The sequence below is a fragment of the Scardinius erythrophthalmus genome (assembly GCF_964197995.2).
Source record: "Scardinius erythrophthalmus genome assembly, chromosome: 19".
In the NCBI taxonomy this organism is placed as follows: Eukaryota; Metazoa; Chordata; class Actinopteri; order Cypriniformes; family Leuciscidae; genus Scardinius; species Scardinius erythrophthalmus.
Genome location: NC_138239.1, coordinates 9,536,062 through 9,824,419, shown reverse-complemented (window position 1 = coordinate 9,824,419; position 288,358 = coordinate 9,536,062). Strand labels below are relative to the sequence as shown.

General features: G+C 36.9%; 9 protein-coding genes across 19 annotated transcripts; 2 read left to right on the top strand and 7 right to left on the bottom strand.

Annotated features, from left to right (window-relative positions):
• Positions 1-48,488: 48,488 nt before the first annotated feature.
• dcdc2c (doublecortin domain containing 2C) lies at positions 48,489-62,345 on the bottom strand (the record flags this gene model as incomplete). Its single annotated transcript, XM_081394318.1, is given in 11 exon segments — positions 48,489-48,826; positions 48,917-49,017; positions 51,240-51,336; positions 51,442-51,584; positions 54,355-54,488; positions 58,253-58,399; positions 58,471-58,592; positions 58,594-58,603; positions 58,847-58,923; positions 61,141-61,186; positions 62,062-62,345. Coding segments are annotated over 11 exon segments (1,353 nt in total). The 3' UTR covers positions 48,489-48,634.
• A 1,709-nt stretch (positions 62,346-64,054) lies between these two features.
• Positions 64,055-70,349, bottom strand: colec11 (collectin sub-family member 11). Its single transcript, XM_081394214.1, has 7 exons — positions 70,206-70,349; positions 69,670-69,788; positions 67,481-67,552; positions 67,042-67,113; positions 66,907-66,960; positions 66,689-66,784; positions 64,055-66,439 (listed from the first exon to the last, which is right to left on the bottom strand). The coding sequence occupies exons 2-7, from the start codon at positions 69,785-69,787 to the stop codon at positions 66,048-66,050; spliced, it is 804 nt and encodes a 267-aa protein (XP_081250340.1). The 5' UTR covers position 69,788; positions 70,206-70,349; the 3' UTR covers positions 64,055-66,047.
• Positions 70,350-91,754: 21,405 nt separating this feature from the next.
• Positions 91,755-92,909, top strand: htr1b (5-hydroxytryptamine (serotonin) receptor 1B; the record flags this gene model as incomplete). The annotated part of the gene is made up of 1 exon (XM_081347260.1): positions 91,755-92,909. One exon carries the CDS (start codon positions 91,755-91,757, stop codon positions 92,907-92,909), a length of 1,155 nt encoding a protein of 384 aa, XP_081203386.1.
• A 12,366-nt stretch (positions 92,910-105,275) lies between these two features.
• impg1b (interphotoreceptor matrix proteoglycan 1b) lies at positions 105,276-130,465 on the top strand (the record flags this gene model as incomplete). The annotated part of the gene is made up of 18 exons (XM_081394213.1): positions 105,276-105,382; positions 111,059-111,283; positions 112,759-112,925; positions 113,068-113,096; positions 113,495-113,523; positions 113,608-113,651; positions 113,743-113,892; positions 116,365-116,423; positions 116,899-117,080; positions 117,161-117,502; positions 117,654-118,501; positions 119,491-119,580; positions 122,288-122,507; positions 124,038-124,248; positions 127,137-127,322; positions 127,439-127,622; positions 128,476-128,556; positions 130,385-130,465. The coding sequence occupies exons 1-18, from the start codon at positions 105,316-105,318 to the stop codon at positions 130,463-130,465; spliced, it is 3,195 nt and encodes a 1,064-aa protein (XP_081250339.1). The 5' UTR covers positions 105,276-105,315.
• A 676-nt stretch (positions 130,466-131,141) lies between these two features.
• On the bottom strand, positions 131,142-184,798 carry myo6b (myosin VIb). 4 transcript variants are annotated; one of them, XM_081347985.1, is made up of 33 exons: positions 184,649-184,798; positions 174,976-175,117; positions 173,053-173,122; positions 172,891-172,964; positions 171,738-171,867; positions 171,485-171,590; positions 170,709-170,764; positions 170,507-170,604; positions 170,258-170,422; positions 169,792-169,872; positions 167,201-167,381; positions 164,861-165,005; positions 162,429-162,586; positions 161,187-161,278; positions 160,854-160,926; positions 159,499-159,626; positions 157,660-157,755; positions 157,256-157,426; positions 156,363-156,401; positions 155,125-155,218; positions 154,336-154,466; positions 153,365-153,442; positions 153,091-153,220; positions 152,854-152,944; positions 152,423-152,573; positions 148,676-148,884; positions 145,888-145,966; positions 143,238-143,398; positions 142,714-142,749; positions 137,467-137,570; positions 135,447-135,578; positions 132,931-133,149; positions 131,142-132,731 (listed from the first exon to the last, which is right to left on the bottom strand). In XM_081347985.1, the coding sequence occupies exons 2-33, from the start codon at positions 175,090-175,092 to the stop codon at positions 132,532-132,534; spliced, it is 3,795 nt and encodes a 1,264-aa protein (XP_081204111.1). In that variant the 5' UTR covers positions 175,093-175,117; positions 184,649-184,798; the 3' UTR covers positions 131,142-132,531. The 4 variants fall into 4 exon arrangements, 3 of the variants coding, with proteins under 3 accessions (XP_081204111.1, XP_081204112.1, XP_081204113.1); XM_081347986.1 differs by lacking the exon at positions 142,714-142,749; XR_014028876.1 differs by lacking the exons at positions 131,142-132,731; positions 132,931-133,149; positions 135,447-135,578; ... (8 more) ...; positions 153,365-153,442; positions 154,336-154,466 and adding an exon at positions 156,851-156,941 and having other exon boundaries at positions 155,139-155,218; positions 184,649-184,749.
• Positions 184,799-188,891: 4,093 nt separating this feature from the next.
• On the bottom strand, positions 188,892-200,042 carry senp6b (SUMO specific peptidase 6b). Of its 3 annotated transcripts, XM_081394433.1 has the most exons (22): positions 199,572-200,042; positions 199,262-199,353; positions 199,053-199,172; positions 198,938-198,966; positions 198,723-198,827; positions 197,915-198,012; positions 197,665-197,811; positions 197,537-197,570; positions 197,209-197,370; positions 196,918-197,102; positions 194,835-194,882; positions 194,470-194,517; positions 192,298-192,425; positions 192,098-192,214; positions 191,900-192,022; positions 191,738-191,830; positions 191,446-191,627; positions 190,330-190,388; positions 190,217-190,257; positions 190,000-190,068; positions 189,345-189,495; positions 188,892-189,244 (listed from the first exon to the last, which is right to left on the bottom strand). In XM_081394433.1, the coding sequence occupies exons 1-22, from the start codon at positions 199,572-199,574 to the stop codon at positions 189,119-189,121; spliced, it is 2,160 nt and encodes a 719-aa protein (XP_081250559.1). In that variant the 5' UTR covers positions 199,575-200,042; the 3' UTR covers positions 188,892-189,118. The 3 variants fall into 3 exon arrangements, with proteins under 3 accessions (XP_081250559.1, XP_081250560.1, XP_081250561.1); XM_081394434.1 differs by lacking the exon at positions 194,835-194,882 and having other exon boundaries at positions 199,572-199,725; XM_081394435.1 differs by lacking the exon at positions 198,723-198,827 and having other exon boundaries at positions 199,572-199,725.
• A 491-nt stretch (positions 200,043-200,533) lies between these two features.
• mapre3a (microtubule-associated protein, RP/EB family, member 3a) lies at positions 200,534-212,995 on the bottom strand. Of its 2 annotated transcripts, none has more exons than XM_081393923.1 (7): positions 212,849-212,995; positions 208,945-209,068; positions 208,287-208,432; positions 206,930-207,128; positions 204,254-204,387; positions 203,784-203,936; positions 200,534-202,375 (listed from the first exon to the last, which is right to left on the bottom strand). In XM_081393923.1, exons 2-7 carry the CDS (start codon positions 209,063-209,065, stop codon positions 202,307-202,309), a joined length of 822 nt encoding a protein of 273 aa, XP_081250049.1. In that variant the 5' UTR covers positions 209,066-209,068; positions 212,849-212,995; the 3' UTR covers positions 200,534-202,306. The 2 variants fall into 2 exon arrangements, with proteins under 2 accessions (XP_081250049.1, XP_081250050.1); XM_081393924.1 differs by having other exon boundaries at positions 206,972-207,128.
• An 873-nt stretch (positions 212,996-213,868) lies between these two features.
• Positions 213,869-228,799, bottom strand: dpysl5a (dihydropyrimidinase like 5a). The gene is made up of 12 exons (XM_081394091.1): positions 228,537-228,799; positions 222,459-222,617; positions 222,137-222,316; positions 221,855-221,923; positions 221,621-221,665; positions 220,418-220,493; positions 220,130-220,286; positions 219,906-220,047; positions 217,433-217,575; positions 217,094-217,301; positions 216,845-217,013; positions 213,869-215,450 (listed from the first exon to the last, which is right to left on the bottom strand). Exons 1-12 carry the CDS (start codon positions 228,795-228,797, stop codon positions 215,365-215,367), a joined length of 1,695 nt encoding a protein of 564 aa, XP_081250217.1. The 5' UTR covers positions 228,798-228,799; the 3' UTR covers positions 213,869-215,364.
• Positions 228,800-234,079: 5,280 nt separating this feature from the next.
• dnmt3ab (DNA (cytosine-5-)-methyltransferase 3 alpha b) lies at positions 234,080-285,718 on the bottom strand. 5 transcript variants are annotated; one of them, XM_081393912.1, is made up of 23 exons: positions 285,580-285,709; positions 283,660-283,751; positions 279,695-279,799; positions 271,518-271,860; positions 263,469-263,515; positions 262,818-262,964; positions 252,821-253,162; positions 251,835-251,993; positions 251,136-251,243; positions 250,831-250,987; positions 249,584-249,733; positions 247,151-247,195; positions 246,973-247,052; positions 243,296-243,408; positions 243,027-243,210; positions 240,678-240,762; positions 239,510-239,655; positions 238,721-238,811; positions 237,948-238,096; positions 236,764-236,849; positions 236,612-236,681; positions 236,406-236,524; positions 234,080-235,008 (listed from the first exon to the last, which is right to left on the bottom strand). In XM_081393912.1, the coding sequence occupies exons 2-23, from the start codon at positions 283,735-283,737 to the stop codon at positions 234,867-234,869; spliced, it is 2,946 nt and encodes a 981-aa protein (XP_081250038.1). In that variant the 5' UTR covers positions 283,738-283,751; positions 285,580-285,709; the 3' UTR covers positions 234,080-234,866. The 5 variants fall into 5 exon arrangements, with proteins under 5 accessions (XP_081250038.1, XP_081250039.1, XP_081250040.1 ...); XM_081393913.1 differs by having other exon boundaries at positions 238,730-238,811; XM_081393914.1 differs by lacking the exon at positions 262,818-262,964 and having other exon boundaries at positions 285,580-285,718.
• Between the last annotated feature and the right edge of the window lie 2,640 nt (positions 285,719-288,358).

The window sequence follows — 288,358 nt, the reverse complement described above, 5'->3', positions numbered from 1 at the left end:
GCAGTTTTGTTAGCTTACAGATACAACGCTGACAGCATGGCCCGCCTGTACCTCATTCTGCATATTTCCTAGCTTCACTAATTAATAGGAAAGCCTGGGATTACAGGAATGATAGATGGCACAGTTTTGCAGGAGAACTATTGTAAATAGAAGTGGTTCCAAAACCCTCAGGGAAGATGGAAAAGTAGGGTAACATCCAATTTGATCTTTTCAAAAAATCCTGCTGTTTCCAAGGAGAAAAAAGATTCAAGAGTATGATATTCATAGAGTCAAAAGAACATCCAATAAATTCGAAGTCTAACAATGTTTTATATATATATATATTTTTTTTTTCATGTGGCATGACAGGAAATCCTGTGTGCATTCAAATAAATCTATCTGATAACATCACAGAATTGCATTTCCCCCTTTGTTTCAAGCTGTTCAGATGTGAGAACCAGAAATTCCCTGTCTTTTATTCTGGGCACAAACCTTTCTTTCATGATCCAGGCGGCAGTGGAAGGTCTTGACCCCTCTTCCACAGCCCTCGTCTCCTCAATACCTGACGCTTGGCTTGCCTCCGCGTGGATTATTGCAACACTCCATGCAGGCACTTTGATGTAATAACTATGTGCAACTTGAAGGTAGAATGAAATCTCACCTGATGGAACACAGAATCAACAGACAGATGGGTGGAACATTTCACCACAATACCTGCAACCATCATGCAACAGCCGCTTCGTTTACAGAAAATAGAAGATTGTGCAGATCGTGATTTCCACTTTTTGTCTTTGGATAACGTTTGAAACAACTGTACTTTTGCATGTTAAGAGTACATTTTTCCCCAAAAAAACAAGATAAACGCAGTCACCTGCTTAAAAAAACGTTCAGAAACATTATAGATGGATTCAATCGTGACAAACAGAAATATTAGGATGTGCTACCAATGACAACATCAAGGTTAGGGGTATTTCAGTAGTAATGTATAGGCTGGTGATTGATATGACCAATGAAATTGTTAGAACCGGCTCTGGACCGGTTTGAGGGAAGAAAAAAACAGTAAAAAGCATGTTTCTCCATTCACATATAATCAAAATAAAACTTCTTTGTGTTCAAACTTATTTTTTTCCCCAAATAATTTTGAAATATTGAAATAAATATCTAAATATTTAATTTATTTTCAATAAAATGATTGTAGTGTCTATTATTTCTTTATTATAGTGTCATGTGTGTTACCATGATGGTGTTTTGGGTTTGTGTGCATAACACTGCGTGCACCTTCTATACTGCATATCAGTATTTACCTCAGCTTGTTGAAAAGCTACTTGTGACGAACTTTGATTCCCTATTTTCCAGCAGTTTCATTATAATGGATGTCAGTATATGTAAAAAGTATACAAAACAGATTTGAGCAGCATGGCTTTGCTAGCAGAAAATAGCTGTTGTTGTTTTTTTGTTTGTTTTTTTACATTGCAGTTTTAAAGTTGCTCCATGAATTACATTTATGCTTACATTTTTACTGTATTTTTTACGGAATTATTACAACCACATCTGTAAAAATGACAAGATTTTAGCACTGCCTATTTTGTTTTTGGAGGGATCTTAAAATGTTAAATGGACTTTTTTTCCCAATCTGCTGTCTTCCGTTTATTGTACCTTTTTGAGTCAATGTGGGGTCTTGTTGTGAACATTACATTAAAGTAATATGGAATCCTCACATACCAATCAATAAAAAGTATATGACATTGAATTTACATGACATATGTATATGTTTTACCTTTGTCTTTAAAAGCTGGAACGTTTTATTCAACCACCTGGACTAGTGTGGAAATTGTGCTGTCTAGAGAAATTACTATTATACAAGAAAGTGATGGCATGGGGGGAAAGGAAACCAGACGAATAAGGTAAGAAAAAAACAGCAAAGCTTTCCTCTTGATGGAACACTGTGTTCCAGCTCTTCAGAAGTGGTCAATTGACTTTGAGATCAGTTTTTTTCTATTGTCTAAAATGGGTAAAACCACATCACAGTCCACAAGTCCATATGTGTCTGTGTGCCTTTGGAGGTTTCCGGCACTAAATAATATTTGACTTTTCTTCTGTGGAACTTTCCAATAGAGGTAATTCTTCAGTCAATCTTATTGGAGCTGAGAATAAACCCTGGCTTTGGTTTATTGATCCCTTAGAACTATCAATAAAATAAATGAGGTAATTTTGTTCGGAAATGCACAAAAATGTGTTGTCTTTAACAACTTCATCTTTACAACAGGCAATTAATGTTAGCTGTCCTAGCAGGCTCCGCTTACACACTTTGATCTGTTTGCGAGTGTCTAAGTGTCACCTACTGATGGATTCAATGGATCAGGTTTAGCTGATGGCAGCAACAAACAAATGGACAAACACAAAGTCTGAAGACAATGGGTAATTCACTAAGAATGGATTGCAACGACTGATAGTGTCATTTATTTGCACCAAATCCACTAAAGGAATTGACCACAATGCAAATTACCCAAATGCGTTGTGCTGAACATAATTTGCAAGGTACAATTATCAATCTTGTTGCTCCGCTCTGAGTGCTAGGTTTGGTAATAGAGGATGCAGCAGACTAGCATGATCTGGCATACTTTACTGAGGCCATATGGAATCCCAACACATGAATGCCTCTTTAAACGCTGAAAGTGTGCTCAACCAGACCTGGTATCTGAATATATACTGTTTTTTTAATGTATAATAAGAAGCCTCTTATTCTCACCAAGGCTGGATTGAATTTATTAAAATACAATAAAACAGCAATATTGTGAACTATTATTGCAAATAACTGCTTTCTATTTAAATATATTGTATTATTTATTTTATAAATATATATTTCTATACTATAGAGTTAATAAATGAATCTTATTCTACTAAAGTAAACACAAACAGCTGAGTTTCAGATGCTGTGTGGTTTTAACACTTCACAGCTGTAGATTTTCAGATTAATGCGATTAAAGATCAATTAACTTTATTGTATGCCTTATACAATATGACTTGCTCTTGGTCTGCCATCACAGCCACTGCACTAGAAAGCTGAATTTATTGTAGTGCAATAGTCTTTGCTAACGATGAGAAAATAACCCATAAACACCTTTGAAATCAGTTGTCTTGAAAATGATGCAAGCGGTGTATTAGGGCTCCTTAAATGGAGTCCAGAACGAGTCCTGAACAGCCAAATACCACTTGGGAAATAAACATCTTGAAATAGGCATGGGGCCAGGAAATGGATTTCATTGCAGAACTAATCAACAGGGCCATTTTAAAAGGGAACAATTTGGATTGGATCTTTACTGACATTAGAGTTATCAATCTGTCTCATGCCAGCCAGTGTAATTTGATCCTTGATGTCCACACCAAAGCCTGACACATGTCAGCGGATCCAGCTAGGACTTGTGAAGCAAGTTTGTCGTGCATGCGGGCTAACCAGAGCTAGTCGTTTATCCAGTGATGTGGTTTGATTGGAATTCAGATGATCTTTCACTAGTATCATAAGCAATCTGTCAGCACATTCAAACACATGTCATGAGTGAAGCTGGATTCTGTTTAGACTTCTTCACAATGCAGAAACTTAAGCCATTTATTCCATTGGCAGCTAAAGAGAGTTATGCCTCTTGTAAAGCCGCTGCATCAGAAAAGGGATACCCCATAGTGTGAGAGTGAATCCGTAGGCTGAACTGAATTTGAGGAGATCTGAAGACTTGGGTGAATGCATGTCTTGCCAGTACATGTCAAACTTCAAGACTGTCCCATGATTACATGGTAACAATCTCGAAGCTTTTCTCTCTGCCATTGGTTTCTCATTGCGCAACTTTTCTCTGTGCGTGCTGAGACACACAAGGAAATATGAATTATCCATTTTAAAAGTCATGGATTAACTTAAATATTGTATAACGGTTTTGAATGAACAACTGGGTGAACACATTAAACTTGAACAGGTAAATGAACCATAAATAGACTACTATTTTCAAAAACTAGAATACACCCTAATTTATATAACCAAATTTAAAACATTGCAATGAAAAGCAGTTTTAATAAATATTCCTTTATAACAAAGACAAACATGAACTAGAACAATGAACATATGGATCAATTGGAGTTTTTGTTGGCTGATCTCTCATTCACTTGTCTGCTTTATTTCAGCAATCACACGTAATGAAAGACTTTCATTGCATTTTGCATCTGGTCTTTTGGCAGCAGTTGCTGAACCTGAACCTCGTGTTGGACTTTTCTCAAGTTGGCGTGAAAAGTGTTAGCATTTACTGTTATCATGGCACATCACAGTTACTTTAAGCTCGTAATACTATTGATCATTCACAGACTTGGATTCGAAAACACTCATTCAGACCGAAAAGTGTGATATTCTCATTATTCACACATTTCTGTACGTTTAAAGGAAAACTGGTGTTTTTAATAAATTATTTGAGGAAAAAGGGGGCAGGTGCACACTGAAACTCCTCAGGTTTTATGCTTCTTTGACAAAGAAAACCCCCTGAATATCCTGTTGTACTGAGATCAAGAGCAGTACTTTTTAATGTGCCACATTCTAATCTTATTTATGCAGCGGCCAAAATTTCCTGGTGCCAACTACCATCAAAACCAGCAGCTTTGATGCTTGAGCCAAAGCATTAAAAAAACTGGAATGTGGTAGTGCCTGTGGAAGTGCCAGGTGTATATCACACTGTAATTAGGCCTGAAATTAATTAAATCTGGGTGTACAATACTGTGTGCATATTAAGCTAATATTGTAATGCCAGCATCACAAGTTTCATAATGTACCAGTGCTATCTGACCAGAGCAACTACATGAAAAACAACATTTTATGGACAGGTGTGATTCTTAGATGATTTTCTCTACATCAAAAAGAGTGCTTCAAATCTCTTTCCCCTTGCAGGCGATCCCTGAAAATGAAAGACACACTTTTATCATCTGCACATGTTTTGGTGTGTCAAAGTATCCCATTTTCTTCCAGCGTGTAATAAATTGGCGTTTGGCACCCAGCAGGAACAGCTCTGAGGAACATGAAAATGACCTTATTATTTCCCCTCCAATGACATCATTGCTCATCTGCAAGGTGTTAATTTGAATTTGTGGAAGTTTGTGCGACTGAGCCTTTTCCTTAAAATTACTTTAACTGTTCTTAGGCTCTGTTATAACAGGCCCATGGTGCGTTATCTTGAAAACAGACGATCCATCTTAACTAGAATTTCCAAAAGAAAAAGAAAAATAATTACAAAACACCAGATTAAATTGGCCTCATGTCAGTATGACAGTGGAAAAACAAAATATTAATCTTTGAAGAGATGAAACGGAGATAATTACAACCTTTGTTTTGTGAAAATTGCAACATTCAACATTAAAAGCTCTCATTAATGACAACAGCTGATATATTGATACTGTGCAATTACAATACAGAACAGCCAAAAGAAAGAAAGAAAGAAAAAAAGTATTGCCTAATTTACATACTATGAAATAATCACGGTTTGCAGCCTTAAGAGGGCTGTCAGTATAAAACCCTTTAGAGAATGATGCCTCATCTAATGCTTACATGTAATTCAGAGCAGTGCAGAACACAAAAAGAGAAGATCCATAATGCACAAAAAGTCTAATATTCATTCTGCATTATTAAGGTGGTTTTATATTAAATATTAAAATGATAATATGCTGTTTTAATATTCATAGGACTGAACTTTTACTGAAATATTGGTGAAATGCTTTTATGTGCGCTTGGCTGCAGAGCTGGTCTGATTAAATTTCATTGTTTGATCACCTTCTCGTGCAATGAGGGTGAATGAGTTTAACTGAGTCCAGGTCTGTCTTCATACAAGCTGACCTTTGATCATAAATCTAAAAATGCTTTTTTTTATGTTCTACTATAATTTATTGTGTATACAATCACACCAAGCATGGTAACTATACCGACAACGATAAGATGCAGTTTTAAAAAAATGTTAAGTCTACACCACAACTAAAATGATAACGGAAAAGAGGAATGATATAGTCGGACTCACTTTCAAAATTATTTTTCCCCGCTGATGAACAATGAAAGCATTGACAGCCAATCAGAATCCATCCTGCTTTAAAGAGCTTGAGCATTTAAAGTGGCAGACGACAAAACTGCAGCATGCACGTAGAATAAATAGAATGTTAGCATGCGTTCATGTGGACGCTAATATAGTTATCGTTATGGTTATCTTTATAGTTATTGTCATGTGCTCTTCTTGAACAAATAAGAACTTAAATATAAAAGTAACTTTAAATACTTCCATTACTTTGCCTATTTTTCTCCAACAGTGAAAATAGTTCCATAGATTCCAAATGAAGCCAAAACGGAATCAACCTTGAGCAACAAACTGTACAGAGTTTGTTCAAACTTCATTCGTGAATCAGTGTTTTGAAAGCATCGGTTGGTTGAGTGATCGATTCAAAGACTCACTAATTAAGGCTTAATCCCTGAATGAATCAGTGTTTTGAGCAAAACTTTTTGAACAAATGATTCAATGATTCACTCACAGTCACTTGTTGATATCTATTGACAATGTAATTTGCAAAGAGAGTCACAGAAAATCCTTTTAATTAATATTATGGACTTAATATCAGCACATATTCTTATAATAATCATCTTATTGAATCAATAATGGTTTATTGAAACCTACCGACTGGCAACTACTGCGGACCAAATAAAAATGAGCTTTAAAACTGCAGTGATGATCTATGTGTCTATCTGTCTTTATTACAATGAACTAAAACAAGAAGATAATGAAGACAAGGAAGAAAAAATAATCGACGAGGAAAACTAAAACGTGACAGGTGAGGAACATAATCGGTAACTATGGAAACAAACGAGAACCTAATCAGAAACCATGACAACCAAGTAACAGAGCAGAAACCGTGAGCTGTGTCTCCCAGAGGTCGCATTTTTCAGCCGCATACTCCATCAAGGATGTCTAATTTCAGGATAGTAACCTTTACATTCCAAAGTCAATTTATGCTTCACAAGGATGGTCAATTTTATAATAGTTTTTTTTTATTATTATTACCATATTCCACCCTCTCTCTGGCATTTAAAATGAAATGACATTTGTTTTGGTATAAGAACTTTTAGGGTCAGAGTGAAATGATCAGGCACCTTGTCAGTAAATGCTGGGGTCGCCCGTGGATATGTGGATTTCTAAATAATCTGGTCCTATTATATAAAAAGGCCTCATGTTTCTGTTATAATAAGTACCAACATGAAGACGTGGGTCAGCACAACACCCCTGTGTTACTCTAGTAAAGATCAAGGCTTTTTTTTACTGCGCTTATCACGAGAAGCCTTTCCTTAAGCCATTGTGTTCACAAAGTAACTTTTGCATTCAGAAAGGGTGAACCTCTGTTTTGGGTCTTAAGAGAGTGCTCTAATTGGATTATAGAGGGGGTTGAAGCCCGCTTTATTGCCTCATTGTGATATTTTAGAGTCAAATGAAGCTTAGGACTAACTGCTGGGTTACAGGGTGGAATGGATTACTGTGAAACACCTTGACCAATTAGAACAAGGGCAGGTATAATGCTGGTTCTTTTCCCCAAAAAAACTACTTAACACGAGACTGCTCTTGGCGTCTGACTAATACGCCCTCATTAACTGACAGCGACTCTCATTTGCCATAGAGCAAACTCTTCTTGATCTTCTTTCCCTCATGAAGGTAACGTGATCTGCCTTAACCTTGACCTCTTCTCCACTGAGAGCTAATCAGGCTCACCTGTGAGCTTTCCCCAGCGGCTAGAGAGCGCTAACTCAGCAACACATGATAAGGTTTCGATCCCTCAGGTAAATATCAGAGGCCAAGGACCCTTCTCAAGATGGTCTTGGAGCCTGAGTGAGGCTTGTGGGATGCAATGAGGAGAGCTGTTGTTCTGCTCTCTCGCTCATGAAAGTCTCTGGGGGGAAAAACATTAGCCATGCTCTCTAACATCCATAATGTTGTCTATTGCAGCTGAAAGGAACCAGTATGGGTTACTGAATGAATAGTCCAGTTGAGGGTAGTTAAATGTCATTGTAGTAAGAAACATCTCTGACACATATTTATATGCACATCTTTGATCCAGAGAGCAAATACAGAGAGAATTTTTAATAACAAAAACTGAAAGGATTAAATATGAATAAATAAATGTAAAAAAAAAAAAATCTTTGTAATTTAAATGTGTTTACTTAAGTGAAATGAATAATAAAGTCCTTCCATTTCTCATATCTCATTGACCAGAGAAACCCTAAAAGAAAAAGTGAAGGACTGACATAAAATAATGAATACAAATATAATATAATTTTACTACTGTAAGTTGAGGACATTCATTATCATTAAGTTGTTAAATAAATCTGAACATATTGTATAAATCATAATGTATTGTTAAAATATGTCCTATATTTCCATGCAGAGAAAACAAAAACACATTAATTGGTTGACTTCCAAACCAATACCGTGAGTCTGGAAGTGAGACTACCTGTTTGATCAAACAATTAAAGACACGTTTGAATAAATTGTTAAGAAATCAATGGCTGAATTTGAAATTGTATATTAGCAAATGGAGTGGTGCAGGGATGACGTCAAAACCTGATGACATCAATTAGCTAATGGTTCCTCCTCGAGATTTTCCAATGGGTTTTTATAATGGAGTTTTCCAGTTTATGAGTGAAATAAGGTCTGTGGTAAACAACTTGACGTTACTTGAACATATTGCTCTACATTGTAAATTACACACACCCATATAAAAAAACAGCATTATATAAAAAAAAACATTATAAAATCTTTAAAAAATAAAAAATGTATATGTAGAGTTGGGTGTCGTCTGTGTGACAGTGGTACGGCACACCAAATCTATTAAAAATTGACCCCATGGGTACCATGTACTGTATAATGAAAATAATAGTGGTGCAAAGATGGATCCCTGGGGTACACCACAATTGAGATGGGCCGCCAAGGATGAGTGGACATCTAAACTAATGGAAAAACTTCTATTTGACAGGGAAGACTGGAACCATTTTAGTACCGTACCTATGATGCCAAAAGAAAGTTCCAGGCGAGATAAAATAATCCCATAGTCAAAAGCCATAGTGTTGCCGGCGTCTGTAGTCACTAAAATGTCATTTAAAACTTTTAGAAGGGCAGATTTAATGCTATCTATACCTCCTCATTGTTTTCTATATATTTTTTAGGCTGAAATAGTAAGAGTAGTAGTGTGCTACTCCAACTTAGGTCAGTATTTTTATAACTTCAGTTTGCCACCACTAAAGCACATAAATCACATTCTTTACCTTTGAATTAGAGGAGACAAACCTGACAAGGACAATTTACAATACTGTACGTTACCAGAGCAATATTCTCCTGAGAGGGTTTTTGGCCTATTTTTCAAAAAACAATAATGATAATGACTTTCTCCTGATTTTGAGATGCTAAATAATTATGATTTTGCCAAAGGTCAATAATAACACAACTGCTGACATTCTCATTTGGTATATTCTAAATTGTTAAACATTGATCTATGGTTTAATATTTGCCATCCAACAGGCACGCCAAAGGTTTTTTTTTCTTCCTTTGACAGAGAACCATAATGCGTTCTGACATGCAAGTGATTATTTAAATAAGGAATGACAGTAAACGCATATATGAGCACAGAAAATGGGGCTCAGCCAGTTGAGATGAATTGCTAGATTAGGATTCACAACGAGATCGAATAAGAGAGAACATGAATAATATCAATGCAGAATTAAGGAGATGCACCCATTAAAGTAGTTATGAGGTTACATAAGCAAGCTAATTTACAAGATGGCTGCCAGAGAAATTGAATACAAAGGAAATAGTAAATTATGATGCCAAGAGACGCCCAAAGGTGAATGCATTTGCTCGGTGAAAGAAATGAAACAACTTCATCCTGCTGTTTAATGTGAGAACATATCCGCTATATATATAGATGAGAACCCTGCTGAAAAATCCAGCATTGCTCCACCAGCATAAGGTATGTTTTGCACGCTGGTCTCAGCATGGAATACTGATTGCTGGTGTACTTTGACTATTCATTTCACTGACTAGCGTACTTTGTCTTTTGGGTGGTGATATGATGCCAGCAAGATCACAACAAAATTTGCATGTGTTACATATCATATTCCTTAGTGTGTGTTAATTGTCCATATTCATTTTAATAAATTACTTACTAAAGAAAAACAGATGTTGTTGGTTACATCTATACACAGTAAAAAGCCTCTGTGTTAAACAAACACTGCTCAGTTTTCATATGGTCCCAATCTATAGAGAGTAAAAGTAACACTATAGCATAAACCTGCGGTTATCAAGAAGAATCACTGAAGATAAGAGGAACACAAGAACAGAAGAAATGAGAAGAAACACAACAACTGACTTACAGCCACACAGCCTTAGATGAAATCAACTGCAAATAAAATTAATATCTCACAAGAGGATGATTGAACCACTCGAAAAACAGCATTAACATATTCACTTATTACAAACCAGTTTGGCTTTCTTTATTTCATATACATGTACAAAGGTTGTTGAAGCTCTTTAGTTGCATCATTGCATGGGAACTTGGCCACTTAGTTTGGTTACATTAATTCTGTTTCAGCAATTGTTAAAAGTGCATGCTATCACTATTGACGATAATATTTCATGTTCCTGACTGCAATGACATACTTTGTGCACTTTTTTTGGAATCAGTGACTGACAGATGGATTTTGACACGAGTTCCCAAATGAGTACGAGTCTTTAAAAACAGCAACTTTCAGTTTTTAACTTTCATTATCAAGTTGTTATTTACTGTCCCATTGAAAAAGCTCTTCTCATAACCCCTGTTAAAAAAAAAAAAAAAAAAAACACTGTTTATGATTATGCTTTTATTAGGCATTTTTCTTGGTTTTCATATCTCCCAATGTTTTTGATTTGGATTTGTGTACAGATCTTTTGAAACAGGAGACAATTCCTTTGATGCTTTGAAACGTTTTACCAGTATACCTGTGACGTTGATTAATAATGTAATTAATTAATCACAGAATTTGCAGAGGGAGCAAAAGAATTTGCAAAGTTATAATCATATATAATTCAATAAATCATATGTTTTAACCTCATTTTGTTTTTCAACAAAGCAATGCTTGTCCCCAAAACACTGCTTGCTTATAAACAGCTGGCCTGCTCATACTCAACCCTGCAAGACCATGCTGGTGAACCAGCTTCACCAACTCTGTTTTGCATGAGAACAGCAGCTGGCCCACCTACTAGACCAGCACTATACCTGCAATATATCTGCACTAACCAGCATTAACCAGCCTGGACTAGCAGATATAGATTCCTGGTTAATGCTGTATTTTAGCAGGGAAGGCTTACATGGAATGTATTGAACATTAGAAAGATGCTAATCCCATGCACTGCATTATAAAACTAGATGTCTTTTTTCTGTTCTTAATACAGTCTTAAAGGGTTAGTTCACCCAAAAAAATTCTGTCAGTAATTACTCACCCTCATGTTGTTCCAACCGCGTAAGACCTTCGTTCATCTTCGGAACACAAATTAAGATATTTTTGATTAAATCTGAGAGCTGGATCACTTCTCCATAGGCTGCTAGGTGACCGAAACTTGCTGGCCCAGAAAAGTTATTAAAGAGATCGTTAATATAGTCCAAGTGACTACAGTGGCTTAATCTTAAGTATATCAAGCGACGAGAATACTTTTTGTGCGCAAAAACAAACAAAAATAACAACTTTATTCCACTATTCATTTCCTTCTCTCTGGGCCTCGTAGTGTTTTTGCGCTGCGCGTCTGTGTTGCACGTCAACACGCATCACACACATGACCAGCGTTGCCCAATAGTGAGCCTACGTGGTGACGTGTAACACAGACGCGCTGCGCAAAAACACTACATGAACCAACTAGAGGCCCAGAGAGAAGGAAATGAATAGTGGAATAAAGTCGTTATTTTTGTTTGTTTTTGCGCACAAAAAGTATTCTCGTCGCTTGATATACTTAAAATTGAGCCACTGTAGTCACTTGGACTATATTAACGATCTCTTTAATAACTTTTCTGGGCCAGCAAGTTTCGGTCACCTAGCAGCCTATGGAGGAGTGATCCAGCTCTCAGATTTCATCAAAAATATCTTAATTTATGTTCCGAAGATGAACGAAGGTCTTACGCGGTTGGAACAACATGAGGGTGAGTAATTACTGACAGAATTTTCATTTTTGGGTGAACTAACCCTTTAATGTTTAATTAAACTCTTAAAAGTGCTTTATTTCTCAACGATTAAAATTAAGTATATTAAGCACAATTCATTTCCCAAAATGCATTGCTGATGGGATATGAGGTCAGATCAGGGAAACTCTGAATCACCTTCCATTAAGATCAAAGAGAAGACACACTTTGGCCATAGTACCCACAATCCCACCTGCTTCTCCTCCTCCTCTCCGCTCAGAAGCTGTTGCTTTGTCACTGAGCCATGGTATCCCAGCATTCCCTAATGAGATTAGATGGCCACTAATGAGCGCTATAGTGGGTAAAAGCAGCTGTGTTGTGAAGGTCAAACATTTCACTACAGATTGTGCTGTTGGACTTCAAGAATCATTAACTAATAACCAACAAATGATTTATGAGAGAAACGGAATTTTTGTTGGCCTTTAGGCAGGGTTTCCCTTTCTTCATCCTATTTTTAATGAGCATGAAAATATGGAAGTGATACTGAGATCTGGTGCAATAACATGCAGTGAGCTGTATTGATTAAGAAACTTGATATTATTTTGGCATATGTTCACACGGCATGCATTAGATAGATCAGTTCAGGTCTGGATTCACCTTGAGTAAGTAAATGTTTAAGGCAAATATGTTACCTATGAGAAAAAAGAACTTCTTTTATCCTGTTGTTTTTTTTATGATGGAACATAATATTTGCTTTTCCAGACTTATCCTTCCAGTTCGACTGCTCAAAAGAAGGTCTGTAGTCACTGTGTATACACTATCGATGTGAGGTCATACCATTTTTACCACGGGATGGAAATGCAATGAACTGTTGACCTATATTGGATTCAAGACGAGAATTCATCTAAGATTTCCCCCTGTTCAAACACTCATGTTTAACCCCACTGACCTTTCATCAAGAGAAATTAATTTGCTTTACTGTCACAGGGAAAAAGTTGCATTGCTGGTGAAATGTTCACCCGAGAATCAGCAATTTTTTATATTGACATTCATTTTTGATTCTGAAAGAGTGTAAATCCCCTGTTAGCCAGTAACCTCACAGTGCAATTTCAGTGAAATATAATCAACATGCAATTTGCTAAGTGGACAGAACTATCATTTTTGTTAAATGCGCATATTAGCAAGGCAAATATTGCTTGTCACAGTGTTTCAACTGAAAGCGTCCAATACATCTCCCTATCAGAGCTGAAAGATGCTTGTCGCAGCTAATGTTTTCTGTCCACAATTGTTGCTTGAGTGAGACCACAGAGATGTTGCATAAAAGCCAAGACTGTGCAACATCAACAGTCTTTTTTGCGAAAAAAACATGTTTTTTCATATTCGTGATTCAGTGGCTCTGAATTGTAAAAACACCATTCAAAATGGTTGCTACGGATGCGAAAAACGCATAAAATCGAACCTGATCATTTTTTTATGACGGACGAAAGTTTTGGAGGCAGTGTGCAAGTGTGATTGCCAAAACATGAGGTCGAATTTATTTTTTAACGTGCGAAAATTTCGGTTGCGAATTTCGGACTCAGTGTGCAAGGGCCTTTACCCTTAAATGCATGAATGTGTTGCCAGCATCATAGCGTAAAAATACGGTGTGTTACTGTTTTTGAAATTAACAGCTAAATACCGTTTTGTCAGCTACAGCTATATGTTGTTAAATTACAGTTTTATACTGTAGCTGACAAAACGGTCTTTAGCTGTTAATTTCAAAAACAGTAACACGCCATATTTTTATGGTATGATGCTGGCAACCACAGCTGCCAGTAGTTTACCATTTTTTACAGGATTATTTTTTACAGTGAAGAAATCATGAGGTAATTATAATTATTTTGCTCTACTGACATCCCTAATGGTAAAGAGAAATAAATAAATATATAAATCTTTTTTTTAACATTTGTACACCTAAAATTACTCTTATAGTTGGCAGTTCAACTTATAGTTGAACAAAATATTAATGTTCATAATAAATATAATTCATTATTATAAATATATTTTTTTAATTAATATTAATATTTATTAGCATTATGTATTAACTTATTACTACAAAATAAATATTCCCTAAATAATATACTTTTGGAAACCAAATTAAATAATTGGCTTGTCTCAGACTGTAAAGCCGTGGCCAAAATCATTGTATAGTCTGCAGTCTAAAGAAAATGGAGATGGAGGTGACTAATTATTCAACCGTTATTTAATCCTGAGTCTGATGTTTGATTGCTGCTTTGAGCACGTGCATTTTTTAACAGACTCTCTCTTAACTTCGCTATTCAATCACTGTTCAACTCTTTCTCACACACACACACACACACACATTAACAAGTGTGTATCCATTTAGCTCCAGGTTCAAAGCATCTCATGAAACAAAATTAGTTTCAAACACGGGACGCTGGCCTTTAAAGATGTGTTTCACAGGGCTGCTAAGACTTACTACTAGCTTTTCCTCTGACTTGGAGAACTTTGACGTATGGGCTGTGCAAGGTTTTGTGAAGCTAATGAAAGTATGGGCTCCTCTACTAACCTCAAAGAGGAAATGGGAGGTAGTTTGATGCATTCAGATTGGCAATAGCCAATATTTCACCACGACAGGCATTACCAATGAATAATTAAGTGTTTAATATAATGTTCGCGAAGAGAGGGAGATAAAAGAGGGTAGCAGGGAAAGGGGAATGATTAAACTATAATTGATTATCCTTAAAACCAATGCACTATTACAGAGTTCTCGATAGTGAAAGTGTTTGTGTGTTTGTGTTCAGAAAAAAATGGCATTTTGATGGCACTGTCAGGGCAGTTGCAGTCATTAGCTTTGAAAACTCTTATATGTGGAATTCAGAGGCCTGGCTTGTTGAGATCATGAAACTTTAAGTGGGAAATTTATACCGGAGAGACCGCCCACCCTGGCAGTGACTTGTGAATGCCCGGGGACACGTGTTTTCACAGGGCGCAACACTGGACTGATGTGGCTGGTGATATAGTTAAGAATCTAGGGTTGTTTGCACTCTGACAGCTGCGAGAGTGCTGCTCAGTGGCATCACATACTTGAAAAGGCAGTTTGTAGATATAAATTCATATTAAATTACGACTGTGGGCTAAATCAGTATAGTGTGAAGTTATAGGTGGTAGGACCACATGAATTATTTATATATTTTTAATAATTCACAGTTTTAAAGATATGCACTATGTTTACAAAACGTGTGTCCTGTTTTAAAATGTACAATTTGATCTTCAAATAAAAAAAAGGAAGGAAGAAGCTTTGTGGAACAATATCGGGAACAGATGTCATGTCTCCGGGTATTAAAAAATGAATGCTAGATGTTAAACATTTCAATAATGTTAGATTATAATTTTGATTATTTATGACTAACAGTCTGCTCTTCAACATATTATGTCACATATGCAGCTTAGTCAAGGATATTTCATTAATTAAGAAAATAAAATGTTGTCTCAGGTTAAACATCAGCTTCGGCTTCTGTGACTTTACATGGTAATTTAAAACATATGTGCTCTATTACAGCTAAACCAGTCTAAAAATATCGACATGTTCCCTGCTAGGAATCAGTCCACTGTCTCAGAGAATATACGTCGTCACACAGACAGAGGTCAGCAATTTCCATACCTCAAATACTGACCTATGGCTTCCTGTCCTGCATATATGTCCTATTTGTTAACCAGCTGACAGATTTTCATGCATATTCATAGATGCATATGGTCTGCCAGAACGAAAGCCGTCTCATCTCCTCAGATTCCGCCGAGTAGCAATGTATGAAGACACTTCATTAATGGATGTACTAAACGAAGCGTTGTCTTCATTTTCTTGCTTTTGTGTTTGCATAAACAACGGCTGATTTGACGGTATGCTGCAAATATAAATTTCTTAATCACTATTTTTGGCATTTTACAGTGAAAAATTATCCACAATTCAACCAATAGGCAATTGAGAAGGCAATTTAGATATCATATGACTTGCTTTTAGAAAATATATCTTGCATTTAAAATGCTGGTAACACTTTACTTTGATGGTCCACTTTAGACATTCTAACTAAGTAGCCAAACCTTGCAACTTTCTTAATATCTGCTAACACTTTATTTTGATGTTCCCCAAACAGACATTCAACTGATAAGTAACTTTGCAACCACACTACAAACCCGAACCCTAACATAACAGTCTACTAATACTCTAATGAGAGTTAGTTGAAATCCATTTGCAAAATTACTTATAGTTAGTGGAATGTCTAAAGTTGACCATTGAAATAAAGCGTAATCTTGTATTTCCTTTGTTAAACCTCACAAAATTTTGATAGATTTTCACTAGAACAACAAGTCTGAATATGTTACACAATGTTAATTTTAATGTAAACATCTTTTTTTATGGATTTCTTTGCGGGAAAAAAAAACTCTTAAACACAGAGAGAGAGAGAGAGAGAGAGAGAGAGAGAGAGAGAGAGAGAGAGAGAGAGAGAGAGAGAGAGAGAGAGAGAGAGAGAGAGAGAGAAACCCTGACAGGTAACAGCTGCTGGGCTGAATGGAAAGCACATGCGAGAATGCCATTCTGCTAAGACATGGTACTTTGTTTCCTCAGGGCTAATCAGACATAGTACATAATCATTCAATAAAGACAGGGCAGGATGCGGCAAACTAATTGCACTGTTGTATTTTGGAATCCAGGGCTGAAAGGCATAGAAAGATATGTTTATCCACAAGTCTTAACCCTGTGATGACTTGTTAACTGATAATGAACAGGCTCCGCATGGTTTGCTTGATATGCTTTGTAGCTTCACAGTCCTTTGACAAAACTGCGATTTTATTTTTGTTCAGAATGTTACTTTTTTATTCACCTTAACCACTTTTAAAGGGTTAGTTCACCCAAAAATGAAAATTGTCCCATAATTTACTCACCCTCAACTAACCCTTTAAGTGTTGATTAAAAAAGAATGCATGAAGCTAGAATGCAGAGGCCTTCTTTTTATATATTGTATGTTCAGATATTCATATAACAAAATATTCTGGGGGCCATGTAAGTTTTGTGAAAGTAATCAAAGAAGCTGGCGCTGGCTGACAACTTTTAAAAAACACTGGTGGGGAAAGAGTTCATGTAGCTACTGTACTGTACATCAGGTTGTTTATGCAGTCAACACTAATAATTTAGGATGTGATGTCTTTTAACTCAAATAAATCAATGTGAGATTGTATGGTTCACATGCACATTTCAACAACAAAAAACTGGACATCAATTACTATTAGCAAGCATTAAGGTTCAGTCACATTAACAAAGAAGGTCCATTGTCGATTATCAATAGTGTAGCAATGCATGAATCACCGCTTTCACTTCCAAACTAAGCAGCTTTATATTGGTAAATGCAGGGAATTTGCAAATTTAAAGTTTAACAATCGTAAAACCTCGTGAATGATTGTGCAGATGCTTATAGAGATGACATTTCCACATTCTTCTGTAGAGTACAAAAAAAAATTCTTGGGGGAACGCAAAACATTTGTGAAAGAAAGCAAACGTTTTGCGTTGGACACAAAGTTCCCTTTTGTGGTAGAATTTTGACTCTGCGCCATCTTATATTGTTTTCCATCATAATGTCCCTTTAGAGGTAGTTGTGTGATGAACAATCAAATATTAAATTAAGCCTTCAATAAACATGCTTTCATTCATACACGTAATTTTTTGTTTGTGTACAAAATGTCATCTTTTTTGCAAGTACAATATGTAAAAGGTACAAAAAAAACTGTTTCATGTTATTTGCAGTTTCATGTTTATTTACATTTGGTAACATATCGCATGTGTCCTTCCAGTGACTAGTCTTACACAGGACGTCAGTGGCATGGATATTTATGTCTCTATGACTGATTCTCTCCACCAACAGAGTTACCTGAGACAGGTTCAAAACCTGTTTGACCAAGGTCGCAAACTGTGTCATTCCGGTGCTCAAGGTCCACGAAAGCGTCCTAGAGCACATATGTGCTTGTCTGTGGCATCGCTGCCTTCATCTTGTTGCGGTCACATTCAGCATGCACTGTGCCGTGAGCTCCTCTGCCAAACAGGTGTTCCACCCCGGCTAGGCCATCAATCTGCCCACGGCCCATCTCTGTAGGATTCAGGGTTAATTATCATCAAATAAGCCATTAGAAAGAGTGATGAAAGGGAAGGGTAAGGATCCTGGGTTTGATAGGAAACAATGGTGTATAGATAAGTGGAGATAGATATTACTCCATGTTGTCGTGTTAACTGGATCAAGAGCTAATGCGGTTCTCTGAAAGAAAATGATAGGATCTTCTAGCCCTTTCTTAAATGGATCCCATCCATTAAAGGTAATTGCAGTTCAAATGTAAGCACATAACACATTTCCCAGCGCCTTCTTCCAGATCTTGACACGGGGTCTTATCGTTCTCATTCCAAATAATTTCACAATCTGTAACTGGTAAATGCCATTATGATTCTTTAATGTGCGTAATGTATTAATTGGCATTAGCCTTACATTAAGATCGCGTAGTAAATTATTCCGTGGCATTAGATGACACCTGACCTATTGTAAATTTTACACTGTGCTTAGGACTTCATTTATCTATGCAGTATCCCTGTGAATATTTTAAGCACCCAATTAAATACCAACTGACCTGAAGGTCTAAAGCAGCCTGCGAAAATTGAGCTGTCTGGCTGGTTTGGGTGCTATGGTTGTGTTTAATCACGGTGGTCTTTGGAAGTTGGAAGAAGCTTGTTAGGTGTCCTGGCCTTTCAATACCATCAAAACAATTCTCTCACTTTCATTGGGTTCACTTAAAAATACAGAGCACTAAAAAATAAAAATTCATTTACTCACCCTCATGTCGTTCCAAACCTGTATGACTTTCTTTCTTTCTGTAGAAAACAGATACAATGAAAGTCAATGGGGATCAGTTTTGAATTTCATTGTATGGTCAAAAACTGTTTAAAAATGTAGTGTTGTGAAGAAATAGTCAAACAAGTTTTGAATGACATGAGCAGTGTTAGGGGTAACACATTAAAAGTAATGTGAGTTATGTAATCAGATTAAAATTTACAATTAAAATATCTGAGTTAAATTTTCGAATAAGTAAGGAGAATGACTTTTCCCCCTCATGGATTGACTGACACCTCTCCAGTCCCCATGTTGAGAGAAATCGGGGGTAAGCGCAGAGGTGTTGATGGTTGTTGTAGTTCTGAATCTACACTAAACGTGAGCAGGCATTTACTCATCTCACTTGCTCAAAAACAGATTCAGTATTCCTCAAAATAACAATAAAAAACAGTGAAATGCAAACTCTGAATATTACGCAAACCAGTAATAACTACATTTTAAATAACACAAAAATACTTTATACTTTTAGGGCCCTATCCAATCTGATCTCACGGCAATTTGTAACAATTCAACAAGGTGGCCTCACTCGTACGAATTAGTACGATTTTTGCTAAATCGTACATATTTTACAAATTGCCCAATTCGCATGAATTCATACGAATTACCTACCCCTCACCCCGCCCCTAAACCTACCCATCACGTGGGTTTAGACAAATCGTACAAATTCGTACGAGTGAGGTTGTACGAATTCATACGAATTAGCCACCTTTTTATCACTCATACGAATTCGTACGAATTGGTCGTGAGATAGTGTTGGCCCTATTCTACACCCGTGCGACGCAAGTGTTTTTTGCTAGTTTCAGCCTGACGCAGTTATCATTTTCACGTCCTGCGCCACGTTGTTTAAATAGCAAATGCATTTGCACCCATCTGTTCTGCACCCAGTGCTGGTCTGAAAACAAGGTGTGTTCTAGCGCATTGTTGGTGCGTTGCTATTTTGAGACAACTGAAATAGACTGCGCCATTGACCAACTGAAACCTGGTCTAAAGCCAATGGATAAAAACACCTAATCTTATTTCAGTTAAATTCTTCATTTTATGCAATTTTAGCACTTTATTTAAGTAATTTTTTTAAAAAACATTAATATAATTTTTTTGATCATTTCATTTTAAGTCATTTTGCGGTCCCTATTTGACCCCGGCCCCCTAGTTGAGAACCATTCTAAAGCTTCACCTCCTCAGTTAATTGGAGTGTTTTATGATAAATTCTACATTAAGTAAGAAAGGTTTATATAGTTTCGGGCTGATGATGTGATTTAACATATAGATTTGCACAATTACCCTCTCTCTCCTGTGTTTTCTGACATCCACGGCTTCACTTCACTGTTAAAAGCATGCCATTTTACAAGACAGATTCCTTAGTGCCATTCTCATTAAAGAAATGATATGGCTACTTCCTAAAGAAATGTGCTATTTGTGTAAATCTCAGCTCATAAATACATTCGCATGTAGTCATAATGAAGAACGGCTATAACCTCCTGTTTAGCTTTAAAAATATATCAAAGGGTAACAAGTCGCTGTGAATTATAGGTCACCCTGCATTGTATGAGACACAATAAAAATAAATCAAAGCATTTATGTTTAATCACCACTTGCCGTAATGCAATACCTGCTTCATAGATGCTAATTTTAGCTGTCAAGAAAATGTGCTAGCTATTCACCAAATGTGAATGTTGTGAAAACCGCATTTGAAATCTCCCAATCGCAAAGTTTCAAATCCATGCCAAACGTTATCATTCAGCGGCCAGCTCTTGTGGCGAACTCGATTACCTTAAACCTCTAAAGAACACAAGGAGTGATTTAGAGCGAAACATTTTCACAAATTGTGCAGGACTTCACATGCGCTCGACCAATGGACTGCCGTTCACCCTCCTTTCAAATCAGGCCCACTTCCAAGTTTCCAGTTATGAAAAATGCCTGGGTAGGGGACTATCATTACAGCAATCATTCCTGTCTGTTGTATCCATTTTGCTTTAAATGTACCTCTAAAGCTCATACAGGCATTTCCAAAAGCACTATCATTTCAGTCAGACTGTGATCTCCGCTGGCAATCTGCATTTCGTTGAATGTGCGTGTGGATGGAATAGAAACCAGACACCTGTCTCTCTCCACAGTGGGACATTAAAGAAAAAAAGAGAAAAAAAAAGCCGCACTTAATTCTCCGACAAGCCGAGCATATCAAAGCAGTGTGCGCTCAGACCTCAGATTGCAATAGGGATATCATTTTAAAAAAGGGGGACAAACCATACCTTCCAGGCCTCAGGGCCTGATAATCATCATGTCACCCATCGCTGTGGTCTGCAACAGTAATCTTACTTTCAGTTGATTGGCTGATGCCATGACAGCTATTGGACGACTGGCATATGGACAAACACAATATGGCTCTGTGAAATGGAAAGCTGTCTGTGAGCTGTTGGGCAGGGTCATGTTTTTTTTAAATAGATCTGAACCTAAAGTTTCAGACTAATTTTCAACTAGAAGCCTTAAAAGTCAAGCAAGCTTAAACTCAATCTTCTGAAGTGGTATAAATGATATCTCGAGAAGGAAAAAGGGAAGGTCTTAGTGGTCAACTACTTTCTTTTGAAGTATAGAACAAGCTCTATGTGTTAACTTGGAGACATTTGGAGTTTCTTACCATTAGTCATTTAAAACTCATCTGGATCTTGAGAAATGGGTAGTTGATGTGAAATGCTTTAGGAAAAAGTTGACATGTCATGCAGTGTGGAATGCTGTGCTACATCTGAAATGAATTCTTATGTAATTATTATGCATGACCTTATTTTAATTGAGACTACATGGAATATTAATGTATGCAATTAATGTAGTTTTAAAAATGCATTTGTCACAGCACAACCATGATGGAATGCAGTCCCCATTCCCTTTGATTGTATGGAAAAGACTGGCCAGAAAGAATGAGAAAGTCATACAGGTTTAAAATATGAGGCTAGGTAAATAATGATACAAATTTATATATATATATATATATATATATATATATATATATATATATATATATATATATATATATATATATATATATATATATATATATATATATATATATATAATTATTATTATTATTATTATTTTTTTTTATTTATTTTTTTATTCATTGACAAACATTCATGGATGTTAATATCCAGACAAAAAAGCTACTAGTGAGATTATGTAATTAACTCATAAGGGACTCATAAGAAAACTTTAAAACAACTTTCAAGCTCACAAACCCACATCATACAGTCGTTGCTTGAATCTGTAGCTTTATCCAACTGGTTGTTTGTCATTGCCTCTCGATTAGAGAGCATCTGTGAGCTTCCGTCACCATGCTCAAGCCTGGAAATTCATAAGGAGCGTTCAAAGGATAGCCAAAACATGAAGTCTACAGCCCGACAGCCGACAAAGTTCACAGACGTGCTGTGAGTTTTGTGTGGCCATGTTCTCCCACAGAACCACTAAACTAGAGGGAAATATGAGGTATAAGCTCCTTGGATACTCCCGGAGAGAATATAGCTTGTGTGAGATTTTAAGACGACTTCATTTTCAAAGTCTTGCTATTATATGGGAACATAATTAACATTTCCCCATTAATTATAGTGGAGTGGAAGCACAGGGATCCAGGCGGATATGCTTAAATCTGCCTTGAATTACTCTCCGCTAACTTCTTATTTCAGCTGAATTTTGATGAGCCTGTCTGGTCATTTATTCAACAAGGCTACAGAGCACTTGTTTTGAGTGCGACCTGGCAATAGCCACATGAAGGGAACCTTTGATCAGGGTCCTTGTTGCTTATAACAGTCAGTGCTTGCGGTATATGTAATATGTCTTTTTAATTTCACTAATCTGAATGAGTCATAATTAGTTTGTGACAGAAGGACAAGATGATCAAGAAAACTACTTTTTTTTCCTGGTATATTTTCTTTCTGATGTGTGGATGCCTGCTAGATTTGAAGTGAAATGTGCAGCCAACCCCCTCTAGTGGCCGCTTGTGCATTATATCGTCACCTTCCTAAAATAATTGCCCAAGTCATTTTGATGATCATTTTATTTTAGGAAGGTGACGATATGTAGCAATTCCCAAATTTAAGCAGTTGCAAATCATTCACTCCTCGGATACATTGAGGAAATGAGCAGGAATGCCCTCTAGGGATTGTTCTGTCCTTGTCTCACTAAATCTTGGTCTGTTTCTTCTCATCAATGTCCGGAATACATGCCGTGCCTTGTGCCGGGGATAATAAGAGAGTGTGATTGGCTGAAGGGTCCGGCGTGCTGCAGGAAGTGCCTGAAACTACATCTAAAACATCAATTCATACTTAAAGCTGTGATGAATCCCATCTATAGTTTCAAATTAAATTTCATTCTGTTTCTCATCCATTTTAAAGATGGATACTGATGCTGGCAACATGTGTGGGCAGACCCAGCTCCAATTTGATCATTTTATCTTATTGTGAGGAAAACAGTTGGGTGATGGATACCATCTCATTACGATGGGAAAGTGAGAGTTTAATTTCCTGTACATGTTCCATCTTTATTAATGTCAGGAACAGCGGGTTGTCAATTGCATTAGTGCTCTGTTCTTGTGATAGGCATTGTGCATGACACAAACAATGTATTCGCACTAAGCTCTGACACACACACACACTAAGCAGCCATGACATATTTCACCATCAGTTGTGGAAACAATTGATTCACTTTTACTGCAGTCCCCTTTCTTACCATATTTAGATCTTCTCAGTGAAACATCTCCAACTGACCTGAACTGAACCCAGAAATCTGAAAAATATATATTTATTACAAAGTATTAATGAAAGGAAAGACAGAAATACCAGCATCTTCATCATTACTTAAAATATATTCCAGTAAAAATGATTCATACTAAGAATTATTAATACAATATTTAAAATGTTAATAATAACAATAACAAAAATAAAATAAAATAATGATCTACTGTAATCCAGAGGTGCCCAAACGTTTTACTATACAAAGGGCCAAAAATCAAACTTGACTGAGGGCTGTGGACCGAAAGTAAATGCTGTATTAGGGACCATTTACACGACATCGTTTTCAACTAAAAAATAGGAAACGTTTTATGCGTTTTGCCATTCATTTACAGTACACGACAATGGTGTTTTGGGGGCCTGAAAATGGGTTTCAAAGTGCAAGCTTTTGAAAACGATAGCGTTATCGTCTCCGCATAATACGGTGACATGCGCATGCAAATTACGTGTTCAGTCTATAGGCACGCAGTGTTTCTTTACAAAGTGACATCGCCATCTACTGACCTAGCAGCAGAATAGTCATTTCCGTTGATTCTGTTTTTAGAACATCGTTTTCAGTAAACGTACCCTTACATCCAACTATATTAAAATGCCATGGCGAAAACACAACATTTATTCCCTAACTGGCAAAAATCTTAACTGACATTGACTCTATATTTAAATGACCAAACAATGCTACCAGCAAGTAAAATTACACAGTTTTTCTTTAAATATCTTTGAAAATGGCACTCAGTGAAAGCATTTTTGTATTGGCCATCACAATGATTCAGTTTGCTAACCGTTTCAAAAGCATGAGCGTATTTGACCCATGTTACTCCCCAGCCTGACTAAAACGTGCAATGCTCAGAGTGTTTTTTGTGAGACCTAAAGTGTGGCAGTAAGGGACAGGACTGAGCACATAAGAGAGTGAGAGCGTGAATGAGAAAATTAGAGAGAGACAGAAAGAGAGAGCTGAGTGGTAGTAGTTGTTCTCCTTCACTGGCTGCCTGCAGCAGCTTGTATCAGGGACTCAGGGGGCCTGCAGACCTATACCCAGTGTGCCTGATTATTACCATGCTAAATTTATATTGATTGCTGTAGCTTAAGAGCTAAATTCGAGCTATTCCCTAGACGCAGTCACAATATACGGTCTGAAGTGATCTGGTAATCCAACTACAAGACGTGCGATGTGTTTGTCATGTAATAAACTGAGCTACGGTCCCGAACCTCAACCTCAAAGAATCGTGCCGGTTGAGAGACGGGACAATGGGCCGAGGGAGGTAAGTTTTCCTCAGCACTTGAAGTGAGGTTATAACTGTCCTCCTGCAGACACTTTTCATCACTTCTATGCATATGTGTTTGCCCTTGACATTATCAGCAGATTTATGATGCCCTGAGGTAGCTAAATAGTGCTGAGATAGTGAAGACAGCGGCCTGCAGTTGTCCGTCGGCTATATTTGCACTCGTAGAGGAAGGAAAAAGCTCTGTAACAGAGCATGCCCTCGGGGAAAGCCCCTAATTAAACAGTGATTAAATTAAGGGCCAATGCGAGTGAAATGCACATTGATTGACAGGCAGCTCCTCTCGCATTCACTTTCTCCTGGGTTTAGATGGAGTGTGCGGAGTCGCCAGTAACTTCTGTGGCTTTGGTCTCTGAAGACGTCCAATTAATCCATTTTAGCATATAAATGTGCATGATTGTGATTCTTTGAAACTGTTTTCAACCTGTTTGGGACTGAAACTTATTAACATATCTGAAAGAAACATTTCCAGGTCATCTTTATGCATGCTTGAGGCGAGTCACACAATCAATGTGTGGAAATCACCTCGAAAATCTCATTTAGCAAAAAATCTGTGGCCTTGAAATTGATTTAGGAGTCAAATAGGTGCCCGGTTTTCATTGTACATTCTCCCTTTATTTGTACACCGTTTTAGATATTTTGTAAAAAGTGTGGATTCAGAATCAAAAGCTATCAAAAGTAAGAAATGTTTGCCATTAAACGTTTTAAGTTGAGTAAAGGTGAGAAGATCCTCTCCTGGTGTAAAACAAATTCAAATAGCTATTTATTGAGATGGATTGCAGCTTTGCCTGTTTCTTGCGATATAATTCCATGCCAGGTTTTGAGCTCAATGAGTGCTGATATGGATTCTGAGACCAAATGGCACATCTGCACCGCTAGGACTTATACAGAGATACATTTACACTGTCTTAAATTGAAATACAGGTCCCAGTACACTTGTACACTCATAATCTTGGGCTCTCAAAGATTGAGGAACAAATATGATCTGAGAATCCTTCTGGGTTCTGGGGGGAAAGTGTACACCAAGGTGCTTATGATTTAACAATAAAACACTCAATGTTTGAAGAACTTAAAAGAAAATTGCCCTTTTTTAGTTAACTTAATTTACAATTATTAAAGTTCACATTTTAAGTAGTGCTGTCAAATTGATTAATCATGATTAATCACATAAGTTTGTAAATGTGTGTGTGTGTGTGTGTGTGTGTGTGTGTAAATATACATACAGTATATAATCTTGATTAATCTATTTGACAGCACTAGTTTTAAGTGAACTTAAATGGCAATATGCCATGACTTTGTCAATATTTTATATATTTTATATATTATTTTATATATTTTATATTATTTTATGTATAACTACTTACATTACCGTTCAAAAGTTTGTCTTTTATAATGTTACAAAAGATTTATATTCATCAAAGAAATTAGGTAAAAAAAAATTACGTTTTTCACGGTTTTTACAAAAATATTAAGCAAGCACATCTGTTTAAAACATTGATAATAATAAGAAATGTTTCTTGGGCAACAAATCAGCACATTAGAATTATTTCTGGAGGATCATGTGACACTGAAGACTGGAGTAATGATGCTGTCAGCTTTGATCACAGGAATAAATTACATTTTAAAATATATTCAAATAGATAAGTTATTTTAAATTGTAATAACATCTTTATATAATCTTTCTACAGACCTCAAATTTGTAAATAAAGTGTATTAGCTTCATGCAAACTGTTGCCTTTATTTGTTGCTTTAATTATTATGTTTTGCTTTATCTCATTTATATTACTAATAGCAATGTATCATGGTCAAAAGTAATGCCTATCATAAAATTACAAGAATCAAACTCACTTTCTGTGCTTAAAATCTGATATATCAGTTCAATCATAGGAAAGCTGCATCAAGATGCATTACTTCTGCTTTTGAAAGCTGAACTTCAGAATAGTAAAAAGTAAACAAAACACAATCTTGTATTCCTCATTTTTGTTGCGTTATTAACTTAATATAAGAGTCATTTTATATTGCAGACTTACTCTTATTTGCTATGCTGGTGTTAGAGGATAAATGTGCATGTCCCAGAAGATTGCTCAGGAAATGAATCTAATATTCCTCAAACTCAGGAAGCGTTCTGAAAGCGGAATTGCTGATGTAGTGCGCACTGCAGCGGGGAGCATGAGACAATGCTTTGCATGTGCTGGCCTAATGGTGAGAGTGATGCCAGGCCTACTGACCTCATCAACCATGACATTTACTACAGCGCCTACTGCTGCGTTCCTCCTTCCTCCCACAGCGCATTGCAAACAAACACCACTAACCTGATGTCCATGTACGCATCATGTACAGCACCCAGCCGGTAATGCCTCAGACTCTGAGAGCAGGCAGCGGAAAAAAAAAAAGGAGAAGGAAGAAAAAAAAAACAGTACAGACTGCAATCTAGCCGCGAAACCGAAAACTAATCTCTAAGGAAGGCTGTCAAGTCTGCGCGCATAACGCTCTAGTGGAATTGAGGCTTAAATGCTTCATAAAGCTTTCATAAATATGCAATCGGTGGGCTAATAGCTGTTGCTAAAACCTGCCTCAGCCCTCATTATCCAGTGGGAGCCCATTGGGAGCCTCTGTGGTGCAAGGTACAGGGGAATATGTTTTGCATTTGCCCCTGCTGAATTCAGCTCCCCCTTAACAAATTCCTTTTGATCTGGTACCCAAGTCATAGCAAGAGAAGATATAATTTCAAGAAACTGTGCCAGTTACGGTAAAACACTGCAAGACTTGCACTTTTAATATATAAAAATAAGTTCGGTATACAGTTACTCACAAGGCAGTTATAATATAGCCTTATTTTATTACGCGTCTGCCTGGAATGCTTAATTCTGATTGGTCGGTCGCAACATTCTGCAGTCAAAGATTTTTGTATAATGATTGTCAAACTGTATAATTGACACAGCAACTGGAAAAAAATATGCGTTTGGGATTCATTTGGTGTAGTTACTACTTCTACCAGCTAACTAGACCATGCTGCTAACTTAGGAAAACCTTGAGCCATTTTAATATTTTGAAATAAATTGGGGGGGCATTGAAAATATATTACTTATCAGGGCTAAATGTTATAAAATTATGCTCCTAAAATTTCCTTCTAAACCACTAAAAGTAAAATTTCTTAAAGACTACACAAATTTATGAATGGTTACAGAGAAAAACTGTGAATCGTACACAAATATGGATCACACAGAAACAGATTTTCAAGTTATTTCTAAGACAGCAAACTCGTGCAGAAACACATGCCTCGACGCTAAGAGATTCGTGATAAATGAATGGTATAGCTTTCAACAGACCGATGGCTACCAAAGCGCTTTACATATTGCCTAAAGCGCTATGAAAACAATGTGTCCTAAAATCTTTGGTTGTCTGACTGCATAGAATAATAAAGTAGGAGTATAAAGTAAAAAGTTGGAGTCTGTGCCCATCATACACAAGAGATATTTTGTGTGTGAAGTATATCAACTCCGACTGGCCAAAATTCGTCCAGACTTTAAATCGGGGCATAAATGTGTCCAAATGTCATGTAGTGCATTCCATTCATAGTAAATATGATGTTTACAATATTTACAAATGGCAGTATGTAAGAAACAAGATTATGAACCACAAATTTAAATGCTAAACTAAAAGTTGTAACAGACTTTCATTACCTGTTTGTCTGTCTCAAAGCACTAACCAATTAAAATATTGGCCACGTGTTTCAAAGACCCGCCGTTTTGCAATCATTTAAAGAAGGTGGACCAACCAGTGATTGAAAGCCAACTGTCCAATGAATAATTAGATGCCATTTTACAATGCAAATTCCATGTATTATGTTTTTACAGCATGACATCCGAGCTGGACCTGTTTACATGTTTAGAGATTGTAATCACTTTCGCATTTTTCATGAAAATTAGGGGAAGCTGGGCTACTAGTACAGTAAATTAATTGCCAATTTTTTTAATAGAGACATTTCAGCATGCCATAGAATTTGTATGATTTATTTGATTTATATAGCCTACTTACTTCTGAATGATTAATTTGATGTAATTTGCAGTTACAGGAAAAATTGTGTTCTTTGAAAACTTGCAACAATATTTATATTAATGGTAATGTCAATATACAGTAGGCTATATAGTCCTATTCTAATCATTTTATTCTGAATAAAATACTGATGTTAAATCAAGAAAGACATAAAAGTAATAAAACTTAATTTTTACTGTAAACTGGTGCATCAAATAGAGTGATACTATTATTGGACATTATAATTTGTTTGGAATGTGAATAAAACAGGGGTAGAAGACTTGTACCTTGGTGCTCGTCTCATCTGACAGTAGATCAGCGTGCCCTTGGTTTCCAGTGAGTAATGCTCATCAAAATGGTTGTATTCCTCCATAAACCTTAAGTCTCATACACAATGAGAAACGTCGAGGTATAGGTTGAGAGACCATTTCTCTTGACATTCACAATGGCAGGCTCATCAGTCATGCTGTCAGAGGCTAGTTTGGAATTTATGAGGAATAACGATGGGTTGAAAATAGACGAAAGCTTTGCTCGTACTTCTGTATGGAGTGTTGTATGCTTTGCTTGACCCGGTTTGAAACTCTATTTCTTTCCTCCACTGACCCCCTTGGGCTGATTTTTCATTCAGAGTGATTCCAGAGTTTGGTGTCATATTAAAGTTATGGGTTTGTGAGTGCCAGTAGGGTCTGGCTGTTGTCGTCTGGAAAAGGTTGAGACATTTCACAGGGTGATTTAGAAAACATTTTTACTTAAAGCTGCACACAGACATAAAGGCCTGGTTTCACAAACAAGGCTTAGATTAAGCCAGGATTAAGCCTTTGATCAATTAGTCGATTTTATAAAGTGCACTAGAAAACAACATCACTGGAGTGCATCTTGAGACAAAACAATATCCATGACATAATTTAAGTTGCTTTCAGTTAAAACAGCTGACATTGACAAACATGTACATTGAATTTAGAGAGAATTGTCTATATATTTTCTGAGTGTGTCAAGGGTAATTTCAAGCCTATTTACCAGTGGTTCTAAATCAGGAGCCCTAAAGGTGACTTAATGAATTAAAATGAGCTAAAAATCAAGATATTCATTTTAAGATATCATTTTAATTCATCTCCTCAATAAACTGAGTTTCCACTGTCTTGAAAACTTGGATGTGTGAGGTAGCCTAAATTTAAAAGCTTGATTTCTAGACATGAAAAGTTCAAGTATAACTCATACATTTTATGATTTTTTTTCAAGCTCTAAAATTGTGAGTCAAATTTACAAATCCTTATCCTTAATCCTAATCCAGTAAATTATGAACAGCTGAAAAAGTCAATGGTCATTTGAATATTGTTGTGGACAATGGGATCTTGAGACATTTGATTAACGTGGAAATTGGAGCGTTGTTGCATTGTGGGAGAGAACTACATCAATTGCGTTTTGTTCTATTGCCAGTTTACAAGTGATGAGAATCGCAAACAACTGATTTAAGATTCAAGAAAGAGTCAAGGTTCATTTAAAAGCTAGTTTTTCTTTAAAAGCAATGAAGGATTCTCATTTTGTAAGTATTTTTATGCCACTTTCAATCAAACTCAACTCAACTTGACTAACTCAACTTCCCAAACATCTATGTATTACATAAAGAAATTGGTTGTTTTCGGTCCGGTCCCCTGTGTTGGGTTGTTGTGGGAAGGAAAAAGGAGACCAAAATTCAAAATGTGTCTTGTAAGACTTAGCTGAAGGGCAAAAATTGTACTCCCCATCCAATCGCCTAGTTTACTAGACTTTATTGCAGAGAGCTAGAGATTTACTTTCACTGTTTTTTCTAACAACGAAATAGTGAACATTCGAGTCAAACTAAGATTGATGGACCAGTGCCACAGACATGATGGAGGACTTGTCATATGTTCCAATAAGAACTCACTGTGCAAATGCCCCTCCAGAAGCTCTGCCATTTGCTTCTGCGGTAGTTGTTTTTCTCCTGTTGTTTTCTCCAGAGTTCAGGGACACTACATTGTCTGGCCGCAAACAAACCTTAATGTAGACAGAGCCAAGTCGGCAAATCTCGGTGAGTACACACAGCCAGACCCCCCTCGCCTTTTCAGCTGGAAGTACACAGGAGAGCGAGGCATTTTCAATGCATTTAGATGAGACCTTTAACAAAGGTCTCTAATGCAGATATCAATGATCCCTGAGAGAGGCTATTGGAGTGAAATTGGCTGACGGGGATGTCACTGCTTGCATGAAAAATGATGGATCCAATTTGTCCGCTTCTCTGCTCCATTCCCGCAGCCTCGGTGCAAGGCTACATGAAGAGTCTTTAGAGGAGGAAGAGAACCAATAACAGGGCCTGTAGAGTTGCCTAACAAGTTAACTACTTGAATTGCCACTTTACCTCCAAATTTATCAGGCTGTCAGTGGGACCGTAGCAAAATATGATGAGTCAATGATCACATCCATGGAAATAATAACAGCCTTTGGTTTCAGCCAGGCGACAGAGGGAGTGTTTCCATCAGGGCAAACATTTCTGATAATTCTGCTGGAAAGAAACTCTCAGTGCCCTAAAACACTATCCCTTGAACTCCTAGAACACGTCCTGAAGGGGTTCGCCACTGACATGGTTATTTTAATGGAGCGACTCCAGGAAGCCCAGTGATAGAGTGCTCAGCACTGCGCCCTTGAGGGGAAAGGTAAATTTGTGAAGTTAATCACTTAATGAGGCTAATTAAACATGGAGAGCTCAGGTGTAATGAGTGCCACCTCTGTGCCTGCAGCAAATGAGTGTGATTTCTCTCTCTGGGCAAGAGGACGACAGCAGGGTCTTCTCTGTTATTTACCCCACAACCAAGAATGACCCACTTAGGTCATTCAAATAAAGATCCCAAACACCAACTGTGTTTTGGGCAAGTATGGGCCTTCAGGCCACAAAATCAGCCATAAAACAGCAACATGTGGTTATCATCACTTAAACCCTCTCACATTTTGAAAGAACTATGCTGAAGCTAGAACTATGCTAGCGCTAGGCTAATGCTACATTCTAAGCACAAACAAGCCTTTTCGAGATTTCACAGCAAAGTAATCTTATAGAAAACACCTAATCCACATTGGTTTACCTTGATATGTAGAAGGGCTCATACATTTATGCAGCCTATATGTGACCCTGGACCACAAACACTTTTTTAAAAATTGAGAGTTATGCATCACCTGAAAGCTGAATAGATAATTTGTTTTATTCCAAAAAAAAAAAAAAAAAAATTTTTTTGATTTTGTCTGATTTTTTTTTATCTCTTCCATTGATATGGTTTGTTAGGATAGGACAATATTTGGCCGAGATATAACTATTTGAAAATCTGGAATCTGAGGGTTCAAAAGAATCGAAACATTGGTAAAAATCGGCTTTAAAGTTCTACATTTATGTTCGTGATTGTGCTGCATTCACTCACAAAAATAAATGTTTTATATATTTACTGTTGGAAATTTACAAAATATCTTCATGGAACATGATCTTTACTTAATATCCTTATGATTTTTGGCATAGGAAAATCGATAATTTTGATCCATACAATGTATTGTTGGCTATTGCCACAAATATACCAGTGCTACTTGTGACTGGTTTTGTGATCCAGGGTCACATATAATCTATCAGTCAAATTTGATGTGAATCTGGACAAAGATTTAGCCTCAAGCTTGTAGGCCAAAGTAGGCGAACAGCATTTAAATGCTTTTTTCCCTCATATTCCTTACAAAAAGTAATACCATGTTAGGCCAAAAGTGATGCTAGCAAATGTTAAAGTCATGGAACTTTCATATATACTATGGTTATGAATGTTTACCAAAGTAAAAAAAAAAAAAAGAAAAAAGATATATAGTTATATATATATATATATATATATATATATATATATATATATATATATATATATATATATATATATAAAATGTTAATAACAATATTTAGCAGTTTTGAAATGTGAAAAAAAAAAAAAAAAAGTATTTGTTTTCCAAGAAAATGTTACTTTTAATTCAATGTGCCGCTTGTTTCCGGAAATTAACTGAATAAAAAATTAGACTTTTTGTCTCAAAAATCGGACTTTTTTTCTCACAATTGCAAGTTTACATCTAACAATTATGACTTTTTTTCATAAACTCACAATTGCAAGTTTATATCAGAATTGCGAGATGTAAACTTGCATTTGTGAGAAAAAAGGTCAGAATTGTGAGATCAAAAATTTGTAATTATCTTTTAAATTGTTTTATTCCGTGTCGGAAACAAGCTTTAGTCACTTGCCATTTCTTTGTAATTATTTGTGAAATGTACTAGCAATTTCTGAGTGAAAATTATAAATACTATATTAGGCTATTGATAATGCTACTCCTTAATTTATCATAGACTATTATTTGTAATACTCTCTGAGGATTCTGATCCCAATCACAGCATCAAGTACATTTTGATAATGAGGCAGATAAAGCATAAAAAAAAGCTGACACAAATAGGGTAAAACAACCCTTGCCCTCATTCACCCCATAATGCATTGCAAATAGAAGGTTTTTCATCAGACGATAATACACCTCTTCATAATATGGCAGGTGACCGTGTATTGTAAGGTTGTGACTAAAATATCTCTTTGATTTACACTTATTCCATTATTAGCCTGTCTTTGAAGTGACCCGAGAGCACTCGCTAACTCCTCATTACGCAGACAGAAATTAAACTCTATAGCTGTAGAGGACTTTGATGTTTCCAGACACCCGTGAACCTGGGAGCAAAACATTGTACTCTCTTACATCAGATACAGTGTTCGTCCCTTGGGGCGGTACATTCATTAAATGTGATAGGAACAGATAAAAGACAATGTCCTTCCCCTTGTCAAGATTAGGTTGAGGCATTGGGTGATGTTGCAGTGTGACTGAGATTGTGATTTTACAGACCAAAACATCCCCTGGGTAGATTTACATATGCATACATAAAATTCATAGAGCAATTATTGACAACGCTGCTGTCTGATGAGATTTATTAGATTGCGATTCACTTAAATCTGACAGATCTTGGAAACAGGGCAGTATGCATGACAGGAAAATGATGGCCTTCATAAAACATTATATTACTGCAATGAAATGGCATTAATCTTTCATAACATGGGTCATCGTTGTATGCTAAACAGATTTCACTCTGGCAGGACGTTCAGAGGAAGGGCAGGACATGGGCATGTAGAGACATCAGTATACATGTAGGCTAAATGCACAAAAGGATAACCGGGTTCTTTTTAAATATGCAGACATAACTATGAGTCAGAAAATCCCCAAAACAATGTAAAGCAAAGAGTCTGAGTATTGGATCCCTTAGGAGTGATGCTTTTACATGACATTACTTGTGATGTTGTACAGTTCTCAAAATCTGTTAATCTGTTAATACAGCCACTGAACTGTATTCCATTAAAATTATATGCTAACATTTGTATTGATCACCATGATTTTGCCAAAAGACATGTTCCTGGATCAACATATTTTGTCCGAAAATGTTGTCCTAACCCTATCCTTACCCCTAAACCTACCCCTACCCAGCACCCATAAGTTATCCCTAAAATCAGAGGGAAATGATAGGTGAAAAAAACTAATGTAGAAGCACCTAACCCCGGTTGTAAGCCTAATCTTGACATAAACTGTAAACTTGTCCCTCAAATCTGATGTTGATCCAGGAACATACTGTATACTTGATGAAATAACATTCAACCATTTGTAAATTAAATGTAAAAGTCAGCTTTGAATATTCAAATTAGTATGCATTAAAATCAGGGCTGGACTGGGACAAAAAATCGGCCCGGGCATTTTGGGCCAGATCGGCCCACTATATGATCATAAACACCACCCATCTTTGCACGGCCTTAATTATACGCATACCAACTCCTATTCATTAAAAGCACTAATGCCATGTAATGAGTGAGTAGGAACGAGTGAGAGTTAACAGATGAAATAAGTAAAAATTTGACATTTATTAATACAGTTGAACTATACTACACAGTGATGAATCCTGAAACCAGCTATAAGCGACTCTGGCATAGCAATACAAGTGTTTCTTACAGGATTTTTGGTAAAACTGTGGTGGGTGGACCTTGTTTTTTCTTGGGGGGTTCGGGGGCATGCCCCCCCGTGAGAAAATTTTGTGCATTTTAATGTTAAATTCATCAATCTGGTGCACTTTGAGAGTTCAAAATGAAAAGCTCCACCCCATATTCAGTGTGCAAATTAAACAAAGAAAAATTCAAACCTCTTTTAGTTACAGTGTCTATTTACATTACACCTACTACATAATAATAGTTATAATATTAATCCAATGACAGTAATAGCCATATTTTGTAAAACAAATGCACTAAAAAATAAAGGAAACTTTCATAATTAGTTTTGTACCAATTTCTATACTTGAAAGAGATAAACACATGATCTTTTATTTTGACGCAAACTGCATCAAGCTTTTATTTTGGCGGAAAACATGGTTTACAAACGCCTCTCATTAAATTTCTAGTGAATTGCGGTAATCGTCAACTATGCAGATGTGGAATTAATCTGTAACTGGGTTATGGGTTCCTACACTCATGACATAATAAGTGTTTTGAAAGTAGTTCTGCTTACCGCAGGCTCTACACTTTCTCATCTCTCTCCTGATCCTCCTCACTATCATCATCTGCGGCTGGAGCTGATATAGGTCAGAAAACATATATTTTGACACATAAAGTGTCTGCTTTAAGGGCCTGTTTCTATTTTTTCACGCTATTTATCTGCACATTCCTTGCGTTTCTTCTCCATCTATTTTGACAGATACACACTGACACTGCTGCACGCTCACTCACTCGTTTAAAGTTGTGATTGGGCCAGCCCGGTGTCAATCAAGGAAAGAACCAATGGGCCGCTGATCTACGTGTTTCATGGGCTGGTCTGTCAGAAAAAAATAAACTAACACTGACTTTTTTTGACCAATGCATTACACCGGCACAAACCCAGCGCCGCCAATTAAGCAAAACAAAACGAATGGGCCGCCGATGTACAAATTTTATGGGCCGTTAAAAAAAAAAATATATATAATAATAATAATAATAATAAAAATTATTATTTATGAGATGTATCGGCCCAAAAAGCACGTCGGCCCACCGGGAAAATGCCCGGTATGCCCAATGGCCAGTCCAGCCGTGATTAAAATGACCTCTCCTATAGGAAAACTACATTGAAAGTAGTCCTGAGGGTTACACTCCGAAACATGTTTTTGTTCAGGATTCACCCTTTGACATTAAGCGTGAGAAGCAGCGTGGCCATCCATGCAGCTAAGCAGTAAAGCTCAAATGCAAATGGCACAACACTCTGCTCCAGTGCTGCCTCATCAGTTCTGACACCCTGCTGGAGTGGTAATCTGTGAGCCATATGCATAGCAAAGCATCATGGCCATCTGCCCTGGGAACACACGCATCCATCTTCCTGCATGAGGGACACAGGTTTGTATACATGTAGGTCCTGAGGATATCAGGAGGGTGATAAAGACAAAACAGGAGAGTGAGTGTGAATACCACTGCATGGCTCCCTCTGCTGTGCTAAATACTGTTCACTAATAACAATCAATATTCAAAGCTGGGAATTAAAGGCGTAGTCACTCATGTCGGTCCAAACCTGTATGATATTTCAGCCTTCTGTGAAGCACAAAATTAGAATCTAGATGCGGGTCTTTACAATATAGAGTTCAAATGACAAATAAGCACCAAAACGGCACAATAAAAGTGGTCCATACAACTTGTGCTCTAAATTCCAAGTCTTCTGAAGGTGTATGCTGGCTTTGTAAGGTTTAATAAATCATTGAGTCTAATTTTGTGAATCACTCAAAAGAGTGACTCTCAACTGTCTCAAAATAATGACTTGTTTATTGATCCAGTTAAGTTGAAATTTAGTGACTTGATTCAAATAATGATACTAAGCACCAGTTACAGAGCAAGTTGATGGTGAATAAACAATCAGACCATAATTATTTTTAGGGATAGTATTTCTTTAATGAGGACAATGTTGGTTAGAATACATCTCACAATATTCCCATTCCCCTTATTATCCCATAATTTCTCAAACAGACCAAGAAAGGTAAAAGAAATAATTACTAAAATTAAGACCAGCAATATTATTGATTTTACTGTGACTGTACTGAGACAATTGGAATGAGAACTAAACTGAGCTGGACAATGACATCACAGTTTTCTACAGAATTGAACTCTGTTTGCATTATTATTTTCCTGTTTATCCATTTTAAGCTGCTTTAAAGTGCTAAATAAATAAAAGTGACTTGACCTGACTATAATTGTTCATGATTTATTAATATGATATAAATAAATTTAAAGGGTGTTAACAGGTCCATACCTAATGCCTATGTCTACTTGAGAATGATGCAGTAAACCTTACCAGACCAAGCTAAGAATGATATCACCACAGGCCAATCTGATCTCTTATATTTTTAGAATATTTCCTCAGAGCATCTAATCAGTGCGCAAGGCCCAGCAACACCAACGTCTCCCTGCCTGGAATCTTATCATACACTAGGGGCTTTTATCCCTTCTTCCAGTCATTAACAAGGAATATGCAGATAGCAGTCTAGAAAAAAAAATAAAAAAGAAAAAAAAATCCATCCATGATGTCAGTGCTAAAAGGGGTTTTAAGGAGACCTGTAAGTTTCCAACAGTTCCCGAGATTCATGGTATTTCAATTAAGCAAGCACTTTTTTAACCAAAGGAACAGAGTGCTTTCAGTTCAGCTGTGATCAATTTGAGGACTTACATAACTCTAAAATGTCTGCATATTTCAAAGACTCTGCTCAAGGTGAGCGAACACAAACTGGGGTTTGATACTTTTGGTTAGGCCTTTAATTAACTGAAAGTGAAGCTGTAAAGTAGGTTTAAGATGACAGCTACACAATGCTCTGAGAAAGGTTGCCTGAACTCCTGCTAATAAGTGGAGAATATATCCCAAAGGTGTGTGACATGATCCTCTACCATCTGGCAGTCATCATAATAAAACTTTTAGGCAAACTTGACATGATGACTCTTTTTTTTAATGAACCAAGTTAGAACTTTGCACAACATCAGGTATTTATTACTTCATTACTGACAACAATTTTAGTCAAATATTAGGGCTACATTTGACAAGTTTTGCTGCCAGATGACAGTTATGACACCTGCTTCATCTGATTATAAATATGGTGATTATCTCTAAGGTGGACACCCGACTTGATATATTTTCCATCTGAATCTAACCACGTCATGTCAACAAATCGAAAAGTCAGCCAGCTATTTATTTTCTTTTAGCCCCAAATACCATACTTTTACATATTCTTACGTTATTTAAAAACTATTGCTTTAATTACCTTGAACAAAACTGAAACTGGGGGCATGGCCTAATGGTTAGAGAGTCAGAAAAGTAACCCGAAGGTTGTGGTTTGACTGAGGGCACCGAACCCCCAATCGCTCACCTGGACGCCACAGTGAATGGCTACCCACTGCTCCGGGTGTGTGTGTCCATGATTTTCAGTGTGTGTTCTTTACTCACTGCTCCTAATGTATGTGTACTAACTTGGATGGATTAAATGCAGAAGACAAATTCCGAGTATGGTTTACCCTACTTGGCCTTCATGTGTCTCTTTCACTTGAAAAACAAGACCTTTGTCTCAAAATATAGTCAACAATTTTATTGGTTCTCATTTGCTACATAAATCTACAACATTTTAAAAAACATAAAATATTAGATCATATTAGCGCAGAAGCAACTTTGAGTTGCTGTCCGGGATCGTGTCAAGGATCAGCCAAATTTCCACGTGCATCGTCAAAAGCGGTTGTTAAGAAAAGTGCTGAGCTGAAGTTGTATGCAATCTAGTGGTTTAAAAGAGAATAAAGTCAAATGAGCCTTTTACCCCGGTGCACCTTTAAGGCCAAAGTACTCTTCACTTTTTACGAGTATGCAAGGGTCAGCGTACAGTGCTCATGACGCGAATTTCATCATCAGCAGAGTACATAAGTACTGTACCGGATTTTTGTAACCGTGGGTACTTTTTTTGCAGTAATTAGCTTATCCACAAGGTGGCAACCGGGCCCTGGGGGCGTCGACTCACAAGGTAGTCGAAGAAAAACTGCATAAACAGAACAGACCGGAACGCAGGCAAGCTACAGCGACAGCTACAAAGACGAGATATTGTGCGAAGAGGTTTTAAAGTACCCTCATTTGTACAACTCTAGCATGAAAGAATACAAAGATATTTGCATGGGTTGTAACTCGTGGTGAGAGATTGCTCATAACTATGCATGCGTCAAACGCCTGTGTACTGAGTACAAGTCAAAAGAAGAATACTTTCTGCTTTAGTCCCATGGTACCCTAATATTATCTGAGATCAATTTTGGTCTTAGTTGAGCTGATGTTTAAACTACTAAAAGCAACAACTTGATACAAAAGCAATTTTTCATGTCCAAAAAACCCAAGGCATATCAAGTTAAATTAAATATGTCTGTGCGCATCATGATATCATACTCAATAACCATTGATCTTAGAGCAGACGGCATGTGACATGTCAGACTATGTGACAAAATAAAGTATGTTGTCCTTGCAATGCCAATGCAGAGCTTGTATGATGTCATAGTCCACTCTGACAATGATGTGTCAGTACGTTTTATCAATCACAGAGTAAGTTATCCATACACCCATTTCACAAATGAACAAAGCAAATTAAACCTCAGCTTCTGGCCCATTAACACAGGGGTGAACCCAAGGATTTAGGAAGGATGTGTGTCCCTACACTTCATCAAAGTGCTTTTAATAAGAGCATTCCGTTGAAGGCCAAGCATTGTCCTTCTAAAAGTGCCACATTTACATACTACAATTACGGAGCCGAGACAGCCTGAGAAATTATTTAGCATTCCCCATTGTTGCAATGACGTTAAACAATGATATAAACCATGACCTGCAGGTCAATCATTAGTCCCTGTTCTATACTTGTCTGATGCTTTGCAAGCCGCATGTTTAATTTGTTGATTCATGGCATTGTGGTCCATTCAAGAGATTAAAACCTCAAGCAAGAACCCTCTTATTAAAATACTGGTTTTATATAACCTCCCAACCTCCAAAAAAAGTTAATGCGATTAAAAACTAAAATAATTTATCAAAAGTGCCACGATGGTTCCAGCTCAAGACCTCTTTTTAACCCTCAGAGAGTCTTCGTTTAGCAGTCACACTCAGTGCCTTCCCGGTCAGAAGTGAACGGACACCTAAAAATGAAACTTCCTCCATCCCAGTAAAAACCAATGCAATTTATTTTTGTTCTATAATATTTATTCTTTTTAAATTAGTATTTTGAGACAATTTGATTGAACTTATTAATATTTATGCAATATTTATAGTCCATTTTTTGCCATTGAAAATAATGTTTTTTTTTTATTATTATTATTTTTTATTTTTATTTTTATATGCCGTATTTTCGGTTAAAATAGAGACTAGGCTTTCAGAAAAAAAAAAAAAAAAAAAAAAATCAATTTATTAAACATAAAATTAAATAAATCATGTTATTGCATGGGTTTACCACTAGATGCCTGTAATAGCTCTAAATGGAGATGCTTGTGAATTCTAGTTGTTTTTGGACCAAATTACTTACTTTTAAGATGTGGATTGATTGTATTTTTTTTGAAATTCTCAAATAATACTTTTTGCCAAGGTTTATAACATTTTATTAATTATTATTTTAATAATTTTAATAATTATTATATTAATTATATATATATATTAATTATAATTATTAATTATGTTATGTTTTTCACTCTTGATGTTTTAGAGTTTCACCCCTTCATTGCTGAGCACTTTTTTTCTGCATCGTGGCCGATTTGTAGCGAATTTTTGTCAATTTCCCATTCATTTCCTATGGGGGTCATTTTTGACCGAAGACCATGAGTGTGACTATTTTTTTTACGACCACTTAGCATGCTCGGATCATGACCTCAATTTTTTTCTGTGTTCACATACCTAATGCCAGAAAAGTCACCAAGTTTCGTAACATTCCAATGAAGCTGTGATTTTTAAAAATTCAAAAGAGATTTTTTGTAATCTGAATTTATTGGTGTGTATGTGTATAAAAGTCTGTTTCTATGTGTGTGTGTGTGTGTGGGTGTGAATTTTTTGCACTCTTGATGTTGTAGAGTGTCACCCCTTTACTGCGGTGTACTTTTTTTTAGAATCGTGGCCGATTTGTAGATTGTACAGACAAAAATTCAGAGAATTTTTGTGTTTTTGTAAATTTCCCATTCATTTCCTATGGGTCGGTCATTTTTGACCGAAGGCACTGAGTGTGACTATTTTTTTTACGACCACTTAGCATGCTCGGATCATGACCTCAATTTTTTTTTGCATACACATACCTAATGCCATAAAAGTCACCAAGTATCATAACCTTCCGATGAAGCTGTGATTTTTTAAAATTCAAAACATAACATTTTTCGGTCAGAAGTGACCGAAGACTCTCTGAGGGTTAACTATTAATTCTTGCAATTAGGCAACTTATGAGTGTGAGGGCCCATCAAATATTCATAGTGATGCATAATTATGTATTACATTCCAGACATAAGAAGTTATATATCCACAGTGGGCTTGTCAAGATAAAGACATTTTTATTTGCTTTATAAGACTGTTTCATCTCCAACAGGGTCTTGGTGGATAAAAGAGCCTTCTCTGACACAACTGCAGGGGTTCTTAGTGACCTCCCATATTAATTCTATCAAGCATAAGACACATGAACACTGGTAAAGTATTCAACACAACAGGCAATCCCAGTATCAAAGTGCAGAGAATGCATCAAAGGTTTACCTTAAAAAAAAAAAAGAAAATGACCCACTGAGCCTGTCAACAAGGGGACAAATAGAGCCCCAGAATGAGGCTGTAGAACGCATTGTGTGATAAATTATATATTATGTTCATGCCAGTATTGGAAGATTATTGAAGGTCTCAATTGTGCCAGAAGCAAATATGGAACTCCAACTACAATGGACTTGCTGAAGAAGTTTGGCTTTCATCTTGAGATATGCTTCAAAGCTTGCTTCGAACAGAGCAAACTGGCAATCAAACTAATGTGTAACCAGGCAGTTGTGCACTTCACCAAGCCCATCATCAGAACAGCAGCGGATCATACAGAGACAGCGCCGTCTCCTCATATCAAGCATTCAAGGTCTTCGGAACATGTTATTTTTTCCATGTTGAAAGCTATGGGAAGATGATTTGAGAATCTTTAATGTCTTGCATGTGGCATGTGAAAGAACATCCTCTTACTTAAAGATCCATCTATCTGAAGTCTTTATAAATATATAGAACTAAAACAGAATTCTTCAGTATTATTCCTGCTTCTTGTTCAACTCTTCGACTTGGATTTCTAATTTGTAAGGACCAGTGTTGGGGAAAGTTACTTTTAAGAGTAATATGTTACAATATTGTGTTTCTCCCTTAAAAATTAACTAATTGAGTTACTTAGTTACTTTTTGGAAAGTAATGAATTATGATACTTTTGCGTTACTTTTTCTCACCTGACCTGGGCTTGCTTCTTTGTTTTTTAATAACCCCCACAAAAATTACATTGGCAAATGTAAAGTACCTTTCACACCAAAAGGCTGGAGGAAATGCAAATTTACACCTGCAGTGTACAGTAGAGGGCGCAGCGCAAACAAACCTTTCAGCTGTGCTGCGTCATTCTGGATTGAAGAAGAATAGGATGCAGGAGAAACAAGTTCATCACTCTTACTTCAGGAATAAATAAATAAAGAAACACAAATGTGATGTTTATCTAAAGTCATTTTTGCTTATTCATATGGTTGAACTGGATCATTAAAGATCAACAGCTAAGACATTTTAATAAAGTGAGATTAAATACATAAAGTGTTTTTGTGTTTTTTTGACATAGTTATTGCAGGTTCTTCTAAATGTTCAATGACTTTTGATTCAGTACATATCTGTTATTTAAAGGCCATTAGGTCCGCAGTTCAAAGTCACTATTTTCTTTTCTGAACAAATGCAAAAATGTGAAATATAAGTTCTGAATGACAGGTTCTAAGTCATATAGCTCCATAGACTACTGATATGACATTGTGCATTATTTATTTATTATTAAAAATGTATAAACTTTTTAAATGAAGAAAAAAAAAACAGGGTTAAATTATTCAAAAATCATTTGGGGTTAATTGTTTGATAAGACATGGAAAGTGACACCACAACCTATGATACACCTCTACACATTTGATTGCCCATACTGTATATTACATGATTGGTGTTAATTATTCCTGTTACATGAAAGAAGATACAAAATGGTGTGGTACACATTGCAGGTAATACTACACTAAATGAGCTCTAGGCCCTGGCCCCAATCAAAATCCAAAGAAAACATGGATGTACTTTTACATCTGTGAAGAGTTTCCTGTTTCCAATGGTCACTGGAGGGCTGCCATCCATTTTGAGGTCTGGTATGGATTAGACATTTTGATATTAAACAGGCAGGTTTCAGAAGTCTTCCTCTTGAATAGAATAGCAGATTTTATTTTAGCTTGAGGGAAAAACTATTTTAAATTGCTTTTTAAGTCTTTGTAAATACAATTCTAAAACCATTATTTATTTGTTAATCTGACAAGATTTTATGTAAAAAAATAATAATTTGTTTTTGGCCCCAGACCTCATTCAAAATCATTACATGGATTATATTATATGGATATATATTCTGGCCAGAATATTCATGCAAGAATTTCCCTTTAGTGTCCCACTGAAAAAAAAGAGATAATGATAATAATAGAATAAAGGTTTTAGACAACATGAGAGTGAGTACATTTTTATGTCAGGGGTAACTGAAAAAAAAAGACTACAGAGATACTAGAAATCACAGCTGTGAAATGTCGGGCGGGCACAAACATAATATCTCGCCTCTATAGTGTCATTCAGATGTTTATGCTACCATAGCTTGCCATGAAAACATCTAAATGACTTTATATCTCCAAGTTATTGCATGAGAGATAAAGCTATTAAAGGAATGGAGAACAAATGGCAGTTAAAGGCTAAATTTACATAGAGTGGAGAGGAAGCATGCTGAGATGGTGTTTGGTGTCCATCAAATGCTGGATAATAGTGTTGTTATATCCACCCAGGAGGCCATGCCTGCATTTGCTATGCTTATCGCTTCAGCCTATAGATTTCTGGCATGGACAATATGAACTGGATAAGTCTGATGGCTCCTCAGCTCCCGTGGACTTATGGGCTTGTAAGTGTCTACACTTGCATCCCAGCATATGTAATCTTAGTATCGTTGAAAACAATGTCATTTTAGAATTACTGAGGTACTATTATAGTTTTGTATTAATAGTTTGAATTAGTTTTTATTATTATATTTTATTTAACATTTATTTCATTTCAAATAACAAAAATGTTCAAATGGTTTTAGTTACCTTTCAAAGTTTGGTACATGTTCAATATTTAATGAATATCAATGTGAATATTAATAAATAATGTTAAATCTTAAATCTTCTTAAAATATACAATAAAAAAAATCTAATATAATAAAACAGAAAGTACAGGTTTTATGTGTAAATACTTATTTTGAATGAAGTAACATGGTGCAGCAGTGGGAAGGTGCATTTAATAGGAAGGCATCCAACATGAAAAATGATCTCATACAGCATCAGTAGCTGAATGGAGTCGAAAATACTATTTAGTGATCAAGACCTGGGTGATATTTTTGGAATGTTAATTAGTAATGTGGAGCTTATTAGTGGTCTCTTTATTAGTGTATCATGTACACTTGCTTCCAAGGAATTTTCGCTGTGGTTTGACCAGGCATTTAGGAACTTACCCTTTAAAAACTAAGACATGTGTGATCATATTCCACACTTCTTTGAGGACATCTCCTCCCCCTTGGTATCCTGAAAACATAAATCAGAATCTTATCCTTTGATCTAATTACATTTCAATGCAGTACGATCCTCATTTAGTGAAGCTGTCAAGTTATGCCTTAAAATGATATATTAAAGTCAAGCTAATGCGGCTTTTGAAGTGAAAGGAAAGAAATATGGATTTTACTCATGCACTACCATATGAGTACTATATGAATGATAATCAGCTCATTTGGGATGTTTAAGAAAGTTATTTTTTGTGTTTCTTCTATTTGGATTGCATTTTATGAATGCACTAAAGGAGGACGTTAAATGCTTGCAGCTAAAATGAAATAAGTTTAGATCATTTTCACAACTATTGAAAGATACTTTGTGTATTTGGTTGGTATGTTAAAGGGATAGTTCCCCCGTAAATGTAAACTCTGCCATTATTTACTCAACCTCATGTTGTTCCAAACTCATATGAACTTCCTTTTTCTGTAAAACACAAAAGTTTTGATGAATATTCTGCTGATTTGTTTTTCTTTTCAAAATGCATGGGGACCAATATCATCCAGCTATAGAAATGATAAAACAACAGAGTGCACGTAAAAAGTGGTCTATTAATTTTAGGTCACTATTCACTATAAATGTAGCTTGACAGCTATGGTTTCATAGTATGGAAAAGAGCAGCTTGAACATTCTTCTAAACATCTTCTTTTGTGTTCTACACCAGAAAGAACCTAACAGAGGTTTCAAAAGACAAGTATTTTTTATGAAAAAAGTATTTTTGTAACAGGGATTCAAGATAGAGAGGCAGTGTTTTCTTAAGTGGTCCAACGGCCAACTGGACCAAACCTGTGCATCTTCATCTGATTAATGACCATCCTCTGTCTAATAAACAGTAATTGAATGGTCTACTGCAGAGGACCTGTAAGCCTGGGAGAGCTGATCGCAGCCCGTTCTATCGTCTGGGGGTTGATTATGGTTGACCTTGTGTGAAGCGCACTTTGAAACAGCGAGTCTAGGCTGGGAAACTGTAGCTAGAGAGCAAAGCAGAAGATAAATGAACAGATATTGTATTGACACGGCAAAAGGAGATCAATAACGTGATCAATATCTATTTGATTTTTATCAGAAAACTCTGTGGAGGAGGAAGACGATTGATCAAACGTGCCAGGGCACATCGGCATATCTAACAATATTAATTAAGAAAAACTGCTTAGGTGACTGATTGCTAAATCAGTCAATATTGTTAAAATCAAAACTAACGATTGCTGCATTCAGATGTGTAGCCTTATTCTTTCTCAGGATGGATTTACTGTAAGCTTTGTACTATAGTAGTTGTCTTAACATGCTAAATGAGTCCATAAGCATAGTTATGATGATAAAAGTTAATAGAAGGTATAATAATTACTTTTTAATATTATGTTGTAAATTATTGTGATTGAATCGAGTCAGAGTTCTTCATTGTAATGAAAAAAAAACCTCATTCAAAATATTAATAAATAATATAATGGTATATAATAATACAATAACACTGTTCACATCCATAGACAAGTTTTCATGTTAATGATAATTAAAATTAATAGAACTATTCATTTCATAACAGGGACTCAGCTTTTTTCTTCTTTTTTTTAAACAGCAACCATATGTAAAATGAAATTGGACAGACAAAACGTACTTCCTCTGATTTATGTGTAAGTTAGCTTAGCTTTTCTTTTATCTATTGGGGTTCAGTGTGTGTTAATGCAAATCAAAAATGGCATCATTTCTGTTAAGAAGGCTGTTCTGACTAAAACACTATCATATAATTGAATCTGTTCATCAATAAAAAAGGCGCAACTCTAGTAACAGTAGCAGGGGGAGATATAATTCAAAGGCCCGTCAACGATGAGGTAATATTTATTTTGATGCATGACTCATATGTAGTGAATGAAATGTTTAAGAAGCTTTCAAATATATCATGCTTTTAAGAAGCCTTCTTATTTTACATGCTTTTAAACATCAGAGGGTCTAAAAGGATATGAGCACTTTCTCAGCAAAGCAGCACTTTTACATTATGATTGCTTACTTAGCTCAGGTTCCAGCACAACAAGATACTTGTTATGCTTTGTTCTCATGTGAACACAATGCAGCTCCCATTGTAAACTATATCAACTGGATGACAGCGGATTAATACCGTCACCTCGATAAGCCTCATAATAACTCATTATCACAAAATATCTATGCCATAATATACACGTTACTGTCAGATTTTTATTAAATAGATCTCTCCGAGGGTCATAATCAAGCGTTATGATGCAGGATAATAAACACGGCTGGACAGGAAAAGAAGAGCGTGTCGCAGCTATGTGTGCAATGGGAATACAAGCCTTCAGCGTGAGAATATTTATTGGACATTGTTGAGTGCTGGGGAACATGGTTAATGGTTAACATTACGCAGTCCTTCCGAGCAAGAGCAAGATTAGCACTTACATGTCTTTAGTGCCGGCACTGTGAACGGTCATAAAAAGGACCCCTCATCTGCTCTTGTAAATCAAATCATTTTTGAGCGGTGATGATGGTTCTGCCAATTAACTGATGCCGGACTGGTGAGAATTACCACTCACTAATACACATGATCCATTCCTGAGATCTATAACCTTCCTCGATTTGGCAATCTCCATACAGGACTAAATGTGATAAGAAATGAATTATTCTATTGATGAGGTCCTTAACAAGGTAATAACCGCACTCCCCAGTCAATAATTATTTCGATAAGAATATCTCTATTATGAAAATGCAGACTGCAGCAGAAAGTCACAGCACCAAAACAATACCCGGTGGTGTAATTGCCTTTGTCTGAAATTATAGTTTTCATTAAATGGAATGCTGCATGTTATTGATTGTTTAAATAAGACTCGATATCTTCCTGTTTCAAAGCACTGTGAAATTGCATGGCATTGTAATATTCCAAAGCATTGTTGTGTCTGTTCATCAATGTTATGAGATTAACACTTTAACGAGTCAAGGACTATTGGCCACAGTAACTGCTGTATCTAAATGGACTCATTTTATGGGGTTAGAACACAGACAAAAAAAAAAAGCAAATCACTACCTCTGTCATCGTGACCACATCTACTGTGTGAACAGAACGGAGAGTGGAATAAGATAGACTTATGCTGTGTTCCATTCATAGTCGATGTGGGCTATTCCTATTAAAGCCATGACCTAGCTAACAGGGAATGGTCTCAGAACATTGGTTATTGTTCTGGCAAGATTTTCCTCAAAATTATGAACAAACATTCTTCCAGTAACGTTAACAGAACATTCGTTCAATGTTAACTGGTCTTTAATAATGCTCCACGAGTCATGAGCTCCATACCTTTGGTTCTGGTTGATCTAATGACTCGTCCCTGCACTCTCCCTGGCTGTTGAGTTGGAGGTCTCCTTCTGACTCCTTCATACTTAAGGTATGTTCTGAGATCTATTGATGGGCATTGAGGTAGGTTTACTAAAGTACCTTCTTAGAGACTGGTCAAAGCACAATAAAGAAGACTAAAAGTTAGAACAGGCTGATCTGACATTCAGATCCTATGCTGAGAAGGCATTGCGTAAACTAAATTGTCTTTGACCTTGTTGGTTTTGGAAGGGTATGACCTTGGTGTAGCAGTTGAATTTGGATGGGTTGGGAAGTTTTTGGCAGGGCTGTCACCACCACTTTCTGGTCGGGGGTCTTCGTAAGAGTTTTGTTCCTCCTCAACTTCTTTTACTTCCATCTGTGGGAGAAGAAAGTATTCAGCTTTTTTATTGCTGCATCCTAGTTTTGGTATTCAATAAGTATATTGTATATTGGTTGTCATCTTCACCTGTTCTATGGGAAGATCCACCTTCATATTTTCATCTTCAAGGACTTCAGATGCTATTACTGCCTCCATCATTTTGTTGGTGGCTCTGAAGACACTTTTTTCTGGAGAGGGCGATAAATCCTGATTACATGCTGATCATATGTTGGATGCATCCATCTTTATAAACAACATATGCAACCGTATGCACTGTAAATTGAAGCAAATTTTTTGAAGTTTGAATAAAACAAAGATTATTGGAGTACATTTTACAAGAAAATACTTGTCTTTCTAATAATTTCATGTTTAATTTAAGTTTAGTTTAAGTTACTTGCTGTTTCTTCAAAAAAAAATGATTAGCTGTCTGAGTGAAAATTGTTCAAAATCCTGTATGACAGAAACCATTTATAATCGAAAGATTAGAGACAGCAGCAAAAAGCAGGATCAGGTTGATCCATTAGAAAGAACCTTGAGACACTGTTTCCACAACTGAGTTTCACTGTTCACAGCGCACATAACAAAATGACATTGTAAATGGCCAGGCTGTTGGGGCTAACTACAAATCAATTAATGTTTGTTACAAAAACGATCAATATCTTCTCTCAAAAAGCAGAAGATTAACACAGACAAAGAAAAAAACCTGTCTATAGATGGACCGTCTTGTTTCGGCAGACAAGACATGAGGGTTCAAGTGATAAACACTCTTCAGCATTACCCAAAACACTTCGCATCAAATCAAGTTCGTCTGAGCTCAGCACTTCACAAAGCATTTAATGGGCTTTCTTGATCCTGAGATGCAAACTGCATTGGCTGGTGCCTTTGATATTCAAAGGTAAGACAATCTTGGCTAATGATAGGCTGACAGCAGATGCACTCCTCCTCCAGTAGGTGATGGGAATGGCACTCGCAGTCATGGCATGTTTGATTACCCCTCTGCAGTGATTGATGTAGTTAAAGGAGCTTTCTTGTTTTATTTTTTTTCGTTTCTGCCATTAGGAATGGCATTATGTGGATCTTCTGCCCCATGGGACATGATCAAGTGTCCAGAGTAGGTATGAGCCTTCATCGGGGGGCTTTTATAAGCATGGCTGCAGACATACCGTCCGAGGCTAATGCGAGATCTGCATGAGTGAGGGAAACTCAACTCCATCACAAGGACTGCTGGCTCGGCTCTTACGAGTAAAGTGATGGCAGCTCCGGAGCGCCTGCAATTATTCACTGAATGATCTCATGGCATGTAAAAGACACAATGCACTTGCTCAGTCAAAGTCTTGTTTTCACGCAGTTTACAAAAGTGTCATGCTCATTCACATGCACCCCCTCATATTTGTGAACCAAATGGATTTTGAATAGAACAAAAAAATTTTTTATAAAACAACAAATAAGAAAAAATATATATACTTTAAATATATACCTTTTGATTGAAAAAAAAATAAAGATTAACAATTATTTAAATAAATTATTTAAGTGATTAAATTACAAATTATATTATATTATAAAAAGTCTCTTATGCTCACACAGCTGCATTTATTTGATAAAATATGTCATATATATATATATATATATATATATATATATATTAAAATGTAATTTATTGAAAAAATATGAATTACTTTAAACATATTGTATACTTTATTATGCAACACACTATCACTAAACAAATAAAGGAAGCCAAATAATAATTACAATATAAGTCTCTATATGCAACAGAGTGAGAGAGACTTGGTGAATGAAAGCAAAAGAACAGAAACCAATATAGAGAAAAATTCTGAGAGAATGAGAGAGAGATTTCTAATGAATAACTTATGAACATTTTGATTACCTATCAGAAAAAAATGGAAACATTTTGTTTTCCCAGCCAGAGCTAACAAGGCACTTGCATACATTTTAAACAAAATGGCCTGATTGAATTTATCTATGATTTAAAGCCCTTTGCAGCATTTGAATCTATGCTGAGCTTTAATATTCCTCTCACAGGATGGCATTCTATCCAAGAATGAGAGCGTATTTCCCTAATGTAGGTGGGCTTTAGAGAACAGCCTGTCAATTCAAAGCAATTTGTGGCGCACACACGCCTGCGCTCGCTGTATTGCGCCGCACACATGCAAGAGTACAAGATCCCTCTTTTTTGCCACTCTCTCTCATTCCCTTAATCATAAATGCATCACAATCACACAGCAGAGATGGTAAAGAGAAAGATGGAGAGAAGGGAGGAGAAAATAACACTTCTACAAAAACAACAGCCACAGCGCCTATCAGCAATTATGTAAAACGCCTGTATCTGGCGAAGGAAGTGCAGGGAAATGAAACTCCAGGGAGACCGAAGGAAACGACTTGCCACACTCACCCGGCGTAGCGAAGAGATCTGGGATTTTCGAGCCCTGCCCGGGCAGTTTGGCGTAAAAAACGACGGAGCCGGCTATGTCCACTCCTTGTTTTGCGAACTAAGGGTAGAAAGCAATCTTCTTTCAGACCATACATGGCTTTGATTTGATCTGATGCTTAAAGTGTGTCTACAACCCTCTGATAACAAGAAACAACTGTGTTACGAGCACAGCTCGTTCTTCCTCTTTTACTCTCTTTTTCACATTTTCCATTGACCTCAATTTTTCATGAGCTGATATGCTTTGTAGCTCCCCAGCGACCGGCACGGTATTGAATTCATCTGGTTCCAATACATCCCATGCACAACCTATCAATCACCAGAGAGCACAGCAAACTAATCATTTATTGATGAAACAGGGCAGCCATGAATTTCTAACTGCGATAGTCTTATTTATCAAGCCAGATCAAACAATGAGGATCCAAACAAGCTTTAAAAAAGAAACTTGAGGGGGAATAACTTATTCTTCAGCAGACAGCAGACAGTTATTGATGATGAAAAAAGAAGACTGGGGCACTGGAGACACAGAGAGAGACAGAACAGTGGGAAGAGGGGTTTAGAGTGATGCTTTGACAGCAGGATGCATGTCTGAATTAATACTCCCACAAAAGGTAATTTTCTTCCAGCAGGCAGTGCATACCGGATCTACCATTGGGAGCAAGGTGAGCCATTTCTGGCACAGTGAGGGAAAGAGAAGGCTTAATACATTTTTCTCCTGCTCTTGCCACTGTTAGTTGGCTCCATAGAGAGGCAGCATGGGGGTACTTCACTGATCTCCGTCTTCCACTGCTACACACTTCGGGCAATGGTGTTTGCAAGCCCACTAACATGGGGCCAGGGGAATAGCTGAATATTTGTTCTATACACTTGCTTTTTTAAAGTAAACTCTGCCTGACATCCTTTTGAATTTGAACAGCTGTTGGTGGGCAAAGGAGACATAGCACTGGCAAAAGTTCTGCTGCAAGTCAGAATTCATTCAGAATTCAAGTTCATCAATGAAACTTTCAGGATGAACGTGCGGAATTCACAATCTGAAAGCTTTGGGGAAAAAAATGATATAAACTCAAGAGGTTGTTGTGAAAAATAAGATATAAAACTATATTACTGACAGCAAGTGAGTTTTTGAAGAGTTCAAGGTCAATTTTCATTTAATCCCAGCTTCAGACAGCCTCCCAACGGACCATCTGATTCATGTTGAACAAAACTGCCAACACCACTCAAAAACTGGCAGTTCCAATCTGATTGGCTGGCTACGCAATTTTACTATTCCGTTGAGGTTCACAAGTCCGCCTGGAAACAAAGACATGTTTGGAAGGTGCTGGGTTAATACAATGGGTGCTTTTGCAGAAGAAATGACTGGATTTGCCTGGATGTGATGCCAGGTTTATGCCATCCAATCTTTGGAAAACATACTCAAGAGTTTTGTTTGAAGTACTCAGTGGAAGATAAACCAGATACTCAAGAGCAGAACTGTATATTGTGCTTTGTATTTATTTTTAATGGACACAAGTTTCAAAGTCCTTAGAAGTTTTTTGTATAGCAGTTTGCAGACTTACAGTGCGGTATAATTTTTTTAATTAATGAGTTTCTATCTATTATTGTGCCATCTATGGTCTCTATTTAACATAAAACCACATCTAAAAAGCATGAAAAAACTAAATAAACTGTGGTTGGTCACTTTACATGATAGTCTGACTGACTCTTCACATCTCAGAACGCGTTTCTGCTTTGAGACGAGGGCAGTGGAATGGGGAAAAAATGCAAGGTCTCGAGACGCGTTTTTGAAAAGTTGAACTGATTTTAACTTGAGCACCGCGTTTTTAGAACGCGTGCCATCCGCGAGACACTGCAAAAGACACAAGACGCGAGCGCAACGTTTATACGTGTCCATCCAGCGCGTTTACATAGAAAAACAATGGAAAAGTAGCGCACTGGAATGGAACAACGCATTCTGTGGGAACGGACAGCTAAGTGCGATTCTTGACCAGACTAATGCTGCCTTCACACGCCATCAAAGTTTATTTTAATTTCTCAAGTCGTAATCACGAGTTTTTCACGTTCAGGTGCTTTGTTGTTGGAAAGAATATGAATCATGGTGGCAGAACCATAGCTAGCGTATCTGGTGCAGTTTGTGGCTGCGCTAGATAGCCATTTTGCAGACAATTCTTGAATTTCGGTCCAATAAATGCAGTATTTAATGTGCGCCAAATGGATATTTGTATACGTAAATATACATGACTGTAACGCCAAGAAATCAATGCAGATGTTGTGTTCTCTCCTCCATGTTTAAGGTTTATTGCCCATCCTTACTTGGAAACTTGGTAATCAAAATTATCTCAGAGTTACCCAGTCATAAATATGACTTGAGAGGCCGATCATGTCCAATTTCTAGCTAGGAAACTTGCATTTATGATAATTGTGATGCACATGACGGAAGTCAGACAAAAGTTTGGCTAAAGCCGGTTGCACACTGTATGATTTATAATAGTCCTTTAAGACTTTTTCTTGTCAGACTGTCGACGAACATGTCAAACTAGCGATCAAAGACTTCAGCTTTTGGCCTTGGAATCTTTTAGGATTCTCAAAATTTGTCTCAGATGGCCAAATCGTGGCCAAAATCGTAAGTGAGATTAAAGTAAGGGCATTTAAAGGTGGAAAGTCTCAGTTCAGTTTGTAAGGTTAAAAGTATGTAAAGCCAATATTGTACATTTGATAGACAAACAAGACTAATCTAAGGCCCATTTTAATCATTTTAAACAGGACGACACCAAAACCAGGAGTAAACAGGGTTCAAAACGGTTTGATACATCTGCATGAAAGTATTAGGTATAAAAAGCAAAAAGTCTCAGGTGACCACTTGTGATGGGATCTGCTGATACGGATCTTGATACCAGGCTTACACAAGGCTTACACAAGAACAGGTCATAGTTTCCTTTATACTAACTGAATCATGAAAGTACAGCATGGGGGATGGTACCTTCAATCCAGAGCTATGTTAAAATGACTCTGAAGCCAGGCGTGGAAGACCCCCTGATGTTTCAGCGAAACACTCCCCCTGCCTGCGTAGGACAGGCCTGACAGAGAGCAGCTGGATGGGTGTCTCCACCAATCCCCTTGAGAAAGCAATGTTTCTTCAAAACAGGAAGCCTCCGCAGGGACAGCAGCGGGTCTGACTTGAGCAAGTCTTCGGAGATATGAGGAGACAGCTTCGCCCTGCAGTGCCACAGAAAGGGACTGGGACAGCTTTACTGCCTCTGCATGTCACAGTCACGAATATGTGGCCGCTAGTACAAGGGGGTGTGATCATCTCGGTCGCTGTTGCACTTTTCCACCCATGTCAACTTTGCTGACACCTAGCTCAACATCTGTTAGGCCAGTTGGAGAATAAACACCAAATGCTGTGCTACTGCTTTCATCTGCCGGTGCAGTGCCAGCTCTGTCACATGGAGAAAAAACCCCAACAGAGATTTCTAATAATACACAGGCCCCTCCATGCTGTTTACATGACAATAAAATATAGGCTTAAATATATTGTATCGACTGCTTAAAAATGAGACATTCTTCCGGTGTTCAATTTCATAATCAAAATATTTATGTTGGAATGACATCATAGGATAATGTAAGCAGCCAGACGGATAAAGAAAGGTGTTTTGGTAGAGGTGGTTGATGGAGACCAAAGATGAGTCTTTGTCTCCCTCATGTGGAAAATACAAGATCTGTAGAGAGGATGCTATCAAGAGGAAATATCACGTTTTGTATTAAAAGAAAGCATGCAGAACTTGCTATGCATTTATGGAATTTCGTTTTCTTCTTTTTTTTACAAAGATCTTTTCATAAACTTTACATGCTTTTTAGTATAAAATATTACAACTTTTTCATTTTATATTTATATAATTATGTATATACGCTACCTTTCAATGTTTTAATGTCTCTTATGTTTCCCGAGGCTGCATTTATTTGACTGATTACAATTACTGGAACCAGATGAGATTTTTTTTAAGGATTATTTTATGAATAGAAAGCTCTAAAAAACAGCATTCATTTGAAATTTAATTTGTTTTCTATTTTAATATACATTTTAGAATGTTATTTATTCCTGTGAGACTTCAGTGTCACATGATCCTCCAGAAATCATTCTAATATGCTGATTTGGTGCTCCAGTAACATTTTTTATTATTAGTATTATTATTATCAATGGTGAAAACATTTTTGTGGAAACAAATGATACCATTCAAACATTTGTGGTAAGATTAAAAAAGAGATATTAATAGTTTAATTCATCGAGGATGCATTAAATTGATCAAAAGTGACAGTGAAGACATTTATAATGCTACAAATAATTAATATTTAATAAATGCTTTTATAAATTGAAAAAATAAAATGTAATAAATGCTGTTCATTAAACTTTCTATTCATCAAAGAATCCTGAAAAAAGTATCACCATTTCCACAAAAACATTAAGCAGCAAAACTGTTTTCAGTATTAATAATAATAATAAATGTTACTTGAGCACCAAATCGGCATATTGTGATTTCTGAAGGATAACGTGACACTGAAGACTGGAGAAATGATGCTGAAAATTCAGCTTTCACATCACAGGAATAAATTACATTTTAAAATATATTCAAATAGAAACCAGTTATTTTAATTTGAAATAACATTTCACAATATTACTGTTTTTACTGTATTTTTGATTAAATAAATGCAGCCTTGGTGAGCGTAAGAGACTTCTTTTCAAGAAAATAGTAATGTTTCCAAACTTTTGGACAGGTTCTGTATATTTTAATTGTTATTAAAAATGTTTTGTAAAGAAATTTAAACAATAAAATATAAAATACAATTTTTTCAAACATGCAAACATAAGACGCTAGATTTAAATCCACCCAAGATCTAAATGTTCTTAAGATCATGAGAAACAAATTAAATAAAATGCATCAAATCATTTATCTGGTAGTGTTTGAATTACTATTACATTCTCTGAAGGGAAAACTAATAAGTATTAAATTGTTTGTTTTCCTCTCAACAAATACAGATTACGGGTAAATGTAAACAGATTATGGAACAACACCTTGGAATGTAATGACACTTTGATGAGACTTTGATTGCCATTCCATCTTCATTGTATCAAAGATAATTGGCCACTTTCTTCAAATTATTTCCTCCACTCAATGAAGCTGATGAAGCATGAGAAATCAATTAGACAAGTTTTTTCCCTTCTAACATCAACAGGCAAACAGTTTGCTGTCATTTCTCTTATTCACAATAACCAGATGTCTCAAACTTTACTTTGGAGAGCTCCGGGTCCCAGTCCACTAAGTGTGTATTTTTTCTCCATCACTTATTTGCCAGGTCTGGCTCTTATTGTAGTCTGGACCATCCCAAAAGCATCAAGTCAACACGCACACTATCACAAAACAATTTATCCTCATTCTGTGGGTACAGGGGAGGGTTTCAGCGCCTTCCCCCGGTGAGGGAATTCGGCTCTCACTTGATCAAGTAACACAAACTCTGAGCGTTGGGACAGTTTGAAAAAGGAGAGGTGAGAAGAATTCAATACCTCCTACAGACAGTGATTGATGAGGGGAATGTACCCGAACCCAACTCGCACGGACACAGATCAGCCTGATTGGAGACATGGAGATCCTGTGACGGTAACATTTTTCTCAAGTATCTGATCCTCAGAACTAATGAACAGTGGTCAATTTATATCTGGTCCGAATTGAAATTTTCTCACTAACTGGGTTCAGTCAGAGTGGAAAGAGATGGGTGATCATCAAGATTGGTGTGTTGTAAACTAGTTCAGGACATTAGCTTGGTTCTATATTTAATCTCCATATAACTGTTTAAGACAGCAAATAATACTAATGTGGAAGTCTACTAATGTGGCAAAAACACACACTCGTTTTCCCTGTGTTCACCCCTGCCTTCTGAAGAATGAGCCTTTTAGACACTGACAGGCAAAATCAATGCCAGCGTTTTCATTAGATATTTAAATAATATAACATCACACCCATACCATAATATGTGTATTTTATCTATGAAACAGTTTGATAATATTATTTCATTATCCTTACCAAAGTTCTGTCTTGGTTTCCTTTTTTTAGCACTGGAAGAATGCCATTGTTGATCCTAAAAAAAAAAAATGGGGAAATGGTCACTTAAAGAAATAGTTTTTATAAAAAAAATCTCATCCTCTGGTTGTTCCACACCTGTTTGCTTTCTTTGTTTCAAACAGAATTCTGTTTTATCATGTCAGTTCTGGCATTTTTTATTAATTCTATGGTTTATTAGTGCAATTTAAACTATGTATTTTTAATGTTAACTTAATTAGCAATTTACAAATAATTGTACTTTATCTCTAGATTCTAGATTTATTGTCTTTTTTCTATTTAATATAACCTACCATTCAAGTTTGGGGTCAGTAAGATTTTTTTTTAAAGAATAAAATACTTTTATTCAGCAAAAGTGAGAGTGTTACAAATTATTTTTATTGCAAATCAATATAGTTCTTTTGAACTTTCTATTCATCAACGAATAATGAAAAAATTTTAGTTTCCAAAAAAAAATAAAAAATCATGGTCATGTGACACTGAAGACTGGAGTAATGATGCTGAAAATTCAAAATGCATTTTAAAATATATTAAAATTCCAATTTCACGACATTAATGTTTTTACTGTATTTTTGATCAAATAAATGCAGCCTTTGTGAGCGAGTGACTTCTATCAAAAACATTACAAAATCTTCCCAGCTCCAGCCTCATTTCTTCACATTTCTGCATAGAATCAATCACATGGCTTCAGAAGTGGACTATTTTCCATAGTTTTTCTCCTTTTGTACTCCACGGAAGAAAGAAAGTCAAACAGGTTATGAACATCAAAAGGTGACCAAATGATTGCAAATTGAACTACAAGAAAGTGCACTAAAAGGGCATTATCTTGATAATATTGCAATTATCTTGTCTTATAATCTTCCTTACACATCAGTGAGGCTGTGAATTACTCCTTTGCATGGAACCAGATGATAAGGCAAAGACCTGAACCTCTCTGCCCCTACAGCAACATAACAGCGGTTGTTCTTCAGCTCATACGCTCCACGTAAAGGCTTCCCATTCAGCATGCACAACCTGAAAGGATTGAAACCGCTCAACGTTCTCTTTCATTTTACACATGTACATTTCATGAATGAAGCACATACCTGCGCACAGCTCCAGTGCGAAGGTGAACTTTCTCGGTCACCATGGCCAATACGTTTTCCCAGCTGGCGAGCGTGTGTTTTGGAATCAGCACCCGTGCTGGAGGAACCAAGATATCTCCATTGGGTAAAAACACTACAGAAAAATACAACCAGATTTGGAACTCACTCCACACATTTGTGCTTCACTGATAATTAACAACATTTGAGAAAATGAGATGCCATTAGACATAAATAATGAAATAAAGCAGAGAACATTGGTCTGATTTTATACCGTTAGACAGTATTATAGACCGTTCTAAAGAATTAGACTTTGCCTATTGCCTAAGGGTTTGCCATTGAAGACTTCCAATAGGGACACATTAAAAGCAGGGCTCACTTGATGGTGCACGACTCATTACTGATTCTCTTCCATCGAGCTGGGACAATTATTCTGCTGTGAACTACAGGTTGGATCTGCAGTGGAGACAAATGAACAGGACCCCGCTGAGCATCACTGACAATAACTGTTCCACTACTCATTTAGGGCACTTACACATCTGGTTTTCTTCAATTAAATGCTATGTTGGTTGTTGTGCAGACGGAAACAAGGAGCTAAAAGGGTGACAGACAGTGACATATAGTGCCATAACCTCAAGCAAAGTCACTCTAAGTGGGTATTTTTATGATTATTGCTCTATTATGGTCCACTGCATTTTGGTCTCTGAGGAAGGTTGTAAAAACTATTAGCTTAATAAGTCACTTCAAATTGTCCAAACTTTGAATAGCACCAAGTCTGCGTCTTCTTGAACCCTATTCAAAACTGCTGAGTGTCTTAACTGTTTTTATGCCTGAGACCTCTGTGATGAACATGTAAAAATCATCCATTTGGATTATACAGTTTTAACTAATAAACTCAATGTGATGTATATTTGTCAGTCATATAGAAAAGAAACAGGACAGATTTCTGCACTCAAAAAAATCATGGCATAGTTTATTATTAACTATTTGCATCTATTTGATTTTACTTAAATAATCATATTTTAAAATGCATTTACTCAAATAGCTCAAAATCAGTATAAACCATTGAATCTTTTAGTGGCCGTTCACACGACATCGTGTAAAACTTTTTATGCTTTTTAGCCGTTCATTTACATGACAACTGCGTTTCGGGGGCTTGAAAACGCAAGGGTTTCAAAGTGCTAGTTTTAAAAAACTACACAATTATTGTCCGTAAACTACAAAATAATTGTGAAAACGGTGACGTCGTGCACATACCCGAGACGCGAGAAAAGGAAAAGAGGATGCACATGCACAAATAAGAAATGAGAAGCACCCCATGTGTTCAGTCTATCGGCGCATAGTTTCTTTACAAAGTGACATCGCCAACTACTGGCCTGGCAGCAGAATACAGCGTTTTTAGTCATTTTCGTGGATTTGTGTGAATAGGGATCGTTTTGACAATGTTGCTGACTGTATGCGAAAAATACAAAGGAAAAACTTTTTAGTTTTTAGTTGTCGTGTAAGCACCCTAAAATGTAAAAACGTTTCATTTGTTTTGGTCGTTCATTTACACGACAACGGCATTTTGGGGGCCTGAAAACGCAAACTTGTGAAAACAGCTTTCAAAGTACATAATACAGTGTTTTTAGTCATTTTTGCGGCTCGGTGTGAACTGGGATTGTTTTGACAATGTTCTCATCCGTACACAAAAAATGCAATGAAAAACGTTCCCGTTTTTAGTACATTGATTTTGTGTAAACGCATATACTATTTTGGTATCATGGTGCTTATACTGTACTATGCTACTGTTCATTATAGTACACCTTCCTGCAGAGTTTTGCTCCAACTTCAACGAAAAGCACCTGAACCAGGGTTTGTATGAAAATTACATGCAGGTGTATGAGCAGGAAATGAAAATTGCAGGAAGACAGAACTCCAGAGCAGGTCTGAGCACACTTGTGCTAAATTGTGGCATTGGTAATTATCCAACAGATAAATTGTTCAACAGCTGTAACCACTTTTCATTAATACATCATATAAATAGTCACTGCATTTAGCATAGGAGTATAGGAGTGAAAAGAACAATTTGTTTCTTTACTTCAAAAAACCTGTGAGGCACATTTATTGAGCGAATAAATATTGTAAGCAAAGCGAAGCAAAGATAGCTTGTAGAAACGGAAAGGAAGCAATTTGGAATATGACATTACTGTATACATTAGAAAATTAAAAGAAATCCGTGGGGAGAGCTTAAGTAGCACAAATCATTTGCAAAGAACATGTAGTGAATGTTGACTAAATCATTTTCTAAAATAATTGTATGAGCAGTCAGAAAACTAAGCCTGCCCCACACATAGGCTCATCCCAGAAACAGCTGACTCAAATGGAGATATCAACACACGTTCACTTTATGGTTTTCAGCAACAAAAGGCATGAAATCAGTCATCCGCTACAGTCTGGAGAAACCTTGCAGTGATATTCTGTCTGAGAGATGTAGCAGAGTCAATAATGATGTAGAACTGCAGTAATGATCATACTGCAAAAATGTTATGATTTGCCTCAGATATTTGCTTTCCCTTTACCGTTCTGATTTATTTACTCAGACAAACTCACTGAAAAGAAAAATGATTTAGATTATATTTTAAATATAGTATGATAAAATGCTATGAACACTGTAGCTTCCAAGACTCTTACCGGTTCACTTTTCTTTTTTGACGGTTTCTGTGGTATGTGATGATAGCTATAAAATAATAAAGAAGAGAGAAAGTATATAGTTAACATAATAAAAAAACATAATATTGTTAATATAAATATAATATATCAAGTACTTAAAAAGTAATATTATTTCCATGCTTTGAAATGTAATTTAATAACAAAGTAAATGTATGTGTAAGGCACTATTACACTATTACAAATTACACAAGAAAGTACATCTGATAGAAAAAAAGTTCATCCATTTAGAAACTAAAATAAGTCACTAAAATAAGCATTATATTTCCAGGTTTAAGGCTGTTGTAAAATTCCACATTTTTCGATACGAGGAAGCTGTACAATCAGGGAAAGCTTCATGAGGATTGCAATAAATCACATGCTTTATTGAAAACAATAGCCTTGATACAAGGTTTTATTGGAAGTTATGCTGTGTACCCTATACATGCATAAACCCAAACTAGGGCCATCGGTCCAAAGTCGGCCTGTCATGATTTTGATTTGGCCCACCATACTAAGATAAAAAAATAAAAAAATAAGCTTATTGGCCTATATGTTAAGCCAATGTCTTAATTTAGTCTCTCTCTCTCTCTCTCTCTTTATATAAATCTGAAACTCATCTGTACAAGTGACTAGTTTTTTATTCAAAACCAGATTTTCACTGAAAGATGATGCTTCTCTGTTGGAAAAGACCGTATTACTGTATAAACCCTGTATTAAACTGCTAAAATTATCATTTAATTCATAGTTTAATGACAATTATTTATATTGGCCAACAGATTCAAAACCTAAAAGTAATTTAACCCCAAACCACATCAGTTTGCTTACTCTGTAGGCTAATAGTTTTCCGTACTTATTCTACAGTATAATAATTGCGCCATTACCATGTGAATAAAGTGAACTTACTCCAGTTGTTTCAGTCTCTCTGCTCCGGCTGCCACATATCTCTCTCCGTGCACCAGCTGCTCCAGACCCAACACCCTGTGACCCTTGTTAGGGGTGTAAATGTTTCGCACTGCCCCAAATGGAGCGGTGATGCCTCGTGTGACAGTGTTCAGAAAGCTGTCAAAAGTGAAAGATTGGCGTTGACTGATGACAAACCTTCGGCCGGGGTAAAAAGCATCTCCGTTCCGGAACACAGTAACCGTTTTGGTTGGCGGAAGCTGTGAATAAAGCCCGCGACCAGACATTATATGAACCAAACCAATCCTGCTGTAACCCACGAGGAGGTGCTGAAAATAACCAGTTGTAAAAAAAAATATTATTTTTTTGTTTTCGTGTTCTTGAGTCAGTAGATGTTGTTTTGACGAGATTTAAAAAATGCCAAAACGCAAGAAATGGCAAGTATTGACTCCTCAATTCCCTTTCAAACTAAAAGGAAGCGCCATAACTTTTTCATTTTCATTTGTTGACTCTTTTTATATATATATAGCCTATATTGTTCTAGTTGAGTCTGTGAGGTAACTGGAGACTTAACGGCGGCGGTCAGGCATTACCTAAACCTTACAACCTTACAACAACCACCAAACAATTGATTAAATTTTAATTAGCATATTACTTACACATGTCGTAGCAGACACTGCATTGCAGGACATCTTTGCAAAAATATCAGTTTCATCTATTGGTGTCAACCAGATTTTTCCTGCTTTGGTGGGTTAATAGCCTAACCTATTTAAATTAGGTAAAAAAAAAAAAAAAAAAAATGAAGGCACTAACACTAGTGATATCCTCACAATAGAACATTATACAATGTAACATCAGTGACAATAGGTGGTGGGGTGGGGGTGAATGACCTGCTACTAACCTAGCCTATTAATGTTTTTTTAGGGAATCATGAATATTTTGGACGTCCTCTTCATCCTCTGAACTTTGACCTTTTTAAGTAGCCTACTTTCACCTTTTGAATGTGCTATTAGTGTGTTAGCCTACATGCATTCCCTGTGATCTTTGTTCAATAAAAAAAAAAGTGATCATGCCATATGCAATGGCATGAAATAAATGGACACATTTTTATTATCCTGATGAAAGGGACAAACATTTCATAGGCATCTGGTAAATTAAAGTAAATAATAATATAATTAAAGCTAAACCCTTTCATATTATTTATTAGGTTAGAATTTGTATAGGGTTTCTTAAAAAAAACCACACAATCTTTTACTGAAATGACAAAGGAAATTGTCACCATTTAAATGAAAATTCTGTCATCTTTTACTCACCCTCATGTTGTTCCAAACCTGTATGAATTTCTTTCTTCTGCTGAGCACAAAAAAGATATTTTGAAGAAGGATTGTAACCCAACAGTTGGGGCACCATTGACTTTCCATAGTATTTTTTCCATTAATGCGGTGCCCCACAACTGTTTGGTTACCCATATTCTTCAAGACATCTTTTTTTGTGTTCAACAGAAGAAAGCAATTCATACAGGTTTGGAACAGCATGAGGGTGAGTAAAAGAATGGTCTGGTCATTTCTGGTCAAGCTGATTTAAACTAATTAGCAGATTTATGTTTTTTTTTTTTTTTTAACAGTCTATGGTCACAATATATAGTTCAGCAGAATACGTTCCTTGTGCCATTGTCTGTTTGGTCTGACAGGCAGTGTAATATAACAGATCAGTTGTCGCCTGATTATGTTTTTAAAGTTCATTCATTCTAAAGGGGAGGGGGGAATGGTGGCCTATACAGTTTGCCACTTTGCCACAAATTAATCAGATTTCCTGCCTTCTGTTATATTTTCATGCATAGTTAATTCCAGGACAGCTTGACCTTGTCATTGGCAGCACACACAGTAAGTGCAGAGCGGCAATGAGAGTGTATAGAGCCAGACGTGACCACTAGAGAGCGCCAGATTACAAGTCTATCAAAATAACTCGACGGCCTCAAGAAAAACAGGAAACCTTAAAAGGAGTAAGCTAATGAAATTTTATTAGTGCCTCAGAAAAACACGCATTGAAAATACACAAAAAATTACAACTGGACAAAGAATGTATTAGAAAAAAATTGTTGTTCATGATATACAGATACAAGTGTTTATTTATTGTTTATTTACTAAAATAACAGACATCAAATATATGCCGGATAATGAATCCCTAATGTATCTATTATGTTTTAGAAATAACTTACCATATTAATTAAGATTACACAGATTTAGTAGGACTAGGAGCAGTGAAAAAAAAATCCCAAGAAACTAAACAGTGTTACTATGATATAATATCATAATTCAAGCAATATGGGGAAGTTGACAAGAAGTATGGACATAAACGTTATCATTACTGTATGTGTATATTCTTCCATTAATAATTTTTTTTTTTAATTAAATTCATCCCAAAGTACTGAGGGAGGAAACAAATGGACTTCTTTAGTTCTAACATAATTTCAGGGGACGTTTAATACCACAAATAATGTTAAATATATAAATCAGCTTAATATGATCGCGTTTGTGATGGTGTTATTTTTTATTTCTTAAATAAAATAAGAAATGGTGATGGTGATCTTATTTATTTCATTTATTATAATAGATAATTAAGAGAGAGAGATTCAATCTGTGGAATATAAAATTGTAAATATAATAAGATAAGAAAGTCTTGTTTGTCCATTTAATTGATGACATTTATACTTTAATGTAGTTTAGTAAACTAGATGTCCCACTATTATAATAAAGTTGTCCGAGTCTGCAATAACACCTGGAAAATTGTAATTGTCTACATGTGTTTATTGATCTGTATAATGTATATACAGTACCTGTTGTGTGACAAATACATTTTAAAAGTAAAAAAAATCCAGATAGTCTCTTAGTTGCGGTTTTTAAAAGGCATGTCAGTATTGTTCACCGCTTTGAGGCCATTCATTATTATTTTATTTTTTTTAAGAAATTAATACTTTTAGGACATTAAATTGATCAAATGTCCCAGTAAAGACATTTTACAATGTTATAAAAGATATCTATTTCAAATAAATGCTGTCCTTTTAAAGGTTATATTCATCTGTTATATTCATTCAACTGGTTTCAACAATGATAATAATAAGAAATGTTTCTTGAGCAGCATATAGAATGATTTCTGAAGGATCATGTGACACTGAAGACTGGAGTAATGATGCTGAAAATACAGCTTTGGCATCACAGGAAAAATATATATATTTGTTGTAATATTATTTCTGTTTTTACTGTTTTACCTTGGTGAGCATAAGAGGCTTCTTTCAAAAACATTCAGAATTCTTACCCAACCCCAAACTATGTGTATAACCACATTAACTAAAGGGCATTAACACTTTATTTTGACATTCTACTAACTATAAGTAACTTTGCAACTACATGTCAACTAACGCTCATTAGAGTATTAGTAAACTGTCTCCATAATTTACTTTTATGCATTTGGCAGACGCTTTTATCCAAAGCGACTTACATTGCATTTCAAGGTAGACATTTTACATTCTTATCAGTTCTTGCCTTCCCTGGAAATCAAAACCACGACCTTGGTGTTGCAAGCGCCAACGCTCTACTGTTTGAGCTACAGGAAAGCTTAAAAATTAAATTAAATTCTGCTAATGCTTTATTTTGATGGTCCTCCAACAGACATTTTACATGTCTACATGGCAGCTTATATTCTGCTAACATGAACCCTAACACCTAACTCTAACCTACTGACACTCTGATGAGAGTTAGTTGACATGGAATTGCAAAGTTACGTATAGTTAGTAGAATGTCTAAAGTGGACCATTGAGGAAAAGTATAACCTGACTGGATGTTGTTTTAAACAGTTTTACATCAAATATAGCATGTCACACTTCTAAAATGAGAAAAGCTGTACCTTTTTCATTGAAATTTCAGCCTTTTTTATGCTTAAGTATTTAAACACGTCTAATTGACTTTCCGCCCAATAGATGCTCCATGAAGTCATACTGTATCCTTGTCAAACTCACACACAAAGTACATGGTGAGGTGACAAGCTACATCAATCCACTCGCCTGAAGACACCATCTCGACGCAGTCCTCGTCATCGTAAGCGTTGTTTGGCTCGCCCTCCCTCCACTTGCTGAAAGTGGTCATGGGTGAACGCTCCACATACACAAAGTGGCCTTCTCGCTCCAGGTCGTTGATGCCGATGTACACTCGACTGAGGCCAGCTTCGGTGACGTAGGCAGCGATGGCTCTGTTAGACGCCTCATCCTTGGGCATGGCCAGGTGTCCACCTCGCCCCTGACAAAACACCTCCGCATCCCTGGAGCGCTTTTCCTCCTTCACCAGCAGATAGACCTTGCTGTCTGTCTCTTTGATGCCAGCGACAGCTGCAGGGGAGGGCAGTGCTGAAAAATGAGGATCTGAAATTCTATAATCACACCGCAGCAGCCAGCATTCACACAAGTGCATTCTGACAGTCAAACAAAAGAGCTTCTGGCGAGTGGCTAAATACTTTTGTCTAGGCGTATTCACCCTGCACATCAAAACGAACAACTGTATGAATCAACTTCACGTTATTGTAATCTCATGAACGCTGGTTGAGAGAGCAAAAGGTTCATTCTTTCTTTTGGACATACCCTTTTTAATGAACTTCAGCTCACTGGTTAATTGCGCCACTTGATTATCCATTTCACCAATCATTTTCCGTAAGGGTGCACACTCACAGGGGATACCTGGGGAGACAAATTAAATATGAGACCATTCACACGAGCTCTCCAAGCATTAAACCGATTCCTATTTAATTCAAACCAATTATAAACTGATATGAACTTAATACTATTTTAGCAGCGGTTACCTGGCTCTCCATTTGGGCCCTTAGGTCCTGGATCTCCCATATCACCTTTTAAACCTAGAAAAATTTACCATTATTAAGTAGTTAGACCAAACAAGCCTGATTACTTTCAGATTTGTAGTTTTTTCACAAGCTTGCCTTTGAATCCAGAGGGACCCATCTTCCCATAATGTCCAGGACTACCTTTTTGGCCTTTGACTCCAGGGAGACCTGAAAAATAACATATAAACTTAATATGTACAAAAATAAAACGCATGGATACAAACCAAAGAATATCCCTGAAGTTTGATTCCCTTGTTTATCAGTATGTTGAATCATTAAAGGCATTTATAAACACATGTCATGATCCTGGCTCACATGAGCTCAACTATATAAAAGCAAGATAAGGGAAGTTTTAGGGGCTCCTTAAAGTGTACACATTTGGCAGCTCCCTTCACTTGGTTTGAAAATTTTGCAATTTCTTCTGCCATCAAAAACTTCCTTACAAGTTCATAAAGAACCTGAATCATGTAAGTGGGTAGTAATTAAAAAGCATGAGATTGAATTTGATGAACCTCTCAAAACAGTTTAGTATTACCTGGCTCTCCAGATGGGCCTAATCTCCCAGGTTTCCCAGGTGCTCCTTTCTCTCCTTTCTCTCCTGCTTCACCTACATGACAACAGGGACATTTTGAACAGTAACAGACAAACCTGTTCAGAATAGCATATGTATTTGCACTGTTGTTGCAGTCATATGTATACTGTGCACATTTTCTGTATGCACTGAATAGGCTACCATTATGACCTACATACTTAATACATACAAATATACAGTATCCAAGAGTTTAATCCACACAATTTGAGCTTCCATGTCCAGTGTGATGAATAGATTGCCAAGAATTAATGGTGCGTTCAAGTCATCCTGGGAAGTTCGTACTGTACGTACGAGGTGGGAAGTCGTGTTTACGACGGCAGGAGCGTTCAAGTCACTTTCGTCTGAGTAAGATGGCGGTGCACTTTCTCTTAATTAATTACACAAAAATACAGCAAAGTTCTTAAACTCTAGTTCTAGAAAATGGAGAACAAAGAAATGTGAATCAAGTGTGCTTTGCTTTTTTATGTTTTTAATTAATTTATGAAGCCACTGCAAACTTTATCGTTACATATTACATTGTTAATGCCATCATATTCTGTGCAGGCAATTAGCTTACTTCACTGTAAATAGAAAAGCCTGATAATATCACTGCTAAATACCTTTAAGTATTGTGGTATTCCACCATGTTTCTCACTGACACACCCCCAACTCGTAAAGATCGGGGCTTAAAGAAAATCCCGAGCTTCCCACTCGTATTTACGACATTGTGGTGGCGTTTATGTGCGTTCAACTAAATACGATCTTTACGAGATGACTTGAACGCACCATACCTGTAAGTCATTTTCATACAAAATTCTAATTATAAATCCCAGTAAAACGATAGTAAGCCTATATATAGGCCTACTGCCTTTTTTTAACAGGGATAAATTTTAAGGATGCATTAAATGGATCAAAAGTGACAGTAAAAACACCTCAGTAAAAAGGTAAAAAATCCTGAAAAAAAAATAAAAAATCCAAACAAATATTAAGCATCAGAACTGTTTTCAACATTAATAATAATAAGAAATATTTCTTGAGCAGAAAATCAGCATATTAGAATGATTTCTGAAGGATCGTGTGACACTGAAGACTGGAGTAATGATGCTGAAAATTCAGCTATATGCCACCACAGCAACAGAAAGAGTTATTTTGGTAACACTTTATTTTGATGGTCCCATCTGATCATTCTGTTAACTATAGAGCTGGTAAGTCCCGCCCATCCGTAAAACCTCACTGGACCTCTAGGTTGAAAAATCGTCAATGCAAGTGAATGTGAGAAAATAATTATTTTCTGGTCCCGTTTGAATTGTGCCATGAATGTGAACATATGTTGTCTGTGAATTTTTATATACTTTTTCATGTTACGAGTTTGACAGTAAATTGTATGATTCTTTGGCTAGCAGTTGTGGAAAAGACATAACGAGAAAGACTACATGTCGCCTATGTGACGTCACCCCATAACACATTTTCCCTCCACTTGTCAAATCACGGTGCTAATGCTGCGATAATCTATGGAGACAGATCGAGATGCCTGTGTGTTTTGTACCCAAATGTCACCATTCAAACCAAATGGGCTGTTCTTTCTTCAGATTCCTGTATCAAACGCGTCGAAAGCAGGGAAGAGTTGTAGTCCACAAAGGGCTCTCACACAAAGTCTAACCGTATCAAACTTCTACCCGCTAAATTGTAGCATTCTTCACACGAAAAATTATATTAAAAATTCACAGACAACATATGTTCACATTCATGGCAAAATTCAAACGGGACCAGAAAATAATTATTTTCACACATTCACTTGCATTGACGATTTTTCAACCTAGAGGTCCAGGGGGGTTAGCGGAAGGGGCGGGCTTACCAGCTCTATAAGTAACTTTTCAACTACATGTCAACTTATTCTAACCCTAATCCTACCAGTCTACTAATACTCAACTAACACTCTAATGAGAGTTAGTTGACATGTATTATAGGTGCAATGCTACTTATAGTCACCAGAATGTCCAAAGGGACCATCAAAATAAAGTGAAACCGTTATTTTAAATTGCATATTTGTTTTTACTGTATATTTGATCAAATAAATGTATTACATTTGAAAAAATTAGTTAGTGTCATTAGTGTAGTAGATGACATAATATGGTGTAATTTATTTGTAGTACCTTTGAGTCCAGGGACGAGGATCTGGACTGAGCATGGTTCTTCTGGCATGTGCTGACCATAAACTGACCTCATTAGTGTCAAACTTAACATGCAAGCCACCAGCTTCTCTCCACCCATACTGGAAACAGAACATTCATGTTCGTCTACAGTCAAATACTAACACAAACGTCAATGCCATGTTGATTGGAAAATGTAGAAGCAGATTATTGGATTCACAAATGCTTCAGTGCTCATAAAATGGAACAAGTGGGACTCAATAACAGACGATGTCTCCACAGTCAATTAATCTTGTGACAGACGTACAAGCACAAAGAAGCTACTATAGTCATACCAACAGCATTTGCAAAGCAAATACACAAAAGAGCACAAAAAAAAATCCCAAACTATCTTACCGGCCACCTTCATTTCAAAGTCGACACTAGAGAGTAAACAGTCACACCAAGACGTCTCCTGTAACTACCAACTTTAACATCTATGTTGTCTCGTTGTTGCATACCACCTGCAGGACAACGTATTGCTTATGAAATGGACTTACCTTGTGTTGAATTTCAAAGCCCACTATATAAAATGCAGCAGTCCCAGCCAGTATATGGATCCAAGTGAGCTAATGGAGGTTTGCTCACTGGTGGTCTCTCTGAAATTTTTCATCACACACCCTGCAAGAAACAGGCCTGAGAGTGAGCAAGTACGTGTAAACACAAAGATAAGAGTGGCTCTGCAACACTCCTCTCTGATATGGGAAATTTCCATGGGAAAATATCAGGGTCAGTGACAGAACGACTCTTAACACATTCCTTACAAATTAAGCATCAAAAGCATTCCCAACTGTCACAAGTTTTAGTTAAGATAGCGTTAAAGGAAATAAATTAAATGTATTATATTTTTAGATGCTAAAGCCCATCATAATTTTATCTTCACATAATGTATTGCAATTTAAAAGAGCAGAAAACATGGAAGTTACAAAGAAGCATGTTTAATTTGAGGTAACGCAGGATGAGAAAAGCTTGGGAACAGAAATGCTGCAGTTTGTGCATTGGTGCACAGGGAGGCAGTAAATATTTGCCGGAATTCCATCTGGAAAAATCCAGAAAACTTAGTGGACTCGTTCCTTATGCTGCAGGTGCAAAATAATAATAATAAAATAAAATAAAGTGTATTGGCAAAGCCATTATCAGACAATTATATTATATTATATTATATTATATTATATTATATTATATTATATTATATTATATTATATTATATTATATTATATTATATTATATTATATTATATTACACACTGCCCGGCCCAAAAGAAAGTCACTGTTTGGATTTAAATAGGCAAATGCTTAAGAGTCTATGATTGGATCATTATTGCAGTGATTATTATGTTTCTAGCATGTTATATGTCTGGCAACAGTTCTTCTATCCCTAACTGATGGAGTGTGTAGCTTTTCATTTCTTAATCAACCATGTAGGAAGACACATCATGGCAAATCTTGATGGAAATAACATGCAATATAAGAGATAACATTTCCACTAAGAGGTGCATACATTTTTGGTCAAGATGTTTTATTGACAATGCAAGAGTTAAAAGTAAGGTCTCTGTAAACTCTCGTCCAGCACATCCCAAAGACTTTCAATAAATTTAAGGTCTGGACTCAGAGGTGTCAATTCATGTGTGAAAATGATTCTTCATGCTCCCTCACGATCATTCTTTCACAGTTTGAGCCTGAAGAATCTTGGCTTTGTCATCCTGGAATATGGCCATGATGTGTCTTCCTACATGGTTGATTAAGAAATGAAAAGCTACACACTCCATCAATTAATGTTAAAGAACTGTTGCCAAACATATAAAATGCTAGAAACATAATAATCACTGCAATAATGATCCAATCACTGACTCTTTAAGTATTTGCCTATTTAAATCCCAAAAGCGACCTTTTGTTTGGCCGGGCATTATATTATATTATATTATATTATATTATATTATATTATATTATATTATATTATATTATATTAACTTCTAATGTTTTCATTTAGTTTTGTTGTAATTATTTAGCTTTTATTTATTTTTCTTCTGAATTTTAATGAATCTGAAATGAACAATGTTTAATTTCTCGGTTGCACTATAAACCCCAAAATTCATTTTCTATAGTTGCACTGTACTTACAAATGAGTCACATGCCAGTAACTGACAATGAGGATCAGAACTACATGTGCTGCTATTTATATTCACAGTAAACAAACTTAATAAAACCATTTAGATGTCATTCACCTCCAGAGCTCTATTGTGCTCTTGTGTGTTGCTAAGGAATATCCTTCCCTTGGTAACCAAAACTAACATAACGGATGATGAGGAGGATGGGGGAGGGGGGGATGGGGGAGGGGGGATCGATCCCTTGAAATTGTGCTGCAGCAGTTCTCACTCTGACACATTGCACTACAGTGACACTGCATGCTGAGGAAACACATCTTATTTTTGTTTATAGGGTTATATAGTTATACTGTCCACTGCATATACTCTACCGCTCAAAAGTTTGGCGCCAGTAAGATTTTTTTATGTTTTTGAAAGAAATTTCTGATGCTTACCAAGGCTGCATTTATTTGATCAAAAATAACTTTTCTATTTTAAAATGTTTTAAAAATGTAATTTATTCCTGTGATCAAAGCATCACAAAGCATTTTCAGCATCATTACTCCAGTCTTCAGTGTCACATGATCCTTCAGAAATCATTCTAATATGCTGATTTGGAGCTCAAAAAAAACATTTATTACAATTATCAATGTTGACAACAGTTGTCCAGCTTAATATTTTTGTGGAAACCATGATAAAAAAAAAATGTTTTGGATTCTTTGAAGAAAATAAAATTAAAAAGAGCATTTGTTTGATTTGATCTAAATGCTGACAATAGATTTAAATTCTCCTTAAATTTTTCCTTCAATGACAGCTTAACCCCCTCTGTTTTGTCTGACTTTGTCTTGACTGTGAAACGGATAAATTCTGAATTTAAAAAGTGTGCTGTTGGATGTTTTGCTCTTGAATTCTGCTCCACTAAGGCTAAAAGCCTTCTGTGGAAGAGAGCCCGGAGAGGACAAACCTTGACCAGCGGAGCATGACAGTCATAGAGCCCTGTCTGACTTAAGGGCACCTTCAGAAAGATGGCACTTTGTGCTGTGTCAGGATCAGGAGGTTGGCAGGCGGCTCAGCCGTCGGACGTAATGCCCATTCAACCATCTCATTAAAGACACTTATTTTCTTGAAAGATGAGTGAATGAATCACACTGTGCAAGGGTGCCAACCTGAACTTGTTAATCAAGGGATGGTTGAAAAAAAATCATGCACTGCAACCTACGAGCTCAATAACCTGCATGGATGTAGTACTTTCAGAAACCCTGTACTGAATACAAAAAATAATAATCTTATATAATCAGTTATGAATCATCAACATATTTTGTTCACTTTTTCTATATTTTACTTTTTTTATTTAACATTCAAATACATATGCATGATAAAATGATATATCTAGGGTTTTAATAATGCTTTAAGTTTCTTGGCTCATCTAGATGTTTCTCTTTCCTACACTTTCACATTATGCAGGCCTCTTCATCACAATATGCCTTGTGTTCACACTTTACACGTTTATATTATGTGTGCTATGAGAGCTATTTTAAGCACAAGAGGAAAACAAAAGCCATTATGAAAGACAGTGAGCAATAAGACAATAACTCTTAATAGTTATTAATTCATGAGATCATATCATGAGATCATATGTGTCAAATTAAAGTAGATAAATGTTTTACATAAGAGTAGTTAATCATAATGTCCATGGGTCAAGATTTTTGGTTAAATATTGATATACAATTTTTTTTTTTTTTGTATTCTTTATTCGGATCCCCATTAGCTTCCACAAAGTGGTTGCTATCATCCTGGGGTCCACACAGCCATACAAGACAAAAATATACAGATAAAATAAAACCAAGAAATAATTACACTAATCAAATCATCAAACTATACATCTAGCAGTAGCAGCACATCAAATATACAACATACATTTACATATTTGTAAGCATATCTTTACATTGTCTTCTAAATACATACATGCTTTTACTTTTTCGTATGTTTATTGAAACCATATTCCAAGCAACAGAACCTCAATAAAGTACAGTTTTTTCATGAAATGTGTGTGTATAAACCCACATATACAAGTTTTTCAGAGAAAAAACAGGGTCTATGATACTTGATTACCTTATAAAAATATACCAGCAGTCTTAAATGTAGTTTATCCTTCACTAACAGCCATGATCATTTTCTATAACATTGGCCTGAAATGGCTGATGAAGCACTAACCTAGCTGCTCTGTTCTGAGCCACCTGAAGTTTTTCTCAAATGCGCTTGACCATATAATTGGGCAGTACTCAAGATGTGATAACTAACGATTGCACCACATCTTTTAAAACCAAAGATGGAAGAAACACAGAACATTTCCTGGCCACAGCTATACCTATTCCCATATTGTTTACTATATAATCTATATGTTCAAACCAAGACAGCATACTAAGTTTCACGTCCAGCATCTTAACACTTGTTACTTGTTCCACTGGAGTTCCACCAATATATAAATTCAAGTCATCAACCTCAGTAATATTATTTTTGTTACCAAAAATGAAAAAAAATAAATAAATGAAAATTCTGTTTAAAATGTATTTATTAGTTCTAACCCAGTTCGTAATTGTTTGCAACTCCTCACTTAAAAGGATAGTTCGCCCAAAAATGATATTTAACCCATGATTTACTCACCCTCAAGCCTTTCGAGATGCATATGTCAATCATTTTTCAGACGAACACATTTTCAGCTATTTTAGAAAATGTCTTAGATCTTTCAGTGGTTATAATGTGAACCTATGGGGTCCACCTCATTCAAGTCCCAAAAATGTGCATGCATCCTTCACAAAAGTAATCCATCCGGCTCCAGGGGGATAAACGAAGGCCTTCTGAGGGTAATCCGTGCGGTTTTGTCGTAAAAATATACATATTTAAAACTTTATAAACGGAAATAACTGGCTTCCGGTAGCGGTCGATGCGCGTTCACGGAGATGGATGCTGACGTATGACGTAGGATGTAGCGTAGGAAGCGTTGTGACGTAGAACGAACGTGACAGCGCAGCCAGAGAGCAGAGCAAAACAAAACCAGAGAATGTCTAATAAGGCGAGAAGTTTCACTCTCAGTACACTTACGGCTTCTGAACTGGTTGCAGTTCCACTCTGATTCCATATGAGGGCGCTCACAGGACGAGTGCAGAATGAATGGAGGTCTATGGCGCTACAGCCATCAAAATCCACTTTTCTCAGGATATAATTTTTTGTCTAGTAATTTGAATATTGTATTCGAAAGGAGATGCAAAGAAATTTCAGATTGCTGGGTGTTAGATTTTTTAGAGTCACTTATTTGCTTTAAAAAAAGTCTTTTAAAATGTCAATGACGTCATACACATCGTACGACCAGAGATACTGCTTTACGGCAATCCTTCAGTCACTCTAGTGCTTTCGCGCTCTGCACTTTCTTTTCTCTCGAGGCATCGACAACACAGCTGACACAGGTAAACACGTGCTAGAAGAGTTTTTGTTTTGTTTGTTTCTGGTCCTGCTTCGGATGCCTCGATGCCATCAAGCGGTATCTCTGGTCGTAATCAGTCCTTCACTGACCTATCAGCGTTCATTAGCAGAATGCTAGCGTGTTATGGGCAACAACAACTCAACCTGTAAGAAATCGAAAGGACATAAGTACTCGTTCATTCAACTTTCGACCTATAACCCATGTTGAACTTGCAAAACCTACAATCAAATCTGATATTTATCAACAGCAATCGGGTGAAAGATACAAATTTAGCCGTCTAGCCCCATAGACTCCCATTCATTTTGCACTCATGGGCGATCGCCCCCAGTGGAACTCTGGTGGAACTACAACCAAAATTCGGTACAATAGGACTTAATAGGGAGTGGGCAGGCTCTCCGTAGACGGGCTCTGACAAAACTCTACGTTCGTTCTACGTCACGACGCTTCCTACGCTACGTCCTACGTCATACGCCAGCATCCATCTCCGTGAATGTGAATTTTTACGACAAAACCGCACGGATTACCCTCAGAAGGCCTTCGTTTATCCCCCTGGAGCCGGATGGATTACTTTTGTGAAGGATGCATGCACATTTTTGGGACTTGAAGGAGGTGGACCCCATTACTTCACATTATAACCACTGAAAGATCTAAGACATTTTCTGAAATAACTGAAAATGTGTTCGTCTGAAAAAAGATTGACATATGCATCTCGAACGGCTTGAGAGTGAGTAAATCATGGGTTAAATATCATTTTTCGGCGAACTATCCCTTTAAGTTCTTCTGAAGCTCAGTCGATGTATGTGCTGCAGTAAACAGTCGAGTCATCTGCATACATAACTAAATTAGAATTATCAACAAAACACAGTAAATCATTTATAAAAATAGAAAATAAAAGTGGACCTAAACAACTTCCCTGTGGAACACCACAGTAAGTATTTTTGGTCACAGAAAAAGATCCATTATAAAATACATTCTGTTTCCTATTAGAAAGATAATTTCCGATCCAGTCTAGGGCTGTACATGAAAAACCATAACATTTCAGTTTGGCAACAAGAACATCATGGTCAATAACATCAAAAGCTGCTGTAAAATCTAAAAGAACAGCATCCACCAGTTTCTAATCATCTAGACATGCTAACCATTCATCTGTCATGTGTATACGAGCAGTACAAGAAGAGTGTCCTGGTCTATAAGCATGTTGTGCATTAGCAAACAATCCATTTATACTAAAATAATGTAACATTTGCTTAAAAGTAATCTTCTCTAAAATCTTACTCAAAATAGGAAGTATACTAATATACTAATACTAATACTATTGACTATACATAGATTTATATTAATTTAATTAATAATAAATAATTTTGTTCTGTATTATAAAACAGTGAGTGTCAGTCCTGGTTTCTGATTGGTCAATACAGCATTTCAGAATTGAAAATGAAGTTCCAACTAAGATATATATGACACACCGATCAACCATATCAATTGACAAAAAAAAATTGTTGGTAAGATTTATTTGACTTTTTTTAATAAAAAATGTTTTCTGCCTTAAATATTCAATACTGAATGTTTTTGCAGTATTTTTTCTCTTCAGTTCAGTTCCTTTCATTATTTTGATGCATAACTGCGATGTGCAATGGCACGTGAAACACTATATGACGTGTAAGTGTGTGCGATCACTGTGGCGTGTGTGTGCGCACAGAAAGCGATGTATTTGGTCTTGATATAAAAGATGATTACTCACTGCATTTTCATATTACTCAGACACGCTGTAAAAATCATCAGAATATCAATGAAGTCGGAGTCCAACAACCTCACACCTGCCACAATGTGTGCCACGAGCCATTACATTCTCACACAGAAACATCCATTTATTTGAAGCAAAGGAAAAGGACTCTTTCATCTAAAAGTGTTACCTCAGAAGCATGCCCTCCCGTTCATGAAAACGACATGCAGTGAATTCTGATGCCTTGAGGAATTGCTCATCAGCCCGGGTTTATTTCCCTCCGACATGATAATGGTGCTTTATTGCAGCATTGTAAACTTTTCATAGAGACCATAGCGCTTATCTTTCATCTGATGACTCGACACAAAATTACTTTGCAGTGTAGACACAATGCCTAAATCGGAAGCCAGGATATTAGCTGCTGGTGAGCCGGTGACAGATCTGGGGGACCATGCGTTTGATATATCATTTCAGCAAAAACCTTCAGGTGAAGCTGTGCCTTGATGAGTCATCATATAAATAAAGAACAGAGAAAGAATGAGGGAGAGGGACAGACAACGAAAGAGGGCAAACAACATCAGGCACCATGAACATATGGAAAAGATGACTTTCATTCTGGGTTCAATACAAGTTATGCTCAATCAGCAGTATTTGTGGCATAACGGTAACACAAGGTCACAATAAGGCACTTACAATGGAAGTAAACAGGGCCAATTTCTGGATCATTTAAAAACAAATTTGAAGCACATCATATTATAAAAGCACTTACATTAATTCATCTGTGAAAACTTGTGTATTATTTGAGCTGTAAAACTGTTCTTGTTATTTTTTTTTTATTCTTAGTATTTTAGGCATTATGTTGTCATGGCAAGTCATAAAATCGGGTAGAAATAATACACATAAAAGGTTAGTAATCTTTTTTTCCACTAAAATCATGTTAACACATACTGTTTATGTCTTGTAGAAAAACTAGAGAAGCCCTAAAAGGTCATTGGAGGAAAAATTATATTTCAATGCTTTTGCGTTCCCCGAGAAGCTTTGGTAAATTTCTATTTTAAGATGTCATTGTTACAGTGTAATTATATATTTAAGTACTAAGTAATAATAATGAACAACATGTACTTACTATAGGGTTAGGGTAGGATTAGGGTTTGGTTAAGGGTTAGTTGCATGTAATTATGCATAATTTACTGTTATTACTATACATGTAACATATGCAACAAGGACACTGTAAAATAAAGTGTTACCGAAACCTTTCACTTGCTCGCCAATTCTCTAAAGAGAAACTTTACATTCACTCGCAAATCTTTTGCGATAGGAATAATATGAGGTGGGAGGAAAAAAGTACATTTCAGTGCTTCTGCAATCAAACGCAAAGTTTCTCAGGAGAACACACTAGTTTTGAGAGAACGCAAGCGCTTTGCGAGCGAACGCGTTCTTGGGGGAACGCAATACTTTTTACAAAACAACGGAAATTTTTAGCTGGCAAACACAAACGTTTTTCAAGTAAACGGAAAGTTTCTCAGATGAATGCAAATGTTCTGTGAGTAAACGCAAAGTTTCGTGGGGACGCTCAAAATGGGGAGCTCATGAGCAACATAATACCACAAATTTTACTGAACCCGATACATTCTTTTAATAGGCAAATGCCCATTTCCCGACTTCAATGGACATTAAATCAGCAGTGTGACATCTCACTCTGAAAATAACCAGACCAACCACCATCAATCACTGTTGACACATACCAGGAAAAACAGACCTTTTGGAACCTTAAGTGCCACCGGGGTGAATAAACATAATTATAATGTCAAAATGGGAACACAGTGTAAATACAAACTCCCTTGTACTCTCTTTTCAGTTGGAAAGGGCTTAACTAGATCATCATCTGGCATCCAATCGAGTGCTATCCGAACCCCAAACCCTATCATTGGCTCTTATATCTGTAATCTCCACTTCAGAGGTAACAATTTTAGCAAGGGGATTGGAAATGAGTGGCTGACCCAGTATCAGCTGTCCTCTGTGTCTTTCCTTCACTCACGTGTCAAAGCAACGACCAGCACTCCATTAACATGAATCTTTCCAGCATCGTGCATCACCTCTCCGACTGCTGGAGATCATTTCTCTCACCGAGCGGCACATATTGCAGATTACGGTTGCCAGGTTACGTCGCACCAACATTCTAAATGTGGGCACATGCTTCAACCCAGAAATAGAGAAAAATATATCAGATGCAGTCTAGTTAGAGATCACTCCTTTGACAGAGAAAACTTATCGTAATGGATCGGTAGGGAGGGGGCAGTGATGCAGAACTCTTCGCAGTTATATAGGTCAACACCCTGAGGATGGCTTTTACAATTTGGGGAATATATACAGTATCATTCGAAAGTACATTGCTTTAAGAAACTTAGGCTTATGTAACCATTTCCAACTGAGATCTGCATTTCCATACATCCCACTTTAAAAGTGTACACATGAAATAATGTGGCGCTACTAAAGAAAATAATGTGCAAGTGTATGAATGCATAAATTGAAACAATTGACTTTTTTTTTTACCAAAGGACACTGCGCTTCATGGAGCTTTAAGATTTTCCAGAGCAATTTGCAGACCGAAGAGAGATAACATGGCTTCTCTGTCCCTTCTTTTGCGAGCTCTCAGTGGAAAGAAGCAGAGACGGAAGGGGGTGGACACTGGAATCTGTTCACTGGCTTGTGGGAGCTTGAGATTTCTCTCCTTAGCTTGAGGCTGGTTGGGTGGTGGTGGAATATCATCAGCTCCAGAAGGCTGGCAACGCTCTCAGCTTGGTGTAGGCATCGAATCTACAATCTAACAGATCTAGGACTGACTCACAAAACACAAGCCTGAGTGAAATCGTTTGCGTAGTATGGTGGAGAATGCGGGCAGCGCCAATGGCTCACAAACTGCCGCTCGTATCCAACATAGTAAAACAATTCAATATCTACAGTAAGTGTGTAGTTTTTCACAAAACAGCTTTATCAGATTGGTGGAGAATCTGTTGAAGCCAAAGGCCAGTGGAAGAAGAGTGCTCCCGTACCTCGATGGGTTAACTAATTCATCCAAATTGAATTCCACTCTCTGAACAATGTTAAAGCCAGAAACAGATCAGAATTCCATCTGACCGGTTAACGGTAATTCATTTAAGTCTCTCCCGTCCCGTGGAGCTTTACTCAGTCTGTGGAGAGCGTTCTGCTAATGCATCCATCTGAGAGTGCTTTGACATGATGGATCAGACGTGTGCTGATAGCTTATTTTTCAAACACAGAGCTAAACAAAATGCAGGATGTACTGTACAGATGTACTGTATGTGCATCTAAATATTTCCAATGAAAATGATTCAAATCTGAATGCTCAGTATTATAAGACAATTCACAGAAAAACTTTTCTAACAAAATGCAACTTGCAAAGCGATTATGTTTGACTTTGAAAAGTATGGTGATACATGTTTATTTAAATGTGTAGACTGTTTATAGAAAAATCTGTATTTAGTTTCATAGCAGTTTCCTTGGAGAATAAGGCTAAAAACTATAAAGAACACAGTAAGTCATCAGATATGACTACTCTTTCTCTCCAAACCTCAAGATATGTTCAGCATCTGATCCACACTACAGTATGAGTTATTAAAGAAACAAGCTGTCACAACAAGCTGTTCAGCAGTCTAATTGGCAAACATGCTTATTTCTCAGTACTCATATTCTGTCTCATGGATTTTTTTGTTGTGTTGTTTATAAGCATCACTTGTATTTACATGTAAACTTCTGGAAATCAAACTGCTTTGAAAACAGGTCACCCAGAGGGTTTGTGGCACTGAGCTGTCGTGAAGATTTGATCAAATTCTGTCATTATTTATTCAATAGAGATTCAATATTTTGTTTACCTGCAGGTCATATGGCCATTAAAAACATAAGAGAGCTGTGGACATGCAAATGCATTGTTAAATTATTGAAATATAGAGTAAACCTAAAATCTTAGGAGGTACTTCAAGTAAGTAAATTAGGACAAAGGTGTTTAGCAGACCAAAATTTTGGGAATACCTTTCATACAATGACAGTTAGTGACCCTGCCTGTTAAGCTCCAAAACATTTCATAAAACACCACACACACACAAAAAAAGCACCAAAATAGTATCATAACAGTAGCTCATATGACTCAACCACTATTTTTTTCTTACATATTTTTCTTGCACAGAACAACCTCCTGGACAACAACCAGTCTGGTTTCAAAAGCGGACACTCAACCGAGACGGTTATTGAAGCTCTGAGACTGGCAAGAGCAGCTTCCAAATCCTCAGTTCTCATCCTGCTGGATCTGTCTACTGTGTGTGACACAGTTAACCACCAGATTCGCCAGTCAATCCTAAAGACGAAGGGGATCTCTGGAACCGTACTCCAATGGTTCAATTCTTACCTCTCAGGTAGGTCCTTTAGGGTGAGGTGTCTAAGTCACAACATCTAGCTACTGGGGTACCTCAGAGCTCAGTGCTGGGACCACTTCTCTTCTTCATCTACAGTACAGTACAGTACATGCCATCACTAGGATATGTCATTCAGAAACATGGGTTTTTAATGGGACACACAACTCTACCTCTCATTCCAAACAGAGATCCGACGGTAGCTGCTCGCATCTCAGCCTGCCTGACAGACATTTCTTGCTAGATGAAGGAGCACCACCTTCAACTAAATCTTGTGAAGTCAGAGCTGCTTGTGGTCCCGGCACACCCAACACTACACCACAACTTCTCCATTCAGCTGGGTTCATCATCCATAACTCCATCAAGGTCAATCAGGAACCGTGGAGTTGTGATTGATGATCAATTTAACTTCACAGACCACATTGCTAGATCTGCCAGGTCCTGCAGATTTGCCTTATACAACATTAGGAGGATTAGGCCCTTCCTATCAGAGCATGCTACACAACTCCTTGTCCAAGCGCTTGTTCTATCCAGACTGGACTATTGTAATTCTCTCTTGGATGGTCTTCCAGCTTGCACTGTCAAATCTCTGCAACTGATCCAAAATGCTGCAGCTAGAGTGGTCTTTAATGAGCCGAAGAGAGCATGTCACACCTCTCCTCACAAAATTACACTGGTTGCCAATTGCCGCTCGCATCAAATTTAAGGCACTGATGCTTGCCTACAGAACAACCACTGGCTCTGCTCCCTTTTACCTAAACTCATTATTTCAGACTTACGTGCCATCCAGAAGCTCGCGTTCTGCAAGTGAACGTCACCTCGTGGTGCCATCACAAAGAGGCGCAAAATCTCTTTCTCTGACCTTTACCTTGACTGTTCCCTGCCGGTGGAATGATCTACCAAACTCAACCAGAGCTGTTGAGTCTGTAGCCATTTTCAAGAAACGACTGAGGACGCATCTTTTCGGCAACATTTGATCCATTAATATAACACTTTCTTTTCTCGTCTCTTCTACTTTATATCTATATAAAAAAAAACATTTTTTGCATATACTACGTTAGACTAAACTGGGAAGGGTCACAGCACTTACATATTGGTGTCCTATTGTGAGTTTAACTACTTCTATTGCTCTCCTCATTTGTAAGTTGCTTTGGATAAAAGCGTCTGCTAAATGATTAAATGTAAATGTTAAATGTAAATTTTCCAAATCCTCTGAAGCAAATATTACCCACATTTACATTCTTCAAAATTTGTGTTAATTGAATTATTTATAAAATTGTTTATTTTTTATTTTTTGTTCCATAGAAAAATTCATGAAACAAAATGAGGATGACTAAAAAAAAGGACAGAAATTTCATTTTTGGGGTCAAGTAAATTTACTTTTTCAAACAAAAGTTCTATGTGATTACACATTTCTTAAGGAAATACATCACATCCTGCCTTGGGTCGATATTTCTACATTGTATACAGTAGATAGATGAACTGGTGTGAAGTCCATGTGTGAAAAAACAAAACCAAAAAAAAACTGCAATGTTGTTAGTTCCGACTGAGGAAACAGCCTGAAAGTGGAAATGGCAAGAGGAGGAGGATGAGGTGAGGAAGGAGACACAGCATTGTCTGATGGCATCATTCTTACAACACTGTGGTGGAATAAGGTGGCAGTTAAAGGAGCTCCAAGCACAAGATGTCTGGAATAGTTTATAATGGATCCAAATTTCGACATCCTTCTCTTTCATGCCACTGCTGAGAGGTTTATAGTAACACATAGAGTACCATGTTATCTGTCCATTCTATTTTGCTGGACTTCCAGTGACCTTGCGTTTTAGTGTTTCCCTCTTTATACACTGAGAAAAAATGCTCTGAAAACAGTCAACAGTGCATCACATTACCTTTGCCCTCAATTTATTCACTGTGAAACACCTGCAGAACACAATATGACACCTTGCAAATGTGTTGGGAGAAGCAGATTCACTCTTCCTCGTGATAAGATTCCCAATCATCTGGATGAAAATCACACATTCGTACATGTCCTGACACCGGCATCTTGCTCACTTTGACTAAGTCCAAATGACAACAAGAATGTGATGCAAGTGCTGGGTCAGATGGCTGTATGCGCTTTATGGTCCTCGAAGTGTCGGAATCATTACTTGAATTTTGATCATGCATTTAAATGCAAAGTATGGCCATTGATCTTTGCTAAAGATGACTTTGGGATGGTTTCCCTAATGCAGGCCGGATTTAATCTGTGTTTGGGAAACTTTCGTGGCTGTTTTCCCAGATGCAAATTAGCCAATGTCCAAGGTTAAGTTTCACTGACAACAGTGATTCTTCATTCATGGTTTTTAGCCCAGGACCAGCGCTCAATCTGTGTCTGGGAAATTGGCCCACATTGTCTAGTCACATAATATCTTATTGGCATCTTTAGAACGAAAAAGAAGTCAGTGAATACTTGTGTTCAGATGCCATTGTCTCACCCTTTTGAGCCAAGATTTTGAGAGCATCATTACATTACAGTTGTGCTGACAAAACTGCATCAGTCAAGATATAGATCAGGCTTAATTGCTTGCATTGACAGTAAACTAAACAGAGGCTATTTTCATAATTCATCAGAGCTCATTAATGTACAAAGAATTACCACTGCCTGATGATTTATGAAGCTCTCAGCTCAAGTCATTTTATGGTGTAAACTAGCCTACTGATGGCAGACCAGTGAAGTTGAGCCTCCAAACCACATTTCCAATAGCCTGGTTCTACCAGACTCTCGTACATTTCATTTGTACAGAGAGTCTGGCCTCTCTCCATTGACAAGCGTTAACTTCCTTGTAGGCGAGTACTCTGTTGAAGTTTAAAACTATTGGATCTGCCCAGAGTCACTCTGGATCTGCCATAACCAACCGCTAATGTTTGGTCGTGACGTACTTAAACTAGCGCACGACCTCAACGTCATCGTTCTCAGCCACTCCCTCTGTTCGCTGATTGGACCGGTAAAAAAATGATCAGAGAAAACCAAAGAATACACCACAATCCCAGACGTAGTACTGAAGGGAAATAAAATTGAGCGGAAGTACGCAGGAGGGCGGAGCCAGGCTACATTTCCAATGCTTCTGGACAAAAACAGACTCGCCTTCAAGCCAGGGACTTTCAAACTGGGGTCAAGGGACACCCAGGGGGGTGTATATATTATTACTGTTGCTGCTGTTGTTGTAGTTGATGAATAGGGTTGGGAATAGAAAATTGGTTCCAATTGGATACTTAAGGTCAGGAATTGGATACTTGTTATAAAATTAAAATTTAGATTCAGCTGCAACAGAATGCTTTGCAAGAACACACAGAATAAATGTTTGAAATAAAAAAAAAATTTACTTCATTTTTTTTTCTTACCATGTTATATTTATCATTTTTGACACAGCATTGATCAAAAGTCATAGTAAAGACTTTTACATTGTTAAAAAAAAAAAATCTATATTTCAAATTTCTATTCATCACCGAATCCAGAAAAAAAAATTATCATGGTTTCCACAAAAAGTATAATAATCAGCACAAGAATTTTAAACTAATAATAATTACAATTGTTACTTGAGCACCAATCAGGATATCAGAATGATTTCTGAAGGATCATGTGACACTGAAGACTGGAATAATGATGCTGAAAATTCAGCTTTGCGGGCACAGGAATATATTACATTTTAAAATGTAATCAAATAGAAAAAAGTTATTTTAAATTGCAATAATATTACTGTTTTTACTTTACTGTATGAAGCCTTGGTGAGCATAAGAGACTCATTTCAACCCTAACCCCTTTGACCCCTAGCTGTTCCTTGTATATTTGGGTGTCCTTGAAATGAAAGGCATGAAAAGGTATAAAAACCCTTGTTCTGGGCGATATAACGTAAATCTTGTGGTATGAAAACCGGCAGATTGTAACTACAACAAATCTAAAGTTACATCATATGTACTGATGCAGCGTCTAGACGAGAACAAATCAATAGGATATACAAGTTTCACTGCAGAATACTTGATATTTGACTACAAAGGACAAAGAATTGAAGGTGCCTTCATAGTGTCAAATGGCATAATGTCTTACTGTACTTCCTGTTGTATGTGGTGGCAGACGGCCGGTATAGGGAAACAAATTATATAAAGGCCTAATTTAGATAGGGAGGAAATAAAATCGTTGACAAAGAAGAGTTTATTTTAGCTGAATCAAATGATTGCTGAGGGTCAGATGTTGGAGGGCATGTCAAAAAATTGATTTTCAACTTGGACTATGTATTTCTGTGACCTTGGGAAAACTACAGCTCTTATTCTGTTTTCCACTCTCAAGACTCATACGTTTATGCATTTTATAGATCTTCAAAGGTGTTCTCGTGATTGAACACCACACAGCGTTTTCAATCCTTCAAGCCTACTATTACGTCTGCAAACAAATTATAGAACTGTTACAACAGTAGAAAAAAGGATGAGGGGGGTGTGAAAGCGTTAAGTCAAATAGATGTTTGGGAAAAACACATATTTACACAGAATCTGAAACTTTTTTATTCAATTTTGTCCATACGGCTGTCAAGGGAAGAACACAGAAGCATTGTTCATATTCACAGTGTGGCTGCAGCTGGAATCTAGGACAATAAACTCATAATGCTCCAGCTTCAAGCCAGGCCTTCAACCCACTCCAACTGTCCCATAAATACATCTGTGATCTTCAGTTTTAACTGTGGTATATAATACTTGACCTTCGAGGGCGTAATTTCAATAGGCCATGGGGCAGACCGCTCTGTTTGATAACTGATAATCAAATTTCAGATTCTATGACTACATATGAACATGAGAAAATGCAATCATGTTAACCAGAATGAGCAGCGGAAATGTTTATCACGACTACAGCAAGGCAACACACTGTATCAAACACCAGCCGAAGCCTTTCCGAAATAAGATTCTCTTCAGTTACAGAGCAGTTTCTTTTAAAAGACTGCAGCTTTTATAGGATTCGTATAAAACATCCACCATCTTCAAAAATCACACTGAATTACCGTCTCAGTGTTCAAGATTTAAAATTTAAAGACATTGTAAAAAAAAAATTAATTAAATGATCTTCCGATGATGAGGTACATATCAGGGTGACAGTGAAGGCAAATCCTTGAAAATGGGAAACTCTTTTTTGTAGTCTCATAAAGCTTTCAAATTACAGATGGGACTTTCTATAAGAAACTGAAAACATGTGACCTAATGTGATATTTTGAGAAAATAATTTTGAATGTTATCATTTTATATGTAGACCTATATATAATATTTATTTCGTCAATATTGCTCAATATTTTATATATTTGCCAATATTTGTCCGTAATTTAGATTACATTTGTTAACATGTTAACACATGTACCAAAAAGTTTTCTGTTGCGTTTTAGAATTTTTTTGCGTGTACAGATGACAAGTTGTCAAAATGATCCCCGTTCACACGGATTCACAAAAAAAAAAAAAAAAAAAGCTGTATTACACATGCCAGGCCAGTAGTTGGCGATGTCAATTTGAAAAGAAACACTACTCATCTGCGCACATACGCATTCTTCTACGATTGTAAAGAATGCATCTCTGCTGGTAGTAGTAGTCATAGATATCATATAAAGGCTAGATGTCTTAAGGCGGAGTCACTTCCGGCATCACCGGCGGCCATCTTACCACAGGGCTCTGTGAATTAAGGTGAGTGATCAGCATGCACACAAATCCTCTTATCTCGGTGAAATCTTGACGGATTTACAAACGGTTTGGTTTCTTACAAACGTCATTACCGTGGCTATAATTCTTTCATATGGAAGTCCATTTGTATAATTTTTCATATGTTTGCAGTTTCATAGCTACATCTCTGACGTTTATAACAAACCAAACCGTTTGAAAATCGGTAGAAAATTGAGCAAGTTATGGTTATTTAAAAGTACATGCACCATGTTACGAGTGAGCGAGCACCCTGTCGTAAGATGGCCGCCGTGTGCGGACGTCGACCTCAATTGGCCAGCAGCGCGGACGAGACATCTAGCCTTTATATGATATCTATGGTAGTAGTTGTGAAGTAAATCTACTCTATAAATTCATTATCTTCAGCAGAACAAACACAGTCCTGTGGTCCGTTCTTCATACCTCACATATTACATCTGAGATGGTTTGACAGATGCCAGATCTTTTAATTGTGATAACTGATCTCTGGATAATTTGGTTCTTCAAACGTCAAAATTTGCGGATTTGATTACAATTTGGATTAAGTTGTCTGAGATTACTATGTGATCTTGTGTTCAATGGAAAGGGCAGATTATCGATACTAGAACCCATGATCAGCAATGCAGCGATTGGCTGATGGCAAGACAGCAACGTAATGACATCATATTAAAAAAACAACATCATACACCTGACGAAAAACTTGACGAATTTCTGAACCTTTATAAGAAAACAGCCAAATGACCAAATATAAAAGTTTTAATTGCTAAATGAAATGTGTACTGTTTGTAACATGATTCCCAATGATTTCTAGAATCTTTAGATTTGTTATGTGACAGCAGAAATAAAAGTTTGAAAGCACAGCATCAAGCCACTCCCATAACAGCTGTCACTGTACACATGAATGCACAGCTTATGCACGAAGAACCTAACAATCCTCGATCATGTAAAATCCTCAAAAGTAATCCAGATAACTGAGAAATCCACGTACGAAGAACAGGTCCCAGTAGTCCACCATTGTTGTTTTGGTTGTCAAGTACTTGCAAATCCGTAATACGTAAGCACATGACATCACCATTTACACAAATTCACGTTTTTATAGTTTACACAGAGACGATAAAGGTATCATTCTCAAAAACTTTTTTAGGCCCCAAAACTCTATTGTTGTGTAAATGAATGGCCAAAAAGCAAAAAGTTTTCAGTTGAAAACATTGTCATGTAAACGCCCTCTTAATTCTCAGACCAAAAACACTTATAAAATAAATAGTTACACTTTATTTTAAGGTGTCTTTGTTACACTGTAATTATACATTTAAGTACTGAGTAATATTAAGTAACTACATGTACTTACTATAGGGTTAGGATTAGGGTTATAGTTATTAATATAGTAACTGCATGTAATATTTGTAACAATGGCACTGTAAAGTGTTACCAAATTAATTAATTACAGTCAAAAGATAATCTTTACATACATTATGTTGTGATGCCTAAATTCACTTTAAAATGATTTTATTTAAAATGACTGATTTAGTTTTTAGTATATTATTTTTGAGTTTATTTAGACAAAATAGTGTCACATTTGAATATTAGCCATTTAGCAGTTTTTGGCTATAACATGAAAATAATTGTTGACAAAATAATTATTGCCAATTTTAATATGACACTTTTCAAATGTGTTTTTGAGCATTCAGTGTTCTGCTGCTAAGTCACAGGTAGTTTGGTGAGCACATATTTAGTTATGTATAAATATGTATATTTAGATTGCCCTCCTCTTTTCACTTTTTCTACATGCAGACATTATATAACCAGACAACCTTTGCTTCAGTTTTATAGTATACTTAACTTACGCCCACCTATAGGCGCACATTCCAATATGAAGTGTTCAAAGCACTCGAGCTGCGACAAATGTGGCTTTCCTGAAGATAATTGGCAGCATTAGGTTTTGTACTAGGGAAACCAAAATGATTTTTTTGATGAACCACTGTGCTCAACAGGGCATTGTGGAAAGCAATGAAAAGAACATAATGAGCTATATGTATATAAAAGAGAATAATTGTGTCTCCTGAAAGTCTTTTGATGTGGGAATAAAGTCTACATCACAAGATTAAAACACAAAATGAGGGGAAATTAGTACAACACAATAGCATCAACAGGGACAGTATTGACAAAAGCTCTCAGTACTTTATAATTCACTCCAGTACACTGCTTACTCAGTGATTACATAATGAAGGTCACGTAATTGTTTCGGTTCACTTCTACTGTAAAGATCACTTTTGATGACAGACAGTTGTCTCCTTTGAAAACTTATTTTTTCCATCTTCGTAATATTGCACGTCTTCGATCTCACCTCCACCAGGCGTTCTGGCTACCCGTGGCATCACGTATTCACTTTGCGGTATTACTTCTAACGTTTAAGGCATTAAATGGTCTTGCACCTCCATATCTGTCTGATCTACTTTACTCTTACCACCCTGCCCGGTCCCTTAGATCAGCTGAACTTGGTTTGTTGTCCATCCCTAGTTTCCGGTTGTCTACTGTATAGGTGGAAGGTCATTTTATGTTAATTCTCCTACACTTCGTAATATCTCATGTGTGGCTACATTCAAGACTCAGTTAAAAACATATATTTTGGATAATGTGTCCTTATGTGATTATAATGTGTGTGTGGGTGTGTAAATGTATTGTAATGTACAATGTAAAGTGACCTTGAGCTACGGAAAGGAGCTATATAAATAAAACATCTTCTTCTTCCTTTCTAGATGCCTCGCAAGACGAGTGACTGGTTTGATAGTTTATATTTATGGTTTGGCTGATTTTATTATCAGTAATTATCAGAGCAGTCAAACACATTTACTGTAGCTTAAGAAAAATTGATTATACGTCACCTCCCGCTTAATATTTCCTCTGTCAGGGCTATTTTAATTAAGAGGTGCGTAGGTGTACATACTGTAACTACATGAAAATCAATAAACTTGTCTAGGAAATTAAGGACATTCACTCAAGAGGCCAGAACTGAACACCTTTTCATATAAAGGAAGACATATTATTTCTGTGCTTGCATTCACAATACCAGTTCTGGTGAAACTAAACATCAAGTAAGTTGTAGAACCTTAACCCTACTATTTTAGGAGGGAAAAAAAAGAAAGAAAATAATAAATTCTGAAGCATTTACTAACCCTCATGAGGTTTCAAACCCTTATGCTGTGAAAGATGAAAGGAGATTTTTTTTGTGTGAGAATCTTCACACAGCACTTTTCCATTCAAGCCTTTATAGGGAGACATTTTTCAAGCTCTAAATAAAAACACAAGAACTGTAAATGCATCATAAAAGTGGCCCATATGGCATGTGCGCCATATTCGAAGTCTTCTGAAGCAATATGATTTGTTTTTAACGATTCCAGTTCCTTTTTGCGATAATCTTTTCTTCCCTATTGTGACGCATATCAGAGTGAAATGGCTTCTTGAACAAATAAAAGTGCAGGGATCAGAGATGAGATGTTGCTGCAAGAGGTTATTTTAAAGATATATTAAAGATTATGACGGCACATGAATAAAAAAAAATGCTGTGCACTGATACAATTATTTATAATAAACATTGCAATATTTCATAAAAAAGAAGAACTGTCCATTTTGATTTCATGGTGACTTTAACGGTTCCATTAGTGGTTCTTTTAATAGGCCTAGCCTACTTGTTAGGAATATATATTTGTGAAAATAATTTAAATTCCCTTGTCAAATGATGGTACAGTATAATGTCAATGATGAATAAATGTAAAGCAATTCTTGAAAAGGGTGTATTTATAAATGTGTGATTCGCTTGTCATAGTCTTTACAGAGGTGGCATAAAAGCTCTAATGAAGTGCACCTTTACACATTGTCATATGAACAACTAGTCTGTAATTACACTGAATTATGTATCTCATTTAATTAGTTGGTAGTTTAATTCACACACAAAAAACATCTCAGATTCATTCCTTCAGGAATCAGACTACTCTGGTTGCAATGTATATGTTTGATTCATTAAAAATACATTTATGTTGTCTTATTTGGATCTTAATCTTATGTTGTAAAGATCTGCCAATTAATAAATCTAATTATAGAAGAAGAAGAAAAACAACAACAGCATAAGGGTTTGGAACAAGCAGAGGTGAAATTATTTTTTAGATGAATTAAAAGGATGATAAAGGTATGGAGGCACTAAGACCCAGAGGACAGCACTCAAACTAAGATCATGGTTATCAAAGCTCCAACTTTTGCATCAGAGCCCTATAAAAAGCAAGAGCCCTGCGACCGCCTATCAGTGAAACCTAAGAAAAACTGCCGCTGCTCGCAGGCAAACTATCAGCCTTGTGAAGATGACTCGAGCGTGGACGTGAAGAAAGAGCAGCACTGAAGACTGATGCAGGGATGTCCTCACACAACTTCTGGGATGCTTTATATTGTGCTACTGTGGTGTTCGAAGCTGATTTTTATTTTTCTTATAGACCGAAGTTTGAGAATTAAAGAAGCAGAAAGATATCTTTGATTGTCAGAACAAAAACACCAACGAGCGTTTGACTGCACCTGATGATAGAGCTGACAGAAATCATGAAGCGAAGAAAATATTGCTTTATTTTCAAAATATGAAAACATATGTCTTCAGGGATGGAGCGCAGCGGTCAATTCAAGCCAACACCTGCCCAATTCGAGGTTTTAAACAGCTCGACCGGCACAAATGTGACTTTAGCGCCTAAAACGGACGAAAAACAAGAAAGTTTCGCTTTCCAAGTCACCTTGGCATCAGTTCTCGGTCTCATCACTATTGCAACGATACTAAGCAATGCATTTGTCATCGCCACCATTTCCCAGTCCAGAAAGCTCCAGACCCCGGCGAACTTCTTGATCGCGTCCCTGGCCGTCACGGACCTTCTGGTGTCGGTGCTCGTGATGCCCATTTGCGTGCTGTACACGGTCACTCGCGAGTGGACGCTCGGACAGGTTATCTGTGACATCTGGCTGTCCTCAGATATAACCTGTTGCACCGCGTCCATACTTCACCTCTGCGTAATCGCCCTGGATCGATACTGGGCAATAACGGACGCGGTCGAGTACGCCAAGAAACGCACCCAAGCGCGCGCCGCGGGGATGGTGGCGACCGCCTGGGTCATCGCCATCTCCATCTCCCTGCCGCCTTTCTTCTGGAGACAGGTGAAGGCAGGGGAGCTGACCACCTGCTCGGTCAACACGGACCACATCTTCTACACTATCTACTCAACTTTCGGAGCTTTCTACATCCCTACGCTGTTGCTCATCGCCCTGTACGGGCGGATTTACGTGGAGGCGAGGAAGCGCATTTTGAAGCAGTCTCCCAAAAAAGCGGGGAAAAGACTCACTTCGGCACATCTCAGCACTAACTCACCCGCTTCGGTGGCTTCGACCTCTCCTTTGCACTGTGGAAGGCATGACCTCTGCTCGGACACTGGGTCTCTAGGCAGTGACAATCAAATTAGAGTAACTGTGTCCGATTCACTATTGGAGAAAAAGAGAATATCGGCTGCGCGCGAGAGGAAAGCCACCAAAACCCTGGGCGTTATTTTAGGAGCTTATATTGTGTGCTGGTTGCCGTTTTTCATTTACACATTGCTGGTTCCCCTCTGTCCATCCTGCTTTTCCCCAGAACTCTTTGACTTTTTCACATGGCTTGGCTACGTCAATTCACTGATCAATCCAATAATATACACCATGTCGAATGATGATTTTAAAAAAGCTTTTCACAAACTCATAAGATTTAGATGTTGCAGACGATAGTAAAATAAATAAGTATAAGGGATCATGGTTAGTCAGTCGGTCATTAACGCAAGTGTTATCACGGAATGCTTGATTCTGATGCTGCTATAGCCTACGTTTTAAAGGGATGGTTCATCCAAAATTCTGTCATCATTCAACTCACCCTTATGTTGTTTCAAACCTCTATAGTTTCTTTCTTATGTTGAACACACAATAAGATATTTTGAAGAGTGTTGGTAACCAAACAGTTGACGGTAGCCATGACGTCCATAGTAGGAAAAAATACTATGGAAGTCAATGGTAGTGTCAACTGTTTGATTACCAACATTCTTTAAAATATATTATTTTGCTTTCAACAGAAGAAAGAAAATTTCATATTTGGGTAAACTATGCCTTTAAGGTGTTGACTGTTGCTCTTTTCTTGCAGGGATATGAAGCAGAGCAGTTCCATGTCACTAGTCCCACATCACTTTGCCACATTAGTATTTTTTTCAAAGAGCCATACAGCATAGAATATTAAAAGAAGCAGACAACAAATACCCGACCAAGCATATAAATGACAGACAACAGGATAAAAATAACAAATTATTCCCATGTTTGTAATTATGCTGTACACGACCTAGAGCCACAGCAGATGCGAGTAATCACATTCACACTCCCTCCCTCTCGCTGCTTAGAATCTGCACAGTTCTAGTTCTACGACTTCAAATAGTGATCCCATTTTAATTAATAACAATGGCATGGGTTGTTTCTGAAAAAAATAATAATAATGTGTTTTAAGGATGAAAACTTGAAAAAATGGAGAGGTAAAAATCTTCAAAAATTGTAACTTGGTAGCGATGGTATAAGCGAAACAATTGACTCCGGATCTTTGAATTATTGGAAATTCACATCATGCCATATTAGAATCCTAATAATGACCGTCTGACTGCACATTATCACTTGTTACACGACTACTTAAATTAATAAATAAATGGATATTGAATAATTAACGAGTTGATATTTTATTCGTTTACTTGTAAAGATGGCAGAGACAAAACACAAGCACAGTTATGTAGGAAACAGGTTTCAGTCAATCAGACTGAAATCAGAATCAAGAATCTCAGAGAGCCATGGAATAATCTGTTAAATGGGCCTCGTTTAACATAGTAGACGTAGGCTATATTCCTTCAAACAGAATGTACAATGACTTTGAATTTCTGAACAATGCTTTGACAGCTTGTGGTCAACCAGTCGCTAATTAATAATGCAAAAATTGTGTAAAAAAAAAAAGCTTCATTGTCTTTATTCTTTATTAAATGTGCAATTAAATTGCTCTTATGTGGTCACAAGCCTATTGCTGCTGACTGGTCTTAAGCGTAATAAATAAGATGGGTAATCCATTTTCTTGTGCTCACATCCCTCTTTCTTCCTGTCTTATGGTTGATTAAACAGTACGAATATGTGTTGCTTGACTAATGAAAACTGTCCTATTAATGATTTATTTTTACACCTGTTCTTGCTATTTCTTCCCTTGTCCAAGCTCCCAAAAATGTGGGTGTTTTGGTCCTTCATTTCCACTTAATGAGCATTCTGAGTTCAAACCAAGTAAGCAGTGGGAATTTAGACTAAGGTCAAGTCTTCACTGTACAAACAGAAGCAGTACAAAAAGAGTTCAAGTGCATTGGACACAGTTAAACTGACCGAGGCTCTTAAGATTTAGATATGAATTGAGTATTTCTAACCCAAATTGATTTACCTTCTGCTCAATATGCTCACAAGTCAGATTATCTGTCACTTGACAGTATGAGAGATCACAGAGTAACTGAGAATGACAGGTCTACCGCAGGAGGTGAGTAATACGTCAAAGACGTGCCAGAACAGGGCAGAGGAGGAGATATCGGCCTATTAAGCCCATATGGAGGTGACAGAGTCGCAGCATTTCATGAAAAGGCATGTTGCTATTTCCCACAATTCTGCTTTTTTCACACTAAGCCTGTGCTTCCTTCAACCCTGTTTTCAATGTGTATTCATGGTGGATATTGATTTAGTTATCATGCTTCAAAACCTCCAACATCAGCAGCCAGTGAAATTGAGGACATATTTAAGCAGGGGGCCAATGGACTAGAAACTGACATATTAGCATGCTTTTTTTTAGCTTCCAGAGCGCAGACCCTTTTAATGCCTACGAATTTGATGTGAAGTGAGTTTTAAAGACCTAATTTTGTACTATTACAGCTTGAATTTTTAACACCATGCAAACACCCGCAATAAGTGTAAGCTGCCCTGTCAGAGCCGTTTAACAGTGAATCACAAATCAGCTCTCAGAAAGCAATGGTGATGGGAAAGCAAGCAACATGATGGCATTTTTTTTAAACATATTGGTCTTTTTTGAGTATGCTGATTAATATGTCTTTTATCATGAGTAGTATTAGTATAAAATGATTTGGAGGCTTGGAGGAGCCGTTAATTATTCGTTTGCTGGTTTAATTAATTTGAATTTAATCTCTTGTCTTTGTCATTTATCTTTTCTCCTGAGCCCATTAAAAGTCGTAGGTTTAATACTATGCAAAATCAACCTTGCATTTCTGTCTTAAATCGTTGTTGTTAATGAATGTTTGTTTTTTTATATAATTAAAAGTGAAATATTTAGTTATATGACTCATCTGAAGTTTACGTTTATTGAAGTCCCCCCCCTTTATCCTTAATGTCCTCCAGGGATGGAACATTAATCACAAGCAAACAGAGAAGCACTCATTTGCAGGCATATGATGAACACTTGACTTTGATAATATATGACCTTTATATAATCAACATACAAATCATTCTGACATATGTTACACACATGCCCTGCATATACAGTATGTCTGAGCATGCCTTGCTAAAAATCCATGCTAATTACCAGAAACAGTCATCAATCATTAAACTTATGTTTTTAGCTTTTCTGGACATTGACTTTCATCATATTTACATCTCTAAAGGTTTCATCTATGTTTTTTCATATTTTTTCATGTCCGCTATTAAACACCAACTGTTCCCTCACAATTTAAACACGCCAAGCTGCTTTGCAATTACACTTTACCTTAATTGTGCTAAATGGACCATATGTGTGCATGTAATGACGTTAACATGTGTTCTCATATACCACAGCTTAATGTTCAAATTATTGTTAATGTTGTGTAATGTTGAGCAACCCATAATCAGATTACTCACCCTCAACCTGTATCACTATCTTATGTGAAAACAAAATTATTTTACAAAGTGGGGATTTTTGATTCAAACGGAAATGTACGATTTTCAGAAGAAGAAAAAAGTAAGCATGAAGGCCCACCTCTAAACCTAACTGTCAGTGGGGCATAAGCAAATAACACAAAAACATACGAATTAGATCATACGAAGTAGCCACCAATTTGCCAAAAATGTAAAATACGATTGCCATGAGAGTGTTAGAGTTTCTTTCTTTCACTGAACACTAAGAAAGAAGTTTTGCAGAATGTCCTGGCTGCTCTTTTCTTTACAGTGGATGTGAAAGATTAACTTTCAAAATTAGCAAAAGAAGGACAATAAAAGGTGACCATACAACTCATGTGCTACATTTCAGGTCAACCAGAGTGGTGAATGTGATTTCACCAAGTACAATATGTTCCTGGATCAACATCTTTGTAGATCCTGGAACAACATTCCAATCAACCAATCAGATCTGAGGGACACGTTTACAGCTATTGTCAAGTTTAGGCTTTCAACCGGGGTTAGGTGCTTCTACATCCGTGTTATTCACCTATCATTTCCCTCTGATTTTAACTTGTGGTTAGGGTCAGGTTTAGGGGTAGGGATAGGGTTAGGACTATGTTTTCGGACAGGAATGTTGATCCAGGATGAACAAAATATGTTGCTCCAGGAACATACTTGGCAAAATCCTGGTGACCCATCTGAAGCCCTGCAATAGCTTTGTGTGAACAACATAGCACCACTTACTAGACATTTCACTTTGAAAGTGTCGCAAAATGTGCAAGAGGTAGCATAATATAATTTAGCAGAAATGTCGCCACAGGAATTGTTTTCCGATTAGCCTGCGATGAAAGAACTGATCTAAATATCAGTTTATTGCAAAAAAATCTCTTTCAAGTTCATTTACATTCACAAATGGCATCAAGACACATGACGCAAAGCTTAAATATTGGTTGCTTCCTCACACAGAGCTAGCATATCGCTTGAAACTATATATTTAAAGAGTAAATGACAACACAATTGTCATTTTTGGGCGAACTATCCCTTTAAGAACATGTGTCACTTTCCATTTCTTTCTGCTCAACAACAGCTACAGATCATGTACGTCAATCATGCGTCATGCCTTTTACATTCTTTACTAAATATCTTTTTTTCCCTGAGCATATCTGCTTACAGAACATTTCAGAGTTCCAACATCAGAACTGTCACTCACGGAAGGTTCTGTCCCTCTTTCCTGCATGCTTGGGTCTAGTTGTGCCTTTAATCCTGCAAAAAGAAAAATGCACCAACACACTGCATTCAATGTCTGAGATGGTCCTTTGCAAAAAAATACAAACTACTGCTCATTTTATGCTCACTTAAGTAATATTAATGCCTAAAAGTCTGCACTTTTTTTTTTAACCTTTTCTTTAAATGCCATTCCTTGAGATTGACAGATACCTAGGTTTACTTGTTGGCGTGGCTTATTATCAGCCTAATACTTCATGGCTTTATACTGTATCTTTTCTGCGCCTCTGCATTATTCACCTCAGGATTACTAATTAAGTATGAAAATCACTATGTTCAAAAACAAGACATTATGTCAGGAAACATTTAGTCTTATAAATGCTATCCAGATAATGAGTTTACCACAGGGCATTAATCCATTATATTTCTACATGGTCCATAACAGACAGCAATCATCAATTCAGAAAATGTCAAGACAAAAAGTCATTAATTTTGCTCCAAACACTCACTCAGATTCAGAGGAAACATACCTCTCTGAAAGAGGTCTTCATCTTGACTTCTGACATTCATACGCCTTAGGGAAGAAGTCCGCTCCGTAACGTCAGCATCTTTGAAGCGACACGTCTTGAATGCCACGTTATTCCAGCGCCTTTAATGACAATTCCACTTTTAAGCATTCAGTATAGCATCCGTCTTATCTTTCTCAAGGATATTTTGACATTTGAAATGGCAAAATCTTGTCTCAAAGGAGCAGAGACTTTGCAAATAATGCTTTATATAATCTGCAAGGGTCTGGCCTGCTGTCTCACCGTTCAGAGAGATTTTAGTCGTTTCAGTTCTGTTAGCGAATTAGCGCTTTCTTATGCAATGTCACTTATTAACAATTGAAGACATAATACAGTAAAAGCAGATCTGCTGAGGGAAATGCTCACACAGAAAGTCGTGGATGGATAAAACATGAATATCTGCTCTTCATTTACAAACATTTACATATAAAATGTAGAGGTCATCTTTATGATCACACGATAATCCCTTCACATCGGTGGTTTGGCGGTGTCAGCAATTCTGATTGTGCCTGTGTGTCACTGCATAGCAAAGAGACTTGACTTTCAACGTGGTTAGCATAAACGAGTGGATCAAATGTGAAATGGTCGTAATCGCTATAGACGATATTTAGATTAGATGCTGACCGTTTTTTAAGTGGTTGATTTAAGTAGTTGGACCCCACATGGCTTGCTGAAAAATGGAAGAACTTTGCAAATAATGACATCAATCAAAATTGACATCAAGATATGACAAATGGGATGACATTTAATGGCACATGTTGAGTGTAATTCAAGTAGATGGGGTCCATTTTACAACACAACCATCTTTTTTTATTATTATTTTTTTTTAAAGGGGGGGGTGTTTTGTTCCAGCAGGGTCATTTGTTATATAAATCTATGAAATAAAAATGTCTATACTTGCATTGTATGGTTGGAAAAATGTCCCCTAATGCATCTCAGTAATTGTAAGAGCTTTTTCGAATCATGTCCATGGGGATATTATGTTTTCTCTTATCAGGACAAATGACAGTGGCATTCATGGATAAAACCACATATAATTTCTCTCAGATATGAAGCATGCTCATTTATTGTAAGCTGTTTTCCTATGTACCTTAGCAAGCATTCAGTATCAGGGGAAATATGTTCGTCCATTTGTCCATTTCAGTGCTGACATGCTGCAACACAACCAGCACTGAACACTGAACACTGCTATTCTGAGAGGACTGACTCTTATGCAGGCGTGTAAAGTACTTGAGTAATTGCACTTTATGTCTATACTTTTACATTATGGCATTCAGACGCTCTTATGCAGAGCACCTTGCAAAAGTGCTTTAGCATTGCATACGCGACCACTGTGATTAACAGATGGCAAGCAAGCAATTTGGAACACTATAAGCTAAGAAGCATGGACAAATAAACAAGCACTATTAGAACAATAGTCCTGTGAGTTATAATTTGAAGGTAATCTTTTACCCAAGTTGAGGGTGAAAAGTATGTTTTACTCATTACAATTTCCTTTAGTAGAATTTAAATATTATGCATATATACACTATTTTTGGTGGTATCATGACCTATCTATGAAAATAATATAGATAACTGTTTTTTAAAACATATTTAAGCATTACACACTAATCTTCGAAAGTTTGGGGTCAGTAGTTAAAAAAAAAAGAAATGAATACTTTTATTCAGCAATGCCGCATTAAATTGATCAAAAGTGACAGTAAAGACATTTATAAATGTAACAAAAGATTTCTATTTCAAGTCAATTCAGAAAATGTGAAGTTTTCCACAAACATATTAAGCAGCACAACTATTTTCAACATTGATAATAATGAGAAATATTTCTTGTACACCAAATCAGCATATTAGAATGATTTCTGAATGATTATGTGACACTGACGACTGGAGTAATGATGCTGAAAATTCAGCTTTGCATCAGAGGCATATGCTAAAATATAAAACACACACACACACGCATATACATACTGCAAAATTCAACTGTAACTTATAACCTAACACAATTGTAAACACAGTAAAAGATCAATCTATAAACTACTATATTAAACAGTCAAACTATACTATAAAGCAGATTCTGTTATTTAATATTCACCAGTTTCAGGTAGGCAGGTGTGCCCTTGAGCTATAGCACAATGAGAAAACCCAGACTGAACAAGTTCCTTTCAGTGCATCAAAGTTACTTTGATGTGAAAATCTCTACTGTCTCTTAATTTCATCTTCAATCAGTCAGTTTCAAACACTAAGAAAAAAACTTTTTTAACTTTCAAATCCCTACGTACAATGAAGTGAGTAAACTGTTTTTGCTTTTACTCAAGTATGTTTTGGCTAGATACTTAGACTTTTAATTTCCCATTTACTTTTTGAAAAATGATGTCAGTTCAGCCTAACTTTCTGTTTATAATAAAGAAAACCACAATGGCAAAGCAACCGGAACGATGGTATTAAAATAAATTAAATTTGATTGGCCTCGGTAAACGCTTCGCTGTCATTATGTCACACCAGCATGTGGAAGCGTTATTTGGTCAATGACTTGCATTAGTTCTGAGAATGCTTTCATTTCAACATGACATCAAATCTTCAAGGACGCTGCATTCGGTCTGCTAGGAGCGAGAGTCAAATTTGAAATTCTTCTCTCCATAGCACAGAGTCATTACTCTGGTCTGCTGAAGTTTCCTGGGGGCAGCGCATCTCAGCTCTTCATAGCACATATAGATTTAGATTTGGCTTCACTGGGCACAGTCATAAATATACTTCTGGAAAAAGCATTTCGCAAGGCTGTATGACGCTTGTTTGAAAATGGGGATTTCTGTAATTTCAGTGCCTCCGTTTTGAGTCATGCTGATGTCAGCCAATGGTCACTGTAACCATCTATTATGCTTCTCATTTTCAGAACAGATGGCCATATTCAGGGCAATTTCCACTGTTTACAATTCACCTTGCATGTACTCTAGACAGCCGGCCATTTATCAAAGCAATCAGAGTTGCTGTTCACTAATGGCTCGAGTGAAAGTGCGCTTCAATGACTTCTTTCCTCAGATAAAACCGGATTGAATATGGTATATTACAAATGCCCTGTATTCACTGTATGATTATATGCTTATATAGCTGCTTATGATATATATGGTATATGATGTATATATGGTGTTGAACAACAACCACCAATCAATCTATTGTTCAATAATGGAAACATACAAAAATCAAGAATGTATACTAAAGGGTTTGATGATTTTCTGTTTTGTGCACACACACACACACACACACACACACACACACACACACACACACACACACACACACACACACACACACACACACACACACACACACACACACACACACACACACACACACACACACAAGGTTTAATTTAATTAAAGTTTGCCCCCTGGTGGTTTCAAAGCAGGCCCGATTTATAAAACCAGACCTATACAAATCTCACAAACTTGTGTTCTGTGTGGTCTTTTCATTGCAAGTTTGAAATATTGAGCTCAATAACATTATTGATTTTCTTCGTCTCGCCCACTTTTTCCGTCAACAAGGTCTCAATCAATCACAGAGTATCTGAAAACATGGGTGAATGACCATTGCAAAATAAGTAGGTTGAGTTTGATAACTCAGTCATGACATGAGCTGAATCTCCAGGCAAAGCAATACTCAAGATCGCCCATAGGAGAAGCCTGGAGCTGCAAAAGCTTAACCTATGAGAGAATCGGCCGGTTGCTTAAGAATCGGCCACATCTGTCAGAAAAGCTGTCCATCACACAATATAACACAATTATAATATAATAATTTTCCTAAAATGAGCCCGAAGGAGATTTTCTCATTTGGTACTGCTTTCCTTTTAGATTAAACCACAGCTGGAGATCATAATTATCATAGTAATGCACACATTACCTTAAATCCTAAGTAGCAGATGAATATTAAACATGCAGTTCCAAAAAAAAAAAAAAAAAAAAAGTTATGTTAAAGGGATATTTCACCGCTGGAAAGATGAATGTGTATTTAAATTGGGTAATTTATTTAGTAGAAATGTGAAATTAATTTAGAAGTTGGTGCCTTCTAGACTTAGTCTCGCTATCACCAGACCAAGCTCAATCTTTTAAGATTGAACATTGGTCTGGGGAGTCTGCTATGTATTTTGACTCTGTACGCAGTTGGATAGTCCTTCAACCAATCAGACCAACGATCCGGGTAACATACTTTGCAGAGCGACGCGAAAACTCGGTTACAAGTGCACAGAAGTCCAAAGTAGTCGATTGCCGAGTTCACGCGCACAGGTTTAGTTACCTATGATCACACGCGTGAACTCGGCAATCGATTACTTTGGACTTTAACCAAAAACAGGATGTAAACACAGGTATTTGCGCTGGCTTAAATAACATCATTTTTATACATATCTTTCACATCTAATGCAGTCAGATCCACTCGTATTCACTCAGAAGGAATCACTCACATTTTCTGTGTACTTGTAATGACACATCAAGGATGTTAAGAGGCTAAAAGCAGGTTTAGTACTTGCCCCATTGAAGTCAACAGGGTGCAAATTTTTAAAAAAAGAATAACTCGGTGTAGGCAACACCGATTTTTGTCGTTGTTCTGTGTATTGACAGCACTCCAAATGTACAAAAAAATGAGCTCAATGTTAAAATTGACCGGAGTTCTCCTTTAATATCCCTTATTCCCTTATCCCTTCCCTTATTCTTTTAATAAAAATAAATAAATAAATGAAACCATATAGTTAATATTATCATTTTTATTCATATTTTGAATTAGTTTTCATATTTACTGTTTTAATTTTAATTAAAGTTATTATTATTATTATTTAATATGTCTATATAGTTTAAGATTATGTTTATGTTGTAAGATTAACATGTGATAAAAAATTTCCTGGGCTATAACTATGGCGAAGCCTACATTAGAAAGGCATGTATCTATAAATATCTAAATAAAGGTATGCATTTATACAAATCATCTAATCTAAGGGATTTAGGTGGAACAACTTTCAAAGATCTCACATTCAAAGATGAAGGGATCATATGTATGTCACCCAGCATGGGGCGAAATAATGAGAGCTGTATCCTGGGATTATGACAGTGACGACTCAGTCAGTCACTGTCATCCATCAATATAAAGCTTTGTAAGAGGACACGCGGAAGAGAGTGTTCTGTCGCAGCAGAGATGTGCTGACTCCAGACAGTCACTCACACCAGGTTAATTGAAGTTCACCCTTTTGATTGGTCAGTGATGGAACTCATTAGCATAGGTGAGAAGGTCACCCTGCTTTGCATTTGAGCTCATTTTTACCGCTCTTAATAGAATCAGGCTCCCGAAGACAATTAAACGTAGAAAGGTCGGTCGACTGATTTTCCTGACTTTCAGTGCAAGTCTGCTTGCATTAGCACACAAGTATTGCCGGTATATCCCTGGACTTTTCCTGTCACCTAATTATCTCTACTATTAGACAGGTGAATTTAAAAGCCGCATTGCAGGGATCTGCCATTGAGCTGAGCTTCTTAGTCAGAATAGGATTTTCCTCTGATTCTGATCTAAAAGCAGAAAATAAGAGCAGGTTAGGGTGTCATGATTGTTTAGTGGAATCCAAAAATCTTATTTAATAAGTCACAGCCCATTCTGAAAAGCTGGGATGTAATTTGAAAATTGAATGAATTTCAAAAGCTAATTTAAACAGGAAATAAATGTAAAGGCAAAAAATAATGTTGGCACATAAATTAGTCTAAAATAAAAAACTGTAACTTATAGGGGCAGATTTACTAACAGCTTGTGCCAGTGCAAACCCTCTTTTGGTGTTAAAAAACTACTGTCAGGTTTTACTAAAGACACACAGTGAAAAATTTGTGCTGAAATTATTTTTTTGCGGGATTATTTATCTATTTATCTTTACATTTTTTTTATCTTATTGCATATGCATTTGTAGGAGTATCCCTTTCAGACAAAATTTGGGAGGAGAGTATTTAAATTAATAATGAAAGGTGATTTACTAAGGTTTGCACCAGTCAATTTACTAGTATTAGCGTCATTGTCCATTCTGAAAGCATATGGTTTCAAGATCTTATTTTAACTGATTCTTTTATATTATATTATATGACTGAACATAAAACCAAATAAAACAAACATTACATTTGCTTAAGAGGAATTACAATAAATTCCAATAAGTAACAGAAATAATTTCTATATGGAAAATAAAACGTTTAAAATCATTTACTATGATTTTACAGTAAGGTGTAGCTAAATTGGCAAAAACCTGTTTATGGTAAATTTTTGTACATTAACTTTTATTGAAACTTAAACTTTACAAATAGGCTACAACAGATTAGAAACTATCCTGTTTGTTGCTATTTTTTATTTATTTAATATACATCTATACATATTTTATTAGTAGATAAAAAGTAACAAAGTTATTAGGACAATATGATCATCAATATTTCTTTTTAGAATAAACACTTCAACTTCACACTTCAAGATGCAGTGCAGAAGACAGTTTTTGTCCCCCTCAGGCCACAAGTGAAATGAGCAGCAATTATTCAGAGCCCTAACTAGATAAAAAAATAATAATAATAATAATAATTAAAATTCTAATTTCCAGCGGGGGTTTCAGCTGGTTACAAATGGCCACCAGCCTGTTCTCATTATCTCTTGAAAGTTGGAATTTCAGCTTGCACGGTCCAGCGACGTGGAAGGTCTTGAATGGATTTTGAGCTGCGGAGACTTATTTATGGCTGTGAAATTTAATAAGCAGGGTGTGTGTAATCCTTTCCCAGCTCAAGCAGTAGGCCTGGGGACTAACATGCATCACAAGGGTACGACAACACACACTCAGTACACAGATCTGGCCCCATGATCAATGGGCAGAGCCTGCTGTCTCGAACAGGGGGAGTAGAATACTGCGTTTCGGCTTGGCAGCGACAAAAGCTGGCAGAGGGCTGAGAAACTTGTGTCGAGTGGGCCTGACTGAGATAGACGAGGCGTCGGGCGGACTGGAAAGAGAGCAAGTACGCTAGTCGAGTGGCTTGTGCCCGAAGCACGGAGGCTAGCAGATGCTGGTCCAGAAGGCTACTAACAGGATGAAGATAGTTCACCACGTGGGCCCACAGGGATTAGGAGTCAGTGAGAGGTAAACAGATTAGTCCAGAAAAAGAGGCAACGCTTTTAACCTCATCACTCCCCTCATACCCTGAAGAGCATCTTCCACCCACTCGCACACTTGAGACTAAATCGTACCCGAGAACCTCTACCATCTGTCAGGAATACCACCCAACCTACAGTAGTGCCCACACACAGCCCCGTCCATGGAAACCTGGACACATAGTCGATGGAAATTAACTCTTTCTCCCTCGGATGTCAGATAAGTCAATAGTCTTTTCTGTCCAAATGAGCAACTTTACATCCAAAAGGACATAATCTACTGCAACATGCCATTGAAAACAGGATTATTCCTAATTCTGTTCTTGTTTACCCTCCAAGCCACCAGAATCAAAGGTAAGTCGGTGTTTGAACGCCATTTGAATGCTATTTGCTTGTTTTATTCAAAGAAAGTCTTAGAATTCAGCAAAAACAGTACTTTTGGGAATGTACAACGCCTCAGAGCTGCAACAGCCTATGCGATTCCTCACACAATAGCCTCTTTCCGCCCTCAGTGATCGAATGAGCTTTTAAATATTTTAGGAGCCAATTTGTGAGGACATAAAAGAAACCCAAAGATTTTTCTTATGCAAAACAAAGTCTTATGACAAATCATTTGATAACATTTTTGTGGCACGCACGCCATTTACGCTTCCTTTTCGGTGCAATATGCTCGTGTTTTGCTAACATTTCATGCGAGTTCTGAATGCCTTCAGTCTGGCTGCAGTGTTCAGAAGCTCCATTCATTAGGAGAGGGAAACAAAAGGCATTCTGTTTGTGGCCGTGTGGAACGCTAATCTTTTCTGGCTTGTAGCTTTGCTGTGGGGCCTCGCTCATCGCTTCAGAAGTACAGCTCAATTAGCATCGCCGCCCCTCATGTCTGCACATGTGCTCGGCAGGCTCATAGACAGCAGCGGGACACATGATCAAATCAGTCACCCTGGTTTATCTCTGAGAAATTGCAACAGTGGCCCAACATCTGCTCATTTGCTAATTAACAGATGTGGTCAGATGTTCTCTGACCCTGAAACACATTGTTGAGACCCTTGTATCTCGGAGTGATCTGCTAATTGTCTTCCACTGTAAACATATTTTAATAAGGCCACATGTGGCTCTAGAACAGGTCATCTTTTGTGTCAGATCAAAATAATTAGACTGAAGGTCCAATCAGATCTGACACCAAAGTCTCAGATGAATTACGACAATAATTCCTATACATACAATTCACTGCTGTTTCCAGTTTAAATGAACACGAGTTGCAGTAAAACACCAACTTGTATTCCCTTTGGGGTAGATTATCCATTAATTAAGACTTATTTTCCCACAGTTCCTTGCACAATACCATGTTATGACCTTAAAACACTTTTACCAGCTCCATACGTATGGTTTTTCAGACATAGTAAATTTGCTCAGTAGCTCACCTAGTACAGCTTCACTGACTACGTTTACAAGCTGTCAATATTCGGGTTATGGTCGGGTTAAGGTCACTATTTGGGTTTCTGAAACATTCGGAATAACCCGTTTACATGCGTGAGTAGAGAGAGTTACTCCTGTATACAAGGAATTGGCAATATCCCGACGTAAACGGCGACGCACAGTTTGCGTCTTGACGTACGGACAACCTTAAGACGCAATATGCGTCATTTCCGATTCTTCTTCCTGTATCCAAAGACAACAACAACAGCAGCAGCACGCGGATAATGAATAGTTCGGGGCAGATCAGTGTTGCCAGATGTACGATAATTATCGTATTTGTACGATAATTTTGACCTCTGTACGATGTACGATCAATAATGAAAAAAATCCCATAATGTACGATAATTTCAGAGTTTTCAGTCGTTCGTCCTCCAAACACACATCCTAACGCTTCTCTCTCTGACCCCGAATCATTTCGCAGGCTCGCCTGCCTGCACGCAAGCATGTATACACACACACACACAGGCACCACACGGTGTCGACCGCACGTTGGACTGCACGACCAACACTACACTACTACAGTTTTGCCGAAGAAGACAGTTCAGTTCGGCATCCAATCTGTACCGTAAAAGGATTCCCCAACCAACAAAATCTGCCAACATAGCACAAGTGGATGTGGTTGATGATGACAGCGACTTAAGAGATCGAATTGTAATCTTTCTAATGTTAATTGTGCACTTTTTTCTCTCTGTATCATAGTTTAATTATGATCTAGTTCAAAATATGGACTGTCGGCATATCTTTTGCACTTTGGCAAAAAAAAGTTATGTAGCCAGACTTCCTCCAGTTAGTGTGAGCGTATCAGTTTGTTTAAATTGGCTGTAAAATGATTTGAAAAATAAAATTGTTGGAAAATAGCTATATTTTATTCGTTTGGTTCGTGTACGATAATTTTTCTCAAAAAACGATAATTTTGAGGTTTTGGTACGATACTTCGACATTTCTAATCTGGCAACACTGGGGCAAATAGCGATCGCCTTTGTTTGCGCTTTCCTCCTCGCTCCAAAAGTGTGGTGCTGTCCTGCGTCTCGCCATGTTTACCTCTACTTCATGTTTACTTCCGGTATACTGCACGCAAGTTTTTGTATGCGCAGTCTCTACTCAAAAGACCAAGATTCCTTGCGAATAGAACATGCGCAGAACACAAATCAATGTTCCTTTTGATGGGGATATGCCAATACGCGTTTACATGACCAAATATTCGGGTTAGAAAAGGGGTACCCCAGGTATCATATCCGGGTTTTTAAAAACTGAGCATATTCGGGTTTTTGCCGGTGTTTACATGGCCGTGCGCGACCGGGTTATTGCTAATATCCCGGTTTTGAACGGGTTATTGGCTGCATGTAAACGTAGTCAATGAAAAAAATGATTCGTTGAATTTAATAAAAAAAAATGTATGGTAAGGGTTGCACACAATTGATTTTAGTTACATTTAAACAAATGCATTAAGTTGAACTAAAATTGATTAAGTTCAACTTAATGCATTTGTTTAAATGTAGCTAAAATCAATTGTGTACAACCACTTACCATAATTTTTTTAATTAAATTCAACAAATCATTTTTTTCAGTGTTTGCACTTGCGATACTCGGGTATGAGTACCGTGAAACGTTAGTCATGATAAACAAGCTCAAAGAGTAATAGAGCCCAATTAAAATGGCATGGTTTCATCAGCAAATTGATTTTTATCTCACGTTTGCTTTTGTTGACACTATCAGTTAAAGGTACTAAAGGTTAGTGTAGGTAGTAGCCTACGTTATTTTCAAACACAACAGAGCGCTCAACTTTTACTTCATTTTCAAACTGCAGTGATACATAAAACAACCAATATCATAAAATGTTACCAGATTTACGTTCATCTGTTTCGGATCAAACTGAAAGCACAATTCATACACTGAACACACATTCCACTCACTGAACATTTCATTTTGAAAGTGTAGCAAAACATGCAAGAAGCAACATAATGTATCAACTATTGCTATCAGGGAAGCGTTATAGAGTTCCACTTTGTAAAAGCAACCGTTACAAAAAAACATTAATACCTGTCTCTATTAATATTTTAAATAGTAAGAAATAGTAATTGTTTTGGTTTTCTTTTTATTTATTTATATATATATTTTTGTTGTGTACTATTGCAGCTTTGAGTCCAAGACAAATTTCCTGAAAAGGACAAAGTATAACCAACTATAAAAATATAATTTTGCAGAAATGTTGCCACAGGCACGTTTTTTCAAAGAGCCTGAGCTGAGATTGCTACAGTTACTGAATATAATTTTCTTTTTTTGGTATCCAAATTTGTTTAGCCCAGGCTATTTTATGCTAGTTAAAGGCAATAACAAGTTACCTTTGAAAACATTAGATTTCACCCTCCCTTCAGAGCTACGCCTCCTTCAAAACACATGAACGCACACAGTCTGCAAAGCATCACAAGAGACGGCGTTAAATTACCTCATGTCTCAAAGCACATAACATTACAATAATAATGAACGTAAACAACTTACAGAACTCTTACTTGTACCAGTCTTACTTGACTGCTGCAGATTCATTTCAGCATTGATAGTGTTGACATAGAAACGCATAAAACCAAATCTGAGGACATGAACAGCTTCAGGTAGAACTTCACAGGTTGCCAACTCGTAATTACAGTTACGACACGGCATGAATGAAGCATAAGCTCGTTGTTTTGGTTCAGGTGGAACTGTAAAAGGCGGCTGCTGTTTGTTTTTGGCACTTGGTGACTGTCTGTGTACAACTCAACGTGCGGATGACGTGTGATGTCTGCGTGAGCAGGGTGCGCGGAGGTATGGAAACACATATGTTGAGACTTCCACAGAAGATATATGTATAGGCTACATGTTTTGATATTTAGACTACTTCTATTATTGATTGCTATCAGGATGTGAAGAGAGTTTCAAAAGTGTTTATAAAACAAATTGCCTACCCTACCTTTAAGTGCTGGTTCAGTGGTTATGCAATTCACCAGCAGATAAGCCTGGTCAACAAAGGGCATTAACATCCAAAACACTATTTACAGGTAGCGTATACCTAGCTTTGCTATGATATGCTATGCTATGCAGAGAAATCTGCTAATGTACATGATAAATCCTGTCTTAGTGAGGACTGATCGCATGCTTTAAAAGATTCTGTAAAGCAAGATTACACATTAGGGTTTAAAAGTTATCAGCAGAATGTTAAAAACAGAGGTATGTGTTTAGCCTCTACTATACTTATATCGCTAACGCTATTACTTGACTACTAACTAAGCTTATGCTAATCTGCGAGTGGTAAACAGAGGTCCAGCGAAGTCTGAGGGACCCCCTTGCTGAGCCGGGCTTAATGTTTTAAGAAGCTCTCTGAAGTTTACCAGCTGGTCACACAACACTCCATTTTGAAAACAATAGAGGCCCTAAATCCTATAATCCCTCATGGTATGACATTGCTTTGATTTGAACTAATATGGTTTCTCAAGATTTGTAGAAGTGTCTCAGATCTTGGAGGGGACAAACAATTTGTCTGTTTTTTAATGGATCTGTGAATGTAGCATCTAAGAGGAAATTATATGCCATAACTGCTGACGAGACAAGCTATTAAACTAGCCAAAACTGTCTTCATTTGATGTAAAAACGTCCAGATGTATTTTTATATGAGCTATTAACTGTATAATTGTTCGATGCTTCATTACTGAAGCCGGTAATTAAATGCATCGTTGTCATTATGCAGTGCATATGTTCACCGTGACAATGATATGAAAAGTTAATGTAGTGAGCTTTGCTGTCGTTCTAATTCCAGGACCATCCATCCTAAACTTCACTGTTCTGTAAATACCAGTAAAACACCAGGTGAAAGTCTATATGTGGCCAATGACCGCAGGTGCTGGTTAACTCGAACAGCTCTGGCCATAACTGATTAGGTAACAGGTCAGAAGATGGGTCACCTTGAGTTACTTTAATACTCTTAGATGTCAGCATGAGTCTTCAACCTGAGGGTCTTTAGCAAGTAAGATCTTTGAATGAAAGATCACTGTAAAAATTAATTTACTGACCTTAATATTGTTCCAAAAATACTTGACTTCTGTGGAACACAAAAGGAGATATTTTGAAAAATGTCTTTTGTCCATACAATGAAAATCAACAAGGTCCAACATTGTCACCCCACTGACTTTCATTATCAACAAAAACAGTTGAACTATCCAGTTTAATTGCACATGTGCATACACATGTACCTTTCTTTCAGCTTTGAATTTATGCAAAAAATGATGTGGTTCCAATCAAATGCAATTAGATTAATACAAATAGAGAGCAGACCTTTGCAACTCCTATCTAGTGAAAGCACTTAACATCTACCTGGATGGCGTTATAACCAACTGCTTGACTTAGGCTTAATCCAATTAAATGTTCATTCAGCATACTAATCATAGACTTAAAAGGTTTCAAATGGTCTCTGGGCTAGCGTAATTACATGAAGTGTAATTATATGATCCATCGGCTTACTATCCTTAGGTAAAGTCAATCCAACTCTTCTGAAACAATAAACACACACTGTTGTTGTGACATTTGCAGAACTCACGGCTGACGACTTGATTCTCAGGATCAGAAATGTGAAGTACAGGCACTTCCTGGAGACTCCACAGCCAATCAAACAGTCGACAGATGGCAGAGATTCACTTTCTCTAGACAGGCATCGAGCAAAGAGATCAGCGCTGTTTAGTACGGGGGTGAAAGTCTGTCCTCAGGAGAGCATGGCGGAGATCATCACCAGCCATAAAGCCTACTACAAACTAAGAGGTAGGACAACTTCTACCCAAAACACCACAGGGGACGGAGCCTTGAACATCAGTGCCAAATTTGGCTACAACACCTCAGATCCTCATAAATCATAATTAACTTCCCAATCATTTTGCAGCCTTCGGGGAGATTAAGGATCAAGCCGAGCCAGAAAAAAAGTGGCTCTGAGCCAAGAAGTTGTGTCCCTACTTTTTTTTTGACTTGCCTCTTCTTTTAGTGTTTCAGTGTATTTTTTGTGTTTATACAGTAAAATAAGGCAAGGAAAGTAAAATCAAAGTTAAAAATTAACTTGAAAATATTGTTTTAATATCTAATCTAATTCTCAACTTTATACACTAGAGTTCAAAAGACTGGGGTCAGTGACATTTGTAAAAGATTTCAAATAAGATCTATTTCAAATAAATGCTGTTCTTTTAAACTTTCTATTTATCAAAAATGTAACATGGTTTCCATAAAAATGTTAAGTGGCATGTTTTCAACTTTGACGATAATAAGAAATGTTTCTTGAGCACCAAATCACCATATTAGAATGATTTCTGAAGGATCATGTGACACTAATGACTGGAGTAATGATGCTGAAAATGTGGCTTTGCCATCATAGAAATGACTGTTTTACTGTATTATGTGGTGAGCATAGGATAGGCATGTTCAAGTGACCATAAAATATAAGCAAGAGGCTATTGTTCAAAAACATCTCACCAAGCCCAAATCTTTGAATGGTAGTGTTTATGAAACTAGTTACATTAAAACTGTGAGCTGATCAATAAACAAATCCAGTAATCATTTACTAACAATCATGTCGTTCCAAACCTATATGAATTCTGTGGAACACAACACTTGAAGTTATGAATAATGTGCTACTTGTTTTTGCCATGCGATAACAATGAATGTGGACAGAAGCTTTCAAAAGGATGCAAATCCACCATAAAATTATCATAAAATTTGTCAACATGAAGTCAAATGTGTTTGGAATGAAATGATAGTGAGTAAATAGGATGAAGTGGCAATTTATGCTTGATCTGACCATTAAAAATGACTTTCACTGGTGTATTCTAATGCTGTCAGGTTGATTTAGTCATATTAAATAATATTTTTGGCTTGAATAAAACCAGTTAATTAAGATAAAACCACATGAATCACTATTTTTGGTTACCTGACAAAACATTTTAAGCAGACAGCATGATATTAAATTACTGGAACAAACAAGCTAAAGGTGAGGCTTATTTATTTGTCAGATGCAGTTAAGAGATACTCTCAATTAGATGTCCATAATAACTGTTGGCAAAATGAGATAATGGCAGAAAATGGCTGCATACTAAATACTATTAAGTATGTTATGCCTTTGTCAGCGGTGCATATAATTAATTTTATGTGTCCTGGCCTGTTTTTATCAGGTCTTTTCTGTTAGTCCTCTCAGTCGTCTCAACACAATTCTCTAACAGCCTTCTCTAAATAATTCCCATGCTATTTAACAGTTTGTCAAGAAGCTGTGTGGGAGGCCTTCCGGATCTTTCTTGACAGAGTTCCTGACACCATGGAGTACCAGCAGTGGGTGTACGCCTGTCAGAGAGACTCGCTTTGCATGGACGATCTGGCCCGAAATTTTAGTAGCACACGGGAGCATCTTGACATGGTAGCCAGTGTAAGTAGCTGCTTGTGTCCGATTGCCAATTCAGTTCAATCGTCTTGCCAATACAGCCCAAATGTGCCAATCTCATTAAATTGAAAAAAAAAAAAATGTTTTTCTTTTTGTAAATTCTCAAAGAGATTTATATAATTTACAGAGAGTGGATGCTCAAGATGAACAGGAGAGGTAAGAATCCCGAAGATGATCTTGAATTCAAGGGCCTCTTGGTTTCAGTATTCATGGTATGGCGATTTACTTGTCTTCATTTTTAGGGCCCAAACCCTTCAGAATATCTAGAATGAGGTCACCTGACTAGTGGGAGATGAGAAAATCTCAGCCTGTCCTTTAAAAAACAAAGTTTGTTGATATTTGGTGACCTAGCTAAACACTGCTCTCTGACCTGATCCACTTTAATAAGAGGGATCTGTGCCCAGACATATTACGCTTGGGTGTTAGAGCCACACAAACATACCCGGGCTTATACTGTATGCAGTAAACCCTTTTATCGGGGACAATGAATTTTATTGCATTTATCATTCTCGGATTGATTCATCCCTTCTCAACATGTTTTCAATTATTTTTAGGGCTCTCACACCTGCACCAGGCGAGAAATGTAAGTCCTCACCATCCGAAAGAGAAAAGAAATACTGGTTGATCTTATAAAATCATAACTGATTGATGGCTTTTTATGCTTCAGGTTCAAAGAGTCCTGCTGAACTTTTCATCATGGAATCTGACAGCGTATGGCCACTAACTTGTGCTTTTTAGAATATGCGCTTAACATACTGATGAAGTTAGAAACAAACAAATTGACTATTCTCTGATCTGATAGGAAACTGGGGCACCAGATGCTGTCCCTCAGAGGATGGAGGAGCACATTGTGGAGTTCAGCGTGACTGTAGTAGACCCCGTCTACAGCGCACTACTGAGGGATCCAGGCAGCCCTCAATATGAAGACCTCACTCGCAATCTTCACGAGCAGGTTAGGCTAAATGATTATTAACTATTAAACAAATGCCATTTAATTTGGATTTTCTGATGTTTCGAGGTACAAACAGAACCTAATGAACTAATTATGAGAACATTTATCTAAAAATCTCAAACAAATCTATCAGCTATGTCATATAATTACACAGGAAACAGGAGCATAATGACTTAAAATGTTTTTTAAAAGATCTAGGCTATACATCTCACCAGAGCCTGCATGATGTTGTTGAACTCAAAGCAGGTGAAATATGTAAACAGGAACACTGGAACAAGAACACAGCTATGAAAACTAATAAAAGACATAAAAAGACCTTTGATTACCAAAATGACATTTTATCTTTCGAAAAAAAAAAATCGTCATGCTTTAAAATAGCTTGAATGTAACTCTACACCCTTGCCTCATTTAGAATACGCGGTTCTATGAATATGCAAATTAGCCCTGCCTCCAATCACTCACACCAGTCCATGAAGGATTTTATATTGAGGAGCCCGGCGACGAGAACGAGGACGAGCAGCTAAATTTTCAGGCAGGAATCAGCCCATATTTATATGAGCCTCCCGAGGAACAAGACAAACACCGATAGCCGCACCCTCATCGGCTCTGGCCGCACCCTTTCGCCATGGCACGTGACCGAAAGAGAAGAGAGGTCGTTTCGAGGGGGGAGGGAAGGGTAATGTATTTGATTAAAGATTATAAGGGTTCATGAATTTTTTTAAAATAATGAAGTGCACAGATAAATCATTTATAATAAACACTACAATATTACATGTAAAAAGAAGATTTGTCAAATTTGATTTCATGCCGACTTTAAGTGTTCGTTTTTTTTATATATTAGTTTGGTATTAATTATTTGATGCTATAAAAACGTGAATGTGACGTCATGAATGATAGCTGTGATTGACAGCTTCTCTAAACGAAGTAGTCACTAAGGTACCAACAAACTTTTTGGGGGGATTTTCAGGAGGAGATTGGAGCTTAAACTTTAATTTCTACATGTCCATAACTGTGTATTTCACACAGTAAATTTTGTATTAAGTGAGGGCAGGACCTTAATATCGCAGATTTACTTCCTGCTCACTACTGCGCAGAATCAGCGCAAGATGTCAGTGCCATATTAGGACTTTGGCGGCTTCACTTTTTACCAATGGAAGAGAGTGAAGGGGCGTCGTCCATCTTTTTTTACAATCCACCCAGAGATCCACTTTTGATGATCACACAATGATGTGACAAGGTAGTTTGAGACATCAGAAACACCAGTGATTTCAAACCGCGTTTTTGAGACTTTCTTTTTTTCATTGCAGTTTTAAGGAGAAATACTTAGTAACGGTGTTGACTTATGAATTTGCACATGGTTTGTCTTTAAGGTGCAGTGTGTAATTTTTAGCGGCATCTAGTGGTGAGGTTGCAAATTGCAACCAACAAAAGTTACGGTGGCCGACAGAAAAAGATGTCATCGTCTGAGACAGCAGAGAGTAGCCAGTTAAGCAATGAGGTTTCATTACAAAGATAAATGAAGAAATTATGTTTACTTTATTATTCAGTAAAACGATAAGTTATTGCGAATATTATTGTTACTTGTTCATCATTGTGTCATGTTTTATTCGCTGACTTTAGTTAGCTTCTTTGCACGAAGAACAGCAATAGTGACGAAACGCGTTTGTCCGTTTAGGGCTACGTGTCGGCTCAAAATGGCGTTACATTTTAATGTAAGGGGACCCGTGGTGTACAGTATATGTAAATAGAAATGGCTCATTCTAAGGTAATAAAAACATAACATTTCATTATGTAAGGTCTTTATACACAACTGAAAACATAGTTATGTATATTATATTGCATTTCTGTCTACAGATCCTCCTAAATGTTACACAATGCACCTTTAAAGCATATTAAAAGCACCACATTAAAACAACATTAAAAGCTTGATTTTCACCACAGGGGGACTTTAACTTAATATATAGTTTAATCTAAATGAAGTACTGAATTATTGTCAAGGAACAGCTAGTTTCATGGGTAGTGAGTGATAACTGTAATTACATAATTCTGAGAAAATAAGCTTAAATAGTGCAATTGTGTTAAGAACATTCTAGAAAACATCTCAAAGTGTTTTTTTTTTTTTTTTGTTGCCATTCTAAAAAAAAAAAAATAATAAGCCCCAGTGGTTGTCTATTTCTCAAACAACATAGACAAGGCAAAGACAAAGTTATATAGTAGATTTGAAAGTAGCTTACCGTAAAAGATCAAATTACAGGAAATCCAAACAAGAATTGAGTAACTTCAGAAGGCAGCATGAGATTAGTTAAAAAAAAGACTAGAGCCATGGCACATGATTTTACAGCGTGGCAGCATGTCTGACAATCCATAATCTGAGGTTTTGTAACCTACCATACAAAGATTACTGTATATTGAAATAAAAAAAAGAGATATTGCAAATATGTCTAAAAATATTTTTCATTTACACTTCTGCAGATGCTGCATGTATTCGACAAACTTCCTGGGTTTAAAGAGATTCGAGTGCTGGGATTTCAGTAGGTTGATGTTGGAACTGTGGGATTCACCGATATATTGCAGTCCATTGAACTTGAAAATTGTATTTTTGGATGGGTAATTCTCTCACAGGGGCAACTTGGGTTAAGTATTTGAAGAAATACTTTGCAAATTGTGTTCAGAACAACTATGTTTCAATAACTGTACCATTATGTTGTGTTGTACTGTAGACTGAGTATTATACTTTTGAAAATGAACCCCTCATGTTTTGTTGAGATTGACTTTAGAGTTCCAGAAACCACAAATGCTTTTAAATATAAAATTCATTCAAATAGAGGGAACATCTATACAATGTGTACAATCAGTTCTCATAAGATTTGAAAAAGTCTCAACCTCAAATGTCAGTGATAATTATGATTATTGAGATTTTATATGGGCATTGAGGTCCTTTAAAGAGAACAAGAGTGCTAAGGTGAATAACAAACCTCTTACAATTCCCTTCATAACATTGGTCAGAGCTGGAGGTGTTGCAGTGAGCTATGCTGTAGTGTTTGAGACTGATGGGACACAGGCCATAGGTGACACAGACTCCACAGATGAATATGGCATAGAGGGAGTCCTAAAGAGCATGGTGGTCAAGGCGCTAAGTGAGGACACATCACTTCCTGTGGACGTGCTTTCCCTAACTTTCGAACCAGGTACACAAAATCAATATAATCAATATAAAGGCCCTAGACAGACTACAAATATTTAACCTTACCTAAATCGCCCTGTACAGACTCTTCAACAGCAGACAAGCATGAAAACACAAGATCCAGTACTGAAATGAGTAAAGAATCGAGATTTTTACCTGGGGAAATGAGTACACAGTCCACAAAAGTCACCTCGGAGGAAACTATTGCACCTTCTGGAAATGTGGGCAACTTTTTTGGGGATCTAGGCCCTGATAGGACTCGAACAGTTTCGGGTGAGGGTAAAGAAAGGAGTGATGTACATAAAGTACTTGATACATCGTCCAATGTCCCCACACTAGCAGTAGCCACAGAGCTAATCAGCAACTCCCAACTTGAGGGTTCTAAGATGGCAAGTCAAGTCACTGAAGACACTTTAGCTATCAAAGGTACATTTCTCATTTGTAGTGAGTAGTGCACAAGAGCACCTGCTTCCCTACTAAGACCCTTAAGCTATGAATGAGAAAATTAATTTTAATTTCACATTAGATTCCAAGCACTTTAAAATACACTCTCTGAAAACGGTTCTTTGTTTTCCAGGTTTGCCAAGAACCACTACAGTGGATTTCCTATCAAAGTTGTCTGATGTCCAAGAGGATGTAGGAAATGAAATTGTTGCCACGGCTCCACCACTGGACTTTGAATCTTTTGAAGTAGCAAAAGTATCTACTTCAGCTCAACTTGAAATGGATTTTGATATGACACCAGAGGCCATTCCTGCAGAGGCAACATCATCAATCTTGACATCCCTAACCCCTACTAAGCGAACTCAAGATTCTGTATTTCAAGAAGATGACACAATTGGCCCCTCCAAACCTTTAGAGACCTCTACTGAAGGACTTCCTTCATACCCTACCAGTTCAGTTGATAACCCGGAGTTGCCCCCTTCAATTGACCTTAGTGACCACATCAAGTCTCCATCTGTCACTGCCACTGTAGACACACTCCATCATGTTGGACCTACCAGTCCAGAACCAATTCTCCCTGAAGCTATTCCCTCTGCGCTAACGCCCACAGAAAACCTCATTTCACATCTGACCCCGGACAATTTCCTGGAGGAAGGGGGACAGACTCTCTGGACAGTTTCACATCCCCCACAAGAAGGTAGTACAGATAATGGCAGAGACACACAAGAAGATGTAGAGCAGTCTGATGAGGACGAGACTCTGGACTTTGGGAGTGGATTCCCCTCAGAGATCGACGAGAATCCACAATCCTCGGCTCATCCTCTAGGTTACGTTACCACTCCTTCGATGATGGCTTCTAACCAGGCCAAAGAGTTAGTGGTGTTTTTTAGTTTACGTGTGACTAATTTGATGTTTTCTGAGGATCTTTTCAACAAGAGTTCCCCCGAGTACAAATCACTGGAGAACACGTTTCTTGAACTGGTAGGTAAACACACTTTTGTCTTTGACTTTCTCTTGATACATGCCTTTTTATCCTCCTTTTGTTGTTAGCTTTACCTTTTTTTTTTTTTTGCCACAGTGCATGCTGGGAAACTGAATAGATAAAGTGTGTCATTTGTCTGCTGTGTTTTGGCAGATGGCATCTGAGAACAGTGTTGTTCGAAATGTAATATGCATTTTTCTATAAGGCCAATGTAAAAAGGGTTTGGGTGACTGACAGAAAAATTGAATTACATTTCTGTACATTGTGTGCAAGGATACTTATTTTGTCACTTCAAATGTTTTTCTATGAACTTTTGTTTACCTTACTTTTCAATTTCAACAGAAAAACACAGAGTGAAATCATGTATGGCCATTTCAAAACATAATTATGCAATCTCACACAAGCAAGAGTGGTGTAATACTGAATATCAGCACAGCTACAATTAGGTAATTACAATTGTGCCGATATACTGATAGATTGTTAGTGTGATATTGCTTTCATATACATTAGTTCACTAAACAAGAAGTAAAAACTGAGTAGCTTAAATTTCAGACAAAATTTTGCAAGTTGTTCCAAAACAAACCAAAGCATCAAGCTCTGCATGCCACAAAGCAACATAGACTTGAACAGCATATGAGTGGAGCCATTTTTCCTCCCAGTTCAAAATTATGTGTAATCACTCCGCTCCAGCTCCACATCCTTTTTTCCATTTTCTGCACCCCGGTTACTCCATGCTCACTGGAGAGAAAACCTGCCCAGAACAATCCAATTGCAACTTTTGCTTCAACTTTTCAAAAAACAAACCTACTTGCCCAAGGAGAAACATTCCACTTCCACTCTACACCACTCATATACACTCACGTGGACAAGAGTATTACAAACATGGAACTTTCAGAACAGCTCTTAGCCAATCTTACTGCAGTTTCACATCTAAGTGTTGTTGTTTTTATTCAGATTATATCTTATAATATCCTGTTTTTTCAACTAGAGACAATTCTCTGAACCAAGCGACTCGCCAAACCCTGAGGCCTCTAGTCAAGTGACTGAGAGAGAACAGAAGATATTAGCCACAATACCGGTACATCTATATCCAAGCTTGAAAAAGCATAATCAATCACTTTTTGGCACTAGATTCTGCACCTTCGTCTAATAACTTTCCACATCTGATCTTACTGATCAAAATAACCATGTTTAATAACTGCTGATTAATGAGCTCTCTAACCAGCATTAACCAAAGCTAAACACTTACTCTATGGCTTATCTGCACAACCTGCAACATATTTTTGGTACTTGTTTAATTCTTGATAGTGTGAGTGTTGCCTTATTGCTCTGTGCATATTTTGGTTCCTCAGGATCTGTGCAAACTTTATATGTGCATAGAATATGTGCATTTAAGCATTATAAGAGTATGTGCTTATATCAAATGCTAAACCTGTATATCTGTGAATAAAGGTTTTTTTTTCTTCTTCTTATTTGTGTAAAACACAGAGGAAATCATTTCACAATCCTGTTGAATGAAACAACCAAAAAACAGAGCATGCCAAAAAGAAAAAAAATCCCTCAGGGATTTGCTGTCTAGTTTTGTTTCTCAGAACTGATTTTAGTTGGTTACGCAGCCTAATGGTTTAGAATTGTTCTTCGGTGAGATGTGTCCTTGAATGTAATCAGTCTCCAAATGTTATTTATTAGAGTGTTACATCAATGACAAAGCACTTTTGTGGATTTTAAAATTAACAGCTCAATGAATTATTTGTAATAAAAGCAAAACACAAAGAAACAGTAGCTACTTTTTTGGCTTGTTTGTGAATGGTTCTGGGTGAATGCAATCTCTTTTAAGATACATATTTAAAATATTTTTTAATAGTCAATCTAGACTGGCCCAGACTGGTTTTCATGTGTGTTAAAGACTATAATAATGACTATTCCTAACTGTTTTAGTCTGCAGTTTTATTATGTTCATACAGCACAGTTCTGAAGGGGACTACTGTACAATTTATCATTCTGTTCCATAAGATATTGTTTTACTTATTTTTATTATTATTTGTGTGAATCCTAAGATACAAAACTCCATTTCCAAAAATAAGTGGCTGCCCAAACTAGTATTGTGTTGTAGTTTGTCGTGACTAACGCCAGTACTATGAGACCTTTTGGATTATCACATGAACTACTAAAAATCTGGTCAGGAACTACTCTGGTAAGTATCTGGGTGAAATGGCCATCAAATTTGGTTTATTGATTCATAAATGGGCTTTCAAAGGGTAATTTGATAATCGCTAGATATTTATGTTCTTGCAATTTCTGCAAAAAATAGATTTTTCACTGTACACATCAATTTCGCCCATTTATAATTCAACGTTTTTGTCGCTTTTGTAGAGACAACTGTAATATGTTAGTCCTATACTAGGTTTGCATTGATTTTAGCCTCTCGACCTTGTAGGATGCTCTTTTACTCCTGTCTCTACTGGTTTGTGTAGCAACCATCTCCATTGGACATGGAGACCAAAAAAATAGTTTTCATTTAAATTTTAATGTTTTAAAAAATATATTCATAAGTATTAAACATTTTAAAATGATAATAAAAAATAAAGAACAGAACAGCACTGAAAGAGATCCCTATAAACCAGTAGATACAAGGCACCATGCTATAGAGAGTGTTAGAAACAGTATTCAAAAACACTACAATGCTGCTGCTGCTGCCTGTGATAATTCATTAATTTATTAAACTATTTGGAAAGGAACACTACTGTATATATTAGCTGATTCCTTCTGTCCTGTGATGACAATAAAATGTTACGACACTGGCATCAGCCAGACAGTAACATTGATTGAGACTAAGCTGTGAGTCAAAGCCTGCCCTGTGGGGAAGAATAACACCTGCTCTGCCCTGGCACTTAGCCGAGAGGTGAGAGGTTGATTATGACTGGCAGATAAGGTCTACCTTTTAATACAGATTATCTCCTGTTATACATGCACTTAGTTAAATACAACATCATCTCAGGCCTTCAGGCCTTTTGTTCTCCTACTTGTATATGTATTTATTTATCTATTTTTTAATTACAACAGAAACCTTTTCTCCTTTAACTATGAAATGCTTAATAATATTTTAAAATAAATCAAATTTAAATTAAATAATTAAACAAAAACATTTTTAATATTTAAATGTAAAATATTAATTATATTTTGAAGTGAAAACATTTTTATTTTAATTCAAAATTGTGAGGTTAAATATTTAAAAAGGCTTTTCGACTTTCAGAATTGTTAAATCCTCATTATCTATTAACTAAGTAATTAATACGGTTTTCATTTTAACAAAACATCCCATTAAACAAAAATACCAAGGTGAAAATGGTGAATTATTGAGTAACATTTTCAAAACGCTAATAATCTATAAGACTCTTGTGCAAATGTCATATCCTCAAGACTTCCATCTTTTGTTTGACTGGTGCAATCAATCTCTTGAAATCTTGAGCTTGAGATGAATGACTGAGCTGCTATGCCCTATTTCTCCTGAACAACCGTCTTTATCTCTAACTGGCCCTCCTCATGCGGAATGAAATGAGCATTGAGAAGATTTTGCATATTGTAATAGGATGAGAGACAGACACTAGCCAAAATCGTTTAGTTTTGAGGAATTGAGGAGAATTGCTTTAGAATTGACAATCCCAAAAGTTTTGCATCTGAGTTGCATTACGTTCATGCACAATTAACCATTCTGCACTAGTCAGCAATGATGAAAGAGAAGTCGTAACTCACTCAATTTCACTTTTATCTCTACTTTCCCACAGCTCCTGCCGTATCTACAGTCCAACCTGACAGGATTTAAGGAGCTGGAGATTCTGAACTTTAAGAATGGCAGTGTGGTGGTAAACAGCAAGATGAAATTAAACAAACCAGTTCCGTACAATGTTACGGAGAGGGTGCAGTGCGTGCTTGAGGACTTCTGCAATGCAGCGTCTAAGAGATTGGATATGGAAATTGACTCCCAATCAGTGGATGTGGAGGCAGGTAAGGACGGTGTTGAAAAGAGAAAACAGGTAGTTCCTCTAAAGCAGAGGTGTCCAATCCTGCTCCTGGAGGGCCACTGTCCAGCAGAGTTCAGCTCCAATCCCAATTAAACACACCTGAACCAGCTAATCAAGGCCTTACTAGGCAATCTAGAAACTTCCAGGCAGGTGTGTTGTTAGAGTTAGAGCTAAACTCTACAGGACAGTGGCCCTCCAGGACCGAGTTTGGACACCCTTGATCTAAAGGGATAGGTCACCCAAAAATGGAAATTCTGTAATGCACTGACCCTCATGTCGTTCCAAATATCTATGACTTTCTTTCTACTGTGGAACAAAAAGAAGATCATTTATTTGAGTGTGTTTTAGGTCACACTTTAGATTAGGGTCCAATTCTCACTACTAACTAACTATTAACTACGATCTTTGCCTCAATAAACTCCTAATTACTGCTTATTAATAGTTAGTAGGTAGTTGTTAAGTTTAGGTATGGAGTAGCCAGGATCAAAGTCCTTTTCAAGAAAAGTCTGTTAACTCGGCGGCCATATTTGAAACGCCTCCGAGCATCTATTTCGGGCATCTAAGACCAAGTCCTATCTATTCGAATGGGGGAATCCTTAAATCTCAAAAACTGCTTGCCGAACTCACAATTAAATGACATATTTCAAATTAGCAACAAAATCTGATATGAACTGTCCCCTTTACCAATCAGCGATTGGCTCTTTAACGGCAGGATGTTTTCCCCCATTTTGCGAGTTGCAGATTCTCCAATTCATAAGTAATAGGAGTGAACCATCTTTCCATATCTATAGTCTTTGGTAGGATTAAGGGATGTAGAATATTGTCATGCAGAATAAGGCATTAATATGTGCTTTATAAGTACTAATAAACAGCCAATATCCTAGTAATATGCATGCTAATAATTGGACCCTAAACTAAAATGTTCCTTTTTTTTCTCCATACAATGAAAGTTAATTGGGGTCCAAATGTTCTTCAAAATCTTCTTTTGTGTTCTGCAGAAGAAACTAAGTCATACAGGTTTTGGAAGGACATGAGGGTGAGTAAATGATTTTCTAAAATGATTTTAATTTTTAGGTGAACTATCCTTTTAAGAAAGTTCTGTTCACGCTGACTGCGATTTGCTGTAAAAAAAATAAAAATAAAATAAACAGGCCCAGAAGTCATTAAATTTCAATGAGACTTGCCAATTTCACCAGACCACATGTTAATTATTAGCAACAACTGATTCCTTGTCAAATTAAAATCTCATCTTATTTTTATTTAACAACGCATCAAATTTTTAATGCGATTTTCAAATATTATTGGCATCTACAAATTCCACCAATTATATTAGGGCATCCAGACCTTAAACATCCAGCAATAAAAATGCTGTCAGTGCGAATGGGGCAGAACAGTAAACAAAATCATCCACATTAACGTAAAGGGATACCAACACCTGTATTAAGTCTTTAATCGTCTTTGTCTGTCTGGCTGCAAGTATTTCAATCCAATTAGTTCTCATTGTCTAATCCAGCCGATCACGTCGATCCATGTAAGTTTACGGCGTGTAACGAGTTCTCCCGCTGCGTGGTGAACACGTTAACCACAGAGCCCGAGTGTCTGTGCGATCCGGGCTACAGCACAGTAAACGGCCAGCCCTGTACGAGCATCTGTGACCTACAGCCGGAATACTGCCTGAACGGAGGCCAGTGTGAAATTATACCAGGACACGGAGCAACCTGCAGGTACGTTAACACGATGACCTCTGAAAGAGAAAAGGGATGTCGAAGAACTTCTAAAACTGCTGCTTTCCTTAGAATTCATTTCAATGGAGATTACAAGGATGTAGGGGAAAACCAAAACCACTCGAGCATACAAAGTTCTTCACTTGCAATGCCAGAAAAAAATGTGCAAAAAGTATAGGGGTACAACAGCTTGTCAATGAGGAAGTACCTTTAAATGTACACATTTGTGGGGTGCTTATTACAGTTTTTCTCGAATGCTTAAACACATTTCTTGAAACAATGCCTCGTATTCTCAAAACAGTAAACACAATAACGTCTCACCCAATTCCCCAAACATCCTATTTTCAGGTCAAAATGAAGCTCTACACTCAAAACCATTCACTCTTGCTGAAAAACCAAACTTTGCCCCTCAGACATCACACACAAGCCCTCACAAACACACACTACAACATAGTCTTACAAACTGCTGCAATAAATTAAAAACAACATTTCCAAAACTGGTAAGTTATGTTGCTTGTAGTTCCCCCCCTCACAAACCTTTTCACATGATGAACACAAAAGACACAACCAATGGATAAATTGGCACATTTTTATTCATTCATGTACTACACACTACAACACACACAAAAAAAAAATATAATAATTATTACGCCTCAGCATCTGGTCTTTGGTCTGGGTCAGGCCAGAGAATCTCGTCCACATCACAGGCTATATTGGCCCTAGCCAGGCAGCGGGGGTAAAATCCTCTAGCATGCCTGTTCCCCGCTGGCACACCACATCAACTGAAATATTTGGCAGGCTTCTTCCATTTCATCGTCTCTGTGTCCTAGAAAAATAGAAGTACTGATTACTGCAACTGTAACATCCTTTTTACAAAATGGAAGCATTCAGAAAACTCTATCTGTATGTGAGGCAATTTGATGCATTTCTTTTTATTACAGTATAGTGCAACCGCTACAGTACATGTATGTGTTGTAACAGCACAAAGTATAGCTCTCAAAAGATACAGAGCAGTCTGAAGAACCGTACCTGTTTTTCTCCCGGAAGGTTCTTATGATTGAGGCAACGGTGAAGCGACTCAAATTTGGCCTTACTCGTAGCCCAGCCTCCCTCATAGCCATACCATGGACAAAGACATGGGCAACTAGAGTGTCTTGTCTCCTTGCCCTTGCCCTTGCCCTTGCCCTTGCCCTTCACCTTCCTCCTCCTCCTCCTCCTCCTCCTCCTCCTCCTCCACTCCAGTGTCCTCGACCTCTTCCTTCATATCTTTCTGGATCCATTGTTCCAAAACTGAATGAACTGACTCTGGCCCTTTCATCTATCTATTGAAGGTTCTGATTTTGGTGTGATAAATTTTGACTCTTAGTGTTTCCACTTGGGTAATTGTATGCTAATTTAGCTGAAGCTGTGCTGGCTGAAATTGAACAATGAAAGTGAACAATATTGAATGCTAATGCTTTCTAAATGACATCATGGTGTGGGCAATGAGAAATGAAGGGATTTGTGTGTAGACTAGTTTTGCAGTGACAGTTCAACAAATCTGACTCATGTGTCAAAACAGGGGAATAGTGTTAATAGTTTAGGGAAATGGGTGTGCTTTTTGATAAATGGCGCTATGGTTTTGAAATTTTAGTTCAAAAGCCTGGTTATAGTGTTTAAGCAATCAAGAAACACTGTAATACCTTAGAGCACATTAGTATGGAAGCTTGTTTCCGCCACTAAATATAAAATAAAAAAGTAATTGCAACTTTTTATCTCACAATTATGACCTATCTCAGAATTGCGTTATATATAAACTCGCAATTGTGAGTTATAAAGTCAGAATTGTGAGATATAAACTTGAAATTCTGAGAAAAAAAGTCAAAATTACAAGATAAAAAGTCTGAAAAGTTGTCTGAAATTTTCAAGTTCCTGATCTCCTTGTCCCCTTCACTATGATATTTAGTTATTTATTTTATTTAGGTATTCATTTTATTTTTAATATTTGTTTTGCTGAAGCTGAACAAAGTAATTCATTATTGTAACAATTATTTTGTCATTGGTGTTACCACTGTTAAAAATATGTATTAAAGTGCCCCTATTAAGCTATTTCAAAGGTTCCTAATTTTGGTCTCCTACAACAACTTTACATGCATCCAAGGTCAAATAACACTTACATTTTTTCATAATATACATTGCAAATAGACTCAAGGAGTCTTAAAACGGTTGTTCAAAGATTCAGTCTCTCTAAACCCCTCCTTTCCAAAAGCCTACTCCGTTCTGATTGGTCAGACGACCCAGTCAGTTGTGATTGGTCTACCGCTTACAGCCCGTGTCGGAAATGAAATGCCTATTATCACCATATCTGAATTTCAGCTCCGGAGGCTTCCTCTGCGCTTGTGAACACAGCGATACGAACAGAAACGAAGGCGTCGGCTTTTTCATATTAATTCCAGTACGAGTCCTCAATCCTTTTGAAATTTGAAGTAGATTTGCAGTGCTAAAAATATCGTCTTCTCGCCATGTCGACAACACAAACCAAACTCTTCCAGGCCTCAGCTACAACTACAGTGTTTGAGGACAGGTCAAAGTATACGTTGTTCGCGGAAGACCATAGGCTGCCACTAAGCAAATTTGTTACATTATTACGTAGGTATGTAACAGGAAGTGAGACAGAATTGCTGACGATTCGTTTCAGCAGCTCAGAATCGATTCTTTCTTTCAGAAGACAATAACTTTATTTGTTGTGCACTTTGATCTTCAAAGCATTGCAGAGCTTTTACATTTACAAAAAAGCTATATTACACACTGCATGAAAGGAAAAAGCATAATAGGGGCACTTTGGAAAAAATAACCACATTCCTATGCATGCACACTTCTCTTACCTTTTTTCTCTCAACCACTTTTAGATGTCCCGTAGGCAAATTCTGGCACTACCACGGAGAACGCTGCAATGAATTGGTGTCTGTGCCCATTGACCCTCTCCTTCTCGTAGCCTGCATGGTGGGAAGCCTCTCAGTGGTTTGTGCTGTGATAGGCATCTTGATTTTCATTAACAAGAAATGTATACGGACCAGAAAGAGCTTGAGACTTGTGTAAGAAGGGTTTTCTTTCTATTTAGACATTTGATATTTCTTTTCAGATTTGGATTTGCAGTGCTGACCCGTTTTAAACATGTTGGTGTTAAGACCTGATTTCCTTTGCATTGTAGGCGTTCACAATCTGCATTCCCCTTTGGTAATACTATGAGAGTAAATCCAGTTTTTGAGAATGACGATGGGGTCTTAACACATGTGTCGAGCATCCTCTGTCCCATGAGCTCTGACTCAGCCTCCTTACAACACTCAGGCCAAGGCACATTTCGATCACTTGAAAGTATACAACTTAGTATTGAGGTAAAGTTTACAACCAAAAAGGTATTCTTAATGATCTATTTATTTAAATCGATGTCATGACCGCTACTAACATCCATAATCAACCCATGATTAAATCATATCTATGTCCTTCATTTGAGATTCTGATCTGACAGATTTTTTGTTGTTGGCATATTTGACTCAAATCGAGTTCGTTTTTTGGTACCAGAATAGCAAAAACACTAAATCTGATCCTTACAAATACGATCCAAAACACATCCATATGGAAATTGAAATCGATTTGAAAACCAAACCAAATTTGTGTGCAGTTTGGGAAAGGGAAGGATAATACAGAATAGACATTAATTTAAGCAAAAAATATGTTGCTTTTGGTGAATCAGCTGCATGTTTTTTGAGGGTTTCTTTGTCTAGAAGAAACTAAAGGCTATAGTAAAATCCATGCATCAGTATCCTCACCAGTGTTAACACACTATGTATTCATAATAAAATTGATTAAAAACAGTGATAAATTTACTTCTATAAACAAGTTACAGACACAATGTATTCAAACAAACATACAAAAGAAATCCACTATTATTCTTCCGAGCCCTTCAAAGACACAACATTAAGGAATGATTTTCGTAAGATGACACTAGAAATTATGGACAGCATGCATGGGTTTTGCATCTCATTTAGACTAGTGCATCTGTAGTTGTCTAAACTAATGATATTATGAATATTAAACTTTTTTTTCCAGCAACAGATGTTTTGCTCATCAAAATATTGACTGATGGATATTAACAAAAATGTACCTTGCTTCGTTGCTTAACAAGACTTTGTCTCCACGGCAAAAAAAAGGTTCAAGATTGATTGTGGTCTGTCATTCCTTTCCCAGATCCCCAGACAACTCTACACCAGAAGATCAGAAAAGTTAACATCAGAAATGGTTGACTTACATCAGTGTACACCTAATGAGGTAAGCTGGTGTGAAAACAACCAATTTGATTCAAACAGCAACCGTAAATAATCACGACAGCTTGATTGATTCTATCAAGATGATAAATCTTTCCCATCAAAATGTCACCTATCAAGAAGAGGAAATAATATTGATAAAACTAGATGTTTTGCGTCCTTCCCATCACCAGCGTTCAGTTCCAATTACATTTTTCTTCTACAATCTCATAACCCAAATAAATATGTCTATGTATTTCAAACAAGTTATTAAATATATGAATATCTTGTAATGTAATGAAAAGCAGAAGCAGCATTATTTGGTCTAGTAGGCTTAAATATTTGTCATGGATGAGAGTTGATGCAAGATTTGTATTCATTCAAGTGTGACTTAATATAATAGGCCACGCTGATTATTCCTGAAAGTAATCCTCTAACGTTAGTCCTCAAGTGGAATTGTTAAATTAGCAGTGTAAACTATGAAGGATTTGTAAACAATAGAATATTAAACAAAGTATGAGCTTGACAACTAAAATATTAAGGCAATATTGCTTTGTTTATCAATGAACGGACTCACCTGAGTAACTTAATGTAGGCTATTTTCCGTTCGAATAATTACTTTATTGTGGATTCTTTCTGACAGTAAGTTACATGTTTGATAAGCTCACAAATATTTAACTATTGAGCACAAAAAATATAAAATAACCTACTAGTTTAAATTATGAACTTTAACTTATATAGTTTATTAGATACATTTCATACTGAGTGATATTTACCTCCAGCGAGTAAAACCGTATCAGCGATATTGTCTTGACGCCGCTCACTCATTTCGATCGTTGTCTGCTGAACTCGCAAATGCACTGTGGGAACAGTAACTTACGAACGAAAAAAATAAATAGAAATCATACTTTTTGTTGTTTTTCTTTCATTGTACCACAAATTATGGCAAGAAAACATGTCTTTCTACTGAGTAGGTTGTCCTCCTGGGCTGCACGCTAAAACAGACACACAGCGACTATTAGCCTACGTTGATTTAGCATTAGCAACAAATGACCCTAAAATGAGGGATAGGTCACCGTCACTCTAAAATAAAAATTAAGTCATTATCGACCACAAAAGGCTCATTTTTTAAAAAAAATGTCTCGCTCATGCTCGTCCATATAACGTCAATGGCAGTGAATAGCGACCACAAAAAAACCCGCACCTGATTCTTCAGGCTGCTAATTAAACCAGACATATCCAAACAGCCTGTCTTCATGTCTGGAGCATGTTTGTGACGCCTGTTGTCTAGGTAGGGAGTTTGCTAGGCTTGCGGACTCATTTAGAATTTACTTAGAGTTCACCACCTAAACATTTAATTGAATGAATGAATTAAACTTTTCAATGTTTAGCTGGTGAGCTGCTCACTTTGCCCTTAAAAGGATAGTTCACCCATCCAAAATTGAAACTGTACTTACCCTCAAGTTATTCCAAACCTGTGTGTTGTTGTTGTTGTTTCATTGAACACAAAATAATATATTTTGAAGAATGTTGGTAATCAAACAGTTGACGGCCGCCATTGACTTCCCATAGTTGGGAAAAAAAATACTATGGAAGTCAATGGAGTCAACTGTCTGGTTACCAACATTATTCTTCAAAATATCTTCTTTTGTGTTCAGTAGAAGAAAACTCAAACAGGTTTGGATATACATTAGGGTGAGTAAATTTTCATTTTTGGGGTGAATTATCCCTTCAAAGTAGTCACAGGAAGGTGTGCTACATTGCGATTTTATACATAACACAACTGCTGATGATTTTGTGTTTTTCTTAGCTTCTTGAATGACCAGGTTGTTTTTCTTCATGTTGTATTACAGACGTGGCGGATGTCCAGCAGGTCCTCTTGCTGTGTTTTGAGAAGTCCTGATAGTGAAGGCTTTGAAGTGACTGTTTTATGATGTCCAGACACTTTTTTTTTTAAGCTAAGCAAGGCACCAAAGCTCTTCAGTGCTATTCAAGCAACTCAACTTTGCTGGTTTCTCGTAGACATTTGGTGAGTTTAATACAACCACTCTACTCAAGAATCAGACATATTCTTGGACAACTGAAGGAATACCTCCAGGAATGGGGACATGTGATTTAGATCACTCCTTAAGTTATTTTTAATTGTACCTGGAAAAGAAATGTAAATTGTAAAATGTAAATTGTATATGAGACATGTAATGTGTTGGATGCTTTGAATACTTGTCAAAGGTTTGTTTCCTCCCTCACAATGAGGTATTTATTTACAATTGATACACTGGGTTGTATCTTAAATAGAAAATAGATTCTAGTCATCTCTTCTAGTCTATCCTCAGTGTCCCAAACAAAGAAATTGAATGTTAAGTATTTCTGTAACTCTTAATGGTATCACTTGGGGAAAAAAGACAAACATACAGGTATGTGGGGATGATATAATTGTTTTCACAATAAACCGAAAAAGGTATTGTAGAATATTTCAGCTGTAAAATAAATACAGTAATTTCTATTTAAACTTTCATGTTGACTTCAAAAGATAATACTCAGTGTCCCTCAGTAAAGCCTTCTACTCCTAATAACCATTATAACTGCAAAGATCTAAACATAACACGTTTTATATGGAATGTATTTATTTAGGTCTAGTAGCAACAGTGGCCAGTCAAAAATAAGAAAATCAGAGTATATTTAACCCAGACACATCAAAGATAAATTGACAGATAAGAAACAAATATCAATAGTTTGAGATGACACGATTTCAGTTAGAAAGGGTTCAATGGAGAAAAACATTAGCAAATGAAAAAACAAAGTCTGGGAATAATGACAGCAAGTTGATCAAATGCAGCAATTTGGTCTGTGCCAAAGTTTTCCAAACGTTTAGAATGTTATTGCATTTCCCATTACATCTGTTCTTCAGGCAGTTATTATGACCAAATGAGAAAATGGGGTCAGAGAAGCACATAACGAGACACTCCGTAGTACAAGCTCATTTAAACGAAATATTTCCTTGAGTTGGTACATACATAAATGTAAAAATGAGAGAAATCTACCACACACGCCGACAGAATTCACAGCAAATCATTAACAAAGGTGCCATTATCACTTCACTGAACAGAAATGAATATGCCCTTTAGCATATCACCATGATTTAAGTACAAAATTGCTGAGCAAAACCATGCACGACAGCAGTGACTATCCTTTTTATGAACTGAAGCCGCTTTAGTTCTGATAAATTTCTGATGGTGCATTGAAACCGCATTTACAAAGGTGAGACAAAATATTACAAGCTAATGTATTCCAGTGCATGCTCCTCATTAGCCTTTTCCAACATCATCCGATTAGATTAAAGATACTTTGACTAGTAATTCAATGTATTCAAATATTAAATGTTGCTCCACAATAATGACCATTTAAGTCCTATAATAGAATTTTATTTTAAAAGGTGAAGTGTGTAATTTCTGCGGCACTAGATAACAGAACTGTGGAAAAAAGCCTGAACACTTGCCATTTGTTGAACAAACAGATGGTCCCACCCCTAAACCCACAACATTGGTTGAGCCAATGTTGCTTGAGCTGAACATGGAGCAGTGTCGTGTCTGATCACTGTTATCTTATTTTAAAATGCAACAAATGACACCCATCACAGAACTGTCTATCGCTACACACTGAAATGTGTCCCTTTGTAAAGATTACACCTAGTGTATTTTAGATTTATGAGCAGGTTTACATGAGTGTAACATTTTAATAACATCCCTATCAAATGAGACATGAATTAGGTCTGAAAATCTTAAGGCATCTCTGAGCAACAGGTTCAAGAAAGGCTCAGATTTGTATGAAAACTGGTTTCTACGCTCACAGCAAAATGAAGAACAAACTACAAACAAAAAGTCAATTAGACAGTAATTGCTTCCACTAGAGTTGTACAGCCCTTTGTTTTAGCTACACCACGTTACCATCTACATCTACACATGTATAGATAATGTGGTCCAGGAGGAGAAACGGGCGATGTTCACTTGAGAAGGTTCTGGAGCATGGCGGTCGCGTAGGTCGGTCTGGCCTGCTTGCTTTCGATGGCGTTCCTAAGGTATTGGATTCCGCCGCAGCGCTCCCAGATCTCCTCAAACTGGCGGGGGAGGATCTCCGCTCCACGTTTTCGCGTGAGCCCGGTCTCCTCCAGACTCAGCTCGCACATCTCCATGTCGTCCTTACCTGGATACAGCAAAAGATAAAAGGCACCACGCTATGCTTAGGTGCACAACTCACATCCGCAGATAAGAGTCATATTTTCCAGTGAAGCTTTCAGCTATTTTATCTTTCAATTCTGAAGAATTCATTGTTCACAGTAGTGGAAAATTATTGTTTTTATCTTATCAAAACATTAGGTAGTACTGAGGAAGGCCTTTGGTACCTGCTACCAAGAGGATCGGCTGCTTGTCTGGATGAAGCTCCATCTGCCTGGCGATCCAGGGCCCGTCAAAGTGAGCGTACCACCAGCCTTTCTTCTTGTTCTGGGGGTCTTTGTACTGATCCGCAGGCCTTATGAAGGGAATGCGGAAGTAACGTTGCTGTCGGTTCATTGCGATCTCTTGCTGCCGGGCTGGGACAGGTGGAGCAGGGTTCTGCTGGGCTAAAGAAATATAACAGAAAATATTACAATATTAACGATATTATAACTCTTTCTAAACTAATTCTGATAGTGGAGCTTGTCCATTCAAATTGTGTCGCCATGATTCTAGAGTGTTGGGATAAGGTGTTGCTAAGGTGTTTGAGTAATTTTTAGCATGTTGCTATGCACTTGTTCTGAACGGTCCAACTGGAGATCTGCACGGGATGGATTGTTTTTAGTCCCGCTCCATCAAAAAAATGGACCTACCCACAACTTTCAAGTTTTGTCCCACTCCTGTTGCAAAAGCCTGGTAGAGATCTACGCACATGGACTTTCAGTGTCACTCTGGTGCCTTTATTCTATTTTTTTCCAATTTCCCCCACACACAACAATTCAGACATCACCTTGTTGCAGCAGGCAAGGTTTCCTTTATGCCATGTACAATATAAAAAACACTGATAATATCCAACCCTGCACCAGTAAACCATTTATTTTTGTAGCTAAATAAAGGAATAATATGATACAAACGAATAACATTCTGTACCTTAAAGGAGAACTCCGGTCAATTTTAACATTGAGCTCATTTTTTTGTACATTTGGAGTGCTGTCAGTACAGATAACAACGACAAAAATCGGTGTTGCCTACACCGTGTTATGCTCTTTTTAAAATTTGCACCCTGTTGACTTCAATGGGCCATAGTAATCGATTGTCGAGTTCACGCGCGTGATCATAGGTAACTAAACCTATGCGCGTGAACTCGACAATCGACCACTATGGCCTTCGACCGAAAACATTATGTAAATACAGGTATGAGCGCTGGCTGAAATAACATCATTTTTATTCATATCTTTTACATCTACTGCAGTTAGATTCACTCGTGTTCACTCTGAAGGAATCACTCACAATGGCTGTGTACTTGTAATGACACATCAAGGATGTTAAGAGGCTAAAAGCAGGTTTAAACATTGCCCCATTGAAGTCAACAGGGTGTCAATTTTAAAAAGAGGATAACGCGGTGTAGGCAACACCGATTTTTGTCGTTGTTCTCTGTATTGACAGCACTCCAAATGTACAAAAAAATGAGCTCAATGTTAAAATTGACCGGAGTTCTCCTTTAAATTACTCCTTACCCACTGCAATGGTTTTTGGTTCTTGTTCCAGACCTTGCTCGAGGTGATCTGAGAGCCTGTCACAAACCGGCCTAACTTGAGAACTGAACGGTGATTCCAAATGTAATGCGATATGCAACTGCAATCGGTCATATTGTCCATTTATGTATGAACTGATCATTTGTTCTTTACTGCCATTGTGAAGCGTCCTTGAGCTTGGGAAAGGCGCTATATAAATTAAACATATTATTATCTTGATTCCATAAGACATTCCCGGTCTCTATATTAAACTCAAGTCCTTTGTTGATGGGACTCCATTCACAAATCTCCTCAATGTGACACATGCATTGAGGGATCATTCATGTACTTAGAACAAATGGTACGGTATGAGTTATACACCAAATGAGGGTTTGTTCAAATCAAATCTTCATATCAGACCATCTATTAATACTGTGTGCCCAAAATAAATACCAAGTACGTCATAAACTGAAGTAGGCATTTTAAATCCATCATCCCTAAGGATCCCTAAGGAGCAGATTGAGAGGTTGGCATAGTGTAAAGAAAGTTCTCAGAGAGGTTCTCTGCACTTTAATATTGACTTTGTAAAGCCAGAAGCCTGATTTCATCTCTCGGAGTGAGGCAGCATAAGCCCCATGCACCTGATACAAACACTCCACTGTTTGAAGCTAAGACACATCTGAGGGTTTGACAACAAGAGAGGCTGGGAGTTTGAAGTGAATCTGCAGGTCACGCAACTCTAAATCTTCTGTTTGTTCTGCACGAGCAAACACTTTAAAAAGCACTAAAGTTTTTTAGCAACCAAACACAGCGATGTGCCTTTCAAGCAGGGAAATAAGCAAGAAGTTTGATTTCCTTGAAACGGCTGTGGATGCCTTTAGATGTGCTTCTAGCTGTCTGCATTATGTGCATCACAATTCTAACGCTAATCACAAAATGTGCTGCAAGGAACTTGAAAAGAACATCAAACAATAGTGCACACTCAACCTTGAGAAACAGCTGCAACACACACACATACACTCACATAAGAAAGAAGTTCAGAGTATCGGTCCAGAATAAATATTATGCTGAATCACATTTTGCCATTACAAATGAAATCATCAGCTATACGCGACTGCACAGAGCAATCTGTATTCTGTTGTTCCACCACCACGCAGACCGTTCTCTTGGGGAAACGGATCATGTCTTACCATAGTCAGTGACCGATTTGGGAGCCCTCATCTCTGTGTCTGTATTTCGTTTCTTGTTCTTTGATTTCCAGGCATGGTACACCTTCAGACGACGATGAAATTCTTCTCGACATGCCGCCAGCAACTCTATATCTAGAAGGGTTAGAGATCACACAGTCAGCACTGCATTGCATTGTCACGTACAGGGTGTGTGTGGGGTGTGTGTGTGTGTGTGTGTGTGTGTGTGTGTGTGTATATATATATATATATATATATATATATATATATATATATATATATATATATATATATATATATATATATATATATATATATATACACAAGTTTTCTTCATACATTCAGTTTAACAGCATTTAAGAGGGCAAATTGTATCATTCAACTGAACTGTGTATATGCATTTTAAACACATGATGTTCTTAGTCCATGCAATAAATGCACATCCCTCAATGTGCACAGTTTTATAGCATTCATCTTTATCTAATTCAACAGCTCAGGTAAAGTTCATGACCCATTTCAGGGGTGGCCAAAATTACGATTTAAGATCAGTCAAAAACTAGAAACGTATCTTGTAAAGCTTACTGGTAAAGCTTCATATTACAGGTCGACTAATGTCAGATGGCACTGCCGTCTATATATATATATATATATATATATATATATATATATACACACATACATACATATACACACATATATATACATATACACACATATATATATATATACACACATATATATATACATACATATATATATATATATATATATATATATATACATATACATATATATACATATATATATATATATATATATATATATATATATATATATATATATATTTACTGTATGAGTGGTGAAATCAAAAAAAGTCATAAAATTATTTAACAATTGAAACTTGTTTGCATTGTTCCTTGACTCAAAAATATGCATTACACGCATGAAAATAAATTGAACAATTTAAATCTTAAATTATAAATCTATAAAGATTTTTAATTAAAATCTTAATATTTAAAAAATGTAAGATTTTTTATTTAATTAAAGATTTTTTAATTTATGCCTTTTTAGGCAAATTAGAGGCTTTATTTGTCATTAAGCTGCTGTTTTCCATACAACAAAAGTGAATTTTTATAAGGAATGTCAAGCTTAATGGACAAAAAAGCACCATAATATTATCATAAAAGTTGTCCATACGACTTGTGCACTATATTCACTGTAGTTACCATCAAGTCTTCTGAAGCTATACGATAGCTTTGAGCAATCTTGCCCACCGTCATTAGTTCTCAAATCTCGTTAGTGAATGCACATATTCAGGCTTTGAATCTTCATGACCAGAAATGAGATTTGAGAACTACAACAGAGTGAGGCTTCACAGAGGTTTTTAAGTGAATAATGACTTTGAATCCAGACTAATTTCTGAAAACTTAAAATATAGTCCACACGAAGATTTATGGTGGTTTTTGGTCATTTTTGGAACTTGATGGCCCGTGAGCACTATATATTTTTTCTTGTGAAAAGGAACATTCTGCCAAGCATCTTGTGTTTCATAGAAGAAAGAAAATCATATGTGTTTAGAATGACATGAGGGTGAATAAATAGACAGAATTTTCATTTTAGAGTAAACTATTCCTTCGAGTCTATAAACACCTGAAAAATAAAGCAACATGACAGACCAGAAAGTAAAAAAGGAGTGAAGTCCTTGTGTTTTATGGTTCATAAATAAATAAATAAACAAACAAAGAGATCTCCAAATAAAAAGATAGTATTTATAATTCATTAATTCTTAAATAAATAAATAATGGAATGAGAGCAAGCTGCAAAATCAGTCACTTTGAAAAAGCCGTACTGCTGCAATCTCTAATCATCATGCTAGTTCCCAATTTACAAAATATCCCATGCTAGTCCCTCCATCTTACAAAATAATACATGTTAGTCTCCAAAATGACATGTTTTTTGACATGAACAGCTTCAAGCAAGCAGGAAGTTCTGAGATCAGATTGAGGGGATTGATTGCTCCTACCACAGGAGGTGTTGATGGCGTCTCGCAGCTCAGCGTACTTCCACTTGCTCAGGTCGTACTTCTTCACCCCAGCTGCCACCTTGTTGGCCTGCACCTGCGCACCCCTGAGATAGCACAGAGGAAGAACAATTTTGAGTTTTTCTTAGCTTCATATCTCTCCATAGGCAAAGGTTCTGATCATTCTCCTACGCTCCTGTTACCAGCTGCTAAACGTTCCCTAGGCTACAGCACAATCAGATGATTAATTGGCCTTCTACTTACCTGGAGATGCATTCTCTCTGAAACTTGTAATGACATGGAAATAGCACGGATCATGCCAAATTAACACCTCACTGAGCAAATTAGATACAGCCTTGGCAACACTGTGCTGCAACAGTTAGGGTGGTTAATGGCGGTTAATGATGGTTAATGGTTAGCGAGGGAAAGGCCACATGTGAGCTTTGCGAGGGTTTTTGCAGTCCTGACTCCCACGGTGCAGGGAGCTCCAAGCCTATCAGAGCAGGGATTGTCTTTTTCTTTACTATAGGCGCACAAGGTCTGTGAGGATCTATGGGACAATGGCCAAAACATCACCACCCAAGAGCTATGACTCTAATCACTAAACCAAACATCATTAAATCCAACAATTTGAAAGCTTGTGTACTATGTGATCATGACTGTGAGCATGTGGATTTTTGGTTTCAGGTGGTCCTGGGTGGCCAAAGAAAAAGTAAACAGCTGGTGATACCAATGGCACTTTTAGTAGAATGTTATGTGGTTGCTAAGGTGTTCTGAATGGTTGTTATCATATTAGGTAGTTGATAAATGTCCTTAGAGATTGTTGGCTTGTTGCAAGAGTGTTCTAGGCAGCTGCTCAGGTATTGCTACTGTAGGTGGTCATTGTGTTTATTGATGTGTCGCTAGGGTGCTAAAGGCTGAAATACACTACATGACTTTTAACATCTGTTTTAAAAACAGATTTTAAAACACTGGGTCTCATACACTTGCGGACTTTGTAAAGTTACAAACAGGGCCCTAAAACTAACTTTTTACCATACCTGCTAATGGCCTGTGACTTAAGAAGATTTACCAGCCATAAATATTTACGCACAGCACTGGCCCGTCAACTGTTACGAGCGTCATTCACATTTGTTCACGTTCATGTTCTCACAAAATTGGTTTGTTAGATTTCATAAAAATGTTGGCAATTTACACCATTTCATTTACTCGCCAACACCGATTTTTACTCGCATTTGGCACTTGCCGAGTGTTAATTTTAGGTCTTGGTCACAGAGGAAAAACTGAGCATGATACACTAAACGACTGAGGATCACACACTACCAAACTTTCAAGTCATTACGAACAGAACAAATTCACGCAGAAACACGTGCCTTGTTGCTAGGAGATGTGTGTCAAATGAAAACAATGTGTTCTAAAATCGGCTCAAAATATCAAACATGTTTAATATCTTCCGACTGGATGGCATCAAACTTAGAAGCTTAAAAAAAAAAAAAAAAAAAACGGAGTTTGTGACCATCACTAGACGATTTTCTGTGAAATCTGTCAACTCAAATCTGCAGACTGGCTGACTTTCAGCAACTAGCGTCAACTTGTCCAGACTGTAAATCGGGGGAAAAGTTGTGTAGAGTATTCAAGCTTAAGTGGTTGTTCTTAAGGGTTGTGTTCTTAAGAACTTAAGGGTTTTATGGTAGAACGGTGTCGTGTTAGCGGCCCCTAAGTTAATAACTAATGATCGTTGCGACGGAGGTGAATCAATCAAAACTAACTTTAGCTGGACAATAACTTTATTCTAGAGCTGCTGTAAAGCCAAAACAATCTCTGTTACTTTAATTTCCTATTATCACTGTAAAGACGCTTTGAAACAATTTATGTTGTTAAAAGCGCTATATAAGCGCTTGTTGCTAGGGTGTTGTGTGTTGTTACCAGTAAATGGTATAATGGTATGAGGAATAATAACGATCATATAATAAGCACCACAAATGATGACCTCTGATAACCATATGAGAGATTGTTGTTTGTTTAGGTGACTTCAATAACAAGCTCATCATTCCCAACCTACTTAAGAAAGACATGTGATCTCCTGAACCAAAGCATTACCACAGGAGGCAATTATTCCAGTACCTGTGGCCAAGATTTAAAGTCATAAAATGATGATGTCACTCTACAGTCTTAAAGCAAACTTTCTCATATAAAAGCAGTGACAGGTGTCCCAGAAGAGGCAGAGGGTTGTCAGTGTGAGCAGTGAGTGTGACTCTGGGAGGAGCTCTTGCATGGCTGAACATGGTGACACTGGATGTAGGGACACTGTCGACTCTGACAGCTGTGAAGAGCAAAGCTGCTTAACGGAGACCCTGCGAAAGAAGTCACTGAACCAGCAACCCTGCTGATTAACTCACTCATACAGGTGTAAGTGGAGTGCTAGCGCGCGCACGCACACACACACACACACACACACACACACACACACACACACACACACACACACACACACACACACACACACACACACACACACACACACACACACACACACGCACACACACACACACACGCACACACAGGAACAGAAGAGAAATGTTAACACTAGCACTGGAGATGCTACTCATAATTCAAAATAGTCCAACTACACTCAAGCAAACATTTTTTAAAAGTAGTTATTACACTACAAATTACAAACAAAAAGCATTGAACAACATTAAAGCTATTTAAGGGGGAAACACCTTTTAAAATATACAGTGGCCCAAAAAAAATGAGTCAATGTTACTGGAATGACATATAACAAAATTTCAGACCAAATGGCATTTATTTTTAAGAAAGAATTAACATATTTAACAAACATTATATTATATTTATATTATATTATATTATATTATATTCAATTATACTATACTTTGGGTTGGTAAGTTGGTAAATTAATTTTATTCAGCAAGGACACATTAAGTTGATCAACAGTGACAGTAAAGACATTTACAATGTTACAAAATATTTCTAATTTAAATTAATGCTGTTCTTTTGAACAAACATATTTTCCACAAAAAATATTAAGCAACACAACCATTTCTTAACATTAATAATAATAAGAATTTTTTGTTGAGCACCAAATCAGCATATCAGAATGATTTTTGAAGAATCATGTCACACTGAAGACTGGAGTAATGATGCTGAAAATTCATCTTTGCCATCACAGGGATGAATTCCATATATATATATAGACAAATAGAACACTTAAAAAAAATTACTGTATTTTTGATCAAATATGCAGCCTTGGTGAGCATAAGAGAACACATTAAATTTTAACAAATCTTACCAACCCCACACTTGCTTGTATAAAGTAAACAAATGTGTTTGAGACTTATTTTTTACCATAATTTGTTTGCAGATGTCACTTGGTTTGATGTTATGTAAAGCAATGACATTCATACATTTTAAGCATTGCTTAATTCTTGTGCTGTTTTGAAAACCCTATGGCATGTGATGCTCCCCATCAAAAATGAATAGCCAGCAAAAAATTGCTTATAAATCTCTCGTTATGCTACCAGTTCTCACACATGCGTCGTGGCTCTCGCGTGAACTCACATCAGAGGCCCACACTGAAGAAAATTATTAGTTGAATAAAGTTATTTTTTGCACACAAAAAGTATTCTCATCGCTTGATAAATTTAAGGTTGAGCCACTGTAGTCACTTGGACTATTTTAACGATGTCTTTACTAACTTTTCTGGGCTGGCAGATGCAATTACCTAGCAGCCTATGAAGGAGTGAGCCAGCTCTCAGATTTCATCAAAAATATCTTAATTTGTGTTCTGAAGATGAACGAAAGTCTTAAGGGGTTGGAACAACATGAGGGTGAGTAATTACTGACAGAATTTTCATTTTTGGGAGAACTAACCCTTTAAGACAGTTAAGACAGGTTTTGTATTTATTTTTGAAACTGATTGATCATAGGCCTCATTGATCTGAGCCTCACTGATTTGAGGATAAAGTTCATCTCTGTGAAAAATAAAGCCTGCAATACTCAAAATAGTTTGTATACGAGTACATGAACGTGTGTGTGTGTGTGTGTGTGTGTGTGTGTGTGTGTGTGTGTGTGTGTGTGTGTGTCCCCACGTGTACCCTTCTAGTCAGGAGTCCCCACGACGTAGCAAAAACAAGTATGTGTGTGTGTGTGTGTGTGTGTGTGTGTGTGTGTGTGTGTATGTGTGTGTGAATGTGCGCGGATGCAGGAGTGCGCATGTATTCACGCATGCACACGTCCGAGGCCTTTATTTTTGCAAGCCCACATGTACATATGTGAACATGAACATGATGAACAAAACCATCTTACCACTTTAAAGCAACCGTTTTCAGTAAACACTAAACACTATAAAAGTTTCTTTCTTGAGTGCCATCATCCAGAACTGAAAATGTCCATGCTGAGAGCTTGCATTCAATTCCTATGAGCAGGTGCTGTGCTTGATGCATATATCCAACATCTATTTTGAGGCAACAGAAGTAAATGGAAATAGGGTTGTTGAGGTCCCAAGGAAATAAGATTGAAATGGACCTATACGAGACCTTTAGAAGCTCCCAAAGACTCATAATTTCTTGGTATTTCTGTTTTTTTCTTTTCTTTTTTGAGAAACCAATCTACAACAAATTTGTAACATTTTCTGAGGAAAATGTGAGTGGAGTTTGACTGTAAAATAAATTGCTGCCACAAAAGTGTTCAGAGTGTTTGCCAGGTCATTGCTAAATATGACCTTTTTTTTGTGAATTTTTGAGCCCGTTTTATCATTCATCAAACAAGATAATTGTAAATCTGTTATTTAGAAATGTTTCTCAAAAGCTATACAATTTGAGTTATCATTCCTCAAAAATATTGCAGGCTGAGTTACACACCAAAGTGTAATATGTAGTGTTAGGGGCTTTTTCAAAGTATGAACAACAAATACCTGTAAGAAAAAAAAAAAAAACTCCCAAGGATTACATTTGTGTGTCCTTGATTTCATTGGTAGGCAAAAACAATATTAATTCTACAAATATAACCATGTGCTAAGTCTCTATTTAATCCAAGAATTCATTCATGTATGAAGTATTTAGGTTAATTTCAAAACTAAGAATTAGCCCATTGTTTACCGTGACTTTCAATGAGTAATCCTCTATCTAGGTTGTGCTGAGATTAAGGGGACAGGACGTGACTGTGGGTGAGTGTGGTTAGACTGAATGAAGTGGAAAATTAGGGGAAAAAAGGGCCTGTTCTATGTCTTACATCTCTGTGAAGAACCAAACACCTGTGGTACCATCACTGGAGGGGAGAGGAAGCACAAAAAAAAGGTTTGGATGACAACATGGTCTTCTTAGCACCAAGTTAGCATGTGTAATAACATCAAAAGAGCCTTTTATTTTATTATACATAAAGCAGGAACAGGCGACAGTTCTTTGTCCACTTCCATTAACTAAATGAAATATGACTCCCGAGTGCTGCACCACAGGCATCTCGTGTTTCTGTTTACCTGCTTTTGTAGAAACACGAGTTGGCCGCATTAAAAATGATTCATGGCATTTATGTAACGCTGTCTGGCAGAACCTTGTTCTTTGTTTGTTGTTCTGTCGCGGCTCGGGACCATACAGGCTCTTTTCAGATGGAAATCCCCATATAAAAACATCGCTGATTTATGTGCGTTTTATGAATGGCAACATTCCGGCGTGGAGTCTTTCTTTGTATGATTTCACCCGGTGACGCTGTTTGTCGACTTTATTATTATTATGTTGCGCGTGTGTGTTCGTGCATACCTGCGCAAGCTGGGGTCCATTTGGGCTTCATCCTGGATGAGTTCTGCCTCGCTCTGAGCGATCCTCATGGCCAACTCTCTGTCCCTCCTCTCCTGCTCCAACATGGCCTGTGTCTGAGTCTCTTCCTCTCGGTCCAATGCCAGCTGCATCTCAAGTTCAGCCTGGAACAACATACATTCCCACAAATCAATAATACGCACACACAATCTCAACACCTTTGGCGTTTACCACACCTGTGCCTTCGTTCTGTTCCAACTCGATGGAAACACAGAGACACAAGAATATAAATGGGTGCCGGTGGGGGTGCCAACAGTAATGACCACATATTTGAGCTCAGAGTGTTGAATTGTGGTGGGCCAAAGAATCCGAATGAGGCTGACATTATCCCAGTTTTAAAAAAAGGCTTTTGGATGCCTGTTTTTTGGTGTCTTCAAGCAAAAACTTGTTTGTGAGCCAGTTTCACTACACAGATGCTGATTGATTAGCTTCATCTACATTTTGCTGATAAGCAGCCAGCTTGACCAGCACTAAACCAGGACTCATCAGCATAATCCAGCCTGGACCAACATGGAAATTCAAGACCCAAGCCAGACAGGACATGTTGAAGAACTTTCTTAAAATAGCCAATATCTTTTTTTCACATCCATGAAACATAACATGCTACCAGTGACATTCGGCACAAAAATTTGGATATGCCCATGAGTGCTAGAAGAAGACTTTTTTTTTTGCCGTTTTCCTGAAAGAGAAAGTAATTTTAAAAGCCTATACCTGCTAAATCCCTGATGTTGCTGACTTTCAGGAGTTCTGCAGAAGCTTTTTGGTTATAACATTTCACTGTTAAATCAACATGATGATGTTTAATGCAGGCTACAGAATTCCCTCAATCTCCCCATCCAGTGGCGTCTGGTACATTTGAGGGAAGAGAGATTAACAAGGTGGCCCTGCCCTAGACACACTGTGACCCATCTATTGCACTGCCCACTGAAAGGAAATTAAGCCATTACACTGCTGCTGTGTGCTAAGGTCTGATTAGGCATATAATCGAAGCTGTACTGCAGCCAGCCGGCCTGGGATTCTATGTCTAGACTGTGTTAAATGAAATAAATGAAAAAAAAGAAGAAAAAGATTAAAAACAAATAAAATGAAAAGCATGGTTTTAGATGTGTAAGAACAGTCTGGGAGAGAGTCCAGCAGCTTGGTCCAAAAGCATAGGTATAAAACAGAGCAACTGAGTGATAGAAGAGGAAAGCTTAGATGGAACATTTTCATCAGAGAAAACCTCGGAGAGAAAGAAGTATGATGCAGGCACTATTCTGAGGAAAATGCAAGGCAGCTGAGGAGTAATGCCCATTTATACAAAGACATATATATATATATATATAGAGAGAGAGAGAGAGAGAGAGAGAGAGAGAGGGTTACAGCACACACTGGTCATGATAAATCTGAGCTATGAATCAAACTGCAAAAAGCAGGAGAGACGTGGTGGAAAACAGAGTGATATATTATGGCCGAAAATAACAGTGATAAAGATTTTATAAACAATGTGACAACAGTCTTTGAGTGAATTGCAAATGTTTTCTGTTGCAAAGGTATTCAATTTATTCAAGGATTCAAAAACAATTGTATTTTCAGGTGATAGAATAACATTGATGATATTTTTATTATGATTCTATTCTATTCTGACTGAGGCATTATCTGTTCCATTTTCTGTAAACAAACAAATATATATATATGCCTCAGAATAGAATCATAATAAAACAGACAATTTAATAAAAAAAGATCACAGTAGCAGACTTTTAATAGAAGTGGCACAGAAAAAAAATATTTAAAAGAAAATACTTCTTAAAAGACTTTATAATAAGGTCTCATTAATATTAGTTCATGCTTTATCTATCTAACAATATTTTTGATTAATCATAGTTGATAAAAATATAATTGTTCATTCTTATGAGTTCAAAATGCCTTAATATTAACAAATTGAATTATTGTGAAACAATGTTAACACATACAACTTTTCATTTATTGAAATTTTATTTAATTAAATTAACTTACATTATAAATACTGTGGAATAATGTGTATGTTTGTATGTGTGTGTCTCAAAATAAATCTGAATAAAATGAATTGTAATAGTAAAGGTCACAGTGACAGTTAGAATATAATATAATATAATATAATATAATATAATATAATATAATATAATATAATATAATAGAATAGAATAGAATAGAATAGAATAGAATAGAATAGAATAGAATAGAATAGAAAGTAGCACAGAAGCTTTTTATAGTGTGCAACAGTTTTCGGTCAGCATGGGCACAAAGCGTCTCTGCAGGGCAATTCAACAGAGGAAGCAGTGCAAGGGAAGTCAGCCAAGCCCCCAAACACAGCATCACCATCGGGAGAGAAGGGACATAGAACTTTCACTCCGCAGACGCAGCATAATCCAGCCCCAGGAGGTAGGCAGGGGCTGATGAATAAACCCATAGGCCGCTGTGACAGCTCAATACAGTCATGATTATGCCTGTAGAACAGCCCGTCCCGGTCAGCTCCGAACATGCCAGCGTGAGACGGAGTGGGCATTTGGTTTGCCGAAGGAGACGCAGAGGAGAGGAATCAATACACAGAGGGAGCACGTATACACATACACACCTGCATGACTCGCTCTTCCTCTTCTCTTTTCTTTCTCTCCTCTTCCTCCTGTTTCCTTTTCTGCTCCATCTCGGATTTCCTGATGGAAGAAAGATTGAGGGAGGACCGTTAATGAGTTACTCTGGTCTTCAGGGAATTATTCCTCCTGAATGACCCACAGGAAGGGATTTGAAAACACCCACATGCGGATTCACAATTGTCACACAGAGAAACGTGGACCGCATCTAGTCTTTGTAATGCGAGCGAGGCCCTTCAATAGCAGCTGAAAATGAATAGTGCGTGGTGAGCGTTGTTATTAAGCGTTGCTACTGTCATTTTCATATCAAAAGACCTATATATTTATATAATCTCACAAACAGCAAACCAAATCTACTGCGATTTTCTTTGTACTATGTTAATCATGGATTCGGGTATTTACATATGCATCCTTGGGAACCCTAAGACCTTGAAAATAGGGAGATTTGAGTGGAATTGGGGGCACAGTAATGATACAATTTCCGTTGAATGTTTAGCAGCTCACAGTAAAGGTGTGTGATTTGCATTACACTGGGCCCGAAAGTCTCAGAGCGCTAGAGAATTTTTTTGCATTTATAATTTGTAATTTACATCTTTAATTACAAATATATATGATTTACATGATTCTTCAGAAATCATTCTAATATGCTGATTGGGTGCTTTTGAAACATTTCTGTTTAATACTTTTTGTGGAAACCAGGATACATTTTTTTTCAGGATTCTTTGATGAAATGAAGCTTTTAGCATAAGTTCTATCAGGAAGACTGTAATGCCACGTCATTCATTCATATTAATAGGTCTGGTCAAACACTGCTTGACACCTGGAGTATATAAGCACTGAACTCTCTGTTTCATGTTCGCAGTTGATGCTGCTGATATTACCCTCCATCATCCCCACCACCACCAGGTTGGCCCCTGTCCATCCATAGGAGGTAGGCTCCACAATCTGCATCCCCAAGGATTCGGACTAAGGACGGGGCTACGCCAAAGAACTTTTCTATACAACTAAACACAAATCATTGTAGCTCGCTACCATCTGTTAATACTTTATGGAATAAATACCATGCAAACTTCACCTGCCCTCTGATCCCAAATAAATCCCAAATTTTCAATGTGGTTTCAGAGTTTTGGACCCCACTGTATATAATTTCAAAATGTATCTGGTAAGTTTGTGTAATGGCTTCTAAAAGTTAGCTTTAAAAGCTTCTACTGAAAGCTTGAAACAAAGGAAATCACAATATATTTTATGAGTAGGTTCAATTTTATACTGGCATGGCAGACAGCATTCTTAAAAAGTTCTCCACAAAGAAAGTGCAAAGAACTTAAGGCTAATGCAAACTTGTACTGTAGTTGTTAATGCAAGCCGACTGGAGTTGTACAGCTAATATTGACTCCTATAAATGTACGAGGTAAAAGCAGTACCTTTCAATCAGTAAAACGTGACGTGACAGTCCATCTCATGTACATGGGATTCAGGCTCTTATTATGATTTTATACAATATTAGTGTTATATGAAATTATCATTAAAGCTCTTGCAGGGTGTTCTTGCAAGAATGGAGCAGCAACTACTTATCAAGCTGTGATCTAATCCCATTTACGATACATAAAACCTGGTTTCAAAGGTTTTAAATTTTTGACCTGTTGCTTGAAGGGCTATATGTAGAATTCAGAAACCCTTGTTATTAGCAACACCGTACACTCCTGCACACATAACGTACAAGAGACTGATTCAAGTTCTTTTTCGTTCTTCGTGTAGAAGTAAAAAGAAATTCACTCTGCTGAGAGTGACGGTTAGATGAATATGTAAAGATGTGCTGTGCGCTTTGATCTCAATAACAAAATAAACGCAACAAAAATGACAGCAGTGAGAAAGAGGCAGTTAAGAAATCTTGGGAAATGTGGATATGTTTGCACAAGCTCTGCAATTGACCGGCATCATGTCGACAGATGAGGTGATTTAATTACACTGTTATGGTAGTTTGATTATAAAGTATATATTTGAGCTTATAGACTATACAGATCGGGCTATGTGAGACCATGGTTTGAATTAATTCCTTTTCTTTGCATGACACATTGACTTTACAGTATAGAGTCCGGAACATTGTATAAGCATTCATTTCATGTGTTATTGAACGGAAGAGAGGCTCTCAAGAGCACGAGTAAACGTCAAAAAAAAAAAAAAAAAAAATCATCCTGAATTCTTCACATAAAAATCAGTCTACAGGCTTTCATAAACAACCTACAGGAAAGATCTTGTTTTTTAAGTTTCATTACAAGCTGTTCACATATTGGCATTTGGCAACAAAAAAAAAGCGATTAATACATGGAAATTCTTACATACAGCCCCTTTAAATGAACAGGAATGTTTAAAATCGTCCACAATTAAATCCAGACAATAATCCATACCAAAGGGCTCCAGGGAGGACGGGCCACACCAAACATTAAATAACAGAAGTTGCTATTGTTGCTTCTGTTGGTGTGGAACTAGATATTTTTTTGACAAGATAAACATAGAAACATAGTTTTTTTTCTATAAACATAGAAATATCATCATGACCTGATTCGAGAAATGATGACAGATGCTATCCATGACAGCAGGCTCTGGAGAATGCATAAGAGAGAGCAGGTCAAGCCGAACCCTCCAGTGATGTATTAATCTTTCTGCCAATCCCCTCCTACACCCTTTTTTTCAGCTCCTGTTCTTCTTTCAAATGTACTGGGACTCTGACCTAATGTACGGGTTATTCTGTTTGAAACTTGTGACGTGACTCACATGCGGCGGTCTTCTTCCTCCTGTTTGCGTAACTGCTCCTCCTCTTCGCGTCTCTTCCGCTCTCTCTCCATCTCCTCCTGGATGCGCTTGAGTCTCTCCGTCTCCTCCTGCTCCTGCTTTTTCTTCTGCATTGAGGAGAGGAGATGCTCCGAGCGTTTCACCAGGCCCTCATATTCTTGCTCGATCTCCTTGCGACTCATCACCGTGGACTGAGAGACAGAAAGAGTGTTAAAATTGATTCGATTTGATTTATTTGAGTATATTTTAGTTATAATGTCTGCTTTGCCTCCATATGTAAGAAATTTTATAGGGCAGTGTTTCGGCAGACCCGTGATTCAAACCGGTAACTTGTCTTTTTGAGCTATTCATTACAAGAACTGGCTTGTCATTCTTTTCAGAAATAAGTCAACTGGTTAAACTGGATGTTTTTGATTCAGTAAAAAGAAGGGGCTCTTAATAGTTACTTGTTCAGACTTCACTGGTTACATTGTGTGTTGAACTCAATAGAAAGACAAACCTATGAGAGCTTCAGTTTTTGATAGAATGAAAGTAGATGTAAATTTATACTGCCAAGCTCCAAATGGGCAAAAAAAGGTCAAAAAATGAATCATAAAAGCATTTCATACAATTAAACAACAGCGATTAACTTCGCACGGCCACAGCTTTTCAAGGGTGGATATTCTATCTATATCTATCAAAAACAGGCTACGTTCCAAATGGGATGAATCTGCATTCGAAGGGCACTTTGGAGTGAAAAACAATCATGGCCACCATATTGAAGAGTCATTCCAAACTGAAGTGCTCAAAACTGGCCACTTCAAAGGGCCGTTCGAAATGAAGGATTTCGAAGGGTACAACTGGTGGACACTTCGCTCCCATGTTTCTTTGTACAGGTTTAATTTGTTTGGCACGAAAAAAATGGCTTTTCTACTGTCAAACAGCGTTAACAATTGTGCAACGATAGCGCCTCCTTAATTGGCTCGGCAAGGTGACGCAGAAGTGCTTTCCAATAAACAGTGTTTTGGTCCGCTACACCATCCCTTTGATGCTCTCACTCTAGAGGGTAAACACTTCGAAGGGATTAGGGCATAGGGATGAGCCCTTCAGAATGGAACGCAGGAACAATGTCGTTGAGAGTCAGCTCGCTTGCAGATGATTTGGGAATTAATTACTTAAAAATGCATCATCATCAGGTTATGCTGAAACACAAAATACAACAGTAGAAGACGAGTAAATAGTGAAATTACATTGGGCCAATCTACCCAAGTGTAAAAAAAAGTCAAGACAGTCGATTTGTCATAAATATTGAAAAGAAAGGGAAAAAAGTGTAACAGATGCTTTCTCCATATGCAAACTGGCTAAATAATGTATTTTTTGTATTTAATGTAGAAAACAAATCATGGAAGTTCAATGTCATGAAAAATAACAAGCGCTATTTAGACTATTTCCGATTCAGAGAGATTCAGAGATAATTCAGAGAGATATTTTGCTTTTGGACAATCATTCAGAAGTTTAGTTGTTCATGTGGTCCACCACAGAATCTGATTCAACGCTTGCATTTTGAGATTACTAGCAAACAAAACTCCATTCACTCTCTGCCTGAATACCTAGTATCCGAATAGCATGTGCCATAACAAGACTTTTTTTTCCTATAATGTTGGGAATTTACCAAAAAAGGAGGTTTGCATGTCACAAAACAGTTTAGTAAGTGTGACAGACAGTATTACAGATAAAAAAAAGACAGAGCTGCATATTCCCTGCTGGTGGAATGACCTGCCTAACTCAGCACGAGTAACTGAGTCTGCAGCCATTTTCAAGAAACGGCTAAAGATGCATCTTTTTCTTCTACACTTGACCTATTACTAAGAACACTTTCTAATATTTCTGTTTTCTGTATTTAAAATAATAACAATAAAGAAACCTTGCTACATGTACTGTGCTAGACTAACTGGGACTTGTCACATCACTTACATATTGTTGCTCTTTTGTTGGTCCAACTGCTTTTATTATTTCACTTCATTTGTAAGTTGCTTTGGACAAAAGTGTCAGCTAAATGATTAAATGTAAATGTAAATGTAAATGCAGTTTGATTGGGTATGTGGGTAGTCAGTCATTTATCTGATGTAAGGTCAATTAGCATGCTATATACCAAGAACAGATCAAAATTTAGGTTATCTACCAAAAATATTCTCACACATGTAATTTGTGCTTGTTTTCAACTAAAAAATGATGCACTGATGATGCAATAATGGCAAAAATCCATGTATATTTAAAAATGAGATTTTAACTGATAGAAAGTGTTTCTGTAAATTACCTAAATTTGATAGATTTCTCATTGTTTATTATAAGAAGACTTATAGTGTGTCAGTCATATATTTTACATTTATGATCTTTTTGTATACTTTTTGAAGCTTGACAGTATAAAACACTATGCACTTTAATTGTATGGAAAACATTCTACTTAAATACTTAATAATTTTACTTAGTAATTCTACAAATTAATTTTGTTTATAAAGAAAAAAAGGAAATAATAGCAGGTTGAAACAACATTAGGGTGAGTAAAATATGACAAATGAGGCCGGGCCAATTGGTTGCACTCTAGTAGCTTTGCCTCCTGTGCTTCGTTAAAAAAATATGAACAGTTTCGCAGTTTCTTCAAAGTGTAGAAAGTGGCAGCAACTCAGTGGTAACTCGTCATCTCGACGACAGTGGCAACGCTGGGCCACATGCACCGCAGTTGTATTAATATCCTGCAGATATTCATTAAACCTGGATGTGGATTTTGTGCCATCTGGCAGAGCACCAGAGGAGCGTGGAGGGATGCGAGCATTGTGAATGATCATTGTACCGCAGGGGGGCAGGTTCTCAATGACAAGGTCCGTCTCACCCCCTAACGCTAGATGAGTTAGCGCTAGCGTTTTGAATGACAGCCATTGACACAATCTGCGTTATTAGCCAGGGAGGCCACAGTAATCTCCAGTCCAGATGGTAAGGTAATAGAAGGCATTGCCAATCAAAAGCCAGATGCTAATCAAAAAGTGCTATGCTAATAACAAAGAGGGCTATCACGGGTGCAGAAGTGCACAGCGCATCTCATTTAGAGGGAGGAATGAAGTGTTCAGGTAGAAAAGTTTCAGCTCTTGTACCAGCTATCTATCAAGGAGAGGGCGCAATGTCTCTCGAGCTCCCTGTCAATAATGCACTCTGCGAGTCTCGAGTCTGACAGATGAGGTTGGGCTCCACATAGAGAATACAACAATGCATATACTGCATTCAATCAGCCGCAGCTGAAAGTTCGGGGAAGGCAAGAAATGAACACTAGAAACGGCATAATGCGGCAAAACCTTGAAAATAGTCTTGACAGCATGTGGTGCGAATGTCAATGATGATCTGCAGACTCAGAAAACTCATTGTCAGACTGTCGAATTGCATACTTTGTATTTATTTACTCTGCTGTGAACGCTAGATTTTCTGCTGAATTAAATTAAGTGTCGGCTATCTTTCTTTTTGTCCCTAGAAAGAGACAACTCGAGAGACTCGAAGCTGGCAGACAGTTCGAGCCACAGCTTTAGACCGCCTTCATCAGGACATGGAAAAACACACACCTGTTGAATTATGCATGGAAACTGATACACGAACGAAGGCTAAGAAAAGAGCTACACCGCGTAACATCATTGAGCTTTGTAAGCTGGAGGAGGTGAAAGGGGGTTTGTCAACCTTGGGCTGTTTTCCAGTGGAAAACCTCACCTTGATCTTGGCAATGAGGGCGTCAGTGGAGGCGGCCAGTTCCTCGACCTGTTTGCTCACTTCCTGTTTACCCTCTTTAAGTCCATTCACAGCCTCGTTGAACTTCTCCATCCTTTTCTTCAAATTTTTCACCTTCACCAGGCCATCAATACTGCCATGAGAATAGAGACAATGGTGTTCAATTTTTTGTCCAGTCTATTATTTATTAAAAAATATATATAATTTTGTATACTTTAGCATGTTTTTGAACTTCTTTATTAAATTCCATCTCGATATTTTGCGTGCACATTTAAAATAAGTAAATAAATACAACCTATATATTTTTTTTTTCAAGGTGTAATAAAAGTATAGGTAAAATAAATATTATTTTCACAATATATGAGGTAAAGGTTTTAAGATCTTTTCAAGGTGCAATGCTGGTGCGTGTATACCGAGTCTTGTGTCTTTTCTTGCACAGCCACATGCGAACCGTCTTCTGAATCTTGATGCAAGCACTGGCCCTGAATCTCATTTTGTTCCTCACTGTGGCAAGTGAAAGAGAGAGGAAGAAGATACTTACTCATCAACAGCATCAAACTGTAACATTGCAAAGGTGAATAGGAGGGAGTAGGATGCTACTAATTGCTTTTATAAAAGGCAGTTTGCTAGGGTTATGAAGGGTGACGTACATTTAATAACTGACAGTGTGCACCACTGGACCTTCTTCCAGCGGCTGCACACCAGCCACTTATTGACCCGTTTTACAAGCTCGGCCAGGTGCTCCGGATCAGACTTCATGATCTGGTCGAACTCTGCAAACTGAGGCAAACACACACACGTTGAGATTTATGTAGCAGCATTCTGGTTTACGAGGTTGAGCGCCAGCTTAATGAAACAGGATAGCGGTTTTAACAGTCTTGTATTATTCCAATCCTCATGAGAAATATTGTGAGAAATGATCACCTTCCCGGGGCGGAAGAAAACCCTGGTCAAGCCAAACTTGTAATCGTTCTCGTTGAGGCCCAGTGCTTTAAACAGAGCCTGCAGAAGGAGACAATACAATCAGACAGTGGAACGCATGCTTTATTAAATGACATTTAGAGATCAACAAGAATGGCATTACGGCTTCGGGCCAGTGCTTACGCTATTACGTTTCAGAGTATGTTTTAATTTTTTTTAATGCCTTGCAAACTTAAACATTTGATTTTCAGTGCTGTTTTTTTAACATTATTGTGAGAGTGACTTGTGAGTAATCAGTTAGAATAATTTGAAAACATTCAAATCAGTAATGTTTTGCAATGTATGCCACTTCTCAGCAAAGATTTCCATCACAGTGGACCACATTTTCCAGCTGTTAGTGAAAATTGTAATTTTAGGGTTGTTTGGGAGGAAAAAACAACATTTAATGAAAAATACAAATATGCTCCTAATATGTACTTGAATGAAAATCTGTCCTAAAGGCCTGGCAGAGAAAGCAGAAAAAAAAAAAAAAAAAACATTTTTGTTGAGCCTTGATTATTCTCTAGACATTGCATTACAACCATGATGCTATAATTAATTTTCAATAATTGCCATCAATCATTAATTGCAGCCTGCTCATATACTGTATTAGCATCCAATTTTACATTTATGATGAAGTAAATACTTTATATTTAACCGCGGGGTGTATGATTAAAATGCCATTTGACTTCCAAATGTATCTGTAACTACTGATGACAAACCACCATAATTTATCATGGAAATCAATGAGGGATTACTCTGTGCGTGCTTTGGAAAAATAATATGAAAGGTCATATAGTCTTTTCTAAAAATAATCCAGCAAGCTATCATCGATCATACTAATCCTAATTACGTACACAAGAATAACAGATGAAAAACAATCAGAATAGAATGAGATGCAATGATAAAGATCAAAATAAACAATAAAGGTTTACTTTGCAAAAGAGTCGAGGATCAAGCCTTGTAAGCTTGTTGGGCATGTACTGCTTGTACATGTTGTAGAGCTCATGAAACGGAGCTCGGGAAGGGAAGCCACCCTGCATCAGGTCCAGCACTGATACCATGCCTGAGAGGAGAGAAGAAGTACAGATAATGTAGCCAGTAAAGATACAGGATTTGCTGCATTGAAGGCTGGAGCTAAAGCATCAACCAAGTGTAAAGGAAGATTCAACATCTTATTCTTAGCAATGTGCATTCAACCTGTACCTGAACACTGTGAGCTTGCCTGTCATCAACAAAACTCACAGATTGAGCAGTATAAATTAGGGCACGAGTACTTAGTTGCTAGTAGGCAAGTGATTGACAAGTTGATGAGTCTACATTTACCTCATGTAATGCACAACTAGTTAACAAAGGTATCAAACTAATTGGCTAAACAACATGTCAGTGCAACTTCTAGGCTATACTCTTTTTATGTCTCTTGCTTGAAAGTTTATTTCTAAAACTTTGCTAACATCCTATTAAACACAATAACACAAACCTTCAAAACACTCTTGTGGTAACGCCACCTCAAAAGATATTGAAAAATCAGTGGAGCTCACATTTAATATAACCACTCCATAGGCAACATTGGGATTTGTTTAAAAAAAAAAGGCACTTCCAACTGATGATTGCTGGGTATTTGTGGTGGGTTTTCTTAAATTGAAATATTTGAAGCATTACCACAAGGGCTGCGAGATGAATTGGAAAGTGAAAAAAATACACCTATATAATCATATACATACCCGAGCACTGCAGTTGAGACAGAATCTGAGCTCCTTCAAACTGGTGGCTCACCATCTTCAGATTAGGCTTCACACAACGGATGAAACTAGAGCCCTTTACAATGCACATGAGAAGTTATTACATGTGAACAGAGAACAAACAATAGTATATGTATAGTCAGCATGACAAGACCATTGGCTAAATGGCCATAGGGTTCACATATCCAGGATTGGGACATAAAGGTAAACTTTTTTTAGAGGTAGGCCTACACGTTGAAAAGTTTGGGGTTGGTAAGGTTTTTTTAAATGTTGTTAACCACTTATGCTCACCAAAGGTGCATTTTTTCCATCAAAAAATACAGTAAACAACAGTAATACTGTGAAATATCATTTCAATTTAAAATAACAGTTTTCTATTTTAATGTTTTCAAATGCAATTTATTCCTGTGATGGCAAAACTGAATTTCAGCAGCCATTACTCCAGTCTTCAGTGTCACATGATTCTCCAGAAACTATTCTAATATGCTGATTTAGTACTTAAGAAACATTTCTCTTTATTCTAATTGTTAAAAACAGTTGTGCTGCTTAATGTTTTTGTGAAAATGGTGATGCATGTTTTTTCAGGATTCTTTGATAATGAAAATTCAAAATAATAGCATTTATTTGAAATAGCATATAAATCTTTTGTAACATTATGCATGTTTTTACTGTTAATTTGAAACAAATTAATGCATCCTTGCTGAATAAATGTAAAAAACTTTTGAACAGTAGTATAAATAGGAGAACATAGTAAACATTAGTTGTGTTTCCACAATTGGATTTCTACAACTTTCCAAAAGAGGAAAGGAATATGGCAAAAAATAATAATAATAATAAAATTACACCACAGCCGCCTTGACTAGTTTATTTGTTATTTAATGGCAGAATAATATAACATTAATTGAACAAAATAAAATATAAAATGTTATGTATAATGTATAATGATTTACTTTTTTTGCATCATCGCAGTCTGTGAAAAAGTCCATACAGCTTCTGGCCAACTTAGACAGGTAGATACAGTCATGCGAAGTAAACAACCACATTTTTTTCTTTTTGCTTTAATGTTTCATTTACCAGTGCCATATATCAGCAACTGTCATTTTGCATTTTTTGCTGTGCCGCCTGGTTTGCGGCATGCATTAGACACACTCAGTAATAATCAAAACAAGTGGCTAACATTTTTAAAATAACAAATGAATAACATTAAACTCATTACTCACTGTACTGCGAAGCTTTTCCAGTAGAAGATTCAGTTGGGTCTATGAAATTTGATCAGAAAGAAATGTGAGAGTGAATCCTGTAAATTTTAATTAAGTAAAATAATTTTAAACACACAGTTGTAGAGTTGTACTGCCATGCAAATGGTATTACACATTTTGACACATACAGGAAGTAAAAGACATGCATTATACTGGTGATTGGTCCAATTACAAAGATCTTTTATCTTATCGTGACATAAATGACATGGTGATGTGTTTACAGTGAGAGCTCCCTAACAGTATGAATTCCTTGTGTGTGATTTCTTCAGCAATGACATGAGAAAAAACTACAGCAGAGACTAAAAATGTGGCAGCCATGTTCACACAAAGGCATGGCAATGGACCAAGTGGGTGAAGGAGAAGGGTGGGAGAAACTTAAGATCAACATTTGTTTATGAGGTTGCAGGTTACCCTGTGGTGCTGGCACTGAATATTTCAGCCAGGCTTACCCTACAGAAGCTTCAGTTTTTTTCTCTCTTTCTACATTTATTTCAGCACCAGAACTTTTCACAGGGAAAGGTTGAAGAAACAGGAGAAGGTCTAAGAAAGGAGGATTGAGAAAGGGCAAAAGTTAGAAGGAAAGGAATTAGATCACCAGGTAAAATATCAATTGTCTCTCACAAAAGCTTTTAAAACCTACAACTATCAAGAAGAAGAACAAAAAGAAAACGTATAGCCCCGTAAAACAAAATCTACAGCGGTCCAAATACAAAGCCTTGAGGAACTCCTGATCTGAGGAAAGCCTGTAGTCTTGAGGGCTTAATTTTTTTTGTCATATCTTCAGACTTATTAATGCCTTTGACAATGTGTGTTTTCTGGCTATCAGGAGAATATAAGCTAAAGGGTAGATTCACCTTGAATTTGTTTCCCACACTGATAAAGCTGAGTTTGCCAGCCTTCTGCTTTGAGTCCTTGGAATTGGAGTTGTTCTCAAAGAGATCCCGCACAAACTTGTCCTTCGACTCACACACCAGGCTCTCCAAAGACATGTGGAGGGCGTCATTATTCTTCTCCACAAACTGGGTCTGCTCACACACATACACAAAACCCACAGGGCATAGAAATAAACACAAAGTCAGCCACACACAAAAAAAAAACAACTTTACGAAAGGGATTCCCCCAAGTCCCCAATTGTTTTTACAGTGTGGAAGAAATTAATTAACCAATGTTAAAGACTATCACATTACAGAAATAAAACAACACAATGGTTTCTATACATAAAAGAATTCAGAATGAACTGAGTGAATTGGGAACTTACAGTCTCATAGCACACGGCACCAGCGAAATGTCTTACGATGAAACCTTCATCATCTCTCAAATTCCTGTGGACTGTAAGCTTTGACTTCCTAGGCACCTGAAAAAACAGCCCACAGAGAATCCATTTTTGCAGCTGTATGGTTATGATTTCCTTCATTTTTGGGTCTTGACATTGATGGAAGGTCAGGGTAAATCACATAAAAACTAGAAATGCCCAGGTCATATATAAATCACATATATCAAAATAAATAAAATAACAAATAATATTTTACATGAAGAAAATGTCTAATTATGCATCATGACATATTTTTAATAAATATATGCACATTAATTACTCCAAAAGCTCTGTAGCCTAATATAATGGCAAAAAAAGTATATGTATATTTGTAGTTTTTATTTACTTTATTAAACTAAAAAAACAAACAAAAAAAAGTACAAAAAGGCCTGTTTGCTGTAATAAGTCATGTTGAAATATACAGTTAGATGAGGGACGATGTCTCCCTTAAGAACAGTGTGAATTTTTAATTTCATTATGTTAGCCAATAATGATGCTTCATCCAATATATTGTTAAAGGTGAACTAAGTAACTTTTTTACCTTAACTGAACAGCTTCGGAGTCATTGGAATGGTTATATTACTTATTTCGGGTTGAATGGTGGTCGTTTCGCACCCCCCTGGTGCCCGTGAGCGGAAAATTCGCACTTGGAAATTTGAGACGGCGGGCCGCCGGCCACCGCGGCAGGAAGTATCGCGTGATATCAGGTCTCGCGATGTAAACAATTGCTTTACGGCCAAAAGAAATCTGCTAAAATACTGTAATTATTGCCCTCCCTCACGCTGTCCGAACCCGAATGAAGAAGACGTTTTAAAGAATGTCCCATCTGCTTTGATGTCGTTGATCTACTAGCCTCTGGTGTCTGAGAATCACCAAAGAGTTTTTACAACAGTGTTGTCAAATATCTATTCTGAAGCTGTGGGGGGAGCTCTAGAGAGAAACCTGCGAGCAAAAAGCGAGAATACAGCGAAGAAATCCCGAAGCTACTGAGTGCTGCTTTAAGGTAAATTAGCAATAATGGCTAATTGAATTCCTTTAACACAAAATTGAAAATCATGAAAAAGGGCCATCTTTTCCAACTATAGAAAGTTGACTCCCTACCCAGGTCATAATAAGTAAATGACATATTATGATTTCTTTTTTTAAAGGCGTAAATAATTTGAAATATTAAATCAAAAATTCTAAGGTAATGTATGCATTTTGACAATTAAGTTGAACAATGACAAATCAAATGAATCCCAAAAAAAGAGATACATTAGAATTGAACAATATAATTTTATAGATACAGTCTATTATTTTCAATTATCCACCAGGTTATGATGAAAAATTAGGATGTTTGAAATATCCATCAAAAATTATTAAACCTAGGGTCTAACTTTAACTTTCACTTCAAATCAAAACGCAATACATACATTAACAATGTTCTGATGTTCAAGATTAATAAGAGAATCGCTATTAAATAAATGTGCTAAGATGAGATTCAGTGACAGCTACAGTCAAAAGGAAAATTAAAAGTGTGTGTAGGGTTCATCTTACTCCATCTTCCACTACATATTAGACAACTATTTTTAACAATATTTTAAGATAACTTCAGAATGACACTGAAGGACCAGTCAAAATGCAGAAAGTGAACATTTATTTGGTGCTCAGAACTAAAGATATTTTTATTTATTTATAAATAAATATTTTATTCTGAGATGCTCTACAACACTATCCTGCAGACTTTGCAGCTTTTCTTTGCTATATATAGACTTGGCTATTGAAAAGAACCAAACCATAGCTTACAGTGAGACGGAAGTGAACTTTGTGCTTGCTGTGAACTGTCTCTGCAAAGTGCTGATCACTGGGCTGGGGAAGACGGTTCTCCTCATCCAGAATATCCAAGATACCCACCAGCTTTGCCTCAACCAGATCTGCAAAGCAAAGTCACAGAGACGAGTTCTGGACTGACGACACAAAGTTTCATGCGAACGAAAACGAGGTGAATAGTGATTTAATATATTCAATCTCCCAGCAGAAGGTATTATACAAAATGAAGTAGAACTCAGCAAGTTTAATGGACGAATGCAAAGTCGGTGGGCACACATGGACCTTTTTGATAATCAGTGTGAAGGCATACGTCGTATGCATAATTCATCTGAGACGTGCACAGGTGAGAGAGGTGCGGATGCAAGCGCAGTCATGTATTTGCATGAGCAGACACCCGAGGATAAATGTGAGGTGATTGATGAGGAGACGTGCAGGGAAAGGAGAGGCGTGTCCATTTGGAAGTCACAAGGACATGTGTTGCATCACTATCAGGAGAATTAGTAAAAGCAGAGCTGATAAATGGAAAGCAAGTCTTTCCCCTCGGAACAGAAGTGACATCTGCGATGCAGGTGTCGCGTTCCTACTTTTTGCACAGCAGACACCGCATCAGAGGCGAGATGTTGTGTCAAGCCACCTGCATACTGTGCAAACTCACACAAGCTGTTGAGTTGTGACGGCTTGGGCAAAAAAAACATAGGTGGTTTCTTTTGGCATGCATAGGAAGATCTTCGATAAATCATTTGGGTTAAAATGCAGGTCGACTTAAAAGATAAAAGGTATTGGCTCTGAATCTGATACCTCAAACAGCAGACTTCAGTCTGGTGATGGTATTTGCATTCAGTGAACCGGGGGAAGATTTCACAGTGTGTCCTGAGTTTGAACTGACTTTCTGTTACTGATGGGTGGTTTGGTTCGGACTGCACTGCTCGAGAGATCACTTTTAGAGCCGGCATCAAAAAACTAAAAGCGTGACCTCTTCATCTTATCTACTAAACCCTTTCCAGTGGGTTCAAGAGTGAGAGAGGTCATTCCCAGGATTCAATCCTGTGTTATCTCAAGCACCCAGCATGCATTTCTGCTGGAATATTAATCTTCGGCATGTTTTGTCAAGAGATTAACAGACATGGCAATGTATACAAATAACTATGTTATCATCATTTGAAGGCCATAATTTGAGAAGAAATTACATTTGCATTGTAACACATTTTGGATTTAGAGACCCTAGCATTTCCGCGTATGGAGGACTTTATATTGCCATGTATGGGCTGTAGCGCATCCAGTAATGATTGAAATGGAGGAAGATCATTATTCAGTGCCGAAGGGACACTCACCTATGCAGTCCTGATTATCAACATAATGAACTTCATTCACTCCCAGGCCTTCTTTCTGATACAGCTCTTGCTCCTGGGAAGGAAGAGGAAAAACAAAAACAAAGTAAATGTGCATTGGTTTTTGCTAAAAGTGAGAAAATGCTTAACTTAATCTGCTGGAACAAGAGCATTTCAAAAGAAGTTAAACTGGAACTGTTAAAACGGAAGAGTAATATGCTTGCAATTGAAAAAAAGATACATACTGATGAAATAGCTTTATTTGTTAGTTTAAAGGAGGGCATATTTATGAGTCATTGATCGATACAAAAAATCCCAATAACATTCATGACTCACCTCTTTCAGTATGCGTTCATTAAAAAACTGCTGCAGCTTTTCATTACAGTAGTTGATGCAGAACTGCTCGAAGCTGTTGTGCTCGAAATACTCTGAACAGGAATATTAAAAAAGCATTTTATGATTCATGCGCTTGGTATGCCTCTAAAGGCATTTAACAGTTACACTATTACAGAAACACTGTTAGTGAGAAGCAATTATAGTTAATCTTACCACATATTTTCAACCTTATTTCTGCATAAGACATGCTAATAGCTATTGAATCACTACGTCTTCTATATATTCAATCAGTCATATTCCATGCTATGTTTATTTTAAAGTTTAACATAAATGGAATATTTCAAGTCACAGTTATAGTAGCTAAACTCTATTGACAGACAGCATATGTAACATCTTCAACAGTGTAATTAGATTACTGTACTAATTACTCTCTCTAAAAAGTATTGCATTACTTATACATTAAAACGGCTCTTTTAATTCATTCAAATAAATAACATAAAATTGCATAAATAATTCTTGAACTGACCAACGTATTCATAGAGAGAAGGTTCCATTAAAAACAAACATTTTAAGATTAGATGTTAAATTTTGATGTTAAATCCACTATTGATTTATATAGAATGTTTCTATAGTCCATAAAGTATTTAATGCAATCACATGAGAAGTAACTGTAATTAAATTACAGAAAAAACCCTTTAAAATAATCCCTTACTTTGTTACTTTGGAAAAGCACTTAAATTAAATACAGTAATTAATTACTTTATAAATATGTTTTATAATTTTTGACAAATTATTTCGACATCTTAATTTATATTTAACCAAGAATATTTGTAAGTGCTTTAAGCTAGTCAAAATAGCTCAGAAAGAACTCTGACATTACATATAGTACGGTCAATAAGTCTGAGACAACACGGAAAATCAGGGAATCACAATCTAACTTAAACATGAACATACAGGATTAAAAATTAAAAAAAAAATTAAAATGTAAATAAAAATCATTGAAACATAAAATGAACGAGAAATATTTAAGATTCTGCACTACTTCAGTTCCCAATCAAAATTAATAATACCAGATGTTTCGCAAGTGGTCTCAAATGTTTGGAGCTCACTGTATTGAAGACTAGGTTGTCTCATTTCTCAGATGCATAATTTCTTAGGTTGACATGTTTGAAAATTGAAGAGCCACTGAGATTCAGTGTAAGACAACGTGACCCGTCCATTGCGGCTATCTCACAAGCTCACCAAAGCCAGCGATGTCCAGCACGCCGATGAAGTTGGAGGACGTATCAAAGGGAAAGCACTGGTTGACCCGTTTGACCACATGATCAAAGAGCCGGCTGTAAACGGCTTTGGCGAGAGCATCGCGGGCATTGTTGGCCTGTTCCACCTTCAGAGGCACCCTGGAGAGGAGCAAAGTGGGACAGGAGGAGTCAAAATCTGGGCCAAGGCTTCTGCTAATGTCGCCTCATCAATACATGTCCATTCTGTTTTACTCCGTCCAACTTTGCACTCTTAAGATAGTTGCTGTTTAAGCATTCCAAGCAAAATATGTAAAAACACTTTAGGGGAAAGCAGAATTCCAACGAGAAATAATTTTGAGTCAAAATTTAATTTATTTTCTTCTCAATTCCATTATGATAGCAGATGCTCAAGGCTGCAAAAAATAAATAAATAAAAAATCACCTCTGTATTACAGTCTAAACACATTATTGTCGGGTCATATAAAGTCAGAGGACAAACGAATATAATTGAGGTCTTTTTTGTGTCAGTGAAATTGTTTGGTAACAGTATAAGAGAGGAAATTAGTGTTTTTTGTGTGTGTGTGTATGTGCCATGTATTTATAGGGACAAAGGTAAATTGGGACAATTTTCTGCTTTTCTGAGTGCTAACGGCAATTTTTTTTCTTGTTTACAGAAATGAAAATTACAAAAATTCTTAAGACTATGCAAGAAAATATGTTTATAGTATGCAAATAACTGGGTGTAAAAGGCCCAAACTACTTTTAACGCAAAAATATATACTGTATACATATTCCAACATCTTTGTTCTTCATCAAGTGTATAAAAAACAATTAATTGGTCCTCCAGAAGATTGATTACATAATTAAACTAAAAACTGTACAGGGAAAATGTTCAATTCAAACATATTTTGCAGTGGATACTTTGATAAATGTATTACGCAATACAAACAGCACTTGAAATCCCAGTGTAGCTTAAAGGGCTCGAAATGCAACAGCCAAGCGATATTACATGAAAACACAATAAATCTCAATAACACACGCCTGTTAAAGCAAAGCAGCTCATAATCACAAGCCACAGTGGCTCCCCGCAATCCTCAGGAGGTGTAGGGATACCGGCAACTATCTGAAACTTCAGAACTGGATGATAAAAACCTTCTTGCTCTCTTGAAGATGCTGTCCCGCTGTGGGAATACCTGCTGTGTGACTCTTATTGCCTGCACAGTTAATAAAAGCTGGTCTTGGCTCACAATAATCTCTTCGATCTCGAGTCTGCGAGATTGCTTTTCATTAACTCGCTTTTCTGCTATTAATGTATTCCCTCTGTAGCGTGTGAGTTGAGAGGCTGCTGCACTCTTTCTTCTCAATGTCACCTGCTTTTGTTGCATTTAACAGATTTTTAAAAATCCCAATGCGGCTCTGAAATGAAGCTCTGTCAGGCACAAGCTGCTGCCCTCTCCGGTGTCTATCGATGTGAATTGCAAGGGTCACCGTAGCCTTGTTTGAATACAGTCTCCATAATTTTCCATGAAATGCATATTGCATGTGTACGTGGTTGTGCATCTGTTCCCAGTCAAATGAGGAGGGTGAAACCTCCAGTGACTTTGATTCTCATCATACCTAAAAGACCCTAGGCCACTCCCTCAGACAAACATCCATTATTCATGCAGTGCAAACACTCCCAGTCCAGCATCTGTGCTTGGTTAAATATTAATCCACCGAGCGCTGCCCTATCATTCAGACGCCACAGAATATAAAACCCCACCTGGGCAACAGAGAACGGAGCATACGATTCAATCGAGGCAATCAAGTTTTTCCAATTCCTCTCCCCTTTGACAATTTGTGTGTGCAGTAATTGGACTGTGGGTTTTACATGTTGAAAGCTGAGATGAATTGGGCTTTTGTTTCACAAACTTGCAAACATGAGTCTTATCTTTGACCATTAGGAAAATAAGTGGTGTGGAAAAAGCTCATTGATACCTTCAAGGCCTCCTCTCTTATGTAATCAAAAAAAAAAAAAAAAAAAATACTTCCGTTTAAATTCAGAAGACTTTTCGATGGCAACTAGACTATTACGGCCCCTCAGCCAATTTAGTCTCTGCCACATTTGATTAAACTGACCATATCTCTAATGGAAAAGCTGCGATTAGCTATTTTCAGCTTTCCTCTCGTCTGTGAGCGGGCGACCAGAGGATTCATTTAGTTATGTGAATGCAAATGGGGCGAAATGATGAAATGTAATACTAGAAGACGTTTTGCATCGCAGGGAGATTAAGATGTGAGGAGAGTGTGTCAAATACCAAGCAGGGATCTGTGCTGACTTTTGATTTGCCTTTTGATCATCATTTGGATGCAACTACAGATCTAAAACAAAACAAGCTACCCCCGGGTCACTGGCTGAGCCAGATGTTAAGGTAAACATATGGGGTCACTCACTTGATTACTGTGCCTTTGGCGCCCCCTGCAGTGGTGAGCATGACCCTGGTGGTGAGGCTGACTCTCAGGTCGTCCTGGTCCAGGCCGAGCAGCTCAGCGCAGTATTCCAGAGTCTGACTGGACTGGTTCTTCAAAATGCAGCCACCTGAGATCAGATGCAAATTCTAATGGTCATCTTAAAACTTTGTATCATTATTTTTCTTATGCTACCTCTACATAGCACAAAATTCTTAATGTTTTTCAATTTACTGATACATTCGTAGCTGTTAATGTCCTGTTCTCTCATTGTCAAATTAGATCAAAATATGTCAGTCAACTACAGACTAAGATAAAAGAAAAATCCTAAAAAAATAAATAAAAAAAAAACAGTATATCTTTATTGAAGAATTTCTTCTCTTCTGTGTCAGTCTCCTACGCTGTACACAGAGAAGAAACTCTTCAATAAAGTCTGTTATTTTTGTTTGCTTTTTGCACACAAAAAGTATTCTCGTCGCTTCATAACATTAAGCTTCAAAAAGGTGAACAACTGGAGTCACATGGACTATTTTAACAATGTCTTTACTAGCTTTCTGGGCCTTGAAAGTGGTTGTTGCGTTGCGGTCTATGGAGGGGTCAGAAAGATCTCAGATCTTCATTTGTGCTCTGAAGATGAACGAAAGTCTTACGGGTTTGGAACAACATGAGGGTGAGTAATTTAATAACAGAATTTTCATTTTGGGGTGAACTAAGCCTTTAATACAATTTTTGACAAAAGTTTACATTTAAAATGGCATTTTAGGACATGGCAACCTGAACCTTGCATTGTCCTAAAAGGCCAAATTATCTGATATTTTAAGAGACCTACTGATTCTGACAAATGGTCATGAGGGTCTGCAGTATTCCTCTTTATGATATCACCATTTTTTGTTTTGTTTTTTCTGCATAATTTTTTTTCTCCTCATAATACAAGATTATGCCAAACTACCTAAGTTTTCTTTCATTCTTTTACTGAGTTTTTTCTCCATTATAGACCTTATTCAGAGAAGTGCCATGACAGGTATGAAAGTGAGGCTGTGAAGGATTGACGTTGTGTTATCAATGGCATCCACTGTAAAAAGCTAAATAAAGCTCCTAGATCACTTATCATTTTCCACAGCCAGAGATAGGCAGTATTTTTAACATGCATTTAAAACATGTATTTAATGACTTGAGTATTTTGTTGTATTTTTATTTTCCTTTACAAAAATAAATTAAATGTAATTTGTATTAAATAATTTGAGAGACTGTCTATGCAGGAATATCTCATGTATGCACTGGGACGCATTCTCAGTGATGTATCTGTCATTTTATTTGGCATATAATAACTTTTATCACCAGGCTTAATAGGACCATAGACATATAAAACATGAACAGGACTACCAAATTACCCATCACAGTTCATGGCTCGATGCAAGAAAATCACGTTATGTGACGCATCCTATTGACCGCAGTCTAAGAGCTAAAAGTGTGCAAACAAATCTATAAAAGCACACTCCTTCAATCTCCAATCTCAGCCATTTCCAAAAATATGTGTTCATACATAATAGTCTTCAGGTCTCCTGTAAGACCTCTATAACATTAGGCTCCATGTTTTCCAGCTAAAAGGTGTCTCAGACCAGCATCTCCATTGTGAGTGGGAAAATGGTGTAGGCCAGAGCAGTTAAAGGTGTTATACGTTCAGCAGAACAGGAAAACAAATCCGGAGCGCAAGTCTGGTAACACTAGAAGAAGCCCCATTACCCCCACAGCAGCTCTCTAATGAAGTCTTTTGAGTTGGAGAAGGGGTGTGTGTGTGTGTGGGTGGGTGGGTAAGGGAGTTTAATGAGGAGAACATCAGCAAGTGGATGAGCTAAAAAAATAAAAAATAACACTTCAGACAACAGTGACTTTTCCCTGACTGAATGCAAGTAGTGCAAATTCTGTATATATATATATATATATATATATATATATATATATATATATATATATATAAAAGGCAAAATTTATCATATTTTGAAGTCTCTTAACCTGAAAGAAATCGAATATTTCAGATCCAAGTGAGACATGATGAAGCAAAAAGCGATAAATTCTATCTCTTTTTTGCCCTAACTGCAACTGACACACAAGACATTTACTGTCTGTTTGCATGGTTTCTAGTTCCATGATGGACAGTCCCTTCCAGAAATTAAATCTCACTGGTTTTATATTTAACATGTTCTAATGTGATTTTGTCACTTCATGGAGGACAGAAATTTACTTTACGCTTGAAAGTTGTCGTATCATGCCAGGTTAGGTCATCAAATAAAGGTATTTTTATACAGATGCTACATGAATGGCTACCAGAGGTGCTTCCTGTCTCTTCGAAGTCGATATTGCCGAGATGAAGGACGCCAGCCACCACTCTGAAGAGATTGAGCTTCTCTGTGTCATCCAGGCCGATTCTCTTCATGGCAACCACCATCCTGTTGAAGTCTCCCAGGTCATCCAGCAGAGGGTCCTTCAGAGCACCCACTTTCCCATGCTACGAACACAACGGACCATCAAGACAAACGGTTCCAGAATCAAAAACATCCAAACGTCACACGAGCCTCAGAAGATCAGATTTGTATACTGGAGGACTGTATACAGATCTAGATCTCTGATTAAAAGGAGGAAAGGAAATCAAACCACACCTGAGGATCAGAGTGTGCCAGAAGTTCCTTTTTCATATTATATAAAAAAAATGATGATTTTGACATAATTTATTCACCCTTCTGTAATTCTACACTTGAATGACTTTCTATGGAACGCTTTATGCTGCTGTTGTATGGGGAAAAGAGCAACATAAACATTCTTCAAAACTTCTCTGTGTTTAAAGGATACAAGGGTGAGTAGATGACATCATTTTTATTTTTGGGCAAACTATGCCTTTAGGTCACTGACGTATCGATAATCTGCAGTCTGATGACACAACTGATCACACCACTCTGACCAACGCTAGGCCTTAAAAGCTGTTCCACACCCATGACTACAAGCACCTCTTACAAAACTACTTATTTTCACAGAGAAAGCCTCATGCATATTAGCTTGCAGACCCATGCACACACTAATGATCAATTTCATGCACAGAAACCCAGAAAGCCAAAGAATGTAAAGCATGAAAAGAATTTAGAAAGAAGGACAACTGGTAAAACATCACCTTATGATCCTGAATTTTAAGAAGATCAGGGAAGGCAAAGACACAATATTCAGTTACAAAAAATATCGACAAACATTATGGCTATTAGAAGAGTGAAGCTCTGTTCCAAAACCTACATATGCAGCATTTTAATGACAAACCAACTTTTTAAATAAGCAAAAACATCTAAAAAAAAAGCAATATATAAGCTTGCATTTATGATTTAAATTTTTTTCCTCATTTTTATTCATAACCCCAGGGTTCTCATGGTCTTGGAGAGCCTGGATGTACTGTATGAGGGAAATTTTAAGTGTGATTTCTAGACCTGGAAAAGTCATGGATATTAATAAATAATTTTTTAAAAATGTATGAATATAAAGGTTCTGGTTATGTTAAGCTATAAAATATGTGGGTAGACAGTGCTGAGAAACTGCTATTTGTGAGTTAAAAAACTGTAATCCCAAATGACAAAAAAAAAACACATATGGAATATAATTATAATTTATAATTATTTTATTTTATTATTTTGAAATACTGCTACTAGTTTCTGTAAATATGAATATACTCAGCTTTGTCATTATAGCAGAAGTACGGGAAATATTTTGGGGGGCCTTTGAATATTGTCTTTGACAAGGGGAGGCTTTGTAGTTTGAAGCGATTATAAAAACGTAGTATTGTTTAAATTTTAAAGCAGCCTCGTACATATCTTTTGTTCGGAAGGCAATCCCTGAATGCACTGAGTACAATTAAATTCAAGATGGCTAACAAGAAGTTATCGCTAAATATATTTTAAAACTAATATTAAAAAAACTATTTTAAAAATAAAGTTTATGTGTGCTTTGTATTTTTATGCTTATTAGATTTTCATGCTGTTAGTTTAACAGCATGCTAATCTAACACTTGGAATCAACAGTAAGTCGAGTCAATTTGATTTCTATTTTTGTGGCGCAGACTTGTTGCCTTTGTAAAGAGTCCAAATTTAGTCACTTAAGAGGTTCCACCTTGGTTAGGATTAGGACGCAGTCTTAAAAGACTATCTAGACATAAGACCGCTCACTATGTTTTGGACCAGAGCCTGATTCACAATTAAAGATGGATTGCATATTTTAATACCGACCTAAAATCATTATTATGAGATTCAATTGTTCAAGGATTATTAAAAAGGAGACAAAAAAAAAAGTACCATCTGTGAATTTGGGGTAAGAAAATAATATTAGATTTTCATCTGAAAATACAGTGAAACAGACGGCGTTGAGCAAACAAATGAACTACTGCACCGGCAGAAACAGCAGCTAATGAATATCTCATCACCTCCACAGGGATTCAACACAACGATGATTTATAATAATGGCCCTTGATAACAATAACATCAATTGATGGGCTCAGTCTCTAGAGAGGGCTGTGTGCAAACACAACAAAACAACGCTGGAATTTATTACACTTTACATAATTCATCAAAGATGTGAACTAATTTCTGAGGGTAACTAATTCTATTTGAGGCAAAAAGGTGATCCTGCAACTTCAGAGATTTTGACTGCGGTCAAGGTCTGTTCACTCAGCACGTCCCCTAGTCTTAATTTTTACTACATGAACAAAAGGAACTGTGAGGATTTGATCATATATCAAAAATGAATCTGAAATCTTAACTATAACTTAGCTTAGTGCTGTTTATCACTTTAGATTTGTCACAAATGTTCATCAACACAGAGGAAGTAGGAAAAGATTCATCATGGTACTGCCCCAGAGATTCCTAAACAAAGATGATTCTACGTACCTCAGTACTTTTCCTGTTTTGCATGATCTGTTTATCCGAGTCCTTGTTTGCAAAGTATCGCGTGCAGCCACGATTCAAATACTGAGTGAACACAAACACACAATGATGAAAGTTAACAAACGAGAATAGAACCAGCAGAAACACATTCGTAATCATTGTAAAGCAAATATGCCATCTAGTGGCACATCTACAGTTTCATGGTATATCATGTATATGAGGGATACAAAGGTTTGAAATCAGATAACCTAAACTAAGTTATTAAAGGATTTTATTGGATTTGATAAAATGCTTCGCCACTTCATTTGGCACTGTGCTTTGATAGTCTGCTTGCTATGGTCACAGTTGTTAGGTGGCTTTTATTGCACCAAATTATAACAGAGAGTCTCAAGGTTTCCAGCTGAACCAAGTGTCTAGGCTTGGTAAAATGATTTCTAGCTTCCTGATACACAATTCAAAGGAAACTGACCCGGAAGTTTTCCGGAGAGTTGAGATGAAGCCTGTTCCTGATGTCCTCCGATGCCCCTGCGCAGAGTCTGTAAAATATATGATAATTTCTCTCTTCTGGACTCTGCATGCAAATCCGAGACTTCTCCAGCAGATAGTGTGAAACAAAACCGCCCACAACTGCATTCTGAAGACACAATGAACACAATTAGTAACTACATGAAGTCTTACAGAGGACACACTCTTGTCTTCAGACTAAGACAAAGTTTACCTTCTCATTAAAATGAATTTCCACAAACTTTCCAAACCGACTGCTGTTGTTGTTCCTGACTGTCTTTGCATTTCCAAAAGCTTCAAGCAAGGGGTTGGCTGCATGGAACACACATATTACAAAACATTGATTTTGTATCATATGCAAAAATCAAACACTACTGTACAAGACAACCAGTTCTAAGTGTCTTTGGAGATCCTACCTTCAACAATCCTCTCATCTATATCTTGACCTGTTCCATAAGATGTGGTTAAATACCTGAAATTAAACAGATACAGAATAAAAAAATGATGAAATTAATGACAAAACTGGTCCAATAAAACATAAAACATATTTACTAACCATCAACATTACTGAGCACTGCAACATTCAACTAATCAAAAGTTTGGTAAGATTCTAATCAAAGTCTCTTATGCTCAACAAGGTTGCATTTATTTGATCAAAATACAGCATACAAAAATAAATACAGCAATTTAAAATAATGGTATTCAATTTGAATATATTTTAAAGTGTAATTTATTCCTGTGATGGCAAAGCTGAATTTTCAGCATTATTACTTCAGTCTTCAGTGACACATGATCCTTCAGAAATCATTTGATTATAATGATTTGCTCAAGTCATATTTCTTGTAACATTATTACATCAGTGGAAAATTTATCATCAGAAGTTTATTCAGGATACTTTCCCCATTTTTTTCAAGATGTGGCAAGTGAAATAATCACCATATTAAGTCACCACAAAGGATATTACAATGGGTCTATATGATTTTGAGCAGTTTCACAGACAAGTATTTTTATAAAAAAATAAATGCTAAATATATTTTCATATCTAAAAAAAAATCTCAATTCACCACTGGAAGGTGTGTGTGAATGAATGAATGAATGAATGAATGAATGAATTTGGACCCTTATATATATGTATGAAACTTTTAACTGAAGTGTTTTCATCATTCCATAAATAGACTGAGAGTTATCACACCTGAGAACAAACTTTGTGTTTTCTGTTTTTCCAGCACCAGATTCACCAGACACAATGATGGACTGACTCATCTTCAGAACCTTCATGTCTCTGTAGGCTTTATCCGCTGAGACAGAGAGAGAGAGACAGACGTTTGTCAAAATCACTGTCAATACTGTAGTTACCTTAAAAAAATTCTACAAAAATAAAGACTTTGTGCTTAGAATTGAATCCTCAAGTGTCCTATTAGACAGACATTCATATGTCGACTCACCAATAGCGTAGACATGAGGGGGAAGTGTCCCTAAAGAGCGTCTCTGATAGCTCTTAATGGACTCTGGGGAGTAGAGTTTCGGGATGTCGAAATACGGGTTCACAGCAATCAGGATGTTAGCCACAAAAGTCTAAAATAAAACAAACAAGGTCCGAGTACATTTGAAATGTTCATTGTTGGGTGTGTGCTTTTGTATTTACAGTTTTACATATTTTGGGCAAACAGCAAGTCCCGACCAATAGTTGACAAGTCGGACGGCTCAGACAAATAGCAATGTTTTAACCGCTCTCACTCAAAGTCTCAGACTTTCAGGTTTGCCACGCCATGCGGAGCACCGCTACCTCACAGGACCTAATTAAGTGCATTGGGCAACTTGATAGCGTCTGGCCAGGATTAGCTGGGTCATCTGAGACGTGCAGTCGCACTAGGGCAGGGCCTGGGCAGTCTCCTGACAGCCTTGTGCGCTGTGCTGATGAGCATGCGCTGACAGCTGGACCGGCGTCTCTCAGATGAGAGGCCAATAAGGGCCGTTGGAGCACGACAATAACATGCCCATCAGCTCCGTACCTGCAGGCATGCTTGCCAATGAGATCTGTAGGGTTTAGTGTGAACCTGGAAGCCCTGCACTGCCCTGAGGTGACTGTTAAGCAAAACATGTGAATGCATCATGCATTTGCATAAATGGCCCAAATCTGTTGAAATTTAAAATGTAGTTTCATTAGAAGAGGCTTTAATTATTCAGAGAATCAATTTGTTATACATATTTAAAGGTGATGTGTGTAATTTAAAATGCAAGTGCAAGTAGTGGTGCCTTTAAAAACATAAATCTATTCTGTTCATTTGAGCATCCCAGCCTGCCCAACATACATTGGCTTAAACTTAATGGTGCGATTTTTTTCCATTCATTTTCCTCGTAGTGATTTCAAAAAAAGACTTTGATAAAGAGTTATAAACTATTGTCCCAAACCAGCCAACCATGTAGAAATTTTTTTTTAACTGCAAATTTTTTGTTAATGTGACCGCACCTCAAGTCTCTACAATTGGACCATGCTTATGTTATCCACTGGCCAAGTAATTGTGTACTTGCGTAGTTTTGGCATTGGAAAAGGGATAGAAATGATGAAAAACTAGAATTCAGAAGCATTTGACTTACATAGATCAAGTCTTTGCTGTAACGGACACGGATGTTGTTTAGAAGAGTGGCCTCATTCAAATACATAAGAGAACCTGGAAGCCAAGTAAATATAAGCATATCAATGAACATCATAAGTGTTTAACGTGATACTATTGGCCCCAAAGAACAGTATATACTTACAGTTGTCTTCAACGTGTTTGTTTACATCATCCTCAGCAGGAAAAACTTGACTGATGGGAGCCAGGAACGTCTGTAAAGTCAAAATGAGCATCATCAACTTCGTGACCTCTGGCCAAATGAAAAAACTGGCCAAACAATAACTGGCTACATTCACTATTTATCCATATTAATAAAAGTCCATATAGTTTACAACCACACAGAAGATTAATGGGACAAAAAATAAGTAGATGATGGCAGCCGTTTGTTCTCTCACTTCCGAGTCTATCTGGTTACTTTCACTGAGGTGTGAAGCTATAAACACTCAAGGTCTTCATACATTACGACTGCGCAAATGACACTGAAGAGAGGTGTTAAGTCAGCCATGATTGATTGTGTCTAATGGCAGCCATAATGCGGAGAAGAAACAGTAAAGTCATGTTAATGTGAAAGGTGAGAACATAAGCTGCGAAATCCATTACATGACACATTATAAGACACCCAAAACTGCCCATCACATCGGTGCATTATTCAGAGCGAGATGAGACAAGCTGACCTTTCCCAGAAAACCCATCTCATCAATGCTGACGTTCCTGCTTTACGTTATTCCTCCACTCTCTCATATTTATATAAGCCATTTAGATTAGTACCTCACTGGACAGATATTATCTGCCTCAATGTCATCAATATCAACAACCTCTTTGACCTAAAAACATTCACAACCTTGATACTGTATATTCTAGAGGGAACTTTTCACACATTGTTTACCATTTGTTAATAAAGCTAATGGATCAATGACAAATCAGAGGGTCAATGATAAGGAAAAAATCTAAATCTATAGTTTAAAAAACACAGTTTTTATACTGTCATTATCAATGACAAATCAGAGAGTCAATGATAAGGAAAAACAGTGTTTATACTGTTTGTATTCATGTTGGTTTCGAAAAATACCTTTTTCAAGAAAAGTAAAAAAAAAATTGAATGTCATTTGGTGGAATCATCAAGTAAAAAATGTATAACATATTTTCCATTCTGTAATCATTATTTAACATACACACACACACACACACACACACACACACGCGTGTGTGTGTGTGTGTGTGTGTGTGTGTGTGTGTGTGTACCTACTGAACTATATTTTGGGGACAAATTTGTACCCAGAAGTGACCAAAACCTCAAAACCTGACAAAAACCTCCAATTAGGGACGTTTAGGTAAATCTGGTATAAAATAAAGTAATAAAGGGTTTTTAAAATGTAAAAATGCAGAAAGTTTTGTGTGATGGCTGGGTTTTTAGGGTTAGTGTAAGGGGAGATAATATACAGTTTGTACAGTATAAAAACCATTACATCTATGGAATGTCCACATTTAGATAGCTAAGTAAACGTGTGTGTGTGCGTGTGTGTGTGCGTGTGTGTGTGTGTGCAGGTTTTCTAATCTTCTGGCACATTTTTTGGAAATATCCCCCTCTACACACACAGTGCCCCCATCTCTAAGGGAGTGTGTAAGTAGTTGAGACACAGGTGGATTTTTCTCTTCTAATGAATATACCCTGAGTGTAATGTGATCCGCACACCTGCAGCAGGTAGAGCTTATTACTTATTCAAAGCCCCTGCAAGTGACACCCTTACGTGGCACAGCACTATTCCACATACACATGTTCTCACATTTTACCTATTGCTCAGATACCTGGAGGCCTTTTATACACATCATGAAGTTAATCATGCGTGTAGTGGGAAGGATTCACATCAGCAGAAACGCTGATCACATGATCGCCCGAGGTACGCTGGGCTCCGAGGATCATCACAGGTGCTTAGCAACTAATTTTTCCTTCGTATCAACATATGAGTCTTGATAACATGGCACAAAAACAATAGCTGCCACCTGCTTGGTCACCGGTTAAATGCTCTCAGGATAAATTTCAAGGGCAGCAAAGCTGACGTCTTACCTTTCCTCTCTGATTGAGAGGTTCTATAGTGAGTGCATCCGCACCAATGTCCACTATCATGCCCAGCTGGAACCCGTCGGTTGGGTGGGGCGCCCACACAGGCTTCCCATCCTCCATTGCACCCCACAACTACACCGCAGCTCTGGAAGACACACACAGGGTTAAGAATAGATTAAACACTGACTCGGCTGACAGCATGCAAAGCTTGTTCAAAAGAAACGTAATTGTGTTTTGTTTAACACAAACCATGTGACTGTAAACAAAATGTCTTTAAGATTGCAGCAGGTGGAAGCCAACAAGGTCATCTCAAGTATAGATGATTGTAATGAAAATAACAAAACAACTTGTTACATTAGCCACTTCAAAGTCTTGATATGCATAATGTACAAAGCAAACTGAATCTAGAACTCAGAAGAAAATGTGAGTGGTGCTTTCCCACGCAAAGCTCACTTCCGCTATCTCAGACATTAGAGTATGATTGCATTTTGAGTCGCATTTTGCCTCCAAGTAGCAGTCGCATGGAACAGTCAAATTGGTCCTGAAGCTGCCGTTACTCTCCACTTCTTCACCATTAAATAAATGAATAGTGAGTACATGTTATCCTACAGCAGGGTCAAAGAGTTATCCTACAGCAGGGTCAAAATATATATACTGATTTCTCGATTTTAATTGATTCCTCTTTTGGTGAACGGATATCGATTCTTAAATCCAAAGTATCGATCGATCTTTTGGTCTATGCTGTTTTAAGTTGGTGAATGAATGAAACTTTGTAATGAAAAAAAGTCCTTCAAATTCTATCATTTTTAAGAGATTTATTGTACAATTAAGACAGCTTTTTTATTATAACGAGTTTTCACGAGAGTGCGATTCAGTGAGCTTGCACTACAGACAGCCTTAGTGTTTCTAAAGGTAGGGCTCGTCTCTTGCTTTCTGTTTATTAACCATTCACAATCTGAACACAAGTTTAGTTTTCATACTGCTAACCACACTGCAAAGTTTCTAGATTGACAACCGTATTTAAATGCGTGATTGAATCGGAAACTGCTGTGATTGACAGGACAAAACAAATGGGACATCAATTTTGTATAGTTCTACAAAGCTATTATTATCAGAGTTTGTGAGCAGAGCGTAGCGGGAGCGGATCAGTGAACGAGAGGGTAGCGTAATTTTTCCAGAGTTGCCCAGCATGTTACATGGCTATTGCAAACACAAACAATTATACTACTACTACTACATAGAAATTTCATGTCGCCGCGTTATAAGCAGACTTTGCTTTTTTGATGAGCGTGAGCGGTACATGAGTGGAGCGTTCGCACAGGTTGTGAGCATGTGCATAGAGCAGAATATTGAGCAGAGAGTCACACACGTGATAACGGCGAGAGCGAGATAGAAACCTGGGCGCTGAATACTGAGGGACGGGAAAGGTTGGGGCGGCATATATTTTTGGCTGTTTTTCTCTTTCAAAATGTCAGTGCATTCATAGCAGAAACATAATTACGTCATTAAAAAGTAATTATTATAATGTTGTTATCATAAAAACTTCCTTATGTATAAATTAAATGCAAGAAGCCTATACAAAAATCAGTTAATTTTAAGCTTTAATTGTATAGTGATGTTCCAACTGGTGGTCCCTGTTTACAGCATTAGTTGGGAGATATGTTGCAATGTATTGTACTGATACATACCCCAATTGATCAGAATTCAATTAATTGAATTCGGAATTGAATCGCAAGCTTGTGAATCAAAATTGAATCGAATCGTGAAATTTGTGTCAATAAACGCCAATACATTGGAAAGAAAACAGTAGGTTTTCTAGTGGCTAAACAACATATAATTATAACTATAAAATAATTATTTTGGACATAATTATTTATAACCGCCTGTTTTACATTTACATATATGCATTTGGCAGTCATTCAAAATGACTTGCATTGCATTCAAGCAATACATTTTTCTAATGCCTGTACTCCATGGGATTCAAACCCATGACCTTGCTTTACTTTAAAGCTATACAGTTGGAGCTACAGAAAGGCTACTATTTTACAGATATGTGTTAAGTGTCTAAAGATTAACGTTAATGATGCACTTCCTCGCTCAAATGAAAAGGCTTTTTAGTCTAAATAAAATGCTAGTAGGATTGTAAAAATAATTGATTTGATTATGATCATTTGATAAAATGAAGCAAACACGCCGTAGTTTGGGATCATTTAACTTCAAATGGCGATAATGTTAATTGCAAACATTGCTAAAACAGAAGTTATTGTTGGCTGTAGAGTTTCATATCTTGTCACAGTGAACGCTGAATGCACGTAAATGGTAGCCTATCATGGTGCTCATAGTTGCATTGGATTTTAAAACACAAGTGCAATGTTTGCAATTAACATTTTTTTACCTGAATATTAGGACACGAGTAAAGTACAAAGCTTAGTTCACAAAATAAATAAATGGTTAGAAGGCAAATGTTACATCGTTGCCACGGTAACATTTGGATCCGTGCCGAATGAGAGAGGTATGTGAGCCTTAACGAGGCTTTGTGTTCTGTTTTGCAGGTTGGTCACTCGATTTTTCCACAAATGTAACAATATTTTGTGAGGTATTACACTGGATATGGAATCTCTTGTTTCTTTTCCCAAAAATCCTCACCGTCACATTGTATATTTTTGCTTATTTTCTTTGGAATGTTTATTTTCTTCCTTTCATTCACTTTTAATCCATATGTTTGCATCTTTTACTGTGGCACCTTTTTACTTGCTAAAACAAAAGATGGCACTGGTTCCCTAACCTAAGCTAATAATTTTATAGAAATATCTCATGGCTTTCTCTCGTCACATTTAATTGTAACACAGTTTGTGCTTATTAGACAAAGCAAGGCACGTCAAGTTTATACGGTATCATGGACATGACATGCTGGGGGAAAATGAAAGATAATGTGGCCACGAATTAAGAATCCGTTCCCACATATTTAATTTGTTTCCTCATTTTAGTTAAAGCATGGCCACGTTGTACTAATTTGTTGCTTAGTTTTAATTTACAGATTAAAGGGAACAAATTAATTAAACGTGGACCGAAATAATAAGTTGTAGGAACGAATTAACAAGTTGTAGAAAATTTATTTTTATATCTAGGCTATTTTTCAGCATGTACTAGTGCAACGCATTTGACATGCGCTGGTAATTCAGTTCCGCATTCCCTGTAGCACAACATCTAAAATAAATGTCCTGCTTGTGAGGAAGATAGCCTATAATTCACTTTTCTGACCATTTACAAACAGTTTCAGTTGCTTTGGAATAATGGGCGAAAACATGAAGATATGAGACAATAGATGCTCTGTCCTGCTCGTGTCCCAAAGCCCGATAGATAATGAAATAATTATCATTGTGGGGAAATATAATTAAACTTGACTTGTTTGCTAAATTGTTAGTGTACAGTGTGGTTTCTACTACTAGGCCATTTTGAGTAGGCTAGTTGTTTACTGGCCTAGCCTCAATATAAGTGCGTAGACTTGGTCACTTCATACACTTTGGCTGATCAGACTAAATCCCATCATGAAAATACCAAGTGTGAACTCCCTTCAAGATGCATACGAGAAGGATAGCTATCGGATCAGATTACATCAGCATACGGAAGTCTGAGCCCCACAGTCATCACATGAGTCAGATGGGGGTCCCCTTTTTAAATCATCTGCCAATTGAAAATCATACAGTTTGTTCAAATCCATTAGTCTAAGTATGAATATTAATTGTGATCTTCGGCTTAGCAAACACCAATATGGTCTAACATTATTATGAAAGGTAAAAATGTGCTCTTTTATGCCACTTAATGATGTTTTGGAAAATTAGGCCATTTTCATGCAAATGTGTAATCTACTGTGGTTCAAGGACTGTGTCATCTCTACAGCAGTTCTGTTGAGGTATTTTAGTCTCCTGGCCTGTCACTCCATGTGTTTTTCAATGATCTTGTTATTCCTCTCAGGTATGGGCTTATCCTGTAATAGTGGATTTAAGCTACTGCTATTTGAGCCATCTTTATCTGCACAGACTCTCCTCTTGAGAGAACAGCTGGCGGCCCTATCTGATCACTCTTTGATCCTACAATAAACCAGAGACTTCTTACACTGTTCAATATAATTCCCTTTTTAAAATTTATCTGAAGCACTGGATGACAATGACATCCGTTAAGATCCATGAGATCCAATGCGTGCCGCAGACTGCATGACCTGTAACTGAACTGCTGTCAAAGTCTACAAAAGTAATAATGGTTAATCACAAGAGCGTTATTATACCTGCCAAGAGAACAGCACTGAGTTCACGTCAAAGACGTCTGGTGTGTGAGTGAGGTAGGACGTGATAACTGCTCGAGGTTTGGTGCAGAGCAACATTTCCTATTCACTGGCCTAGTCCCTGGCACAATTATCAATTGTCAAGCACGCTAACTAACCTCATTATATGCTCAGTACTGTATGTGCCAATCACTCGAGTCTCACATGAGTCTTTTGAAAGGAACAAAGACTTCAGAACAAGGCATTGGCATATGCTTCAGGTCTAAAGCATTGCTCATCAGAAAGATATCTGGCACATTACATCTTTCTGAAAGCTTTGTTCTGTGCTGAATCGGTCTTGGGAAAATCAGATGTTTGATACGTGCTAAAAACATAATGACCTGTTCATGCATCTTTGTAATGTATGCCTAACATGTACTCATAAGGTGAACGTATTTATGGAGTAGAAGTTAGAACTGGCTCTAAACCTTCTGGCCAATAAATTTCCTTCTTGACTTTTCCATGACTTTCTCTGCTCATAATGGATAAAGAGTAAAAAAAAAAAAAAAATTGTTTATGGAGACTGAACTCATAAAGAGTATTTTTTTTTTTTTAGCCAATTAAATATTTTTGGGATGACCATAAATGTGTAGATATTGTTTTTCTTCATGACCTTTAAAGATCATTTCAATTTCCAAGACCTTCTCAATTCTAGAAATCACAAGAACAATAATAATTTAAACTCAAGTCAAGTCAAGTTTATTTATATAGCGCTTTTCACAACATAGGTTGTATCAAAGCAGCTTCACAGTAATAAATTAAAACAATACATCAATGTTTGTTTCTAGTGGAACGTCCACGTTTGGTAATGCTGATCAATGGTATCGTTGATTGATTAATTCAATTAAATATCCCCAAATATTTAAAGGAATAAAATAAAACATACTAATGTAAAATAATGAGTAAATAACTACTATATAATACATATATATTAGGGCTGGGTATTGACACAAAAAGGTCAAAATTAACTGATTTGTATACAAACACTTAAATTACACTTTTATTTATTTTTATAATAATAAAGTTATATGAAATATAAACATTTAAATGGTAGCTGTCATAAAAACCTGCCAGATTTATTCAGACATGCATTAAAAATAGAAGAACATTAAAAATTATAATGAATATGTAATATGGTGCATATATTTAGCAAAATGCTCCTCTCTAGAGTTAATTTTTCTAGCTGACTAACGAGTTTATGGTCACTGCCACTGGATATGTTTTTTCTGAGGTAAATGTGACGTTACATGACATTGTTTGCAAGCTGATTTACTGACGTCTTTCCACGGTTGAAACACTGATTTGAGCGATTCCATGGCACATGATACGGATTTCGATAAGTTGTACACTATCTTTTAACACACTTTCAGAAGCTCATTCATGTTTATTCCGCGCTGTAACTGGTGTCAAGGCGGAAGAGAAGATCACGTGCGCTCCGCGCTGCTTCTCTTGAGCTGAGCTGCGCCAGAGCGATCTCACGCCACAGCGCCAAAACGGTATTTATGTTTTTGAATTGCGTAATAAAATGGACGTAATTTGAATCTGAGACTTTGTTTCATATCAATAATATCAAAGCACAAAGATTAGTGCGATTTATTGGATGGGATCCACGCAACAATGTTACATTCATTCATCAACTGAAAACAGGATGACTAATCGATTCTTGGGATTTAAGAATCGATATCGTTTCGTAAAAATGAGAATCGATTAAAATCGAGAAATCGATATTTTTTACCCAGCCCTAATATATATATATATATACATATATATATACACACACACACACACACACACACACACACACACACACACACACACACACACACACACACACACACAGTACTTAAGCACATTGTTGTTTTCACCAAAAAAAAAAATTTTTTTAATCCAGTTATTTATATATTTTGCTGCATTGTGCCAGTAGGTAATATCGGTTTACATTTCCAAACATTTCTTTTGCCATTAATTGTAATAATCTGGTAAGATTTTTGTATGCAAAAGGAGTCTGACAACAAACAGTATGTTCCACACGGAGATCTGATCTCACCATCATCAAATCCACCAGGGATTACATGAAGAAACAGAAAAAACTGAAACTAAATCTAAATCCAGAAGAACATCTCCAACACACTTGAAGAAACCTTCCTGCAAAGCTTCCTGAAAAACTGTGAAAGTAATCGAGGACAAAAGCTATTTTAAATGCAAAGGGTGACGTTGCCACAGTTCTTCGGGATTTAGTTTATTCATGTAATCCCAGATGGACTCGATGATGGTGAGATCAGATCTCCGGCTGGTGTCAGACTCCTTGTCCTCAAAACCATTTTTTTGGGTGAAAATACTAACGTGCCTATTTTGCACATTGTATGTGTGTGTGTGTGTGTATGTATATGTATATATATATATATATATATATATATATATCATTTTTAATGTTGCCATCTCATCAGGTTGATTTCTCATTGTTACACCAAATCCATTCTAATCCATCTAAATCATGACATTAACACAGAGTAACACAAACATGCTACTTATCAGATGTGACCCTAATATGACCTATGCAATGGAAAAGGGGAAATTTGAACATACTCAAAGACAAGATGAGTCCAAAGTTAATGTGGCACAATGCCCTTCACTTTAATTCTCCAGGATTTAAATAGGATTACGAGCAGGCAACTATATGTACAGTATTATGGTTCCTACAGTTAGTCATTTTAGCTAGCAGATCATAATGTAAACAGAATGGCTCCAGAAAAGGAAGTAACATGAAATAAAAAAATAAAAAAAATCTGATAAGCTACACCTTTACAATTTATCTGGAAGAACTGTGAGCAACCTGAACCCAGACTCAACCAGTAAATATTACAGATCTTTTAACGGTTCAGTTCAGTTGTTTTTTTATTTTATTTTTAGATTAATCTTTATCATAATTTCTTATATCTGTTTAAATATTCTTCTAATGTTTTATTAATTTTATGTTATGACATTCAATTCAATTAATCATAATATGCTGGCACATTTCATTTTGATAAAACCTTATAATTATGTGTCACAACAATGATGACATTGCATTAGGGATGCAATAAAAACATTTTATAGTTATATTCTGTGCAAAATTCAATATTTTATGAAAGAGAGGAAGGCTTTGTTGAAAATTCCTGAGACACTGAAACAAATGACATGGAGATGAAAGAGAAAATGAACTTAGGACCTCGGCACTAAAGTTGCTTAGCAACACGTAAATATGGGTGGCAATCTTTCTAGTGTGGTGCAAAAAGAAAATCCATGCAACAGCATGCAAGACTCCTTTTAAAAATTAAATAAAATTAAATAAAATTAAATTTCCACTGATAATGAACTCATGTCTTTGGAAATTTCAAGCATACTTGGCAAGCCTGGATGAGATACAGTCACTTCCAAAACAATCAACAGATCCAAAATAACAACAAAACTGTGAGAAACGCTCCACGTTATTGTGATAGTCGACAAAAGACATTTCTTTTCCCACATTTTTGGCCCATCGCTTTTTCAGCGAGATGTTCATAGAGAGATGAGTAATTGCGCATAATTACGTGCATGCTGATGGCAGCAGTAAAGACGTTGTCATTGGAGATGGTTCGGGGTGAAAGGGTTGTGTGAGTTTCCTGTACCACACATTTTTAAACCCCCTCCTTCCTCTGCTCTTGCTCTCTTTATAGCCCAGAGGATATGGAAAACAGGATGCAAAGAGCCCAGTGTTGTTGGGACTTCCAAAGGCAACATTTTACTGTGTTTTTGCTGGGTTATAAATATTCAAATGAGTGTTCAAAAAAATAAAAATAAAAAAAATAATCAAGCCAAATGTTATCAGTTAGTAAGCAAGCTTCCAGTTGGTAGATAAAACTAACATGATTTCCACACATTAAAATCCTGATTTTGAAAATTAGTTCAAATACAATTTCCATAATCACGTGTTCTCTGCAGGGAAGGTTGGATATTTTAGCATTGTACAAAGGCATGATGACATTTATAGAAATACAGGGCAGCTGAGAGTGATTGAGCGGTTTTTGTCCTATCCGGGTCATTCCATAAAACAGGTTAAATTTTATATAAAATAATCTAAATCATAATTTTTTTTTTAAATGAACATGCTAGCTTTTATTGCAATATATATGTGTATATTAGTTTAGTTAAAATATGTATAAAATATGTGTTTTTAATGTTAATCAAACAACAAAAGACGAAGAAAAAAATCTCACCGCTCTTGACTGAATAACTTTTTTAACTTTATTAAGGACTAATTAAGGATCTTTAATGTATACAGTGAAGAATATGCAGTGTTATTGTACATTTGCATACTTTATTAAATTTCTTTACCTGAAAACTACTATTCGGCCTACTGTAAAATCCTGAAAAGCATTGTTTATTACATTAATTTGTATGTTTGTTAGGCTACATTGTATTTATTTGTGCTTTTGCTTGTAATTTGATTATTTGTTCTTATTTTATTATTGACTGTTTACTTGTCTTTAATACTGTATAGTAAGGTAATTTTAGCTGTTGTATTGAAATTGGAATAGATAAAATGTTCACTGGTATCTAATATATATATATATATATATATATATATATATATATATATATATATATATATACATACATAGCCTATATAAATAAAAGCTTTTCATTTAAGTCAGTGGACATTTAGTGGAAAGACCTGTGAGAGATTATAAGGGTGGAACCATTCCGTTTAACCAGGACAGTTGCGCATGCGCAGACACCGCAGTTTACAGTCACCTAATAGTGTTCGAAGCATCCATCATTCATTTGATTGAAACACAAATAAATAACGTTAACTTGGCCCAAGATTTCCACGACTTCAAAACACAAAATGTAAACTCTTTAACAATGCATTCAACTAGTTGAGTTTCCATGACATAAAGCCTAAAACTTACTCATTTTCTAGAAAACCTTGGTCACACACTTAACTTATCAAAACTCTGGGTGGAAACCCTAAATAATATCACTAAAAAACAACCACGAGTAAAACTATGAATAAATATAACTATAAAGCATGTAACTGATACACAAGAAGCTTTATGAAGCGCAATAACAGTAAGCTGTCCGTTACTATACAAAAGTCACAATTAAAATCCCGTGTTTTAAACAGAATTTAGCTTGTTACTAAATTAAATGACATGCGAAATTAACTTGCCGATTCACCGGACTAATAATACGGACACATTCATTAGCAGCATGCTAGCTCGCTAATGGAAAAGCAATTAAACACAACTTACTGTAACGTTAACACCAAACAACAAACCTATATCTGCTCTAAATAAAAGCCACAAAATAAATAAAGTGATTAAAGTAACTCACATTATGTGTAAATCCGGTAATGGCAGCTGTCTTTGTGGACAGAGGAGAGACAGACTGTCCCGTTTAGCGGTGACAGATTCCCTTGATGTCAGATATTCCCTTTTCCAAAGCCGCTGTCCTTCCTCTCAGTAGTGTGTCCGGCTTCAGACTGAAGTCCACAGGAATAACAGCGACGTCAGTGGTGACACAGAAGCAGTGACTGCTCGACACAGGCTGTGTCTCAAAACACAGGGAACTGTACTGTACATCTATACAGCTTTTGTGAGCGGCATACAGTGAGCGCGTGCAGCGTTTTGGCCATTACAGGCGCGCGCAACAACATACACCTCATAGGCTCGCGCAGCAGCAACTTTAGGAATTACCCTGAAGCCCCAAAATGCTGCCTAGGTAGACAACTCACTAAGCTTTCAGAACACAGCCTCTGCATGTATCAATCTAACGACCTGACTTTTAACCCTTAACATATAGTCAACAGTTTGCTTACAATAAAAGTTGAGTAATGCAGAATGTTAGGCTATACAAGAATTATCATGACTATAATTTATATATTATATTATGTATAGCCTATATCAATGTATATGCCTAATTGTAATATAATAGACTTTTTTTCCCCCAAGTAATTTTTCTCATCAGCACACAAATCAAATGCTTAAAAAATAAAATAAATTAAAAAACATCACATGGTCTGAAAAAAACATGGTCTTTACTATATTATAATCTAAATAGATAACTCGCGTTCCTAGAGGAGAATACTCACAAACAGGGACCAGGTCTTCTAATTAATATCAAACCAATATTATCAAGCCTCAACTTTGTAAATGGTAAAATAATATTCTAAGATGAAATCCCACTTAAAAAAGCTTTATTGAAGATCAAACTGTCATTTGAGGGATGAAGAGAAAGTCAAGAGCTTCCTACTGGATTGTCATGGTTACTAAAAGGTGTGCAACTGATACAAACTGGAGACTCATTAATATTTTAAGGGCTTGTAATTCAAAACTTATAGAAGTATTCCTAAGTTGAAATCTAATCCCTCATTGAAAGCAGACTTTGTGTTTGTAAATCTAATTAGGACACATGATATCTCACTACGTGGCGCTGTATCAAATTTCCGAGCAAAACAGCTATGAGAAAAACAGTTTTAAAGACTTAGACCATGGTGAAATGTTGCTCAGGGAGTTTATACAGGTTAATAGCCTGTAGTGTCTCACATAGTCATAAAGCATTATATCTGATATTAAACATCAGCTCCTACAGAAACAACTAAACATTTCAAAAAAGGTTGAAACAGGAGTATTACAGTTGTCATCTGGTAAGCCTGAAGAATCATTAATTAGATTTAATGCCACACTGACTTTTGCATTTCCCAGGAGTATTGCAGGAATAAAAACAATCGTACAAGGTGCGCCAGAGCACATATGCATGCCGGTAACACAACAGAGGCGAACAACAGCTTGATTTCCACTGCATGTGGACACTGTGACTCTCAACGTTTAACAAATTATATGAATGCTTCATAAAAATAACGAGCCTATAAGCCTCCTGAGGAAGATTGCTTGAGTCTGAATATATGAGTTCAATCCATTTCTGGAAATGGCACTGTAAATTTATAGGGTAAACATACCAAAAAATCTGAATAATTAACCAGTAGTTGTACACAAATTCCACATTATTAAAATCGTTAATTAAAGCTTAAATAAAATAAAATACAAGCTTAAAATACCAAAACAAAAACAGCAATAAACCGATATATAAATAAACCGAAAAAAAAAAAAACATTTTTAAGCTGAACTAAAAATGACTAAAACTAAAATTAAAGCTAAATAGAAATAAATATATAAACACAAACTAATAAAAATGATAAAAGCATAAACTAAAATTAAGAATGAAAATATAAAATTAAAAGCTAATTCAAAATAGTTGTATACTATTATAGTAAAAATGCTTTTTATTATATAAAAAAGTATTTAAATAAATATCTAATAACACTTATAAATATATATATGTATATATATATATATATATATATATATATATATACTGCATATATGTATGTATATATATATATATATATATATATATATATATATGTGTGTGTGTGTGTGTTATTTTACTATTATTTCGATTTAAATAAATTTAGATTTAAATATTAGTGTTGAATATTTTTCCACTCTGTGTGACTGGATATTCATTTATTATTAAACATTAATACTATTAAAAATCCAACAACAACAAAAAAAAGAATAAAAAAAAAAATCTAACAGCAAATTCCCTATTTGGGTTTGCCCTCCTTATACCCTCAGTGGAAACCAATCCCTTAAAAACATTTCAGCTTAAATTACAACTCATTCCATATGCTGCTGGCCTGCTGGCAGATGGGTAATTCCACAAAGCACTGAAGTAATAACTGAGCGCCGAGTGAACGATCCACTCAAAGAGTCTCATTAGCTCTAACACTTCAGAATTAACAGAGATAAAGGAAGTTTCTCATATGGAGAACACAGCAGGGATGCAATCTCAAGAGGGGGGGGGGGGTCGTCACAGGTGGTCGTTTTCAAGGTTTCAAAGTTAATTTAATGATACAAGCTACAGTATGAGGCATTTCTTTCAAAATGAGAATTTAATGAACTTTCTGGTCCTACAGATCCAGTTTATTTTGCAGTTCTCAAACGCGCAACATTGTGCACATTAACCCTTTGAAGGACTGTCAATATTAAATATTAAGCCAATATTAACATTTGGTTCCCCCAATATTATAGTCTGAAGTACACAGGGATCAGATGCACAGGGATCAGTTGTTACATTATGGTCCAAAAATCCTTGCCCAGGGTGGAACGCGGAAATACATCAAGCATTTCATTTTGAGTATTGGAAGGCAGACGCTCATCTGTCTTGATCGTGCAGGATGCCAATCTGACCATCTGTGTGTGAACAGCCAAAAATTCTGCCGTCCAGCAGAGACAGAAGCAAATTAAATGAGTTTAGAATATGCATTAGCCATTGTGGCAAGCAGGGTGGGGCCGAGAGCTGCGAGAACTTTAAAAAAAAAAAAAAAACTTTATCTATTTGAATATGCAGACAACTACAGTACGAGTACAATTTCCCTGAATAATTTACAGGATTGCCGTGCGTTTGAACATCTCAACCAGCACAATAAAGCAACGCTAACCCAACCAACGTCGTGAGTTTGTAAAGGGACTAAACGTTTGACCAGCCAATGGCAGAAGGAAAGAGTGTTTGAGGAAACTTGTTAGAAAAGTTTTTTTTTTTTTTTATTGTAATGCACTCTTCTGGTTTAAAGGGATAGTTCACCCCCAATATCCTCAAGTTGTTCCAAACCTCTATGAATTTCTTTCTTTTGCTGAACACAAAAGAAGATATTTTGAAGAATATGGGTAACCACTAACCAAACAGTTGATGGACCTCATTGACTTCCATAGCAACTTCCAAAAAAAAAAATAATAATAAAAAAAAAACACTGTGACACTTCAATTGAGTCTGTCTGTTTACCAACATTCTTCAAAATATCTTCACTTGTGTTCAACAGGAGCAAAGGTTTGGAACAATTTGAGGGCGAGTAAATGATGACAGAATATTCATTTTAGGGTGAATTATCAAGGCAAGACACTACAGGTGAATAGATTAAAAATTAATAGATAGCACCATAGCTTCCCCAGTTGATGTATCCCAGCACATTAAGACAATTGTTTTGTATTACAAATGTTCTGAAATGTTATGTTTAAATATGAAAATGATGCATTATGACATTAAATATGCACCAATTTGCATTAATTTCCAGAACAGAAATCAAATCATTCAATAAAGTTCAGAATTCTTTCATTTTGCTGAAATATTTGTTTTTTTTACAGAAGGGATTTTGGATATCTCTTATCTTTTATTTAAGATTAAAATGTTATATAAATCAATTGAATGAAATACTGACAAAACCCTTCTGTTAAAATCTTAAGATATAGATGGGAATAAAACTTTGAAGTTTGTTGCGTGCAAGTTTGGAGATTGTGCATGAGCAAAAAAACTCATTCTAATTTAAATCTACAAATGCAAAAAGATCAAATGTAATAAAATTAGCACTTAAATGAGTATTTTGGATGTTTTCTACCCACTAGTCTGAAAGACGACAAGTTATGGAAGAAAAATTATAGCCCAAAATCTTAAAACTTACCGTTGCCTGAAAAAACAATGGGATTTTTTCACAACAAAAGAACAAAACAAAACCTCAAATGTAGATTCAGCAACATGTCCTTTTATTTTGATTCTATATACACATTATTTTATTGAATTTCAAGAACAAATCATCCATTTCCAAAGCAAATAACTTATTCATTTTAATATTAATTTAAAGCAGCAATTTTCTTTTGTACATTGCTTTTGTCTTTCCTATAGGAAGAGGTTGAGATTGTAGTAACATGAAATGGTCTGTAGGCAGCGTGACCTTAAAAAGTAAAAAACTTAAGCTGTTTGCTGTCTGTGTAGTCTGAGAATGAGCTGTTTGATTTGCCCCCTCTTCCTTTTCACTGTCCTCCGTGAAAACCAGCTATTCAGGTCCATGTTGTTATGGAAAGTTTGTGGTGGGTCCTAAAAAATGATTAAGAACAGTATTTTTAAATAGAGAAGAAAACAAAAACATGTTCACACTAACATCTAGAAAGAAACAGATGCTCATCAGTGAAAATACCTTGAGGAAGCTCTCTACATACTGTAAGACATAGATGCCACAGTCTGTAAAGTTATCCTGCTGTGGGACGAGGGGACTCCATCCTTTCATCGCTTCCTTTCCAAAACTCTGCTGAGAGCCCATTTTGACCTTCCATTCCTCTTGTAAGTATCTTGGATATACAGTGGTTATAATATAATAAGTGGCTAGAATGGCAATAGTGTCTTGTATTCAATTATCATAAACATTTTTTATTTTATTTTTTGTGATGTATTAAACATTTTATTGTGCATTCTGCCATTTTAAATATGCTCCCCAGGAAAATTTAACTAGCCGGATAACATGGATGAGGTTTGGTCGGTTTAGGGGCAGATTTCCATTTTTGTGTCAGCGACGAGTCCTTGGAATTGATTTAAACAAATTACTCTTTCTAGTAGGCCTATTCAAAATGCCTCCAATGAGATTTGAATGTGGTCCAGTGCAGGAAAGATTCGGCTTTCTAAGCTGCCAAACTCTCTCTTGAGGGAGACAGCTTTTTGTCCCACAGGAAACGGTCGTTAATTAGAGACATTTGCTGCCTAATGCAGGATACAGAAGCACCAGAGAAAATGTGAGCTCGCTATTAGCGGACAGGTGCAAAAATAATCGACCACTTGAAACAGAATAAGATAATTACTCTTGGAGTATCTGCACCACTGATGATCTTCCACTGCAAGTGAGGGAGTCCATGATGAGAATGCATGGCCTACAAACACAGACAGTCAGTCAGTCAGTCAGTCAGTCAGTGACCGTGTACAATGAAGCATTTCATGCTTCTAGTGCCATCTAGTGATGGGTAAAGAGAACGTTATTTTTTAAGGGCATCTGATAGAGAGGAAATGTCCTTGACTTACTGTTTAGAGACACTGTTAAGGACAGATCTGTTCTTGACAGCCTGCAAATCAGAAATAGAAAAGGTTTTCAGTTTACTGATTTGTTAGAGCAATAAGAGATTAATTTACATTACCTGATCATCATCCTCAGCCTCAACATCTGAAAGGAAGCAGACACTCTGCTCCAAGTCGTCTATGGGACAAATAACCATAATGAGGCATTGTTATCATCACAGAAAATTATTTTCACTCATTCCTCAGAAGGTAATGGAAGTACAGTGTTCATTAAATTGATCAAAAAAATAACATTTACCATGTTAGAAAATATCTCTATTTTAAATAAATGCTGTTCTTTTGAACTTTCTATTCAACAAAGAATCCTGTAAGAAATTGTATCAATGTTTCCACAAAAATATTAAGCAGCACAACTTATTCCAACACTGATAATCATAAGAAATGGTTTTCTTGAGCAGCAAATCGGCATATCAGTCTGATTTCTGAAGGATCATGTGACACTGAAGTCTGGAGTAATGATGCTGAAAATTCAGCTTTGCCTTAACAGGAAAAAATTACTACATTCAAATAGAAAGCAGTCATTTTAAATAGTAATATTTCACAATATTACTGTTTTTGCTGTATTTTCGATAAAAAATAAAATGCAGCCATTGTGAGCATAACAGAATTAAAAAACATTTAAAAAAATATTACTGACCCCAAATCTTTGGAATGGTAGTCTACGTGGTCCCAGGTAACAGCAAAAAAGCTTTACTAAATAATGTATGCATTTCAGTTTTTAAACCCTCCAGAACGCTGGTCCTGGACCTATTTTTATTTTTTTAACTTTTTTTTATTACTCTTTGGTAATAATTATGCCTCTCATGCTCTCAATACATTTTAACTTGTATGAAGTACTTGCAGCTATACTTTCAAAACAGTATTTAGAGATATCTTAGCCTTGACCCGTAGACTTGCATCATTCCTGTGTTTTTACATACTAACTAAAAAAAAAAAAAAAAAAAAAAAAAAAAATCACCAAAATTACACATAGCTTTACTTGTACTGAAACGGTGCTGTAAGTTGTTACAAAATCAGCGACCAAACAAATGTGTTACTCAGCGCTGTATCATGGAACAGTTAGAATTTCCATATTCATTCACTCAAAAGACTAACAGCAAAATAAAAGATAACAACAGATTTTGTCCTTTACCTACACTACCATTTTGAACTGGCATATCGGTTTTCTAAATTACCTATGGATTGACTCCAACTGGAGAGCTGCTTTGAGGATTTTGGAGAGTAGAAGAGGGACATGGGATTGGGGGGAGATTGATCGAAAAGATACTCCACAGAATGCCTTCGCCCATTGAGACGAAGATCACTGGTCTGTGAAATCTTGCCAGGAAAACAGATGACAGCCAGGTACCAGTGAGCCCTTAGGAGACATTGCAAAGGAAGACTAACTTACACAACCTAAACATCTGCAAGGACTTTTTAAAAAGATCACCAGGGATGCAGGATGTGCAGTTTTGTTTAGAGACTCACATTTGATTAATCGGGACAAATATAAAGTCCTTCTCAAAAAGGTTGACATTCCTGGTCCACGTTTTCACCCGATTGTGCCGGCGCTCCTGAATGCTGTGGTACGGTGCAGTGTTTACACCAATTATGATTAACTATTTTTACAAGACCGTATTCTATACATACGATAAACCTGTAGCTCCTGGAAGCCTTTTGGGATCCTCCTGAGTGAGATGATTGAAGAAGAACGAACTGAACACATGGCACTTGGTGGCACCCTCCTTTTCCTGCTGCTCGCAGACCAAATACCTGGCCAAAAACAAGATGTCATTACAGTGCCAATGGACTAAAGTGTATTCTACTTTGTACTTTTACCACTTCAACCTTAGATAGAAGTCCAAGATAACATCGTTTAGGAATTCGCCTTCCTCAAGACAGTTGAGGTCCTCTTCTGTGATAGTTAGACCTCCTTTAGCTGGAGGAGGTGGGTACACAACCAGTCTACAAAAAGATGGTGAAAACAGTTATTCTAGATAAGAACAATCACAATAAATGATCATCTCAGCTTTGGCCAGTCAACTGACTTTTTTATTTCCTTTTTGGACAATGAAGGGAGCTCTATCAAATCGTCCTCATCACTGTCTGAGACACTGAGGGTTGCAATTTCACATCGACGGGCATCAGCAGAGGGCGAAAATGGCACCGAGGCCTGCTGAACGTTGAAAGAAAGAGCTAAACAACTGAAAAAGATGTTAAAGGCAGATTTATATTGCTCTATTGTGTGATTGGTGCTCAAAGATTTATATTTTACTGAATCTGTGTTAATTTGACAGGAACAGGAAAGGGCCAAGTAAAAAGAAAGTAGAGGTGGAAGGGGAATTAAAAAAGGACAATGAAAGAAGGAAAGGAGCAAAAGTACAGAGAAATAAGTAAAAGAAAATGAATAAGAAAGAAAGTGAAGAAATGAAAAAGAAAGGGAAATGAAGTAAAAGGACACAGAAATGGGAAAGGAAAGGAAAGGAAAGGAAAGGAAAGGAAAGGAAAGGAAAGGAAAGGAAAGGAAAGGAAAGGAAAGGAAAGGAAAGGAAAGGAAAGGAAAGGAAAGGAAAGGAAAGGAAAGGAAAAGGAAAGGAAAAGGAAAGGAAACTGAAAAGAGGAAAGGAAAATTCAAGGGGAAATATCATGAAAATCTGACTTTTTCCATGTTTAAGTGCTATAATCGGGTCCCCAGTGCATCTACCAACCCAGAAAACGTTAAAAGTGACAACCCAGTAACTTTGTTTTGGTAAGCTTTTCTCTGCAAGCATGTCAAAAAATAAGCCGATCAGATTTCACTTCTCTTCTGACGTAGGAAGGGGATCTTATTATAATATTACCGTCCCTTAATCTGTACGTTTCAACCCACGGCACCGCCATTTGGTTTTCGCAAGCGACAACAGTGAGTGTAACCAGTTCTAACGCAATGGCAAAAGTTAAGAGCAAAGCATGCAAATTGTTCTGTTGTTGGCTGCACAGACCAGCACAGAACACTATTTGACAAAAAAAAAAGTCACAGCTGTCTTCTTTGACCTCAGGGATCTGTGTCAACTTGTATAACAGTTAAACATGATGGTATGCAAGTCGATGAGATGAATCAATGTAACTCCACAACAACTACATAAATGTTTCCACTAGGCTTGCTACGATAGTCGGTGTTGACGGTTATACCGGTGTTCAGAAGCGACCCCGGATACATCACTTGCCCCCCACTATCATTTTTTATTTTTATTTTAATAAAATCATTTGGTTCAGTTAGAAAACAGACACTACAATTAAAAACTTAACGTTTCTGCTTGATAAATCGTGAGCTGAACGAGAGTCGCAGCACAGATCAGCAACAGGAGTCAGATTTCATTTATCACGAGAGTGAGGAGCTGACTAACAAGATGGAGCAATATTTGGTGTCAAATCGAAAAGTAAAAGCGACTATTCAAGCGAATTTGTCATTATACTTTTTTGTTTTTCATTAAGATTAATTTGGCCTAATTTGAAAGCGAAACTAATTTGAAAGCGAAAGGGGCAAATTTGACAAGCTATAATAAATGATCTGGGGGGTATTTTGAGTTGAAATTTTACAGACACATTCTGGGGAAACCATAGATGTACATTACATCTTGTGAAAAGGGGCATAAAATGTCACCTTTAAAAGGAAAAGGGACATGGAAGTAAAAGAACATAAATGGGAAGAGAAAGGAAAGGGAACTGAAAAAAGAAAGGGAAATAGAAGTAAAAGGACAAGAAACAAGAAAGAAATAGGAAAAGTAAGTGGAAGTAAAGGGAAAGGGAAATGAAAAGAAACATTGAGGTAAAAAGACAAAGAAAGGGGAAGTAAAGAAAAAAGGAAAGGAGAAGTAAAAGTACAATGATAGTGAGGTAAAAAATAAATAAAGGGAGAGACAATGGAAGTACAAGAACAAGGGAAGAAAAAGTAAAATAAAAAGGAAGTAAAAAGACAGAAAAGGCAAGAAAAAGAAAAGGAACTGAAAAAAGAAATGCAAGTAGAAGGACAAGAATAGAAACAGAAAGTAACAGAAAAAGAAAATGAAAGGGAAATGAAATGAAATGAAAAAAGGGAAAGACAATAAAAGGGAAAACAAAAAAGTAGAAGTATAAGGAAAGGCTAAATGGAAGTGGAGTGGAAATGGAAATAATGGGGAAAGGAAAGGAAAAGGAAAGGAAAATAAAATAAATTAAATTAAATGAGAAGTTTGAGAAACCTGACTCATGACAGGAAGATCATCCTCTTCAAACTTAAGCAAGGCGATCTGAACACAGCAAGACAAAATAGATGTTATTGGACAGGACAGCAGAAAGAAAGCAACAGCACTGAGTAAGATGACAGAAGAGCACTAGTCTTTTTTAAGTCCAGAGTTGTCTTAAAGATGCACAAACCTAAAAAACCTAAAAAAAAAAAAAAAAAAAAAAAAAACTAGTGCACCTGTAATCACCATCTAAATAGTTACATTTATTTGATCTATGAATGGCTAATGCCAGGACGTTAAACCGTAAGACTTCCTTTAAAAAAGGGAAGAAAAAGGAATAGGAAAAGAAAAACAAAAAAGAAATGAACATTTTGAGAAACCTGACTCATGACAGGAAGTTCATCCTCTTCAGGCTGAAGTGTAGCGATCTGAACACAGCAAAATAAAGTACGTTTTAGTAAAATAAAGTAAGTTTTAATAAAGTACAAGACAGTAGAAAGAAGGCAAAAGCACTATACACAGTAAGATGACTGAAGAGCACTAATTATTTTTAAGTCCAGATAGGTCTTATAGATGCAAAAATCTATTACACCTAGGGATGGCTCAATACCATAATTTTGGTTTCGGTACGGTACCAGAACCTAATACCTCGGTATCGATACTAAATCGATACCACAGGTGACAAATAACCAGCTTCAAAATTTAAGTGAATTGAAACAATTTTATTAAAAGACACTGCTTGAAACTCTGCAGTGCAAACAAAAAGTATCAAAATGTTAAAATAAATAAAAAACAGTCAGGGAACTTACAGTAGATTAAATTTTGATTTTGAAAAAAAAAGAAAGAAACCTGAAATGATACAATTAAAATAGGTTAATATCTATAGCCTAATAATTGATTAATATAGAATAATAATAGAATAATGAAATGACTAATTTTTTGCTGTCATGCATTAACAGAGAATTATCAACATTTATAGCATTTATTCATCTTGGTTTGATTACTGTTTGGTTTGTGTGTGGGTTCATATTAGTTTAATGCATTGCATATAAAGTAATGTTAACATGCTAAACATGTATCCAGAATCGGTCTGTCTTCACCGGCCAAAAGTGGTCAGCGCAGACCACAACGATCTGTCCAGGTCTGTCGGTCCTGGGCGAGCCTCATCCAATTGTGTCCCAGATCTTGTCGTAGCGAGTCGCGCCATCGTGTTGCAGGGCGTCCACGTGGCCGCTTGATGTCGATGTATTAAACATGTATTAGTATATTTAAATAATAATTACTGATTGATCGATCTAGATTAATAAATGCTATAATACGGTTAGGTCAGGTTACCTAATGAATGTTGACAAATGTAGCTTAAATGTAAAGTGTTACTCTAACATTCATATTAGTAATATCCATATTACTACTATTACTCTAGATTCCTTAGATTCCTCTAGGGGTCGCACTCGCCACAGCAGCAGTGATATGCCATTCATTTTACTATCACTAATACTAAAATTAATATCACTAATCTCTTTATTCATTCAAATTCAATTAATATATGATTGTTTGAAAGTGCAAAAATTATGAGACCTAAACTTCATTGGTTCTAGCGTGTCATGCAAGCACATTTGAGCTTTCGTGTTTACCGTGTCATATTTAATTGATAAGCATTATGTATGTGCGCTATGAATAAAAGTCTAAATTAAAACAGTTGAATGATGGACTCACCTGTCGATCTCTGAACTCTTTGAACAAGTCAGGATGATCAAGTGACAAGTGCTCAACGTTAGCCAGATTTGATGTGTTGCCTCCCGTCGCAAATTTAAAGCAGTGTTTGTAGAGTGGTGCATTGAGGTCTGTTGCTTCACCTTTCTCCTTACTTTTGTAGGCAAAGTAATGCTATATTTCACTCCTACTGCTCTCTTTATTTATTAATTTCGGGCGTGTAGAATGAGCTTCATCTGTTTGATCCATCGTGTTCCTCTGTTGTCACCGTTTGCCGGTTGTGCGTGACCCGCGTCAGTTTGGGTAGCGCACTGCCGCCTAGCGGTGAACTTCGAAACAGCAGCGCATTAAATACCGAATTGAGCAAAATTATGATATTGTACCGTTTGAAATATAATATATACCGGTATTTTTGCAGTACCGGTATACCGCGCATCCCTAATTACACCTAAAGAAATAATAAATAAAAAAATTACTAGTGAACTTTTAATCACCGTAATAATAGTTATAATAGCTGTTTATTTGATCTGTGTATGGGTAATGTGAGGACATTCAAAACCATATGACAAAAAAAAAAAAAAATATATATATATATATATATATATATATATATATATATATATATATATATATATATATATATATATATATATATATATATATATATATATATATATATATATATAAGATTGGAATGTCATGAGGGTGAGTAAATGAAGACAAATATTTTAACTGCATGTCTTGACCCACCTCCTGTTTTTGGGCACAGTTGTGTGACTTCAGTCGGTTACTGGCTTCTTCAAATGACAACTTAACTGGAAAACAGCTGATGTTATAACACTTGCCCATCTCTGTGAAAATTTCCTCAAGTGTGATTTGATCTGGGAGTGTGAGCTCATTCTCAAAGATAAGGACAACATATTTCTTCTTTTCATCTGAGGAGAGAATAGAAACCGTTTTACATCATTTAAATCTCAAAGCAGGAATATCAGTCACATTTCATCATGGATAGAACGCTGTATGATCATATTTGCGACTCACTCCTGCCCTGGCAGTCACACCACACACTTGAATCATCTTCAAACATGTCAAGCTGGACCTGCAGGTGAAGGCATATCTCAGGTGTTGTGTGTAGAAACAGGGCCGGCAGCTTCTGCACGGTGCACCATTCACAAGCGATCACATCTGATGCTTCTATTCGTCCTGTTTATGAAAGAGAAGACGAAATGTAATATTATTAACACCTTGAATCATTGCATACTTTGAATGATTGCAGTTAGTATCATAGTATTCATCACTTTAGTTTATGTTGAAAAGTTAAAACCTATTCCAAATGTTCATTTTTGAGGAATCAATCGTGATGCTTTACCTTCATTTGCAATCTCAATGTAATCCACTGTAAACTGTAAATGAAACACACACAGTGTATGTGATTATATCAGATGTTGAAGTCTGATCTATGAATTATGCATTCAGTAAACCTCTAATCAATATTACGGTGCACTGGGAGGTCAGAGCATCAGATCTTCTTAATGTCTTGGTCAGCGTTCCAACTTTAAAACATCTAATGTTGAGCGTAAGACTGTTCATTCTCTGTGCAACACGTTTGTTTGTAACTCTGACACGACGGACGATGTTTCCAAACTGTTAGAGAAAAAATGGGTGCAATCAGTTTTAAACTGAAACCAATGTTAATTATTAAATCAAAATATTATGAGCACATTTTTATTTGTCATTCATTTTATACCTCATCTCTCATTCGATATTTTCGTTGGAGTTGTGTTTCTGGAGATGAGTCATCAATGAATTCCTTAAAAGTGCTTTTCTTGTGATCCACAAAAGCATCTGTTGGCAGATGAGACAAAAAAGTGTTAAACCTTGTTAAGCCTGACAATTGAAATAGAAAATGAAAAATAAATTGTTTTGACAATAACAAAAAAATGTTTGCATATGTGTTTTTGTAATGTAAATCAATGACATCTTTATAAAAGTATAGCACTATTTACATAAAAGCATTTAATTATCACATGTCACTCTATACTACTATTAATATGTCTTAGTAAGATGATATGTAAATGCTTAGTTTTATGATCAAAGCTCTGTAGTTTTTATTGTGGGGACAAAAACGTTCCTCAAAAACCTGATCCATCATATTTGATACACATTTGTAATTTTTTTTTAAGTGAAAATGTATTTCTAATGAAGTAAACCTAGAGTTGCTTCAGTCTAGCAAGTGCTCATTTTTAAATACTACCAATATAAAAGTTATACTTTATAAAAATCAGTAAAGATTTCACAGCAAAGTCATGTGTACCATGACTGGAAGGGGAGACGTTTTTAGAATTATACTAAAAGGCTATCAATCAAACGACAGAGTGCAAGTAGCATGTTGGGAACAACAAGTTTTTCACCAAAGTTTTTATCATGGTGATCTTTTAGAGGCCTTAGAAATTTGCATATCAAATAAGATACAGTAGGTAACTGCAATCAAACAGCACAGGGCTGAGCTGTTTTTATTGAATATGTGATGATGCTTACATTTTTTAATAAGCTACCTGTGTCAACAGATGAAAAAAGATCTTCATATTCTGTGTCCATCAAGCTGTCTGCCAGTGTATCTAACGTTACTGTCTCCTCCTCTGCATTACTGGATAACGCATCTGTACAGATCCCAGTTTTGATGCAGTTTGAACTACAGTACCACAACAGCGATAAGGAAAAAGTATTATAACCAATGACAGGCTTATTAGAATGCAAAACCCGTTCTTACCTACAGAATGAATGTTGGTAATCGGTTTCCTATTGGGACAGAGTCAATAGTCACATTCATTTTCTTTAGCAGATCAATACAGTTCATTCCTTTGACCATTTTTGTGATGCCACACCTTGTGTCGCTCCTCCAACTGGACGGCAGCGAGAAGCTGAAGCGTTTGAATGGTTGTTTAAAACATCGTGTGTAAGGTTGAGCTTTGCTTTTAGTGTTGACCGTTGAGTGAGGCTGGTCACTAAAATACACACATATATATACATTTATTTGATAATGTACACGAACAAATTCATGTTTGTCGATTTAAGTCGTTCTTAAAATACTCACGTCAGTGTTCGCTTTGCGGGCAGATTGAAACCGATGGCGTTTCCCTTCAGCCGTTTGATTTTGTTTTTACGATCTTGGCCAAGTGGACGTACCTTGTCCAAACACGGAAACATGGAGATAACATAATGTACAGTAGTTAGAGTGAATGTGAAGCTTACCTTAATAAAATAAAGTACGTTAACAAGAAAAAGATAAAACATTTCGTTTTTGGCTTCCCTGTAACGTTATCCTTCAATGATTCGCCAGAGAACGCTACGTTAACTGGCGTAACTTACAGTAATTAACGAGTTTTATCAGTTTTACCACTCACCATTTTAGAGTATTTGTTCTTTTGGTTGGCCCTCCGACCAACAAATAAAATAAAATAAACTCTCAAACTTTACGTAAAGTAAACGCATCAGTTACTCTGATGGTTGACAGCTGTTTGTTAGCGGTTGGGATTTTGATTCAACCCAGTGAATCGAAGCTTTTGAATCTGTTCAGTGGCTTTTACATCGCTACGGTGGCGAAGTGATGATTGAGTCATTGAATCATTTACTTGATTCTTTAAAAAGCACTGAATCTTTTACGACCACGGGGATCTACATAAAGTGTTTTTAACCATCAATTGTTTTCCCGCAACTGACAGCAAAGTAGATCTATGGATTTCATTCATTTTGTCAACTGACTTTTATCAAGCTAAAAGACAACAAAATAGTACAAATAAATAAATGTCGCTAGTTCATTCAGCCGTTCTAGTTCTGTGCCGAACCGAGTCTCGTTCAGATTTAAAACAGCGACTGACTCGTTCAGTTAAGGGGACGTATTAAGTCCAACCAATGAAATGCTCATTCAGAGCTCACACTGGATTTAAATTAATAAATTAATAAATCGAGGGGGGATATTAGGAAAAACTAGTAGTATAAATCAGTAAAATCAAACGATAAATAAACACAAGAAACTTGAAATTAAATAATAATAAAAAACATAAAAAAAGCTTTAATATTATATAAAAAATATCAAAATAAACAATAAAGATAAATTGAATAAAAACATTCAAATGTTTACAAATATTAATATTTTACAGGTTTCCTATTTTTTTAAGTCGTCATGAAATCAAAATTGACCCTATTTACTGTGCCTAGATCATATTTCACTCCAAAACAAAACAACAACTATATTTTGCATAATGTTTGCATTGACATTATTCAAAAGAAATTAAGGACATTTTTGTATGCCATAACATTTTACTTACCCTTGTATATTCAGTTTTATGAAATGCATGGACAAAACTGTTCTCATGAAAGTTTATTTACTCAAAACAATTTAAGCAAACACAATTATGGCTATACAGAGACAATACAAGATGAGTCCGGTTCTCTACACACAGAGAAGCAGATTCAAAACAATGACTGTGGAATCTAGCATCACTGTTTAATTTAATCAGGGCCTTTTACAAATCCGCTATGTTTTTTCAGTTAAGAATGCACAGCCCTATGCTATTCAATAGCTGAGCAAAATAAATACAAAACAAAACACATAAATGCAGCAACACTAGCAGCAAACGTCAGTTCAATTCGACATGACATCATCTGATCAGTAGTATCACATGTTTGATTACCACTAAAATAAAATGTACACACAGTAACAATAATTACTCTCCCTCATGCTCAATGGTGTCATGAACACTAGTTGAATATGACGGTAATACCACTTTCCATACTCTTGGAATATGATTTTTAAACAATCACTCAGTTGTCAATGTATAACATTCACATGCTCCCTGGGTACAAGCAAAACAACCTGTGCCATAAGTTGTTGTCTCACACATTTTAAAGCCTTGTTGACACATTTTAATGTCTTTTTTCCCTTTTATTTACTCTGTCACTGGCCCATCCATATTTAAAAGCATAAAGTCCTCTCTACAGCTCAGCATTTATTCACGTCACTGACAAACTTGACGTCAGTATCTTGGCAGATATACTGTAAAAGATTCATGAGTCTGATATTACTGGGATCCTTCCTGATGGTGGTGTCTGCTTTTTGTTTTAGTTATTGAAGGAATAGTTAACTTAAAAATGAAATTCTGTAATTTTTACTCACTTTCATGTCGTTTGCAGTTGTACATATGAATTTTGCGCTCCATTACAAGTCTTCTGAAGCATTCTTATTCAGAGAAAATACTGACAACTACTCTAGCTGTCCTTTTGGAGAATGCAATTTTGATTCTTGAATTAATCATTCTTTTTAATGAATCAGTTAGATCTGTTTGAAAAAAGTCTGAATGAATCTGACTGATCATTGACTCAATTATCCAGTCACAGGTGTGTTTGACGCTTGGAAGAAGACTGGGAATATAGTGTATGAATCGTATGGACCACTTGGATGGAACATTTGTGTTCTTTTTGAAACTTGGAAGCTTCAGTCTACATTGAATTTAACTTTTTATTCCATGGAAGAAAGTCATAAAGGTTTGAAACGACATGAGAGTGAGTAAATGATAACAGAATTGTCATTTCTGAGTGAAGCATCTCTTTAAAAGTGTACAGTCAGTGAGAGAGGCAGACTGAAGCTGGAGACACAGATGGATGGCGTGATGCGGATCATTTCATACTAAAAGGAGCCAAAACAGACCTCAAAGAAAATCTCACAATGAATAACTGCATTCCAGGTGACAATTTTCTTCATTTTTTGTTTTTTTCTTTAAAAACGTTTTTCCTGACACAATATTTACACTTTGTCTTCAGTCCGTTGTGCTACTGACAATCTATGATGCCTTTTATTTTCTTCATTCTCTATGTCGATATGTAAAACATGCTGAGACGGCTAGGACGTGTCGTTATTGGTGCTACAGTCTGGATGGGGGTGAGGACGAAGAGTGTTTGTTGATACGTACTGTATGTAGTGCATAAACCAGCGTCAGAGGACAAACAGATAAGAGTATATATACATTTGTAGGAAACCGAGGGGGATATTAACAGCGTGCGAGAGGGGGGAGTCATTCAAAGTGGTGGGAAGAGGAAATGGTAAAGGATCACGACGATGTGGGGAAAAAAAGGAGGATGCTCAGTATTCGTCCTGGTCCAAGTGGGCCTGCTCGTCTATTTCATCATCTTCCGGCGGTGCAAAGCCATCCTGTATGAAAAATTAGCAATTTTTTTTAGAATGATCACTATAGTTGTGTCCCAAATAATACACTATACACAACAGTATGCACTTATACACTATGTACTTATGTACTTAACCGTGCAGTGTATGAACTTTATAAGGAGTCTGATAGCCCCTCCCCCTCCACTAAAGCTGAGACATTTGAGTCCCACACTGCACACTTTGTAAGTATTGTGGAATACACTACTCACATTATACTACAAAACGTCATAGAATAGTGCATAAGTATTCAAATTCGGGAACAGCTTATATTACACACTAAATTGTTCCATGTTTTCAAACGCATACCAGTGACTAGTGGTCAGCTGATGTTTTTGGCAAAGTTTTGCCGATTTCTAGTGAGAAGTAGGCCTGAGCGATACAGAATATACTGAATATCAATGGCAGTACTTTAAATGTTTTAATGTACTTTTATTTTGCCCATTTAAGTTTCTAAAGACTGTCTGCCATTAGACTAGTTTTGTTAATTTTAGGTCACAATTCAATAGTGGCTCTAATTAAAACATCAGTAGCAACATTTCATTGAAAAAAACTGAATCTGATTCTGAAGCCTCGGCTTTTTTGTCATTTTTCATATATTAATATACTGTTGTCAGTAGATTTTGGAACTGACAGCTTTTGCCTAATTTCAGATAGTCTGGAACTTGAATGTCACTTAAATTCTGATTTCCAAGATAGCGACGACGACTAACCAGCACAATGCAAAATTGTATGTAATATACAAAGATATCAGATTTTTTTGAAAAAAAAAAAAAAAATATATATATATATATATATATATATATATATATATATATATAGTATTTTAAAAATAACATATTTTGTGTTCATGACTTTTGTTTTTTCCATAATTAGCATTAGAGCACGAAACTGACTTTTGTTGAGTCATGGTGCCATCCTGATGTGTACATGTGACTGTTTTGCGTGATTAACAGGAACACACTGAGGTCAGAAATGGGAAATTTCAACTTGAGTATTTTCACGTCTGACTCTGGAACACAAAGGTGCGGTTAGCGGAATTGTGTTAGATTGGCAAAATTTCACAGGCTAACAAGATCAATTGTTTATTGTCAATAGAATGAGGCACAACTCATACAGAAGTCCCTTTCAAACCAAGCAGATTTCTGTTGGTCAGTGCGGTGAATCTGCGTGAATTCCTGTTGAGAAATCTGCATGGAGAAATATTATGCCCTGACGCAAAATTCCCAATTGGATTGATTGCTACTGAAACGACTGGATAGCGCGTGTAAAAATGAGCAGAACTGTCAACTGAACACGGTTAACATCCGATACAAATTGAACAGATTTCGCTATTATGAATCAACCTCATGGATATATCAGTCAAATTATTATCAAAGAAATGTCATTGCAGTACCTCTGTGGCATACAGAATGTCAATTATCCTGCTCAAAATGGGGTTGTTTTCGGGCTCGTGTTCTTGACAGATCAGTTCGATGTCTCGAAGTTTGCTGAAGTAGAAATCTCTCTCCTTTTCCAGACCGTCCACAGTTAACTTCAGCTCCATCAACTTCAAAAAACAAAGTAAAAGACAAAATGTAAGCCACTACTCATCAGAAGATGACCATTCCTTGTTGGGAAAAGGTTAGTATGCTTATTATGACGAGACAATCTATATCCATGTTATTTCAGAATATTAAATCAAATGCGATTATCTTAACAGGTGGGATAGGAGATCAGGAATGGTCTGAAGAAAATGGGAGAAAAGAAAGATAAAAATGACATATGCAAAATCTACCTACACTTTTCTTTCTAAACAATTTTATATCTTCAATCCAAAGTATTCCAAGGTAGAGTAAGACTTCCTTACCCTCCCGGGGACTCTACCTGTTGATTAAGCTCCATGATTTCAGCATCGCTTGTCCCGTTTCGGGCATGTGTGGGGTTCTTCCTTATGGTGGTGGTCACCCTCTGTGGTGTGGGCATGTTTTTAGGTACTGTTGGCGATGTTCTCTGAGGCCCTGAAATTGGAAATGTTTTGCATTTAGCTACAATAGAAAGCTGTTCAGGAAATGTACAAACTGATCAATGCAATTTTAGATTTTTTTTTTCATTTCTATCTGCTTCTTTAAATAAATTTACTGTAGCTCTGTTCCAAACCATAGTGGGCAAAAAATGGACCCTCAAAAGTGACTGATCTGAAATGTTCTATAAACAACTAACGGTCAATTTTAAAAACTGACTGCCATCTTGGGTGATTTTCTTCTTTTTTTCAGTAAGCTTATCACATTGAATTATACTGTATAAGGAGATGTGCAATACCTTGTTTGGGCAAGCATTGAATAAGATCATTTTGAAGCCTAATTGTTTGCCCCTCTTCAGGAATGACCCTATAATGCACTTAAATGCCATCTAGGGTGGCAGCTCACTAGATTTTTGAACAGAGCTAATGATTCACTAAAATGAGTTCACATAAAAAGAGGTTCAGTAAAAGCAGCCTTTAATAAGCTACAGCATGGGCAGTTTGTTACCACATTACTTTGGTTAAGCCTGTGTGTGTGTGTGTGTGTGTGTGTGTGTGTGTGTGTGTGTGTGTGTGTGTGTGTGTGTGTGTGTGTGTGTGTGTGTGTGTGTGTGTGTGTGTGTGTGTGTGTGTGTGTGTGTGATCAAACACTGTTTCAAAAGCCAGTTATCCACAGTTATATCTGGCAGGTTTAACCAAAGTCAGAGAAGTGTGAAGAGATGTGACAACAAATTAAATGGAGGTCACATTCCCAATCCACCCCAACGATCAAAAAAGCTGTCGATTGTCAGCAAATTAGGACGCCACTTTTATACCTCTGTGGGGACTGTTTGCTTCCAGCCCTTGGCTATTAACCCTCTATTGTGCAACCAACCCTTTTTCATCAATTTGCAAAAATAAAAGATCATTAAAGTGTTGTTAATGAAGGGATGATTTTGCCTATCAAAAATATGATTCACATTTATAAGTGAATAAAATTCCTTTTAAAATAGTTAAACAAGTTAGCTAAATAAACAAACAGTTGAATAAATTAGTCATATCAATTATTTGCACGCTAGTTTCTTAAAAAAAATTGTGTTTAAAAAAAAAAGTCTCTACTCATCAGCCACATTTATTTAATCAAAAATACAGTAAAAAACAGTAATTTTGTGAAATATTATTACAATTTAAAATAACAGTGGGTCTTTTTTTAATGTAATGTATTCCTGTGATGAATTTTTAGCAGCCATTGTGGAAACAGTGTTACTTTTTTAGGATTCTTTGAAGAAAGTAAAAAAAAAAGAAAAAAAGACGCTATTTGAAATAGAAATGTAAAAGTCGTTGCTGTAATTTTTCATTATTTTAATGCATGAATAAAAGTAATTTCTTACAAAAAAAGTCTTACTGACCCCAAACTTTTGAATGGTAGTGTACAGTACATAATGGGAAATTGCTTAAATGCTTTTTTAAGGGGAGTGTGTGTAAAGTATATAGAAACTACTGCAGTGGTGTTGTTTTGTTGTTATTGTATTATTAACTTTTAAATACCTTTTTTCAAATATTATTTTTTTAATTTACATAACATTAAAGTAAAATTTAAATACAGTGATAACTACTGCTAACTAAGGAGAAAGTATTTTAGTTTCTGTCATATAATAGTGTATTTTTGTCTTTTTTATATTTCTTTTTTGTTTTATTTTTTATGAATTTATTTCTTGCGAAATATAGAGTGGTGCAAGTGTGTCGTCAGAACCTGGAAGTCTAATTTGGAAACCATTTTCCAATGGAGTTTTTCAATTTATGAGAAAAATAAAGCCTGTGATAAACGTACCTTGAAGATATTTTGACGATTTAAAGTAAACGGCACACTCCCATCCCAAACTGTCTTATCTAGATACTTTTTAAAAACGTACGTTTTCAAAAATGAACATAACTGCTTCAAAATATCATCAAGTAATGTTTACCACAGGCTTTATTTTATTCAATTTGTCTCATAAATTGAAAACCAGGGGACGGGGCTTTGACGTCATACCTGCACCACTCTAATTGCATAGTGTTGCCGCAAATATATTTTAATAAAAAAAAAAAAAAACCCAACATTTTTGGGTAGTCATTCTTAGATATTAGTAATAAGATCAATTTTATGAGAAACATTTTAATTAATAATGTTTACATTGCTTTCATAATGCATGCAATAGAGGGTTAAAAAAAATTGCATGGTTTGTGTAACTCATTCTGGGTGACTATATAACTTTACAATGAACAATAAAAAATATCTGAGGGATGAATAGGACTGACCAAAGTCACACTAAGCAAGCAATGACCCTTTCAGGACAGCACATGACTATTTGTTAGTACTGATATTAAGAAGGCAGTTCTTTATGCAGTAACACAGAGCTTTTTTAATCCTGAATTCCTTGTATTGTCATTAATGAAAGCGTGGGCATGGAGTAAATCATTCTGAGGCCCGTGCACAACCAGCTGCTTTGCAGAGCACGCTGTCAATCACTAGAAGCTCAGCAATCAATGCAGCAAAAGGGGCGACAGAATCTGGACATTACCTGAGGGACCAGTTCTCTTGGGTTTGTAGGAAAAGTGTTCACCTGGATTTGGTGGAGGTGCCACATCTTGGCCCTGTCTAGCTTGAAGGGGATCATACTCTTTTCCGTCATAGTTGGCATCAAAGAATTTTTTAAACCACTGGACAAATTCAAAGTTGTCCTGGAATTTTCCTTTCACTAATCTTTCCACAGGAATTATCTGGATAACAAAAGAGAAAAAAAAAAATCATTAGATCAATATTATACTGAGCTGTAATCTAGAGGTGTAATTTTTTTATAATTTTCTCCCATCCTAGGAATTTCTGATATATTTGATACATGAAATGAAATATTAGAAACCTTCGCTTGTTTCAGTAATATTTTCAGATAACCTGACAAGCGGCACCAAACACCAGCAGACCTGACTGATCACCTTATGAACATCTGATAAACAAAAATATACATTTAGCACTATTGTTTCCATTAGTTAACAAACATTATACAATGCATATCACATATTATCAGCCAAACTTGTCGAACTAATTTGAATTTTTATAACTATTTTAACTAAGTGGCTTAATGTTCATGGTATTGATGAAAGTTACTTCTCATTTTTTATTAGAGATGTCTGTATTTTAGGGGAAGGCTATTAAGGGATATTATAATCCCTTATAAGAGAATATTAAGGGAAGGGCTTGCTCATAAATATTACTATGGTAAAGGAATGTCTTTTTGGGCTTCAAAATCTCAATTACTATTAACTCCCAGGATATTGTTTTTTAATATAACTCTGATTGTGTTGGCTTAAAGAAGAAAGTCATATTCACCTAGGATGGCATGAGAGTGAGTAAATTATGACATAATTTTCATTTTTTTGGTGAACTAACCCTATAATAATTTAATTTAATTTAATATTTTAAATTAAAACATTTAATAATCACACAATAAACTTTAATTTTCATACCTACAGGATGCTTTTTTGTTCAAAAACTGCTGAATGTAATTTTCTTTCTTCTTTATTTCTGTATTGGCTTCCTTTTTGTTTAAATATATTTTAAATCAATTTCAAGTTACATATTTTAAATCAGTTTCAAGTTTTTTACTTCTAACGTACCTTATATGATATTATGCCAAACATTTTGAGTTTCTTTTTTGTATAAAATGTGAAATATATAAATAAACATGTCTTGCCTTCATTGTAGCTGATATTGTTTTAATAAATGAGCTCAAATTAGCTTTCATTTATATTTTATATTTGAGTAAAGATAACTTGGTTTTAGAATATGAGATGTATATGTAACTTTTTTTTTATTATATATTTTTTTTTAAATATGAGATGTATATAAAAGCAAATGTGCAGATCCAAGGATCCACTAACTTTATCGACGTTCATCCTCTTGAAAGCTGCCTGGAGCACTTTGAAGTTGTGTATAAACTCATGTTCCAGTTTTGCTTGAAATTTCACTTTCTTCAAAAGAATGCACCCTGGGAACAACATGTCCATGAACTGACAATAAGCCGCCCCTGAGGACAAACAGCAAAAGAGAACATAAGTCAATAGAGCTCATTCAATGCATGATAAAAAATATATTTGATCAACATGCATGCATGCGATTTGATAACCTTATTGGTGTCGAGTGATAAAGAGTGCAAAGTCAATGCTTTTATTTGAATGATTACAAAGGTAGAGATAAAAACACTGAGCATATGTAATCTCTTAATATGATCAAAAGCAAAGTAAAAGAACGAATAAGAGTACACTAGGGCAGCTGAGTGCCATTCATGACATAAAAGACAAAAACACTTAGTGCAGGGTTCCTCAAACTCGATCCTGGAGGGCCACTGTCCTGCACAGTTCAGCTCCAACCCTGATCAAACACACCTACCTGTGAGTTTCTAGTGATCCTGAAGACATTGATTAGCTTGCTCAGGTGTGTTTGATCAGTGTTGGAGCTAAACTGTGCAGGACAGCGGCTCTCCAGGTCCGAGTTTGAGGAACCCTGACTTAGTGAAATAAGGCGGTATGTATGACCCACCTGAACTTAGTTGTTCGATTTTGGTGTAGGTGAGCTGCATCGAATCGTTCACCCATGCCAACATGTCATGTCGGCTCAGGTTCTCGATGGTTACTGACGTGGAGTATACATTCACTGCCATCTCCTGCAACGAAAAACAATAGTCACTATGGACCTACATGCACGTAATTTTAATACTCTGACCTCTTAGAGCATCTGTATATTTTAAAATATAAAAATTTTCATCATTTCAAGTTTATATTTTATATCCTGAAATTATATTTTATATAATTTTAATTTCATAGCATAGCAGGTAAAGACAAATTCTTTGAATATGTGTCACCGTCAGAGCCGGTTCTAGACATTAGGAGGCCCTAGGCAAAACTCATGTTGGAGGCCCCCCACCCCCAATAAAAAAACACTTGAAACAAATATGATTCCTAACCTTTTTATTTATACAACATTTAATTTTAAAATCAGTATATTTTTACTTACACAGTACATAAGTTTGGACACATTACTATTTTTAATGTTTTTGAAAGAAGTCTCTTATGCTCATCAAGCCTGGATTTATTTGATCAAAAATACAGAAAAATAATATAGTGAAATATTATTAAAATTTAAAATAATGGTTTTCTATTTTACTATACTTTATATTTCTGTGATGCAAAGCTGAATTTAGTGCCACGTGATCATTCTGATTTATTATCAAATGTTAGAAATGGTGCTTAATATTTATTTTATAACCTGTGATACTTTTTTTCAGGATTTTTGATTATTAAAAAGTTGTTTTAAAAAAGTCTTCACTATCACTTTTTATATATTTAACACATCCTTGCTGAATATTCCTGTTTTTTTTCTGTTTTTTTTATCAAATAAATGCTGGCTTGTAGAGCATAATAATAAACTTCTTTCAAAAACATTAAAAATAGTAATGGGTCCAGACTTTTACCGGTACTCTATGTACATATTAATCAAACTTTATCTAAGATAATCTCTTTTTTGTTTAATGAAGATGTTATTGTTGTTGTTGTTTTTTTGCTGTTTTATTCAATTTATTCACAGTTCCAGAATCACACTTCAGTAGATGAGCATAAGTGCTTTTATATTGCATTGCCACCTTAAATATGCTATACACAAATCAAGTGGAAGAGAAAGACACGATCGCTACTGAGCAGAAAAAAATATATAAAGTGATATTATTGGCGTAATGTCAGGAATCTAATCATCAGCAGAATTTAGAAGATAGACCCATAGATATGAGATCCTTTAGACTATTTGAAACATTTAAAAATGTTGTAGTGTATTGGCTTTTTAACTTAGAATACAGACGTCTTGTCTTTTAATTTTATAGCTTTTTTACTAGTCAGCTCCCGACGCGATGTTATTCATTGTACGCGCAAATTCAAAGCGTCGCGTCTGGGCACGTTAATGACGCTCGCGCTCTTTTAAACTCGTAATAAAGCGGTGAATGATTTTTCCAGAAATGACGCTGATCTACAGTACAAGTTTATATTTAGAATACATTGCAATCACTCCAAAATAGATGACGACAACTCACACACCTGCATTATGAGCTGTGCTTCTTTGTTTGCTTATTAGGCTTTTGCCTCGCGCACCTGATGGATGCGTTCGTTACACATACTTTCAGAAGCCGGCACCCGCTTTGTAACGGACACATTAATTGGTTTAACTGCAGTAATGTAACAGTCTATGATTAAGATAAACATCGTCACTATTTTTAGTTAATTAATAAATATTGAAATAAATTGTAGATAGGACATTTGTACTTTTTTTTTTTTTTTTTTTTTTTCTCTGTCTGGGCCCCATCCCGCCAATCGGGCCCTAGGCACGTGCCTAGTTTGCCTTTGCGTTAATCCGGCTCTGGTCACCGTGTCTGCAAGGTGTTTCCATATGGGTAATAAGAAGTAATATTCACTTCTTCAGTAGTCAAACTGCAATCACACTATGCGTTTTTCAATCATCCAGAAATAATCCATCCAGATTAAAGTGTTTCTGAGATGTTTAACCATGCACATCTGCTGCGCCCTGCAGACTGCATGATGGAAATGACATCCGTAAACCTTCAGCATGCAGAAAACACACACACACATCTTCTACAGAGAAACAATATGTGTGTATTTCACAGCGTGACGTTTCTAAAGCTCTGATTCTTAAGAACTGGGACAACATAACCTACAAAACAATGATTTCAGCTCCATGTTTTGAAATGTCAGAACAATATAAAAGTGTTGTTGACTATCGCATCGTATTAAATGCAATAAAACTTTTGTGTTTAAATGTTTTTGTTTGGTATTTCAGCAGAAGATCATTTGTAACTATACTTTTTTTTTAAATGCAAACAAATATGCATGTAAAAAAAAGTTGACATAAAGGTAATAATAATTGGACAGAAAAAAAGAAAAAAAAAAAAAAAAAAACTACTACTAACCCCACCCAAAAACTCAACCCAAAAGTGCTATCCAATGGTAAAAGCAGGCAATGAGGCATGATAAACATAGTAATCACAAGCTTGCAGAAAAGAATTAAAAGGAGACCAAACTTTGCCAAATAACAAAATCTTGTCTTTTAGGGTATAGTGTACCAGTCAACTCTCAGTCATATTTTAAGAGTTGGAACTTTTTTTTTTTTTCAAAACAAAATAATAATTTTTATTTTTTTGCCAGAACTGTTGTTGTTCCAGTGTAAGTCTCAAAAATTCTTCAGAAACTCCAAATGTATCATAAACTTTTAAATGTATATGTTTTAGAAATCAATTTGACAATCTTTACAATTTGTGAGTTGACATTATGACTATGACACGGAAAATATTAATATGATATTACCTGATTATAATTGTTTTCATATACAGTATATCTGACTGTGTTGACAAAAATTAAAGGTAAAACTTTGGAAATTCATAAAGGAAGCATTTTTATTAACCTCTTTTATCTGTCAGGACATGTTGCTTTAAAAGATACATTTGTATTACATACTATAACTTATGTAGTATTATTTATAATATTCTATATGAAGATATAGTCAGAGAATAGCTGGTTTTAGGGATATTTATCATTTTATAATATAATCATTTAAATTAACAATAAATAAGTTGAACCAGTCCTTTTGTTTTGTAACATTCTAGAACATTCTAAGATCATCTCTGGTTTATGTAGCTATTTTTAAGTTATAGGAATTATTTGTTTATTTATTTTTTGCTTTTTCTCACGCCCCCAAATACGTGAAAGGCAAAAAAAAGTTGAAATATTATTATTGAAACTACTAATAATGGCCATTTTCTAAATAAAGTTTTACGGCGTGTAAATTACAGGCCTATGTATTGCATTAGGTTGGTCAGGAGTCTGACCATAAATATGAAGAAATGAAGCCGTGATTGACAGGTGACAGGCTTGTTTTATATTCAGCTGCATACATTTTAAACTGTCTCGTGCGCGTTTTACTGTCATATGACTGTCATATGTCTTGTATATTATAATATTCATATTTGTTACAAACAAATCATTTAGTTTCATGCTTATTAATCTTTTGCAGAGAACGATATTTTGAACTATATTACTGTCTCTGTGTGACTCCCATATTACGATGGGAGTCACACAGGCCCTAGCATATAATAACGCGTTCTGTTTATTACTGATATGGCTCTTTTTGTTTTTATGTACATACAATGTATACATAATTTGTGCGTTTTGCTCTATTAAAAACAGCACACTAGCGTACAGTGATATGTAATGAACAAACGGTCCATTATTGTGACAGTTTCTCTGCAGGCCCCGCCGTGCACGAGCACTAGACTAGACACGCTCGAGACATAAACGCATAACACACAGACAAAAGACGCCCATTTAATGTCATACATTAGGAAGAATTCCGATTAAGTATAATATTTTAACAATATTCTACTCACTGTATTTTGCCTGCGTCCTTTCCAATGTTGATATTACACTGGCAGAAGGCAATCCGCTGCTGCTGTGGGTTGCCAGATATTATGCGCCTCTGCTGCCTAGTTACGGACACTGACAGCGCACGATAGCGCCACGCTCTCCTGCAACACACTGGCCTTCTTTGCGCATGCGCCCCGCCCCTTCATCATAAACGCAAGTCTTTCATAATACAGCACGTTAGGTCTAATAAAGGAACAGTTTGCTCTAATTGTGGGGGGGGGGGGGGGACAGTGATAAATAAGCCTATTAAGTTAAGGTAACACTATTTTACAGAGTCATTGTTACATATGATAAACATACCATTAACTAAAATTAAACCAAACCCTAATCCTAACTATAGTAGAGTAAGTGCATGTAGTTACTTAATACTACTCAATACTTAAATGTATAATTAGAGTGTAACAAAGACACCTTAAAATAAAGTGTATCCGCCTTATATACTGTTTGTTAATTACTTATGAATTAAAGTTATTTAATAATGTAAGTATACAGTGTTTATTAAACATTATATGTATGTACAGTTACATAACCAGTTAAAAGTTTGGAAACATTATTATTTTTAGTTTTTTGAAAGAAGTCTCTTATGCTCTTCAAGCCTGCATCTATTTGATCAAAAATATTTGGGAAATATTACAATTTAAAAATTTCAGCATCATTACTCCAGTCTGCAGTGTCACATGATCCTTCAGAAATCATTCTAATATGCTGATTTAATATCAATGTTGGAAACAGTTGTTCTGCTTAATATTTCATCACGGAAATAAATTATATTTTAAAGTATATTCAAATAGAAAACCATTGATTTACATTGTAGTAATATTTCACATTACTGCTTTTCTGCATTTTTGATCAAATAAATGCAGCCTTGACGAGCATAAGAGACTTCTTTCAAAAACATTAAAAATAGTAATTTTTCCAAACTTTTGACCGGAATTGCATATGCATATTCAATGTTTAAGCCTATTCAATAATACATGTGGACATGAGGTTGAATGGGGTTTATTTGCACATTTTCATAAGATACATATTACATTAATACGTAATAAAACTGTAGTGCATACACAGCTCATATTAAAAAAATTGAAAAGCATACTGAAAATCCAGAATAAAAAATACATGAATATTTAGCACCAACAGAAATGTTCTTGCCATTCTACTGCTTGTGTCACTAGAACACTGAGTTGTACAGCTAAAGTTACTGTGTTTCAAATGGTCTCTACGGAAGTGCTTAGTTAGACATACATGTACAAAAAGCACACATGCATCAGTACGCTGTCTGCTGTCTTTTAACTAGGGTTAGTTAGTGGTTGTGGAACTTATTGATCAGAAGTGAAGCTGAATTTTTCTGACTAGCTGTGGACCATGCAGATCAATAGTCACTAATACACAGTGTTAACGTTCAGTGAACAACCGATGAATTACACTGTCATTACGTTCAGCTAACAGTTAATTCTAGAATAAACATAAAGATATACTGCAAAATGATGCCATTTGTTATGAAGAATAACTCATAATAGTAAAAGGGAATGTAGACTTCATTGATTGAGAATAAAAATCAGGTCAGTTAAAAATGAAAAATCAATAAAATTATAGATTGGTTACACAACTAAATTTGACATGTAAGTAAACAATGTTATTCTTAATTCACATTTTAGGAGGTCAGGTACGTGTGCTTATAAATGACATTAAGAAAATGAAAAATGTTTCATATAAATTACTTTTTTAAATGCTTAAGCAATACAAGTGGCCTGTGTCACGACAGAAACAATCAAATATCTTGTATTGCCTTTGAATGATCAGTATTTAAAAAAAGTAAGAACAAATATTAACACCTCAAAACAAAGCAAAAATGTTTTGTAACTGTACCTGCTGTCAGAAAGTGTCACTGTAAGAGTTGTACTGTAAGTGTAGAGAGGCAGAATGCTAATGTACACAAGTGTAACTCAAGAGATAAACACTGAGGTAAATGTATAGTCATCCGCCAACACATTAAAATAGGTAAAATATTAAATAACTTTACAATGGTTCATATTTTCAAGCCATGACCAACTACACAAACTAATAATGTTCCCATTCTTAAACAAATTTCCAGTTTCTATCTTTAAAATGGTTCAAACGTCAACATATGTAAAACGTACTGTATACGCAGTAACAAAAGGGTCTGTCATTTATTTAGCACTACAACAGTGTTGTATTTGAACACAAACTTCACTAATTCATTTGACTGAATATTAAGAACAAAACACCCTGTAACACTTTGTATAACCAACTCTCTCACAAGCATTTCCAACATCTACCTCGTTTTCCCAATTTCCACACAAATATATCGTTGTTGTATTTTTTTCCTCGTACACACATATTTATAAAAACACTGGAGTTTAGGTGCAAGTGATTAAAATTAAATAATGTTCATCAGATATGAGGTTGTCAAAAACGTAGGTGTTTAGTTTCAGACTTCTGTAAGTGTTGATCCAAAATGTTACCAGATTCCACTTGAACGGCCACCAGGTGGAGCCAGAATCCGCGCAGAAGCTCTCTTTGGAACATTATCATCAATTTGGGCACCTATAAAAAATATAGAATGACATTTTTCATATTAAAGTATTAAGACATTTGGGCAAAATGTCAATGAAATCGTCAATTAAAAATATTTTTACTAAAACTGTATTGGCCTTAACCCTCTGGTGCTTACGTTGCAGTTAAAAATGAAGTTAACATACTATATTTTAGTTTTTATTGAATATTTTGTATCTTTAGGGGATTTCATGGCACTAAATCATATTTAGTAGTTATAATCCATTTATTACGTTAACCACTTTTTGAGCATAGACCTGCAAATTAAATTTCCAACTTAAGCAAAAAAAAAATGAACTTAAAAAAAAAGCTGTAGAAGTTTATTGTTATGAAAAATCCACCAAAATAATAATATCCATTTTTATATGAAGAAACCGAATAAACTAAATCCGACTAAATCCAGAAGAACTGTGGCAACGTCTCTAAGACACTTCAAGAAACCTTCCTGCCAAAGCTGCCTGAAAAACTGTGCAAGGGTGGTCACACCAAACATTGATTTGATTTAGTTAATAGAAGATTTAGTTAACTGATTCATAAAATCAATTTATGACATTCTTTTTTGAAAGCATCCTCACTTTACAGCATTTTTACACAAATACCTAAAACATTTCACAGTACTGTAGCTTTTCTGGTCGGTGTCTAGGAGACGTTGCCACAGTTCTTCTGGATTTAGTCTCTGTCTTAATTTTTTCTGTTTTCTTCATGTGTTGATGGTGAGATCAGATCACACCGGCTGTTGTCAGACTCCTTGTGATAACAAAAATCTCACCGGATTATTACATTTAATGACAAAAGGAATGTTTGGAACTGATATTTTCTACTGACACACTACAGCAAAAGATATAAATAACTGGCTTAAAACCCTTTTCCTTTTGGTGAAAATACTAATGTGCCTAAGATTTTATGCACAGTAATGTATATATAAAACATGTTTTACTCTAAAACTGTGAGAAAATCAAAGCCATAAATTTAAACAAGCTCTGTTCCAAATTTGAGGTTGATATCTACAAAAATGAGCTTTCAGTAAGATTGTTAGAGCGCAGTACCAAACGTTTCCACTAGATGAAAATTGTTTTCCGTCTTTTTCCAATGCTGTCATTTTTTACTGTGAGGAGTACAAGTGTGACTATTTTTTTCAGGACCATTTAATCTTTTCGAATCATGTCCATGATTTTTGTGTGTGTGTGTGTGTGTGTGTGTGTGTGATCACATAGCGATGTGCCAAAAAGCAAAAAACGTTACCATTTTCAGCCAAAAATGACATACAAATTAAAAATAGGCTTCTTTTTCTTTATGCAGTTTACTAATTTTGGTGTCAAGTATGACATTTCTTTGAGAGATTTACATCTACAGTCTTCAGTATGGTTTAACGCAGACTACTGTACCAGAAAAACTAAAGCTGGACTCATGTAGGTCTCTCATTCCCCCGTGGCGCGTGCAGGGTCGTGGATTCATGTCCCCATCTGCAGGGCCCAGTTCCTTCTTCCCGGAATTTTGCACTGCCGCTACATCTCCAGTGTACGGGGTGCGCTCCACCCCCTTGAGCGCTTGACACTGAGGGTAGAGGGTCACAAACAAACTCAGTCGAGGCACTGCGATACACTGTCATAAAAACATGACTGCGTTTTGAGTACCTTCTCCCGCTGCACCATTTTCTTGTACAGGTAGTCAGGAAAGGTTCGGAGAGGGTAGAACTTTCCTGAGCCCTCAGCACAAGTGAAGATGCCATTTTCATAGACCACGCGACCACGGCTGATGGTCACCAGGGGGACGCCGTGACAGCGTAGGTTCTCGTACAGATTTACATCACCACCCTGACACTGAGTGGTCACAGAGATGGTCCTACAGACAGACAAAACCATGTAAAAAATAAGTGGACTTCATTTTACAATGAATGCGATATGATATAGGTTCGTAAAATAAATGTTACTGGATTCTCAGCTGATTTGAATTCAATCCATAATTCTGCATACCTTGTTGATTCAGGGTCCCAGACTACCACATCCGCATCAGCTCCAGGGATGATCCTGCCCTTCCTAGGGTAAAGGTTGTAGATCTTTGCAGCATTGGAGCTTGTGACAGCAACAAAACGGTTCTCATCCATCTTGCCTCCAACCTATTAAGAAAGAAAGACAGAATGAGCTTAAAAAAAGGTTTATTTTAAACTTTGATGATATTTTCTGTCTTCTCCATGATTTTTTTTTTTTGTCTTTTTTTGTGGTTTGTACAGCAACATAACTGTAATTATTTTATTTGTATATAAATATATATATAATATTATTATATAATTTATAGATTATTTGTATACACTATTGTTCAAAAGTTTTTTATGTCAAAAAGGATTTTTTTTTAAAAGAAATTAATACTTTTATTCAGCAAGGATGCATTAAATTGATTCAATTACATTTATATTACAAAAGATTCATATTTTAAATAAATGCTGTTCTTACTTGAGCATTTAATAATGATTTCAGAAGGATCATGTGAAACTGAAGACTGGAGTAATGATGCTGAAAATTCAGCTTTGCCATCACAGAAAGTCACATAATGTGCAGTAACTAATATTCATGAGCTACACTTCCAGCATACTAAGTGTGAATATTGATGAATATCATGAATATTAATTGTTACATAACTTTCACCCACTTTATCTGCCTCATTTAAGACCAATTTTAAGAATCCTAGGTTGTCTCTTAATATGCATATGATCCGTACTATCCCATTAGTTCAAGTGTTATAGAAATGGCACATCGTGGTGTACTATTTCCAAAGTATTCATTCATGCATACATTTTTGACTAATATTGCCCACAAACATTAAGGATGGGGTTTATGATAATTCTCAGTCAACTTTAACGAACAGTCACTTCGTAAGTTGAGTAATAGTTCACTTAATTATAAATTTTTCATAAATTAATTTTTAATCAAAATGTATTAAACATTTAATCATTCAATTATTAATTACTCTTTGATATGAATAACTTTTAGTTATAAAAAATGTAATGTTCTGACAGCCCTTGATGTCTCTTACAGCCCTTGATTTTTTACTTTACTTTAATCATTCAAATTCACCATTGTTCTTCCATCTTGCATTAGTAGATCATGGTAACCACAAGTAAAACCATGAATGGCTCATCAATTTGACTATAAAAAGTAATAAAGTTTAGTTATAAAACTAGAGTATTTGTTATGAAAATCAGTAGCCTAAACACATATTACTATTATTCCATTATTCCTGTAATACATTGGAATATATTATACATGACTATATTATTATAATAACATCCAATACGAATATACCACATTTCGCCACAATACCATGGTTACAGTTAGTGTTACTATAGTAAATCCATGGTAAATGTTGGTGATTTATGGATTGCAAAGCCTTCTAGCTGGATCGTTGTGGCACAATGTTTCTCCTGTTTTCCACATTAGTATTGTTAAGAATGTCAGCGCTGTTTCATCTGGATTTATATTAGTTTAAATCACAGAGACATGGGTTTTGTAACAGAGAATTATGTGACAAATTCAAGCGCTTCTCCCTGGATGCCACAGCACTGTTTAATAATTACCGCGTGATCGAGACCTGTCTCGATAAAAACACCTGCGTGGATGACTAACTTATACAAGTCCGATTATGCAACCAGGCATTGGTTGATGTTAAAGGGATACTTCACCGTTTTTTCATATTAAACTATGTTATTCCCTTAACTAAGACGAGTTGATACATACCTCTCTCATCTCAGTGCGTGCACTCAATCGCTCTGGCGCGCGGCGACACTTTGAAAGCACTTAGCTTAGCCCAGTTCATTCATTAGGGACCAAACAGAGATGAAGCTAGAAGCGACCAAACACCTCCACGTTTCCACTATTTAAATACAGTTACACAAGTAGTTACACGACCAAGTTTGATGACACAAAATAAAACGTGGCGCTTTTCTAAGCGGGTAAAAAGGATAACTATAATGTATGGCGGAATAGCACTTGAATTTCACATTGGTTCTAATGACAGAAGTGAGAGGGAGAGGATTTTTCAAGCGTGACTTTTTACTGCGCCTATTTAAATAGGGGAAACGTGGAGGTGTTTGGTCGCTTCTAGCTTCATCTCTGTTTGGTCCCTAATGAATGAACTGGGCTAAGCTAAGTGCTATCAAAGTGTCGCCGCGCGCCAGAGCGATTGAGTGCACGCACTGAGACGAGAGAGGTATGTATCAACTCGTCTTAGTTAAGGGAATAACATAGTTTAATATGAAAAAACGGTGAAGTGTCCCTTTAATTTGTTTATATTTATGCAAACAAATTGAGGTTATTAATGGAAATTCTATTTTAGTTGCAGCATCAAAACTAGAATTAAAATAATCAAATTTCACAAGCACTGGCCACAGAAACGTTGGTATTATAACAACGCTAGTCAGCAGCGTAGCTTCCGTCTTGAAATGAAACCTACCACTCCCCGCTCCCACATAACGGTCATGCGGTCCTGCACCCCGGGAACGCCGTGAGGGATTTTAGTGAAGTCGTCTTTGCCCATCGCCTTCTGTTTAGTGGTGAAGGGTCGGTGGTCCGATGTCAAGACGTTCAGAGTGTCACTACATCACAGCGAAAAGACTTTTTATGTGACTGCATGGGTATATGAATAAATGAAGCTACTCAATTAGTATATCCACTTACTTTCCCAGAAGGCTGAGCAAGTAATTGGGTGTGTTGGGGTCAAGTCTGAGCGGTGGCACAGTGACGAAAGCAGCAGCATGGGCCCAGTCCTGGTGGTAGTACTGCATCCCATTTAAGACAGCGTGAGCAGTGGTGGTCTCTCCGTGCACCACTTTCCCTGCCGGCCATTCACATATCAGTTTTCAGAGTCACTATATGTCATTCACTTATGAAGATTCAGGTGTTGTATAGAAGTTCAAATAAAGGTTTGTGAGTAAGATGCACTAAGCATCATTGCCTGGCTCTTACCCTGCATTTTAGCCGATGCTAAAACATCCCCTGCTGACATGCTGGACACATTCACAAGATATATGGGACAATGGGCCTATGAGACAAAAAACAGAAACATTGATTATGAACAGATTTAGAGATCTTAAAACAATTCATCTGTAACTCAACTGTATGTTTTGTCGCAGAGTAATGCTGGGTCAATCGCGCTGCCATCCAGACATTCTGTTTCACACTGCATGTACAATTTACTGTATGTACATACATGTATGCTTTAGCTGTGAAATAACAAGTTTAGGGTCAGTAAGATTGATTAATGTTTTTGAAAGGAGTTTAAAGGCCTGTTCACACCGGGACGAATTTTGCGCGCGATATTCGCCGACGTTTAACGCCTCGTGACTAAACAAAGGGCGCCAATGTGAGTGTGCACACCGCCACATCAAAAACTATCCGACCAATGAGATTGGCGCTTTTGTTCACGTATCTGGAGCTTCTGAAGTTACAGTAAAACACAACTTGGGGGCGCTCAGACACAAAACGGTCTTGCCGAGCACACATACGCAACGGCGAAGAAGATATACACCAAGTAGCATCTACACTGCCGGGAAGAAATGAGAAATGAAACGAGGAAGAAGCAAGGCAAGATGATTGTAGAGCTGCTGGTCTCGTTGGTGTCGGAACATAAATAACTACATGACAAACGCGACAGCGAATAACGTGCGCCAATATTCGTCCCGGTGTGTAGGGCCCTTCATGCCCATCAAACCTGATCAAAAATACAGAAAAAAATGTAATATTGTGAAATATTATTACAATTTAAAATGACTTAAAAGCTGTATTTTCAGCATCATTACTCCAGTCTTCAGTGTCACATGATCCTTCAGAAATCAAATGGTTTGGTGATTTGGTGCTCAAGTAACATAACTGTTGAAAACTTTCGCGCTGCTTAATTTTTTTATGGAAACCATGAAACATTTTTTCAGGATTCTTTGATGAATAGAAAGTTCAAAAGAACAGCAGAAAATAGAACATTATAAATTACTTCACTGTCTAATCCCAAACTTTTGAATGGTGGTACATACATCATTGCATTATAGTTATATGTTTTAGTAAGAGCTGTCAATTTTTTTTTCAAGTTTACATTAGAAATTAATTAAAAATGCTTAATGTTAATAATTTCAACATCATTTTGTATACATCAACATTCAAGTACATCATACTCACTCTGTTAGCGATGGTGATGGCTCGGTGGACGGCCTCTGCTTCCAGCTGAACATGGAGAAAACACAAGTGTCACCAGTGAAACCTAATGATAAACAGACGCTTGAAAGTATTAATAATCCATGGAAATGCAATATGGAGACGGGAAAGACAAGGAGCTGGAGATAAAGAGGCAGCGTGACTAATTTCTTAAAGGAAAACCATTTCACGGTTACGGGATTTGAATGTTTATTTTACCTCCTCAGGTCTGCTTATCTCAATGCCCTCCGGTCCACTAATGCCTAGATCCAGCGCTTCTCTGGCACCCTTATGTGAATAAATACAATAAAAACATGAGTTAACATGATATATCACGACTATGCAGGGAGAAGACCATGATCTTTCCTAGACAGCATTTTAAGTCACTGTAACGGCATTGTGCAATGATTATTATGAGTGATATTTCTGGCATCATGTGATGTTGCTGCCTATGTACAACTCACCGGGTTATGGAGCAGAACTTATTTCTATGGTACATACCTCAGCAACCAGCTCTCCATTCTCCGCATGGACACGGGCCACAGCACCGATGTCTTTACAGTTCTGCAGAGCCTGGAACAGCTCGCTGTCCCTCAGCATGTACACGTCCTTATACGCCATGAACATCTGAAAGGAGTTCACCCCCTTGTCCCGCACCAGCGTCTCCATTTGAGCCCTAACCTGTGATGCAAAAGGGACATCAGTCTCAGAATGAAGCCGAAAGTTATATTAGGACTGTAAATTCAATTGAAATCTTTGCACATTTTTCCTGTTCCTGTCGTTATACAAAGTTTCAAACTCAGCAAACACAGACTCTGTGTACCTTTGGTCCCCACCAGGTCACTCCAACATGAAGAGCGTAGTCACAGCAGGCCTTGGCATCAGCGTGAGAGCGACACTGTTCATAAGCATCAACCAATGATTCATTCTTCTCTGGCAGCACGTGACCAATCACCATAGTGGTGCCTCCAGCCAGAGCAGCCTGGAAATAAACAAACAACAGACTGGCAGCATCAATTCCAATCACTTGGTTTAATGGGCCGGCGACAACATAACATAATACATGTTCACAAAAGCTTTGCGTGAAATGAAATGTTACATAAAACATTAATCAAGGTTAAATTACACTTGTATTTGAGAACTGTATTCAAAGGTATTCTGAATGGTCTCTTGTCTGTTCTGAGTGTTCTGTTTATTATTATGGCATTGCTAGGGTATTCTGGGTGGTTGCTAGAGTGTTGCTAGGTCATTGCTGGGGTGTTTTGGTCGTTGCTAGGATGTTCCGATTGTTTCTAGGTCATTTCTATGGAATTGCTAATCTGTTAATTGCTAATTTGGCTGATTTAAGGTGTTCTGCTGGTTGCTACGGGAGATTGCTAGGCATTTAAAGAATGTTCTGGTAATTACTAAAGCATTGGTGGGGTGTTGTGGGTGGTTGCTAGAGTGTTGCTAGGATGTTTTAGTGATTGATAGGTCATCGTTTTGGTGGTTTCTAGGATGTTCTGATTGTTTTTAGGTCATTGCTAGGGTGATCCAGTAGTTGCTATGGAAATGCTAATCTGTTTAATGTTCTGGTGGTTGCTATGATGCTCTGATTATTGCTAGTGAATTCTTATACTGATTTTAGGTGTTCTGCTGGTTGCTAAGGCAAAGCGGTGCTGTTTGGGTGTTCTGTGGAGTTGTTAGGCATTTAAAGAATTTTTGGTAATTACTAAAGCATTGATAGGGTGTTTTGGGTGGTTGTGAGCATAGACATAATATACATAGACGCCCTATTGGCCGCTGGATCGTACGTCAACGGCGCCGCCATACTGCGGAGGGCAACTTTCCCATACCTCTCATAACGAGAATTGAGAAAAATGCCTATTTCTTGTGCTGCTTGGGGCTTTACAAATCGCCACACAATTGAAAACAGGTCTCAGGGAATTACCTTTCACAAGCAAAACTGAAAATTTGTTTCTGGTTGCATTTCATTTACTATTTTTATTTTCAGAGGAGAAAGGCCGCGAAATTTAAAAATACTACTGTTATTGTGTCACGAAATGTAGTTTTAAGAGTTTTTCAGTCGACAATGTAGTTGTTTAAAGCTCAAATCTGTGGTTTATTTATAAAGATAGCGCCTTTTTAAAAATGTTATCTGACGGTTTCGGAGTTGATCCAGCGATCACCGCGGGCGCTCAGCGCTCATGTACCCCGCCGAGAACAGCCTTGCCTCGGCTATAGTGCTTCTGAGTTCTGACGTTTGTCGCTGTCAGTCTAGTGAGAATAATTCGTCTTGTGTTTATCTAACGGGCGATCTTTGGTTTCATTAATCTATAATTTGTTCCTTGGCAGATTGTTTTGGCTGAGGGCAAAGTGAAGTTTCATAACTTTATATATTTAGGCTATTTAACTTTAACAGTGTAGCCTGCTGTATGTTTGACTGGATCGTTTACTTTATTTCTTGACTTGTATAGCTTCTTATACCTTTTAAAAACTGAAATTTAACAAAAAGAGACAGGGTTGCGTCGTTTTATTTTATATAGCCTATGTAATAATATTTTAAAATGTATAAATTTACATTATTTATTATTGTTATTATAATAATATACCACTTGCGATTATCAATCTATTATAGTTATGCTGTTAAATTATTTTACTATTCATTGTAACTATTTAACTTATTCTTTTTTATTGTCTATATTCTGTAATTGATATTTCATATTCTATTGCTATTATTATAGTATTATACATAAACTATGCTATTATCAATATATTATTATTATTATTATTATTATTATATTAGTACTTATGATATTATATAATTATACTTTTCATTACTATTTTATTTACTGTATACTGTTTGTTTATTTTATTGACTAAACTATTTACTATTAGCCTACCTCTCACTTTATCTAATTTACTATTTGCATTGCACTGTAGTTGTACCATATCATATGTATTACCATAAAGGATCCATCAGTTATCTTTGTTATTGCTAAAATCAGGTCAATGACAGAATATGCTTTTCCCACAATAAGAAAACTTTATTTAATTTAATGTGAAAATTAAATTATATCTCAGTATGGGGGTGTTCACAATTCTTATCCAAGAATGAAAAGCTAAATACATGACAAGCCAGAGCTTTGGCCATTCCTTATTAAAAAAAAAAATATATATATATAAGTCTATCTATCGAGAGTTTAACTAACTACAGATGGAACTTTTTTGTACACCACATACAAACCACCGAAATCGGTTGATAAATGTATTTTTTTTTTTTGGTTTTTATACAGAAAAACCGCAGCTCAGCAGTTTACTTGCATTGATTACAGCGCAGTCTTGCCCTCCACAAAATGGCGGACGCGTTGACGTATCGCAGCAACGTTCCAAAGCGGCCAATAGGGCGTCTATGTATTTATTATGTCTATGGTTGTGAGGGTGTTGCTAGCATGTTTTGGTGATTGTTAGGTCACTCCTAGGATAATTTGTTTGTTGCTAAACTGTAAGGTGTTCTGGAGGTTGCTAGGATGCTCTGATTGTTGTTAGGGTGGTGGCTTAGGAATTGATAGGGTGTGATTTAAGGTGTTCTGGATGGTTGCTAGGCATTTAAATTATGTTCTGGTTATTACTAAGGCATCGCTAGAGTGTTTTGGGTGGTTGCTAGAGAGTTGCTAGGATGTTATTATTGTTTCTGTGTCATTGCTAGGGATATGTGGTGATAGATGGGCAACTGCTAGGCTATTCTAGTAGTTGCTAGGATGTTGTGATTGTTGCTAGTGTGCTCTGGTTGTTTCTATGACTTTATAGGCCTATATCACGGAAAAATTGAAGACCGGAAGTACGTCTTTTAGTAGGGATACAGCTCTTCCGGGTTAGCTCTTTACAATGGCGGAGTCCGATAGATATACCGCTGGACCAAATCTCTCCGCAACCTGCCTGAAGTCACATATGACGATGTGGTTCGGATGGTAAATGAAAACTCTCAAGTGGAAAAGCGTGAAAGCTGAGTTATGGCTGTCTACGTCCTGACGCAGAGCAACCCGGTACACTACAACAACAGCGGCGGGCCGTTCGCCAGTTAGGTAAACGTTTCTATGGTAACAGCGAGTTGGACCAATCAGCAGACGTTGCTGCTAAGCTTAGGATTGTGGGTAGTGTAGTTTTTTTTCATAAGATCGCGGATAAAACAAGTTTTTCTTAAAACAAGGTTGATTTCATACGAACTTATAGCTTCTACAGGAGCAAAAACCTTCGTTTCACAACCTCAATGCTCCTGGTCAGTCTACCTCGGATGGTTTAGACATTATGGCTGATAATATAAATTCTTATGGAGAAATACTGTTGACCGGAAGTTCTGAATCCCTACTACGCGTTCCGGAAGCAAGAAGTGTGACATAGGCCTATAGATATTACTATTGTGTTCTGGGTTACTCTGATTGTTGCAGTTGAATTGCTAGGCTGTTGTTAAGGTATTGCTAGGGTGATGTGGTGATAGATGGGCAATTGCTAGGCTATTCTTATAGTTGTTAGGATGTACTGGTTGTTTCTAGGTCTTTGCTAGAGGTGGTCTGGTGGTTGCTAGGGAATTCTTAGGCTGCTTTTACTGTGTTCTGGTGGTTGCTGGGATGCTATTGTTGCTACAGTAGGGTGTTCTAGTGGTTTCTAGGGCATTATGAACTTTACTAGGGTGTTCTGGTGGCTGCTGGGATGCTCTGATTGTTGCTAGGGTGTTGCTAGGGTCTTCTGGTGGTTGCCAGGGCATTGCAAGGCTGTTTGTTAGGCTGTTATGGTCATTGCTAGGAAGATCTGATTGCTGTTAGGGTGTTTGGGTGGTTTCTAGGGCATTAAGTGCATTACTATTGTGTTCTGCCGGGATGATCTGATTGTTGGTAGGGAATTACAGTGTGGGTTCTAAGATAATAACATTAATTGCTCATAATGCATTATGCTTAATTATAATAATTGATATAATTATTGGTTAATACAATTATTGTTAAAAGACCTTGTTATGTCTGTAACAAAGACAGTGTGGGTTCTAAAATAATAATATTAATGCTCATAATGCCTTAGCAAATGCCACCAATTAATATCCCACTTTATATGTCTGACCCTAATATTTTACAGGGAAATCCACAATTAGTAGAAAGCGTTTCTCAGTACAAGAAAACAATGATAAATAGTAATTCAACCACAAAAATGGTCCTCTTTACAAGCATCTCTAAGCTGACACATGCCGGGCAGCCAGATCCACTGAAGGGGCGTGTATTTGTGCACCATTGTTTTCTAGCACAATGGCACGAGTGAAAGGCTTTTGCAGCAGTCTTTGCAGCAGTGCTCCAGTCTCTATGGAAACAGAATCTGATCTCCATTTGTCTCTGCGCCTGGCGAGTCCTATGGCGGTAAGCGGGGGGGAGGGGGAAGAGAATGCCACTTGTGTTGCCAAGGCTAACAATAACAGTGCCGATAACAACTCTTTATTTGTCATCTCAGAGCCTGCAGCACTCTCTGAATAAGAGCGTGTATGTATTTGTGATGGTGAATCGTGCCTTGCGGTTGATGGAGGCAGACTGTGAGTGTTCAATGCTCACTCTTGCATCTCAGTGTCTGCTAAGTGACCCATGGGATTTATTTAGGCAGGGCAGCTGAAGCGAGCACATCTCTGCTTTTGAAGTATTTATAAAACATGAACAAATGAATGTGACCTTAAATGGATGTTACGTCACACATTGTATGAAATCACTTATCTAAAATAAGAAAAAATTCATACTGCTAAAATACATCATTCAATGAAAGGAAAATCAAAACAATATTTAAAACATTTTACAAATTTAAAAAAAAAGACTCTATTAGTAGTACTATTAGCAGCTCTTCCATACAAGTCACTTTTGAGAAGAACTTATTGAGTTGTTGTGAGATAAAAGGCCCCTGGCAGATGGTGGGGGCCACTCAACGTGTGGGGGGTCCAAAGTCTAAAAATCTATCTTTTGCTTCTACTTTCTCTCTATATGTCCCAATTGGAACCACATGTAATTTAATCTTAGAAGTGACAAAACTACAAAGCCTGAAGCCATTTCAATAACCTGCGTTTCTTTATATTAGATTGAACTAATGTATGGGAAAAATAAAACCCAATGTACGGTGCCCTGCACATGACATGCATGGGGAAAAACAACGTAAAGTGGCCATGAATTAAGAATTCGTTCCAACAACTTATTAATTTTCTCCCTTACTGTCTGTTAATCGTAGCCATGATGCAACTGAATTAAAATTAGGTAACAAATTAATAAAATGTGGCTACAAATTATCGATTACAAATTCTTAATTTATGGCCACAAATTCCCACAATATCTACCCCCCACACCCTTTTTGGTGATAGATGAGATGGAAAATAAAATGATTTTGTTGCAAGCCCGATTCAAACCTACGTTACCCACATGAGCACCATGGCACTTAGTTAGAGCATGTACTAACTGCTAGGCCACAAATATAGCACAGAAATAGGGAGCTGGTGTCTGATTAGATAAATTACTTTAAAACTGTATAAAACTGAATGCTTATTTAAAATAATGAAATAATGCTGAGATATTATTTTATTTTAGTGGGGAATCACAATATTCTTAGCCACAGCATAAGCAACATAAATCAGTATTTTACTTCTATAATGTGTAATTTCCAAGTGAAACAGGATATTTAAGAGAAACAAAAGTAGGGTGGGACTTGATTTTATCCATTGGGAATTGAATGGATTGTGAAAAGACTGAGGTCTTGATGATGTTGTTTAGAGGCAGAGCAAGAATTATTATTTTTTTCTTTGGCATGACATGCACTTATAAATAATTCCCAATAAAACCAATAACATGTATTATGAACGTATGTCAAATTTGAGTTCATCCTGACTTTAATAGTCAGTTGGTAATACCTTGGTGCCGCTGTAGAAGTCATCCACTGTACAGGCGTTCATGAAGCTCTCGTTCAAGTGAACACTGGTGTCAATGCCCCCCGGAAGCACCAGCTTTCCTGTGGCATCTATAATCTTGGCTCCACCGGGGATCATCAGCTCCTTGCCCACCTGCTGGATAATCCCATTCTCGATGTACACATCTGCTTCTTGTGTGAAGTCATCGTTCACCACTTTACCTCCCTTTATGAGGATGCGCACCGTTGCTGAGCTGGAAGACATGGTTCAACCTAAAAGTATCAAAGAACAGAGTGTTGATGTGTATTATATAACTCTACTTTATATAGAGTCTCCACACCTTTTGACCATTAAGCAGCACAACTATTTTCAACATTGATAATGTTTCTTGAGCACCAAAACAGCATATTAGAATGATTTCTGAAGGATACTGAAGACTGGAATCACACAAATAAATTACACATAAACATTACTTTGAATTGTAATAGTATTACTGTTTTTACTCTATTTTTTTATCAAATAAATGTATCCTCGATGAGCATAAGAGACTTCTTTCAAAAATCTTACCGACCCCAAACTTTTGGATATACACACTACACTACTTTACTTTCATATGATTGTGTGAAGTGGGAACCCTGTTTAATATAGGCCCTATACTTTTGGAATAACATCACATGACTCAATGAAGACCTTGCACTAATCTATTTTTCCACGTTTGAGCTATGGAAACCAACTGTATCCTTACTTGACGTCCAAACAGGATCAATCATGCATTGCATAGCCCAAATGTTCCACAACATTAGGTTAAAGAGGTTACAAACCATTACGCCATTCTAGAATCTCACTTAAGCGAGTAAACTGACTCCAACATGTGTGATTATCTTCAGCTTGGCATGAGTAGTCACATTATCGACTCCAGCTCTTAACATGGTAATTACATGTGAACATATTAATTATTCATGACATATCAAAGCAATTTCAGCGCTGCAACAACATTCCAGAAATGTTGAATCAACAAAACCTAAATATCCAAAACACTATATAAGTGTGTAGTAAATCATATTAAATTCTCAGAAATGATTAGAGCAATTGTGACCCAGATTTTCCAGCGTTGCATGCCCAGGGATGTGGGATTGTTAGCAGGAAATGTATGTAGGCTAGCAGCTGTTGAAGCACATTCCCTGCAGCACGGCACTTTCTTATGATCTAATCCCAAGTGAAAGCATGCATGCGAGTCTATGCTGCAAAGCGAGTCGGGGGCAGGTGGGTGCGGCATATTCACAGCATGGCGCTGCCCAGGGTTCCCCTCCACCCTCTGTTCTGAGCCCCTGATGGTGAATGGCGTGTGTGTGCGAGGAGGGGCTACTATGGAGCTGGAGAATAAGGGTGTGTCCTCCTCAGACATCCTACTATAAAAAGAAACAGTGCGGTGCATGAGCTACATCTGTCCTGTCCTCACAGCACAGCCCGAAGAAAAATTATTGGAGCATTTGTTCTTTCGCCATGACTCATGGAGGCCTTCCTCAGGAATGACCCACTTTTGAACCGTGCCATATTCCATGAGATCCAGATTGCACTCTTCTGGGTAATATGAAGTCGATGAAAACTTCTGATCTGTCTTGTGGAAGTAACTTTCATTCAATAAAATGGATCGGGCTGGACATTTAGTGTGATTTGAACCATTAGAGCATAAATAATCAGTGCCATTATTTAAATATTTTTATATGTACATTACATTTTTCATTGTGGTATTGGGAAAATTAAGAAATGAATGCAATGGAATGGAATACAAATAAAACAACAAACAAACTGAATGAAAAACACCACATAAAAGGAAAAAATACAGTGAAAATGTCTGTTAGATCCAGTGGGAAAATACTTTGCTTTTCAGAGAAGCATGCAAAGTGTAAACATGAGGACAAGATGTATTTTATGAACATGTACACATGCATATTCGTGCAATGCAGTGCATCGATAATGTCTTCTGATAAGTAGATTGGATGCACGAGGCTTCATTTAGAAGCTGATGATGATGATGGTAATGATGTAGACTCATCCCATTTGGACCTTGTCGAGGGTGTCACACAAAGGGGCGACCAAGCCCTTACTCCACACAACATACTCAATATGTCTCAACTCAAGGTACCATGGAATGGCAACATGAATGATATTAAAACGGCTTCATTACGGAAATATCAGATATCGTGTGTGAGCTCGTGCATATTAGTGTTTATTGCTGGTGGGCTCGCGCTGTTTATGGACACACGACATTCACGTTGATCGACTAGATTTGTATGCATCGTTCAATCGATAATTAAACCATTAACAACTCACATTAGGAATGATATAAGACATAACACGAGACACAAGACTGGGGAATTCTTTCCATACCACAAAATTACACGATTCCGAGTCGAGCAATATCACTGTGCTATAGTCAGTGAGGAATTTCTTAAAATAGCTTACAGATAAATGGAAAATAGCTTAGTGCACTTACTTCCTTTGTTATATCCTTAAAAAGAGATTTTCCTTCACTTTCAGCGCCGGGGAACAATAAAGCCTGTTAGACGGGCAAGCAGGCAGACACATAGGCAGATGCTTCGGTTGGTCCAGCCCGGTAAGGTAAACCGTACGCTTGCAGCAGCATCCAGACAGTGAGAGCCGGGCGTTGACCAATCACAGACGAGATACACGGCTATGGCCTCAGCAGCGGCCAATGGCGTTGCAATATAGGCGTGTCCTGTCGCGAGTGGTACGTACCATTTATACAGATTCACAGGGGATGGAACTGGATCATTATGCCAATGTGGCAACCATGCAAACCAGACTATTATGTTAATACATATATACATAAATACATATAAAAAAAAATATATATATATAAAGTATTATATATAAATATAGATTTATGTAAAACTAAAATAACAGAGAAATATTAACACATATTAAAATATTTTATATATGTCTTTATATATATATATATAATTAAAAAAAAATTCTAATTACTTTTACATATAATATAAATACATACAAAGTGTTACACACAAAGCAGAAATACCATACTGTATTATTACTATTATACTATTACTAATATAATACATGGACGAATATATATAAATTGTCCACATACATGTTATAATATATATTATATTATACCATTTCTTTCCTGAATATTATATTGAAACAATAGATATACATTTTATAAATTAAACCAATAATGTAATCATATGATTATTATATGGTAAATACTTGTAAGAAAAACAAACAACTTTTTCACAAAAAAACAATACATTTATTCAAGTGTTCTCCAGCACAAGTACATAAGGAGCCTTTTTTTCTTCGTTCTGGGCACATAACGAAAGAAAGGGGAGAGGTGGTGAATGATTGCTACATTTGCTGTATGAGCTGATTGCAAAAGAAGAGAAGGCCTGAAAAAAGTTTATATGATACAACAGAGGTCACAAATATCAACAGTGTCACTGAGATATACAGAAAACCTGTTAGGAGAGCAAACAAGAGGCTGTTACAGCCATATATATATATATATATATATATATATATATATATATATATATATATATATATATATATATATATATATATATATATATATATATATATATATATACCCAAATAAAGCAAATTAAATTGAACAAAACAGAGAAGAAATAAAAATTGAAAAAAAAAACAACAAAAAAAAAACTTTGAAACAAAAGAGGATGGAGGGCTGGATATATGGCATGGAATGTAGGACTTAGAAGCAATTCAGCCTGGATATTAAGCAAGTACATGTTAACAGCAAAATTTATTACATTTTTTTTTTATTTCCCATTATGAGTACATGATTTCCCACAGATAAGCACCAACTACAGCAATGTCTATTCTAAAACAATATAAGAATCTTTCATCATTTATCATTTTTTCAAGTACAAAGTTAAAATGCCTTTGTTAATATCTTTATATGAGAGAGTAAAATAATAGTGCTTCTCCAATACTACAAGAAACAAACGGAGAAAAACAAAACAAAAAAACAATCATTATCAAGACAAGTTTAATTCTTTTCCAAATAATATATTTTTCTCAATTAGATAAAATGTTTAGCACCTTAGGACACACCTACAATCCCTCTCTTAGTACTTAAAAAAAATGATTAAAAAGCTAATTGAGACACACTTTTGTATGTAGGGCTGTGCAGTAAAGATGGGACAGTTAAAATCACTTAGCGAACTCATTCTTTAGTTTTATCCCCCGTTCGACACATATAAATATGAATTACAAAAGACACCCTGCTGCTTTATAGCTTATGTCAATTAGCCTGTTGCCATTTTGTCAATTACCCCCCTCTTGCGACTTTAGTGCTGTTGTGATTCTATGATATATATTAGCAAAGAATTATATTTGTACATCTCATAGGTCATTTTAAAAAAAAAGAAGAAAAAAAAAGCAACAGACAATTTCTATGTACAAAATGTACAAAAAGAAAAAAATCTGGGCATTGATAAAATTTGGAAAATAAAAGAAGAAACTTTGCTGAACATGACAAATGTTAAGGTATGTAAGCAGTGCAATGCCTTAAATAAAAAAAGAGCCTAACAAGGTTGTCATTAGCGCCCGTTTCTAACCAAATTCACAAATTTAGCCTATATAGCTCGCGTGATAACTAAATTATTGACATGGTCAACATTCACCATTTGCAAACATAATAATGTTTTCAGATCTACGCTAGGGACCAGACGTAGTTAACGACCGTGCGATGTCATACACAGACACCCCATCCGACTACTTTTCCTACAGGGATATTTAACAAACACACTCACTTTGGGATTATATAGCAGTAAGAACTGTGAGCAGACACTTTCTCGACGCGAGTTATGATAAAGCGACTCCATAGCACATGGAAACATGAGAGGGGTGCTATCTGAATTCGGCCCCTTCACCACCGGCACGACAGATGGATTTATTCTATCCTAGCTCATTCATTCACATCTATTGGCACAGCCCTACTGTACACAACAAAGTATTACCTTATATAACGGCAAGAATTTCACATCATTTAACAGAACCGAGAAAAAAAAAAAAGAACATTTCACAAGAATCAAGGAGAAAGATTAAAAACAAAAAAATATCAAAGAAAAAAAGAAGTATACATATACAAAAGTGCTCCATATTGTTGGTAACACAGCACAAAAAATTGCTATAAAAAGGTAGAAGAACATTGTGAAGCCGCACCTTTAAAGATTTGCACCTGACTGAGAATAGCATGCGAGCACCGCAGTTGAAGGTTGAAGGTTCACCTGGCCGACAAAGGACCGACACCATCCTCCCTGTGGCCGCCGCGCACGCCAAGAGTTGTACAGTAATGATTCTGGTCTGGGTGACACTAGAAAAAAAGTAGCTCACCACAGCCTTTGATTTCAAGGTATAGATGACAAAAACATCACCGCCCATGTGGCTGGTTCCATGCGTTCAGATTGCAGGCATACTAAAGGAAGCAGACCTCAAAGATTGAAAGGCTGAGGTGTTTTTTTTTTTGTTTGTTTGTTTTTGAAAAGAGCACCAGAGAATATTGTACAAAATGGCTGTAAAAGATATAAAATGAGATGTGGTAGTTTGTTTTTTTAAGTTTCAGTCATTCGTTTAACCTGGCGACACCACAAAACATGACCCCATGATCTTGTTTGAGTAGTAGCACCACATGAGTTGCAATGTTTTTCACCACCTTGAAGCACCATATTGTCACCTATTACAGTAGTACCTTTATTACCTTCAGTTGTGTATATAGAAACTGTAAACAAAGAGGTATTTGTGATCTGGTGTTTTGGATTGGTTAAGACAAAGCTCCCCTGACACTGAAAGGAAGTCTTTTTCCTTCTCTCACCAAGGCTCAGACGCTGGAAGAGAGGAAAGACGCGCACCGTGAGAATTAGAACGATCCGCGACCCGATAGTCGAAAAACTCAAGAGTCGAAATGATTGAGCGAACTTAAATGCTATTTCCGTCTCGTCGAATTCCTCATTTCTGCCTCGAATTGTAACCATCTCTCAGTGCCTTAAAAGGAGGCTGTGCCTCGAGTATAGCTTGCACACATAAATCAATTCAAATACTAGATAATACTGCTAAAAAGTAAAATGGATAATAAAAAAAATTAAATAGAATTTAAAAAAAAGAGTCAATTAATTCCAAACCAGAAGAAAAAACCCAAAACAAAACATGAAATACCTTCTTTCTTTTTTTTTTTTGATGTCGAACTTGCAAATAACATACGAGAGCTCGGTTTTGAAGCTCTTGGTATTACATCGGTTTCGATTTTTCTCATCTGTACTGGGTTTGAGTTCAGACGCAGGCAAAGTACTCTTTGAGTGGTGCAAACAAGTGACGGATGACCGGGACGCTCCAAGACCTTCCCAGCAGCCTCTGCCTGGCCAGACGACTCATGTTTGACACGTCTGTGTAATGGACAGGGAAGCCGAACACCCTAACGGCCAGGAAAAAGAGAAACGGGCAGCAATTTAGTTTAAATGTATTCACAAATGTGACACTCTTGTGATATGCATAGATTGTGAATAATCTAGAACAGTGCATAATATTTGTATTACAGAGATGGCCTGTAATTCAGGACGCATTAAAGGACATTATATTGATAAAAAGTGACAGCAAAAACTTTTATTGTTGCAAAAAAACTTTTCATTTCAAGCAAATGCTGTTCTTTTATTCATCAAAGAAGCTTAAATACAAGTATCACGGCTTCCACAAAAATACATTGATAATCATAAGAAATGTTTCATGAGCAGCAAATCAGCATATTATAATGAATTATGAAGGATCATGTGACACTGGAGTAATGAAAAAATGCAGGTTTGTCTAACACCACATGTTTTAAAAGTATAACTGGAAGCAACAGTGTGTCTATTTGCTTTTCGGTCTCGACAGTCCACTTGTGATTGTATCCCCAAAAAGGTTTTTAACACCAGGTGTACATCGAGCCAGAATCAAATGTACCAAATCAGGAAATAACATTTTGTTTGTCAAACCATTTCATTGTGTTCTTATATGGATGTTTACGTAAGTGTTATGGATAACATGACACATGTCTCATTGTATTGATATGTGGTCATTTTCTGTTCTACTGAGTAGGATATGGTTTCAGACAGCCAGCTGATGACTGATGATTCAATCAATTTGAGATAAAATTACTGTTCACTGGGGTTGATTAAATGCCAGTGGCTATGTTTTCATCCAAAATTGGAATATTGCATAAAACACATCCAACCCATATGTTCAAGAGGACAAAATTGTCACTTCCTGGGAAATTGGTGCAAAATATCTGTATTAAAAATCGGGGAAGCCACTGTGGCTCCTTTTTGTACATCATAAATGGCCTGCGCCTCAAAGCGTGCAGACGAAACACAATAAATGTTGTGATGTTGTCTTGCGTTTGGGAACACAATCGTGTAAGACAGGTCTGGGAGGTAATTGTACCCAACCGTTTTGATGACAGACTTTGGCTCAGGCATTTCAGAAAAACATTTGAGATGCTGTGTGATGAAATTTGTCCACTGGTTTTACAATCACATCCTCTGTTTAAGGACAAACATTTTTGTTGCGCATTGAGGGAATTATTTGGTAAATGTGTTTCCATCGGGGTTTATGCGCATGTCTTCTTATCGGAGTAAAAAATTATCAGCCTCAATTGAGCACACTTTTTTTTAAATGTATGCACATATTAGCTTTTCCATCTAGTGTTTTTTATGTGATATCCCAAAATTTGCATAAAAATAGGTGGCTGGAAACATAGCTAGTGCAACATTTCACATTTACATTTAGCTTTATAGCACATATATTTCAGAACTTTATAAAAACATTTGGTCATACCTCTCCATCTCAGTGCACCATAAGATGTCCTCTTTGTCATTCATGAATACAGGGAAGTGCTGGTCTTTGCCCTGCTTTATGGAATTAGACCGTGTGGTGATGGTCCGCACTTTATCAAACTGTAAAAGATGTGAAAAGAAACTGCTGTTTGTGTTGCTGTGTAAAGCTTTATCCAGAAATCAATCGAGGGTTTGTCTAAGGGGTACCTTAGCTGTCCTGCCATGCTCCAGACAGCCTTGAAGGTCCAGTTTATCAGTGCACATGGCGGACAACGGTCTGAGAGAAGAAGGATATAGAGAGGTGAAATGACAAAGTGAGAGATTAAATAAAGTGAATGTAGAGTCCAGGTCTAACTAACCTGTTCATGCCAGGCAGGTTGCCCCAAAAGTAACGAGCTCTGTGGGCAGCAGACACCTCCTTAGCATCGATCATCACTGGGTTGCACTATGATAAAAAGACAATATAATATTATATTGATTTAAATTGATATTAAATCATTAAAATACATTCTGAGCTTTTGTAATATTGAGCTAGCAAGCATATGAGGGGTTAATTTGTTCCTGCACAGCAGATCACTGTACCACTAGGTGGAAGCAAAAACCTACTGGTTTATATTAAATCCCCACTGACAGTACAAGTCTTAAAGGGGTGGTATAATGCCCTTTTCACAAGATGTAAAATAAATATCTGATGTCCCCAGAGTGTGTATGTGAAGTTTTGGCTCAAAATACCCTACAAATATTTTTATATAGCATGTTAAAATTGTCCATTTTTGAGGCAAAACGCATCGTTTTGTCTCTGTTCCTTTAAATGCAAATGAGCTGCTGCTCCCGGCACAGAGAGCGGAGCTTCAAGAGCTTGCACTCACACAGACATGCACTGAACATTACAAAAACTTTTAGCTGTTTATGTTCAAACTGGATTCAGACAATGATGGAGAGACTCAAGAAGAAGTGACAACATGTAGAATACAACAGGACATTTCTGAATGGTTAGTTGATGAATTTATGTAGCTTATAGTTCTCTTCTAGTCATTGATTAGCATATTCTGTCTTGATAATCTATAAATCGTGTTCCGGGGGTGGGGTTTATGTAAATTCTAGGGTTGGTGATGACACTAACCCGGGAGGAATGTTGTGTAATCTCTACCAGCCGTTTGTTGTAGTCCTTAAAAAAGCGGTTTCTTTAAAAGCAAATATCTCCCTTTGCTTTGAACTTTGAGCGTTGTTACTTTGCAGATGTTGTTTATGATCAAGCAGCAACATTACACACTAACTAAAGTTAGAAAAGCGAATCATAATCAACCACCCCTTTAATCGTCATGTTAAATTGTGGCCAGTTGCATAAACTGCTAATCTTACAAGTTAGTAATCTAATTTTGTTCTTCAAGACCAGTCATAACTTTAAGGCAGTTATATAAAAAGGAAGATTGGTCTAATTTGAATCCGAATAGTAAGACTGATAAGCCCTAACTAACTGCTAGTTGGCCAGACTATTTCTAAACTTTGCGGCTATGTTTATGAAACATGGTCAATTGTGCACCTCTAAAAAGCGTGAGATGTCCCTCTTGTCGCTGACGCCCATGGCCACCACATTCTCAAAGAGCCAGAAGAACGGCCTGTTATCTCCCTCTTTCGGTCGGGCCTCATGTAACAGCCGGTAAAACTCGAAGAAGAGCCGACCCGTGCCCTCTAAAAGAGTGTGATGGATTACAAAAACACGATTGTAAGACAGAAATTCAATATGACAATTATCATTAAAATGTACACAGATATGAACTGTGTTGTAAAAATAAGTGAAACATCCAAACGTTTGGGGATGGTAATTTTAAATGATTTGAAAGATCAAAAAATACAGTAATATCGTGAAATATTGTTACAATATAAATGTACTTTTTTCTATTTTCATATTTTTTTAAATGTAATATATTTCTGTGATGACAAAGCTGAATGTTCAGCATCACTGCTCCAGTCTCACATCACATGATCCTTCAGAAATAATTATAATATGTGGATTGGCTGCTCAAGAAACATTTCTTACTATTATCAATGTTAATAAAAAAGGTTGTGCAGCTTAACCTTTTTGTTAAAACTGTTAAACTTTTCTTTTTTCCCATTTTTCAAAAAAAGTAACAGAAATCTTTTGTAACATTATAAATGTCTTTACTTTTGATAGATTTTAATGCAATCATTTTAACCAAAAAAATCTTACTGACCCCCAAACTTGTGAATGCTAGTGTAAGTGTGAAACACTGAAACTAGTCACATCCAATTAAACTGACTAAGACTAGAACACACAGCTAAATATACTCCTACCAAAGAGACCTTTTCTAGCTGGATTCACTATGGAGAGGTCATTGCATGGGCTTCCACCTATGACAAGATCAAACGGACCCCATTCATGGATCTGTGAAATATTGAAATAAACATGAAACATTGAATATAGTGATGAACATAAGTGTATTAAAGGTGCAGTATGTAATATTGACAGCCAATGGTTAAAATGGGTACTGCAGTCCAAATTCAAAATATTAGAGAGAGTCGTTTCCCCCGCCATCTCCTCCTCAGACTCGACGCTCATGCGGGTTGCCCGGAACGAGGCAACAAGCCTTGCACTGTAAGTTGATGAGTTAATTTATCTGCGTTATCTGACCCAATTTGTTTGCTTGCGTCCATGGCTGCAATAAGCTAGGGTGTAGAAGTACTATTGGGTAAATTGCCAGTGGGCGGGGTCACACAGACCAAAACAAACAGACATTCCCTCACGGAATGCACATTTCGAAGTAGAATAACTGGCTGTAGCATTTTTTTTTTTCGAAGAAACAAGTGTGTGAACTTAGCATGTTTCCAAAATATCTGCAAACATATTATGATATTCTTATGCTTTAGTAGTACAGTAAAAAAAAATTACATACAGCACCTTTAAGTATTTTGTTAAGTATGAACATAGACAATACATAGAGGAGAAAGACCATTTAAAGAAAAACGAAAGAGAGATTACCAAGCCGACAGAATTTTAAGTCATTTTATGGAACCATGTCAAATTCGACTTGAAATAAACTTTGTATGGAACAACAGTAAACTAAGGTGAAGGATCATACTCACGTGTTTATGGGTGACGTTTCTTACGTCACCCACGTACATGATGCGTCCTAAGTGCCGAACGAGGCCCACGGTGATGGAGTCCTCGCACACTTCTGAGGCCACGTAACGCTCCACCTGGATACCCAGCTCCTTCAGAACCAGTAGCCCTAAAATAATCACAAACCCAACAACAATCAAAAACTAAAATAGTTTTTTGTGCTTATTGTTGGACACTGTAATTATAGTATGTCAGAGTATTAGTCACATGGCATTTACGGCTCAAGTGATTGGCTCAAAACAACCTGGGAGCAGAACTGAGCGCCCATGAACAAAGATGGGGGGAGGGGGGGTGTCCTGCGCCAGCTAAGATTATTGAGAATGCTAATGGGTCATTTTCTCCAGGTATAATAAATGTCTTTGCTTCATACACACCTATGATGACCAAATCTCCTTTAAAAGTTGACAGCTTGCTAGGTTTAAACGTGCAGTCACACCTTTTGCTGGCTAAAACTGTCCAGCTTTCTGTTGGTAAAACGTGGCGAATCCACGTGAACAACTTGAACCTGATGCGAAATCTGCATGGGGAAATATTTCGCACTCACAGTAAATTCCAGAATCAGTATTGATAGGATTTTGCTGAAATCCTGAAAATTCACAGAACAATGGTATATGTGAACAGTTTCTTGATGGATTTAAAATTATATGATAGTGGAAGTTTCATTGAGTATGTAGTGACCAGAAAAATCTTTCTTTTGCCTGCCAAATAAGCATACGCCACATAATAATCAGGCTTTAAGTACGAATATGGACCATCTAGGGCAGGGATTGGCAAGGTTCGTCCTGGAGTTCCTCTGTCCTGCAGAGTTTAGCTCCAAACCTTTTCAAAATACCCGAACAAGCTAATCAATGTTTTCAGGATTATTAAGTCTAAAGGCAGGTGAGTTTTTAATCAGGGTTGGAGCTAAACTCTGCAAGACAGCAACACCTATCCCTGATCTAGGGTAAAAAAAAAAGCTGTTAATCCTCATAGTAAAAATCACACATTCGAACATATGCAGTACAGCAGTATCGATGTGCGGCCAGAATAACAGTTAAGCTAAGTGCACTTTAAAAGCCAGGATGAGTGTAACGTGATCAGCACTATTTTCTGCTGAGAGGATGAAAGGAAGGGCGGACATTCTTCACTAACCTGTTGCGATCCCATCAAAAAGTGACAGGACACGAATCGGTTTTCTGTTCTCTGCCAAAACCGAAGGGTAGAGCTTTGGTGGTTCCTGAAAGACAAGAGAGAAGATGAAATGAAGGAGGGGGGACAGACAAGAAGGACAGAGAGAGAGAGAGACCTTTAAATCACACTGCTCTGGTAATGAAAGAGCGCCTGTCTGTACATACTGTCTGTATCAAACAAAGAGGCCTTTACGTTAAACCAGTCCAGTAACAAGGGGTTATTGTTGAGCACCTGTACACTAACCGCAGTATCACCGGCCAGTTTCATTAAGCATTTTCTTGTGATTAAGTGTGGCTGCTTATCTTTGGTCTTTGTTAAACGTTGTAGTATTCAATAACGTTAACAATAGCAACCGCTCGCTAACCTGTGCTGTAACCCATTTAAAGAGTGGGGTGTGTAAGCTAAAACTCTATGATGTTAAGATGTGTACTCAATGCACAATGCACTGTGACTGTAACACTCTCTGGCTGCTCTTCAAGCACACTGGCCGTTATCCAAGCTGCTCTTTCACATGGTCTGGAAAGCAAATGGTTTAGGAGTTGTATAATTACATCATAAAACTCTCAAACCATTCACGTTTATACTGTAAATCACACCGGTTTTGATTAAAAATGGTCACAGCTGCTCAAACAACGCTACAATTGAAGAAGTCTAATATTTATGTAAATAAGAAAAAACATATTTATTAGGGTTGGGAATCTTTAGTCATATAGCATGCTTTCAAAATGTGATTCCAAAAAGGTTTCCATGATTTTCCATGACTTTTTCAGTAATTCATTATTACTGGATATGCCTTTTCAAAAATCATTATTATAGAGACTGCACTGAAAAAGAGTAATTTCTATCATTTCTAGTGCTGAATATACTCTAACTAGAATAATCTATATTCACTATATTCACATTTCCATGACTTTTCCAGACCTGGGAATCATATTCAAAATGTAAAAAAGGGAAAAAACATAAAATATGAATTAGTGAGTATAGAGGAATACTGGGCATACATGTTTGCAAGAATACACTAAATTGATCAAAAGTGATGATGAATATGTGTACAATGTACAAAAAATATTTTTCAAATAAATGCTGTCCTTTTCACTGTTCACTGTTTTCAACACTGATAATAATAAATGTTTCTTGAGCAGCAAATCAGCATATTAAAAAGATTTCTAAAGGATCACGTGACACTGAAATTATAGAAATTATGCTTAAAATCTAGCTTTGACAACACAGGAATAAATTACATTTTAAAAACATATTAAAACAAAAAACTGTTTTTCCTGTATATTTGATCAAATAAATGCATCCTTGGTGAGCATAAAAGATTCTAAAAGACATTTTTTAAAAATCGGTAGTAATCATTATTCATACCTGGAATGAATTGTGACATTTGAAAAGGATTTTTTTTTTTTTTTAAACAAATCATTCAGTTGCACCAGTGTCAGTCAGATTCAAGGCAAATGCTTAACACAGTGAACCGAAGAGCTTCTCTGATAACAGAACAGTATAGTACTATAGAGTGCAACAGTCGGGTTCCGGAAGTAAAAAAACTCCATTCATTTTCTTTATAGGGAAATGTATTTTGAATGATAACTTATAAACCTTTAAACAGACCTAATGAGCTACGAGGTTGTTAATCCATGGTATTTTCTTCCGCTGAGAAAAACTACATTACCCATGATGCTGTACAGGAAATTACACCAGTCAGAGAGTCGAAAAAAGCAACATGCACCAAAAGATGTTGTTAGCTCCGCCAAATCCCATGAAGCACTGTGAATGGCATAATCGAGTCGATCTCTCTATAAGCTATCAAAATACTTAAATGTTTGTATATATGCATATTTTGCAATAAACCTAAAATAGATATTTTTTTATATATACAATCAACATTTGTAAATGAGCAGTTTTATGTTTCTAGTTTTTAATTCGATTATGCTGTTCGCAATGCTTCATGGGATTGCAGTTCTTTCCCTTACTAAAGCCGTTAAGTTCACAGTCTTGTACATTTTTATTTTTGCTGGATTTTCAAATACTTTTTTGCTTCAAATCAAAGCTTGTTCACCTTGTAGCTCATTGTCTTGGTTCATGGCTTACAACTATTTAACTAAGACTTTATTTAAAATCCCTATGGATAAAATGAATGGAAAAAATACTTCCCGGAACCAGCGCCGCTGAAAAAGTGGGTGATGCTAATCCACTCTATATGGGCTGTAACAATTGCTAAGGGCGGATTGGTCAATGACGATTTTAAGGTGGAGCTTAGCAACAGGGAGAGTTTACTCTCGCAGTCTTCAGCCGACAAATGTCACTTACAAAGTCCTGGTCATGATTGTTGGCAAAGAAGTGCTGCAGTCTGCAAGTCCAATCTGCCCGGCGCTGCAACAGCCCATACTGAGTCTTCGGCCCACACATATAGCAATTCCACGGGTCTTCTTTAATAGCTGTCTGCGCCGCGCCGGGCCCCACCAACAGATCCACACATTCCACACAGAAACACCTGCAAGAGACCGAAAAAACAATGGAGACACCAATGGGACTGATGCAGGATTGAAGTACAACATGTAAATATTACCTCATCTCACCTGCAACAGTTATTGTTTCCGCACATGAGCACTTCCCTCCCTCCACAGCAGATAGTACAATACGACTGGTAGCCATCGTCATCGTATTGATACGCACATTCTAGGAAGCAGTTCTATGAAAGCACAAACACATCAAATATTAAAGGTCCCGTTCTTCGTGATCCCATATTTCAAACTTTAGTTAGTGTGTAATGTTGCTGTTAGAGCATAAATAATATCTGTAAAATTATAAAGCTCAAAGTTCAATGCCAAGCGAGATATTTTATTTAACAGAAGTTGACTACATCGAACGGCCCGTTTGGACTACATCCCTCTACTTCCTTCTTTAATGACGTCACTAGAACCGTTTTTTGACTAACCTCCGCCCACAGGAATGCTCCCTCAACTCTACCGAAATTCGTTTATGTACTTGCGCACTTCTTATAACTTACTGTGTTTACTCAGCTCTTACGGTGATTTTCTGAAGTAAAACTGACGCTTCATCTTTTGTGTGATGTACAATAAACTTTATTAAACTCATCAGTATATGTTTGATCATCATTCAGCAGCAGACTTGTAGGCTATTAATAAATAATGGATACATAGCCTACAAGCAGATGACAAATACGTTATAATAACCGTAATTAAACTACTAAACCATACCTGTTTCATCTCTATACAGCACTCTGACTCTGTAGGCATTATTGTCCGACTCGAAATGAACACCGTTACTGAGAGTTTCTGATATTATCATCATTCTGTGAGATGAAATTGTCCTGAGAGACTGATGAGCGCGAGCTTATGAAGCTCCGCCCCCTGTGTCGTCCAGCAGCAGCTTATTTGCATTTAAAGGGCACACACTAAAACAGCGCGTTTTTCTGAGCCACAAAAAATGACAATTTAAACATGCTGTAAAAAATGATCTGTTGGGTATTTTGAGCTGAAACTTCACATACACACTCTGGGGACATCAGAGACTTATTTTACATCTTGTGAAAAGGGGCATAATACGGGACCTTTAATTAGTTTGTATAGAAGAATACATGGTTGACTAAAAACGTGGAATTACAGAACTGTTCAAAAACAGAGGAGAACGTTTTGTGGCAGTTTATTGATTATTTTTGATTGTGTTTCATTTGTTTAAAACAGAAATCTATACGATATATTTGCGAGATCAACTCATTCAAATATTTAATCTCATATTTTGCCATTACAATTCTGGCTAGTATTAGAGTGATGTCTAAAGGCCCTATTTTAACGATCTAAGAGCATGGTCTAAAGCGCACGGCGCAAGTTCACTTAGGGCGTGTCCGAATCCACTTTTGCTAGTTTAACGACGGGAAAAATGGTCGGCGCACCCGGCGCATGGTCTAAAAGGGTTGTCCCTATTCTCTTAATGAGTAATGGGTGTGTTTTGGGATTAACATGCGTGAAACCAATCAGAGTCTCATCTCCCGTTCCCTTTAAATGCCAGTTGTGTTCGCGCCATGGCAGATTTGCTATTTACATGACGGAATTTGATAGTGGAAAGACCGAACGCGTCTCCAGAGCGCAAACGAAACTGCTCGTGCAAGAGGTAAAAGTGCGCAAGCAGACCATCTACGGGACAAGCCGGATTCCACCATATCTTTATGCACACAATAATAATCTTTTACATTGTAATCCTTTTATTTTAAATATTTGGCATGTTTATGTGCAGCTGCGCATCCCTGTGTGTTTAATAAGCAGAGCGTAAGTGCGTTGTGGACCCGGCTGTAGGCGCACATTACTAACGCCCTCATTAAAGCAACAACATGTAACTTTTCAACCTTCATAATATATTTCCAAGACCCTTGTGATGGTACATCGACTTACAATAGGTTGAATGAGACGTCTGCCAGAGCCTGACGGGGTCTGTATCGCTTTTACTGGCACTATGTAACTTCGGGGTGCGGGTAGTAACCTGCACTCAAAAAGAACTACAAAATTCGACTGCTTTACGGCATACGTCACTTCGCCCAACACTTCCTCAAATGTGGCCAACCAGCGCGTTTGTTTTCGTGCGTCTGTTTTCGTCATGGCTGAAGCAGCAGCGAAACGTAAGAAGTCCAAGGTTTTGTCGGAGTAGAGTCGGAAGAGGAAAAGGGAGAGTGATAAACTGAAAGGCAGGACGAGGATCAATATGGGTCGAGCATTTGCTCGCTGGCGTTAGCTTATGGAGGAGGAGTGTTACCAGACCGATGCTGACTTGGCCGTCATGCTGTTGAACTAGTAAGTAACTGTAAATTGCTTGCATACTATCTTTAGTTTTTCTAATCTGTTGTCTGCCTGGCTACGTTACGGAAACTATCTGGTCCTCCATTTATTTATCTTCATGAATCAGCTAGTAGATGAGCGAATTATCAATCTGGTAGCTAGTAAACACTAACATGTGTTAGTTTTAGATGGTTAGGATGCTATCGCTATTATTCTCGTTCAGATTTGAGCATTGTAATCGACATGCAAATCGCAAATGTTTGAGTTAAAATGTTTAGTCTACTAAATATGTATAAATTATAAAAGGAGGAAGATTAATAATATTATCATTGCCCATATGAAAAGAAGCCTACATGCTTCATATACAGTAACCGTAAATCATTTTACGACAGCGGTAATGGACAATTCCGCTTCCAACCTGTAGGGCGACCGCTGAGGAAAAGTTCCATGTTGTTGCTTTAAATAACAAAAAAAAAATTGCGCCATTGACTTTAGACCAGGTTTCAGTTGGTCAATGGCGCAGTCTATTTCTGTTTCCTCAAAATAGCAACGTGCCAACAATGCTCCTGAACACACCTCGTTTTCAGACCAGCACACCCATGGGCGCAAATGCATTTGCTATTTAAACAACATGGCGCAGGATGTGAAAATGATAACTGCGTCAGGCTGAAACTAGCAAAAAACACTTGCGTCGCGCTTGGCGCTGCTTTGCGCCGGGTGTAAGATAGGGCCCTAAGTGTTAAATGGTTGATATTCAAAATCTACACTATTCTCTAAATAAATAAGAACACTAAGGGATCACAACATTATAATGTACAGTATAAAATATGAAACTACACATTTAGATTTCTGTTAAAGAAAAAAGCGTAAGATAGTACTACTTAATGACTAAATTTAATCTAAAAAAGTACTATTTAAATAAAAAAAAGGTGTAAACAAGTGTCCACAATTAAGCATACAATATATGATAAATTATAAAATATAAAAAGTACTAATAAAAAATTAAAATAGTAATTAAAAAGTCACTAATATTGCCTTGAATACTAAACACAATCAGTTCCAATAAAAAAATAAATTGCACATATTAACTTAACAATTATCGTACTCAACTAACTTTAGTATAACTCCGTACAGCTAACATCTTTTACTCCACTAACAAACAAACTGCATTAACTAACATCTGCACTGACAACTAAATAACTGGCTGTATTTACAGTATGTGTGATACCTAGTTTGTTGACTGTCTTTGTCTTAGTATTTGATTTTTATCTACCTTACTGGCACAATGTTTTGCCTTTATATCCCTGCAAATGATCGCATACAGCAAACAGTATGTAACATTTGTTAGAAGTTACTGACAAAAAAAGCATCCGCCAATAATGTAAATGGACATGACAAAATTACAAGTGGCGAAACAAAGCAGCGCTTTAGGAAGTAGGAAGCAGGAATTTCCTGGCTTTTACCTTACAGCTTTGGCACATTCCGCCAATGAAGAGCGGGTGCTCCAGGGAAACATTAAGGCTGCCACAGGACATGCAGATGTCTGGAAGTGTTCAAAGACAGAGAGAGAGAGATTTTACCAGAGACTAACACTGACAGTCAGCAATGAAACACATCTCAATGTGTATGTGTAATACATGCCTTCAATGTTTCTACATTTTTGACGAACTTCGAATACAAGCCTCTCTGAAAAACAACACACAATAAAAAAGACATTTAAATATTGGAAAACTTCCCAGTGTTTCAGACATTTGGCTCATTTCAACTTGACTTCTTGTTTAATGGAAATGCTAGTGGTTTACATTTACATCACTTTGGCAATTATGTAATATTCAAAACAATGTTTTACTAGCATGCCATGAATTTTATGAACTGAAATAATGTTGCTAATTGTAGTGGTACTACATATTAAATATGTCAGAAATAATTGATGACAGACAGCTGAATTATTGAAAATCTTGTTAAACTGAATAAAAAATGAATGCAAGGTTTGGAGTCATTTATTTCAGTTGCACACTAATGTTAATCTCAAAACATACTAGTTCATCATACTAGTTTTGACACTAGTTCAAAAGTGTTGCCCATGCAAGGTAGAATCAAGCATTCCAAAGCAGCAAGAGTGCTGTGAATGAATGAATGAATGAATGAATGAATGAATGAATGAATGAATGAATGAATGAATGAATTCATTAATGAAGCATTTGTTGTCTACTGTTCAAAATGTTTGGGTCAGTAATTATTATTATTATTATTATTATTATTTTAAAGTAATACTTTTATTTTAAACTTTTTGCACTTTTGGACAGTACTTATATTATATTTTATATTACTGATTAATATTACATTTAATGCACCACTTTTTATTTTTTTATTAAATATTAAGTGTAATATTTGGTAACACTTTATTTTAAGGGGACGTAGTTACACGTTACTACATGTACTACTTACTATAGTAATAACAGTAAATTATGCATAATTACAAGTAACTAACCCTAAACCAAACCTTAACCCTAACCATAACTCTATAGTAAGTACATGTCGTTAATTAATATTACTCAGTACTTATTTTAATAAGTACAATGTAACTGTCACATTGTCACACATCAGACACTCAGGGAGAAGATCGGGAACAGAACAACCAAAACAAGTAACGTTTATAACTGACAAAGAACCAGACAGAACACAGGGTTTACATAGGCATTAACATGCGATCCCCATGATCCAATCAAGCAGATCGGATCATAAGCCAATCAGGACACGGTGCGTTTACACCTGTCCACATCAAGTGGCTTCTGTGTCTGGATAACAGATTGGATCTCGTATTCCCGCGAAAAAAAAAAAAAGGATGGCTCCGGTGCAAAGTCGACCTGAAGTGGTGGGTTTTCTTTTAAAAACAGTTTTCAGTCGGGGGACATTTTACAAATCTCGCAAAATGATAAGGATGAATAGGCTGCAAGTACTAATAATGTGGATAGATGCCGTAATGGAAACGGTACAGACAAACGTATGGGTCCGAGGACGTTGCCAGCTGTGGTGGGAAAAATGTGCGTTTTTTACAGAAAATTAATGGTTCTGCAACTTTCGGGTGAGAACTGCGAAGGCAAACATTTCAGTATATTTGCGATGTATTTCGCACTCGACTATATCGCAAAACCACACAGCTACGTGCAGCAATTCCTGGAGAATTCCACCTGTGAATGCAGACACGATGGCTGGATTGCGTTTACATTACACTGAGATCCGATCACAACGCATCCTCGGCAACCTCCGAACCTGGACACGCTGATCGGATAACACTCCGATCAGAAGCGCGTTTACACTTGTCTTTTCCCAATGTGTATGTTGACAACATGCGGATACATCTCGCATGTTAATGCCAAGTGTAAATGCAGCCATAGACAGAACTGAAGAGCAAATTAACAAGACACACCTGAACTGATCTAACAATCAATCAAACACCATAGAAACAAACAGACAGGGGGCGGAGAAAGACAGAACTGAACTAATTGACAGAACAGAGTCAGACAAAGACAGAAATCAAAAGAGACTGACAATGTGACAGTAACCATGTCACCTTAAAAGAACTAAAGAATAATAAAAAAAATATTTGTATGAACTACTGAATTGTTCCAAGTGGAGTGAAACTCTTGACTTTATGTAACCCAATGTAAAGGAGATGGTGCAAGTCTGCTCCAGTTTACCTCTATTTGATTGGTTAATAAAGCTCCATGCTGATTTAATAGCTCCTCTCTTTATTACTACTGCTAGGTTTTCCTGCCTTAAAACATGGGCATACATTTTCTTATTATAACAATAACAAAACAATAATATGCAGGTAAAAGTTTTATCTGCAAAAGCTATGTTTGAACATGTGCCATAATTCAATACAAAACGTGTCTCTTTAAACTTGTAGGATTAGCCGAGACCCCTGTCAAAGTTCCAGACACACCCTTCTGTGTTTACTCTGCCGGCTGAGCAGATGAGAGCGCTAATCCTGATTTAGCATGTGTGGGTGTGTGTTTATGAGTGAGGAACTCTTTGAACTCGCTGACCTCCTTCAGTGAGAGAGCTCACCTCGAGTCCGCTCGTCGATGATGTCTTTGACCTTGGGTTTCTCTGTGGCTGTGCTCTTGCGGGGCTTTTTTGCTGGTGGGGGCGTATAGGCCGCCGCCTCCGGCTCCACCCACATCTCTGGATAAACTTCCTTGTAGGGGTTACGCTCCTCTGAAAAAGGCACAATGGTACATATAGCTATTCGTTAATGGATTATGTGGTGTGTCTATGTAAATGTCCAGAGGTCAGGATTGTATAGATTTCAATAGTATTTTCTTACAAGCTTAATTCCTGGAGGACTGGCATGTGTACAGGCTTAAGGGATAAACAAGTGCACTTAAAAGCCAAAATTCTCAAAAATCACTGAACCGAGGAACAGTGACCATCTGAAATCTCACCAGATTGCACATTTCTGGTTAAAAACAATGTTAAATAAAACAAACAAAAAACGATGAAGAAAAGATGAACTCACTGAAACTATTACAGCATGGAGAAACTTTCCATTTCAAATTGAAAAATAAAAAGTTATTAACAAAACGTGATATTTTAAAGAATCAGCGTGCATGTCTTTTCCATTCAATGACAATTCATAGTGATCACGACTGGCAGCAACACCAAAAAAGGTTCATAAACCTTTTCGTTCACTATATTCCAAGCCTTCTGAAGCCATATTGAGCTTTGTAGGAGGAACATGCAGAAATTGAATTCATGAATCACTGATAACCTTCCCCTCAAGTGAGCTCTCGACCCAATCATTGAGTCATGGAGTTGGGAACATATCAGTTCAGTTTCCGAACCCCATCAACTGGTTTAATGAGAAGAACAGGCTCAAATGAACGATTCAATCACTGATCCAATTCTCATGTTCTATCAGTGAATCATTCACAGTGGTTCTTGAGTTAACAGTTCACTGGAGGGGAAGTTATAACGGCTTAAATGTTATTCTGATTCCCACAAAAAAGGTATATGTGGAAATCAGAAGATGGGAACACTTTCATGGTGCTTTTGGGTTTTTTTTGTTTTTTTTGGAGTTTAACAAATTTTGTCACTAAGAATTGTCATTGTAATAGAGATACATGAAAATTCTATAAGTTTGTGTACCACTGAAGTCTCTCTTTGTGTCCCACTGAACAAATAGCAGCACATGAGAGTGAGTAAATGACAGAATTTTCATTTCTGGACAAACCATCCCTTTAAACAAGCTTGACATTTTCCTTTGTAAAGCAAGCAGATATATGCATATCAAAAAGAAACCGCAGCAGTCTTACCTTCAGGCGGCTCTAAACCTTTAGGTCCTGTGGGTTGAAATCCCGTCATGGCCCATTCAATCATCTGTTTGTTTTGCATGTCTACTGACTTAGAAGTGTCAGTATCGTCACTCTCCAGGCATGTGAGGAAGGTTTTGCCTGCTCTAGTGCTTGCTGCCTGCAAGGAAGGGCATTCAAACGTTTTCTTTAGATAGATTTATGCTAATCTGAGATATGAATATGGAATACAATATACTCGGGAACAATAAACTAGAGACAAAGAGCTTTGTTTAATACTTAAACATGTACCACAAATGAATTCCTACCTGTAGCACCTCAAAGATGGCTTTCTTATACATTGGTTGTTTATTGTAGGTTGGCTGGTGAAAGGCGTTGGTGAAGGAACTCAAAGGCAACAGTTTCTCAACACAGACCTACCAGAAAATATTAAAACAAAACAATACAACCTCTCTCAACAGCAATGGTAGCATAATGTTGAGTGCCAGATAAAAAAAAATTATTTGCGTGAACTTGAACTTAAACTCATCCCCTTAAGTATTGTAAGAAAAAATTATGTGGACGTCGATGTGGAAGTTTATTACAGCAATAGCAGTGGCAAGGTGCACGAAGCACCTTGGGTTCACCGGCGTCAGAAATGAACCCAGAACATCCAAATATTAAACCTTTTATCCTGTTCATAATGTAAATGAAGTTGCTCTTGTTGCAACAGCTGTGGTCTGTATGTTAATGAAGTTTTGACACCCCATTGTCTGAGAAGGTTCTCTGTGTCCCACACCCAGTCCCATTCTACAATTGACTACCATTTGTTCAGGATGTGATCAACCCAAATGGTGAAGAAACAATATAACTTGACTGTCTTTCATCTCTATGATAATTAAGCCATTTTGGGGATGAGCTCATTCTAAAATATATTTTGGAGTGGAATCTGGGTCGAGGCAGACAACAATTTCTTACAGTATGAACTTGTTTTATACCTTCTGCCACAAAAGTGAATACAAACTTACCACAGAAAACTTGCCGTCACCAAACCACATGACCCATCTGGTGCCTTCGGCCGCCCGGCTACGTCCAGTCATCAACCAGGATACAATTCGTCCAGGCCACCAGGAGAATCCTCGTAACTTTCCCCACACAAGCTCACCAATGCCGAAACCTCGGCCATCCTGCAACATACAACCACAAAAGGGATCCACTTGTTATTTCGATCACTTCACATAAATACAATAAAATGTGTACTGTTCATAACCTAACCTTTGTCTTTTGCATTGTCTTTTAATTTCTCTTTAATTAATGTCTTTTTATTTATTTTGTACCGTCTTGACTTTCAGTCTGTATAATAACTCTTTGGTGATTGCTATAAATAGGCAACCCTGGATCCTGCCACTTTAACAGCAGTTGTTGTGCTGAGATGCTGGTGTAACCATCCTCACAAGGTGCTTTTGAACTTTTAAGTCTAAAGGTCACATTTACCGTTATTCTGCAAATGCTTTGTGGGTGGTGAGGGTGAAAGATATCCACATGCAGATTTTGCAAAGGGTTCACATTGTGTCAATACTTTTGCCCACAAAATTTTGCAGAAACTTCTCTAATGTGACCACACCCTAAGGGCAAGACGATGTACTACTATAGTTTTAGTATAGTTTCAAATTACTCCCAATCAACAAATAAAACAAACTCTTCAGCAAAGACAGACCCGATTGTTTAAACCTGGCTTTCAGGATAACTTGGCCTAATCCTGGGATTTCTCAGAGAATAAATTGCCTATCAGCAAGCAGGTGTTACTGTCAAAAGTTACATTTCTGCTTTGATAATGAAACTAAATACACTTTCTTTGAACAACAGAAAATCTGACGTTTATCCTGGAACTTATCCGGCTAACCAAACAAGCCACAATTGCAGAACGAACTACACAAACCGTAGAAGATCTCCAGCATACTATTTCAAAATGATCAACCCTAAGCCACAATGATGATGAGGAGGAAGCTCGTACCTCGTACTCTGACTCTGTGTCAGCGGACTTGGATAAGGTCTTGTCTCCATCCCCTATAGAAACGGGCTCTGGGGTGGTGGCAACAGTTGGAGAGGCTGGATCTGTAGGTTGCTGCTGCTGCTGTTGGAATGGTGGAGGTTGCTTCTGAGGAGAAGGCTGGGGTTTGATGTTGGTCTGAGGTTGAGCTTGAGGCTGTAGCGGTTGCTGCTGCATTGGCGGCGTTGGTGGAGGAAAAAGCAGTGGGACGGTGATTATGGAGCTCTCTTTTTGGGGCTCCGACTCTACCTCGCCATGGTTCTCCATTGAGTTTATCACAGACACCAGTTTCGCCTTCTTTTCTGCCTGCAACGTAGGGAACAGCGGGACAGGAAGAGGAGGAGGTAAAGCACACAGAACAGCAGTGGCTTTCCTGAGAATAGTACAGTTCAGCGCTTGAGTAATGATGACTGCTCAGTTTGTTTACAGTTCTTTAATCCCACGTGCCAACACAAATATCCCCATCCTCTTGATAAAGCACAAGTGCCGCCCCTTTGAATGTGATAAGTGGCAGAAACCTGTGAAAACAGTCCCCTTTTCATTGCAGTGAATGCTGTTTGCGATCACTTCGTAACAATGAGTGCTCCCCCCGTGGCTGTGATTGATGCGCGCTGGAGAGTTCAGCGAGTTTGTCCAACCTGACTATAAGCTATTAGGTCAAAAACAGAGGACACGAGCCAAGCCATGACTTAAGCAGCTCACAGCAAATCCCCAACAGCTGCACCTCTCTCGTCCTCTCGTTCTCTCTCACTCGCACGTGAATCTCTTTCACAGCTGTACTTTCTCTGCTGCTGGGGTCCGACTCCATCTCCAATTACACTCACACACACGTGAACCTGGCAGAGTCGCCCATGTGTGTGTCTGTGTGCAGAGAAAACGGTTGGATCCGTCCCCAGAAAGCTCTCCCTATGTCTCTCTTTAGCTAACTCCCTCCATTATGGTGGCTATACATTCATATAAGCCCGCAAAAGGGGGAGAGAGGCTCTGGAGCCAAGAGCTCATGAGTGTGCATGAATAGACAGTATGATGGTGTGGAGTAGAAACATGTGGCCACAAATCAAGAAGCCCCACTGTAGTATATAAATATCTGCATGGCTTCACTGGCTGCTTCGATGAGCTGGGCCATATGTGCCAGGCTGTTTATCTTTGACAGCGGTTGATGGTGGAAAGAGTATTTAAATGTATGCAAGCCATTTTGTGCAAATGAGCATGTATTTATTTCTGCAGGACTGGGCGGCACAATGGCACTGTATATACCAGTGGTTCTCAACCGAGCCTAAGTAAACTTCCAAGGGAGCTGCAAGATGTCTTAAAATAGTCATTTTGTAAAATGTGTATAGCGCTTTTCATAACACAAACAAGTTGTTTCAAAGCAAACAAGTAAAGCGTGTTTCGCAACTTAGCAAATGTTTCTAAAGTTGAAGAATACTGTTCTATAAACTCTGGAAATGTGCATTTTAAAGGACAAATCACAACATCCAACATTGTATTTGAGCCACAATATTTATAGTTTCTGGTCCAATGAATACAAGCGGTTTTGTCAGTATTTAAAAAAAGAAAATTGCTGTCCACTGCACCCAGCCTTCAATGACACCCAGCCTTAAAACAACAACTGAGAATGTGGAATAGAGGAAATTTAAAGCCGTGACATCAGCATGACAATTAGAAAGCTAATTCCATGTTTCCTGATGTCCTCTAGTCTAGAGGAAGCCTGTACAAGGAAAACTACAGAGGACGTAACACAGAGCCTTGGGGGACCCCATGCTTTATTGAACTATAGGCTACAGATTTGTTAGATTTGACAGTTTCTCATTTACACAAACAAAGTGGTAGCAATATGGAATATGGATTATATAAAATGTATAACTTTTTTTACAAAGATGTAAAGAATGTCTGTTGTAACAAATGGATCCAAAAAACTTTTACACTTGTAAACAATTTTTTTGTTTTGTTTAAAGGAACAATGTTTTGAAGTTTAAATCACTAAAAATTAGTTGGTAAGTACTTTTTAAAATAAAAATCTTTGAAAATAAGCACCTTTTCATTTCAACAGATTTATAAGTACATATATCACAGGCTGTGCAGAGGCGCCTACAAATATTGACTTTGACAATAAGAGGCACAAAAGTTGACACCCACTGTTACATACCACGCAATGATAAAAGTGTTTAAATGCTGCTACACCGTTTATACCATATTAGACATATTTATGGGGCTATCAGAGGGCAAGACTGTTACACTATTTTCATTCACTTGTTTTTTTAATGAATGCAGTACTTTTAATTTCAAAAGTATTTAAATAACTAGAGTATTCAATACTAGACACTATTGTAATGGTTATTCAATATATATAACCATTGTTGCATTGAATTTCCATCAAACACTACTATATCGTGATGTCTACTGTTACTGTTACAATTACCTATAATATGTATATAAGATCCTGTCATACACCAGTGGCCTGATTTAACATTGATGTAATCTTAGTCCAATCATTTGAAGCCAAGCATATAAATGGAATTAAATCAGAATAAAATTGAAATCTGAACTCTTATATAAGTAAAAGAAATTCTTGAGCTACCCATGACATGATTGCGGCTCTGTTCACTCTAAATGTACACAATTTACATTCCACACAACGAGCTGAACTCACCCTATGTGAATGGAGAATGATAAAAACACCTGCTTTTTATATAAAACAGACACGTGACGTCTTACTATCTACGCCTTACGTTGTCAAAGCTATCATAGATACACTAAGACTTTCGAAACTGCTCACAAAAACTGACAGAGGCGGCCAATACTGCAGGCAACTATTGTGTATCAAATTGTACAGTGAGTGGGAGAGAAGAATGTCAACACTGGGGGATGGGAAAGGGTTATTTATATATTTTTTAAAAATGAAAATATCAATAGAAAACTGACTCCCCAAAAACTGGGGGAGGAGAGGAAAGGACTGTGGCTATAAGTGGAGATTTGCTTCTGGACGTGCTTTTTTTTCCCCCAGCTGTAAATGCCCCTCTTCAGGGGCCTCACTGTAGCGAGTCTGGCTCTTGAAATTGAGGAAAGGGGAGATGAGAAGCAAGGAAAGGGGGAGGGTTCCAGGAGTACAGTACTTTACAGTCTTTGTCGGCCACAAACACACAGCCCAGCTCAGGAATAACAACATATATAAGCAGTATGTCATTCACAAGTGAGAGCAAAGTTGTTGTGCACAAGTATAGAATAAAGTATTATATGATACTGCGAAGAAAAAACACAACAAACAGCAACTATTAAAAGAAGTTGTACTATTGTACAATATATACTATTATATTATTTTAATACATTTATTAAAAATTAAGATTATTAACAATTCTAAAAACAGAAAGTTTCCTATTTGACTTCCTAATTGGCTGTATGGCGATCCACTAGAAAGAGGAACAAATAGGAAATAGTAGATTAAAAGCTTAAAAACAGATATTGAGATGCATATAGAGAAATAGTTTTTGAAACTAGTGCTAGTCTTACATTTTGTTAACCATCTCTCACATACCCTCCAGCCACTGAAGTAATGAGATTTAAATCTCTGACTTTTAATTTTCTACATCAGCACCAAGAAAACTTACTGCTAAGCCACTATAGGACTAAAAATGTGAATGTACTGTAATGCTATCTTTAAAACTTTAACTTAAGCAAAAGAACACAACAGAGAATAATATAGAAACGTACAGTACTAAGTGATAAGCAAACCTTTTCAGTCTCAACTCTTATATACATTGAGCAGTACTGAATGCTGAGAAGGGTAAAATTGTGATAAAGTGTTTTTAAGCTCTATGTTGAAACTGGTGTGCTGTATTATAGTATAGCACTGTCTTTAGGAGCACTACCTATATCTGAAAGGAAACACCCATGGCCTTAAGCTTCTCTCCACATTACAATGATTAACCAAGCCTCTTTGCTAACCAAGCTCCTCTGGCAAATTCCGTTTTTCCAACCTTATTGTAATTATTTATATACCATGACATTTCAAGTACAAGCCAATTCCACAATCAACTAATGCAGATGGATGTCTGTATTTAAGACCTTCGTGCATGTTTGGCCCTTTGAATGTGTTGCTGTTCATATGACATAGCCATGAAAAGACAGCCTTACTAACAATATTCTTTTATGACACACAGGGCTCACTATAAGGACTGCCTGAGGCCAGTGTGAGAGAGTTTCGGGTCAGCTGCATTGTCACTATAGAGCTGGTAAGTCCCGCCCATCCGTAAAACCCCAAGTGGACCTCTAGGTTGAAAAATCGTCAATGCAAGTGAATGGGAGAAAATAATTATTTTCTGATACCGTTTGAATTGTGCCATGAATGTGAACATATGTTGTCTGTGAATTTTTTATATAATTTTTCATGTTACGAGTTTGACAGTATATTGTATGATTCTTTGGCTAGCAGTTGTGGAAAAGACATAACGAGAAAGACTACATGTCGCCTATGTGACGTCACCCCATAACACATTTTCCCTCCACTTGTCAAATCACGGTGCTAATGCTGCGATAATCTATGGAGACAGATTGAGATGCCTGTGTGTTTTGTACCCAAATGTCACCATTCAAACCAAATCGGCTGTTCTTTCTTCAGATTCGCGTCGAAAGCAGGGAAGAGTTGTAGTCCACAAAGTGCTCTCACACAAAGTCTAACCGTATCAAACTTCTACCAGCTAAATTTGAGCATTCTTTACACGAAAAATTATATTAAAAATTCACAGACAACATATGTTCACATTCATGGCAAAATTCAAACGGGACCAGAAAATAATTATTTTCTCCCATTCACTTGCATTGACGATTTTTCAACCTAGAGGTCCAGGGGGATTAGCGGAAGGGGCGGGACTTACCAGCTCTATGGCCCTGGTTACCCCTGGTATTAAGATGTGTTTTGGTCAATCGGATAACAAGTGGACGACGCTAAATACAGGTATTAATGTGGTCTACAATGTTTTGAGCTTGTACACTTTTGACTACTTCCAGAGGTAGTCGAAAACCCATTTGACCTGATTGCTTTTGTAGTGTAAACGCTCACGTGGTCGAATGTGTTCGAACAGCAGCAAAAGACCACCTACTCTCCACCTACTGTCCTAAAGTGTAAAAATGATGGGAAGCGCGCTAGCCAGACAGGATTTCAACTTTGTCAGTTGAAGCCCCAAGTTTGGTTTGAAGACGGAAAATGCACCTAGCACAATGTTCAGCGTGCTTGCAGCTATCAGAACGTAAATGAAAGCTGCTGCTCTCCGTACCTGTTTCTGTCGTCTTCGGACGCGTTCATATCTAAATTGCACAAGCTTATTTTGTCCATTAGATTGAAAGATCTGAAAAAAACACATATTTACTCGCCCATAGACCCTCCCCTCTAAGAAATCACGACAGAACTGGTTGAAAGTGGACAAAAGTGACAGATTAAAACACAAGGTGTAAACGGGTATGTGTCTCCCTCGTCTACCTGTGATCAGGTTGACCAAGACGCATCTTAATACCAGATACCAGGTAAACAGAGCCTATGTCACACGTTTGTTGATCATATACATGAAGGTTTGGTCTTACAAATGTAAAAGTTTGGTTTTCTGTGGCAAAATTTATATTGTCATTGCAAAATTGTGCTGATATAAATATGTCAACAGGCTAATCTTATCAAGCTGGCTAACAAAGATGAGTTGTTTTTTAGCAAGAATGAATGTGGTAAATCCAACATTGCAAGAATGATATTCTTGGAAGCATTATAAACAAGTCTGTATTGTCACACCGCATGCAGTGTAAAAAGTTATCAAATATTATGATAATTATATTATATATAAAACAATTCTAAAAAATATATTTATGTGTATTATATTTAAGTGTAAAAAGCCAAGCTTTTCGAACACAACTGATGGGGAATCAATCTGAGGAACATAACATTTTTGGAAACTGTTTTCAAACTAATAAATTATGTTTCTCTTAAACTTTGAACAATATGAGGAATTAATTCACTTCAAATGCTGGCGGCACAGCAGTGCACACTGAAATTCCAACAGGCAGGGGATGAATGGGTATCGCCACTGTGTGACAATCGCATTTATTTTGATGTGACTTTGTGAGCTATTGAACAAAGGCTGTTCACTTTTTAGCCTCCCAAGTCCGGAGAATAGAGGATGCATTTTAGTTTGCGATTGTGCTGGGTCCTTTAAAGAATCTAGTAATTAGCAATGCAGCAGAGGTCAGGCATGCTAAAAGAGTTTTAATGCAAGTGCCTTATTGTTAAAATCTTCTCTTTATTTGTTCACCTCCAAGTTGCTCAAAATGATTTTAGTCTGAAATCTGTAATTTCCTTAAGATTGCAAAGTAATCGTCAAAAGCTGAAGTGTAAAAGTCTGCCTGTTTCAGTCTGTGCAGCCTTGACTCAGAGTACGAGCGAGAGCTGGCAGCGCACTAACACACGCGGTTCGTGGGTTCACTCGGTTCATTCATATTTGCATACCCTTAAAAAGACACACACAGCATTTCCGTTTCAACACAAGCCACAACTGCCGCCAGTTTTACGTGTTTACGGTGCCGACCCAAATCTGACAGATTGAAAAAAGCATTTGTTCTTTGTTTTCAAGCTGAAAAGCAAAACTTCCCTTTTATATAACTCTTAAAGCATTAGTTTGAGCTAAAACATGCTACGTCTCTCTTCAACCCGACTATAAATAACCACAAAAAACCACTGTCAGATCACAGTACTATTAAAAACCAAGTATATGTGCACAAAGCCAAAGATATGCCCTATGCACAACATCCTGCAAGAGGTAGTAAAACAGGAAATACATTCAGCTATCTGCAATCCCACTGTGATAACATACAGGCTAGAAAAACAACCTTTTTAAGCAAACTATTTTGTCTTGTACTTGCAATGTTTTTAGCCCGTTCCGGCACTCTGGCTTTAAAGAGATGGGTTTCCTTTAAGCTACCCGGGGCAGATGGTCCGTAACAAGTCTCCTGGAAATACCTGAAGTCAGCATATTCCTCCTCCAGCAAGTCTACTCAGACATGCACACTGTCCCCTGCGCTATCAACAACAAACAAGCCAGCCGACCTACCCATACACGCCTGCACTCGGCACTTTAAATCCAACGTGTGAGTCGCTTTTTTTCTTGCCCCACTCTTGGCTCAGTGGAGACCGCTTCAAAAAAAACAAAAAAAAAGAGGAAAAAAATCCCAGAAAGCATGAACATTTCTTTGTCTGGGAATTCAGGGTCAGGTGGTTCCCAACAGGAATTCTGGTTGGCTAGAGAGGACTTGCAGAATTTTGGCTGCTGTCCAGGAGGCTGTCTTGCAAGCAGCGCTGGAAATTCGCTGTAAACCTCATCTTCACCCGTATATCCATAGTACGGAGTTCATTTCCACTGCAGAGAGAGTAGTGAGGGGAGAGGGGGAGGAGTGAAGGGAACTGGATGGGGGTGGGAAAGAGGAATCTACTGTAGCGTTGGGTACTTATTAAAAAAAAGAGAGAGAGACATGATCCCCCTGGCTCAAAGAAAGTGAAAGCTTGGTTTTATACCCCCCTCTTCTACGCTAACAAAGCTCTGCTGACTGTATGCGGCTCAGGCCTCGTAGGCAGAGGAAGGAAACATGTCAAGGCCCCTTTCAAAAGGGTTTCCTGCTGCATTGTTGAGTCCGATGAAAAGCGCTTTGAGACAACATGACTGTATAGACCTTCATAGAGCAAACATAGCTATGACATGTTACGATCTGCGCTCATCCACAATGTGCCTATTCAGAGAAAAAGAAAATTCCCAGGCTCCTGACGGAGGATTCCAGCTCTCTCCATGAAGAATGCGAAACGCCCATCTCTCTGGAATTTTACAACGTCCACTCACGAGACAACTGTGTGTCCGGCTAATTTGGTCGTATTTCTGGGATCTCTGACACTTTTATGGCTTATCCTCAAACACAGTGTGGAGAGGGGCAGAGAAAAGAAGAAGGCGGGGGGAGCTCGATGTCGATTGGTTGGCCTCCTTTAGTTACCGAGGAAAAAGAGCGTTATGTAACAGAGCAGTTCTCACAATATAGCACAGTGCCATTAGGAAAACTGTCAACAACCTGCACCTGTAATGGTACTTGAGCGTCGCGAAAGCGGTGGGTAATAACTGAAGGCTAAATTACTGATATTCATCAGTGTTTCCCAACCTTTTTTGTACCCCCACACCCCTCAGTAAAGGCATGTTCATATTAAGAATGCTAACTATAACAATAACTATAACCATAAAAAAAGTCCACAGGAAAGACACAGCGGAACAATACAGTTGGGCGTTTCAAGACATTTTTTTCCAGTTGATGAACCCTAAAAAACCTTTGATAGCCAATCAGAATCCACCTGGCTTTAAAAAGGTTGAGCATTTAAAGCAGGAGATGTTTATAATAAACTGAACGCTATCATCTGTTGGCGTAGATGCTAATATAGTTATCTTTCCTGTTATCGTTCATGGTGTGAATGGACCTTAAGGCTCCAAAACCAAAGGCTTCAGAAAACCTGTTTTGGTCCCACTAGTGGAGCAAACAAATCAATCACTTCACCTTTAAGTCAAGACACATCACAACAATTTCAGCCCTGCACGTGGTTGTAACGTGTATACAGATTCACCATGGCACAAGACAACTGATCTAAAAAAAAATTTTAATTATGATATAACCTTTGATTTTCTTACTGAAAAAGCGCTTTACATATGGAAGGGGGGAATCTCCTCAACCACCACCAATGTGCAGCATCCACCTGGATGATGCGACGGCAGCCATACTGCGCCAGAACGCGCAGAGAACAGAGGAGACGGAGTAATGAAGTCAATCAGTATATATTGCGGTTTGTTTTGAAGGCCATGATGATGGACACAGGCCAATGGGCAAATTTGGCCAGGATGCGGGGGTTACAACACTACTCTTTTTTCGACAGGACATCCTGGGATTTCTAATGACCACAGAGAGTCAGGACCTCGGTTTAACGTCTCATCCCCCCGTCACTATACTGGGCTGTTAGGACCCACACAGACAACAGTGTAAGCACCCCCTGCTGGCCTCACTAACACCTCTTCCAGGAGCAACCTAGTTTTCCCAGGACGTCTCTCATCCAGGTACTGTCCAGGCTCAACCCTGCTTAGCTTCAGTGGGGAACCAGTCTTAAGCTACAGGGTGATATGGCTGCCAGCACTACAGTCAGTAAAGTAGATCAATTAGTGTTACAATACAACAGTACAGTGTCCTAACTGGGGGCGTTCTTAGGGGCTGTGCAACCGTTGCAACCGCACCAGGCCCAGCCCTTTAAGGGGGCCCCACATCCTCTAATCACACTAGGCCCCGCACCATACTAGGTATGACCCCGGTCCTAATCTAGAGCAACAAGTCTCCAGTCTTTTTTTTTCTTTGTCTACACAAAAACGCTCAGTCAATCAGAACTAGATATACACCAATATAGATATGTTGATAATATCGAAATATAAAAAAATTAAAACTGTTTTAGGTTACGTCAATGGGAAGCTAAACTGAAAATACAGGAAATATGCATGCACAATTAAATATTGGATATTTAATACAGATACATTTAAAAAAAATCTCTTATATCAGCCAATAATCAAACTGAAAGAAAACAAAAAACACTTATCTGTAAATCAGACTGTTTCAAACTCACTCATTAGGGCTGCCATTACTTATAGGCAGCCTCTGATTGTTCACTGCATTCTTAACGGACAAGTCTGTGGTTGCTCACAAAGAGGAAACCAGGAAACTGTGAGAAGCAGCCAGATGTCTCATGAAATAAATGGTACCTTCATGTGATATCAAATGACTCATCAAATACACTTGGCTTTCGCAGAGTTTATTCGGCACGCTGTCGCCCTGGCAAACGTTCCTGCTATAATAGAAATGCTGAAAGGCTCCCTATCGCTCTTCCTCTGGGACAGTGGTGAGCAATGGTACTCACCTCCAACTTCCACTTTGCCAGCAACTCCTCCCTGGTCCTCTTGCTAATGTAATAAGGGTCACCGGCCTGGAAGGTTACTCTGGGCATGGGTCTTTGACGGAGGCTGACTTCCCAGCCCACACCCCCACGGAGCCTCCCGCGAGCTCCCTGTTTAAAGGGACAAAAGCAAAAAAAAAAGGAAAAGAAAAAATTAACGACTTTGTCTCTCTCTCTTTTAGTGTGCTTATCTATCTGTGCGATCCTTAATAAAGGTAGGAAGAAGGCGGTTAGTTTGCGAGTGATTTTGGAGCGTTTTGCGAATGGGCTGGTGGGGGACTGGCAAACTTGGGAACTCATCGCTGCAGAGAGGGTTCGAGCGGCCCGACAGATAGATTCCCCCTCTAACCTCCAATCTGGACACGACCAGTGGAGAACAGGGACCCTCGTTTCAAGCAGAGGACCAAGTGTATTTGATAGTTCACCATTAGTGTACCATTTCTTTCATAATCAAATGGCTGAAAAAAAAAAAAAACAGGATCCATGGTAATGTCACCTTCCTAAGATTTTTCTTCTGAGATCTTCAGCGATTAACGGTAAAGGTCGAATTTTCAGACAGAAACAAACGTACAAACATATATCACACACAGGCACACAACAGGAAGACAGTGTTACCTCATTCTTTGCAGAGTCCCCACCCTCGTCTTCCTTGTGCTCCACGTCTAGAGGGAAACAGCCACAAGAACAAGCCATTACCTGAAATGTTTCTGACAGTCCGGATTTGTCGCAATGGAAATCTGTCTTCATCAATCTGCAGTATGAGACCTCAATGATATTTTTGCATCAACAGAAAGTTTCACAAGGATTTTATGTAGAAGAGCAAGCATGAAATTGCCAAAATAAACTATTCTCCTTTGTGTGCAAAGTTATTAACTTGATAAAGGGTTTAAATAAATAGCTGAAAAGCAAAAAAGAAAGCAGAAAGAAGGACCATTTTAGCTTGAGGGCTTTGTGTTACTGAATAAAAGTCCAATGAGAACTTTAGAAACTGAGTATTAATGCCAGTCAATCACTATCAAAAAGACCTATTGGGTTACTAAATGTGTACTGTGAAAAATGCCACAGGGCGATATGCAATTACACATAGTATGATGGTTTCTTTTTGTGAGGCACCAAAATATTACCATTTGAAAAATACCACTGAGATCTATAATGCATATGTGACTGCATATGTAATGGATATGTGAGCTGTACAATCTCTCTTATGATTGGCTGGACTGTAAGCATAAAATCTGATTGACTGATTAAAGATGAAATGGTTTAAAATGCATTAGTGATTTAAAATCTGTCAGAAACAAAAGTGTGAAGAATCAATATGTAAATACAAAAACAATGTTGTGAACACAGTATTTGTGTATTATGAATTGTGCTTTGCATGTCAGATTTTTGAATGAGACTGTGGTTATAACTCTGTGAATCATATTATTTGAATGATTGTGACGCTTTTCTGGTTCCAATCTCAACACAACAGCTTTACTTTTCTCTAGCTTTAATTTTAAAATGTCCTCCTCACCCCATAAGTCATTTCAAAATGTTCCCCTTAAAATGTTAAAGAAAATAAAAATCCACTAAGTGTCAATTCAGAGTAAATATTGTATAAAATAAGTGCTCATTCATATGTTATTATATCGGCCACACTGCTCTAGACATTAGTATCGAAATGAGCCATTGAAAATACCATATCACTCGACCACTGCTTTTTATATCAATATACTCTTTCATTATTTTCAGTATTTCCAAAAGGTTTAAATAGCTTCATTTTTGTAATGGTCAGCACTTTCATAGACTCCTAACAACAAAAGAAACTGTAATTATACTCTTACACACAAACTAAATTATTGCAAACTGTCAAAGTCAATCAAAAAATGCAGGATATGACATGACGTCAACATTGAAAGTAGCCAACAATGACTGTGACTCATTATCATAGCAGTTTTGACATCTCTGTTTTTGCTGCGGGAGAGCCCCCATCCAACCAACACAATAAACTATGTTCATAATTTTAGACTTGGCTATACAGAAGTTTTCAGTTTTTATATTATTAGTGATGGTGTTTTAATTAGCATGTCATGCTTTAGCTGTCTGTCTGAAATATTGCATCATACACAAATTATATAGCCCTACACATTTAGATACACAACTTTCGACACTGTGTTGTGTATTCCTATAGTTCAAATAGTAGAAAAACAGTGCCAAGGACATGGGTTTGATTCTGAAACAATGCATGAATTGGTGAAATGGTCAAATGTGTCTCATTGTGTCTTTGATGGCAGAGGCAGAAATATTGTGTTTTTCAGATGGCGTATCAAGTTAAAAATATCCCAATTCATTTCATTGTGCTCCATTTAGCTGCTTTTGAACACCGCCAAGAAACATAAAAAATCTGCAGATTCAATCAGGACCTAATAATGATTAATAGTATAACAAACTAGTCTGTCTGAACAGTAAAGCATTACCTTTGCAGTCAATAAAAAATAATTAGTAACAGCCTACTATTTTTGGAATAACTTCCCCAACATTATCATACTTTCTTCTTATGCTGTTCATCTTCTGCAAATTCCACAGCGTCACAATGAATCCTCCCAAATTTCTCCTTTTTTGCCCTAGCATTGATTTATACTCTTGACGTCTGTCTCCACATACAAAAGGATGTAGTTCATGCCTAAACAGCTTTGTCTTGGCTGGGTTCAGCAGGTTAGGTCGAGGTTAGCCAGAGGCTACGATTACCAGTGACCTGAAACACTAGCAGGGCTATCATGATGATTCATGATTCAGGAGTACTGAAACTCCCTTCTAACTAGGGTTTGAGAAAGACACCATTACTGAGAGCTCAACAAAGCTTTCTAAAAGCACACCCACAATTCCAATACAGCATCAATAAAACATGGCCCCTAAAAAGCCTTTGGAAGATTCATTCCCACTCAAGTCAAAAATCAGCTACAAAACAAATTCACTGATTTACTGTAGTGTTATATAGAGAATCTGACAGAAGAGTGTATTTCAGCAAACCTTTCTTTTTTGCTTGAAGCTCAACATTAGCACGATATTCAGGTCAAAAGTAATGTTTACCATTAAAAACTTTCCCATATCAAAGGGCTAGTGAGCTGTTCTCCTTCTGAGAGGAGAAAAAGATGAGCTGTCAACTCTGCAAGTTACATAATAAATATGAGCATTTAAGGACAGATACTTATTTGCTAAATGTCAATTCATAAACTTTGTCACTGTAAACTGCAAGAACACGTCGCAAGCAACGCCAATATCATGGGTTTGATTCTGAGGGAATGCATGAATGCATGAAAGTGGCTTTAAATCTAAATCACTACTAAATTAAATTGTATGTGCTTTTCAGCAACAAAAAAAAGTTAATAAAATAAAATATGTTGCACGTATATAGCCATGCACATATACTGTAGATAGACATCTTTAACCGCTGAGTTGTGTTTTACACTGTTTATTTTTAAGGTGGCAGAAGTTTTGTGTTTTCCACATACTCACACTCAGGGTCCGAAATTAACTTTTTGGCTCACCTGCCACGGGGACTGGTAGATGAAAAAATCCACCAGCCAAGCATATTTTTTACCGGCCAAAATAATAAACAGCCTTTTTTTTTTTGTCACATATACATTCATTCAAGTACTTTTAATTGAGATTATAAGGTAGGCAAATTATGTTGAATACAAACGTAAAAAATTGTCCAGAGCAAAATTTGAAATGTATAATAAAAAAATAAAAAAAACTATATATATTGATCAAAATATATGAAATATTACTATCATTGGGGTAAAATAATTATTTTTTTTTTTTTTTTTGTCAGTTTTGTTTCCTGACTCATGTGGAAGGGAAGGCAGAACGTCCTCGGTTAAGTTACTTACGTAACCTCGGTTCCATGAGAGATAAGGGAACGAGTATTGCGTTGCAAACGCTATGAGAAAACTAATTTTATCGAGAAAAGAACGGCCAAAATGTAACTTAAAGCAGAAGCAGCCTGGCCAGCGGCGGAGTATGCACGATCCGCGAGTGCTGAAGACGCTCTGCACGGCTTTTTTGGGGCGACCGCTTCTTCCAGTGGCGGCAGCTTCACATATCCTTTTTCCTCAGCGCCGTCAACAGATAGAGCGTTAACTGTACGTACACACCACCGCCGACTTGAGCTGCAAAGAAGCTCTGTCAAAAAGTACAGGAAAGCTTGACGCTTGTCCGCTCTGAATAGTGAGTGCGCGCACGCGGCCGGGGCTCATTCACTCGACACTCGCGCGCGCTCTCTCTCTCTCTCTCTCTGCTCGGAGGCAGAAGAGCGCGTGCGCGCTGACAATTTTATTATTTTGGTATGAACATTCACCCGCCACTGTGGCGGATAGCCTTTTGAGATATACTCGCCAAACGGAATATCTAACTGCATTTGGCGCTTTTCGGGTGTTAATTTCGGACCCTGCTCACACTTATTACTTTTTTGCAATAAAGGCTTGTTCACACCAAGCTGAATGTTCAGTGCAAACAATTTGGTGCAATAAACATTTGAATTTGAATCTACATCTGTTACTGCATTATGAAAGCACTTTTCTGATATAAGCCAAAAGCACCAAGGCATTAAAGAGCCTTAAATGATGAGTGCATGAAAGAGTCCTAAATACCTCATTTTGATAATCATAAAAATTCTGTCATCATTTACTCACCCTCAAGTTGTTTCAAACCTGCTGAACAACTGTTGATGGACCCCATTAACTACCATAGTAGGGAAAAAAAACACTATGGAAGTCAATGGAGTCCATCAACTGTCTGGTTACCGACATTCTTAAAAATATCTTCTTTTGTGTTCAGCAGGTTTAAAACAACTTGAGGGTGAGTAAATGATGACAGAATTTGAATTTTCTAAGTAATCTATTCCTTCAAGTATGGCCAAATGAACAGGGCAACTTCGTATAAATAGATATGTGGGATTTAGACCAGGCTTACAGGCAATCTGTAACGGCATATTCATAATGTCTCTATACTGACATGATGCCAAAAGAAGTAGACAGAACCCATTTTAATAACCCACTAGCCTAAAGAGGATCTGTTTGAAGTCTATCAAAGCTCCATCACCCAGCCACATCACAACACTTGAGCGTCGAGAGGCCATGGGCAAAACCCGAGAGCTTGTTTTCTTCACAAGAGCCATCAAAAGCCTGCCAGCAAAGTACCACACACACCCAGCCAAAACAAAAGGCCTCGACCCTCGAGTCCTCTTCACATTTACACCATGTGCAAATACTCTCTCGCTGCATCTTTCTTTCTCTTTCTCTTTTCTCTGTCGCTCGACAGGAATAAGCAACCCGTCGGTGCGGTGAGGAAGGGGTTCATTCCGCCGAGACTGCCAAGGTCAATGAGTTTGTGAGCGTGGTTGGCACGCTGTGTCCATTGAGCCTCCAGCATGCCAGTTTGTGCACATGCCAGCCTACGTGTTAAGAGCATTCAGTTCCATGTCGCTGGACTGAAGTCCATCCTGCGTCCTCTAGGTAAAAGGTATAAAAAGCGACACAGGTACTGGCAGATATGCCAATTCTCTGTCAAAGCAAGATGGTTCTTTTTGACTCTAAGGAGTTCATGAATTAATAAAATCTTTGGTGGGATTGAATTAATGAATGACAAAGGTGTAGGTGTGATTATCTTTTAGCGATTGTATTGTATAATATTGATTAGCAACAGTGTTGAGTTAATGAAGTCTGGCAAATCCAGGTCGTGACAGCTTTAAGACAGCTTTGTTGTTAGTCTCTTGTACTGAGCTCGGCAAATGCAGAAACTGTCTTCAACACATTGATCAGAAACCCAAACAGTTTCCCAAACAGTACAGTCAAAACAACCCTGCAAACACAAAATACTTTCTTTATCCCATATGGTAGCAGTCTTTACCAAAGGTTTCTCTCTTTCTAAAAATCTTGGTATTTTGGTCGAAGATTGACCACACTATGGTCCGACGATCCTAGAGGGGCAGAGAAAGCACCTTTAACATAGCCAGAACTCTTCTTCAATACTCTTGAACTGCCACATGAACAGTTGGAAAATAGTGTGAAATGACAATTGGGACACCTACGGGATAGGCCATGAGTCCGCAAGTCCATATCAAGTGTGTCATGTGTGGCCGAAAAACCCTTAACATACTGATTCAGTCAGTGTAAATGCACCTTTATAGCACTGTTAGCAGTGCTAACAAACAACATGCTTTGATTATTTGATATGTGACGCTTTACTGGATTTCCAAAGCATTATAAATGGAGTCTCTAGACTTTATAGCATTTTACATAGGCCTACAAGTTGGCGTCTCTCATCATAAAGCGGGTTAAGGGAGACTGATGTAGGATCAGTGTGTAAGTGCCCTGGGCATTGTGCCATTCACCTGGCATGGCCCCCACTGAGAGAGTGGCCACAACACAGACCTGCTGTCTCTCTGTGCACTGCACACAATCAAGGCAGGCTGCCAGGACGGAGACGGCACTGTCTACCCAGCCTTCACTTACTGCTCTCATCAAGGTCAATGCCTGACCCCAAAGTATGGAAAGAGAGAGAGAGAGAGAGAGGTCTGATAATTGGCATCGCCATCACACTGGAGCACAAAGATATTCAGGAGTATCGCTGCACCACCACTGATGAACCTGCAGTGCCACGGCAAAAAATACATATTTTAGCCAAGCTGTGAGCTATGTGTTAAAAAAAAAATAAAAAATGCTGTGCAATAATATATAGACAACTAGTAGTCAACATAATTTGTGTTGTCTTAAAGGCAGGGACACACCAAACCGACGCCAAAGAAAGCTGACTGTGTTGTCGCCTCGCGTCGCAAAAAAGCTGTGTTTGAACACACCGAAAGGACTACCTCCCACTATCAACTAGCACACGCGTTCTGCGCCTGCATGTAAGGAGATATCTGTCTATTTCTGCAGATAAATTTGTCAATATTCGTTATTCAAATGCAGGCTGCACACACCGTTATCAAAGCAGCGTGTGCTTACCATTTTTAATATCAATCATGCGTTCTTTATTACACTTGACTCATGTTAATATTAAAATATTCGTCCAGGAACACTTGGGTAAGATTAAGCAAAATTAGAACAGCCTTTCTTTCTGTGCCGTCTTGACTTCTTTGTGCGTTGTTTTGCTACTATTCTCGTGCACTGACTTGTTCTCTAAACTGAACAACAAATCAGACTTCTCTCTCTCGCCGACCGCCCAACGCCGTTTCTACATGTTGAATCGGCCCAAAAAAACAACGCCGTCCGACTAAAGCCAACGGTGCGGCACACGCAGCCCGACGGACTTGGCTTGGTGTGTCCCAATAAAAAATACAGCACTACAATTCGATTCACAAACAAATCACTTGATTTGTGCCATTTAACGTGAACATGTGTATTCATTACACATGAAATGAATGTTTAAGTTCAGGATAATGCAGATAGAGCCATTCTGTACTGTAATGTCAATGTATCATGCAAAGAAAAAGGGATTAATTCAAATTATAGTTTTATATAGCCAGATCTATATAGTCTATAGTCTCAAATATAATTTTTAATCAAACTACCATAACAGTGTATTTTTAATTACTTCATCCGTCAACATGGTGCCAGTGAATTGCAGAGCTTGTGCAAACACATCCACATCACTATGATCAGATGCTTTCTTGCTGCTGTTTTCTCACTGCTGTCATTTTTGTTGTGTGTTTATTTTGTTATTGAGAGGAAAGCGTGCCGCACATTTTTCCCTATTCATCTATCAGTCGCTCTTTTAGAAGCGTGGATGGTGTCTGGATGTTGTTAACTAACAGTATCTCTCTACAAATGTATTTCAAAGTTCTTTTTACTTCTAAGCAAAGAATGAAAAATAATTTTGCTGTAAGTATATCAAGACCTTGCATGAGCAATAAGTTGCTTGCTGCAGTTCACTTAATGGCCACTGGTGTCGCTAATAACAAGGGTTTTGAATAGAATAACAGTTGCTTATGTATTTATTAATTTATTATATAAAAAATTTTCAAAGTTACATGGGTGAGTGAAGTTATAGATGTTCTGACTGTTCTGTGATATTAAAACAACACTTCAATAAATAAAATAAAACCATGCGAATATAGTGAAACTTGTATTGGTGTGATTACGGACTGGTTGCTCATATGACTAAAAGTGTAAAGTGTAAAGATAAACATTCAGAACAGATTTGTGGTGATAAATGGTATTAAAAAAACAAATTCAAACTAAATAAACAGAGAAATTCACAGAGGGTCCTCGCACTAAATATGCCCTAAATATGCTGAAAAAAAAAAGGATATTTGACAGGGGTAGTTGGTGCCCCCATTGAAAAAACAAAATCCTATAAGAAACGCTGCTGGAGAGAGACTCTAGCCAAATTGCTTCTGTACACACAGTGTGGGAGGCTGATGTCTTTTGTTTGCAAATTTAATTTTTGGGAGCGTAATTACCCTGATTTTCATATTAATGCACTCATTTAACAATAATTATTTGTCCTTCAAGTCAATGATAGCTGCAAAGCCTCCAAAACCATTTTAAAATACTACTTGTTTTGTGACTAAATATTGCATTTTTCTTTCTTTTTTTATGATGACAAGTTCTTGGCCTTGGGCCCACAAATGGCTCAGTAAGCAGACAGCTGTGAAACTAAGGAAGGTTGAGCATAACTCACATTTAGTGGGCCGCTCCAGTTTCCGTCTCCCTCGTTTCTTGCGAGGCAGAGTTGGCAGTGTCTCCTCTTCGTACTTCTCCGAGTCCTGGCTGGCGACAAATCCGTTCTCCAGGGATGGGCTCAGGCTTGAATCAGAGGAGGACTCAGCCCGACAGCCCGACTGGTGTGGGAGCCCGTTTTCCGCAGCATTCTTGTCCAGCGTGGGGTGGCGACCATCACACGATTTGTTCTCATGCCTCTCTACATCTCCATTCTGAGACTGCAAAGACGACTGGAGCTCCACCCCTTTGTGCTGCTTAGCCACGCCCACCCGCTGATTCACTGGCCCGTGTGAACACTCCACCTGCAGCGCAAAATTACATAAGACTGTCATGCATTGCTAGCCTATTATTATAAGCAGCTCCCTATGGCACAGTAGATTCAATATTTTAATTATATTTGCCCTCTAGCACACAACAAAACAAATAACTTTTCATTTTATATATAAAAACTATATTATTCATATATTATTATATTATATATATATATATATATATATATATACACCAGAAGGGGAAAATAAATAAATATAAACTCAAGTCAAATAGTCAGATCTTCTTTAGCAACCACTCTGGCGTATCAAGCAAATAGTAATGAATTTGACTCATTCTAAATGTGTAACTTGAGTAACGAAACTAAGTGTTTTTAGCTGATTCATGTTATTGTCGTGTAGCAGCGGGTTGTTTACATGACATTATCATATGAGAGGTCTGAATCTGACCTGGGTCATGTCTCTGTCCCATTCCCATCTCACTTACTTCCTTGTCAATCCTGTGCTACCGTGTAAATAAAGGCAAAAAGGCCCAAAATAAAATAAAATACTTTAAAATGGTTATGAATCACATTATTCTAATTAAAGAGTAAGACCCAATTTGCAGTAAAAAGTCAAATCTTTAATTTGCAGTCTAGGCTCCATCTTTCATCTGCTCTATATGAGGCCATTTCCGATGTCCTTGCCTTGACATCTAAACTATCTATCTGAACCATCTAATCTAATCTGAAACAAAGACACGGAAGCTCTCTTCCTACACATTAAGTGTAATGGGAGTACAATGTTTCTATGCATCTGTCTACAAAGAAACACAAAATAGCACAATAACAAACTGCTTCTATCATTACTGCAACATGGGAGAGCAGAGATTTAAAGCTTCATAAACAAGACAATTATCATAAAAGTTGCTCATATGTGACCCTGGATCACAAAACCAGTCACAAGGGTCAATTTTCTGAAATTGAGATTTATATATCATCTGAGAGTTGAATACATAAGCTTTCCATTGATGTATGGTTTGTTAGGATAGAACAATATTTGGCCGAGATACAACAATTTGAAAATCTGGAATCTGAGGGTGCAAAAAAAAATCAAGACATTGAGGAAAAACATTTTTTGATATATTTACGGTAAGAAATGTACAACATATCTTCATAGAACTTGATCTTTACTTAATATTCAAATGATTTTGGCAAAAAAGAAAAAAATTTACCCATACAATGTATTTTTTGCTATTGCCACAAATATACCAGTGCTACTTGTGACTGGTTTTGTGGTCCAGGGTCACATATGATGACAAATTTCAAGTCCACATATATTTGCTTTGTGTCTTCATGAAAAGTAATTATGTCTGATTCATGAATAAATCATTCTTTTGAGTCAGATCTTTTCAATTAATCTGATTATCAATTTCATAAAACCAATATGTTATATTTTCAGTTTACCTTTTAATTTTAGTCATTCTGATGTGTGCTTTTGTCATTTTTTTATATTTCTACTTCAACTTATTTTTTAGTTGCCAAGACAACATATCTCATTTTTAAGTTACGATTTTTAAGAGTTTTATTTTAAATTAACAATAACTCTGATGATTCAACTCTTATAACTTCAAAAGACTTGGAATAAAGCACACAATTCATTTGAACCATTTTCATGATGCCATTTTAAAACTTTGAAGTTTCAATCATCATTTACTGTAATTGCATTGAAAAGTACAACCAGCACATTCATAAAAAAAAAAGCTTTGGTTATTTGAAAAAACTCCATTAATCACATATTTTTCTGTTTACTTAAAGTTTTGTGTGACACAATTATCATAAATGTTGCTCATATGTGACCCTGGATCACAAAACCAGTCACAACAAGGTTCATTTTGTGCACATCCCAGACATATTTCTCATATACACCACTGTTTAAAAGTTGTTGTTTTTTTTTTTTTTGAAGAATTCTCTTATGATAACCAATAGGGGTGTAACGATACATCGATATGGATCGATGCATCGATATAACGTCTAACGATACGATGCATCGATTCCGCACTTAAAATATCGATATGCACCTTTATTTTGACTGGCTCCACATTATCACGACACGTAACATCCTTCCGCTAAAGCGCACATTTTCGTTTACTCACCAACCGCCTGCCGGAGTGTAACGTTAATCTCCTCATCTGAAAAAGACGCCTGACAAGACTGACTAAACCCTAAACAAGTTTTTTTTTTTTTCACAAAAGCCGGTATTGTCCGCTGTCAAGGCATCGCGAATTCATGTTTTACAGTAGAAACAGACAAGCACTCGCACCCTTGTTGGTGAACAACACGAGAAGTCCGTTTTAGCGACTCAGCGCGCAATATTCAGGTCAGATGTCACTTTGAAAAGACGCGCGCTGGCTAAGAGGAGTTTAGTCAAAGCTGACTAAAAGTGATCGAGGATGGGCGTAAAAGGAAAATAAAACCTGAAACATTTTCACGGAACCTTACTAAAGCAACTCGTTTAGGGAACGGAATGGTGAGGGAATCAGGGAAAAGCTCTCTGTACTGCGTGTACGTACGTTAATCACAACAACAAAGTTTGTCAGGCATAACGTTACATAATGTCAGCTGAGGAGATTAACGTTATGAAGATTAACCGAGTGTTGTATTATTTATCATAGCAATTACTTGGTTGTGTTTGACTCAGAAAGATGAAATGTGAATGTATCTGCTCTGCTCTGCTAAAAAAAAAAAAAAAAAATAAAAACCATATTAAAGCATACTTTCAATTAACTTTAATTTTGTAATTTACCTTTATTTTTTAAGTTATTATTATTATTAATCAAAACAACCCAGCTGCAGTTTGATTGATATTACTTAGAATGCACAATAATAATAAAAAACATGATTTATGAGTACTTGCAAATAACCACTTCTGTTATAAATGTCCCAATTGGGAGAGGGTGTGCAATTTTCAAAGAGTTTAATTAAACGTTCATGTTATATATTTTGGTTGCATTTGTGAGTTAATAAAAACGTAACTGGTTGTGTGAACATAATATCTAAATAAATCGATCGATATAGCCCTGAATCGAATCGAATCGTATCGTGGAATTTTTTGAAGTATCGAAAAATATCGTATCGCTGGCTGAGAGAATCGATATCGTATCGAATCGTCATGAACTGTCCGATTTACACCCCTAATAACCAAGGCTCCACTTAACTGTAATATTGTGAAATTAAAATAACTTTTTTTAATTTTAATATATTTTGGAAATGTAATTTATTCCTGTAATTGCTTAGCCATTACTCCAGTCTTCAGTGTCACATGATCCTTCGGAAATCATTCTAATTGGTGCTCAAGAAACATTTCTTATTATTATCAATGTTGAAAACAGTTGTGCTGCTTAATATGTTTGTGGAAACCGTGATATGTTTTTTTAGGTTTCTTCGAAACTTCAAAAGAACAGCATTTATTTTATAATAGAAATCTTTTGTAACATTATAAATGTTTTTGCTGTCTCTTTTGATCAATTTAATGTGTCCTTGCTAAATATAATTTTTTTTTGTTTTTTTTTTTACCTTACTGACCCCAAGCTTTAGAACGATAGTGTATGGATGGATGAAAATGCTGTCAAGTAACTTTAAATACACAAAGGCCCTGTGCTGTATGTCTATATATACTGTACAGCAAGCTATTAATCTACAACCTCGACATACATCATTTATTGGATTCAACCACCTGCTTAGCATGTCCGCGGAAAGCCAGACTGACACGAGAGGCTGGCGATACTAGAGACAAACAGACTGGGAGCCCATGGAGAGCTAAACCGCCAATCTGACAGTGGCATTTCTCTTTAGTGGAACAGCTGCCGCTTCGCCTCACTGCCTCGGCTGTCAAAGCCATTCTCATGAAAGAGAGATCGAGCTGTGATCTGACACAACACAACCGTTACTCTACTCTAGTGAAAGGAAAGACACAATCTCCCGAAGCAGCTGCTGGATTGTTGGATCTTGTGTTCGTTCTCAATCAGGAGTGATTGTGTCACTGTCTTGTGTCATGTGAATGATGACAGCGAGGTTTAAAAACAGTCAAGTTGTTCAACATCATACCTTTGATGTTCTAACCTGTCGCAGCAAGACTTTGGGTGGCTTTGGAAAGCTTGACTAACAGTAGGGTTACAGAGGCGTGCCGCCCACAAATGCTGGATTCGGAGTTTCTAACTTCTTACAGTATATTCTTTCCGTTTGCTTCATTTTTCATTTGACATTACAGAAGGGAGGTGGTATGGGAAGAATGTTATCCGTTCGTCTGAGGGGAGTCGGTTGGCGCTGTGAGAATAACGTTTTTAAGACCCCCGAAGTCTCTTTACAAAAAAGAGTCCATTAGCGTCACTATGACTATTGCAGTTAGATTTAAATGAGAATTAAATACAACAGACATGAATAATCCCTCAAATCTTGTGGCTTGTTGTGGAGTGGTATATTATTATTTTTAAGTGATTTATGGACTAATTTGTGGACTTATGATTCTTGCCTGATGGAAATGGGGGGGAAATTCCATAGGCATTAAGGGAGGGACCCGAAACATTCTAGAGACCAAAATATCATTAAGAGGCTCTTGGGACAGAAAGCAGGGCTACAGACCAACAAAAAAAAAGTCAGTGAGACACAAATCTGTCTGATTTGAGAAGATAAACTGATTCATCGAAAAGATCTGTCTCAAAAGAATAATTTTTCGTGACGTTTATATTTCAGGAACCAGATCTAAATTCTTATCATGAATGGTTATTTATCGTAAATGTGCACCAATTTGATGATTGCACTCTAGAAATCGTAACTGAATGGGAAAACATATATATAAATATATAATAAAATTATGAGCTGATTATGGTTTCAAAATGTCAAAACATACGATTTCACTTACATACGGTTCAACAATATATATTTTGTGATACATTTTTAGAATACTATTATTACCCAAACACAGGTAATCAAAACAAATATGTTGTGAATATGTATCTTTAACTACACATTGTAATATGAACAACCAGACAGTACAGACTGATAGGTAAGTCTCAAAAACCTAAAGTATACATCACAGTTTGGATTCGGGTTCATTTCATTCAAATCTGTCATGAATTACAAATGGCTGTTTTGTGAGTCTTTTTTACTGACTCATTAAAAAGAACTGAATCATAAGGGGCATTTTTTGTGAATTGGGCATTGCGAATTTTTTTTCTACCGAGATGATGTCTAATGAACCGCATATGGACACACATATCTTCTTTTATGTTCCACAGAAGAAAGTCAGACGTGTGAGTTTGGAACAACTTGAGGGTGAATAAATGATGACAGAACTTTCATTTTTGGGTGAACTGTCCCTTTAAGAAGGCCATAGCAACACCCTAACAACCACTCAGAAAACCCTAGAACCCACATACAGTAGCAAAGTCTTGGCAACCACCCACCTCACCAAGCACTGAAGTGGCACGTTTTGCATGGGAAAGTTACTATACATAACAAAATTTAGACCTTAAGTCCTATTGAATCCAAAAATGCCCGGAAAATTGTGAAACAATGGCGCTGGCTGCAGTCCAGTGATCAAAACAATGTGGTATGCTTTGATATTAGCACCTTCCTTATGTGACCTAGAAACAAATCCCCCTCATGTGTATCTGCCGCACAGGATTTCGGAAACACGGATGTGGTAGAATAGGGGAGTTGCTTTGCAAGTCAGACGTCCGAGTCTAAAATTAGCACTGTGGAAAACTATGCTATTATTGTTCAAGATTAAAAAAGTTCCGGTCATCACTTTCCTGATATGTCACTTAGAGCCTCGTCTTCCTCAGGCGGCTTCACAACTCCAAGGCATTTCAGCAAGGTAGTCAAACATAGAGCGCTAACACAGTTCCACACATCAGCACTGAGCACCTCTATGAGAGATGACTCAAACATCATTCTATCTGTCTTCACATGGCTTACATTTCACAGAGTAAGACATCGCTCTCCTTGCAGGACCACAATTATCTGTTGAAGGAACGGGATAGGAGGATAATACAATCAGAAAGTCCTCAGGGGAAGGCAGGAGAGGATGTAGGGCAACCGAACATCCACATGCCCTGACATGCCCTCACTAGATTAATTATGGAAGAGCGCGGATTATTTTCAAAAACAGGAATAATGGGGGGGGGGGGACGTTTACCTAGGGACTGGACATAAAAAAAAAGTACTAACTTACTCCCAGTATTCAATCCCCAAATTTCCGGGACATGTCCGGGACAAAGGTTTTATGACTCCTCCCTAAGACCCAATGAATAGGCTAAACTGTAGATGACCTTGGTGAGGTACCAGGAACCGGGACAACATTTTCCAATTGGTTCCTTCCCTAACAACAGCCCTGAGTGGTTTGTGAGGAAGGTGCAAAACAAGCAAGAGCACAAACATTTAGGTCCGCAATACACTGTATGCATTTTTTTTTTTTTTTTGCGACGTGCACAGCGTTTTATGTCAGACTGTATGATAAATTGTAATCTAGTCACAATTCAGCGCTGACAAAGCCAGTCGAACACTGTACGAAAAACAGCGGGACGGGAGCGTCTTTCTGTACTCGCATTCTCAAGATCAAGGAGACAGATGAGGCAGATTGTGAGAAGTGTCCAGAGTTTTATGCTAGATTGTGTGATAAATTGTAAACTGACATCTAGCCACGATTCAGCTAGTCGCACAAGTTCAGAACTCAACCCCAGTCCAAAACAGTGAATCACCATACAGGCAAAAGTTCACTTTAAGAATGAACAAAGTGGCGTAGGTGAGTTCATCAACATTTCTAAACGCACACATCAGTTATTGTAAATGGAAACTCAACCAATGATGTTCATTCTCGTATTACGCAGCACGTTTGAGCTTCTATAAGAACCAATGAGGTTTGTTCTCGCGATTCAAGCAGGTTTGGTAGAGCTTGTTTATATTCACTGATCACTGACATGTTTATATGTGAATAAAAGCCAAAATTCAATCTGTTCATCATATAAAGCGATCATGTCTCATGTCTCACAAAAATCCTCAATTCATATGGATTAGTTTTATGATCTCTTTATGAACTTTCTAAAGCGTCAAAAGTTGTGTAGCTGTCAAGAATGGAGGGACAGAAAGCTCTCAGATTTGATTAAAAAAGATCTTCACTCGTGTTCTGAAGATGAGCAAACGTCTTACAGGTTTGGAATAACATGATGACAGATTTTACATTTTTTGGTGAACTAACCCTTTAAAAACAGTGCAAACTGAAAGAAAAAGTGCAATCTATATTCTAATATTTCTCTATATGAGGCCTAGACTTTATTCACGACACGAAGAGACAAACGTGTTACTGAAAAATACACAATAAGCAATCTTCCAGACTAGAGTGAAGTTAGTACAATGATTTGGGACAAATTTGATGTAATTTAGTGGGAAAACTATGTGAGTGGTGCTCTGTGTCGTTGCAGGATTTTGAATAGCTGTACACTCATAGAAAACTGTGTTCACAGTTCAGACCCTCTGACAAAATATATCATTTATGATCAAAGATATTTGTCTCAAATGGAAAAATCATGACTAAAATGCTGTTTAGTGCATTGCTATGAGGTTGTAATGCCCAAGTGAGGAGCGATATTTTGATCCCCGGGTCTCTTCTTCAATCTAAGTCTATAGGAAATCGCACGTTTGATCAATTTCAAACAATTTGTCTGGTGCCCCCGTGTCAATACCAGCAACCACGTTTGGCTGTTTACCCGTTCCCAACCACTGCCAAGACTAGCGTCTGGTGGATAAACGAAAATAAACCCAATCCCAGGGGAAGTTGAGTGTTTTGTGGTTTGGTTGAGTGTTGAGAGCTCAGTCTCTAGGATACTCACGGAGAGGTGCTTGCGCTTACGGCCAGGCCGTCCAACCTTGCGGACAGGAGCGCAGAGTGAAGGCATCTCGTCAATAATCATGGTGTCCATTCTAGAGCTCTCATTCTAAACAGACAGAAACACACAGCATTAGCCATCACTGTTCAACCAGAGCCTTTACTGGATCAAAATCAAGCTCTCTGCATTTAATTATGTGACTCGGCACTTGGATTATAATGTGGATTTGAGACTCGTCATTGTCAGATATGTTGTTCAGAATGATTAAGTTGCTGATATTTGTCCATTTTAAGTTATTGGAAAAAGATCAATTGCTATTACACAAAAAAAAATATTAATTTAATAAAAAAAAGTCTTTTCATTCCAGAACTTTTCAGAATACATTTATAATAACTACAAGCTATTTTAATTCCACCGTTTTTTTTTTTTTTTTTACTAGAGATACACAATATATATTTACCTTTTCTGTCAATATTGACTTTTTTTTATCAGTAACGATAATTATTGGATATTTACACATTCTTTCTCATTTCTCAATTTTCACATTTAGATTACCTTTGCATTCATCTAACACTCACTTAAATTTAACCTTTAAAACACAAATAATTCAATAACACTGTAATATATCTCAAAATATCCATGAATATCCATTTTTTACACTGTAAATTATGTTGTAATGCCTAAATTTACTTTAAAACAACTGATATTAGCAATATATTTAGTGACAGTTGAGTTTAATATTGGCTATTTATCGGTTATCATCCATAACATGAAAATAGTTCCAAATCGACCACAATTATAATATCAGTTCATTCTTAAATTTTACAGTTTGTAATCTTAACCTTTACACAGCAAAATATGCCAGCACACACCAAGACTTGAATGAAGACCATACTACATTTTGCGTTCACAACCAGGTTATTTAGATAATGAGAAAAGCCAGCTTTTGAATGGCGTCTTCTTTTTAGCTGAGATAAAGTGAGGGGTGATACAGCTGTGAAGAGATTGCGAACTCTCTGAGCTCTCTCTTGACACAGTTACAAAGACATTCAGTGGTTCATTCTCTCCCCTCATTCACTTTCTCTTTGTTTAACACAACCGTGTCTTCCCTCCACAACAATAGCTACTCTTCATCCAGCCAAGCACCCTAGGGTGAATGGGAGAGAAAAGATGATCCTAATGTAGCTGCAGCTTCAGGGCTGGACTGAATGAAACCACCGGCTCTGAATCAGAATGCTAATGAGGATGCTGTCCCAGTCTGCCATGACTACTGAGAAGTCCAGCATGGCCGAAAGATGGCGGGACTTATCATTAGTGCATAATGAAGCCGATATGAAGCTAAATAAGCAGAGTACGAATAGCATCTCGAGTTTCAAGATAAGCATTGATCAAAGATGCCTATATATGTGCAATTCAAATATAAAATAACCGTTTCTACATGAAATATATATATATATTAGTGCCGTCAAATTGATTAATCACGATTAATCACATCTAACAAAATGTTTGTGAATATATATAATATGTGTGTTTATATATATATATATATATATATATATATATATATATATATATATATATGAAGAGTTCAGATGCAAAAGCCTCTAAGTGCCATCTGAAATTTTCTTCCAGAATGATAATTTTTATCAAGCTCGTATATTTAAGTTCAATAATTTCACTTAAATGGCAATGCAAATGACCTATTAATTGTCATTTAAGTGAAATTAACACACACACATATATATATATATATATATATATATATATATATATATATATATATATATATATCACACACATATATATCCTAACTTTTATGATAGATGCGATTAAACGTGATTAATCGTGATTAATCGAAACTGATATTTTATACTGTATTTGAATTTAATTGTACACATATATAGTATATACACACATTTATACATTAGGTTTTTTTGTAAAAAAAAATAATAATAATTATGTCTATTCATTTAAAATCATAGTTCTGGAGATTAATGCTCTTTTAGCATTCTGGTTTTCCTGTGAATGTCTTCCCACATTTATGACTGCCAAATCCTGCTAGCCTCACACAACCTTCTCATTACAATATACAAAATTACAAATAAACGAACAAAAGGTTTAAACAAACAAAAACAAAGGATGTGCACAGAAATCGACATTGCCTTGTGTGAACTCAGTAACACTGTCTCCATCTTTGCTCTATTTCTGTCGGCAGCCGGTTATTTAAGGCAAGAACTGTTGCCAAGCAACAGGACTATGAGCGTAGCGCGGGTCCATGGGTGCAGGGGCGGGGAAGAACGAAATCCCCTGTAAGTCAGGCAAACGCCAGCCTCTCCAACACAAACCAACACCCACGTCACTAAACACAGAGCAGACACTACTGTATCTCTCAGAACAATTCACTCATGTTTACTAATTATGTTCACCGAAGCCTCTACACTGTCACCTGATGGCCCTGCGGTGGAAATTAATCATGTCAAATTATAATGATATATTGAATGAAATATTGTGTATGCTATTGATGGATTTGAGGAGAGAGTTAAAGGGATAGTTCACCAAAAAATGTTATTCTGTGGATCATAAAAGAAGATATTTTGAGAAATGTCTCAGTGGTTCTTTTGTTCATACAATGGAAGTCAATTGGCCCCAAAACTCTGTTTGCCAGCATTCTTCAAAATAGAATGTTCCATAGATTAAACAAACTTATTCAAGTTTTCATATTTGAGTGAACTATCCCTTTAATTTTGACGTGAAACGTTAGAAATGGAAAATGGAAACTTAAAATGAGAAGTAATGTGACGATTCTGCTTTCTTCTGAAAATCAAATGTTTTTACAAGTAATCCATCTTGTATAATAAGGTGACACACTCCACATTTTGTAATTTCTCCATGTGGGTTTTACCTGGGACTTCATCAACAGAGGAGTAGAAACCATTATAAATGAGGACATGTCACCTCAGCTTTCAAAAATGTGCAACTTTGCCTTGTTCCATTGTGACTAATGGCCGAATTAGTCTTTTCCTGTGTTATTTATTATCCGAATTATTTATTTTCCTATTAAATAAATTAATACTGCGCTCACACTATGAAATAAGTACCATAATTACTATATGACTGGACTGAGCTGATCAAATCCTCGAAACTGAGTTTATATAACACGGAAACTCGAGACTTCCGATTTATTAGCCGCTATTGGGAAATAATAATATATCTAACAGCAGTAAACCGTAAAACTGTTTGCGCTACAAACCAGCGTGTTTATAACTAAGTCAATACATTAAAATAATAAAAGCTAAAAAATAACTAGAAGCGAATGACACCGGAAGCCAGACACATTAAAATTACAAATCCATTATATGAATGATTAAACAGAAATATTATAAAAATGACTGCTTAGCGGTCAGGTGGTACAAGTGGGAAGTAGTGCTGGCATCTAACATACATATATATATATATATATACACACACACACACATATATTTACAAACTTTTATGTTAGATGCGATTAATCGATTTGACAGCACTTGTCAGAAGTTTACATCTTGTAATTACTAAGTCAGAATCTTGTAATTACGGTAATTCCAACATGCATTGTACGTAATTTTATGCCACCTAATTAATATAAAAAAGGATCATGAATATTAATTAGGCGACATAAGGATTGCATGCTGCATGAAGAGTAACATTACATCACGTGACCACCACTTTTCAAATCATTCCAGCGACCCTGGTCATCTTATGATGCGTAAATATAGTAAGTTTCTAATTTAGAAGGTTTTGGTTTCATTGTCATTTTCTCTTCAAAGCTAAAGACTATTTACAAAAGGCCATTTTTGCATATGCAAAGTTAGCATAAGGGTTTTAAAAAGCCTTGACACTTCAAGTGACAGATGTGGTAACTAGCCTTATTTGAGTCAGTCCACAGCAGGCCGATCATAAAAATGTCCAAGGACCCATTAACCTCTTACCATTTGATTTCCGTTCGTGTCACAGTTGAAGTCGGAGCTCTTGAATACAGGGGCGGTGGTGACTGTGTTGGACGGCATCTCCAAATGAGTGACTGTTGAATACAATGCAAAAGTCAAAAAAGGTCAAAAATAAAATGTAAAAATTATGACCTTTAGGATACCCTGTGAAAAAGAACACCATAATCAGAAGACACAGCACTCAAACATAACATTCAGAATATCAGAATTATACAATCATTATGAGATCCCTCGTTTCACAATAAAATGTTGCTCTCAAATAAGTGAGATGAGATGATTTTAAATGTATATGTAACAGACTTCTTAATGTCTGATAAGTGGTTAAAACATTGACATATATGCAGATCATTGGGAATAATAAATTAATAAGATGCACATTCAGTGCATGCATGAGAAATCAACCTTAATTAAACATCATTTTTCTGTCTAATACACCAGATAATAACGTACTGTTGAGTTCTCTCGTATTCAAAATGTATGCATTCTCCTACTGCGACATGAAAACCCTTCTCAGGGGTGAAATATGAACTCTTCGCTTTATGGTATTTCCTATTTTTCTCCTCAGAGCAGTTTTAAAGGCATATGTACATTGTATTCTTCACTGCCATGTATGTGTGCTTCAATGTGCTCTCTGTACAAGTAGGACACCAAAGTCCCATGAAATTAGATTTAGAGGTCAATAAATTAGGCGAATCTATCGTTAAAGGAATAGTTCACCAAAAATGTAAAACTCTGTCCTCTGAATACTTCACTTATTGTAATGTCGTTCCAAACTTGTATACCATATTTTCTTCCAGAGGAAAACAAAAAGAAAAGGTTTATCCACATTGCTCTTTTCCAGACATTGAAAGTAAATGGTGACCAGGGGCTGAGAAGCTCCAAAAATAACAAAAAACATCACAAAAATCACTCAAATGAGTAGTGTGCTATATTCCAAGTGTCCATTTGTTAACTTTCATTGTAAAACAGACCACAAAAAAAAGTTGTTGACTCTCAACTCTCATTTGATGCCAAACTACATTGGATTTCATATGTTTTGTAATCAGTCAAGATGCAGAAATTTGAATATGTATAACAAATGAGATTTGAAAGTTCAAATCTATATGTCTTCAGAAGATTTGAATTATAGACCAAAAGTGTCACTGGTGACCATTCACTGAATGATTTTCACTGATACATTTTTTGGGAGAACTATTCCTTTAACTCTTACAAAACAATCATACTGGTAACCATACAGTAGTTTCTACAGTTACAGACAATAACTGTAACTGTTTTTTTGACGTAAACTCTGGTCTCCATAGTAAAATTATACAAGGGCAATGGCGGAAGTCATTAATATTCAATAAGTGGGTAAGATGTGTCACACAGGTACCCAATCACAAGGTGTTAATTGATCACATGTCTATCACAGTCTTATAAATGCATTAAAAGCTTTATAATCATCCGCCTACTCGGATTATTCGGCGCTCTTAAATGACAGTCATTTCCAAACGGCCACGGCGTCTTAAAAATTAGACCCTCTCCAAACCTAGGTGAGCTGCCTACCTAGACAGCACTTTTGGGCATCTTAAGCGTGTCTTTTGCTATTTTTGGGCATCATAAGCGCGTGTGAAACGGAATAGTGTCCGCAAATGCTGTCTAAGTAGGAAGCTCGTTAGGTTTGAAACACATAGCCATTGTTTCAAATCGAGCGGATTGACGAGGCGCCACAAATGAACGCTCATCAAGTTCAAGCGCATATCGCAGTGCATTAATCGCACATCTGTAGGACCAGGAAAAACCACTGGCCACATCTAGCCGCCCCCCTCCGTACCGTCCCCAAAAAAACTGGGAACCCCACGGCGGAGACTTATTTCGATGGCGGCTTTAGGTTTTACACAAGCGGATCGCATTGTTAATTACCCGCTTCGCCAAGTTCCAGGCCTGACCCCTTTATGGTTTCGCTGACTCCCGGATCCTCCTTCTGCTTCGCTCCCCGTCCTCCACCACCTCCCCAGCCGGCCAGCTCTCCTCCAGATGCTCCGCTCACACTCACACTGCAGAGGCCAGCGCTCCGGCAGCAGCTCCGCGCGGGTCCTAGAGACAGTTGGCTTACGGGTGTAGAGTGTCATAACTGAACCTTCACCCATATCTATTTTCTAAATCCTATAGATCTTATTGTGAACGATTCATACATGTATGTATGTTTTTAATCAAAACGTCTGGATCCTCCAGTGAAAACAACACGCTTCTCTTTGGTGACGTATGCGGGACATCTCCAATCAATTAGTCAGCTTAAACTCCATCTTTTTCGATAATCTGCTGCACTCAGATGTAGGCTACAGGATGTCACAATGTGGAAAAAAATATCTGTCCTTCCGTTTCGTTGTGACTTTAATTAAGACCTTTTGGAGGCTGCTGCTATATTCACACAGAGGCAGAACACAGTCTTGTTTAAGAGTGCTGCATTATGTTCACACACAGTTCGGTTATTGATGAGCGTGGCATTTATTTGAGGAATACAACATATTTACTTTTTCGCAAATGAAAACGAGGCTGTGACATATAGCCATAGCGATAGAGTCCATTCAAGGGTACTTTTGTGTGCTACGGTACCGAACATTTAGCTAATGCAATATTGAAAAAAAATGCCTGGAATAAAATTCTGGAAAACATTTGTTGTGAAAATTAGACATGCTGTTTTACCTTAAAGTTGGAATGAAATGGAAATCCACCCTATTTCTGTTGTAGTCTGTACACGAAAAAAACGAAAAGGGAAACTTTTTACTAGCCTAGCCTACATCATTTGTTGAGTAAACATAGCCTCAGTCTTTTGTTAAATCAGTGTGTTACTTGCTGTTTCTTTGTATTCATTATTTGTGAAATTTACTTGCAATTTCCGAGTGAAAGTGAATTCTACACCAATTTCTTTTTTTCAGTGTTTAAAAATTAATAAGAGAAACTGTAATGCTCATTATAGGCTTAACATTAAAAGAGCCTGTCACATTTTTGATAGACGATTGAAAGGCATTCATCTTGTTTACACAGTAGCTGGAACAGGCCTAAATAATATGCCTGGAAAAATTTGGTTTAGCATAATTTGAGCTAAAGATACAATCTCAGCTGTACTCGCATAACTGGAAATTGGAAATAGCTGCCTGGGGGTGTTACAAAGATGGCCGCCAATGCATAGACTTGCCTTATGAGTGATTTATGTTTAAGGTCTATAAGTCCCTGAGACTTTTTCAAATTGGGAGGGAGGGGGTTGGTTACGAAATCTCACAGAAAACTGCTTGTGCATATAATATAAGTTATTCTGCCTAACTTTTACTTTTGTGCTGCACTAAAAAAAAAAAAGAAAAGTCACATGAATTACATGGAAGTAAGGAGTTGGGAAAGGTACAATTTTCATGGTTGTCCGTGGCCTAAATGTGTTGTAATTCAGTCAAAACTGCTGTATGTGTGACCCCTTAATCGCTTTGACAACAGGTCTGAACTCAGTCCTATAGGAGCTGATATACTGTATAACTCAGAATATTATTCAGTAGACACACACACATACTCATTCATCGCCCTTTGAAGTTTTTCTTTACCCTTTAATAGTTTACAAAAAGACAGGGGTGACGTGAACATAAATACGGACGTAAACCATTGCAATAAATGATTGTATACAGCAGCAAAAACCCTCAAATGAAATAATTAAACAGTGTTTGTGGCTTCATCTGACAGTTGGTTTTTAAAAACAATAAATGCACAAGTTGCTGAAGAAACTAAAACCTGATGGTCCAGATTTAGTTTTTAAAATAGTGTTTCGTCAAACTTTGATAACATAGGAGGTCCTCTGTTGGGGGCCCATCTGTAACATATCAATCCGCAATGATGCTTGAAATTGATTTCAAGCAGGGTTCCTTCCTCTTAAACTGTATTGTATTTCAACCATTTAAGGCACCCCATAATTAGTTACCCTCTCTGTGGACTGCTTCAGTAAATTCATAATCAATAAATTGTGGTTTAACACACACAAATACACAGAACAAAGACCTAAAAGACACACTACAGGTTGGCAAACAGTTTGGCACAACTTTTAAAGGCAGAACAATATTTTTTTTTTCTCCAAAAATCACAGGTAAATAATGACTGCATTCCGACTAAGTCACATACTAAAACTCCTATCTAAGGGCTGACTTGCACATGTGCAGAATTTTTATTTTATACAGCACTTTATACAGTACATCTAGGCACACACCTACATCAGAAGATTGCATTCATATTTGTAGCAAATGTTGGAACATAATCGAACTTTCAAACTTGCCATCTGAGAGTATTTCGTACGGTCATTCAAGCTGTAAATTTAAACAATGCCATTAAATTCCCAACTGTATTTTATATCCCTTTCATTGAATCACAGAACAAGCATTATGATCATGTAAAAATCGATTTGAAAAGCAAATATATAAGATTTCACCCACTATAACAGAAGCGACACATTGTTTTCCAGTGTAAAACATCGAATGAGACCTCACTGTTCATATTGTAGCCATTCAAAAGACCTCCTTATGCAGAATTACAAGCATTTTAAAAAGTATTAAACAGTGAATGAATCATTACACCTACTGAGACCCTCATAAATGTCAAAGAATCTTAATATTCTACACCAAAACTTACTTCAAAACTGTTGCTCAATGGATTTATCTAATTTAAC

Excerpts from the sequence above, each read along its gene's own strand:
- dpysl5a (XM_081394091.1), bottom strand. The coding sequence starts at position 228,797 with ATGTCTTCCAGCTCAGCAACGGTGCGCATCCTCATAAAGGGAGGTAAA. Across the intron at positions 220,287-220,417 it reads AGCATCGGCTAAAATGCAGG|GGAAAGTGGTGCACGGAGAG; the intron begins GTAAGAGCCAGG and ends AATGGCCGGCAG. Across the intron at positions 217,302-217,432 it reads TGGGACCCTGAATCAACAAG|GACCATCTCTGTGACCACTC; the intron begins GTATGCAGAATT and ends GTCTGTCTGTAG.
- mapre3a (XM_081393923.1), bottom strand. The coding sequence starts at position 209,065 with ATGGCAGTGAATGTATACTCCACGTCAGTAACCATCGAGAACCTGAGC. Across the intron at positions 208,433-208,944 it reads AATCGAACAACTAAGTTCAG|GGGCGGCTTATTGTCAGTTC; the intron begins GTGGGTCATACA and ends GTTTGTCCTCAG. Across the intron at positions 204,388-206,929 it reads CAAGAGAACTGGTCCCTCAG|GGCCTCAGAGAACATCGCCA; the intron begins GTAATGTCCAGA and ends TTCCAATTTCAG.
- colec11 (XM_081394214.1), bottom strand. The coding sequence starts at position 69,787 with ATGGGTGGAGAGAAGCTGGTGGCTTGCATGTTAAGTTTGACACTAATG. Across the intron at positions 67,553-69,669 it reads CCTCGTCCCTGGACTCAAAG|GTGAAGCAGGAGAGAAAGGA; the intron begins GTACTACAAATA and ends GTTGTCATGTAG. Across the intron at positions 67,114-67,480 it reads AGGCCCATCTGGAGAGCCAG|GTCTCCCTGGAGTCAAAGGC; the intron begins GTAATACTAAAC and ends GTTATTTTTCAG.
- myo6b (XM_081347985.1), bottom strand. The coding sequence starts at position 175,092 with ATGGAGGATGGGAAGCCTGTGTGGGCGCCCCACCCAACCGACGGGTTC. Across the intron at positions 170,423-170,506 it reads AAATTCATTTTAATGAGAAG|AATGCAGTTGTGGGCGGTTT; the intron begins GTAAACTTTGTC and ends TTGTGTCTTCAG. Across the intron at positions 145,967-148,675 it reads GAGGAAGAAGACCGCCGCAT|GAAATCCGAGATGGAGCAGA; the intron begins GTGAGTCACGTC and ends TTCTTCCATCAG.
- dnmt3ab (XM_081393912.1), bottom strand. The coding sequence starts at position 283,737 with ATGCCGTCCAACACAGTCACCACCGCCCCTGTATTCAAGAGCTCCGAC. Across the intron at positions 263,516-271,517 it reads ACTGGAGCGGCCCACTAAAT|ACGTGGAGCACAAGGAAGAC; the intron begins GTGAGTTATGCT and ends GTTTCCCTCTAG. Across the intron at positions 236,682-236,763 it reads AACCTGCCTGGCATGAACAG|ACCGTTGTCCGCCATGTGCA; the intron begins GTTAGTTAGACC and ends TTCTTCTCTCAG.
- senp6b (XM_081394433.1), bottom strand. Across the intron at positions 198,013-198,722 it reads TTTTTCATCTGTTGACACAG|ATGCTTTTGTGGATCACAAG; the intron begins GTAGCTTATTAA and ends ATCTGCCAACAG. Across the intron at positions 191,628-191,737 it reads TTTGTCCCGATTAATCAAAT|GGCTCACTGGTACCTGGCTG; the intron begins GTGAGTCTCTAA and ends ATGTCTCCTAAG.